Genomic DNA, 265395 nt, shown 5'->3' with positions numbered 1-265395 from the left:
GACAGCCCCCTCCCCTACGCTACCCATAAGACCCCTCCCCTGCAACCCCCAAACTTGGCCCCTCCTCAGACCACTCCCTCCCTGGCCACGGCCCCTCAACTTAGCTTTCAGAGGGTCGGGGATCTGGAACCATCCGCAATCACCAGTGTGCGCATCACACATCAGCTAACTGGGATGTTCCTGCAGTCACCTGGTTCCTCTTCATCACCTACAAGAAAAAAAACTCAAAACAAACAGTGACATCAGTCACCATTGCACCAGTCAACGCCAAGCTCTCCTGCAACACCACCACCACCACCCCCCCCCGCCCCAGAAGGACCGTGGCTTTCCACTCACCCGCTCGTTCCTGAGACACACACTGCGGCTGTCATCGCTCGTGGCGCCTAAGATGCCAAGAGACACAAAATTACTCCTACGTTTCTGAGAGGTCACCGCTCCCATGATTGCCCTCGCTATTCTTCCAGCTCGCCTCAAATGGGCACCCAGTTCCCAACGTGGCCACGCAGCACCTGCTAAACCAGAAGCAAACGCTTAAACTAGGTGCCATACAGCGCTCTGGTTTTAGACACTGACAACCGCCTCACCTTCTCGGACTGCTCATCGGCACGCGGCTTCGCCCCTCCGAGGCTCCCTGCGGCACCTGCCAAACACAAAGCAGAAGGCACATGCTGAGACAGTGCCCAAAACTGTAGTCTGCCCACACCAACTCCTACCTCCCCCTCCTTTACCTCAGCCACTCGTCCTCACCACCTCTGCTGTTTCCATGTTGCCATGCTGACGCCCCACCTGGAAAACACATAAGGATACCTTTAAAACTGAGCCACCAATGCTACACCTGAAAAATAACTGCTACTTCAGCCCACTACTCACTGCTCACCTGGCCCGAGTCAGCTCCAGCACTGATGTGCTGCTTCGCTCATTGCTTCACACCTTCAGAATAAAGAAAGCCATACACACAAATCTGAATGTAGTCACATAGCCACCAGCCACATCTTCCCTCCGACACCACCGGCCGACCCACCTCCTTACGGCGTTCTGCTCGCCTCCTCTGCCGCTCTTTGGTGCGCATCTTGTCTGTCTACATCTGAAAAAAAAAAAAAAGGAGAACCCCAAATTACTAAACAAGTCACCTGGATGCTGAGCGATAGCTGAACAATTCCAGAGCTCTTATTCCCTTTTAGGAATACCATCCAGAGCCCAATTACAGACCGCCATTAAAAAACACGCCCAAACCTTAAGCCCCACACAGACAGGCCTTTGACACCTGTGAGAGTCAATCTGCTTTCACTACCCCCAAACACCCCCTCCCCAGGCGGCTCCTGTAGTCATCTCCACAGAACACTATGGAAATGATGCTCCACGCGGCCTGCCAACGGCTACTCGATCTGAGGCGGCCACACAACCTTTGCCCAAGCAGTCTGGGCACGTCAACCTACTAGCCACACACTCTTATTGCTATTCCACCTAACCCTGACTCGACACCCCCAGGCAGAGGAGCTCCACGCCCAACACACACACACACACACGCACAGAGACCAACGCTACGCAGAACGCAAACAACGCGACTCAAAGATGAGACAAAACTCTCAGCAAGAAGGACTCCCAGACCAGAGAGGCTGCTGAGGAAGACCACCTACAGGGCACAATGCCCTGACAGGGAAGTTCTATGGCAACCACAGAAAAGAATGGACTGTGACGGCCCATTATAAGAAGTTACTGTCAAAACCGAGATGGCAGATGCGCGAAGAAGCCGATCCTCAAGACCTACGAATGTAAGGATGCAGGGAAGAAGCCCCAGTCCCCGAAAAGGGATGGCTGGAGAGCAGAGCCCGATGAGGCTGCAAGAAGGACCCACCGGAAACTTCAAGACGCAAGACCGATCCGCTACGTCAGCTTGCTATGCAAGAGAAGCAGCACCCGATTGGCACTATGCCCACGAGTACAGGCATTTGAGACTCTAGGGATGGCTCCCGAGAAGCACGCCGTGCCCCTTGAGCGGCAAGAGGGCATTGAGACCAGAGGAAAGGCTAAGACACACAAGACAAGACACACAACTCGGACACAGGCTGGAACTGCCCTGCCTGGCACAGTCTAGCATGGTGCTGATGAGTAACCCGCTCCCTTTGGCCGCCCAAGGCAGGGGGCTGCTCCCAGACAGCCCTCTCCCCTACGCTACCCATAAAACCCCTCCCCTGCAACCCCCAAACTTGCCCCCTCCTCAGACCACTCCCTCCCTGGCCAGAGCCCCTCAACTTAGCTTTCAGAGGGCCGGGGATCCGGAACCATCCGCAATCACCAGTGTGCGCATCACACATCAGCTAACTGGGACGTTCCTGGAGTCACCAGCTTCCTCTTCATCATCTACAATAAAACACTCAAAACAAACAAAACAGTGACATCAGTCACCATTGCACCAGTCGATGCCAAGCTCTCCTGCAACACCACCTCCCCCCCCCCCCCCCCCCCCCCCAGAAGGACCGTGGCTTTCCACTCACCCGCTCGTTCCTGAGACACACACTGCGGCTGTCATCGCTCGTGGCGCCTAAGATGCCAAGAGACACAAAATTACTCCTACGTTTCTGAGAGGTCACCGCTCCCATGATTGCCCTCGCTATTCTTCCAGCTCGCCTCAAATGGGCGCCCAGTTCCCAACGTGGCCACGCAGCACCTGCTAAACCAGAAGCAAACGCTTAAACTAGGTGCCATACAGCGCTCTGGTTTTAGACACTGACAACCGCCTCACCTTCTCGGACTGCTCATCGGCACGCGGCTTCGCCCCTCCGAGGCTCCCTGCGGCACCTGCCAAACACAAAGCAGAAGGCACATGCTGAGACAGTGCCCAAAACTGTAGTCTGCCCACACCAACTCCTACCTCCCCCCCCTTTCCCTCAGCCACTCGTCCTCGCCACCTCTGCTGTTTCCATGTTGCCATGCTGACGCCCCACCTGGAAAACACATAAGGATACCTTTAAAACTGAGCCACCAATGCTACACCTGAAAAATAACTGCTACTTCAGCCCACTACTCACTGCTCACCTGGCCCGAGTCAGCTCCAGCACTGATGTGCTGCTTCGCTCATTGCTTCACACCTTCAGAATAAAGAAAGCCATACACGCAAATCTGAATGTAGTCACATAGCCACCAGCCACATCTTCCCTCCGACACCACCGGCCGACCCACCTCCTTACGGCGTTCTGCTCGCCTCCTCTGCCGCTCTTTGGTGCGCATCTTGTCTGTCTACATCTGAAAAAAAAAAAGGAGAACCCCAAATTACTAAACAAGTCACCTGGATGCTGAGTGATAGCTGAACAATTCCAGAGCTCTTATTCCCTTTTAGGAATACCATCCAGAGCCCAATTACAGACCGCCATTAAAAAACACGCCCAAACCTTAAGCCCCACACAGACAGGCCTTTGACACCTGTGAGAGTCAATCTGCTTTCACTACCCCCAAACACCCCCTCCCCAGGCGGCTCCTGTAGTCATCTCCACAGAACACTATGGAAATGACGCTCCACGCGGCCTGCCAACGGCTACTCGATCTGAGGCGGCTACACAACCTTTGCCCAAGCAGTCTGGGCACGTCAACCTACTAGCCACACACTCTTATTGCTATTCCACCTAACCCTGACTCGACACCCCCAGGCAGAGGAGCTCCACGCCCAACACACACACACACACACGCACAGAGACCAACGCTACGCAGAACGCAAACAACGCGACTCAAAGATGAGACAAAACTCTCAGCAAGAAGGACTCCCAGACCAGAGAGGCTGCTGAGGAAGACCACCTACAGGGCACAATGCCCTGACAGGGAAGTTCTATGGCAACCACAGAAAAGAATGGACTGTGACGGCCCATTATAAGAAGTTACTGTCAAAACCGAGATGGCAGATGCGCGAAGAAGCCGATCCTCAAGACCTACGAATGTAAGGATGCAGGGAAGAAGCCCCAGTCCCTGAAAAGGGATGGCTGGAGAGCAGAGCCCGATGAGGCTGCAAGAAGGACCCACCGGAAACTTCAAGACGCAAGACCGATCCGCTACGTCAGCTTGCTATGCAAGAGAAGCAGCACCCGATTGGCACTATGCCCACGAGTACAGGCATTTGAGACTCTAGGGATGGCTCCCGAGAAGCACGCCGTGCCCCTTGAGCGGCAAGAGGGCATTGAGACCAGAGGAAAGGCTAAGACACACAAGACAAGACACACAACTCGGACACAGGCTGGAACTGCCCTGCCCGGCACAGTCTAGCATGGTGCTGATGAGTAACCCGCTCCCTTTGGCCGCCCAAGGCAGGGGGCTGCTCCCAGACAGCCCCCTCCCCTACGCTACCCATAAAACCCCTCCCCTGCAACCCCCAAACTTGGCCCCTCCTCAGACCACTCCCTCCCTGGCCACGGCCCCTCAACTTAGCTTTCAGAGGGTCGGGGATCTGGAACCATCCGCAATCACCAGTGTGCGCATCACACATCAGCTAACTGGGACGTTCCTGGAGTCACCAGCTTCCTCTTCATCATCTACAATAAAACACTCAAAACAAACAAAACAGTGACATCAGTCACCATTGCACCAGTCGATGCCAAGCTCTCCTACAACACCACCTCCCCCCCCCCCCCCCCCCCCCCCCCAGAAGGACCATGGCTTTCCACTCACCCGCTCGTTCCAGAGACACACACTGCGGCTGTCATCGCTCGCGGCACCTAAGATGCCAGGAGACACAAAATTACTCCTACGTTTCTGAGAGGTCACCGCTCCCATGATTGCCCTCGCTATTCTTCCAGCTCACCTCAAACGGGCACCCAGTTCCCAACGTGGCCACGCAGCACCTGCTAAACCAGAAGCAAACGCTTAAACTAGGTGCCATACAGCGCTCTGGTTTTAGACACTGACAACCGCCTCACCTTCTCGGACTGCTCATCGGCACGCGGCTTTGCTCCTCCGGGGCTCCCTGTGGCACCTGCCAAACACAAAGCAGAAGGCACATGCTGAGACAGCGCCCAAAACTGTAGTCTGCCCACACCAACTCCTACCTCCCCCCCCTTTCCCTCAGCCACTCGTCCTCACCCACCTCTGCTGTTTCCATGTTGCCATGCTGACGCCCCACCTGGAAAACACATAAGGATACCTTTAAAACTGAGCCACCAATGCTACACCTGAAAAATAACTGCTACTTCAGCCCACTACTCACTGCTCACCTGGCCCGAGTCAGCTCCAGCACTGATGTGCTGCTTCGCTCATTGCTTCACACCTTCAGAATAAAGAAAGCCATACACACAAATCTGAATGTAGTCACATAGCCACCAGCCACATCTTCCCTCCGACACCACCGGCCGACCCACCTCCTTACGGCGTTCTGCTCGCCTCCTCTGCCGCTCTTTGGTGCGCATCTTGTCTGTCTACATCTGAAAAAAAAAAAAAGGAGAACCCCAAATTACTAAACAAGTCACCTGGATGCTGAGTGATAGCTGAACAATTCCAGAGCTCTTATTCCCTTTTAGGAATACCATCCAGAGCCCAATTACAGACCGCCATAAAAAACACGCCCAAACCTTAAGCCCCACACAGACAGGCCTTTGACACCTGTGAGAGTCAATCTGCTTTCACTACCCCCAAACACCCCCTCCCAGGCGGCTCCTGTAGTCATCTCCACAGAACACTATGGAAATGACGCTCCACGCGGCCTGCCAACGGCTACTCGATCTGAGGCGGCTACACAACCTTTGCCCAAGCGGTCTGGGCATAGCGACCTACTAGCCACACACTCTTATTGCTATTCCACCTAACCCTGACTCGACACCCCCAGGCAGAGGAGCTCCGCGCCCAACACACACACACACACAGACCAACGCTACACAGAACGTGAACAACGCGACTCAAAGATGAGAGAAAACTCTCAGCAAGAAGGACTCCCAGACCAGAGAGGCTGCTGAGCAAGACCACCTACAGGGCACAATGCCCTGACAAGGACATTCTATGGCAACCACAGAAAAGAATGGACTGTGACGGCCCATTATAAGAAGTTACTGTCAAAACCGAGATGGCAGATGCGTGAAGAAGCCGATCCTCAAGACCTACGAATGTAAGGATGCAGGGAAGAAGCCCCAGTCCCTGAAAAGGGATGGCTGGAGAGCAGAGCCCGATGAGGCTGCAAGAAGGACCCACCGGAAACTTCAAGACGCAAGACCGATCCGCTACGTCAGCTTGCTATGCAAGAGAAGCAGCACCCGATTGGCACTATGCCCACGAGTACAGGCATTTGAGACTCTAGGGATGGCTCCCGAGAAGCACGCCGTGCCCCTTGAGCGGCAAGAGGGCATTGAGACCAGAGGAAAGGCTAAGACACACAAGACAAGACACACAACTCGGACACAGGCTGGAACTGCCCTGCCCGGCACAGTCTAGCATGGTGCTGATGAGTAACCCGCTCCCTTTGGCCGCCCAAGGCAGGGGGCTGCTCCCAGACAGCCCCCTCCCCTACGCTACCCATAAAACCCCTCCTCTGCAACCCCCAAACTTGGCCCCTCCTCAGACCACTCCCTCCCTGGCCACGGCCCCTCAACTTAGCTTTCAGAGGGTCGGGGATCTGGAACCATCCGCAATCACCAGTGTGCGCATCACACATCAGCTAACTGGGACGTTCCTGGAGTCACCAGCTTCCTCTTCATCATCTACAATAAAACACTCAAAACAAACAAAACAGTGACATCAGTCACCATTGCACCAGTCGATGCCAAGCTCTCCTGCAACACCACCACCACCACCCCCCCCCGCCCCAGAAGGACCGTGGCTTTCCACTCACCCGCTCGTTCCTGAAACGCACACTGCGGCTGTCATCGCTCGTGGCACCTAAGATGCCAAGAGACACAAAATTACTCCTACGTTTCTGAGAGGTCACCGCTCCCATGATTGCCCTCGCTATTCTTCCAGCTCGCCTCAAATGGGCACCCAGTTCCCAACGTGGCCACGCAGCACCTGCTAAACCAGAAGCAAACGCTTAAACTAGGTGCCATACAGCGCTCTGGTTTTAGACACTGACAACCGCCTCACCTTCTCGGACTGCTCATCGGCACGCGGCTTCGCCCCTCCGAGGCTCCCTGCGGCACCTGCCAAACACAAAGCAGAAGGCACATGCTGAGACAGTGCCCAAAACTGTAGTCTGCCCACACCAACTCCTACCTCCCCCTCCTTTACCTCAGCCACTCGTCCTCACCACCTCTGCTGTTTCCATGTTGCCATGCTGACGCCCCACCTGGAAAACACATAAGGATACCTTTAAAACTGAGCCACCAATGCTACACCTGAAAAATAACTGCTACTTCAGCCCACTACTCACTGCTCACCTGGCCCGAGTCAGCTCCAGCACTGATGTGCTGCTTCGCTCATTGCTTCACACCTTCAGAATAAAGAAAGCCATACACACAAATCTGAATGTAGTCACATAGCCACCAGCCACATCTTCCCTCCGACACCACCGGCCGACCCACCTCCTTACGGCGTTCTGCTCGCCTCCTCTGCCGCTCTTTGGTGCGCATCTTGTCTGTCTACATCTGACACAAAAAAAAAAAGAACCCCAAATTACTAAACAAGTCACCTGGATGCTGAGCGATAGCTGAACAATTCCAGAGGTCTTATTCCCATTTAGGAATACCACCCAGAGCCCAATTACAGACCGCCATTAAAGAACACCCCCAAACCTTAAGCCCCACACAGACAGGCCTTTGACACCTGTGAGAGTCAATCTGCTTTCACTACCCCCAAACACCCCCTCCCCAGGCGGCTCCTGTAGTCATCTCCACAGAACACTATGGAAATGACGCTCCACGCGGCCTGCCAACGGCTACTCGATCTGAGGCGGCCTACACAACCTTTGCCCAAGCGGTCTGGGCACGTCAACCTACTAGCCACACACTCTTATTGCTATTCCACCTAACCCTGACTCGACACCCCCAGGCAGAGGAGCTCCACGCCCAACACACACACACACACACAGAGACCAACGCTACGCAGAACGCAAACAACGCGACTCAAAGATGAGACAAAACTCTCAGCAAGAAGGACTCCCAGACCAGAGAGGCTGCTGAGGAAGACCACCTACAGGGCACAATGCCCTGACAGGGAAGTTCTATGGCAACCACAGAAAAGAATGGACTGTGACGGCCCATTATAAGAAGTTACTGTCAAAACCGAGATGGCAGATGCGCGAAGAAGCCGATCCTCAAGACCTACGAATGTAAGGATGCAGGGAAGAAGCCCCAGTCCCCGAAAAGGGATGGCTGGAGAGCAGAGCCCGATGAGGCTGCAAGAAGGACCCACCGGAAACTTCAAGACACAAGACCGATCCGCTACGTCAGCTTGCTATGCAAGAGAAGCAGCACCCGATTGGCACTATGCCCACGAGTACAGGCATTTGAGACTCTAGGGATGGCTCCCGAGAAGCACGCCGTGCCCCTTGAGCGGCAAGAGGGCATTGAGACCAGAGGAAAGGCTAAGACACACAAGACAAGACACACAACTCGGACACAGGCTGGAACTGCCCTGCCTGGCACAGTCTAGCATGGTGCTGATGAGTAACCCGCTCCCTTTGGCCGCCCAAGGCAGGGGGCTGCTCCCAGACAGCCCTCTCCCCTACGCTACCCATAAAACCCCTCCCCTGCAACCCCCAAACTTGCCCCCTCCTCAGACCACTCCCTCCCTGGCCACGGCCCCTCAACTTAGCTTTCAGAGGGTCGGGGATCTGGAACCATCCGCAATCACCAGTGTGCGCATCACACATCAGCTAACTGGGACGTTCCTGGAGTCACCAGCTTCCTCTTCATCATCTACAATAAAACACTCAAAACAAACAAAACAGTGACATCAGTCACCATTGCACCAGTCGATGCCAAGCTCTCCTACAACACCACCCCCCCCACCCCCACCCCCCCCGAAGGACCGTGGCTTTCCACTCACCCGCTCGTTCCAGAGACACACACTGCGGCTGTCATCGCTCGCGGCACCTAAGATGCCAGGAGACACAAAATTACTCCTACGTTTCTGAGAGGTCACCGCTCCCATGATTGCCCTCGCTATTCTTCCAGCTCGCCTCAAACGGGCACCCAGTTCCAAACGTGGCCACGCAGCACCTGCTAAACCAGAAGCAAACGCTTAAACTAGGTGCCATACAGCGCTCTGGTTTTAGACACTGACAACCGCCTCACCTTCTCGGACTGCTCATCGGCACGCGGCTTCGCCCCTCCGAGGCTCCCTGTGGCACCTGCCAAACACAAAGCAGAAGGCACATGCTGAGACAGTGCCCAAAACTGTAGTCTGCCCACACCAACTCCTACCTCCCCCCCCTTTCCCTCAGCCACTCGTCCTCGCCACCTCTGCTGTTTCCATGTTGCCATGCTGACGCCCCACCTGGAAAACACATAAGGATACCTTTAAAACTGAGCCACCAATGCTACACCTGAAAAATAACTGCTACTTCAGCCCACTACTCACTGCTCACCTGGCCCGAGTCAGCTCCAGCACTGATGTGCTGCTTCGCTCATTGCTTCACACCTTCAGAATAAAGAAAGCCATACACACAAATCTGAATGTAGTCACATAGCCACCAGCCACATCTTCCCTCCGACACCACCGGCCGACCCACCTCCTTACGGCGTTCTGCTCGCCTCCTCTGCCGCTCTTTGGTGCGCATCTTGTCTGTCTACATCTGAAAAAAAAAAAAAGGAGAACCCCAAATTACTAAACAAGTCACCTGGATGCTGAGCGATAGCTGAACAATTCCAGAGCTCTTATTCCCTTTTAGGAATACCATCCAGAGCCCAATTACAGACCGCCATTAAAAAACACGCCCAAACCTTAAGCCCCACACAGACAGGCCTTTGACACCTGTGAGAGTCAATCTGCTTTCACTACCCCCAAACACCCCCTCCCCAGGCGGCTCCTGTAGTCATCTCCACAGAACACTATGGAAATGACGCTCCACGCGGCCTGCCAACGGCTACTCGATCTGAGGCGGCCACACAACCTTTGCCCAAGCAGTCTGGGCACGTCAACCTACTAGCCACACACTCTTATTGCTATTCCACCTAACCCTGACTCGACACCCCCAGGCAGAGGAGCTCCACGCCCAACACACACACACGCACAGAGACCAACGCTACGCAGAACGCAAACAACGCGACTCAAAGATGAGACAAAACTCTCAGCAAGAAGGACTCCCAGACCAGAGAGGCTGCTGAGGAAGACCACCTACAGGGCACAATGCCCTGACAGGGAAGTTCTATGGCAACCACAGAAAAGAATGGACTGTGACGGCCCATTATAAGAAGTTACTGTCAAAACCGAGATGGCAGATGCGCGAAGAAGCCGATCCTCAAGACCTACGAATGTAAGGATGCAGGGAAGAAGCCCCAGTCCCCGAAAAGGGATGGCTGGAGAGCAGAGCCCGATGAGGCTGCAAGAAGGACCCACCGGAAACTTCAAGACGCAAGACCGATCCGCTACGTCAGCTTGCTATGCAAGAGAAGCAGCACCCGATTGGCACTATGCCCACGAGTACAGGCATTTGAGACTCTAGGGATGGCTCCCGAGAAGCACGCTGTGCCCCTTGAGCGGCAAGAGGGCATTGAGACCAGAGGAAAGGCTAAGACACACAAGACAAGACACACAACTCGGACACAGGCTGGAACTGCCCTGCCCGGCACAGTCTAGTATCATGCTTTCAAGTAACCTGCTCCCTTTGCCCACCCAAAGAGGACTGCTCCCAGACAGCCCTCTCCTCTACACTAACTTCAACGCCTCCACTCCCACATGCCCACCACCACCCCTGCAACTTCCTACCCTGCATGATCTCCGAGACCCTCCCCAGGCCCGGTCCCTCAGGTTAGCTTTCAGAGGGTCAGGCATCTGAAACCATCCTCAACAAATACACACCTTCCATACATCAGCTAACTGGGACAGTCCTGCAGTCGCCTGGTTCTGCTTCAGCATCTGCATAAAATTACCCCATAAACAACCAATGCTGTCAGTAAGCCATCGCACCTATCGACACCAACCTCTCCCATGATGCCACCCCTCCTCAGAAGGGCCGTGGCGTTCCGCTCCCCTTTACCTTCCGGAGATGGGCCCTGTAGCAATCATCACTTGTGGTCCTAAGATGCCAAGAGACACAAAAGTACTGTTATTCTTGGAGAAGTCACCGGTCCTGTTCTCCTCCTTGCTACCACTGCAGCTCACCTCAAATCCTCATCCAATTCCAAAACCAGCCAGCGTGGCACCTGAAAAACCAAAGAGAAATGCTTATCTGAGCAGCCCTCATTTCCCACTCTGGGACGGCAGCCCTGCTGACGATCGGCTCGCCTTCTCGGACCGCTTACCGGGATATGGCTTTGCCCCTCCGAGGCTGCTTACAGCACCTGAAAAACCACCAAAGCGAAAGCCACATGTCAAGGTGCTGCCCAAAACCACAGCCCACCCGCACCAATTCCCATCTTTCATTCCTTTACCTCTGCCGCTTATAGGTTGCCACATTGAAGCTCGGGTCACAAGTGACACAAACTGCCTCCTTACCTACAAGGCCTTTTAGAGAATTAGATAGGCAGTCAGCCAATGGAAAAAGCATGATGATTGCAACATGGTGTATCAAAGATCCAAAATGGGCTCCTTACAACTAAGGAAAATAGTGCTAAAACACACAATAGATACAGATGAACAAGAGAACATAAAACTACCATAACCGATACTACAGCAAGCCTCACTGCATGCTTAAAGAAAAAGGTAAAACTAGAAAATAGAAAAAGCTTGTGCATCGGGACCACAATAAGACCTCCAGATGCAGGGTTGTTTTTTTTCCTCACGAGCACAGGTAATACACATCCTCCTCTCCATGAAATTCCAGCAAATACAGTCACTCAAGCATACGCTCGAAACAATCGCCTAGTCCACATCTCTAAACAACTGTGAAATCCAGATGGACAGTGAAGGGATAGATGCAAAAATTAAGTCAGGGAATGAAGAAGGTAAAAGTCACAGAAAAGCAGAGAGTTCAGGAGGGTTTATTTTGATGTACTCCTCACTCGACAAGATGAGACTCTTGTGATGTTCAGCCCCGCATATTCCAACGCGGAGGAACGGACGGTTTATGGCGCATCTCGGGACCGTCATACCTCCTGTCAGCTGCAGAGAGACTAAAACAGAACAGACCTCACTGACATCCAAATCCGACTGCAAAGCTGACCTGAGAAGGGCTGATGAACCCTCCTCCCTTTCCCAGCCATCCCCCCAGTCCCAAAACTTAAGAAACCCCTTTTCTTCTCCTGAACTCCCAGGGAAGGAACCCCACTCCTTCTGACAGCTCCTTCCCTGTATTTGCACCCCTGAACCACCTGTATCAGCTGTTCCTCAAGACCTGGTCTTCTGAGCCATGCCATGCATTCTGCAGGCAATTCTTATCTTCCATCTTCCCATAAACTCTAGGATCTACTACAGACCCACAAGATAAGTGAAGTCTGACGCTTATGATCTACGAGAGGCCTGTCGCAAGCTGCAGAGATTCTAGGAACAACATGGTATTCTGTGGATGACTGGGAAAAGCATTAAGCTGTCCTGTACCCTGACAGACACTGTGCTTTAGGTCCCTGCTGCTGTCTTGAGAAATGTTAAAACTCCAGAGGCATACAAGATGCTCACTCAAAACCCTGCTAGATGATCTCAGCATTAGTCCTATTAAAAGAGATGACATTATCAACTTGCACAGTAAACAGCAAAACTGGTGAAAAAAACAAGGTTCCATCTTCAATAAAGCCAAGAATTTCAGCAAAATACAATGAACCTAGAACAAAAAAATTGCAAGCCATTAAATCATCTTGCAAACCCCTGAACACTCAATACAAAGTTGCTGAGCAAAAAACACCTCACAACCACATACAAGTATACTTTCTATTCTACATGCTACTTACCCTTAATTAGTCCTGAAACTCTTACCTCAAACATCTGTACTTCTCTAAATGGGAAAACACACCTCCCCAAAGAGCTGAGCCAAAAAAAAAAAAAAAAAAAAGCTGCCATCAACTGAAAGCATAGGAGAGCACTAACACAAAAAAATCCCACAAGTAGAATGAGGTCCCTGGCTGAGGCCTGTGGCTCATATACCCCGGGCCCCGCCCACTGCCCTTCCCACCGTCCCCTGGGAAAGGGGAGGGGCCGACCACCAGAAGGCTTAAAGGCATCTGGAGGAGCAGTAGCAGATTTTCTGGTCTGCTTTAGGTTTATGGTGAGCAAAGCACTAAACAGAGAAAGTGACTCTTACTGGAAATGATGTTTCTTGCTCTTTTACTACAGCTATGTCTGTTGTATCAGTAACGTGACCGGGTAGGTAATTAAGCTTGATTTTTCTGGGATGTAGATAGAAAAAGATAGATGTTGTACTAAACTCTGTATGAAAGTAGCTTATTAAATGCAATAACTATATTATTATTGGTAGTTATGTGCTTCAGTTTCCTATGAAAAAACCCCAAAATATTATGGGGTTGTGCATAATTTCTAACAAGACCGCACATACCACCTAACTTCTACCACAACTACATTTGGTATAAGACTGAATGACAAAGCAGAAATAGATCCCATAAAAATCCCTTCTCAAAAATATCTCTGGTTGCAAAGTGAATTATTTACTGTAAATCATTGAGTGATTCAGAGTAACCTCAATGGTCTTTCTGACTCGCTTAACAGAAGAGTCCCAAAGGACAGAAAACACCAAAACACCACGGGGATACCAGAAATGTATCAAACTCTATGAAGCAGCCTAATTAACACCTAAATAGCTAGAACAAAAATAAATAGCAAAACAGAACAAAAAACACCACAGGAGATGTGTTGATAAAAATGGATGAAGGATGTGGCCTTCTCTGAAAAACTCAGAGAAGATCTGATTCAAAGATAGACATCTTTGGGGTACTAGGAACCAAACGGAAACATGCCATGAGACAGAAAAGAAAAAGACTACTCTGGTGCATAACGATGGCTTCCGAAAAGGTTATGACAGAACAAGAGGCGTCATCACAGGGAATAGAGAGGTCCCGAAGTGGCCAGAGAGACCAAAGAAGTCTGGGAGAAGCAACGAGCTCAAAAGGGAATTGAACACAGCACAGATGTCCTCAGGGGACCGAATGGAGGTGTGCTGAACGGATGAGAGGGCCAGGGTAACGGGTGCAGACTCAGGAAGGGTTCTGAGGGAAAAAGAAGGGTGCAAAGTGCCCTCCCAAGCTAAAATGGGGTTCCGGGGATGTCTTGCGAAAGCTCAGCAAAGGGAGCAGAACAGTCCTGAAGGAGCCCGAGAGCAAAGAAGCCTAGAGGTAATGATGTGGAACTCTGAAGGGGACTTGGACAAAGTATAGATGTTGTGGGAGAGCCGGGGACTCTGAAGTGCACAAAAAAACCCCAAACGAAAACAGAGCTAAAGTGCTACAAGAGTGCTGCAGAGGACGAAAAAAGGCTCGAAAGACATTATTATGGAGAGTAGAGGAATTATGAGGGGGCAAGATAAGCAAAGAAGGCTTGGAGACACAGTGAGGGCCTTGGAGTCTCAGGAGGGCGTATAGGCAAATAACAGATGACTAAGTGAGACGGGAACCGAATGGAGACACCCTCAGTGACAGAGAGAAAGGTAAAGGAGTGCTGCGTAGCCAAGAAAGATGGGAGGCTCTGACTGAATGAGAGAGAAAGGGAGATAAAGTGCTACAAGGTGCTGTGGAGAACAAGGATGGTCTCAGCAGGCATTGTGACTGTGAGGAGAGGGGTGTCGAAGGGGTCTGACTGACAAAAGGTGGCTCAGGGACAACAAGGAGGAACTCGAGTGATCATCTGAGCGGAGCACTGATGGTCTCAGGTGGCCAGGGACTGAACACAGGAATCCTAGATAGTGTAGAGGAACACATGAGCGCTCCACAGCTCAAAGACGTCCCTGCCGAAAGCGCTGCAAGATGGACCCGGAGCACAAGGAAGATCTTGGGAGGCACGGTGACTGGCAGAAGAAATGTCCCGAGGAAGTCGGAGAGACAGAAAAATTATTAGGGACACGATGAGGGGGGGAAGGGTTCTGAGAGTGAGAAACAGAAGGCGGCTCTGGGACAAAATGCAAAACTCAAGAAGGCGTCCCAGCAATGTGCAGATGTTCTTGGGGGATGAGCGACTGAATGGAGACATCCTAGATGGCAGTCAATAAGGTAAGAGCGCTCTGGGGCGCAAAGAAAGCCTGAGGAAGGGTTCTGAGTAAGAGAGATACACAGAGGGCTGCAGAGCTCAAAGGGTGCTGTAGGGCACGATGACGATCTTGGGAGGCATCATAACAGGAAGAAAAGGGCTCCGGGAGGTGGGGGTAACGTGGACATAGAGACAAACAAAGGATTGGTGACTCAATGGCGTAGTCGGGAGGAGATCTGAACAGAGCGCAGATGTCCTCAGCAGAGCAGGGACCGAACAGAGGCGTCTGACATTGCAAAGGGGAAGGTAAGAGTGCTCTGGAGCACAATGAAAGCCTGAGGAAGAGTTGTCTTTGAGTAAGAAAGATACAAAGCCTGCTGCAGAGCTAAAGGATGGCCTTGGAACACGAGGTCGCTCATGGGAAGCTTTGTGATAGAAATAGAGGGGTGCTGAGATGGCTGGAGAGGCAGAAGAAGGACCGAGGGCACAAAGGTACTTGGGAGGGGATTTGAACAGAGCACAGATGTCATCGGGGAGATGCTGACCGATGGGAGGCGAGTGAGATGGAGGAGAGGGCAAAAAGACTGCTCTGAGGGATGGTCTGAGGAGATGTTCTGACAAACCGAGAGGGATAAAAATTACGCTCCAGAGATAAAAGCATGCCGAGGAGACTCTCTAAAGCTTTGGGATGAACCGAGAGAAGAGGAAAAAGAGAAAAAAAGACACCGAGAAAATTTAAAAAGTGACAGGGTATGTGACAAACAAGAAAGAATTGAATAAATAGGGATAGACATCTTGATAAGAGCAAACAGAGAAATAAAATTAAAAAAGCAAAAGGGTGTGAAGCTGAGGAGGAAAAAAACCTAAAAAATAGAGAACACAGATAAAAGTAGACCTAGAAAAAAAATTTAAACATGAAGGCATTAAAGGAGGAAAAATTAAAAAATAGGGGCAACAAACTAAAGACATAGAAACAAAATTCAAAAAGCGACAGGGTACGGCACAGACTACAATGAGATAAAAAATAAAGACAGTGAACTAGATAAAAATAGATATGAAAAAAATTGAAGTGACGTGACACAGGACAGAGAAAATAATAAAAAAATGGGTTAGGCATCTTGATGAAAGTAGACGTGGAAGGAAAATTTTAAAAGTGACGATGTAGAGGACAGCCAGGAAAAAAAATAAAGGGGACAGAAAAATACATAAGTGTAAACATAGAAACAAAAATTCATCACCATCCCTGGAGGTATTTAAAAGATGTGCACATGTGGCTCTTACAGACATGGTTTGGCGGTGGACTTGGCAGTGTTAGGTTTACGGTTGGACTCGATGATCTTAAGGGTCTTTTCCAACCCAAATAATTTTATGATTCAAAAGTGAAAACATCGAGAGGAAAAAAATTTTAAAATAGCAAAAAAACCTAAATAGACAGAGACATAGAAAGAAAATTTTAAAAGCGACAGGGTACGGGACAGATTAGAACGAATTAAAAAATAAAGATGGCAAACTGGATAAAAATAGACAAGGGAAAAAAAGCAACAGGGTCGAGGAGCGACCTCGAGGAGCTCGAGGACGTACAGGACAGGAAACAATTAAAAACAGGGAGAGATGTCCTGATAAAAGTAGACATAGAACGAAAATTTTAACAGCGAAACATACAGGAAGATACAGGAAACGGGGAAAAAAGGGGACAGAAAATGAGATAAAAGTACACTGAGAAACACAATTTCAAAATTAATTATGAGAGTAAAGAATTGAAAAATAGGACAGTGAACTGCGTAAAAGTAGACATAGAAATAAAATTTTAAAAACAATGTGCTTCGTGACAGGAAAGAATTACAAAATAGGGATGGGAGTTTGATAACTAGACATAGAAAATTTAAAAAGCGATGGGACTAAGGAAAGATGAGAAAAAAAATTAAAAATTAAGACAGTGAATGGGATAAGAGTAGACATAAAAAGGGCATTTTAAGATAATGGATTAAGAAAATGAAGGGGAAAAATCAAAAAATAAGGACAGGGAAGTAAAATGCAGACATAGAAATAAAATTTAAAAAGCAAAGATGTAAAGAACAGAAGAAAAAACTTACAAAATACAGACAGTGAACTGGATAAAAGGACACAGAAAATATTAAAAGCGATGGGGATTAGGGAGGTAAATAAAAAAAAGGAAATAAAGATAGAGAACTAAATGGAAACATTGAAAGTAAATTTTAAAAGTCATGGAGATTGAGAGGAAAAGATTAAAAAATAGAGACAGGAAACTAGATAAAAGTAGACATAGCAAGTACATTTTAAAAGCGACGGGGCACGTGACAGATGTACTACGAAAGAAATAGAATATAAGGATAGGAAGGTTGATAAAAGTAGACATAGAAACAAAATTTTGAAAAGCCAAGAGATTAAGAGAGGAAAGAATTAAAAAATAGGGACAGCGAACTAAACCAACCCAAAGACATAGACAGAAAATCTAAAAAGCGAGGGCACTAAGGAAAGGCAAGAAATAATAACAAATAAAGACAGTGAACTGGATAAAAGGAGACATAAAAAGAAAATTTAAAAGCGATGCATTAAAAGACAAACAGGAAAGAATTAAAAAAAGATAGGCCTGTTGATAAAAGTGATCATGGAAAGAAAATTTAAAAAGCAATGAGGTACAGGACAGACAGGAAAAAAATTAAAAATAGGCACCTCAAAGTAGATAAAAGTAGACTTAGAAACAAAATAGTAAAAGCCAAGGGATGAACAGATGAAAAAATAGGGACAGCAAACTAGAATGGACACGTGGAAAGAAAAGTTTTTAAAAGGCAGCAAAACGAAGGACAAGAAAAAATTCAAAACTAAAGACGTCAAACGGGATAAAAGTAGATGTAGAACATTTTAAACATGACAAGGACTAGGAAAAGTAAAAAAAAATAGAAATAGGTATAGCGAACTAAGTAAACAGAGACATACTAAGTAAACAGAGACATACAAAGTAAATTTTTAAAGCGATGAGCTACGTGACAGGCAGGAAATAATTAAAAATAGGGATAGGGAGCTTGACAAAACTAAAAGAGATGTAGAAAGAAAAATTAAAACCTGAGAGCACGAAGGCAAACCAAGAAATAATTAAAAAATCAAGACAGTGAATGGGATAAATGTGGACAGAAAATTTTAAAAGCAACAGGGGTTAAAGAAAATCAATCTAAAAATAGCAACAGTGAACTAAAACGAAGACATAGAAAGAAAATCTAAAAAGCAAGTGCACTAAGGAAAGGCAAGTAATATCTGCAACAGAGGTAGACCCATGGGAACTGGGAGTATTTTCATTGCTCATTTAAGATACCCCGTGACTCTGCAAAGACATATAATGGCAGCCTGCATATGGGTAGGCCTTTAAATTCATCTCAATTACAATGACTGCTCTCCAGAATCCCGGTTTGTAGGGTACAAGAAGCCTGGATTAATGGCAATATTTTTATATTGCCTTAAATAAACTTTCATTCTTGACCAGAGATTTGTACTTTGTTACACTGGTATGTTAAATGCAGTACTTATTCGCAGTGCTGTGCAATCTTACAATAATAACATTTGATGCTCTTTAAAAGGCTCCGGTTTCAAGAGCTGAAAGGATTTCTACCTGGAAGGAAACAGCTCTCCGGTGCTCAGATACCGTGTAGCACTAAGCTGAGCTAACAGTTCGTATTCCAGTAACTTTTCTAGCACTGAAGCTACTGACCTTTGTGAAAAGATCACCGAGCAGATAGCCCGGCATTGGTCTGGTGTGGCAGCTTCTGTGTTTCTGCAGTGCGTTACTTCTGAGACAAAATTTTCTTTCTCTCCACACATATGAATGAAATTGGTAAATAGATATACTTTAAGTGAAGAAGAGGGTTGAGTAGGTGAGGTGTTGCTGTTATTTACACACATGCTGCCCTCTGAAGGTCAATGAAATTGGAGTTTGGTCCTCAAGTGCAACAGCTGGAGTGGTGCAATGGCTACATGAGGAAGCTTCGGGCAATCCAAGTGCTGTTAGGATCTCTGCCAGAATGGAGAGGGATATGCTTGACACGCTTGTGAATTGCTCAAAGACATTAGCGGGTGGTAGGGGAAAAAGAAGGGAGGAGGTGGGACAGCCTTTTTCTATTGCACTCTCATACAGTGGCAGGCTGATGACTTGGAGCAAATGAACTGCCTATAATTGTCTCATTATGGACAGAAAATTCTGTAATTAAAAGGGACAGCAATCTTTCTCCAAATTCAAAACACTGCAGCCTATCTTTGAAAGCAATTTTGGCTATTAGCACAGGTGGTAATGTCCCAGCAATCGAACCCAATCTAATTTCAGTGTCAAACTGCAAAGGAGAAATAATTAGTTCCCTTCCAGATGCCTCCTGACACAGCCACCGTGTCTGCAGGGAGAAACGGGAGCGTGAAGCAGCGCACGGAGCTCGGACGGGATGGGGTGGGTGTTGCATAAAAAGTGTGAGTCCGATGTGTGGCTGAGGGAGGCCCTCCCGCTGAGTCACGAGGTTCAGAAAGGACTCCCTTGCTTTCTAAACTCCTTCTCGGAGAGGAGCCTAGATGCGGCTAGGTCCAGTCTCAGCCCCGGACTTGGTCAATGGTTTATGTCTAAAGGATTATGTGTAGCTACATGTCAGAGTCAATGTTTGCCTGTCAGAGCCCCCTAAAAGAATTTCACTGAGACGGTTTTGCAAAGTTGAAACAGATAGAAAGTGTATTAAAGCAACAGATAGAGTTCAGAATTGCTGTTGATACACTCTTACTACAATAGCGCTAATATAGGATTATAATGCCAGCCAAATGCTGTCCCGGATATTCTTCATCAAAAGGTGAAACTGCACTCCTTACCAAGAAGGTGTCCGTATCTTGGGTGGAGGAGAAGGAGCACAAGCCCATCGACTGCCTCTTCTGGGTCTTCAATTTCCTCTCTCCCTCCTGGGGGTAACTTCCTTGATATCCTTTATACCCTAACCTTAGCTGTTCCCCTCCCTGGGGTGACATTTAACGTGATTTGGGTGGAGACGCAAGTACTATAGTCATGTATGTTTAGCATGTACTTCTTTTAGCTCATTATCATACTTAGGGGTGTCAGCTTTAATATTCATTTCACGGATAATGAAGCAAAAGGTCTCATTTCAGGCACCGTGGCCTTCAAGATTCTGTGTCGAAACCGTTCGTTTATGCCGTATTCTCTAGCCAAAACAGGGCCGTCTTGCTGCCATAAGAGTCCCTCCTTCGGCTGTTTCTCATGCCAACCTCATGGATCTCCGTCCACAACGTTTGCATAAGAGATAAGCGGACACCAATGTTTTTAACCTCTTATGTGCAATTCTCACAGCGGGACAGGCAGGCCAAATGCGGGAGCACTTGAGCATGTGGGTGGGCACCCACCAAAGAAGAGCAGAGGCAGTCGTCTTTGACAGATCTGTTCCGCCCCCCCCCCCGGTGCTGCCTTGCACTGAGATGGAGGTACGATGGGTACGCAAAGCAGCACGCAATGCTGTCTGCAGATGGCATCGAGTGTATTATGTTTGCTGGAAATGAGCAGTTCAGCCAAGTGTTCTCCAGGACAATAAGTAAATCATTCACATCTTTGTCTTCTTTTGCTTAGATATTAAAGCAACTCCATGCCCTTAGAGAAAGGATGTTCCTTGAGCTTGTGAGCAAAGCTGAGACGTATAGGAGAGAGGCGGTGGGGTGAAAATATGCTCTCTCTGTTGCACTCAAGGTGCCTCGGACAGGGATGGCTTCTAACAGCTGTGTCCCTCTGTGCAGAAACAGAGAGGTTCATCCAGGCTTGCAGCGAGCAGCCCGGGTGGGTGCAGAGTTAGTCCGGTACAGAGCTCTTTGGTGCTCTTCAAGACTTTCAGAAAGACCTTTGATCCTTCAGAGCCCTGAAATTGCAAGAAATTTAGCTTCACGTTCCTCAGGAATTATGAGGCTGAACAAAACATTTTTGTTGGAGTAACCAATAGGACTTGAGTTCAACCCTCGGTGCATTTTCTTTGAAAGAAAAAAATCTACAAAACTCTCCTCTCTCCCTCTATCGTTCATTTACATGTGTTGCTTTTCTTCTGGGATCAAAAGCAAAGGAGCTGAAGTGCAGAGAGAAAATAATCTTCCTTGGTCTTCCTCACCCCACGGAAAATGGAACTGTTAGATTTACTGCAGGTAAAAGTAAGCCGTCTACATTGGTGCCCTGTGGCTGAGTGCTAGACTATGTGTCGGGGGCTCTGCTTTGGCTTTAGCAGAATAGACTGGCTGATCCAACCAGTCTTTTTGTATTCAGCCGCCGAGATGTGGGGAGCATGCCTCTGGCAGCCAGAGGCCACCACCGAAAATTATCTACTGCTCCTCTGTTAGGTGGGGACTGACAGTTCAAGAAACCCTGCTCAGAAAGGCCTATGCATGAGTAAAGTATTACTAGAGGAACTAGTGGAAGGTACCATCTTACGGTACCTGGCCAAGAGCTCATCTGAAATGTGTCTCTGTGGACTCATGTCCCAACTTTGCAGCTTGGAAAGGGGAGGATGCTGAAGGAGGAGACTGAAGGGAGGAATTAACAAGAAAAGTAAAATAGCTAACTTTTTGTTTCCTGAGGTGTGAAAGAAGATTTTGGCAGGTAATGAATTACTTCTGAAAACACTGGTACTAGATGCAGGCAACATCAAGTTTCCCAATGAGCAAGCATCACTTATTTACTTATTTAAAATTCTTATGTACTTCCATTTGCAGTAGATCAACTCTAACATAACCGTGGGTCTGTGCCAGAAGAAGTAGCCATGGTTCCAACAGTGTAGTAATCTCCTTAGATGCAGCAGTGGAAAACAGTGGCCGGATCCTATTGAAGCCTGGAGCAACCAATTATCTCAGCTCCAGAGCCTTCATTAGTGCTGGGGACGTGGGGAGTTTCTGGTTGCTGCAAGCACAGCGGTGATTTCAAGCTAAGCAGAACAATCACTTATGTCATAGCATAAACAGCTCTGCTGCTATTTAAAAATGCAGGGTAGGACCCTGGCCCTGCTGAAAGCAACGCGAGTTTTGCTTTGGACTTCAAAGATAGTAGGGCTTCTGCCTCCTTTTCAAAGAAACCCTGCCGGCAAGCTGGAGTTAAAACCCAATCAGGAACGTGGACTGGAGTACATCAATCCACTAGTGTCTCATCGCCTCCCTGTCCCCACATGGGAACGTGGTGATTTGGAAACCCACCTCACACCCAGAGTTGATGCTGGTGGCCATCAAAGGCATGGGGAAGAGGGAAGGCGCTGCTCTGGCTGAGTCTGCAGGGTTGGGTTGGCATGCCAGTGGCACTGCTCAGTGACTGAGGGATGTGTCATCCAAGAGAAAAAGAGAAACAGATGGTAGAGGGAGTTGCAGTGGGAGGAAAACCCAATTAGAAGTCCCAGCATGGTTTGTGGTAGGGATATGGATCTTATACCTTGAGTAACAGCCAGGAAAAGAGAGACGCCCAGCTTTTTCACCCATGGTGGAGAAAATTCTTGTTTCAGGCAGATAAAGATATTGAAAAAAGCTTTTGAAAAGCTTTAGAGAAATTCTTTTCTGAAGGGAGAGCTAGTAGAGGAGATAGGATAGGAGAGACAGACAGACTTAATATGTCCAGAATGTGGGCTTCTTATTCCAATATGGGGGGGGGTGTGTGTGTGTGTGTGTGTGTGTGTTTAGGTTTCTTCCTCTTGGAAGGATGCTTAATATTCAAGACAGCAGCCCGGAAGTCTGCAATCTTACCCCTGGGAAATACCCCCAGCTCCTCCTGGCATAAACATCTGGTATCATTGGGGACGCTCGCACCCCTGTTCTGGCTATTCAGAAGTTAATATTCAGAAGCAGTGAGCATTGGCATGAGCTGAAGTCAGGCAGCCGGCACCATTCAGCCTCAGTTGCGGTAAAATTCCTCATCTGTGAAACAGAGATTGTAACTTTTCACCGTGCACAGGGGCTGGGCATCAGCTCAGAGGGGTGGGTATACCGGGAGGTTGTGGTGGTCTGATTCATGGCCTCTGATGTGGGCTGGGATGCGTGAGGAGAGCTGAGTGCGGGGTGGCAACCATGCCTGGTGTGGCAGGGCTCTGCTCGCTCACCGCGGTGGGATGACCGGGCGGTGTCGCTAGTATGTAGGATAACGCTCCTCCTTGCCGAGGTGGCAAAGCAAATGCACGATGTCTCACTAGAATCCGTGAAAAAGCTAAAACCCGCACATTTCATGCTCTAAGTAAGCCTTGGGGGATGCTGAACTCAAAACCAGCTGGGACAGTGACCGTGGAAGGGAAAGTGCTCTGAACAAGGGCTCGTGGGCAGCTCTATGTCTCCGGGGGGAGAGGGGGAGGGAGCGGGGAACCCACACTCCTACCCATTTGTGCATCTGGGTATTATTTATTTCACTGGCAAAATACAAACCTGGAATGTCAGAAAATATCCAAGTTGTGGTTTTCTGTGCAATTCTTGCACTGTCATCGCTTTGCTCATGCATTATGCTCGAGCATGACTGCTGCAGCCTGCCTCCAGCCGTGCCCAGCCGCCGGAAGAGCAGGCGAAGGCACGACTGCTGTGCTAGTGCTTTCTAACTTTCACATGCTTGATTTGCTGTCAAAGCAATCTTTTCTTCCCATACAGCTCTGCAGTTGGTAGTGGTGTTGCTTTGCAGGTGAACTGCACAGTGTGTACTGAAGCATGCTATTTATAGGAGGGCAAGGTGTCTGTTTAAGAAATGGGGTACACGTTCTGGGACCAGGATAAGAATGAGCAATTAAGTAACAAAGAGCAAGAGATTTCTCATTTTATTCCCTGACTAAAGGGCTAGGGAATAAAATCAGAAAAATAATTCCTGAATAACATGAGATATGGCAAAATTAATGTATTTTTTGTTTATTCTTAACGCGAGCATTTTTTTCCATAAAACTATTTTCCTGCCTGGTACTGCACTCTTAATTATCTTGCTTACTATATAGTTCTCGAATCACTAACTAATGTTAATAAATGACTCTTAGGAAATAGATATGTGTCTTCTCCCTATTGAAGGGTGCTCAGCAACAAAGGGTCAGAGTTAAATATAAGACCAGAGCTCAGGCATTCTCAGGCCTCACCATTATGCTAAGGCCATCGAGGCATCCCAGAAGTTCATAACAGCAACACTGGTGAAAATGACTGCCCATCCATACAGCTTTTTGCTTTACATAAAAAAGTCCAAGGAATGCTGTTCTGCAAGTTTGTTCTTGAAGTCTCAATGAGAGTACCAATTGCACAAACTGGTCATAATGTATGCTTATATTAAGCAAACTGCAACATAGTATTGGACGCTTGGTGTCCTGGAAATCCTCTTTAAGTACCGTAGTATGTCTATAAAGTCTTCCTGCAGCTCTCCGTACGGTCCAGTCAGCAGAGTATCCCATCGCCGCTTCGATTCATCCACCCTCACACCGGAATACCAAAAGCATTTAGTTGGGAAACAAGCATTTGCAAAATCCTTCCTTCACTTTCTCTTAATTTTTGTTATACAAAGACTCTGTTTCCTGGAATAGAGGCTCTGAACTGCTGAAGTCAACCCAGCTAACATGCTCGTTTATTCCCAGTGGGGCAGCTGGTGGTCTGCTTTTTCCATGCAGCCATCCTACTCCATATTGAAATGCCTCAAAAATATGTTTGCTAGAAAACGTTAGTGGGAACCAGTATGGCTGATGTGAAAAACAAATAAATAGAGAAAACCACAGATTCTTCTGGTCAATTAGGCCTTCAGAAAGTGGTCGATTTTTTTTGTATACTATTAGCTAGCACTTAATAGCTGTCTTCCAAGAGGCTCATGGCTTTTAATGACTAATCATAGAAAAAAAATCCCAACGAACCAGAACAAAAAAGAGTTAGAGCTATGGGCATATTATTTGCCTTTGGCTTGTATTCAGGCACTTGGATGTAGTTGCTATAACATGTCAGACTAAGACTTCTTTCCCTTACCTAGCCCAGCTGGTCAGCATGACCAGCCCACTAGATGCTCAGCTAGATGCCCGGTGTCATCCACACTGTGTTGGCTATGATGGAGTCACAGCAATGAAATGCAGCAGTTTCTATATAGCCACACAAGTACTAAAAGTGGTACCAGAGGCTCGGAAGGTAAGTGCATGCTTGCGTAGCATTGTAGGCATTTGACAAGCTCTGTCTCAGACTCCTGCACTTTCAGGACTTAATTTTTTAAGGCTTTTTTTGACTTTTCCAGTCTCTCATGAGTCAGAAAGTAATGTCTCCAATTTATTGTATCAGCTGGCTATTAAATCTGCCTGTAAAGAGGAGTGAAACTAGACCATGAACATCTATGGGAATTAATTTCTGGTAAATAATTTACATTTACACTTTCTCATGCCTGGATCAATCTTTATCTGAATGTCCCCTAGCGTTTGCCTCTCCACCGTTAGGGAGAGTGCTAGAAGCAGCATCACTGTGCAGTTCATTTTAAGACTAATTATCATGAAGACATGAAACCAGCATTTTACATTATGTATTTTTTCTGTTCAGCACATAGACCAATTCATTTTAGCTTCAATTATTGTTAACCGCGTGTCTGCCAACATTATAAAAATTGCACCAGATACAGCAAAACATAAGCCTACCTTTAGATTAGAGACATGGGTTCATTGTTTAATTATATAGGGATGAAATTGTATGATGCAATGTTGCGCAAATTGACTCTTATTTTCCAAAGCTAAGGTTAATGATCAGTGCTTGTGTTTCTAACTAGAAACCACAAACTTTCCTGTGACACATTAGTCTCAGCTTCTGTCTGCATAGTCGCAGACGATACTCTGGGGCAAAGTTACCTCTAAATGCTCTTGCTTACTGAATAATAATGATGTCACATCTCTTGGTAGCTCAATTTCCTTCCAGAAAGTAGGAAGGAAGGTAAGTAGGTAGAAAGAGACAATATGGAAGAATCTAATCCATATTTGATAAGCAGAAATTTTCCTACAAAAAAACCTTGTAAATTATTTAAATTGTTATTGACTCTTGTGAAATGATCCAAATATATTGAAAAAAACCGAACCTTTCCTCATGTTCATCTGTGCTGAAATGCCTAAACGTCCTACTTGGCTTTGGTGCCACCATAGGATGTTACATGGGAGCAGAAACTTCCCTGGAGAAGGCAGTGACATCTCCAGGAATAAGGACCATGCTGCACCATCTGTCCTTTCAGCAGCCAAACTTGCAGCACTGCATGCCAAGTTAAACTCTGGAAAAACTCTACTGGGTTTATTAAAGAGAGAATTTAAAGTAACACAGTAAAGTGCCCAATGGCCAAACAAAGCACAGCACTCACTTGCCAGATCATTCTCTAGTACAGATTTAACATTTGTGTTTAATTTTATGATGTAAAGTGCTACGCAGTGCTGTGATATCAGGCTGTGGAGGCAGCTGATGCAGACACAGCAAGCAGCACCCAGCCACCGGCAAGGGCTGCCTGTGCTCTGTGTGGTGTGCCCTCACAGCTGTGCTGCTCTTCTTGGGTCCCTCTGCCCTGTGGGGTGATGGAGAAGAGCTGGACGAACCCCACCAGTGCTCGGGGGGAGGGGTGGGGGGGGGTGTTGCTGGGGCTCTAATGCCCTGACTCGGGGTGTGCACTCCCTCGCCAGATGGTTTTGTTTGATTAGCCTTTGGTATTATTGGCTGTCATCTTGCTTGGTGGAGGCAGACATTGGCTTGCTCTGGGTGTTGGGAAAAGAGATACAGTGGTTTTGTAGGATCAGAGGACGGTGTGTAACAAGGAAAAAAACCAAAAATTTGCCTTTTTTAGCCTTAATAAGACATATCACAGGAAAATCCATCCAAGTGGGGAGGAAGAGATAGTCAGGTTATTGCTGATGGAGCCAGGGAGGAGAGATTGCCTGAGGATGTGGACTGGAGGAGATCAAGGATGGGAGACTAGATATGTGAAAAAGCTGCTGCATTTCATTAATCTGTGTAAAGTCTGGGAAATGCTTTTTGTTGTTGGTAGAACAATAAATCTCCTGATCTTGGCCCCGGTGACGTTTGGCAGCTGGTGCCTGAAGTAACACTGAGGCCAGTGCCGACCAGGCAGCGACCGCTCTGTGGTTGCCAAGCTGCCACCGGTGACGTGGGCTGGGAGGGATCCTGCTTTCCACATAGTGCTTCTGCCTTGTGGTTTAGTTTAACCTGCTAGTTAGTGCATTGGCTTGGCATAAAGCACTTGCAAGTAACAGGTCTGAGGGGATGTGGGGTGGAGGGTCTAGGCAAAGCAAAGAAGAGTTTCTGTAGTGTATGATGTCAACTAGGGCAGAAATATTTCATATCTATAGATTTGGCACACAATAATGAACCACAACGCCTCAGGAGATAGGCATTATTTTAATTGACTCGATAAAGTGAATCAATTCATAGAGAAAACCTCCTTGGACAGTATAATTACAGATGCTGGATTATAACTCAGGAGCCTGCATGCTCAGGCTGGCAGGCAAATAACAAGAAAAATTATTAGCAGAAAGTGGAAGAGGAAGACATACGTTATAGGAATTTCTCCACTTCCTAGTTCATAAACTTCCCTTCAAGTTCAGTGCCTTAATCATTAGATGTCATTGTCACTGCTTGTTATGAAACACTCGGCTCATCATTTAGATTTTTCTTTAAAAGATCTTACTAAACTGAAAATGAACACAGGTAAATGCAGAAACTTGCCTTTTAAATGCTATGCAGGACTTCTGTGAGATTTGTCCACTTGTGCATTTAACTTTCTGGTTTCCTTTTGCAAATGTGGTGGCTGTATAAAATAAGATGGAGAGCTGTGCACTTAATCTTTTTTCGTATGTGCAGAAGTTCTGTGAGAGTGTGGGGAGTGCAGAACGGCACAAACTGTCGGTCTGGGTAGAAATGTGTGCTTATTTGTTCTTTTTACGTTTTAAAATGGCCATAAATTAAAGAATCCATAAATCAGAGAGTTGAGATCAAAGCTCTGAAGACTTACAGAAACTGCATTTCAGTATAAAAAAATTTTGATGTAACCAACTGAAAGAAGATATTCCTGAGCAGTTTAAATTACCTTTGCTCTGATGAGTTGCATAATTTAACCAGCCCACTGCTTAACCTAATGGAGAGGAAAACCACAGTCCGAGTTTTTGCCTCAAGTAGCAGCAAAAGCACCGGTTTGTCTAGTTTCCACACCCAAAGCTCTTTGCCTTCAAACTTCGGCTGTTCTCCCGTCTGCATCTGGTTCTGCATCTGCACAATCGCACGATCCAGGTGCCAATTTCCAGGCACTGTGCGTGTGACGGGGATCTCCCCGTGTGCTGCACATCCCTGGTCCATGCAGAGGGGCAGGGAGATGCCCTGGTCCCTTAGCCCAGCCCTGACTATGGGAGATGCAGGTAGATTTTTGTCCGTGGAGGGTGAGGCCTGAAGCCCACGGGTTTATGCACTGAATCTGTCAAACTTAAAGCAGGAGCTGTCAAGCTCCGCACTGCTTTCCTGAATCATGGCCTTATCCGTGAGCAAATAACATATGTCTAAACCTGCTGTCAACCCCAATGAGCTAAAGCAGAGACTCAGTGCCAACTGATGTTGGTTACATTTTTGGCCAATATATATGACCATGAAACAGAGCAAATAAAGGCTTTGGTTTTATCCATACCTTTTTATTTATTTCTGTAGTCTGTAGTAAGGGACCATTGCTTTAAAATCTTTAGACATTTGGACATATTTTACAAGACAGTACAGTTTCTGAATGTCACACATTGATCACAGTTCCATACTACTACATGCATATAAAGACACTGATTTTTTATTTTTTTTTTAATAATTTGTTTACAGAAACAGCTGGAGAGGTCAATAAACTTCAACAAAGAATGGTTAAATCAAGGTTACAAAAAAAAAAAGTAAGACTCTAAGTACACTAGTATATGGCTAATGTTGCTGTAATCACCCCAAAATGCCAGGGTACTGAAACATTGCTTAAATGGGGAGAAAACATCTGCTGACGCATTGCCCCTTAAGTCTATCCAATATAAACCAAAGAAGAGATTGTGCAAGATGTGCAGAATCTGCTATGCTATAGGGCAGAGGCATGAAGCACTGCCCTTCATTACAGACACGCTGGATTGGATTCCCCACTGCCTCCCCATTGTGCAGGTTAAAAAATTACTGAAGTGCAAGGCAATGGAGAAACCTGTCGTATGTTCTGCCCTTTCTCAAGCTGGGTCTCAGTTGGTTTTAATTTCCAGATACAAAAGCAATTTGATTCACATGTACTAGCAGAGCCACAGGAAACTTGTATTTTTCCAGTTTTTATTTGTTGTTAAATAATACAGTTTTCTTTTAAAGGGAGTTCCACAACTTTCTTATCCTTTAATGACTAGGGATGCTCACCACTTTGGAGGTTTCACTGGGAAGCCCTTGCCCTGGGGCTTATGGGCCACTATGCAGGTCCAGCAGCCATCCTGTGTGTTTGGAGAAGGAAGACTTGAGGCTGCTCCCCGGCCCTGTGAAACGCTGAGCAGCCACAATGTGCAGCACAGCGACAGACTGCTCCGGCGTCCTTCCGTGGGCATGGAGTTGTCATTAAACAGCACTTCCAACAGTGCCTCATTGTTTTCTCCGCATTCAGCAACTGCTTCACTGGCCTGATTAAAAAGCAGGATTCTGCTGTAGTAAGTTGGGGAATATTTTTTTAATGCTAATCTAGTTGGAAAGCGAGTTTGGTTGGTAGCTGTGGCTGGCCTTTCTGATTGCAGTATCATGGCTTCAAAGTTCAAAGTACTTGGAGATGCTGCTCCCACGACCACCCACCCCCACCACACCAGTGGGGAATGTTTCAATGCAAAAGCAATTTTCTGCACCCACCACCAAAAAGCCAGAAAGAATGGGGGGGCGGGGAGGAGAGCAGGAGAAGAGGGAATGTTGTCCGTCTGTTCCACAAGCCAACAAAACTGATATAAACAAAATAAATCCCAGTGATTGCATAAGTCAACATGTGGCTAATGGTACTTAGGGGCAGTGAAACATGAAGAAGAGGCATAATGGGCAGAGCTCTGGAATGAAATACGGAGACTAGAGAACAACTGATGAATGCTGTAATGGTCTTAAATGGAGATTACCAGTAGGACAAGAGGTTGTGACACAGTCAAACGTAACTGATGGCCCATCCGCCGGTAGTGTCCTCCCAGCATCAGTAAGTCCCTGGACCAAGGGCTGACAGCATTGGACTGTGTGGCTGAGCTTGTGGTCCTGCTGTAGGGATGGTCACTGTGAGTTTGGGACATCGCTTGCAGCATCAAGCCCACGAAGAGTGAGCTGACGTGGAGGGATGCTCAGCCAAAATTGGGATGATGTGATTATCAGTCTCTTGCCTGAAGGATTCCCTCCTTTTCCAGGCTTTCACTGACCTGTCTCTGTTTCCCATTCCCTTGCCCCACTGGTTTTCTCGCAGGTGCTGTGGACAGACACCTCCATCCCTGAGATCATACAGAGCTTTTAGTTTTCCATTACCTTTTAGAGATGTGGGTCCAAATTCTTTACTGGGCTAAATAGGGCACAGCTCCATTGACCTTAATGGGCTATTATTTACAGCAGCAAAGAATTTGGCATTTCATGCAAATTTGACTCCCTGGCTTCCACAAGGCTCTAGTTTGGGTGGGTCTTTTTACTGAGCCTAGCCTGATGGGGTTTTTTTGAAGGTAGTGTCGCTACAGTCTTGAAAAGACCCCTTTAAAAATGTCAAAGGTTAAACCTTATTCAGTCCTACAGAGTACCAATAGTATTATTTCTAGTTAAAAAGCAAAATTAAGCTTTCTTTTCTAAGCCTCTAGATTGAAGACTTCTTGTGCGATAAAGCCAAAATCAAGCAAAGCAAAATTCTGAGTAGTATATACAGATATGAACACTTGTGGCACCCTACCATTGGTGTCAAAGGACACTTATTTGTGGCTTAGGTAACAAACACCAGCAACAAAGGGGATACACACCCTGTATGCAGACTTTCAGTTTTCCAAAGGTTTCCTTTGTCTGACCCAGACAAAGTTTCAGTGCAAGACCCTAAATCTGATCAGCACGGGGTGCGAAACACACGCTGGAAAATAAATGTCTCTTCTTTGAAGGGTTGGTTGGTATTTGGGTCATTTTTGTCGTGGTGTGGGAGAGCTACCTGCAGGGGCGAATTTAAGACGGATCTGACTAGAACCTTTCTAAGGTTTTGCAGACTATGCTCAAACAAACTTACTGATATGGAAGGTGCCTTTTGAAGGGATTTATGTGATCATTGATGATAGATATGGCAGGCTATTGCATTAATTGCTTTCAAAAAAAAGAAAAATCCCACCCAGTTTTAATATCTTCATGTGAGAATGGGTCTTGCTGATACATAATCACATGCAAAACTGTGTCTGCTGGTTATTCTGTTCATTCATGTGGTATCTGGACTTCCTGAAACACATGTTTTCCCACATCAATTCTGTTTTGGGTTTAGTGGCTAGTGTGGTGGGCATATAAGAAAAAAAATCACACAAGCAAACAAAAGGAAATGAGACCGAAACTCCATCTTTGGAAAAAGGATGGTCACTGACCAGACTGCTGGGAGGATTCAAAAAGAAATGTTTGTGCCAGAACTATAGAGCTGGTCCGAAGCTCTTTGTCATGCTAAACTTCAACACGCCATGAGATGATAGCCTCAGGATGCACATTTATCTCATGGACTTTTTATTCAGTTTATGTGATAGTAGAGCTGTAAAACAGCAAGGAAGATCATTAAGTAAGCAGGTACATGGACGGACTTTAGCATAACTAAATCTAAATCCGGTCCCTTTCTGAACGTGTACATTCAGGTTTTTCATTCCCCCGTAATTTTTTTCTCATTTCCTGATTTTGTCTGGGACTGAAAATATAGATTCCAAAACCCAGTGGGAAATGAAAGTCTTGACCCATCTGTTTTAACCCAAGTAAAACTCCCCTGAAGGTGGAAGCTTTGCCTGAGCACTGTCACGCCACTGCCTTAAAATAAGAATATGAATTTTGATGCTTATCCCAACTCCATCATAATTACTAGGACAGTCAGATTCAAGTCCCATCTCTTCTTTATGCTCTCAGCTTAATTGACATAAATCTGGAAAACCACTGAAGTCCAGGCTGTGGCTAACACTGAAGCCAGTGGCCTTCACTGACATTTACACTGCCATAACCGAGGGCAGAGCCTGGCCCATTCTGTGTTTCTCAGAAAGAACCTCTTACTTTCCATAGCCAGCTCCTGGTTAAGTAAGTACCACAAACAGGAAAATACGAAAACATGACAACATCAGATTAACTTGGTGAACTTTCGCAGACATACTTCCAGGAGGGATGTTGCAGGTGTTTTTCAGAACAAAAGAAAATAACGACAACAAAAAGGTTAGGGGATCAGCTATGTAAATGAACACCGAGAAAGCATCTAATATATTATTCTGTAATACAAAAAGAGGAAATCTGACTTGATTGCCCTATTATAAATTTGCTAAAAATACAGATATATATTTTTATATATATATATATATTTTAAATCTGAACAGAAAAATAGACTACTCTGGAATGCATGAAAGTCACATGACTTTTCCATACATCAGATACTTACAAAGCCAACACAATGGCAAACAGGAGGTACAGAGGTAACTAGAACATCTGTACTTTATTCAAGAACTATTTAAAGCCATATTCTCCCCAAGTGGGTGATCCTAAAGCGACCTAAGGTAACACTTGTTCAGTCTGATTACCGTAAGCAGAAGTGACTGAGCAAACATGAAGAAGTTGGAGCTAATTTGGATTTGCCGGGGAAGCCCACCTCCCCATCTCACTCCTGACTAAGCTGCACAGGAGGGCATCGGTGCCACACGGTCTCCATCGCTTCGCTACTTCATTCAGTAATTCCACTATTCACTTTAAAATGAGGCGTTAAAAACGACTGGAGATCATGTTATGTGGAGCTTACCGACAGAGAGAGAACTTGGCTTTAGAAACCTTGTCTTTGCGATGAGTTTCAAATACCCTTCCTATTTACTATAAACTGTACCAGTCATAATTCTGTCAAGACATAAATATACAATAGGTACAAATATTAACAATACATTACAATTTTACAGAGGAGAATACTGTTTTCCTTAGAAATGTGTATCTATCTTATTAGCTGCAAGGGAAGAAAAGGCTACAGTTTATCACAGCCATAGTTGCCAAAGAAACCGACCGCCTCAGATGTGTTTCTGTGTGATTCGCACAGATAGATATTCCCCAGCATTTGACACACAGCATGTTCAGGAAGGGAATGTGCGTTCCACGGGTTTTTGCTTCCTCTTTTTTTTTTCATCTTCTACCTTTATTGACTCTCAAACCTTTCAGCAAAATGTGGGTTTCACAAAGACTGTTTTGTTTCTTTTTTTTTTTTTTCCCTCATAAGTGTGCTTAGGTGAAGTTTCTAAGAAAAGGCACTGAGAAATCTACTGCAATGTGACTGCTATTTTCCTCTGATCAACGCTAAAACTCAAAGGATCTTTGCCTCCTGGTTAAGAAAACTGCACCCATTCCTTCCACGCATATATATATATTTTATATATATATAATATATATATTTATACATATGTATTAAAACCGATGTTGATGGTGTAAGATACAAGCAAGCGCAGACATCACATGTACATAGTCCTTTCAGACATGATGTCTTCTGCAGTGGCAGCAGGTGAAACTCTTGTCAGCTTGCTTGATACATGAGACACAGTAAATTCGCAGACCTGAATGCCAAATATCAGTGATTAAACTGCACGCTTTAGCTCAATGCAAGAGATCTTGTATATTTTCCCCAACTGTTACGAGCTTTGGGAAACATGTATCAAAGAAAGTATAAAATGAAATTGTCTTTCTAGTGTCTATAGGATTCGGTGAGCATTATGTTTTCAAAGCACTGCCTGTCCTTTTGTAATGAGTACAGATTTAGTCTACCATAGCTTTACGTTAGAGTAGATTTCCCAGTGCTTACATTATATATATGTGTATTATGCATGCACACACATATATAGATACATACTTCATATTCAGGCTTTATTTCATTAAAATAAATTAAACATACTTCCATTTTAACTGGGCACAAAATGAGAGCTACATCTTCATACACAAATAAGAAATGCTCTTCAAGCATATTATATGCTTAATTTTAAATTATTTGCTTTCTATAAGAAATCTATAGGACTTTGGCTATTCTGACTTAAAAGGTAGATTTTCAATGATACTTTTGAATTTGGATTTCAAAAGTGATTCAATAAAATGCTACTTTAAAGGTAGGACTAAATAGATGATATAAGGTGTGTGTCGTGAGTGATCACACAAGGCAGACAGAGGGCCTTTGGTTACAAGGAGAGTTGCACCAGTTGATTAACAGTTAAAAAAATGATAGAATTGTTGATCTATACATTTTTGTCAGTGCCATCTATAAACCAAATACATCAATTGGGATGAGAGTGTGGTAAATACTACACTATATGGCTATATTTAAGTATGTTCACTTTTGTGATATGTAAAATACGACTTTTTTTTTCCACATGAAAGCATCAGCTCTAAAAATATTTAACTTGGAAATCACTATTAGTTGCTTTATCAAAAAAATTTTCCCTGATTTTTCTTCTTTTTACATTTGTGCTGATGGCAGACATGAATGATCACTGAAGCACAGAGATTATGTTAAGACTGTTCTCTAAAATTTCTCGTTGCCTCTCTATGGCCTCGGAAAGCCACAGACTAAATCAGTACTTAAAGCTTATCTTATGGAGAGTCACCTTCCTTTTTTGTAAATCTTAACTAGTATCTCAGCAATACAGCAGTTCCTCTAAGTACACTTGTATTTACTATGGCCAAATCCTAAAGATCTTCACGAGGCAAAGAGCCCGCTCAGAGGAACGGTGGTTTTGGCTGAATGAAGGCAGAGTAAAAGCTAACAAACCTCAGGAACTGGCCCTGCATAAATACTCTGGAGGGTATCATTTGCACACATAGATGCCTCAAACTTATTTTGAGTACCTCCCACGTCACTCTTTGCATGGCGTGAGGTTTCTTTCAGAATCAACGGGCTAGTTTCTGAGGTGGTGGCTCAGGTCTTACTCGCAACTTCCCCAGGGTCTTGCCTTGCTGGGATGCAAGGGCAACTTCTGAGCGGGTACCTCGGGCTGCATCCCACTGCCTGGGGATGGGGTTGGCTGAGCAGAGCAGAGTTAACTCCAATGCGTGTACAGTTTTTGCCAAGGAGAGACCTAACAAAACTATCATCGTAACCCAGAATAGTTCCTAAAACATATATGTGCTTATTGCTTTTGTCCGTACATGCTGCATTCACTATTATGGATTACAGACAGAAGTACTGTACAGCTTGGACGGACAGACATTTACATTCAGGACTAACCAACGGCTTTTTTTTTTTACAATAGGAAGGAACAAAACGCAGCGGACTCGAGCAGCTCGGGGTCTTCCTCCCACCTGTGCGCCTCCGCTCCCACGTCCCGTGTCTCAGAATGTCCCCAGACCTGCTGCATGCAGATCGTTACACACCCCTGGCAGGTACTCAGAAATAAGTCAGGTAACGCTCATTGACAGTTATTTACAATTGAGTTTTACAGTAGAAACAGAAAACAACATAAAAGATTACCATCACAGTTATCACAGGACAGGTTGTGACTTGCTACAGGTGTGTAACAAATCACGGTCACAACAGGAGGCACAAATTAAAATAGTGCTTGGTTAAAGTGCTTGATTGTTACACTCGGCTATCCTACTCCAGCATTGCAACAACAACAACGAAAAGTCAACGTAAAGTGCTTTCCCCCCCCGAGATTAAAAACCCAAGACAAATTATTTCCTACACAATTTGACATAACTTTATTGAAACAATAATATTTTAAAAACCTAGGCTGGTGGCTGCTAGTTCTGTTCATTTAAAATGGTCAGACCTTTTTTTTTCTTTTTTTTTTCTTGTTTCGTTTAAAAATGACTGGATGTTATTAAAACATCAGGCCTGATGCTCCCGTCTCTCGCAGCTGCTTCGCATCGCAGCTTTGCAGGAGCCTCTCCTGCCCGACCTCCTCGCGAGAGAGAGCACAGCCAGGCCCGGGGTGGGTCGCTAACGAATCCCTCTTTTTTGCATATTTATGTAACGCTTGCATATCTTTCACTGCGCCGCTCAGACGCAAAAAGCTTCAGACCGACCGGTTCCTCTCCCACGCCAAGGGCGAGACTTTGGCTGATGCCTCAAGTCGGCGTGCAGGCGGGAAGGGGAGGCCTGGGGAGCCATCCCAGTTCCCCCGGCATGTACTGCAGGGGACAGCTGCAGCGTTAGTGCCGCCACCGCACTCGGCCATCCCCGCGGGGCAGGGCAGCGAGCGTCTCCCTTCCGTGGAGGGGTAGGGCGAGAGCTGAGCTCTCCTTCCAGCCCTATGCTCCCCGGCACCGGGAAGGAGGTCTGGCTGCGATGCCTCCGGAGAGTCCTGCTTCTGCATGGCTCCTTCACACATTCCCAACGTGGGCTGTGGGTCCCCTGAGGGCCATGTGCTGGCCCTGGGGCAGGTATCAATTTTTAGCAGAGGGTAAGTGCAAGTTTCACTATGTTCCAGGGGATGTTTGGAATTAGATACAAGTGGTGCAACTCACCCTGCTGATATTTCAAAAGAAAACATCAGGTCCTACAGGATATCATATTGTTAAAGACACACAGAGCATTTTAATAATTGGTTTCTCTAGACCGTTATTTGTTTTAAATGGTTTTCGCTTGGATTTTCCAATAATGCAAGTGTTCCCTGTTACCTTTAGACATAATATCCATCAGAGAAAGCTGTAGATGGGGAACAGCTGCCCTGAAGCAGTGAGCATTGTGGTTTTGAAACCTTCATACCAACCCCAGCAATTTATTCCAGAGTTCAAATCTGGCTGCCTTGGCATCCTTTACGGAACTAATGCAAATCAGATGTTACTATTTCCAAAAGGAGCTCTAGCGTTCAAGGGGAATGGATGGATATTTGGTCACATTGGCTTCACTGGACAACATGAAAGGAGATCAATGTGCGATCATGATTTGCAATCCTTATTTTTGACTGATGTGGGCAACGTCTTTAGAGTTGTTTCAGAGAAGGACATTTTCACAAACCCACACTGGACCTCCCCCAGACTTAGAAACAAGTGGCTTGTTTCAGCCAAGTTCATGCCATGCAGAAGCTCTTTTTTTGTGTTGACAGTAAAGACATTCCTTTAAACTTTCAGTAAGTTCTTTTGAAGCCCATCTCAGATGCTTTGATCATGTGTGTTAGCATGTCCTCCGCTGCCTGGTAATACATGGACTTCTGGGGAAATGTGATTTTCTAGTCTGACAGTCTCCTGATTGCCCTGGGTTCTTCCAGTGATACCTTCCATAGAGTAAATGCAGTTTTGCCCTATCAGCTTGGGGGAGGTGGGTAAAGCAGCAGCTTCTAGATGGTTCTTCTCTGTTCTATAAACATTGTCCTTTTGCTTTAGATAGCCACTGTTTCTAACATTGTACTTGGGACTCACATTTCCGGGCGGACTTGAATCATAAAGCAGCTGACCTTCATCATCAGTGTCAGCATCTATATATTTGTGTATACCAGCATCATGGAAGTTGAAAGCTATGGCTGTCTGCGTCTCTGGTGACTTTGGGGGTGTTCTTGCACTTGCGGTTGTGTAGATTGAGGTTTCTGGGCTCATGAGAGATCTGTCAGAGAGTAAGGAAGTATCTGTGGTGGCAGCAGCTCCCCGGCTCTTGAGAGGCTCTGGATATATTCTCAGTACATTTGATGCTGGTACTAATGTGCTGGTGTCCTCTTCCATGAAGTTGACTTTCAGAGATCTTAGTTTTAACGGGTTACTGGCCTTTATGGAGCTTTTGGGACTTTCTATGAAAAACGCAGAACGGTGGCTGCCTTCGGAGCTTGGGTTCATTTCCACAAATCTGGCACCACTCCCCTCTGGCCTGCTCTGCTCTTGAATCATGTTAATGCCACTTTTGCAGGGAAGGGTAGCCAGTGGGCTGTGGGAAAACTTGCCAGAGTCAGGGAACTCCGCTGCGCAGCTTATGAAGCTGTCGATGCTGGACATGCTCCTCATGTCAATGATCCCATCAGCACGAGTTGTCAGCAAGGGCACCATAGGGCCAGGAAGGGTTTCCATTTCTAGCTCTTCCTTTTGCTTTCCAGGCTGACTTGACTCTTTAGTATTAAGGTTTGGCTGGGACTGAGTCTTTGCCATTTTGTTATACATGTCCTCTAGCTGCTGGACGTTCAGGTGCTGGGGACTTGAAGATGACCTGGCTTTTTCTGGAGATCCTTGTTCCTTAGTTTCAAAAGATTTACTAGAGCTAGTTTCAGAGAGTGTTCTCTTGGTCCATTTCCATTTGCTGGGAGATAAATGATTATCCTGAACTTTATCCTTTTTGGCTATGCTTTCTCCGTTCTTTTCAACCACAATGTCCATGAGTTCTATACTACGGGCAAAAGCATCCTTCATGTTCATGGAGACAATACTGCCATTCCTTTTTGCTCTTTCAAGAGCTTCCCTGCGTTTAATGGCTTTCTCCTGCCTCTTCTGCTCTTTGTAGAACTCAGAGAAGTTATTGACAATAATTGGGATGGGAAGAGCAATCACCAGCACTCCAGCAATGCAACACAGTCCTCCTACTATTTTACCTAAAAGTGTTTTGGGGTAGATGTCTCCGTAGCCTACTGTTGTCATGGTGATTGTTGCCCACCAGAAGGAAGCTGGGATGCTCTTGAATTTTGTATCATCCTCATCCTTTTCTGCAAAAAACACTAAACTGGAAAAGATCATAATGCCCATGGCCAAAAACAAGATGAGTAATCCCAGCTCATTGTAACTCCTCCTCAGTGTAAACCCCAAGGACTGTAAACCCGTTGAGTGCCGGGCAAGCTTTAGAATCCGGAGTATCCTCATAATCCGAAATATCTGGACCACTCGTCGTACATTTTGAAACTGAAGTACACTTTTATTGGATTCTGTGAGGAAGATAGTCACATAGTATGGTAAGATAGCTAGCAAATCAATAGCATTCAACGGGCCTTTGAAAAACTTCCATTTCTTAGGCGAGGATAGGAACCGCAAGAGGTATTCCATTGTAAACCATGCAATGCACACTGCTTCCACGTGGGCAAGTTGCGGATTATCTGTGGTCTGCCCAAATTCATCCACGCCTTGTAGTTCAGGAAGTGTGTTAAGGGACAAGGCAATTGTAGATAGTACGATAAACATGATGGAAATGATTGCCAAAATCTGGAAAGGAAAGAGAAAACAGTGAGTTCATCTCAGAATATATTACGCTATCATTGCCATTAACGCAAGGCTGTTTTTCCACTTACATGTTTCAAGACTAATTTTGCTCTTAATACACCGAAGTCAGATAACCAATGCATCCTGAGGTGATTTTATTTTGGAAGCTGCTTTAGTTATGTCAGATGCATAAAGGAGAAAATGCATCTACTTCAGCTCCTGTGCCTTTATCTCTGTGCAGTCAAGGAACACGTACCAAGCAGCTAAGATGCCAGCACAGCTGTGAAGCAATTCACAGCAGGAGCTTTCAATTAACTACTAATTAGGTGCCCAACAAAACCCATCTGGACAACAGCCTCTGAAATCTAAGCAAGAAGGAATGCGATTGTGAATGCAAGATTCGATCAGAGCGATGTCCTCCATTTAATGCATGGTTACATCTGTAATTTTGAGTGCCTATGGCTATTTATCGAACACATATAAAATTATACATGTTCCTTTTCCGGGTTAAGTATAGGTGGCCCGTCCACCTTGGTCAAATCAGTAAGTTTAGATCCCTCATTAAGAGACGTGTGTACAGTCCTACTACATATAAGCGTACAAGTAACACACTCTTTTTTTAATTACTCATCTCTAATTTGAAACTTGATGGCTGTGAAATACATGAAAACTTTACCAAGCTTTCTAAAACATTTTGAGCTCTGAGCTACTCTGCATGCAACCAATTGGCCATCCTAGCTCCTCATCTCAACCAGGGGAAAGAGCAAACTCATCCAGGCAAACCAAACAGCTCAACATGGAGACAGTCAAGGCAGGGCAGGTCCAACCACTGGAGAGCTCATCTGCTATCAGAAACCAGCTCTTGGGCTAAAGAGTGCAGTGAGAGGAGAAGGGTCTGCAGCGAGCAGCCTCTCTAAAAACCCACATAAATGTGATCAGATCCTGGGCCACCGACTCTATGCAGATCCAGAAAGCATGAAGTGCTAGATTAGTGTATATGCAGCTTTCAAATGGTACCTGTTTTATATAGACATTAATGCTATACTTTGCAGTTATCCCTAATTTCATCTTATTTTAAAGTCATTTTAGGGAGGTTTTTAGATCTGACAGACAAGTTGAGGAGTGGGGGTTTTTTTCTACTAGTGAATTCTTTAGTTTGTTAATTGGGTGGCATTATACCTAGTTTCTTAGGTTACTGCCAAAATACAGCAATGATTTCAAAACACATGTATATGTGACTAATGTTTTATGTATGCATTTCAGTGTAAGCTGGTCCCTTATGCTCACTTCTCTCCTGCTTGATAGAAAAGCAGCATGAAGTCAATTACAATGTATGTGCATGATGACTAGATACACAAAATTAAGCAATGAATTATAAAATGTATGACAAGAATTCTGCATCATGAATTGCAAATCTGACACACTCCTTCCTTGCCCATATAACTAGATTTTAGGTTTCCTCACAGTGACCTTTCTCAGCCAGCCTCACAATACCAGACTATCCACAGTTACCACCTGAGGCCCTGGAGAAAGAAATTCTTGGAGGAATTCTCTTCAGTCAAGTCCAACACAGATATCCTAACAGTCATGAAATATCAGACTTCTGAACATTTATCCCTAAATGTACAGTCACTACAGTGGAACATGCCTTGCTGCTGTAGGAGAAACATGCAGATCCAATATGGTTCAGAAACACTGTGGTCTTCTCAAGAAGAGCTTCACCTCTTCTCCAAAGCTGAAAGGCAGAAATGGTCTACAAAGCCTGGAAGCTTCACTTGAATTAAATTCATATAGCAAGCTTAAGCTATGGCTTTAGGAGAAAAGTCCATATACCTTCAAAAAAATCCAAATTTAAGGCAAGCGTTTCAATTTTGAAATTTTGATTTCAACAAGTATTTTAAAATCCACTTCCTGTTAATAAAATCCCTTCCAAATCAATATAATACAATCATTTACCTTTTAACTCACTAAGATATACTATATAACTTTGATTTGTACATGACACTGCAGACCTAGTAATTTAATCTGAAGAATGAGATTTGACTAGAAACAAAAATTAGCTCCATTAAACACTCTGGTTTCATTGTCTAAATTGGATAAAATGGAAGAAGTGAATGGTCTAAATAGCCTCCTATGCAATGCTCCAGTACCAGGAATTTTAGAATAGCCTCATTTTCAGTTACTAAACTGTTGCCAGGAAAAATGCTGGGAAGATTCCTTTTCCTTTTTAAACAGGTTGTCTAAAAGAATGTGTGTTGTTAGCTGTGCTGTGCTGTGCACTCTCACAGTGCTAGCGAATGTTTTGCCACCTCCTCGCTACCTTCCTCTTCCATAAATTTGCTGCTGAAATACGAACAACCCCACAACAACTTGTGCAATGAAGGCTTTGCCTTGTTGAGAGACTTCAAAGGTCAATGAGCCAAAGAAGGTGTGGGAAAGGCTTAGGGGTGCAAAAAAGTAGGAAGAGCCATGGGATGAAGAGAAGCAGAGAGGGATGCTGGGAAAAGTGCTTGAACTGATGGTTTCAAACTCAAGAGAATATAATGTAAAAGTCAAGTGTCTCACGGTGAAGTGGGGAGAAATGTAGATGGTAATTACTTCTGCATGGTTGGTTGTTTCAAGACCATCTCCCGAAGACCAGGTGTCCTGGTTGCAGCTGAGATAAAGTTCATTTTCTTTCTAGTAGCTGGTATACTGCGGTGTTTTAGATTTATTATGAGAATAATGTTGATAAAACACTGATATTTTTAGTTGTTGCTAGGTAGTCATAATCTTTACACAAAGTCAAGGACTTTTCAGCTTCCCACACCCTGCCAGGTGCACAAGAAGCTGTGAGAATATGGCCAGGACATCTGACCCAGACTGGCCAAAGGGATATCCCCTACCATATAACATCATGCTCAGTAAATAAACTGGGGAAGCTGGCCAGGAGATGCAATCGCTGCTTGGAAACAGACTGGGCATTAGGGTTTTTTTCACAGGTGGTGAGCAATTGCATTTGTGCATCACTTGCTTTATATCATTTATCATCATCATCTTCATTATCCTATCAAACTGTCTTTATCTAAACCCACGAGGTTTTTTTCCATTGTCCTCTCCATCCCACTCAGGGGAGAGGAGTGAGTGAGCAGCTTTGTGGTGGTGTTACTGACTGGGGTTAAACCACAACAATCCTTATAGGCACCCAACACAGGGCATGACAGGTGGAGATAACAATAAATCTGATCAAAGTGTGTTAGAACAAATTATAAGCATTCATTTTATTAGGTAAATAGTCGCTGGTCACAATGTTGATTCATTCGCTCTCAAAGTTGTTGTGCTTGTTCTCAGGGTTGTGTTAAGTAACACCTTACTTGCAATATATGTTCCCTGTTGTGCTGTTTATCAATAATCTCAGCGAACTGGATCAAGGTTATCATTGTGGTGTACTTTGTGACACTGACTTATGATATGATAAACTTGTTGGTCGCGAGACTAATCTCAGCATTGCCATCATCTCCATACTTAGGGAGCCATCTGTCGGAAACTATTAATAATAACACTTCTTCTTTTCTCCTCAGAGAGCCAATCTATGGGGAAGACACCTTCCTTCCCCTTTCCCTTCCCCTCCAGGCTAATTAAAATAGCTTTTCAGAATGTCGAATATCCTTGGGATGTTCAAACCAGCATGTTCCTATTGCTATGTCTCCTGAATGTGATTCAGGTCTTGTTTATGGTTAACTATTTAAGAATACGACCCAGAGATTAACCCCTGCAACAGGCACTGCAGCTACTCAAACCTCTGCGATACGCACTGTGGCTGAACCAGAGGACCAGCCTATGCTAGTATCAGTCGCCCCCTATACAGAAGAAGATATAAAAAAAAAATCAGCTTTCTTAGTAAGGGATGACAATGAACCAGGGTCATCACGAGAACAGGAGGAAGAGGCAGAACCAGACGTAATCACCTGATCTCTATCCCTGAGTGAGCTGCAGAATATGCAAAAAGATTTCAGACATTTGTCCAGGCGAGCACATTGTCACCTGGCTGCTCCCAAGCTGGGATAACAAGGCCAGTAGCTTGGAATTAGAGGATCGGGAAGCCAAGCAGTTGGGATCTCTGTCTAGGGAAGGTGGCATTGACAAGGCATTTGGAAAAAAAACCCACAAGCTCTCAGCCTCTGGAGGTGACTTCTGTCAGGCATGAGGGAAAGGTATCCCTTCAAGGAAGATGTTGTATGTCATCCAGGCAAGTGGACCACCACCACATCCAGTATGTGAAGGAATTAGCCATGTCGGAGACGGTTTATTATGACCCGGACAACACGCAGTTACTAGATGGAAGCCTAGTGCACATGACCCATGTGGCGGAAGCTTGTACAGAGCACACCATTGTTGTATGCCAACTCATTGGGAGTGATAGACTGGGAAGACAAAGAGGGGCTAATGGTGGATGGATTGGCTAGCCGACTCCAGCAATATGTAAAAAGTCTCTCTCCCTCCCTTTTCTCGCTGTGGAGAAGCTGTCCCAGGAATTCCAGCAATTCAGAGAGGATATGTCCTACTCCCCACCTGTACAGACCGGTATCTCAGCTATTAGGAGTTAGCATTCCTCTGCTCAAGAGAGAGGATATAGAAAAGCAATCACAAATGGGGCTTCTTCGAGGAAAATTGCTGCTCCAGTCTCCAGTGGGCAGTTCTACAGACAGAACAGATCTCATGGAAGGAGTTTCTCATTCATATTTACAAGGAGTAACAAGGATAGGATTCAAACCCAGTGCAAACCTATTTGTCCGTAACGAATACAGGACTAGAGGGGCCCTGCCTCCAGTCAGGTGGAGGAAAGGGACAACTGAGTTTACTGGATTGTGTGGGTTTGATGGCCTGGCACATCAGAGCCCCAGGAGTATAAGGCTGTAGTAGACACCAGTGCACAGTGTACCCTAATGCCATCAAGCTATAAAAGGGCAGAACCCATATGTATTTCTGGAGTGACAGGAGGATCCCAACAGATAACTGTATTGGAGTTGAAGCAAGTCTAACTGGGAATGAGTGCCAAAAGCACACCATTGTGACTGGCCCAGAGGCTCCGTGCATACTTGGCATAGACTACCTCAGGAGAGGTTATTTCAAGGACCAAAAGGATACCAGTGGGCTTTTGGGATAGCTGCCTTGGAGTCGGAGGAAATTAAACAGCTGTCTACTCTGCCTGGTCTCTCGGAGGACCCTTCTATTGTGGGGTTGCTGAGGGTCAAAGAACAACAGGTGTCAATTGATGCCACGACATTGCACCGGTGGCAATATTGCACCAACCGAGGAGACTCCCTGATTCCTATCCATAAGCTGATTTGTCACCTGGAAAGCCAAGGGGTGATCAGCAGAACTTGCTCACCCTTTAACGGTCCTATAGAGCCAGTGCGAAAGTCGAAGGAAGAGTGGAGACTGACAGTAGACTATCGCAGCCTGAATGAAGTCACACCACCGCTGAGCGCTGCCGTGACGGACGTGCTGGAATTTCAATACAAACTGGAGTCATAGACAGCCAAGTGGTATGCCACAACTGATAGCGCTAATGAGTTTTTCTCAATCCCTTTGGTGGCAGATTGCAGGCCACGGCGTGCCTTCTCTTGGAGGGACGTCCAATATACCTGGAATCAACTGCCCCAGGGAAACACAGCTCCACCATTAGCCATGAACTGATCCAAACTGCAGTGGAACAGGGTGAAGTTCCAGAAAACCTGCAATACATTGATGACATCATCGCATGGGGCAATGAAACAGAAGTTTTTGAGAAAGGGAAGAAAATAATCCAAATCCTTCTGAAAGCCGGTTTTGCCATAAAACAAAGTCAAGGGTCCTGCACAGGAGATCCAGTTTTTAGGAGTAAAATGGCAAGATGGATGCCATCAGATGCCAATGGATGTGATCAACAAAATAACAGCTATGTCTCCATCAAGTAGCAAAAAGGAAACACAAGCTTTCTTAGGTGTTCTGGGTTTCTGGAGAACGCATATTCCAAATTACAGCCTGATTGTAAGCCCTCTTTATCACATGACCTGGAGGAAGAACAATTTCAAATGAGGCCCTGAACAACGACAAGCCTTTGAACAAAATAAACAAGAAACAGTTCGTGCAGTACTGGCCCATCCCTTGGGCCAGTCTGGGCAGGACGAGATGTAAAAAATGTGCTCTACACCACAGCTGGGAAGAATGGCCCTACCTGGAGTCCCTGGCAACAAAGCACCAGGGGACATTCAAGGTTGACCCCTGCGGTTTTGGAGTCCGGGATACCGAGGATTCGAGGCCTGCTGAAAAAGAGATATTGGCAGCATTTGAAGGAGTTCGAGTCGCTTTTGAGGTGGTTGGTATGGAAGCACAGCTCCTCCTGGCACCCTGACTGCTGGTGCTGGGCTGGATGTTCAAAGGGAGGGTCCCCTCTACGCATCATGCAACTGGTGCTACATAGAGTAAGCTGGTCGCACTGATCACACAGCAGGCTCGAATAGGAAACCCCAATCGCCCAGGAATCTTGGAAGTGATCACAGACTGGCCAGAAGGCAAAGATTTTGGAATATCACCAGAGGAGGAGGGATGCGTGCTGAAGAGGCCCCACTGTATAATAAACTACCAGACAATGAGCAGCAATATGTCCCTGCTCACTGATGGGTCCTGTCGCATTGTGGGAAAACATCAAAGGTAGAAGTCTGCTGTATGGAGTCCTACACGATGAGTCACAGAAGGTGCTGAAGAAGAAAGTGAATTGAGTTAGTTTGCAGAAGTGAAAGCCATCCAGCTGGCTTTAGACATTACTCAATGAACGACATGGAGCTGCTGGAGCGAGTCCAGAGGAGGGCCATGAAGATGATCAAAGAGCTTGAGCACCTCTCCTATGAGGACAGGCTGAGAGAGTTGGGGTTGTTCAGCCTGGAGAAGAGGAGGCTCCGGGGAGATCTAATTGTGGCCTTCCATTACCTAAAGGGGGCCTACAGGAAAGATGGACAGGGACTGTTTATCAGGGAGTGTAATGACAGGACAAGGGGTAATGGGTTTAAACTAAAAGAGGGTAGATTTAGATTAGATGTTAGGAATAAATTCTTCCCTGTGAGGGTGGTAAGGCACTGGCACAGGTTGCCCAGAGAGGTTGTGGAGGCTCCATCCCTGGAAATGTTTAAGGCCAAGCTGGATGAGGCTTTGGGCAGCCTGGTCTAGTGGAAGGTGTCCCTACCCATGGCGGGGGGGGGTGGGGGTGGGGGGTGGGGTATTGGAACTAGATAATCTTTGAGGTCCCTTCCAATCCAAACCATTCTACGATTCTATGAATGAGAGAAGTGGCCAGAGCTCTATCTCTATACTGACTCATGTGTGGGGGCAAATGCCCTGTGGGGGGTGATTACAGCAATGGCAGAGCAGAGACAAACCCATCTGGGCTGCCCCACTGTGGCAAGATATTGCTGCCTGGCTAGAGAACCTAACTGTAAAAGTAGGTCACGTAGATGCCCACATACCCAACAGCTGGGCCACCAAAGAACATCAAAACAACCAGCAGGTGGATCAGGCTGTTAAGATTGAAGCGGCTCAGGTGGATCTGGACTGGCAACATAAGGGTGAATTATTTATAGCTCAGTGGGCCCATGACACCTCAGGCCATCAAGGAAGGGATGCAGAGGGGCTCATGATCGAGGGCTGGACTTAACCATGGACGCTATTGCACAGGTTATCCCTGAATGTGCAACATGCGCTGTGATCAAGCAAGCCAAGAGGTTAAAGCCTCTATGGTATAGAGGATGGTGGCTAAAATATAAATATGGGGAGGCCTGACAGATCGATTGTATTACACCCCCACAAACCCATCCAAGGCAAGCGCCATGTGCTTACAATGGGGGAAGCAACCACCAGATGACTGGAAATGTATCCTGTGCCCCATGCCACTGCCCGGAATACTATCCTGGGCCTTGAAAAGCAAGTGACGTGGCACCCCAGAAAGAATTGAGTCAGACAACAGGACTCATTTCTGAAACAACCTCATAGACACCTGGGCCAAAGAGCATGGAATTGAGTGGGTATATCATATCCCCTACCATGCACCAGCCTCTGGGAAAATCGAATGATAAAATGGAGTGTTAAAGACTACACTGCAAGCAACAGGTGATGGGACCCTCAAACACTCAGATACACATTTAGAATCATAGAATCTTTAAGGTTGGAAAAGACCTCTATGATCATCAAACTCAACCGTCAACCCAACACCACCATGTCTACTAAACCATGTCCCAAAGTGCCACGTCTACGCCTTTTTTGAACACCTCCAGGGATGGTGACTCCATCACCTTGCTGGGCAGCCTGTTCCAATGCCTGACCACTCTTTTGGTGAAGAAATTTTTCCTAATATCCAATCTAGACCTCCCCTGATGCAACTTGAGACCATGTCCTCTTGTCCTTTTGCTAGTTACTTGGGAGCAGAGACTGACACCCACCTCACTACAACCTCCTTTGAGGTAGTAGTAGAGAGCGGTAAGGTCTCCCCTCAGCCTCCTCTTCTCCAGGCTAAACAACCCCAGGTCCCTCAGCTGCTCCTCATAAGACTTGTGCTCCAGTCCCTTTACCACCTTTGTTGCCCTTCTCTGGACAAGTTCCAGCAGCTCAATGGCCTTCTTGTACTGAGGGGCCCAAAACTGAACACAGCATTCGAGGTGCGGCCTCACCAGAGCTGAGTACAGGGGCACAATAACATCCCTACTTCTGCTGGCCACACTATTCCTGATACAAGCCAGGATGCTGTTGGCTGCCTTGGCCACCTGGGCACACTGCTGGCTCATGTTCTGCTGGCTGTCAACCAGCACCCCCAGGTCCTTTTCCACCAGGCAGCTTTTCAACCACTCTTCCCCAAGCCTGTAGCATTGCATGGGGTTGTTGTGACCGAAGTGCAGGACCTGGCACTTGGCCTTGTTAAACCTCATACAGTTGGCCTCGGCCCATTGACCCAGCCTGTCCAGATCCCTCTGTAGAGCCTTCCTACCCTCAAGCAGATCAACACTCCTGCCCAAAGAAGTAAAGGCCATCTGGTTAGTTAACACTAGAGGGGTCTACCAGTTGAGCCGGCCCTGCCCCAGCAAAACTTTACGTATTGTAGAAGGGGATAAAGACCCAGTAGTACACATAAAGAATATGTTAGGGAAGACAGTCTGGGTTACATCTGCCTTGGGAAAGGCAAACCCATCTGTGGGATTGCTTTTGCTCAAGGACCTGGGTGTACTTGGTGGGTAATGTGGAAGGATGGGGCAGTCCAATGTGTACCTCAAGGGGATTTTATTTTGGGTGAGAATAGCCAATGATTTAAATTGTATGATGTCAATTGCTACATAATATTGCATGTGATCACTACTACGATTGCTATATGGCATAACAATGGTATTACAGTAAGAATCACCCAGATTAATGATGAATGAACTTTGATGAAACTGAGCAAGGTGCAGAGGTGATGAAACCAGAACTGGCTTCAGCAACAAGCACCCAGCAATGTCCTTGAGATTGACATCTTCAACCCGCAGACTGTGAGCATGGACCATGCCAGATACACCAGCTATGAGCTCCAGATGCAGCATGCAAAAATCCAACAGCACACACCATCTCCCCTGCCCTGAGAGACTGTTATGACAGATGGAGCCCAAAAATCATGGACTAAATGAACTCAACGGACATTTTAGAGCGATGGCCCATAGACTAAGGGAATGGTATCTGTGTGTATATATCAAAAGACAGGAAAAGTGATGGCGATTAATTGGAATGTATTGGGAAGAATAAGACCTGGGAAAAATGTAGGCGGTATGGTAATAAGGGGCGGATACTGCCCTGGTTTCAGCTGGGATAAAGTTAATTTTCTTTCTAGTAGCTGGTAAAGTGCTGTGTTTTGGATTTAGTATGAGAATGTTGAAACTATTACAAATAATATTCATCATCATCTTCCTTTGTTATCCTATTAAACTGTCTTTATCTCAACCCACGAGTTTTTTCCCATTCTCCTCCCCATCCTACTGAGGAAGAGGGGTGAGTGAGCTTAGTGGTGCTTAGTTACTGGCTGGCGTTAAACCACAACACCAGGTAATACCCCTGAGAATACTACTGAGTTAGTGTTTTTGCTGCCATTTCTTTGTTTACAGTCCAACATTTCTGAAGGTGTTTGGGCTGTTTTTAATTGTAATTTCAAATTTCTTACTTGGTTTTATCCCTGCCCAGTATACACAGAAGGGTTTATTTGTAGACTTAGATCTACCTAGTGTGTTTTATCTCCTTCACTTTCAGTGTAAATATTAACAGTCCATCTTTATTCAGGGGATGGCATCCAGCAGCAGTAATTGGTGTCAAACCTTCCATTTCCTTTGATATACCTTCCTGCTTTGAAGATCAAGGCAATGCCAGATGAACATAAATTTGAAAACTAGGAGATCTGAGGGTAAAATTTGTTTTGGGTTTAGCAGATTTAGCCATGGAGCTAAGGAATAAACAGAGACATACATTTATCATTTCTCACGCAAGTTGCAGTAAGATTTCACCTGTGCTCCTAAGATACAGATTTTTCCCCTTACTGATCTACTGCAATCATATATCTTTGGGTATTCTGTCAGGCTAAGAAAAACTTCTAAATGTGAGTTGACTGTTCTGAGGTGTACAAAGCACTTTGCAGTTGGAAAGTACAAAAAACTGGGAGATGAAATATCTCCAGCATGCTTTAGAGGATCCTTCTTCTCTAAAGCATACCTTGTCCATTAGCAGCCACCATCCAGTGAAAACCACACAAGGAGCAGTTGTCCACAGAAAACTGGATCTAGCTGCTGCTATCAGGCATTAGCACTGCGTTTAGTGGCACAGAGCTCTATCCCAATGTACCCAATGTATCCCAGCGTCTGGGATTTCAGATTATAGAAATCACCATCTAAGAAGGTTTCCTATATTTCAGCCATACTGAACGTCTAGGCAGCTTTGGTATTTTCCATTGTCAGTAATGAGAGACAGAAAGCTGAAGGAATGACATTTATACCACCAAGAATGCCTCTAGATATGCTCTGCGTGGCAGGCAGCCTTTTCATTTGATTCCTAGTCTTTTCTCCCTCCTTTACTTTTCCAGGTTCACTTCTCTTTAACAAGGAAAGCCAATGGGACAAATTCAGGCTTGAGCAGGAACGGTCCCTCTGCAGTGAATGAGGCTCCAGCTGCTTAGGCAAGCAGTCACTGGAAAAAGTGGCCGTTGTTCTTACTCCAGAACACTGACCCAAAACCTCGCTGCTGAGTCTGCTGCAAAAATGGAAGCAAGCACGGGGAGAGGGCCCTCTGCTGCAGCCCTAGTTTTCATGATTCCTTAAAAAAACATGCAACATGGTGTTGTGCTGGTGAAAACTTTTGGACTGGCAATCAAAGAGCTGAAGTTGAACAGGCTCAGGCACAGAAATGTCCCTAGAGTGCAGGATTGGACGTAGAAGGAATAGGAAAATTAAGGTTCAGGGGCATGTTAGATTTTGTGAGTACTGCTGAAATGTGTATATTCCTTCTTATGCAGCTAAGTGTCTCCCCTCCTAGGTCTTACTGCTGGCTTATCGGGCATGTATTGACTTGTTATGGGGGCTGGGGAACAGCACGTCTAATATCACTGCAGGTACATCCAGAGCTTCTGAGTTGGAAGCCCCATGTCTGCACTAGGTCCTCTAAAAAGCGTAGCTAAAACAATGGAAAAGATTGCAGCCTAAAATTTGGAGGCATAGGAAAAAGATTTGGAGGCACAAAAGGGTGAAATGACTGGCCTGAGGCCAGGCCACATCGGTGGCAGAGGCAGGTGAAGGAATCCATATACTTCTGGTGCCACACCCATGAGAGCTGTTCTCCACTGTCCTCACATGGGGTCTGTCAGCGCTAATGACAGGAGCCCTGACGGGCCAGGTCTTACCGGGCAGGTATCCACAAAAGAGTATCTCAGACACTCCTTAAACTGCTCATAAAGCTGCAGGGGTTAAGACTAGTTTTTTCCCCACACAACTTTCAGACCATTTCCTCCAATAGATTGCATGAGAGAAGCGGTGTAGTTCCCTTCTTCTTTGTTTCTGTATTTACTGTTACATTTCACCTGAAGCAACACACCATAAATTGTGAAATTCCCCATCAGGTACTTTTCTAGTTGTCTTGCAGAGGGTATTGGATGAGCTCCTAATGACAGCACTGGCTTGTAATGCAAGCCTCAGTATGTATGGGCAGGATTCCAGCAAAAAAATCTCCTCCACTAAATTGACTGTTTCGCAAAGAGTTTTATTGAGTGAATCTCTGGATTGCTGCTATGGTTCCTTTCTGAAAGCTAAGTAACCCAAGGGCAGGCTGGGCAAGGTTTTGAATGAATTTAAAGCGCGTGCCTCAAAGCGATTAGCATGACTGTATGTACATACTGCTTATTACACATGCAAATGAGACAAGCGAGCTGATTATGTGAGTAAGTGTAGCCAGTTTGTATGCAACTGCTGTTTCCTGAGGTAGGCTGGATGTACCATGCCTGCAAGCCAGTAATCCCCACCTCCTCCAAGATTCCCCCAAAAACGAAGCAGGCAACCTCTATCACACACCTTTCAGGAGCTATCTACCTGCACAGGGCCTGATCCTGCTTGCTGGGTGAGAGTGGTCCCAGGGATTCATCCTTTGTGTTTGCAAGGTCTGTGCTCATCCCTGGGGGGAAAGAGGGCTCCTGCAAAGAAGCCAGTCTGTTCAGAAATTTGCCAGCAAATCTCTTGAGCTCGTGGTAGCAGAAGTTTGTGGGCAGCAAAGTTGTGCATACGAACCCCCAGACAGCACAGATCCAGGTAAGTTTCAGGCAGCAGGGACTAACCCAGCATTTTTGTTTGGTTTGGTGGTATTTATTGCTTGATTATCTGTTCTTCGCACTGCTGAAGACCCTAATTAAGGTCAAGGCATAAGACCAGAGACTTTCAAGGCCATTAAAATTAATGAGAATTGGCTGTCCAAATCCCATAGAGGGCTCTAAAATCTCAGTGTAAGCATCAGAGATCTATCTGCTCATGGCAACATGCCCTATACTTTTTCTGTCTTCATACTCAGTAATGAAGCTGATATAGCAAGGAGAAGGGGTGGTGTGTGGGAGAGAGTAGGAGGGTGTTTGAAGATAGATTCAATATTCTTGGAAATACGATGAGGAAATTGTTATGTAATCAAGAAGTTCAAGAATGGTTTTGTCTAATGCACTTTTTTAGCTCCATCAAGGCCTGCAAAATAAACTTGGCATCGGGACCAGGTTTCATTCATATGCTCCATTTATTAAGGGATTTTTTCCTGCAACCTCCCTAATTCCCCAAGCAAACAATATACTTTGAGCCAGACTGTCCAACTCCATCCCGCCATGCCTATGTCTCCCCCAGCTCTGAGAAACAGAGCGCACAGTGTATTTTGAGCAATATCCCATGTGCTGCACAGTGCAGAAGCAGATGGAGAGTTCCTTAATCTTCTCCTCGCTTTGTTCTGCACGGGAATAACGTCTCCTGCTCGTGGTAGCTATAGATGTCTATGGTATTTATTGGCAGGGACTTGTTTTAGGAAACATCTCTTCACTAGAAAATGCCTATTTATTCATTAACTGAAAGAGTTTGCAGAACATGGTCGCTTCTGATCTCATGATTCTGACCACTGGGCTTGAAGGATGTTTTTTGCTAGAAAACACTGAAGTCATCAAGAAAGGTAACACTTGCTTCTTGGATCAAGGACTAGAAGGTGAACCCAAACTTGGGGATAGGGTTGCAAGGGAAATACGGATAACCTTTAATCTGCTTTTTCACGTGGAAGGATGTTAAGATGCAATGTGAGACCTTGAATCTCCAAAACCGTTAAGTCCCACTGATTTCTGTGGAGTATAAACCCATGCTTAAGAGTTTTGCCTGGTCTGGCACTTTAGATGCCACTTCTGCACCCTTTCTCAAGGAGGTCCTTCAGACCCCATTTGCACCAGGAGATCTGCCCTCTGGAGGTGTAGGACCCTGCACACATCAGGTCACCCACATCCCTGCAGTGCCCCCAGTGACTGTGTCCACAGTCTGTGAGAGTGCAAACTCCTACGCTCTTTTGTAAGCATTACTGCTTAGTTTAAAATCCATAAAAACAAAACAAAGATAAAACCAATCATATTTTGCTTTGGAAATATCTCAGATCTTAATTTTGACATTGCCTGGAAAAGCCCAGATTGAATAACAGTTAATTATTTTATTTCAGTTACAGCTGTAATAATTATATCTGTTGAGAGAGTAAGTATATTTGGTTTAAAAGGGGATGCAATACTTCTGTTGATTATATGCCAATGTTCGCCTACAGGCACCCAGGGAGCTGCAGCTACAACTGCTGCTGACTAAGCTAAAGTGGGCAGACAAGTAGCCTTCAGGCATGGCTGCCTGTAAATTCCTTAATGCTGTTAAGCACATGTTTAGTTGTCAGAGAGCTATCAAGGCCCATTAAATGATAAATGGTGTCAGTCTTCCTTCTCAGCAAAGCCCAGATGCAAATGGTATGCTGGAGAACAAAATGATAAATAAATGAAAACATTGAAAAGGCAAATTTCAAAGGCATAAACTACCTTTAGACATCAGTGCAGTGATAGAGCTCAAAAGAGGATGAGAGGGGAGCATCTGTCCTATTTCTGCTGCTGCTAGCATGGGGAAAAATCAAAAAAAGAAAACAAACACATGGCACATGGAAGCTCAAGTTCCCTATGTTTTTCCTGGCCTTGCCTTCTGCCCAGGAAGGCTGCAACCCCAGCAAGCAGCACTACCGCAAGATGTCCGGCTCCGACAGACCCAGACTATTTGCATGTCCTTCCTGCACATCCGTGCAGGCAAACCTTACTGCCATCCCCAAGCCATGGCAGCATGCTCTGCTCAGGCCTTGCACGTCAGAAGGTCATTGTGCTCCCAAGGAAGGCTCCAGCCATGCCAGCGCCTGCTCTCCCCAGCCTGACCCAGGGCTCTCGCTCACAAGCCCTCCTACCATCACCCTTCCCAGCCCTCTTGCCTGACCCACTATATCTTCATCTTGCTCACACATTCCCACCCTTTGTGGCATGCAAAATACTGGCCTTGGAGCACAGAAGTAAGGAATGGCAGTGCGGTATTGCACAGCCTGGTCTTCCCCTGAAAGGCAACTAAAGAGACAGATCCTAATGGTGAAACCGCCACTCACAACACACACAACATCCCACCTGCTCTTCAACCCTCTGCACCACAGCGAGTCATTAGCCGTTATCATGATCAAGCTCCAGACCACCTACTCAGGCAAAAGCATCCCCCCAGCTTCGTGCTCCCCTTTCAGGTACATCGCCCATTCTTTCTATCTTGTATTCAAGTAGACAATGGTTTAGATTCAGAAAAATAAAAAATTTAAAAAAAAAAATTAATGCCTTAACCTTCAGCACTGGTGAACACCTGGGAACTGCTCTTCAAGATGCTTTTGTGATTATACCCTGCACCAGGAGACAAAATGCTTGTGATCAACTCCCACTGTCCCAAGCAGTCTGCTCAGCTTCGGACACTATTTACAGGGGATGCTGAGCTTAAAATGTTGATATTTGCTGGAATAGTTGTGGAAAGTTTTTTTTAAATGGCTAAATTCAATGAGGAACATGCCAAGATAGGATGAAATCAACTAAAACTAATTAAGCAAAAACTATTAGCTTGATTGCTAAACCAGTCTTCCTCTCATGAATATGCATGAGAATAACTGATATTAATTCTTTTCAAATCTGAGGCACATTAGACCTGCATATTACAGTGTGGAATTTTTTGGAAGACTAAACCAGTTCCACTGGTGCTTTCTCACCAAAAAGTGTAATTAGTTTTGCTGCAGAGAGATTTACCTAGTCATTGATACCATACTGGGTTGCCACATAGCAAGGAAATTAGAACAGGGCTCAAGTGATGTTTTGTCTGCAAAAATGGTGACCTGTTTAACCTTTTTTTCCAGAAACGTGTTGGAAAAGTGGCAAATCCAGTTACCAGCATCAGCCACGCTAATGACATTATGAATAAACAGGGAAGCCTGCAGGAACAGCAAATCCCTACAGATAGAAAGGCAGTGGCAATATCCTCTACCTATTTAATATGTCTGACACTAGCATGGCCCTGTTACCTGAGTGTCTGAATATTTCAGGAGGCTGTTCCTAAGGGTTAACTTTAGCTTACTGGGACTGCTACACCGAGGCTCCTTCTGCAGGTCATGGGAGACTTCTCCAGGGGGTTTCAGAAGGGTTTGTTGTTGGGGTTTTTTTCCATTCACACTTGGAACAAGGGCACAAAATTTATGCTGAGGCACTTTTTGGCATCATAAACTGGGGGCGATATACTCCTTTAGTGAGACAAATCCTCTTGTACTGCGGGTGCAGCCTTTGTCTGGGCTGCACAGCCCCAGGGTTTGCCCATACGCTTACAGCCTGATGTAAGAGGAGCTTTGGTGGCATATTTTTCACTGATGACAAAGCCTTAGGCTCACACGGGATTACAGCTGTTAATTGTTTATTCCTTGCAAATAGCCTGCAAGGAAATTGAGTATTAGCACCCCTCTTTTTGCAAAAGAGGCATATGAAGCCCAGAGGTGGTGGAAACATCTCTGCAGGATCCCTCCAAGCTCTCAGCACCTTGCTAGTTCTTAGTCCTATATTCTGGTAAAACCTTTAGTTTTCCTGGTCAGTTTCTCTGATCTCCATCATGCCCAAAAGGCAGACCTTGTATCAGACAGAAAGGCTCTGATGCAGGGACACATCCACACATGGGTCCACCCTTCCCAAGCCTCGGTTCCCAAAGGTTTTCTCTTAACTACAGCAGAGCATGGAGCCCCTGGGGAGGGCTTTGGCACAAACTGAATGAAGTGTTTTAATCTCAAGCACAGATGGTTCCTCCTTTTGTAAGTATTAAGCACTGGATTAGATACAACATTTAATAAATAGCAACAACTGTACACAAAGTAAGTACAAAAGTAGCTAAAAGCTAATCATTGGCAATTAATTATTCATATTAGTATGAGGCCTTAGCAAGTGGTAAGTAGAGACAGTAGATACAGAATCTGTTAGAACATAACAGAAAAGACAGCTATACATCAGCATTTCAACAACAGAGTTTGATCTCAGCTCAGTAAAATAATTTTGATGTATTCTAGCCATAAATACAGAGGATGAAACTGAAGTGTGGAGATGTATACTTGTTTCTTTGTTGGTTTTTTTGGGGAGATTTTTAAACTATTTTTTTTTTTAAGTCTCTACTGAGCTCAGAAAAAGTTCAAACTCTTTGAAGTGCCAGCTGGCAATCTGGGAACACTCATTCCCATGCTGACTGACTTCTGGACATTGACACAACAGTAAGCCTTTCCAAACCACAAGAAACAAACACCTACTCCAGATAGCCCTTGGCTTTCTGACAGATTTGAACTCTCTTATGATAGCCTCTCCTATGTTAATGCATCCCAGCATGCTCCCAACAGACACTGCAGAGGCAGGCCAGCAAGGAGATACACATTACCCAGTGCAGCCCTTCCTTCTCTCATCCCTTCCTCAGCACAGACCTCTGAGATCACCCCATCACTACCACCCTCACAGGGTGGTCACAAGAAGCAGAGTCTCATTTATACTACCATGGTACCTGAGAAGGACCTTTATAACAGGAACTTACTTTTCATTTACCATGCCTTTTGTAATGCTCAGGGGACTGCAGAAAACCAAAGCTGAATAGAAAGAAGGAGGGAGGGAAGGGGAAGAAAAGCCACTCTGTCCATTTGGATAGGGAACAGGGAGCAGAGTTGGTTTTTATACTGTTTCTTGGGGTTTTTGGTTGTTTGGGGTTTTTTTAGTGGCTGTTTTACTGATCTTTTTCCCCTTTACCCTAATAAAAGTCACCTGAAACTGTTTGAATAATGCAGATGTGCTGCCTTTTAATGAATGTTTATTTAATGGAGGGGGGAAGCAGGAAGCTTTCTGGTAAATGGCAGCTGAACAGTGCCAGGTAGTAGACTGTATTTTAATCCATGTGCAGAATAGCAAATGCCAAGATTGAAGAGTAAAGGAAATGATACACTTCACTGGGTTTTAGTGCATTTTTCAGTTGCGTTTTTTTTGTTTGGGGTTTCTATGTTAATATAGGATGATACCACACTATATACTGGCTGGCAGAAATTAATCTTGTCACAAATGTACTTCTTTGAAAGGCTGAGCCTTCCTGAGCTCTTAATTTGAGCTGATTTGAATGTCTCATTATCATAGCAGCAGATTTTGGAATAGCAAAGTTGAACCTTACTTGACCTTGTTGGGTGCATTAGCAGTGTTTTTCTTTCTCCTCCCCACCTCCATCCATGAATAATAATACCCAATTTCACTTTTTTTTTTTTAATCCTACTGAGGCCTCCTAGTAACCGTTTGCTAAACAAACACATGCTAACATGGTGCAATGGAGGAGAAGCATATTAAAGAGCCTGAGTTTTGTTTGCCAAAGATAGAACTTGTCATTCCAGGGAAACGTGCGGTCTTGATGTCCTGGGAAACTCGGGATTTTCTGTCAGGCACGTGGTCCCGTTATCTCACACATCAAGCAGACTGTGAGCATGACAGCTTTGGGGTTTGCAAAACACATACTGCATGTGGACTGGGGCCAGGTCACTTCTTTTTTGTGTTTCTGTTCTGAAATTTCCTTGCAGTTCAGCTGAACAGTACTCGTCTGGGCCCACTGTTTTCCTCTTGGCGCATGGCTCTGCTTGACTCATCCTGCTGTGGTTCCTGAGTCACTGCAGGGAAGCAGCTCTAGCACGGTTTGGATGTTTCAATTAAGGCCCTGCTTGGCCAGCAGAAAAAAAACCTGTCCCTCTAAACATGCACGGGCTGTATGTGACACGTCTAACTCATGAGTGCCATGGTCCCTGCAGTAGAGGCATCCATCCCTTCCATCTTCAGTAACTTTCTTCGGAAAGAGAGAGCAGGTCTGCAGAGGACATGCCCCAGGGAGAGACCATGCAATCCCATGCAAGGTCAGACAAAAGCTACCCTGCGGGTTCCTTTAGCTGCTGGATAAAGCTCTGTGTCCAATCAGGTTGCATTATCCCTAACGAGCTCTGGCAGATGCTTCAGCTCTCTGCTCTTCCATCAAGACAAACTGGTAAGACCCACCTTCCCGAGGGCAGCGCTTAACCCTTTCCTCATACGCTTGCTTGCCCATGAGGAAGCCCAGATATTAACTGGGTCCTGAACAAGGCACACAACTTGCTCATGCCACTGCAAAACACTGATTGCTGAACTGGGGGATTTACCCCACAGCCTCCCTGGTGGAAGAGGCGATCCTGGGGTCTCCTGGTGCTCCGCACATCTGCAGAAATGGGCACCTATTTCTGTGCTGCCATTTGGCCTCATCATGAATGCAGCACAACATGCCAAAAATCCGCAACATAGCAATATTTTTAAAAGATCCCAGCTCCTCTGTAGGTATTAAAATATGGCTTTTTAATGCATGCAATATCCAGCATCGCTCATTGACAACACTTGTAACAATCATCTACTGCCTGATGCAAGCTGCTGGACTTGGTCTGGTGAGAAGTTGCTCAGCACATTTGGAAACAAGACGCAGGGAAAGCCTGGCACAGGGAGAAACCCACTGCTGAATATGAAAAGCATATCCAGTCTAAATTGGGAGTCGTTTAAAGAAGGAAGAATACTAGGGGAAAAAAAAAACCCCTCAGCATGCCAGGGAAATAAGTTTATAGGAATTACCAAGGGATCTAGGCATAACCTTTCCATGGTTGAAATCTGGCACAGACAGATGTGAATGAGAGTCCCTGGCAGCTGAGGGCTCTTCCGTGCATTATGTGGAATGAGCTGTCAATTCCCAAGGCAGTCCTGAACAGCCAGGCTCATCAGAGGAGCTAATGGTGACTTATTGTTTTCCTTTATTTCTTAGAGAGGAAAAAGCATCCTAAGGGTAGTGATACTGGAGCTGTGTGTCTCAATTAACCTGCCGCAGGTAGGGTCAATCGGCTCTCTCCTGCATCCCCTTCAGAGGGCACAAAGTGTGTCTATTCCCATGGCCACTCTCCTGTGGGAAAAAGAGAGGAAGGAAAAAAGATGCCGCTCTATTTATGACATAGTTCTGCTTTATGGCACTGTCCTTCCTGCAGCCTGGCTGAATGGTCTGTCTTTTTTTTTTTCTCTCTCTCTCTCTCTGTCAACTGATTGCTCACTGCCAGAGGGTATTAGTAGCTTCAAAAGCTTCATTTTCTCATTCCTGAACTGCTCATCTTCTCCAGTCTCATTGCTGCTATTGGAGGTCAGATCTGAGTCCCAGAGTCATTAGGCCATTTTGGGTTTGACCTTGAGAGCTTCCTTTGCTCGCTCCATTACAGGAAATATCCCTTTGATCATTTCAGACACATACTTTTTAAAAAAAAATCCAACGGCAAGAGATGATTTGATTGTTTCGGTCATAGGTAAAAATAAGCTGGAACAAAAACGTTCCAGCTAGGTTTAAAGAATCCCGGTGCCTGGGGGCGTTTCTGCTCACTGCAGAGCTGGGAGGCTGTGGCAGCACTCCGGCATCCCTGCACACACCAAGAACTTGCTTCAGTTCTGTGCACCAATTGTGCTCTGGTTCCAACTTTTGATGTGGCTGAATTCATGAGTTGCAAGATGCAGTTGTATAATTAGCATGAAAACTACAGCCTGTTCCTGAAGGGTTTCCACTTAGATTGGAAATTCTCAAACTGTAACTTTCAGGGAGTGGCCACTGAAAGCACAAGGGGGAAAAATGAAGTGGTGAATCCTGAGCTTCTGTACCGTGCTGTTCAACTTTATCCTGTCCGGCTGGGTAACCATGGAGAAGAAGGTGCAGTGGTAAAAATGCCTTACAGAAAACAATTATTTTCTTAATTTAACACCTTATATATTGCTTCCTGAAATATTCCAGAGAATTAGCTTGTCCTCTGCAGAGTTTTGCTAGCAATGGCTCATGAGATTCGAATCTTTGACGTGAGATTTCTACTATCTTCTGGGTAGAAACATCTTTATCAAATTATTGAATAGTCGGTGGACTTATTTTGGAAATGGTTACTTAAAGCATAAAATCAGCAGACAGGATAAGCATAAGGAGCAGACACTTTCCCTGGGCAGGCAGGGAGCCAGGCATATGCGCTCCTTATTTCTGGGGTGAATAAGCTGGACATGGAGCTGCTACTACTGCAGTTAAGCTTGACTGAAGATGTGCGGCTTAGGCCTGTTGGTGGATTAACTCATTTCCTCTAAGGCTTTCTACCTTTGCAGGAGGAATAAATAATGCTCTGTTCTGGTCGGTCTCATCCTGCGCCGCTGCAAATGTGCCAGCACAGACTCCCAGCCAGAAGCTGTTAACAGGAGCCCCAGACAAGCCAGGCTTGTGCTGACCATGTCTGTGGCCCCATGGAAGACGTAGGTGAGATATGCGCTCTGTGGACAGCTGAACTTAAACACCAGCCTCTCCAGTTGAGGACCAGAGATTACAGGTGCCAACTCAGGAAAAACTCTGAGCAGGAACTAAAGCAAGGAGAGAGGATGTTCATCCATGGGACACAGCCAGGGACCGACTGCGTGATAGGGCATTTTAAGGAAGGAATGACTTCTTCAGAATCGTTCTCATTTATGAACTTTTTCTGTGGAGCTTTTGAAACTCTTCACTTACTGAATGTTCGATTTAAGACAAAAAATAATAATAATTCAGGGTTAAAGAGGTCAAAAGGAGGTGTCTTGTTAAAAATAATTAAAATTTAAAATTAAAATATAACAGGCACATGAAAATAATGAAAAAGTAGCTTTGTTTCATACCCTTCTATAACGCAGGCAGCTTCTGTGCATTTTGCAGTGTTCATATGGTGAGTCCCCACTCATCACCTATTTATCTCCATGTACAAAGATGTGTCTGGAGGAGGGATGCAGTTACAGGATCCTGCTCCTGACCCAGCTGAGGTCAGGGGCAGAAATCCCTCCCTTCAGTAGGGCACTGTTTCACCAAGGGTCTTTCCTTCTATGCTATTTGCCAAAATATGGGGTGAGAGGATGAAAAAAAAATGTGAACCCTGGGTCCTGCACTTGCCACCCTGGCGGGGTGGTCGCTGCCTGCCCAGCCATGCCCCGCTGCCTTGCACTTGCCACCAGCCCCACAAAGAGAGGCTTGAAAACTTCCCATTTAAATTCTGGCTTTGGGCAAGCTGGATGCCAAACCAGACAAAAATGGGGCATTCTGGCTGAAACCCTGCTCTTGAAAATGTGAAGAGTTACTCAGGCTGTGTTAAAGCTGCATATAAGAGATGACACTATTGGAAACCAAATAAAAAAAAAAATCACAAATACTTTGTCAGCAGGGCAGGAGGGGAAGGGATGGCTCCTATTGAAAGATGTTTTAAATCCAGCCCCTTCTACACCTCTAGATTTTGCTCCAAAATCCAGTTAAACCACTAAGCTAACAAAGACCCCAGTTGCTAAAGGGAGAGATAATGAAGATACAAAGGAAGAAAATTAGCCAGCAAATCCATGCTCCTGGATGATTTCACAGCTCCATGGGGAGCACAGTAATGCTGACAGTTTACCTTTCATATCTCTCAAATAAAACAACTCTTGAATATTGCTAAAATATTATCAACACAAACAGCAACATAGCAGCAAGGTTGCTTTGTCAAAGTGACAGCAAAGGCTGCATCTCCCCGTGCTGTCAGCAGCATGTGATGGCCACGCCGGGAGGGTTTTGCTCCGTGCACACCTGGGTGCAGGATGTAGGACTGCACCCCACCCCCGTGCCATTGCACTCTCGTGGGTGGGAGATCATCAGCCTTGCGCATACACTGAGCATGCTACTATTGCAGTCTGAGCAAAACTTGCTTAAATAGAGGATTTTTCAAAGATGGTAATATGTGATGTAACAGATCTCCACCTCTTAGTTCCGTATTTTGCAAAACCGCCTCTCGCTGCGCCAAAAAATAATTCCCAAAGAAATGAGCTTGAAACTAGTCTGGGACCCTGCTCAGTCCCTATGAAAGGCAGCCTGGAAGGAGGGGTCTGGAGTGCCTTTTGCAAGGCTCACCCATCTCTTCCAAGGCTTCTCCCAACAGGTTTGGATGCTCAGAAGAGTCCAGGTTGGACCTTGTATCCCCCTCCAAAGTTGCTGTTCGCAGAAAACAATTGCAGCCAATCTCCCTGTACGTGAAGATGATGGAAAACGTAGAAGAAATGGAAATTTGGAGGGAACTACACAGTTACTCAAAGAAAAATGTCAAGTATTATTGTGAAAGAAAATTCTATTGAAGAAAAAAATAGCAATTACCAACTCTCTGCATTTGCAGCACGGTGTCTGCTGCTTTGAAACCAGGCTCTAGCTGATGTTATTTTGGGGAATTTAAGCCAGACTCTTGCTGTCACTATCTCAATGTTCTTGGCTTTGTTGCTGTTTCTCTGTTTGATTATTCTGAAGAAAATAAGTCTGTTAGTGTTCTTTTTTTGGCAGAGGAATGGTGAGCACTGAGTGGACAGACTCCAGGTGGCACAGTGGCTCAATGCACAACTCCCTCCCTCCTGCTACAGTCAGGTGCAATGTCACAGGGATTTCCCTCCTGCAGCATGAGAGTTTTACGGGCTTTCAGATTGTGTCCCCACATTAAGCACCTGAGCTGAGCTCCAGTCCTGTGGCCAAATCCTGGATGTGATGCTGTGGCCAGGGGAAAAGGGTGCATATGAGCCAGCACCTGTGTGCACATCCCAGCTAGCCCTGGTCTACCCTATCCTTGCTTTCATGAGGGTGTGCAGCACACGACCTGGACTTCACAAAAAAACCCAACCCTCGTTACACTGCCAAGGTTAAAATCCTCCATAAGGGTCACTCTGTGCATGTGCACAGCGTCAGTGAGCCTTTCCCCTGCCTCCAGACACACAGGGCACTGCTGCTCTGTGTGCACATACGTGCTCAGTGTAAACAGATCCCTGCAGCAGATGTGACTATCCTGAGCACAGGTATGAACCAACCTGGTTTCAGCAAGCTGTTCTTAAGATCACCTTGTAATATCCCAACAGGGAGCCAGGCAGATCTCCTCCCTCCCGATCGCTTTCTTTTAAGAGTTTATTAGTTGCCTGCTGTTATAGTAAAGATTGGTGCTGTTACAGGCTCTTGCCTCTGAGAGCTCCTTAATTGCCCCCTGAAAACCTCACACCCAACAGGTACCCAGATAATATACCAGCCAAGTTTTGATGCCTATATTTAAAAGGGTGACCCTAGTCTGAGAAAGCATTTTTTGGGGGCAGACTGTAATTTGAAATGGTTTAAACATATTTTTAAGTAACCCCGTAAAATAACGTGCTGCCAAGCAAGAGCTTTGGGTTAAATTATACCCCCACAAAAATCACAGCATGTAAAGGCAGCTGCTGGAAGTTGACAGAGCCTTAATTATGGCAGCTTCAGCGGGCGATATGGCAGCAGTACAATCAAGCCTCAGAAAACCTGTGCTTTAAGGCCACCGGTTAACCCTGCACGCCTTGTGCGTGTCCTGCTTTGAGTTTGTGCCACTGGTGCAGGTCACAAGCCCTAAACCATGTCTTCAAGGGAAATGGCTTCAGAATAGCCAAATGCATCCACTTGCTGGGGTAGGTTTCTGGGCTTTTTCTTTTCCTAGTTCAGGCTGCTCCAAAAAATAAACACAGAAACTGCTCTGCTCAGTGTTTCTTGACACAAAGCCACCGCTCTGCTGTGTTGCTTTGCGACAGCGGCACCGTAAAATATACATTCCTTGTACTGCTCTATTCTGACATCCCCAGCTTGCAACTTAAAAGTCAACATATTCCCCATCCTCAGCCCTCTCCCACATCATCTCCTACGGAGCCGTGAGTATAAAAACACTAAGCCTCATTGCTAATGGCCTAAGCAAATGATTTAATCACAGTGATGTAAAAAGAGTGAGGAGCCTGTAGGATGGAAAAAATGCTAGATAGACAGTAAGACTAATGAGGTAATGCGTAAACCCAGGCATTTTCTAACAGACAGGATGTGGCAGAGCTGACATGTATCTTGAAAGGGACATAAAAACATAGACAAAACAACTACCTGGGTTGGCCATAGCTTGATTTACACGGTGGAAACATTTTTCCCTCTGAAGGCAAAGGCAAGAAGCGTAAGAGGCTCTATGCTTGGTACTACAGTCACAGCATCGTGACTGGAGATGCCAAACACCTGTACCCAAGCACACTCGGCCTCCGCAACCATGGTGTGAGGCCTTCATGAGCACTCATGCCACAAGTTTCCCAGGGGTCTGTGAGATAAGCCGGCATCACTATCCCCACAAAGAAAGGGGAGCCTAGACAATTTGTTAGATATCTCAGAGCAGGAGAGTGCAGGTGCTGTCAGTGAAGCAGCAGGCTTGGTGTGCAGGAGCCAGTCTGCATTGCTCATGCTGGCCACTACTTGTAAGGTAGCTCCCAAAGCAAACTCAGCTGCTCTGCAAACTCAAGCTCCCTCCCATGCCATCCGTGCAAGCAGAGGGTGCCCCTAATTCACACTTCTGGCTGCCATGGGCTAACATCTGTGTACAGACACGCTCCCAGTTCACACCATGGTGGAGTTCGGGTAGCACGAAGAAGCGGATGCTCGGCGACGCCTATGGGCACGGTGGTCCCACACCAGTCCTGAGGCTGGGATGAGACATCTGCTTCCCAAGCTAGGCCAGGCACCGCTCGGCAAGAGAGCCAAATGACACAGCTCCTGGGGCTGCCAAACATATGGTGTACTCGATGTGTGAGCACTGTACATGATTCTTAAAAACACCAGCTGCTCAAGGTGAGAGCAGGAGTGTTGGAGAGGACAGCTCAGGTACATGAGCATGTGTGCCCAGTTTCACTATGGGTTGGCAAACAAGGAAGTTCTGTATTTTTGCCTGCCTGCTGCCTGCTTTCTCTTACTGAAGAAACCTCTTGGAAATTCCTGGTGGTGCACGCAAAAAACCTGAGTCATCTGTTTCAAACTGTCATAACAGCTTACCCTGTCAATCTGCATGACCCACTCAATTCTCAGCCATTATCTCCATTTTTGGGGGAGTTGTGAAAAATAAATACAAGCATTCTACCTGATTGGTTATAACATATGCTCAAACAGCAGTTATTTGGCCAAATTCACCTATGGCTGTACCCCAGCTTGGGCTTTATATAATCCAGGCAATAACACCAGACACAATCAGAGAATTTGGTCTGACTGCATTGCTGCTCTGCCCTGGACAGATTTACCACAGTTCAGTGCTCTGCAGTAGCTTGGCCAGGGCTAAAAAAATAAGAATTTAGTTATTAATGTCATTGTCCATTGAGACAGTGTGTGAAATCAATCTATCATGCTAAATCTACAAGTTCCAAACTGTATACATAAGGTATATTAAGGGATTTAGAAAGATTAAGAGCGTCTCTCTGTGTGTGTATAAGCACTGATTGTTTTATCTATGAATTACCTGCTGCTGTGCAGAAAAGGCAAAGATAAGGAAACCAGCCTGAATCGGCCTTGTTGGGAACAACATTAGCAGGATTATTTGCTCTCAGCTGAGCTCTGCCTCTGCTTCTCCGGGTAATGTAAAAGTATCACAGAGGGATGCTGCTCTCCAGAGCCAGGGGAGCCCAAGAAATACCTGCTGCTCCTAAACCAGCTGGCATTTCTCCATATGTTAAGCACTGTGCCGCTCAAGTCAGTGCTCATGAGATGTGCCTGGTCTGTGGCTGGGGCCAGGCTGTGTTCCTGCAGTGCTCCCAGCTCCCCTCTGCCAGCCCCGCAGACCTGCTGCCACCCTGGAGCCTTGCTCCCTGCCCTGCCACACCGTGTGTCATCCAACTAGCTGATGGCCCTGGTAATCAAGGCGTCCTGAACATTTCTACCAACTGGTTTAAACTTCCTTCTCTAAAAAATCATTGAAATACCGATGACCTCTGCATTAAAGAAATCCATTTTAAAAATACAGTGTTAAAATCTGTTGTGACTAGAGCCAGTGGGAACAGGCCTCTTGCTTAGAGTGGGAGCTAAGAGTGCCTGCTGGCTTGTCTCCTTCAGTTTGGTGCTGCTGGGGCATTTTGGTGCAGGGGAAGAGCCCTCTCTGTGTGCATCAGCTCCACGGGCACAGCAGCTCCTGAGCAGGATGGCTGGCTGGACCATGACATGGGGCTGCAGAGGCTCTTGGTGTGCAGAGCCCACCTTGCATGTGTGCCATGGCTCAGCTGGCTACAAGGGTTACTGAGCCACCAAGCCTGTGCAGCCAAGAAGGTGGGTTTCCCAATTAGGTTCTTTTAAGAGCAATTGGGACAGTCTGAGTGAGAGGTCAGGACTGGGTGCTTTTAAAAATCCATCTTGTTTTCAGTGCAGCTTGCTTCTTAAAGCGCCACAGACAGCTACCAGGGTTTGTAGCTGTTACTGATTAGTGACAAAGCGTCAGACTCAGCCTGGCTCCGCTCCCAAAGGACCAGCAGGGCTCTGGCTCTCGTAAGCAGTAGCCCAAGAGTCTTGTCTCTGTTCCTAATAAGGCATGCCGATGAATTAGCCATTCACGCACGAAAACAAGTCTGCTCTCGCCTTGTGACTTGTTGAATCTCGTAATTCCCGCAGGAAGGCACACATCCATCTCCTGCAGCCACTGGGCAGCTGTGCTCAGCAGTGCCGCATGAGCATGGGTAGGCGAGGTTCGCTGGGGCTCACCTGGCTGAAGGCACCTGGACTTTAGTCCCAGGATTAGTCTCAGGAGAAGTGCTTACAAGGATAGACTGTTCCATGGGATAGCAAATACATGACTTGCACCATTAGTGGCAAACCTCAGTGTGCCTGGCACAGCAAAACGTGTGATATTCTAAAGTGGTTACCTGAACTGGTTCTGGAAAAACTATGCAAGGAAGGATAGCTTTTCCCAAACATTCATAGCGTGCAGTTTAAAAAAAAGCATCCTCTGAAAAGATTTTCCTACTGGGTAAAGGCCCATTACGAGGACTTCCTGGCTTACGCTGCTGTATATAGCAGCAGTTATCCTATTATGCTTATCCTAAACTGTCCTCCACCGAATAGTGAAATGAACTTTACAGAACACTAGAAGCTTAATTAAGCCTCCAAGCCTGCTGTGAGCAGCACAATTCTGCCTCTCTGCAGCCGCACAGTCGTGTTATCACAGAAAACACAAACAGCACACCTGTACCATACACACACACTGAAGGCTGCTTCGCTGTCTTCATTCAGTTTGTTCTCAGAAAATTCAAGGCAAGTTCTTTGTAGGAAGACTTGTCTTACAAATTCTTTGTGACCGAGAGCCCAAATCCACAACCACGTATGTGTGGCAATAACTCTGCTCTTCCAAATAGCTGTGCTGAGGCTGAGGCCTAGTTGCTCATGAACTTCTGTATTTTTCATTGCATGACTGCAAGGATAAATAAAAATGGTACTGATCAGCCAGGCCCTGAGCTTGGCCTTTCTGGGAGGGCTCTGCAAGTCTTTAAAGAAGCAATATTACACCTACAGCTAGCAAAAACCAGCTGGGATGCAGCAGCCCCTGTGCCTCTATGGACCAATTTTGCCAAATATCAGTATGAATCTTCAGAGCACCCACACAGACCTGAGAGCTGCGTCAGGCTGTGCCATGGGTGTCAAGGCAGATTTGAATGGCCTAGCCATTTTGTTTCAGCTGCGTACAGTTGGATGACAACATTAATGTTTCTCCCCTAACACTTTTTCATACTATTCACACTTGAGAGTCTTTGAATTGCTCCAGAAAAAGCTGAACGTCAGTGAAGCTCCTGGGCAGAAACAAAAGGGATGAGCAAGAGCATGCAAGCTGCAGCCATAAAGGGCTGTATGGGTAATTATACTGAAATCTTAATATTGATAACTGGTATCTTAAATATTGCTTTAAAAACCACAACACAGCTCACAGGGCTCAATCCTGCAAACAGCACAGCTCCAACTGCCATGGCAGTCTGTCTCTGCAATGCCCAGTTCTGGACAGGACAAGACTCAACTCGAGGATGCTGCAGCACATTTGCAGCATAGCAAGAGGAGCTGGTAGCATGCATGCATAGTCAGCATGGCTTAACTGCTCACCATCACTAAACATGTATTTCTGTGACCTTTTCAGACCTTCCTCATGGCTTTTCCTAATGGAGGACACCTCTGAGATTTAGGTCTAGAAATTAGTATCTTCAAATGTTTGCTTTTTTGGTGTAACAGACTGAGACAGGCTAAATATTTTGTGTTCTTGTCTTGCCCAGCTGGTAACCCAGATACTATTAGTGAAGCACAACTGGGTCATGCGAATTAATATTAGCATCTGCGTTAGCTGCCTTATTTACATCACTGTAGCTGTCAAAAGTTGTAGGTAGCTTGAAAGCAATATGGTTTATTCATGATGATACTAGCAGTGAAACAGCTAGATGAAGAAAGGCTGGCTGCTCAGGACCAAGAGGCCAGGCAGAGCCTGCAGCAAGCACGGGGCAAGGGGGGCAAATGCCCAGTGAATGGTCTGGTCAGTGTGGGGCAAGGGGGGAGGCTTGTCCCAGTTCACATGGGCCAGAAAAAGACTTGGCCAGCAACACAGCCTAACAATGTCTACCAGTTTTCTGTATTGCCCAAAACCAGAGTAAGTGTTGTTGAAATAACAGAGGATGGAATGATCCCGATTTTCCAGAGATCCCTGCTCCAGGCAAGCCCCATCAGCACCATTCTGGTTGCTGCTGGATGCAAACACATGAAATGCATGTGTCCTTAAGGCTAAGCAACAGGGATAGAGGTCGATACTGATTGTTAAAAAGGAAACTCTCATGCTTCCTAAGCTAACTTCATGTATTCTGGGTGGAGATCTGTGGTGCTTCAAGATGTGGACCTGAGATGTCTTCATCAAGGCTCAAGCTGAAACTTTTCCTGATGACTGGTCCATGGCTCTAGTTGCTGCAAACTTCCCCATGTGGTGCTGCTGTCCCATCAAGGCTAAGCAACCCAGGGCCTGTTATTCACAGCTCCTGCTGTGGTGGGAAAGGGGACAACTGTCCTGCAGCCCCCAAGGCACCTGCCACCACCCGTGTCCTGCCTTGTTAGCTTGGGTCCTCTCCTGGCATCTCACTGTGCTTCAGTAGGGCTGTGCCAGGGCTGGGGCTGGATTTGATGCATCAGGTAGAAAAGGTTAAATTTTAAAAACTCTGATCACTTTCAATATAATTAAGGAATTAACTAACTTTGCAGCTCAGTAATTATGGAAGCTTCAGCCATATGAAGTAGTGCCTCTTTCCATAGGTCCCTGTGGCTCTTACAATGGTCAGTGTGTATTCGAGAATACTCTGCTGGTCCTGTTTGGAGTGGAGGGAGGTGGGCTGTGAGGTCAGTGTTTGGATGGGGACTCACCAGTGTTTGGTGTGAGTGCAGTCAGACTGGAATGAACCTGAGCAGATACCATTACTTTTAGCCAAAGTCCAGAAGATGTCATGAAGTGTGGGGTCAATGACACCCCTCTCCATTGATCTCTGCAGCCAGAAGCTCTCTGACATGCAGGTGCTCAATCACATCTCTGTCAATGGATTTAAGAGCCAGGGCTTTGTCTCCACCTTAGAGCCTACTGCTGTGAGAAACTGGGACTGTCAGCAACTGCATCTCCTGGTGGTTTCATTCCTGGTAGTTGGCCACTACCTTCTTAAGCAGATGCCACGTCCCTGCTGCATTCTGCCCCCTTTCCAAGATCCTCAAGAAACAACCATCCTGTCTATGAAGCCAATGCTGGGTTTTAATTTTATAGGAACTGAGGCAATGCAAATTTCTGATTAATAGAAATCTCAGCAATGTGGTATGTAAGTAACTGCTGGCAGGGGGCTTTTTATCAGCAGAATTCTTAGAAATGCTTTTTCTTATCAGTAGAAATTGTATCGATTTCTTTTTCCAGTCTGCTCAAAAAAAAACCTTGAACAAAGAAAACTTCTAGAAAACAATTTTCCAAACCACCTTTACTGGGCAACACCACTGTTAATTTCCTGGGTGCCTAAAACTCATTTTAAAACAGCATAAAACAGCAAAGCAAACTTTCAGTGTGTCTGCAGGGCATAGCAAAAGCCATGCCAGCTTGGGTCAAGCTCTGCTGGTGCCCAGTGGAGCTGCCTTTGCCTTGGGTTCAGGAAAGGGATGGAAAATCTTGTAAGCTACCAGGGCAGGGTGACATTGGAACAAATATCTCCCTGGATTTCCTTAACCGTCATAGCTGGATGGTTTATCATTTCACCACATGGATCAGATAGATCACCGTCTGTTCCAACAACCTGCACCAGGAATACAATTGCTTGCCTGCTGAAGAGTCCAGTTATCAGCAAACTAACCAAAGCAGAAATTACATCCTCCTACATGAGCCAGAGGAATTATGATAATCCTCTTATATTCCTGTCTCAGTTGTTATATGGCTATGTCTCAAGTCATTATATCACAACAAAGGCAACATCTAGTTTTTTAAAGTGAGCTAGTAAAAGCAGTTCTCCGGTAATCAGGTGGTCCTGGAGCCAGAGGTATTGTTCTCTGTTGGATTTTGATACTACCAGCTGCTGAGTTACTCTTTGCCTTCAGGAAACACAAGTACCCATCTGGAAGCTTCATCAACACACCAAAATTGGAGCTATAATTGTGCTCATTAAACAAAAATCTAAATCTGTCCCAGAGAAAGGAAAACTCTCCCTAGAACTGAGCATATGGCTGGACCCATGTCCAGTCTGACCCCGGACCCATGGCAAGTCTGACCTCCCAGTAACCAGCGGTATACTAGTAAGAAGAGAAATTGTAGCTGAAGCACGAACTTTAGAGTAAGAGGAAAAAGCCTTACTGCACTCAGATTCTCTGGGTGTTGTCTAGCCCATGCACTGACTTTATTCCTCAAGCAGTCAGCTCCAGTATAAATCATAGAATCACAGAATGGTTTGGATTGGAACGGACCTTTAAAAATCATCTAGTTCCAACCCCCCTGCCATGAGCAGGGACACCCTCCACTAGACCGGGTTGCCCAAAGCCCCATCCAACCTGGCCTTGAACACTTCCAGGGATCCAGGGGCAGCCACAACTTCTCTGGGCAACCTGTGCCAGTGTCTCACCAACTTCATAGTGAAAATTTTTTTCTTAATATCTAATCTAAATCTACCCTCCTTCAGCTTAAGGCCATTACCCTTTGTCCTATCTCTACATGCCCTGGTAAACAGTCCCTCTCCAGCTTTCTTGTAGTCCCCTTTAGGTACTGGAAGGCTGCAGTAATGTCTCCCTGGAGCCTTCTCCAGGCTGAACAAACCCAACTCTCTCAGCCAGTCTTCATAGGAGAGGTGCTCCAGCCCTCTGTTCATCTTCATAGCCTCCTCTAGACTCGCTCCAGCAGGTCCATGTCTCTCTTGTACTGGGGACCCCAGAGCTGGATGCAGTACTCCAGGTGCGGTCTCATGACAGCAGATTCACAGAGAGAATCACCTCCCTTGACCTGCTGGTCACACTGCTTCTGATGCAGCCCAGGACACGATTGGCTTTCTGGGCTGCAAACACACACTGCCAGCTCATGTTGAGCTTCTCGTTCACCAATACCCCCAAGTCCTTCTCCTCGGGGTTGCTCTCAACCCATTCTCCGCCCAGCCTGTATTTCTCAAATATGATGAATAGTGGCTTAGCAACTTCATCCACCAGTTCCCTCAGGACCCATGGATACATCTCATCAGGTCCCATGGACCGGTACACTTTCAGGTTCCTTAGACAGTCTGGAATATGATCTTCTCCTACAGTGGGTGGTTCTTCATTCTCCCAGTCCCTGCCTTTGCCTTCTGCGACTCAGGTAGTGTGGCTAGAGCCCTTGCCAGTGAAGATTAAGGCAAAAAAATCATTAAGTACCACAGCCTTCTCCATATCCTGGGTAACCAGGTCTCCTATTTCCTTCCGGAGAGGGCCCACATTTTCCCTAGTCTTCTTTTTATCACTGACATACCTACAGAATCTTTTCTTGTTGCCCTTGACATCCCTGGCCAGATGTAATTCTATCAGGGTTTTTAGCTTTCCTAACCTGATCCCTGGCTGCTTGGACAATTTCTCTGTATTCCTCCCAGGCTATGTGCCCTTGCTTCCACTCTCTGTAACCTTCCTTTTTGCATCTGAGTTTGTCCAGGAGCTCCTTGTTCATCCATGCAGTCCTCCGGGCATTTTTGCCTGACTTCCTCTTTGTTCGGATGCATCGCTCCTGAGCTTGGAGGAGATGATCCTTGAAAACTAACCAGCTTTCTTGGGCCCCTCTTCCCTCCAGGGCTTTGTCCCACAGTACTCTACCAAGCAGACGCCTGAAGAGGCCAAAGTCTGCTATCCTGAAGTCCAGGGTAGTGAGCTTTCTGTGTGCCCTCCTCACTGCCCTGAGGATCTTGAACTCTACCATTTCATGGTCACTGCAGCCAAGTCTGACCTTGAGCTTCACATTTCCTACCAGCCCCTCCTTGTTGGAGAATTATCATCAATGCATTCCAGGAACTGCTTGGATTGCTTACGCCCTGCTCTGTTGTCCCTCCAACAGATATTGGGGTGGCTGAAGAGCCCCAGGAGGACCAGGGCTTGCAAATGTGTGGCTGCTTCTATCTGTCTATAGAGGGCCTCATCTGCTTGGTCTTCCTGGTTGGGTGGCCTGTAGCAGACCGCACTACAGTGTCCCCTGTCCCTGCCCTCCCTTTAATCCTGACCCATAAGCTCTCGGTTGGCTCCTCACCCATCCCCAGATGGAGCTCGATGCACTCCAGCTGGTCATTGACATAGAGATGACACCCCTCCTCATCTCCCCTGCCTGTCCTTCCTAAAGAATCTGTATCCTTCCATTCCAACACTCCAGTGATATAAGCCATCCCACCACGTCTCTGTGAAGCCAGTTGATCATAGCATGATCAGTAGATGATGCAGGCATGCGCACGTCTCTTAACTCCTCTTGTTTGTTCCCCATGCTATGTGCTTTGGAATAGCAGCATTTAAGTTGGGCCCCCCGATGAAGGTGACTTACTGGCCTGAGCAGCTGGAATTCCTTTGTGCTGCACTTCAGGTGCTCTCCTACTGACCTGTGATCCTTCTCCTGGCTCTCAGCACCTATTGCTGGCACTAGCATCAAACTGGTAGGAGTGGGATGGATTGAGGCTCCCCTCCCCTGACAACTTCAGTTTAAAGCACTCTTCATCAGCTTGGCAATACTCCCAGACTACAAAAAACAGCGAAAGACAGTGGCTTTCTCTGAGTGCATTTAACATGGCAAGGTGCTGCCAGTACTTGGGATTATACTGGTCTAATTAAGTTGAGGATGAGCAGAGAAGAGGCAGAAGCAGTTGGATCTTCCGCCCTTCTTGCCCCAACATGTGATTTTAGGAGCAGCGTCTGCCTGGCGGTACAAGTTTAGCACAGTGCACTCTGCTGTTTCACTTAGGAAACCACCCAGCCCCAAACAGATGGTGCCTGCTCCACCATCTCATCCCTGCTCAGACAAGCCCCAAACCTAGATCCAGAAGAGCCTAATGTGCACATCCAGTGGCAGGAATTTGTCCCTAGAGGATCTGAGCACCAAGACACATGGTAGAGGGGAATAGCTATTTGCATACAATTAAGCATGATTAGCCTTGAGAATTCATTATGCCCTTAAACCTGTGTGATTTTTCTCCCAGATTTACACAACAGCATATTTTCAGTTCAACTTTCAGCTCCAGTCTAATTTTTAAGACCTCTGATTCCTACTATCCTTCCCTAATACATAAAACTCAGTTTCTTTTGCTTGATCGATCAGTGTGATTGCTCTGAACTTGACCAGGTAAAAAATACTACAGCAACATTTGTCACAATATGCTCCTTTATCAAAACAGAAACATTCTGGGAACATGAGTTGGCTTCTATGGCCTGTTTTAAAAATATATGCATATTTTTGAATGTTCAGAACTATCTCTTTCAACACCATTTAATGAAAAATTCTCTTTTAAGCTCAAAATGCCTTCTTTCCCTAGTTTCATTAATTAATTTTAAATAAATTGTGTTTTTGAAATATCCTGGTCTGAAATTACTGAAATAAAATGTCTTAAATACTCAGATCCAAAATGTAGGATTTTTGGGGGGAAATGGTTGCGCAATTTGGAGATGGAAAATTTTCAAAGTATTAAAAAATATTTCAGACAAGAAAACTATTTCCTGCACCTCCCCACTCTGCCACCTGTGCCTTAGGGAGATCTGGTCCATTCCCTGCATGGACCTCCTCTGCCTTTGGGTGGTTTGATTTCCTTCCCAAAGGGACAATTGTGACACAGTCATGAACGTATTTAGAGATGTGGTTCCTGGCATAACACCCAGTGTGTATCAGCTTTTCTTCCTGCATTTGCTGATGAAAACTCACATTTTTACAAGCAGCTTTCAGGGAGATGCAGGAATTTCAATGAAATCTTCAAGTTTCACCCAGATTAGCAGCTCCCCCATCAAACTTGTCAGCCTTATACTCAGATGTGTGACACTGCACTGTGACAGAGCTGCTGGGCTTGTGCTAGATCTCCACACTCATCCCTGCTGTAGCATTCCCAGGAAAGCCCACTGTCCTGGCCAGCCTGTGTCTCCTTTTTACTTCAGAAATTGGAAAAAGCAAGGCTTTTTTCCCTTAAGGCTGTCTCCGCAGGTGTTCCCCCATCAGTCATTTCCACCAGTAATCACAGCATTAGCCTCTTCTTGCGTTGCACTAAATCTAGACAATTCCCTACCAGGCCTGCATCGGCTTTGCTCTTTGATCTCCAGGGGAAGCCTGAAATAATTATGAAATTGTGGGGGGGGTTTTGCTGGCAGGTTTAACAGCACTCCAACTGGCTCTTTGGATGCCATCCTGCCAGCTGTCAGTCATACTTTGTAGAGGCAAATCTGTAAATATTACTTCACCTTGTCTAAAAATCTCACAGAGGACTTTTTAGGGGATGATTTGTTGGTGTTGGCTGCACAGCCCTTGCCAGCCAAGCCCTTTGAGCTGACTCTTTTACAGATGACTATAAAAACAGTTTTTGAGTTACTGCCTTCATCACTTATGGTAGTATCAACCCCAGCCATTGCCCTGGGAAAGGAGAGAGCAGTGATTCTGGAGTTAGTATAACTTGTGTTGTTTATACATATACATCACTGTAAGACACCTTGAGTACAACTTGCTCCTCCTCATCTTTCCAGAAATCTCACCCTAGGCTCTTCACAGAAAACTGAATTTCCTTGAACTAGAAAGGCTTCCAGAGACTGAGAAGTGATGCTTCACTGCATGCCCTCTCACAGGCACTTGCAAATCCCTCCTAATGATTACACAGACTTCTCCCAGCATTAAAAACTCCCAGGAGTACAAAGTAAATGAATATGGAAGACCTGGGAATACCAGCAAATGCTGCTCCTGATTTGAGGAATGAGTTGGAGCTGTTTTGTTGCTGTCTGCATTGCTGTTGTGGGGCCAAGAGATTGGTCCAGGGGCTGCTCTCCCTGTCCTGAGGTCCATGGGAAGGGAAGTGTACGGAGAACAGAAAATACACAAAGAACTGGTGGAAAAAAGAGTCACTCTGGCTGGTTATTTTTGACCGAGAGCTCTGAGCATCTGCTGGCTTTAGTTTTGCTAAATGTACTTTTTAATTTTGGCAAGGATGCATGAAGCCCAAGAGAGGAATGCACTGTATATATAATTATAAATCAAAATATAATAAGTAAAATGAGCACTGAAAAATACCACTCACTAACTGCACATGCCATCTACCTAATAGTTCCAGGTTGTGAGTCACCACTTGAATTAAAGAGGTGCAGTGAAGCCACAGAGGGCCAGTTCTGCAAAGGTAGTTGGGCTGGCCTTGGCACCTACCTCTTGTTGAAGTCAACAGCTCCAAAATCCGACCTAGCCTCCCCTCCAGAGACCCTGAGCTCAGCAGTGCCCTACCTGGCTGCCCTCTCAGAAACCTCAGCACCAGGCTGTGTATCTCCTGCATTATATAGGCAAGGAGTTAAATGCCTGAGAAGTGGGATCACAGACCTGACTAGAGATCAGCCTACAGGAGCAAAAAAAGTCCTGGGTTGGGGCTGAGCTACACATCCCAGTAAAAGGCAGACGAGAACTTTCAGGCGATGGACACCTACACTAGGGCAGTCCTTTCCCATAGGAAAAAAGGAAGAAAGAGAATGTGTTGCCACATGCTGAGAGCCCGAACATGTATTTGGGACTACAGGAGCCAGTCCAAGTTGTAATTCTTGCTCTGCCAGGCTGGAGCAAGCCTTGCAGCGAGGGAACCAATCTGACAGTGCCGCTGAGTTTTAGTCCCGGGGCATGGGAGACTGCTGAGGAGCAGGGTGACTCTTCAGAAAAAGCCTGTGTAACTGGGGTTTTTTAAGTGACCACTTAAGGCACTAAAGAATGGAAATGTGATGGTGAGAGGGACAAGCATATACAAGAGGTTTCTGCTGTTAACCTTAATGCCCAGAACACAGATCAAATTTGCATGAAGATAATGAGCAGGAGAGCCGGTGTAAGGGTCTTTCGCATGTACAGAAGCAAATGTTAACCTGTCTGCAGTAAAGCATTCCCCTAACACATCTGCACACACACTTGCACAGTGAGCTACAATGCCCAAGCAAAGCCACCAGCCAAGGGCTAGACCTTCTCTGTGAACCCCATGTCCCTGGCACCCCTGCAATAGCTGCTTATCAACTTACAAAAACCATCAGTGCAAAATAATTTAGTGCTAATCTGCTGCGAGATGTCAGGATCTCATAATAATAACTCATGATGATTTCACAGCAACTTTATGCCAGACAGTTGCCATCCTGCTGTCAAGACCATGTGTCCTTCGCTTTGAACTGCCTTCTCCCCACTGGAATTCAGCCACCTCTGCACTGGGACACACTGGGATTTTAATCCTGTAAATGACGGCATCAATCTTGGCCTCAGGGGCTTCCCTGGGAGCAAGGGACTTGCTGCAAGATCCTTCAGTTCTGTTTCCAGACAATTAAATATTCCCAACAAGCCGTTAATCTTTGAGGTGGGCTTTGGTCATTACTTAATAGGAGTGGATGGCAGAAGGTAGGCACCTGAAATCTTAATAGAAGCCCTGGCCAAAAGGTGTGAATATTTCATTCCTTTACTAGAACAGCAGCTACGGTGTATGACAACACTCTGACAGCATGCTGTCTTGCTGCTCTAACTGGCCAGAAACAGAAAAGGCTATTTTGTGACACAATTTTCTTTACAGGATTCCAGAAAAGCTCTAGGTCTTTTTGAAACATTAGCAACAACCTGAGAAGACTTAAAAGTATTTCCTTCACTGTAGCTTTTGTTCCTAAAGAACTTTACATTTCTTATGTTTGGGAATGGCAATAACAATGATTAAAGCCCATAAATCTAGGAGCAAGTCTCCTAACCACCTTGTGTGTGGTTTAAATGAAGCAGATTTGTTTACAGTATATTAAGGGCACTGGGAGGTTTGACAATTTTTACCAGCTGTTTCTTGTGATTTTTTGGCAGCACTCAGGATGTCATTGTCATTCCCAACATATCTTGAGATGGTTTTCAGAAGTCCAAGGAATGGCAGCCAGGCACTTCAGCACCCTCTCAGGAGGTTTAGCATGCCTTGCACACTCCATCATGTTTGCTAAAGGAAAATCTCCCCCCCCTTTGCTGTGCCTTGGAGCATGAGAGGTCTGCAGGTCAAGAAGCTCCTCTCATTGATTACTAGATGCAAAGACAGGGAGAAAGAATACTTTTTTTGTATTATTTATTTTAAAGCTTCTCACTAGAAGCTTTTGAATTGCTGAGAAAAAGGTATTAACTGTGATGCTGGAAGTACAGCCCCTTGCATTCAGGCTGAACCTGGACAGGGACTTTCCAGAAGATGTCACAGCATACCTGGTTCATGCTGATTGCCCCTTAGAGTTACTCTTTCTGATATTTTTATCCACATTTGTTTTCCTCTGCAGGAAATTAACTGCTAAGCTTGGTGGTTGCGCCTTTATCTGATGGCAGATGGCCCTTTATGGTTCTTCTAAAACCTTCAAGATATACAGGTTGTAATTTGGGTGTTGCCTTGCTTGCACATTAAATTCACTTCTGATTTGCTTCTGCAAAAAATGTAGAGAGTTTTTTTGTGGTTTGTATTGTATTTTCTTTCTTAATTGATAATGCTTCAAAGGAATACGATACATTTACCTGCTAACTCTGGCAATATACTATACATTTTGTCCAGTGACAAGCCTCATGCAGTTAATACACCAAGGAGTTAAAATTAACTCAAATACTGCTGATGATCATACTGATGCAGTACCTGGTCTTGACACTTTCAAACTTGATTACAGGCAAAAGGGCCCTTTGCAAGGCCATCAGGATAATCAGAGTTATCCCCACATTCGTGAGACAGGAAGTGCATGAGATTGAAAGGCTTTAGTGTGTCCATAGACTGAACTTAGCCACAATTTAGGCTGATGACACAATCAGTTCCACTACTTTACAGAACAAGCTTTTAAAACCCTGTCATTATTAAAGGTTAAAAAAAGCTGTCGTCTCTCAGGTAGCTCTTACCAAAGCAAAACAGAGTACAAATTAGTATAAATTGGTGCCTCAACACAACCATATAATTTGCATTTAGACTGCTAAAGAGTCAAATGCAAATCTTACTTTACCAGATATGGTGCTACATTGAGACTGACTGACTTAAGTGTTGTCCTGGTTTCAGCTGACATAGAGTTAATTGTCTTTCTAATAGAGGGTATAGTGCTGTGTTTTAGATTTAGTATAGTAACATTGATAACACACTGATGTTTTCAGTTGTTGCTGGGTAGTTGTAGTGTCTACACTAAGTCAAGGACTTTTCAGCTTCCCACGCCTTGCCAGGTGCACAAGAAGCTGGGAGAGCACAGCCAGGACAGCTGACCCAGACTGGCCAAAGGGATATTCCCTGCCATATAACATCATGCTCTGGATAGAACTGGGGAAGCTGGCCAGGAGGTAGAGTCGCTGCTCGGAAACAGACTGGGTATCAGGTTGGGTTTTCTTCTGTATGTGGTGAGCAACTGCATTTGTGCATCACTTGTTTTATTATTATTGTTATTATCATTCTCTTCCTTTGTTATCCTATTAATCTGTCTTATCTCAACCCACGAGGTTTTTTTTTCCGTTCTTCTCTCCATCCCCTTGGTGGGGGGGCAGGCGAGCGAGTGGCTGCATGGTGCTGAGTTACCCAGCTGGGGTTAAACCACGGCAGGCGTGTACTGTGGTACTGCTGAGTCAGAAATGAAGTAGGGTAGGTATCAAATGAGAAAGAGATCGGCGGGGGGGGGTGGGGGGGGTTGGGGGGGTGGGGTGGTGTGCTGGGGGTGGGGGTGGTGAGCTGTGTGGTGGGTGGGGTGGGGGGGGTGTGCGCGCACGTGTATGTGACGGAGTACCCAAGGGAGAGCAAGTCACAGCGAGGAGGAAAAATAACACTGTTAAAGCACAGGAAAGGGAATTAGGCAATCTGGGTCCTTTTCCTAATTATGGTATTTTGGATTTGTTCTATGACCTTGGGTAAATAATTTAGTCTCTTTGTGCACAGTTTCCTTATCTGTAAAAGAAGGTTAATAGCTACTGCTGAGAAAGATTGGCTTTTCTGGGCTTAGGTGAACATATGAGTCAGGGCAGACTTTGGCACACAGCAAGTCTGTGACATGCTAAGAGACACTATGGAGTTAAAAGTGCAAATAATTACTATTTTTTTTACCTCAGGTAGGTGTTAACCACAGCTGTATCAACGGTGCAAAGCTGACCAGAGGAGCTGCCCGCACTGGGAGCAGGAGGAGCTGCCAGGAGTCTCTGGGTTGTACAGGGGGCGGGTTTGGACTGACTTTGGTCACATCTGCTGTAGGTTTGCATTTTTGTTTACCAGAGGAGCAACATGAAGTGGAGCAAAGTGAGTTCTGACAGCTTTAGAAGCACGGGGAGAGAAATAGCTACTTCTTGCACTGTGGATAAGAAACTGCAGCTTCCCCTATGACTTACCTGCATTTCCACCCTTCATCTGGAAATCCATACTGCTATTTTGGAAGCCAAGCAGGAAGAACAACACAAAATTCTTCCTTCAGAGGTTGGGTTTTTTTCAACCTATTTCAAGCTGTAATGCACAGTAGAGGTATTTGCCTTGGAAACTTGCTAGCTGGCTGAGGGTGATGCCAAAACCCATCATATACGGCAGTTTGGGTCTGACCACATTTTCAATCCCTGTTCTACTGAAGCTGCCATTCCCAATGTGCAAGACTCTTCCCCAGTCCAAGCAACACAGCTACCAATGGAGCCTTCCTGTCTGGATTTGGGAGCCTTGGAAAACGAGTACCTAAAATGGGGATCCATGAGCAACCATTTTTACTGCACTCCAGCCCAGAGTAACTGCTCATCTCAGCAATACAAGCATCACACAGTGGGATGTGGAAGATTCATATAAAATTGAATGACTTGATCAACACAGCAGTTCATGAAGTTGATAGTATGGTTTGACCAAATTACTGAATCTCTATGTATACTGAGTGTTTGCACCAATATACTTGAGAAGAGAATTTATCTCCCAATAATAAGAAACACTTTTACAACAAGCTATAAATGTTGACATTCTGTGTAACTTTATACTCACTTCTTGTCTCCCATACTATTGGTAATGTACAGAGTCTCTTCATTGGTAAGTCCCAGCAGAACACTAACAACAAATTCACTGTACTGCTTACCCTCCTGTTTCTTAGTGGTGTGAAAATGCAGACCCCAACACATTCATAGTATATTAATGCTGGCCTGAATCCCTGCAAAGTCACTTATTTTAATTCAGTGCACAATCAAAAGAAAACCCAAGAGCCCTAATGCTCTTGTGGCAGAGGGGCATCAGTCTCTGACATCCTCTGTCTCACCAAACAGGGAAGCAGGAACCGCATGCAAGGGAGCAGAGCTGGTGGGGTCTGAGAGCAGCAAGGGCTCGGTCTCTGGTGACACAGCGCAGAGTTGCTCTGTGCTCTGTTTTCTGAAGGTGATAAAATAACTGCTCTGTCCCCCCCCCGCAGGGCATAGGTTTATGCACAGCTAAGGTGAATAATAAACCAACCTGGACAGCGGATGGGTTCTCCTGGCCATATAACAATGAACAGCATCCATATATTTTTAGTGAATTGCTTAGATTTCTCTATCTTTTATGAAAAAAGAAGATAAGGCAGCTCACATTTCAGGAGTTTCCTGTTATAGATGTCATTCCCAATGGTTAATATACTCATCCAAGTGTGACCTGAGTAGCCCACATCATCAATATTAAATGTGACATTTACTATTAAGAGCAAAGTTTTGGGGCTGCTGCCAGCCCCACTCACTGAGCTGTAAATATTTTGATCATTGAACAGGAAGAAGGAACTAATCAGCCTGTGCTCACGCCCAATACCAGCAGGGAGTAAATGGGTGTTTTTACAGAGCCCCAAGTGGCTCAGCAATTGCAGCCTTGGCAGAAGCATCTTCAGGCTGGTGGAGCCAAGGCAGTGAGTAACGTTCCTGTGACCCTCTGCTGTGGAGACTGTGCTGCTGCTGAATGTGCCAATGGGCACATGGGGGAGAGATGAAGACATTCCTCCTGGGTTTTAACTGCATTGCAACTGGAAACACTCTGGAGCAACAATTCAATCAGTCCTGCAAATGCTTGCACTAAACTGAGCACTCAGCGCAACCTGTGAACAGGGGAGCTCCAGTGCCCTGGCCCACCACAGCATCCACTTTCCAACACGTCCCTTGAATGGGATTGGCAACACAACACCTTCCCTCCCAGAGATCAGCCAAAGTCTGGCAAATGATTCATGCAATCATTTGACCATCTTGTGATGTTTTACATTCATTGTCTGCTCATGGCTGTGTCCAACCTGGAGCTGCAGCTGTCCGGGATGTCTAAAACTCAATTAAATCACATGCATTCATTTACGTCCATAAACATTTTGGTGCCGACATCTGTTTACTATGTAATATTGTTGCTATAGCTACTTTACAATTGGAGCTGTTTGTTGCAGTGTGATCCCTGCTAAATGATACACAAAAGGTACAAACCAAGAAAGTGCTGTTGTTTAAAGTATGTGTTATCACTCTGTGATTATACTTGTCCCACAGCAATGACACTGCAGAGCTTCTGAGAAGAAAAGCCCTTGTGCGGGACCTCCACATTACAGTTTCCTCTTTGTATTTCACCGTTCCAAGGCAAAAAGATGGACAGAGAAGCTGAGCCTGGTGCTGCTGGCGTGAGAAACACCGCAGAGCGTTGAAGTGCAGTGAGCTACTCATTCTGCTCCTGCTGTGTCCAGCACAAGGTTTAGGAAGACCCACCAGCTCAGGAGTTAGGGAAATGGAGCTGCAGTATTGTTGTGATTTAACCCAGCAGGCAGCTAAAACAACCACACAGCTCTTCACTCACTTTTCATGCCCCCAGTGGGATGGGGGAGAGAATCAGGGAAAAAAAGGTAAAACTCATGGGTTGAGATAAAGACAGTTTAATAAGACAGAAAAGGAAGAAGATTATGATGATGATAATAACAACAACAACAACAATAATAATAATAATAATAACAGAATATACAAAACAAGTGATGCAGAGCATAATTGCTCACCCCCACTTACTGATGCCCAGTTAGTTCCCGAGCTGCGGTCGTGCCCGTGGCCTGCTTCCCCCAAGTTATATACAGAGCATGATGTCATATGGTGTGGAATATCCCTTTGATCAGTTTGGGTCAGCTGCCCTGGCCATGTCCCCTCCCAGCTTCTTGGGTGCCCCCAGCCCTCTTGTTGGCAGGGCAGTATGAGAAGCTGAAAAGTCCTTGACTTGATGTAAACATTGCCTAGCAACAATCAAAAGATCAGTGTGTTATCAACATTATCCCAAATCCAAAACACAGCACTAGCTAGGAAGATAATTAACTCTACCCCAGCCAAAACCAGGATAAGGATCTGTCAGTGTGAAAGTGTCAGCGGCTAGTCCTGACACCATGGCTGTAGCCTCCACTGTGCTACAACAGATGGAACAAATCTGCAGTTAAGAACAGCACAAGTCAATGTCTGGGGCCAGCAAAATGCACTTCTCTTTTCCTGAGCTGCTGGGTAAATAGGAGTGGAAAACTTTCCTGCTGCAGGGAGACATAAATCACAGATGCATACCCAGCCCAGGAGCGCTGTTGCATTCCAGCCCCTGCTTTCCACCATTCCATAATTTATTTTTTTTAAAAACAGTTATTTCTACTTATTTAGGTCAGAGCAAGCGCTGTGTCTTTTGTCTGCTGCCTGTATGGTACCACTCCAGCAAGCCTTAGCAGAAAAGTCCTTGCTCTGGCAGGGAGGTGGGCCACGAAGCTGATCAGAGGGATGGAGCCTCCTATGAGGACAGGCTGAGAGAGTTGGGATTGTTCAGCCTGGAGAAAAGGCGGCTGCGGGGAGATCTAATTGCGGCTTACCAGTACCTGAAGGGAGCCTACAAGAAAGATGGTGAGGGACTGTTTATCAGGGAGTGTAGTGACAGGACAAGGGGTAATGGGTTTAAGCTGAAGGAGGGTCGATTTAGATTAGATGTTAGAAAGAAATTCTTTACTCTTAGAGCGGTGAGGTACTGGCACAGGTTGCCCAGAGAGGTTGTGGAGGCCCCATCCCTGGAAGTGTTTAAGACCAGGTTGGATGAGGCTTTGGGCAACGTGGTCTAGTGGAGGATGTCCCTGCCCGCAGCAGGGGGGTTGGAACTAGATGGGTTTTAAGGTCCCTTCCAACCCAAACCATTCTATGATTCTATTCTATGATTCTATAATAAAGACTGCAAATACCAAATAGCTTCATTACTCCCATTATCATCTTTTATCATTGTTTAATTGTGTGTATCAATTTGTAATACAGAAACTTCATGTGCCTATGAATTAGATCATACTGACAGGGGCTTTCATTGATTGCAGAAACATAGCCAGGCTAGCTAGGTCATCCAGATACAGAAGCAAGGTGGAGCAGGATTGAGCATCTTAGTTATTCTGGTCTGCATGATGAACAGAAACACTTGTTAAACTTTACTCAGTGTCACTTAATGTTATTAGCCCTCCTGGACCAGAGTGATTTTACCGCTCCTCCAAATAATGACAAATGGTGAGGCTGGACAGGGCTGAGCTATTCACTCCAGTGATAATTGCCATACAATGATATTAAAGAAGCATTCACAAAAAACTTCCCTGGTTAATGATGTTTAAATCATTATTAAATGCAGCTCATTACTGTTGGAAAGAAGGCCATTTAGCTGCCATCAGCTATGCTAATATTGTCAAATGTCTTGCAGTGGCCAGACAGCAGGGGGGAAGGCATGTTTTAAAAATATATTTTCACTTCAGAATAAAAATGGAAAATTTTCTGGCAGCGTTTTGAAAAGAAATAATGTCTAATAGCATTTGATTCTTGTTTCCTTGTAAAATCAGAGCAGTCAGTTGTTTGCTCCTGGAACTAACATCTCCTTTACGTGAGATTTTAAAGGTGTAATTTCATTGCAAGAAAATCTCCTTATTCAGCACTTGTTCCCCTCCTGCTTCCCACCAGCTTTACTAAGACACAGGCACAGGCATTTTAACTGCAGCCTGTCTCTAAGCCCTTTCCTCACTGCCCCTGAGCGCCCAGATTTCTCCCAGTAGGTACTGACACTCCTGCTCTTGCAGTTGCTCTCACCAAAGCAGCAGACCCCAAGGACACTGCAGTCCCCACACCAGAGGAGGTTTAAGCCTGTTACACAAGGCAACCTCCCCGGTGCACCCTGAAGATGCAGTTGCAGGATGTTCGTATAATTGAGGTGCTGAAGGTGAGGCCAGATGGTGCTCCACTTTCGAAGCTCATTAGGGAAAGGTGTTTGGTGACTCACGTCTAATACCACGTTAATGTTTCTCCAAGCCCTCCTGTACAATTCCCAACACCTCTCCCGGGCTGGAGTTCCCTGGTAGACCCCACTTTTGGTCTATAGACACTGCATTGCCCAGAGCCAGAGCTGTGCTGGTGGGTCAGCCAGATAGATCCAAATAAGACCTGAAACTGACGCATAAAAATGACCAACATGATGAGAGAAAAGCTGTAAACTCTCTGAGTAATCTGTTCTGGAGTCTCCATTATCTCAATGCCAAGGTAGTCCCCTTGGCTATCCTGATACCACAAAACTTCACTGTTCATTACACAGAGAAATGACCCAGGGGTTGAGTGGCAGGAGACACAAGCCACCTTCCTGGGGTGGGTGGCCCTCAGGGGCTCTGTGGGGCTGGGTAAATCCCATGATTTTTCTGAAAAACAGATGTGCTAACAGTAATAGCTCATCTCAAGACATGCACAGGCGAAGCACAGCATGAGATCAGTTACTGCTGTACAAAGTAAATGGCAGCTTCCCCACCGATGCACTCCGAGGTGCACACCATATGTTTACAAGAGAGCCTTTCCAAGATATCGTACAAACACTGCTTAATTAAACAGCAGATAATTCTCCTGAAAGAACTGAATAGCACTATTATCAGAAACATTTACGCATGCAGAACTGAGATGTAATGACTGGCCTATATTTACACCAGGTTGCGTGTGTCAATATGGGTGCTCATCTCCGGGGATGGTACCTGGCTCCCAGCACCCTCTCCTGGCCGCATGCGCCTCTACACCCTCTTCATTTCATTTCCCAGTTCTAAAATTGGAAGCACTACCCAAGAACCTCCACCATGACAAGGTGAGACACCTGACTAAAGGGATGCAAATGCTCTTACTCCTATTGGTATAAAAGAACAGGAGGGTCATGGCCCCTAAACAGCATAAAAAAATTGTTGGTTTAAATTAGTTTATCTCCCTTTTTTCCTTCTGATCCTCTCAGAACTGAGACTCTGGAAAGGACTGGTGTGAGAAAACATCTACCTCCAGTACAGAAAAGCTAAACCACCTTTATCCCAATAATAACATTATCAAGTCAGCAGCAAAACTGTACTGAAAACATGAGACTCTGGGGACCAGGAAGATGCTAGTCCTGTTCCCTGTAATGGCACTCAGATGCCACATCACATAATATTTTTCTCAGAGGGTAGCCGGGAGGAGGATTAATCAGTTCAAGGGACATTGCTTGGGACCTGTAGCAGGATGGAGAAGCCTCCCTGTGCTGCAGCTTGGCAGCTTGTACCTCCCGATGCCCATGGCTTGGAGCAGGGCACGGGCTGTGCCCAGTGCATCGCCCATAAACATTCCTCTTGCAAAGGCTGGAGTAAAAGCTACCATGAACCATCCCAGTAGCCTGCTCCATCCACCACCACCTGCTGGGGACAGCTCTTGGGTTTCTCACTTAACTCCTGGGTGCTGCAGTTGCCTTGGCAGATAGCAGCTTGGGATGTAGAAGTGCAGTTAAAACCAACAGAACAACTGTCAGCCAGTATAGTGAGCAGTGAGTGAAGTAGAGTAGACTAGAGAATTAGGAGGTAGATGTAGTGGTTTGCAATACAATTATCCAAAACAGCCATACAGGAGCACCAGAGACAGTGGGAAAGAACTGGACTGCAATTGAAAAGACTGTTTTTACCCGGTGTGATGGGGCACACCAGAGTGCTCAGCTCAGTTTTTTGCTCAGCCCTCCTCAGACAAGCACTGTACTGAAAGCTGAGGGAGCTGAGGTGCCAATTTCCTCTGAGGAGATATCTCAGTGCTAATTCACATCTTTTGAGCTAAAAAATTGTACAGGGTAATGTCAGGTTTTGGAACAGGCCCTTGATTTACCCTCACTTAATTAATATAATGAGAAGTGTAGGATGATGACCTATGGTTCCATACAGCAGGAAAAAAGGGGGGGAAAAAAGGATGAAGAGCAATTACATTTAGAACAGAGAAGAGCCTGTGGAGTTAGGGGCTGGGAAACAGGCTGTGACAGAGGAGATGTCTATAGGAGATTTACTGATACCAAAATAGAGTAGGGCAGCACTGGGCGACTGGAGAAGATTGGTGAAGCAAAACCTTCTGCATCCAGAAGGCAGGTGTCGATTCAGCCTGCCCATCCTCTCCAATGATGTCTGATGGCTGGAGAAAAAACAAGCTGGCAAATCTCAGCATAGTTCCTAACAGACACAATCGCAACCACGACCAACCCAGCAGCCAGGTCTCTGCAGAAGGGCTGCTCCCCGATTTGCTAGCAGCACAACATTGCTGACTGCTCGTAAAACTTTCCCAGTTTTAATGTATAGTTTCCAGCAGTGAGGTTGCCAGCTGAAGGAAACCTTGGCACACATGCTGTATGTTGAACAGTCCCATCAGTCTCTGACAAATAGCTCAAGCATGTGTTTAAGTCTCACAGATTTCAGCGGGACTTGTGTGGACCCAAGCTGAAGCATCTGTTCAAGTGGTTTGCTGAATTGAGCTTAGCCACTCCCAGTACCAAGACACACGTGAGAACATTTCTTCCTTAATGCAAAATGCTGGGAAATCCTGGATAAAAGTTGGTTTTACTGTGAGGCACTATTAGCTCTGCTATATCTGGATCAAACCTGGAAGAGGTTCAGTACATTCTAGTTTAAATGTAGTCTGCCCTTCCCTAAGTCTACCACTATGTCTTATTTCTGTACCAGCTAGGAGCCTGCTGTGACATAATTTGGATGAAAGTGTCTGTTAGAGAGAGCACTAAGTTCACTACTGATGATTTCTTAATAGCAATAACAATAATGATGATAGTAACAATAACACCACAACCACAACACTCGCACCAGAACCAGTATGGCTGAATTTACCATTTTGTAGCAAATACTGTTTGCTTCTCCTGTACCATCATTTCACCACCTTGCCTAAACCACAGACCTGCCTTGTCCCTACAGCATTGTTTTGACAGCAGTTGAAAACTGTATTCTAGGAAATCCAGATCGCATGCTGCACTGGCACAGAGGGAGAAGTCCAAATGGCTCTTTATGTGTATGCTACATAATTCACCAGCACCATAATTAATTCAGATCACTTAGTTTTACAAGAAGTCCTTCAGCAGTGTAATTAAACACTGACCTGATCAGTTATCAGTGATCAAATTGGAAGAGCAGCCAGAGAGAGAATCAGTAAAACAGGAGCAAAGAGGAGAGTTTAGGCTAGAGACAGTTGGTCAATATTTGGGTGATATAAGACTCATTATAAACATCCTTAATAAATATGCATTTAATTTCTGTTCCACTATGTCTAACTCACTTGTCTGATGTTGTATTATATTGCGTTTCTATGCAGTTTTTATAGGTTAAGTCCCAAGAGCCATAATTTATTGACATTACTTCATAAATCTTTAAAAGGGCAAGAGAGACTGACTTAATCAGAATGAATCATTTTCCTTTTGTTTGGACTTGTTTAAAATCAGTTGCTTGCTACTTGATACAATTTAAGTGACTAATTATGACTTGATTTTCTCCCCTCCTTATCCTTTTGATTCATAATCAGTGCTTTCAGCTAATGAATTTACCATTCTCAGAGTACCATTAAAGACTTGGTCTTCTCCATGTATAGTCTTATTTATGTAAGTACCCCATCGACTTCAGAGAGCATCAGAGTGATTAATTCACAAATAATTTATCTGACAAATGTTCCTCTCTCCTCTCCTCCCCAACTAGGCAAACTGCCTGTGAATTAGAAATTTCTCAATTATTCATTATTCAGAATTACTTGCAAATTTTTCTCAGTAAATAATTGTTGCCCTAAACATTGAGTAGCTGCAATGTATGTGAGCACACTTTGTGCTCTCTTGGTAAGCTTCTGAAGCCATGTGGCCTCATTTCAGCCCACAAATGGGGTGATTTTGATACCTAACCAGCACAGAAGCAATGGAGAATTTTACTTTCTAACATACAAAATGACAGCTAATTCTGTATTATCTTCAATTATTTATCTATAAGCCCACTTTGAAATATTTTAGGCAAGAGTTACATAAGAGGAAAGTATTGTTACCGCTTCACGTGCCCTCCTTTTCCCTGGGACAGTGCTCCTCGCTCCTGCCTGCTCAGTGACTGCAGGCGGAGGCAGCTATTTTAACTTCTGCTCGGCAGGGCTTGGTGAGGGGATCTGCGCTGCAGGAACAGCCTCCTACGCTTATGGGGAAGGAGGATTCACTTGATTTCAGAGTGTTCTCTCCTCACCCCCTGCCTTTGCCCCCTCTCACCGAGATGCCCAGGAGAGGGAAATTCCCTGTGCTCCTCTGCTCTGACACCTCAACACAACAGATGCTGAGCTGCTCTGAGCACTGGTTTTAAGTGGCAATGAATCGAGCTTGTGGAGGTGTGTGACTCCCAGTCCCAGGCAGGGACAGGGGCTCTGCAGACCCTGGGAGCGGTGGGAGCTAAGGGTTGTGATGCTCAGCCATGTGCCAAGGACCTGGTGCTGTGGATGGTGTGCAAACAGCAGACCAGAGCTGCGTCAGCAAAGGCACCCAACTCCCAGTGAGGTCTCGGTGATCCCCCAGAGACATGCCCAGCATCACAGTTCCCAGAAAACGTGTGTGGTGCTGGGCTCACAGAGACTCGCGGGTGGGCAATGGTGCAACTGCCGTCACAACTGTCCAGCGTCACTCTTAGTGTTACGACCTCTAGGATGTTTGAACCCTGGCAAAGCGAAGGCTTTATTGGAGGCAAGCATTTGCAAACATCTGTGAGGCCAAGTGAAGCAGCATCCGTGAGTTGTGAAAAGAAGCTTTTTATTTGTTGGGAGATCGGATCATTATCTGACAATGAATTCTGGGCAGCCACTTATTCTTCTCTTTCTGTGGAGGGTTTTTCCACTCTTTGGACTCAATATTATATGTAAATAGAATTGATTTAGGTCCTGAGAAGAAGCTCCTCGGCAAAGGAAAACAACAAAGCTCTGCAGACTGAGGTTCGCCAGGACAACACACTACCTCTCTCCTCTAGCAAGGGGCCCTTTTCATAGAAAACCCATCACAGGCGAAGTGCTCCGGTGGCTAACAGAGCTTCATCTAATCTAAATGAAATTACTCCCTCTCTTTCCCTCCCTGACCTCTGGTCCTTGCTGGTTGCCATGGAAAATGGACACATGAAACCCAGAAAAAATTTAAAGGAGAACTTAACTAAATTGAAATTGTAGCCTTAGAACCTTGTTCATCAGCCTGGGTCTGACAATAGGGATGTTGATGTTTCCTTGGTGGCCTGGCTATTAAATAACTGAACAGTGGTATTGATAAAGCATAGATTACAAACTGAGTTAAGTAAAGGGTCAGGTGGCAAATGGTACTTGGATTCATGACAGGGTTGCTCTGTGTGGAGATCAGCTTATCTCAGCCTGCGTTGAAAGGGATATTGGCATCTTCTGGTTATATCTCCCCATGCCCTTATGCAGTCACTTGTTCCTGCCAGATGAAGGGCTGGACTGAGGGCAGTTACAGGAACTTGAATCAGGTCAGCCAGGTGCCAGAAAAGAGGAAGGAGGTCTGGAGGGCTTATTAACACGTACATGAAGCTGGGAGCTTCCCACTCCATTTTCTGGCCCCTCTGACCCTACCTCTACTTAGCAACATTGAAAAAAAAAAAAGTAGGTATGTATTATGCATAAATAACCTTGTTGCCATGACAGCAGCAGTGTCTGCAAGCACTAAGAGTATCGGGAGCTTTTAGGTAAATGAGAACTGACACCCTGCTCACAAAATGAATCTCCCGGGTTAACCAGGTGAAGAAGAGCTCAAGTCATCTGCCAAAGGGCAAAGGGCTGGATAGATGTGTTTACATTTTTAAACAGATTTCTGAGCACAATAGATATTTCATCACTATGCCTTTGGAAAGAAACCAACCTCGGAGGCGTGCGCTCTACTGTGGAGCGTGCGGGATGCACACATCAGTGACAGAGCAGATGCAGCACCGTGCCATCCATCACAGCTCTTCGACTGTCTGCAGCTCACTGCAGGGCATGTCATATGTCCGTCCTGTCCCCGACTCTACTGTAAAACTGGTAAGTAATCAAGGAACTAATATTACTAAAAGATTTGGCATGTTTCCCAAGTGCCATTTTTGACCTTCATGAATTAACAGTCAACAGTGACTCACCCACAGCAGGAAGAGCCAAACTGTAAGCACGGACCTGGTGGGGGGGTCAAGTTTGACCCATGCTAACAGAGATGGGTTACACAATGCATCATCCCAGTGGTCTAATTCATCATCATCTCTTAGAGCAATCAAAACCAGATGAGGCCTCTGAATTTCTCCCTTTTGTTTGCAGTTAGCTGCCTCTTGCTTTTCAAGATCTCATGGAAGGAGAGAAAGGGAGTGCTGCAAGAAGACGGGGGGTCACTGACATTTTGTGGTGGGAGAACTGGCCTTCTGCAGAACATTAATCTTTAAGAGATTAAGGGAATTGCAAGGTGGATGCTGTGGCTAGGTTTTGTGTGTACATGCGTGTGCTTTAGCAGACCCTAAACCTCCAAAAGTCCAGTCAGACCAGAAGATCTCAGAAATAACCCCTCTGTCTGGTTCACAGCCTTGCTGAATTCTGAGGTCTGGATGCTTTCTTTGCCTGTGTTTTTTAAAGTCTAATGAGCAACAATTTGGATTAGGCCTTTCCAGCAAGTGCAGGTCCTCTGCCAGCTCAGGTGACAAGTCAACACCCAAACACCTCTTCCCTCCCTTACACAGCCCCTATCTTCAGACACACGCCTAATAAGCTTAATGTCCCACGTGATTACTTCAGGAGAGCTGATCTGCTCTTCCACGCTGGCAGCAATAGGCCTGGTATCAACCAAAACTGAGGAGAAATCTCTCTCATACATAATATGCAAGCAAGCAGGGATGAAAGCACACCAGAAGCTCCCCCTCATCTTTTAAGCATTGTGTCAGGGACTTTTTCCTCCAAAGCATTTTTTGAATAGGAGATGCAAGTATTCAGTACAACTAAGATTAATGGCTTTGGTTTTATCCCAAAAATGTATTGCTCAATCTCAGGTTTGTGCTTCTGGAAAATGATTTCTGTATTAACAGGATCTCTGTGACATGCCTTCCCCGCGCCCCTGCTCTCTGTTCCCGTGACTGTTTCCATGACCATCACTTCCAGCACTGGTGATCTGGGCCAGTGCCCGCTTCCAAATTTATTTTTAAAAACCATTTCGCACTGCACGATCACTGGTGCCAGATGGAGGAGAGAGGCCAATAGGTCATTCCTGCCCCAGATCTACCCCAACCCCTTCCTGTGCTCACTTCACTGGCGCTGCTGTGTCCCAGAAAAGCATTTGCTGGAGGGAAGCCTACATGTAAGCTGAGCCCTGAAAGTGACCCTTCTTACGCGAACTAATGACTCCAATTTTTCCATGCAGAGTACTGTAAGAGAAAATTTCCCTCACTGACCACTTCTGCTCTCCAAGGAACAACTCCAAAAATGTTCCACAGACCCTCTGTAGATCTCACTTTGGGAATTACTAGTGTAACTACGATATATTTTCCCCAGGGAAAAACCAGAGGCTTTTTTGCTAAAACATTTTTTCTCCTCACAGTAAAATGCTTTGCTACTGAAGTTTCAAACACAAGGTGTAAATCTTTCTTTTAAACCATTAACACTTCCTTGGCTCTTCTTATTTTTTCAACTGTATCTTAAAAACCCAGGCACTGAAAGAACGTTAGTTACCTCTTGGCTGAAAAACGTCTGGACTCACAATTGCTGTCACTGTGTGCCTTGAGAGCTGTGATGTGGATGAACCTCCCACCTTCCCCCTGTCCAGGCTCAGCCCATGGGCTCAGTGCCAGAGTGGCCTGGGGAGATGTGCAAGAGGGAGCCTCTGTAAGGTGTTCGTAGAGGGAACAGGGGCATCTTGAGGCCTCTGATGACTTTGCTGACCACTTTTTGAAAGGAAGAGGGATCCAGACGTAAAATCAATCTATGATTCCCAGCTTGTATCTCCACGTTTAATTTTACTGAAAATCAGCATTTACTATCACTCTAACAACACTGAGACATACTCCACACACACCTCTTTGTCAGACAGCATGATCTTTTAATGCTACAACAAATGATGGGTTCCGCAAGATTTGTTTAGAGAAGACAGTGAACAGTATCACCCTGGCTATACAAGGCACTCTGACTTATACATCCCATGGGGATGTCCTAATCATTCCTTTTCCTTTCTAGAGGGCGGGTACTCACTCATGAACCACTAACGAAACCTTCTATTCACCTATTTAAGACAGAAATCATTACACTGACTTAAACGTGAAGTCTCCAGTATGCTTTTTCCAACATTAATATCTCCTTTTATAGTAACCTTATTATAGCCAGAGATAAGTGACCCCAACATAGTACTGGCCTCCTTTAGGTTTCTCAGTAAGTATAAGAAGATTACCATATACATCTTATTTCTGTTGCGATAAGCAGCTTAGACAATATGACTATGGGTCACTCGATACAACAGCTCTGTGTAATTATACATAATTTTGTGGTGTGCAATGAAATGAGCTGAAGGTTTCCAGTACCTTCAATGAAATGAGCTTCAGGTCTTTGCCATTAACCAGGCAACTCTACACTAAGACTAAAGCTTGTCAAGAGGTAGATTTTTTTTTTCTGTTTCCCATAGGCAATAAGGACATTTTGACATTTACTGCCTAACAACATTTCTGAAAATATATTTCAGATGAATAAAAACATTTGGAGAATGCTGAAAAAAATTGTTCCAATTATGACCTTAAGAAACACTGTGTTACCTGCATAATAACGTGCATCTTGGAAAGAAAAGTCATTCCAAAAACTGAATCAAAGTTGTACCATCTCAACTTCATCAAACGCAGTATCTCCCTTACTGTTTTCTTCCAGAACACACATCTCTGCTGATATCCTCTCTCCACAACAGGCAGGTAAAACGCCTCACTGTATAGGTAACTTGGTGCTCCTGCAGGAGTAGATCCTGGTGCGGGCTGGCCTCTCATGCAAGCCTGTTTCCCAGCAGAGCTGGCCGAACTCAATTTGGGCTAGCACACAGTCAGTACACTGTGACTGCACAGCCCAAATACCAGGGAAATAGAGAATTTTTAACAGACAAGCCTCTGGAGGCAAAGTGCTTTAGTGGAAACTACCTGGGCAGCCCTGAGAGTTTAGGTGCCAACAGGGAAATGCTGTTTTCCTCGTGGGTAACGGGAACTACCTAAACCAACCTTGCCTCCAGTAATCCCTCTTCAGGGGATCCTGAGGAGCTGCTGTACTGGGTGTGATATATGGCATCCCCAGCATGGAGAGGCAGTGGGTGCAAAGCCACATCTTCATGGACTCAGACTCAGCTCAGTCTCAGCACAGACCTGAGACCTGCTTCTCCCATCATCAGCCCAAACTAATCCACAAGACTTCAGAAAAACAGTGCAAACCCTGCTTTTAACATGAACTCCGCAGGACTGGGCAGAGGCTGGTGTTAGCTGTCCATGGGAGCAGAAGCAGGTCCAGGCAGGAAGCACTCTCCTCCTCCCCGGTTTCCAGAGTTGTATAATTCCTTCACCCAAAACAGATGGAGACACTAATTACTGCATTTCACCTCCGCTCTTCAAGTTCCGAAGGTTTAAAAGTACTTCAGAGCTATGCTTGTACCATCCAGTAACATTTCCAGTCTGCAGTAAGATGCATTAGCAAACAAGTCAAAATGCCATTTACTGATTTCACCAAGGGAAAAAACAGTACAACATTAAAAAATTTGATAGATAATGCAGCTCAGGGCTCAAGCAAACTGACCCATGGTCTGATTTTTGTGAACACTTGCAAATGTCAACTTACAGGTTGCAAAAGGAGAACCTGGGATATTATAACTGTTTCAGCAATTGTCCTAATTGAGGGATTCCCTCAGGTCCCTTAACTGAGACAGAAGAACCACAGAATTGGTCTTGGTTATAACAATTGTAAGTACTGTGCTCCTTACACACAATCGTTCTGACCCCTGAAATCCGCTGCTCACCCACATCCATGCAAGTGGAGGCACAAAGAACAATACAGGTACTCAGTGAACAGCCTAATTTACAAGCCAGGTGATACCTCTTTAATATGTAACCAGTTAAAAATGCACCCTAGATCATGTATAAGCAGATACCTATGGGTAAAGCTGTGTCTCCAGAAGGAGAATTTTCCTTCTCACTTGCTGGGTACACAAAGGCTGCACCAGGAGCATCAAGCACTTGAGATCCAGTGGGTTTTGGTTATGAGGAGTGCAGCTTGTGGGGCATCTGGTAGGAGCCCTGCAGAGATACCTCCAAAAGAGCCCTTCCTTCTGCTGCCTTAGGTTGGGCTGGTGAGCCCAGAGCCATGCCCCACCGACATGCAATGCTTCCACCATTCTGCTTGGGATTCAAAATCTCTCCCACCTGGAAATCCCTCCTTTACAGAATGGAACATGATGGAGCATTTCAGGGCCCTGCGCTTGTGCTTCTCACTTGCCATGCTCTGAGCAGACAGTGAACGAGCTACCAGACATCAGTACCATGTCCACAAGAGAAGAAAATCCAGAGGAAGAGATGCAGAAACATGTTAACAAAGTGCCGTCAGAGGTGGCCATTTCAGCACTATTACTGTAAGAAATTTCCTCTCCTGCCCATGCTAACCTGCTGTCTTGCATAAAGGTGCTGACCTGCCCCTGGGAAGAATTTGTGCAATCCTGTGGAGCTGCCAGCTCTGGAAATCCCTCTGTCCTGGCCAAGTTTGCAAGGCAGAGCAAGTGCCAGCCAGGGAAAATGCTTTTAGGCAAGCTGGTGGGATACTGAGATTTGTACTGCTATTTATTAGGGGAGGGGCAGCTCTCCCTCGACTCCCAGAAGCACAGCCTGACACAGTGCTGCCCTTCCAAAGGTGTTTCATTTTCCTGATAAACAGGACACAAAACACCCCTTGAGACATGAGCCGCAGATGACCAAAGCTTTACTATGGTCCTGAGAGAGGACCCAACAATGTGCCCTTGCAGCCCAGAAAGCCAACTGTATCCTGGGCTGCATCAAAAGCAGTGTGACCAGCAGGTCCAGGGAGGGGTTTCTGCCCCTCTACTCTGCTCTGGTAAGACTCCCGTGCAGTACTGCATCCAGCTCTGGGGCGTCCAGGACAAGAAAGACATGGAGCTGTTGGAGCGAGTCCAGAGGAGGCCACGAAGATGATCTCCTATGAAGACTGGCTGAGAGAGCTGGGGTTGTTCAGCCTGAAGAAGTCTCCAGGGAGACATTACTGCAGCCTTCCAGTACCTAAAGGGGGCCTATGGGAAAGCTGGAGAAGGACTGTTTACCAGGGCATGGAGTGATAGGACAAGGGGTAACAGTTTTAAGCTGAAGGATGGTAGATTTAGATTAGATATTAAGAAGAAATTCTTCAATATAAGGGTGGTGAGGCATTGGCACAGGTTGCCCAGAGAAGTTGCGGATGTCCCATCCCTGGAAGTGTTCAAGGCCAGGTTGGATGGGGCTTTGGGCAACCTGGTCTAGTGAAGGGTGTCCCTGCCCACGGCAGGGGGGTGGAACTAGATGATCTTTAAGGTCCCTTCCAACCCAAAACATTCTATGCTTCTATGACATGCATGGGCTGAGAAACATGGGCCGGGTTCACCTCTGCAGTGAGCAGCTCTGACAGGACCCACAGCTCTTACAGCCTTCATCCTGCAGCAGCAGGCAAGCACCATCGGCTCCCCTCACCTCACCTCTCCTCGGGCTGGCTCCCAGGGTGCCTGCTCAGCCTTCAGCCCTACATGAAGTCAGGGACACCTGGCCTGAAAGAAACCCACCTATTTACAGAGCAGCTCCCCTTCCCCCCCTCCACATCACCCTGGTGAAACCCCCCCCGCCCCCACGTCTGGCTCCACGAGATGTCCACTGAGCCTCACTGCACCCTGAGATGCTGAGGGTACTGGAGGTGATGGAGATCTGGCAAGGGGCGAGCAGTCTGTGCCTTAGCTGGAGGGCAGAGAGGATTAGGCAGGGAGGAAGGAGAGGTAGCTTGGGGTCAGCACCATGCCTGGGTTTGGGGAGGGGAGCCCAGCACTGGCAGTGGATTTGGATTTACAAGCAGTCCGTTCTCACCAGGAAGGGGACAGTGTCATTGAAAGGGAGCAAGAAAGGGGAAAGGAGATCATGTTTTCTCAATGCTCTTATCGGAAGCAAACCCTTAATACGGATTGGGATGAGCCCGGATAGAAGGGAGGGTTACCTGTGATATGGTGAAAAGCCGGTGGCAGGAGGCGGGCTGCTGGGGAAGGGGGCAAGCTGTGTGGAGTGGGGGGCTTAGCTGGCCCCAGGCAGTGCTGACATGGGCCATCGCACTCTGGTCCAGAGGAGTACGCAAACATGCGTGCTGCCATGCCAGGCTGCCACTGCCAGCAGCTGTCTGCCCAGACAGACAGTGCTAATTGCTCTCTTTTAACCTTGTAGAAAAGGTTGGATAATTTACTTGACAAATAATTGCCTTGGGCAAGCAGGGTCAGGGGTTCAGATGAACCCCTAGCTCAAAGACAAGGACATAGTAGCACTTATCTGACACTTTCCTTCTTTCCTCACCAGGACCCTCAGTTCTCACCACTGCTGGTCCTCTTGCCTTTGAGTTCTTGTGGATCTAAGGTTTTGGCAGAAAAGGTGAAAATTCAGTCTTTTTTTGATGAAAAGTGTTGCCCTCCATTCTCTAAAGAAAGCAAAGCCAGAGGACACTACGGTGTATTCTGTTGGAGGGCCCATGAAATACAGAAATCCAGGAAGATACCTGTACTTGCAAAGTGTTCCTTTACAACCTCTGTGTGGACGGAAGCGGAAACATGGGAAATCTGCATGCTACCCACAGGGTACCTGCCACACTGGACCAAACGCATCCCTGAGCCCTGGATGCTTCCTACCAGGGGTGTCAGGAGAAGCACTGGGATGAGGTTTGTGCACAGCACAACAGAGTCAGTTTTTTGCCTACCATCACTGCAATACTGATAGTTATTACTGACCTCAGCAAAATCAGAGCTAGTCCTTTCAAAGTCTCCTGGGAAAAGCCATGCCATGTCTGACCCAAAGAAGAGAGGTTTAGCAGCAGTGTTAGTGGGGCACAAATGGGAACTGTTACCCTCGTCCCTTACCCATTAATGGCTGCTCTCAAAGCAGCATAGAAACAGGGATTATGGACTGAAAACTCACTGGGTATTTGAACTACAAAAATACTCATGGTGCATGTTGGTTTGTCACAGGCTAGGTGAGAGAGGTTGGCGTAGGGCAATGGCAGAGCCTGGCAGCTGTGGTGGCACGGTGTGGGGCTCCATCCCATGGGCTCAGGGTTCAAGAGGAATTCCAGTCTCCCCCGGTGTTTCCATCCATCCAGGGAAGCTGCTACACTGACTGGAGCCCTAATATACCAGGAACCATCAGTTGTGGCAGAAATTCCACTCTGAGGGCTTAGAGAAATCAGAAGTGCCACTATTTCCTGCACTTAAAATGACTGGTAATCAAAAGCCCTGTTTGGAAAGCCCCATTTGTGCCTCACACAACCCTAGGCTCTGATTTATGCTAGAATCTCCCTTTAATTATGCATGAAATGCTTTTAGGGACAGAGGAAACAGTTTTGTCTTGGGAATAACTGAGAATTATTTTGGCCTGGAGTCAAGAACACACAGCCCGGTTTTTGTTCATTTGAGTTAGTTTTGGGTTACTTTCTAAGTGCAGCCAGCTGTTTGACAAAGGCCTATTCCCTACAGAGAAGAAAGTTGTTGTGTTCTTGGCAAATTCTCTCAATGCACCATTTCAAAACCGGTGCAGTCACTGTAATGCTTGTTTCCCCAGCTCCAGGGCTGCTGCCTCATAGATCTCAGGTGACTCCAGAGGACACATAACGTTCTGGGTTGTGTTCCACCCCTCTACACACCTGAAAATGCAACTATGAATCCTCCAATACTGCTAGGCACAGAAGTAGTTTTTAAACAGTGGGCTAAGGAGCCTGAAAAAACATTGTAAATCACGTAAGTTTCTTAGAAAAAAGTTGCTTCCCATTTTCTGCTCATGTGCGTGCCCTCTGCACTGGCCTGCAAGCCTGACTGCCAGTCTGCCACGGCACTTGCGTATATTTGCAGACCCGTCGTTTCATCTTGGCAGAGAAGAGTGTCTGGGGACCCAGCAGTTTCCAGTAATCACAGCTACAATTCAGGGGATGCTGACTTCCTTCCTCACTCTGAGCCCTCTGCACACATCTAGCCAGCAGACATCAGATGTGCTTCTAAGCTGCTGCCTCAGAGATACCCACCACCCAGCAAGGAGACACTGGAACTCTTCCTCTGCTCTCAGATATACAGATGTTACCAGGAAAAATACTAAATATATGGCTGTAGATCCCACCTTCACCTGGGCAATGTCTGGACCTCCAACCCCATTTTTGCTCTCCCAGCCCCATGCTGGCTGCTGAGGCTCTCCCCTTGGTCATTCTGGACAAAGCTCACATGGATGTATTCGCATTCCCCTCATCCTCCCTCTTGTCTTTCTTTTCCTTTCCGGAGCTCACCTCTCCCACCCACTGCTCACTAACCCCTATCTGTGCTCGCGCCCCCTGTGCCCATACCAGCCAGCCTGGAGGGCAGCGGGACCTTGGCCAGGCCAGTGCCTGACCTGCCACAGCAGTTCCCAAGGATACCAAGGAGATGTGTCTATCCCTCAGAGACAGCTGGCATTATCCCTTCTTGCAGGGCTAATACACAGCCAAGGGCTCAGTGCTTCTGTCTCTGCCCCAGATCACTTATGCCAAGTCTATCCATGCATTCCAGGTCTGGGCTTCCCTCCTTGTTACTCACAAAGTGATAAAAAGGGGCTTTTGGTGACCTCTAGGTTCATGCTAGCTTTTCCTGGAGTAAAAAGTTTGCCTTTTCTAAACTTCCCTCCCCTCACAGCCACAAACAGGGAGATGCTCGAATCCCCAAAGCACAGCTGGTGCCTCAAAACCACGTCTGGCATGTTTACTGATAATTTGGGGAATGTGGCAGGAGCAGATGAGCTTCCTTTCACTCCCTGCAGGTGCCTGGCAGGGCAGGTAGCAGGGCTGAGCGTGGCAGTGGTGCTGGGGAGGGCTGCTGGAGCCATGCAGCATGATGAGGATGGAGGATACAGAGCCAGGACAGGGGAAGCACAGCCACAGACTTATCCTGGCTTTCTGACAGATGGCACTCTGGTTTCCTAGCCAGTGCCAAGTGGTAAGGAGGATTGAATGCAGCATAGTACCCAGGGGAGAGCTATGGCCCCCTCTCAGGCACCTGGTTCTAATGTGGATTTTGCCTTTCCCCTAACTGTACGGAATAGTCTCTCAAGAGGTGAATGCAAAAAATTGTAACCGTTGTTATAGCCCAGGGCTTTCACAGCCACATGGCTGGACTGTGATCCCCCTCACGCATCTCAGCCAGCATCTAGGGAATTCCCGTGGGTTTTGGTAGGACATGACGCAGAGAGGGGTGTTTCTTCCTTAAAGCCTGGCCCTGAACAAGCGGGCAGCCATGCCATAGAGGAGCCTCTCCTGCTCTCAGTACAGGCTGAACGAAATCCAAGTGCCACTAAACTCTGCAGCAGGCATCTTGCTCATGATCTTGCTCTCGACTTCAGGAGCAACCCAAGAGCTGCCTATTTCCAGATTATGCTTCCAAGGAAGAACAAACAATGCAGAGCTGCCATGATATATTTAACGATGAATCATTCTCTTAAAAATTATCAGCTGTGAAAGTCTTTCACCACTCTGGGAATAATGCAATGATATATTTCATGTGAATCAGTGCGGAGTGTATCCATGGCAACCCCATTCTCACAGTTTGCCAACAGTTGGGGTAACCAGCCTGGAAGAGTTGCAGAAAATAAACTTGCATATTATGGGTTTTTAAAGGAAAAATCAGGACTGTTTTGAATTACAAGAGGCTTGTCTGTATGCTCGGCTTAGGCTTGTTTGGTTAGCGTATTGCAAGACCTTCAGCGGGTGTCACTACCCAGGGAGGTAATTCATCATATCTGTGCAGCATCTGTCCCCGCTGGGTGGGTGCAGCCACCCGAGGGCTCCTTCCTCTGCAGAGCCCTGCTCATTACGCACGTGGCCGAGCAGCCATAGGCTGGACCCTGGGACCTGCAGCAGCCGCCAGCAATGGAGCCACATGTGTACAGGCACAGGCATGTAATCTGGGTGTGATGCTGAGAAGTGAGCGTTTAATTTACCAGTCTGCCTCCTACTGTCAAAAGAGGCAAAGGCGCCGCAGGGCAGATCGTGGTAAGGCTACAGGCAGCCAAGCAGGCAAACAGATCCTAAGCTCACCCTGAGGGTGCTGATGAAGGCAATGCAGATCCTACCATTGCTGCAGTATTTCTGCCTATCAATAATTTTAAAGCAGCTGAAAGGCTTGTGATGTGCTCAGATCCCTGTTTCCAGCAGGTGCTCCAGAGCCTGTGGTATTTGGGAAGACAGCAGGAAGCACCTGCATCACCACGGAGGCTTGATCCCCAGGATGCATTTTTCAGCAGGCTTGGAGAACACCCTGTCATGTTCCCCAGGCTGGTGTGATTTCTGGGAGGGTGGTTGATGGAAAACTGCTGCCCCTGCCTCCCAGAGATGTCAGGGCAAGACACAGAAATTCCCTGTGTGAATGTGAAGTTGTACCAAGCAGCTACTTGCATGACTCAAGAGTTGAATTTTGAAGGCCATAAAGTGTTGGGGAAGGTCTCACAGGAAAAATATGTTCCAGTTTGCTCTTTGGCTCTAGCACAGATGATAGACTCTCCCTGGTTCAGTATTATGAATCCCTGAGAAAGGGAAAAAATGTAATTGTTCTGTATGATAGCAGGATTTTCATGAAGTTGCTTAAAAATAACATCCTGCCATAGCTTGTTCAACGCTCATCAGGTCAGTCTGTGGTCTGTGTCTGCCTCAAGGAAAGAAAAAGTGGAGAAGGGCAAGCTGCTTTAGGGAATTAAATGTCTGTTTTGATGCAGATCGCTGGGCATTAGCGAGCCGTATTGGAGGTGCCTCTGTGTGAATTCGGATCAGGAATGTTCAGGAATGGGGAGAGCAGCAGAGCCAGACCATCCCTCCAGAGTGCTCAGCCCAGCTTCCAAGCCTCAGCCCATTCCTGATGCTCCAGACCCCTGGGAACATGTGAGCTCTGCTGAGCTTTGCTCCATGTAGATACCTAACAGGTTTCATGCCTGGTGTTTGGAGCTTGAAAATCCACCCCGAGGCAGCATAAAACATGATATTCCCCTCAGAATTACGTGGTGAATGACTCCAGCCCATCTTTATTTTCGCTAAAGCATTATGAAAGACTAAACACTCCAAGAAAATGGCATCCATTCACAGCACGCCAAGGGCCACCAGAAGTGCTAATAAAAATTCTAATTGCAAGAGGATAACTATCAATCTCTCTGACTCATGCTATGGAAGATGCTGAAATGGCACTCTCGTGTTCATCTCTTCAGCACTCTGTCGCAATGATAGTGTCTTTATGATAACATCTATAAAGCACATGCAGTTCTTGATATGTTTTCTAATTTCACTGAATATATCCCTTATATATAAGGAGAAAGCAAAGGGGAACTGGATAAAAGGATGAAAAATGGCAAAGACAAGAAAAGATGAAAAAAGAGGGAGGAAATTGGGTAAGGGAGGGGTAGGAAGATAAACAGTTTAGATTCTGCCAGCCTAAGATTTTTCAGTCTTCTAAAAAATTAGAACCAAATATTTATCCATTTCTCCATGTTTCACCTCTCCAAAACTCCACCATCCTACATGCCACCAGGTCAGCCCAGTTGCCATGCCCAGACCCTGCCCTGGAGGCCACCTCCTCTCCCACCCAGTGGACACAGGCCAGTTGGCTAGAAGCATTGCTCAAGAGAACCAGTCCTTCTGCCATGCGGAGAATTTCCAGGATGCTGGGATATATCCCCAAAACCCTCCAAACCCAATTCAGGGAAGTAAATTTAAGGATGTAGCCATTATCATATTAATCCTCCTACTAACTTCCGGCCAAAAGAATTTTGTTTTGGCACAGCCCCAGAGTTCATGAACCCATCCACAATGTCAGCAGTGCTACCTTAGTCTCGGCCACGACCAGACAGTACAGCCTCAGGAAATAAATGTGAGAAAAATCCAGTTTTCTGCTGGATCAACCTTAATTGTAAATCAATAGTTGAGTTTTCTATTGTTATGCAATGTGCTTTGGCACTGACTAGGATGCAAGTTATGTATAAGTCCTGGTGCCAAGCCTGGCGCAGGTGAGGAGCCTGCTAGGTCAGGAAGGCTGAATGGGTACAGGTACTCAACGTTATGAAACTCTTTCCATGGGCAGTCACTAACACTCCTGCTGCATCACAAGTACAGAGATGACTAATTATCCCACAGTATCATAGAGAGGCTGGTTGTAACTGAAATACGTGAAGTGACAGAAACTGGTATTCTGAGATTTACCGGGAGGTGCAGATCCATCTATCCCCACGACTACCCGTCTGCCCATGGTAGTTCACCTGCTGAATGGCTCCTGGTTAGTTTTCAGCAGTGCGTGGACTAGCAGTGTCTGTCTAGAGAAGGAAGAGAATGTAAATATTCAGGCTAACCTGACTGATGCTTGTTTCGTTGTTAATACATAAAACCTGGGGCCAGATTCTGCCAGGTGACTGCAATATTTAGTATTACTGCATTATATGAGTAGTTGCAAATGCTCATGTTTGAGGAAGGCTGAAAGCCATTTATATACACACATGCAGATATAGTCTGGTTTTGGAAGAAGGGAAACTCAACCACCCAAGCCATAAGGGAGCTACAGGGCGCTCTGTCCACTTTCTCAGCTTGGACAATGGCAGAACCAGGACTTCTGGCTTTTCTGTGTGTACCCCTTCTAAGTATGACATAGTCTAGATGTAGTTAAATTGATGTGGCAATGCTAGGGTCAGAGCCCAGATATGCTGACTCTCAACATCCTGCCTTCAGACAAGACCATTCTGGTCCAAATCATCCATTCAAGAGGCCTCCTCTACCAAAGACAAGTGGTGATAGAGCAGAGTGACCAAGACCCACAGTCCATGCATGTGTCCAGGTAAGAGCTTTGTGCTTTCACATTGAATGAAGAGTACATAACCTATAAAACCATGCTGTGACTGCCCATCTTAGCCTCTACCTTAATATAGACCTCATGTTGGATTCATCCATATCTTGCCATCTGAGGACAGCAATATGGGACCAAGCTGACATGGCTGGACCCTCCTGAACTAAGTGTTGGCCAAGGAACGTGCAGCCTCTAGACAGGCTGCAGAGAGGCTCCCTCCCACATGCTGCTTTCCTCGCACTGGGCAGGGCTGCGTGCTCCTCTTCCTCCCAGCTGCTGCAGCCTGCCAGTTCCCATCTGTTCCCCCTCCCAATAACACCTGAGTACCATCATCTCTCTGCTGTTGCCCATGTTTTATTAATAAAAACTTGGTCACTCCCTTTGGCAGATGACTTGGGAAGTCTGGATTACAAAGAAGTGTCTCACCTTTCTTTAATTTCTACCTGGTTTCTCTCCACATTCTCTCTATGCAAGCATACTGCAGCCTGAAATGGACTATGCCTGCCATCTGGGCTTGGTTATGCTAACGACCACCAGATACACTGAAATCACTCTAATTAACAGAGTCTGCAAAGCACTGCCTGTAGTTAGCACCCTGCAAACCTGCAATGCCAGTAATGTCCAAAAAGACACATTTTCCTTACCCATATCTGCCAAGAACCATTTCACAGACTTCTTTGAAGCAAAAATAAATCTTGGTGGATAAAGCAGGCGTGGACACGTAAACTCATAAGGAGCAATAAAACCTTGCTGTCCTTTCCTCAAAGCTGCAGTCCTTTTCTGCAGAGGTAGTATCACACTGCTGGCAATACACATGTGCATAACAGGAGTAAGATCAATGAATCTCTACCACGTATGGTAGAATGAACAGAGACTTCTTTTAGAGGGAAATGCAAATGTATATTTTCTGAGGCCTCAGTCTGCCATGAGGTTGGTACAGCTGATAGCAGCAATAAAATAAGATCTGATTGATTTTAAGGAGACTCAGCAAAGCACACTGCGGTGCAGGATTAGGACCCGTGATGCTATTTTCAGTACTATGTTCCTTTCATATTCATGCTATTGGTGAATCTGCAACATGCAAGCAAGCAAGCCAGCCACACTTTTTCCGAATACATAGCCCTAAACAGTGGAGACTGAATTTCATCCTATTCAGATAAGCAAATTGAATATGCCATTCTGACAACTGTTTTCAAGAGGTGAGTTTTCCTTTGGACGGCCACTCTATTAATACCCTATGTCCAGGTCTTACCTTTCATCACTTGCATTTTGCATCACCAAGTGGCATCTGTGTCAGAGATAAATTGACCATTGCCCCAGTTCTATTGATGACACTCTGTCTTCCAGAGGTTAAATGACTTTATCAATGTCCTATTAATAAAGAATCCATTACTCTTGATTGCCTGCTTCCTTCTATGTACCCTGAAATCTGTATTTCCACCTTGGCTGAGATCAGAGTCCTGATGGTCTCAATTCTCAGCTGCCTGGTCAAGCCCCGATGTGCTGGTTTTGGCTGGGATAGAGTTAATTTTCTTTATAGTAGCTAGTATGGAGCTATGTTTTGGATTTGTGCTGAAAACAGTGTTGATAATACAAAGACGTTTTAGCTACTGCTGAGCAGTGCTTACATAGAGTCAAGGCCTTTCTGCTCCTCATACCAGGGAGTAGGCTGGGGGTGCACAAGAAGTTGGGAGGGGACACAGATAGGACAACTGATCCAGACTGGCCAAAGGGATATTCCATACCATATAACGTCATGCTCAGCATATAAAACTGGGGGGAGAAGAAGGAAGGGGTGTGATGGCATTTGTCTTCCCAAGTAACCATTACAGGTGATGGAGCCCTGCTTTCCTGGAGATGGCTAAACGCCTGCCTGCCGACAGAAAGTATCATAGAATATCAGTCTGGGAGGGAACTCAAGGATCATTTCGTTCCACCTTTCTTGGCAAAAGCTCCGTCTAGACAAAAGCTCCATCTAGACAAGATGGCCTAGCACCCTGTCCAGCTGAATCTTAAAAGTGTCCAATGTTGGGGAATCCACCACTTCCCTGGGGAGATTATACCAATGGCTGATTGTTCTCCCACCCTTTAAGTACCAGAACATGGTGATGAGGTCTCCCCTAAGCCTTCTTTTCTCAAGGCTGAACAAACCCAAATCTCTCAGCCTTTCCTCATATGGCAGGCTTCCCAGTCCTTGGATCATCCTGGTGGCCCTTCTCTGGACCCTCTCCAGGCTGTCCACATCTTTTTGGTATAGTGGGGACCAAACCTGAACACAGTGTTCCAGGTGTGGCCTGAAAAGCACCGAGTAGAGTGGGATAATGACTTCTTTACCTCTGCTGGTGATGCCATGGTTGACGCAATCCAGCATCCTGTTGGGTTTCTTTGCTGCAGCAGCACACTGTTCAATCATATTGAGCTTGTTGTCCACCAGGCCCCTTGTTTTGTTTTGCTTTGCTTGCGTGCACAGCTTTTGCTTTACCTATTAAACTGTCTTTATCTCAACCCACGAGTTTTCTCACTTTTACCCTTCCAATTCTCTCCCACATCCCACCAGGGAAGGGGGAGTGAGCAAGCAGCTGTGTAGTGTTTAGTTGCCGACTGGGGTTAAACCACAACACCTGAGGACCCCCAGCCTCCCATTAGAGTAGATGTAACACAATTTAAAAGAAAAGCTTGACAATATCCTTTTACTGTGTTGCCTTAGTGGTCTGCATTGGTGGCTGCAAAATACAATCATAACTAAATCCCAAATGCTCACTTTTTTTTATCCCTCTGATTTTGTTTCCTGGACTGTATGCAGCAGCATGCACTTGTGTGGGTTTTAAGATGGTTTTTGCAATCATTCTTTGCAACCAGTTTCTCCTATGGACCTGTTGGGAATGGCTGACCAAAGCCTGAGAATGCTCTGGAGGAATACAACCTGGGGGTCCTCTCCCTGGTCCTCACTGTCACCAAAAGTCAAAACTCTCACAACTTTTCTAAACCCTTCTACTGCTCAAGGTCTGGCACCTAGAGAATTATCCATTTCCTCAAAAACCAACTATGAAATGAATCATTTTGATAGGTTGCAGGATAACACTGTCCTATTTTGCAGGAATTTATGTTCTGAAGCGATATGAGTTGAGTTACAAACAAAGTAACAGAAAGATATGTGAACGCAAATTTACATGGTTGGTATGACAACAGGGATGTTTTGTTTAGATAAGACTAAAAGACCTTGAGGGGAGAATGAAAGAACACATACACTCTAAAAAAATGCAAATCTGGAATGGCTTCCCCAAGATAGACAAGAATTTATTAATAGTTTCCTTCAGAAAGAAGATAAAGTTGGCACACAGGAGAATTAACCTGAGAATCATCAGTTCACAATGAGCTGAAACCAAGTAGTAAACACCCATCATGATTACATTACAGCTGCATCTGTGAGGGATATTTAATTATTAATTGTTAATTGTATGAACGAGTAAATTTACTCTACCTTCATTATCAATGCTCTGTGTGTTTGAGAGATGAAGATCTACAGCCCCTCAGTACCATTTACATCCAGGCCTGAAAGTTGCCCCCAGGTCCAGCTTTGACTTTGTATGTGCCAGGAACCTCCAGGAATCCCCATTTTTGTGGGTGAAGCCCTGGAGATCTCCTGTGTCTCACAGAGAGGCACAAAGTGGGGGAAACTCACTGAAGTTGGAGTCCCACCCTGGTAGCGTAAGACAAAAATTGGCCACTGTTTTTGGCTACCTATGGAGATTTTAGTTTGAAAGCTCCTACAGGGACAAAGTAGCCGTATTCCCCAGGAGCAGCTGCCATGTTCCAACGTGGCACTTGCACGATTGAGAAAACACTATTGCCTCCTCAAGATACGTGCAACTGAGTCTGCAAGGATGGCAGGGTGGTGGAGAAAGCCATGAGAGCAAAGCCAGCCTGCCATGGCAGGTGCTGTGCCATCCCCAGCTGCAAATAAACAGACACGGAATCAAATATTCCCTTTTCTTCCCAAATTGCAGTGCCTTCCAGCTTGTTTCCTTCTCTAACAGCCAAGACAGTTATAAAGTCACTGTACACTCAGCCTTTTAAAGTGTTATATAACTGTTTTGAAGCAGTGATGGAGCAGCCATTGTGGCAGCGGCCGTTGGTCCCACGAGCCGGGCTGTGCCTGAGCAACCCAGCTGGGAACCTGCGCAACAGCAATGGAGCTGTACAGAGAAGGTAGCAGCTGGGGAAAGTTACTAGCAGAGAACTGTGGATCATGTGAAGTGGAAATAATAGCACATAATGGTTCAACTTGAACTAAGAGCTGGCCCATGTCAGAATTAAAAATACATTTCCAAGATCATTCATGCACATTCAAGCTTTTCTATGGACAGTAAAAGAAAAAAAAAAAAACAAACCAAACAGTATATGCTGCTAAGCCCCATCAGTACTCCTCCCAAAGGCACTTCTGATGGGGGGAAAGATGGACAAACAGCAACGGAGAGTCTGTCTGCACGTTTCCCATTCTGACACTCCCTGATTTTATGCACAACAGAGAGCTTTCAATTCTCCAAACTCAACAGGTATGATGCTGTATTTGTATTTATTTTAGCAAAGCTAATCAGAAAAATCTGTTTTGTGGAAACTTGTGATAGTCTGGCGAGCCATCATTTTTACGTTCTCTTTGGAGTAACAGAAGAGAACATGAGATAACATGCTTTGATAATATTGAGTTGTTTCAGTTTGATGAGTTATGATGTTTTGTGCTAAAACTGCAAAGTCATAATCCACTATAAAATACTAAACAGCATATGTACCTTATGCTCTTATACATTCACATTTTAAAGCTTGTATTTTCATCTAACTCTGAAGCCAAAATGACACAAATTGAAATGATCAAATCAAAGGGAAACATTTTTATCTTAGCAAAATGGAACACCTTTGATGTTATTGAAACTAAACAAGAAAGTCAAAATGATTTGACATTTCCCATGAAACACTTAGTCGCTACTGACACGCTTCTGTGAAATATTTCTAATTTGAGGAGGATTTGGGGAGGCCCCACACCATCGCATCTGGAGCCTCCCCATCCCTCTCGCACCAGCTCCCACCTCCCGCTCCCTTCCCGGGTGCCACCTCTGCACCAGCTCGTTGGAAAACCATTACGCTGATGCAAAATGGCTCAGGTTTCCCACCCAGGACTGATTCTAGAGGTTGTATAGGGCTGTCCGTCAATCCTCCAGAGGTGCTCTAGTTCCTGAAGCCTTCCCTCATGCTCCCAGACCCTGCAGAAGAGGAGGGTGGGTGGCCAGCGCTGTATGGGGAATCCCACAGACCTGAAATACACTGTGGGAAGTCAGCACGTGGGCTTGGGAGGCTGGAGACTGCACAGCTCTGGTGTCAGGCTTACAAGCTCGCTTGAGGAGCGGGATGTCTCTGTGCATGTCTATGCTCTTTCTGGTGGCATGAACAGCCACTCAAGAGGAGGGCGAGCCTCCGTGCTTTCACGTTTCATGTGAATCAGTTCCTTTGATGCTCTGCCCCATCTCCCCCTCTACAAAAGTCTCTTAGAAACTCATAGGGACAAAGTGTGTAGAAATCAGTTCTACTGTTACAAGCATTATCTTAAGAACCTACAGGCATTAATAAAAAGTTTATGGATAAATTTATGCAGTAACTTATATGATTCAACTGAGAATTATACTTTGTCTATATAATCTTATGCTCTGGTTTAAGAAAGTTATCCTTTGTAAAATACTACAGGACCTTTTTATGAGAGCCTTAAAGGAACCAAGAACTGCATATTCCATCTGATTCATTCAGTACCCAATAAATATCTTAATAAAATTAGAAAACAAGATAATGTAGTCCAAAGTGGAATATTTTCAGTACATGGCTTTCCCAGTACAGGTGGAATAAAAAGAGGACTTGATTGTAAAAGTCAATTAGTATGTGATTTTGTTCCAAAACACTTGGTATTTCTAGGTCTGCCTCTTAATATTCTAGGGAGGAGAAATCTTAAACCTTGATTTTTTTGTTTTGACTTCAGGGAACACGAGTTTACCACCTGTTTACAAAACAGTGTCTGAGCCAGCCAATTATTTATATACCAAAACAGAGACATCATGTGTGACTCAATGAAGCTGTTTCTCTACCTTTGCAAGCAGAGACAATCTCCCTCTTGCTCTGGGGCTCTTTCTCTATCTGGCTGCTAAAGAAACAGCTTAGCCAAAAGTAATTTGCTGTGTCCCTTCCAGCCAATTTACCCGCAGGAGAGGACAGCAAAATTCATTTGAGAACAATCCATTCGCACAGCCTAAGGCATCTGTCTGGAGCCACCCCAGGGTCCAGCTGTGGCCATACTTGGGTGTTGGAGGACAACAGTAGTGACAGAGCACACTGCAACGTGACGACCTCTGCATCCCAGTGGGAAACAGCAGGGTCCAAGGTCTGTTTTCCTTTCCTGCCAGCTGCTTGCTGCATGATGAGGCCGAGCAATGGAGGCCACTGCTCTCCTCACAGATGACAGGAGCTCCCTCTCTCCCTCCTCTCCTGGACAGGATACAGAATTAAAAACATATCTTGTTCCGTACATAGAAGCAGACAGACCCAGAAATGTCACCCAGCTGAGTGCGTACCCTCTGTGAACCTGGCCAGCAGCTTCCAGGTTTATCAGAGCTCTCATTCTCACTGACCTTACAGCAATTAAATAGACCAAACCCACAGGGCCTGAACTATTAGACCAGAGAGCTTGCTTATGTAACAAGGGTCAGAAGCAAAGGACAGCAGCTCTAGCAGCTGAAGTGAAGCAGTGGTGGTGTGAGAAGGGAAGATCTGGGTGCTTTCTCAATGAAGGTGGTTAGGTATGATGCAGAGAGGCCAGGGATGCTGGGTGCCTCACTCCAGATCGTTGGAGGAGCCTCCCCCCCTGCATGAAGCAGAATTGCACATTTGCACTGAGGTAGGGTTTTACACCTGGAAAGGAATAAACTTTGAAAAGTCCCATACAAAACTGAATTCCTGATGTGGACCTGTGCTCACGTGTCGTGGGCTTCATGGGGCAGATGTGGAGAAGAGGCAGGGAGGAAGCTCCACAGCTTTCCTGTTGTTCCAGCAGTTTCAAAGAGGTCTAATGAAACCTTGGACATCTCAGAAGCAGCCATGATAAGGATAAATAAGTACCTGTCCCACTGTTCACTACAAAAATGAGTTTTCAGAGTACTGCCTTGTCGTGGTTTAGCCCCAGCCGGCATCTGAGCACCACACGGCCACTCACTCACCCTCCCTCCCCCAGTGCGATGGGGAGGAGAATGGGCAAGACAAAAGCAAAGCTTCATGGGTTGCGATAAGGACAGTTCACTGGGACAGCAAAGGGAGAGGAAATTAACAAGAACAGTACTTAACAAAATATACAAAACTGGTGATACACAATTTCTAGTTTCTCACCCAATGACTGTACAACTCAGACCGCATGCTCAGACCCGTCCCAAAGCCGGACCGTCCCCAAGCCACGAGTCCTGGAGCCATGCCCCCCTCCCCGACTAGCCCCCCTTTTATACTGAGCATGATGTCACACTGTATAGACTACCCCCTTTGGCTAGTTTGGGTCACCTGTCCTGGCTGTGTCCCATCCCAGCTTTGGTGAAAATTACCTCTATCCTAGGTGAACCTAGAACATGCCTTGACATGGTAATGACACATCAATATTACAACACTGTTTGACGATACACATGAGATAATATGATCTCTGGAACTAACAGTAGCTTGTAGTGGATGCTAACCTGAAGCTATGAAAACATATGACAAAACAATGCCTTAAAATAAAAGACCTTTATGAAAACAAGCAAAACATAGGATTGTGGTGTAACAGAAGCACAGTTAGTGCACAGAAAGGTTCAGCTGCTGGAGGGATACAGGACAAACTGCCCACAATGAGTTTCTTAGTACAAGTGAAACTTTTGCACTTCACTGGCCTCTCCTGCATGCCATCAGCCTTCTGAAAAGACAATCCATCCACCATGTTAAACTGGATGCACTAGGAGCAAAGTTCAAGGAGTAAAAGGAGACAGACAGACTCTTCTCTGCAGAGAAGCATCATTCATCTGAGTTGACTAAAAAAGCTGACTGAGAGACAAAAAAACATCATCACCATGTAACACCATTTGAGACTGCGGGAAGGAGACCTGACCCAAGAGCACCAAGTATTTACAACACAGATCTATTCAGCATTCAGACTCAAATGAACAACCTTCAGCTTAGTACCTCCTGCATGCTCATTTTTATCATGTTTGTTCAGATTCTTTCCTCACTGCCAAATTTTTGCCAGGGGGGGTCCCAAATCTCACTATTTAACAATACCTATTTATTCCTCTTTACTGTCACCAAAACCTAATCCCATATATTAGCAGTCTGCTCCTGATTTTTGTAACGAGATACATCTCAGCCTGTGAGATCCTCAGGTTTGACCTGGTTTGCAAGCACACCACTGGGTTGTAACTCAGTTTTATCTAGATGTACTGCTTTGAAGAAAGAAAAGCACTTTGTGCCTGGCAGATTCATTTGAGATTTTACTTCAAACTTTTTGCTGGATAAACTCAGAGCAAAGGATTGAGTTATACAACTGGAAACACACTCACAGAAAGAGCCTACAAACATAAAATACATCCGTAGCTAATCCCTTCCTTAGGACATTATTTCGGGCTCTGAGACAGCCCTTAGAAGGACCTGAAGAAGGTCTCATCCTTCCCCATGCCCTCTTTTGCATCCCCCTTACTCCAGTTACACCTGAAGGTCTGAGCAGCCCTCCTGCACATGCCACACTCCCCTCAACTGAACAGCTTAAGGGAACTCTTCCCATTTGTGAATTTATTTTGCAGCAGGCATTTGTGAGACTGCTGGGGTTTGGCGTACCCAGGGCCTTCATGGTGCATTGACTGCTCCCATCAGACTTGCTCTCCTGCCAAGGAAGTTGACTAAATGGTGATTTTTCTGATTTCTCCTTTCTCAGAAAGCATGACTCACATTTTGAATATATTCACAGGTCCAGAGTAACTTACCACACACATATTTTTCAAGTCTTTATTTTTTCATATCTGTACAACATGTCAATAGCCATCCTGTCTGAGAGCCTGATGGGATTCCCTGGAGGCCGCACGTGCAGTACTAACATCAGTGTTGGATACAGCACTTTGGGCTCCTCAGCCCTTTCCCCCAAATGCATCCATCAGATGTTTGGAAAAAGTTAAAGGGGGAGGGAGTGGGACAGCGATGGCAACTATTATTTTTTAGATGTCTTTGTCCTGTATAACTGGCTGATCTGAGCTGAATCACCATAGTTAACACATGTTCTCAAAGATCTTCAGACCTGTGTTTGAAAAACAGGAACACTGGAAACTTTGTGGGACAGATCATATTCCCAATGTGAAGAGATCATTTTGGACAAGTTTACAAAAAAATGTGGTGATCTATCAGACAACTTTCTAAAAGGAACGGTTAGATGCTGGAACCAACTAAGGGCTTGGCTGCAAACCATTCAAGGTAGCTGAAAGAAAATTCATTGCACAGCTTGAGATAAGGTCTGAAGTGATTCTCTTATCATTTCCATAAGACCAACTGGTTGGTCTGTACTGCAGTCATTAAACAGTGTCTAAGCACTAACCCAAACACACTTCTATCCCAGTAAAATGGAAAATTCTACTTTTGGATATCAAACAGAAAAAGAATAGAGCAAAATGGATGTAAGAGTGAGTTCAGAGTCAGCCCTTAAATCATCATTAAATAACAAGCAATGCTGGCTTCGTTATTTCATTTAGTGACACATGAACTACAGAGGTGTGGGACTAGAAAATTAATATCTTAAAAAGCCAAGATTCAAATGAAAACATTTTACACAGATAAAGATTATTTTCCTGTCTTTGAGAAAGCTAAAAAAAGAAGAGGGAAATATCCAGAATAATTAGCCCAAATAACACCATTAATTCTAAGCAGAAAAAGACACTTACTCTGCTTGGATCACTGGAGTAGGATGAGAATATTTTATCCTATGCAGTATAGTGATTTTCTTTGCTTACTTGTCGCACATTGTATGCTCCTCTCCTAACAAGCAGCGGTCATTGCCAGTCCTTCAGCAGAGTCTAGCCTAAGTGTTCATATTATATTCATCACTGTTTCAGAGCCAAAATGCTGTAAATACTCTAACACTCAAAAGTATTATCTTGACTGCCAAAGCCAGATGCTCTTGCTGCTTAGCATCCCTTTTCAAAGGAAACATACTGTTTCTTCTAGCTTTGGGTCTCCTCTCATACATTGGTGGAAGCAGGAATAGCTCTTCTGAAGCCAGTGTAGTTGTAGAGATGTAAGCTTGGGGCATGTGAGAAGGAATGTATTGCTGTCATGTTGTCTCTGTTTCTGTAAGTCTCCTAGCCCCTCAGCCAAATATGTGCTCCAGTTGTGCTGGGAGCTGTACAACATGAAATCCTTGCAGCAACCTGACTCATAACAAGCCTGTTTTGTTTTCTCTCTGATTTATTCTGCTTATGTGGGGGCTCCTGTGAAGCCGGGGGCATGAATTACATTGCATGATGCTACTCAGACCTTGAGGAATGGGTTGATCTCAGAAAAAATGATAAAGAGCCAGGCTGTCTGAAATCGGATGCTTTTTATTATCTTCTTAGCTGCTGGCATGATCAAATCACCCTCAAGACAGAAGATGTGATGATGAGATTCATGTCTTTAGAAGAAAATTTAGGTTTTATCCAAAGATCTTCAGTGCAATATATGTTGATACAACAGCTAAATATTTCATGCACCTTGCAAAAGAGATGTGGAAATAAGATGTGGAGAGTGGAGAACACACGACTTCTACAATGCAAACTCCTTTCCACAAAGTTTTTTTCATCTGCTAAGCTTTGCCTGCTCTTCACACATGACAACTGTTCACAAAACAACAGGGTCCTGGATAACAGGATTAGAAGCTGGAAGCTGTGAGCTAAGTTTCAGCCTTGCTGCATGAAAACAGCCTCTGAGCTCAGAAGATGATAGGCTGGAGCAGGGGGAACAGACAACTTTTGGAGAAATGCAGGGGAAGTCCTGGAGTGCCTCCACCCTGAGGAGACACGAGACCGGGATTTGTTTTCTCGCAGGCTTTGAAGACCTACTGAATGGCCCTGTATCTATTTGCTGGCATTTTCATTTTTATTGAGGGACCTCACTGATCATGCTGCTGGGTGGCATGACACCATCAGGCAGGTTGTCACCAACAGCAACGCTGTGCTGCCTGTCTCTCTGAGAAGAGACCATGGTATCTGTTTATGCCACACAGGCAACACAACCGGTGAGGGCAATCAGTTGTGACTGTTGTGAAGAGCGGACCTGCTGAAGTGGCATCAAAAGCTCCGCTGGGACAGGTATGGAAAGTGAGTGTGGTGCCTGAGCAAATCCTCCAAGGTGTGCCAGACTCTGGCTAGTCAGTCACTTGCCCACACTGTATGACAGGTCAGCACACAACACTGTCCCTCTGCTACATCCAGAGCACATTTGGTTTGGGAGACTTGCAGAGCTCCAGCTGCTTTTGCACTGAGTAATCAGATATTAAATTCATCAAAAGGAGGAGAGGAACATGCTGGCATCTTTTGAGTCTGCCTGCCTCTTTCTCTACTGCAGTGAAGCTCTCTTGCAGAATGTGAGCAGCCTCTCACACCTACTGCTTACTGCACTTTCCACATGTTCATCATGCAGATTGCCAGTTATATGCTTGAAATGCAAGAATTTTTGCTTTCTCAACTATTTGTCTCACTTCAAAATGCCTGGAGGTAGTCCCCCAGGCACATACACAGCACTGTTCACATACTACATCAGCTGGACATTCAAAAGTTCATGGGCAGGAAGATCAGTCAGACTAGGAGAGGACTTTTTTTTCTGTAGCACCAGCTCAGCTCTTCAAGCAGGAAATGAAACAAGGGGATTAATGCTTGACTATCTCAGCTCACCTGTGTTCTGACTAGAAGAGGTACTATAAGATCATAAACTAGATGTGACTTGTTCCTAGAAAGGAATGGAAGTTAACATACAGATAGTAGACAAACAGAATTTTTCATTCTGCATACAAAACCACACCTAGAATACACAGATCTAACACCAGAACAAAGAGTGTCTGTAGCAATGGCTGTTAATGGTGCTCATTCCTTCTCACCTCCATTAAAAAGTACTTCTGCTCATTCGATGGCTTTTCAACTATACCAAAGCTCTTCATCTGAGAACACAATTTCAAGCATTAAGTTGGGTCTTAGCAGAGGTTTGAAGTGAAGCTTCCTGAATGTCTTCCTGTTTCCCTAAATTTTTCTTACAAGCTAGCTAACCATTTCAGCCCTGAAACACCTAGGCTAATGCATCTCAGAAGCATCTGGAGTGCTAAAACAGAGCCTGGAGCCTCTTGGTTCAGATTAGCTGTGAAAGCAATCGCAGCACAGTATCAGCAGCTGAATAACTTAACTCCCCAGTGACCTTTTGATATTGCTGCCCATTCATTGCATCCTTCAAATGATGACCCTTCCACCATTTGTTATTGTGCTGGCCCTCCTGTGGTTTTGGAAATACAGCCTCTGAGCGTGCTGCCAGGGATCCCTCTCTAGCTCCAGACTTGCCCTTCGCATAAGCAACAGCAGCAGGGAGGGAGACAGCCCCAACACAGTGTGTACACACACACACACACACACACACAGACACACACACCCCCGCCATGGAGGCACAGGTTGGAAGTCTGTTCCACAGTGTCTTCATTGCTTTTATTATCCACATTAACTACATTGAAGATAAGCCCAAGCCATGCTGCGGTCCCCATAGAAACAGGTCCAAAGAGCTTTGGTTGATTATTAATCAAGGTATGTGAACGCCCTTTCTCCATCAAAGGTCCTTAGGAAATGACTCCCGTTAGGAGCCCCAGGAGCAGATGGACATGCAGCAGGACACATACCCGGGAGGGTGTAGCCTGGGGCTGGCACAGGATTTTACTTGCTTTTCCCCCCAAGGGATGGAAATGAGGAAACCTGCCCCAAGTCTTCAGCAAGTCCCTACCCTTTTTATCCCACAATATGCCACAATGAGATCATTTAGAGACATGAAGTCGCGTTTTGTCTCCTTGGCCTCTTGAAGGCCAGTGGTGGCATTTCCTGGGCTGGCAGTTGGGATGACAAAGTCTTTGCAAGTAGGGGTGAATCATTTCCCTAAGGACACCCTCCGACTTGCTGCGATATATTCAGGAGGAGAAAATGTTCTGCCTTTGGCCTTGACAGTCTTTTAGCATCTCTGAAGTCCACCCATCAGTCATGCAGACATACAAGGTGGTCGTACCCGTGTCCTTAACTGTAGCAATTACTGATACTTCCAGTACAAAACACACACAAATCCCTGTGCCAAACTGTCTACATATCAAGAATTATGGAGCACATGTGAGATATTACAACAAGCACAGTGAAGTAGGGGCTTTAGAAAACACTGACTCTTTTTACTCTGGAGCAGATGAAATCCACCAATGAACTGGAGAGTGCTGCTGGTAGGAAGTGGGTGTGTCCCCCCAGTTCCTAGACTAAATTTGCACTGGAGAGTGATGGAAAATAAAAATCTATGTCCAAATTAGAACATTAAAAAAATCATGTAAGCAAGATAATCTAAATTATCTATGTCTATAATTTCAAAATATTTTTTGTAATTTAAAAATTTGTTCATTTTTAAATATTAATTTTTAGCATAAATTAGCTGAAGTTTCATTACACAAGCTGTTTTGAATCAAACAACAGAAAATTCCATTTCAAAGCTTCTTTTAAACTCTTCTTTTAAACTTGTTTCAAAGAAGGGAGCCCTGAAAACTGATACTTTCCCATAAGCAGCTTCAGCTTCAACAGTCATCTTCTAACAAAAATATTTCACCAGAAAGTTCCCAAACAGCATTTCTACAGCATCAGATTGTTCCCAGATCTTAAAATAGGAGACTTAGGGTTATCAATCCCAAAGTCTTTCTTGGTTATAAACTCTTTTTTCTTAAAGGAAAAGCAGACTGGCATTTCCATGAGGACCTGCAGACCCATCGATGCCATGAGCACATCCCTTCCGTAGTGACCTAGCCCTGAGCTCACATTCAGCAGTGGGAGTCCTTCTCCTTTTCCAGGAGTTTTGGCGTTGGACTCTGTTTCATGGGAACAGAGAAAAGCAGCCCAGAGAACACTGCTCTCCAGGAACCACCAGCCACCACAGAGCGAGATCCTGCAGCCAAGAGGTCACAGCCACCTCCAGGACAGCCAAACATGTCACCCACCCCACGGTCACGTTGCTCCCTGCACAGGGCCATCACAGCAGCTCAGCACCTGCAGAACTCTCCAGCACAGTTTTGTGGGAAATCACTTCCAGACTCCCCAGGCAGATGCTTTCCCCCTTGGGAAGCCTCCACCTTTCCCAACAGGCAGGACCAGCAAGTGCACAGGAAGCTCAGTGCTGCTGGAAAACCTGCTGCTTCCCAGCTGGCCCTATTTGCCACTTCGTGTCTGCTCTACAGAAGGTTCTCCAGGATGGGAACTGAAAATGGCAGGGACCAATAGCTGGAACTGGAAGCTCTCTGCCATTTCTGCCCATTTAAAAATGACGTCTTCGCAGAGCTGAGCTTCCACTCTGGGCATTGCAGTGTCCGTGTCTGAAACCCCTGATTCCCCAAGGACAGCACTCTTCATTTCTTCCATGCTTGTGAGCCAGGGAACTATGCAGTCTCTCTAATCTGCTCTTCTAAAAATGAAAGCCGTAGATTTTCCTTCTCCATTGCCCCATATTTCTTCTCTCTCAACACAAAGGGGGTGCCCTGAGGAGTCATAAGATAAATTCAGTCTTCACTTTGCCACTTTCATGACTAGCTACAATTGGTTTTGCTCATGAGATGCCACAAACCATATATACAAGCTGCCACAGAAATATGCAATTAGAGTAGATCTATACCATACATGGTTACTAGTCCTGGGAGTTACACACAGGAAAGCTTTTGCACTCAGACACGGGCCATGGGCAGGGAAACACAGACCAGCCAGGCAGCCACCAAAATACCAGTTTGCTGTTCCCAAAGCTCTGTGTGTTCTCTGCCGTGGCAGCAGAAGGGGGCACTGAATCGCTTGGAAACTCGGTGGGATCTCATTGTCAGCTTGCAATTCAGTTCTTTTGTGGCTCTTGGGACAGCACAAACATTACAAGATGGCAAAGTCACTGATCTCACTCCTCTCCCTAGATTTTAACAAGCTTTAAATGTCTAAAGCAAACAATACAAATAGAGCAGCAATTATGGTCCAGAAGTTTCCTTTTCTGTCTTGCATTAAACAAAGCCTTTTTTCTTTCCGTCTGTTCTGGAAGATTCAGGATCTCCAGACTGCACTGGAGAGAGCTGCATCCCTCCACTCACAGCCGCATCATAGCCACTAAGTGATGTAATCACAGTGTCACAGGGCCCCTGCAAGCCAGCTGCTGTGAGGTTGCACAAAGAACAACAGGATTGGGAGTTAATCCCTGAAACTGCTCTCCAAAGTCTTCCCAGTTACAAGAATGTCTTCTCTGAGCCATTATATGTTCTTTAAGCAATGACACTGAAAATAGGATCGCAACAGGAGACTCACAGGAAAAATATTAGTTAATTCCAAGGAGTTCCATGTTGTGTTCCCTCACTTGAGTTCAGAAATGCCTGCTCAGAAGACACAGTTCTTGGATCTATCCTCCAGCCAAACTCAAATACAAATTTCTTGATCTCTGAAGAGCGTCTTTGTTTTGCAGTTTCTAGATAAAGTCTGAGTTAGAGGTGTTTTTACAAAGAAAAGGCCCATCATCATCATCAGGGCCACAAATGGAAACCTGAGTGGTTTTGTGTGTATGCTAAGATCAGGGTCAGAACAGGTCTATCAGAGTTTTCTATTTCTAGTCAAAAGCTTTACAAAACTCTGCCAGCAACTCCCATAACCTTCTTTGCCTGGAAAGGGCAATGCTCTCGTGGCCTGCTAAAAAATTAAAATATCCGGGGTCCTTTTGACCTCGTTTCTTCCTTGCAGAACAACAAAGGCTGGGGAGAGGAGGTGGACACCACAGTGACTGAGGGGTGTTCAGGATGCCCTGTTTCAGCAGCACTGTCCCCTCTCTGAATGACTCCTGACTTAGGCAGGCTCCAGCTTTTCACAGCAGCTTCAGCATGAAGTGAAATACAGGGGTTGACTCAGAGGCAGCAGGTGAAATAACTGGAGGTCAGACAGCCAGATCCTGCCTGATATGTTTTACTCTTCCTGAAGATTATGAAGTTTTTCACAGAAAGAAAAGGTTATGCATGAGCTCCTGTCTCTGCCCAGAATTAAGGTGCCCTGGTTCCTCCTTATCATCCTCTGCTCTGCCCTGGAGGGAGCCACAGTCAAATACATATGCCCAGAAACAACAAAATATTTAAACACTTAATTCCTAGATGGACTAATAGATATGGACTGTTAGGCATTTGCATAGGAATTAGGAACCTTAGAGCTTTTTGAAACTGGGCTTAAATTTTATTTTATCCTTAATGAACCAGAGAGCCTGTGGCATCACCATGAGAACAAATCATATGTGGGCTGGCTATTTTCCACATCACAGCCTTATCCCTTGGGCATTAACAACTTTGAAAATTCATGGGAAAACACACACATAAGACCACTTAGGGCAAAAATCTCTGGCCTTAAAGAAAATACAGTGGTGAATGATGATCTGAACATGAAATTAATGACTGGAGAATATTTTTGACTTTTCTTGCCATTATGATGAATTTGTAGAAGAACTAGTAAAGATAGTAGATAAATGGTTAATGTTCCCCTGCAGATGGTCACAGTTTATTACTATTATGACTATATTATTATCATAATGGTTCAGAGACTGGCAAAGAGAACCTGATTAGCAGCCAAAAATCTCTTGGAGGTGAATGTCACTTTTATGTTGTTCCAGAATTGTCTCTTCTTTAGAGTCCTCTAACAGTAACTGCTGCCCAAGAGCCTCTTCAAAAATTTACCTCTGTCATTTGCCTTGTTGCCTTGAGAAAACAAAAATAGGAATTTCTATAGGCAACTTCCCTTCTGAGCAGGCACAGGCCCACAGGCTCTTGCCAGGGCACATTGCAAAAGTGTGGTGGTGCTCTTCAGTCCTGTACAACTGGGAGGAAGAGCCTGTTCACACCTATCAGGATTTTAAATGGGAAGAACTGAAATGTTTCATAGCAGCAAAGTTTCCTGAAATTGACTTCTAGCTCAGCAGCCCTCCTAAGCACAGCTCAGTTGTCCTTCCCAAAATACAATGTGTACCAAGCACACTTTGCTGTGTCTGAACAGCTTTACTGCTCTATTTTCCTTTTTTAAAACATGCATATTCTAAGGTTGTTTTTCTTTATACACCTTGGCCTGGTCTGAGAGGAATGAAAGACAAACACAGGGACAGGCTAGTTCTCTGCTCATCCTTTTGCCACGCATAATCTATGGATGTAGTCCAATCTCCATTTGAGTGAGTTAACCATTTTGGGTTAGGCAGTAACAGTGCCAGTATCTGGGTTTTACAGCAGGGAATTGATGTACAGGGCAATTAAAGGTTTGTGCAGAATTATGTAAGAAGTTTGTTGACTCAAGCCTTGATCTCGAATCTCTTAGATCAACGCCTTGACTGACAACATCTTCCCTGACTTTTCCTGTTCCTCGCACAGTATCTCCACCAGTATTGCTTACTCAACTTTGAGCAAGGCAAAAGACTAATTCACTAAGTAGGATGCATCAGGAAGCCTCTATATACTCAGACAGGTAATCCAACAACCACGGCAGACAGGAGTTATTTCCATTGCTGCCAAGAACCAGAAGAGCACAAGGGAACTAAGAGCTGCAGACAGCTGAAAGCAGCAGGGTTCTGAGGGGAGGCACAGCACCCTCTGACTTTACACCTGCCAGCATTGAATGGGATAGACCTGACCACCACACACAAACCAAAAGACATGAAACACATCAAAGTAAAGGCTCTTTGACCCTGCAGCCTTAATTTCTCCTGTTCCATTACTCTCCCATTAAACCCAAATGGTGTCTGATATATCTCTCCGCTAGAGACAGGCAGCCTACATCCCCAAACAGCTGGCCAGCCTCTCTTATGTGAACAAGCAGATGGACCATTGGTTTGTATTGCATGACCTAGTCAATGACAGTGGATGTGTTTGCTCTATTGTCCCCAGGACTCCATTTGTTATATTAAGAATAAGTAAGAAATAACGTTTAAAACAATAAATAAAACAAAGTTGATTTTTAGTGCTCCAGAGAGTTTAACTTGGTGGGACTGTCTACAACAACTGACCATAAAACATTACATTAAAATCAGATGATATTACAGGACAAGAGCAAGAGATAAAAAGCCAGTGGTAATTTTACCTATCTTGTCCATAACATTAAAGCACACACCAGCACTACTCAGACTCTGATGAGCATGATGCATATTTTACAGCCATTTTTATTGACTATAATTTAACCCTGAAGCATTATTGCCTCTGTATGAAAAGAGCAATTTTGTTTTCCAGTGTGAGCAAACAGCTATCCAGAAGGCACCCAAGTCCTCCAGAGAGAGGCACAGGCAACAAAACGTTTAAGGCAGAATAAAGAATTTACTGCTGGACCAACACAGACTATAACTTCTTTTGACAATGACCTTTACTGAACAACGTAAATGAGATATTCCAGTCTGACAATGAGATATAACAATATGACAATCTGCTGCTTGAACGTATAGTGTCTGAGGGGACAGAAAACTCACTTTCCATGTAAGAACGGATGCGTTCTCTGCAAAACACCAGCTTTGCACTGCTGCTGGCTGCCATGTTGGACTGCAGAGCTGCAGATAGTCACACTTACTGTCCTTACCCAGCTGAGAAAGCCCCTGACACACCAGAAGTGCTGCTCCCCTCCTCTCCCTCCTCCCCCTTCCCACCCAGGACATCTTTTGGCCCCACAGACAGCTCAGTCTCTACAGTGCTTCCCAAAGAAGTCTTGTGGGGAAAGGTAGAAACCAATCTCTCCTGTACATAATGGCCATGGGGTGACAGGGGATCCTCACCACGTTTCTAAATGATAACATTGATCAGCAGCACTGAAAGATAACAGAATTTTGCAGAACCAAACCCCACCATTTTTTTCCTCCTAAGGCCCTGAGTAAAAATGGATCAGTTGTCCAGCCCTAATAAGCCATCTGAGCTTTTCCTAATAAAAAGGTGAAAAGCTTTCATTTCAAACACTCCTGTTTCACAAAAAATTTACCTAATTTATGCGCATTTAATTACTGCAGTTGCAGAACAAAATAGCCTTTGCCTGTGTATTCCTGGTAACTGCATATGAACATTAGCATAGTCTATGCATTAAAGAACATCTTAATATTTAGTGGTAAAAATAGTATCAGCTCTGTAAATGGTATAAATGAATGGCTATAAAGTTCTCACAGTTTACTTCCAGTAAGGTTTGGTCTGTAATTTTTAACCAACCAACATCTTTTCACTTGACAAAAGTAAGCCGATGTGTATCATGTTGACTTGTGAGGCTGAAAATAGATTTTGCAAATATGTTTCTGGGTGCGGAGGTGGTTCATACAAGTGAAGCAAAAGATGAGGAGAGAAAAGATGGGCATATTTTGGTTCCTGGGGCTGGATTTGAGTCTCTCTCATCTGCTCATGCTCATTAATCAGTCCAGAAAGGAAAACTCTGATCCTACTCACAGAGTGCACCACTTGTACTCAGAACAGAGAATGGAGCCTGCGAGTGACAGTGCTTCAAATTCATACAAAAAGATACAGTACAAACACCACCTAACATGTCCTACCATGTCACACCATCAGATAAAAGAGCAGGTGCTTGTATTCAGATTCTTATTTCTAATGGAGCCCATGGAATTTTCCAAGTTGCATTGACTAGTTTTTTAACTCTAGAGGCTAATAGGTGGAAATAAATAGAAAAAAAATTGATGACAATCCATTTTGTTTGCACTTGCATTCTGTAGATGCAAAAAAGGTGGTGAAGAGCACTGCTTCGGTTTCCCACACACTCAAAAACTAGGCTTAGTCAAACTTCTCACAGTCTGGGTAACTACAATCCTCTACCCTTGATTCTGGCTCAGGCCATTGGGTCCTGGGGAGCCAGAGGCTGTGATGTCTGTATGCACATGGAGACTTTACCTCCTGCAGTGTCTGATCCCTGAACCAGCACCACAGCAGAGGTTGTCACTGCCAGATGAATGTCCTTGGCTGAGGGAGCTAGGGATGGTGAGGATGGAGAGCCCAAATGCAGGCCACAGGCAATGCACAATTCAGTGTCCAGCTGAATGCCTAAGTACTCTGGTACTTAAGGCATAGGTATCTCTCAAAGCCTAAGATTCAAGGTAGCCTTAATGTTCACCTAACTCAAATGGAAGTTGGAAGTTTGATTGGGTTTTAGATGGAAGACAGTTTTAGGATGCAAATCTCTACAACCACTTAATATTTTTGTCATACTCAGTCTTTTCAGTTCTTCTAAAGAAAAAGAGATGCTTCGTTGACTTTCTTATTCATTGCAAGAAGAATAGTATTTGAGATCTCTGACAAATGTTCAAGAGCATCTTGTATGAAGATCTGTAACAGCTAGAGTGGAACCATTACTTGTCCAAAACTAGAATTTGCTACAACTGTACGATTTTTATGTCTGGCAAAATATAGTAAAATCATCGCATAATAAATTACTTATGACCGACCTATTTTTGTTCAGAGCAAGCAGAGAAAAAGTCTCTGCAGACGAGCTGGAGGAGGAGGAGGAGGAGGGGCTCAGAGGATGTCTACTACAGCTACAGGAAGCTGAGCCTGCTGAAGAACAGATACAAGGAAAAGGATGGTCAGTCTCAGGGATGGAGACAGCCTTCAGTCTCACAAGAAAGAGGATGGGATCTGAGCATCTAATTTCACAAACATGAGCATGAAAAGTACCTAACTGAGTAACATTTGCACGGAAGAATTTGGTTATCCTCCTGCCCATGGCTTTGATATGGTAAAATTTCGGTACATGGTTTCCAGCTCTCCAGTCCATGGACCCATAAGGCAAAGGACAATTTCATGGGTCTGCAAGTCCTATAAACCATGCACGAAAAACTTCCAGAAGGGCTTGGCCCCTTGGTAGGAAACATGATGAAAACCATTCACTGAACAAGGCAGGAAGGTGTTGGTGAAACAAACACACAATTTGATGCCTGTGACCTATGCCAGTCTCCAGACTCCGCAGGGATGCCTTAAACATAGTGTGCAAGAGAGTGCCCAGGGCAGCAACCCAGTCTGGGAGCTACTCATCTCCAGACTTCAGAGTTGCTTTCCCAGGGGTGGTGGGTAGGTCTCCCTCCAGCCAGTGCCTTGGTTTCCCCTGGCTGGGGATGAGCAGTGCCAGCGCCCTCCATACACACCGTAGAGGGTCAGTGGACGAAAGAACAGCATGTGTGCTGGGTGTTGCAGACAGCTGCACACATGCCAACATCTAGGTGAATCAGAGCCGGAGGGATATACTGCTACCATTAAACATTCAGATCATGAGATTGACACATATAAAGTTGTTTCAGGCTTTTTATCTGCCTTCTGCTTTTTTTAACCTTTAGAATTTGTATCTTTAGGCTTTTTTCCTGCATTTATGAGGACCTGACACTGTCTTCTCTTCTTTTAAACAAAGCTGAGACCACTATGTACTCCCAGTTTTTGCATGGGAGGCTTTAAAGAGAGCACGAACAAGAGACTAGGCAACTTGCACTGAAGTCCTTAGTCCATTTGTACACAGCCACTGCAGTGTTATGTGTTTGTTTTGCTGTAGCTTGATAGATTATTCCTTAGCTGTAAAGCACCCACCTACTTGTTGCCGAAATTATGCAGAGAGAAGCAAGCTGAAATAGGTTCTGGAGTTATCTGCCAGGGACATCCATGCATGTTTCTAAGTTTTATGATCTTAAATGACCACATACTGTTCTGTCCCTAAAGGACATCTACACAGTGATTTACAGTATATATTCTCAAAGAAAGCAGCAATTTTCTCCCTTTCTCCTGTTCCTCAAACTAATACAGGATGTAAATGAACATTTGTCGTGTATCTTAAAATTGCCCTGTTATTCATCAGCATTCACTGCTGCCTTTTAGTTTGGCTTTCCTCAAAATCAAACTTGTAGTCTTAATCCCATAAAGGCAAGGCCAAATTCCCATTTCAAAGACGTTACACCCTTGTACTCAGTCTGCCAATGTGACAATTAGGAGAGGAACATGTTTTCTGCCAAGAAATATATCCTGGTGGGACATACCCTTTTTCAAATACTTAAATTCTCCAATAAGTCAAAATTTTATCCAAACGTCCATTTAAAAAAAAAAAACCTCTGTCTGTCTTGTGGTTGCAGGTGGTTACCTCCCATGCCCACAATTCTATTTGCATTTTTTTCATAATAAAAGTTTTCTAGAAAACCCTGTTCCAACTAAAGCATTGTAATTTTGAATTTTTTTTTCTGAGTGACGATGGAAAAGCATAAAGGAAGGAGGGAGAGTAAGGAAATGCATTTCCATTTCCACATAGCCATGTGCTCCCATGCACTAGGGCTGCTGCATGGAGCCACACCATGTTACAGCAAGTGATAAATTCACACAACAAGAAGCAGCAACACAATGCAAGCTGTTGTACCTGGCACAATACGACACAGGTTGTCACAAGAGTGTTATATCAAACATCTGGGGAAAGGAAATGACGAGAGACACTTTACAGATGTCTGGACTGAGGTTTGGAGGCATAGCCATTTATGCATTGCAGGGGCAAAAACTCTTAATCACGTATTGTATAGAGTGTGTATCCTTCTATTAATGGCAATAATGCACCAGAATTAGATGTGTTCTTCTCTGGAACTTCTTTCTGCTCCTGTGTATTTATAGCATCTTTCAATCTAGATAACATGGCTGACAAAGCAAAATTTATTTGATTAGCATGTAAATAAAGCCTCATTGCTGCTCCTGGCTTGTCTGTCACCATTATGTTTGGATGGGATTTCTGTCTGGCTTTCCTATTTACATCTGCTTCTTGTTTGCTGAGTTCCTAAGCCTGTGTGCTGGGAAGGGCTCAGGTCTCTGGGAACTGCTGGATGGAGTCTCCTCAGGCAGCGGCAGCACAAGGCATGTGCTCAGACATCGCTGTCTCAGCAGAGATCCAGGACTGATTTCCCACTGAGCCGCAAGCAGCACCAAGAGCATGGTGGTGCTCAGCATTTCCCCATGTTGGTCTTTACTGGGCTGGTGGGGAATGGGCAGAGATCAGCCAAGCCAAAATAACTGCATGCAAAAGTAAGCACTCCAGGACACGACCAAGTTCAAGAATCTCCTAGAAGGATGCTAAACCCCTTGGTTTGTTTTACCCAGGTACCTGGGCACCACAGAGGCAGAAACCATGTACAGACATACGTAACTAAGCTGGTCTCAGACAGCAAGGAGTGACCAAGGAAATGTCTTCCTGACATCGAGGTATGCCTTGGCTCTCAGACCACAAGACTCCAAAAAATTGAATTCTGGTTTGAGGCCAGACCCACCGTTCACATCTCGCTCAGCCCTAGCAAAGCAGCTGTGCCCCGCTGATCTCCCAGGGCTGCCTTCAGATGGTAACAGGTTTACTGATATTCAGATTTTGATCTTGTAATAGTGCTGAAGCACTGCAAGCACATTCAGTCGTTCGTGCCAGCCAAGGAGAATAATTACAGTTGTGTGCTGTTATCTGAGACAGGTCTCTGTCTCTCAGGCCCAGATGCCATGCTGATGGGCTCCCTGGAATTAGATGTGCCATCAGCCATTAGAGCAACAAGGCTGATTAGGAAAAACAGAAGGGAGGAAACTATGTTTTTTGAAGTTTACCACAGAACAGAAATACTGACAGGTTTTGCTAGAGCAATGCCAAATCAGTTTGTTTCACTGGGTTGAAGCAGCCAAGGGAAAAAGCACGCTACAGCTTCACACTGCTCGCCTCTGAAAACACAGCCAAAAGGATTCATTCTTATGTGAAGAAGAAAGAGAAGTGCAAAAAATAAGTTTAACTGATGTCTCACTAAAACAAATCCAACAAAGCTTTGCTTTCAGATAGAAGACTATGCTGCGCTTAAAAATGATCCCTTTACCGTCCCTGGGGAAGCACAGGGGAAGACCCAGTGCCTCGGGCACCCCAGGCACTTCCACGTGTTGCCAGATTCCCCAGGTAGTCTTGGCAAAGCCATCGCTGGATGCCCCCACCCTCCCCGGATGTGGGATAACAGCATTTCTGCAGATAAACCAGTTCCACCAGGGACAGCAAGCAGTAACCACACTGATGGCCAGTGATGGAGGAGCCAGCCCCTCACCCTGCCTTCCCCTGCTGCTGAAGGTCTCCTATGGATGCACTTGCTTTTTAAGCCCTTTGGTTAACTATTATTATTGCCAACCCAGCAAAGATGGCACCTCAGAAGCACTCACTTTTGTGCACACTCTGAAGCTGTGGAAATTAATGGGATTTTTATCTTTGAATAGAAGCAGAGCAAAGCCAGCAAGTGCCTCTGGCGGGACTGTTCCCTGCCCAGGTACAGGATCAGTGCCACACCTTACACCCTTGCCATGGGTTTAATGTTCCTGCCACAGCAGGTTTCAGCACAGAGGCTCTGCAGCATGAGCCCTTAGAAACTCTGGATGTTGACAAATTTTATTATGAGATAAATGCCAATATATCCGATGAATCTGTTTGTGGCAGTGGGGTTAGACTGCAGGCTGACAGCCTGCACGCTCGGATTATATTATCCAAAGGAAGCACCAGCCAATGACTGCCTAATGTCATTTTCCCTCATTAGGAGGTTATTAGTAAGTCCACTCGTAGGGCTGTGCTGTGTGCTGCATCCCAATACTCAGTAGTATTTCAGGGTATGGCATTTCCTACTCTAATTTATAGGAAGTGGGAAAAGATAAAGTTCACTATGACAAATGCAGCTGTGCTCCGGGCAGGGAAGCATTCATCTGTACATTTTTCATGTGGTCCTTGAATCGAGGTTTCATGGGCATCTGATGGCATGACTTTATCAACAGGTACGTCCCCAGTTGGAGGAATGGATGTACAGAGGTGGGGGACTGAACCACGCACGTCGCTGGCAATTACTGCCCCTACACAGCACGCTGGCACACAGCTCAGTGTGATTAGATGCGAACACACTGAGCCACAAGCAATAATACCTCTGACCACACAGAAGGGTGTGTGTCCGTGTGTGGCAGAGCACATCTTGAGCATGGCAGGACCCAGTGTTGCCTGCTCCACTCTGCCCCAATTAGCAGCACCAGCAGCACCAGCACAGCACCGCAGGCACCAAAACAGCCCCAGCAAAGCAACAGGGGCATGGCTGCAGCTGGGGACCAGTGGAGCCATGTGGGCAGGAATCAGAATTGCCAGCCGCAGGAAATCCTGATTATTATAGGTTATAATAAAATCCTTCTGCCTTGGAAGAAAAAAAGCCCCAAATCTTGCAGTTTCCTACGGAGTGAAGAAAAAGTTGACTCACTGAAACACTATGCTTTAACAATACTGATAGGCATGATATGGATATTAACTATAATAAGGAAATGATAGTTAAATATAATACCTGTATTTAACATAACAACAAAACAAGACCATCAGTTCATTTGTGCTGTTCCAGTGAGGAGTTCTGACAAAATTAACATGGCCTACAAAGTATCTTAATTTGGACATGACTGAAATGTTGTGGTTCTGCTGGCAAATTTCTGAACAAAACCAAAGTTTTTAGCTATGTTATGTGGCTGCAACAGTAAAACCGTTTCTCCTCGGGCACAATCCTATCCTAACAAAACACTGGACAAGATCTGAACATCTCCAAAGCCCAGGGCTGTTCCCAGCCAGTGGGAGCACAGTCCCCGCTCCCGTTTTGCTGCCCCGCAGCTTCCTGCTTGCTTGAAAATGTGTAGCAAGCCACCATTTTTAAGCAAACATCATCCAATTTCTCTCCAGAATTTCTTCTGCTCTTTTCTCAAGGGACTTGCATCACTAATCACTTTGGTGTTTTGAAACCCTCCTTTTAAAAGCCAACTCTTCCTCCCCTCAGCAAACATCTGACAGAGCTGCTGCAATCAAACATCGCAGGAGACAAACCAGGACAGTGATTCTTTGGGCAGGCACACCTCTGTCTCTCTTACAACATATTAGCTATTTTTATCCATTACACAGAGCTAAAAAAAGCTATATTTTTTTTAAGAAGTACTACAGACAAAAAAAGACTCTGCCCTGAATCCCTGAGTAATTTCTGAGCAGTTCGTTCCCCACAACCCCTCCCAGCCCCTTCCCCTTGCCTGTCCCCTCCTACTGTTAACACTGACTGGATGAGGGGAATGGCTGGTGGGTGTCTGTTTGCCTGTCCCTTCTCGGTGCTGCTCTGCACTATCAGTGTGCCCCAGTGCTGCTTGCCATTTTTGGCAGTCAAGCCCAGAAATATGCAGGAGACATAAATAATTCCTTTTTCAAATTTGGTCAAGAGGACAGAGTGCTGGCTCCCGCCAGCAGCACGGTGCTCGGCAGGCTGGGGTGTGGGCAAGCAGGGGCTGACAGGCATCCCTTGGCTGCGGGACACATAGAGCACCCCGCTGCCCTCGCCCCCAAATGCAGGGGGATTTCTCCTAAGCTGTCAACTATCCACCCTTTCAAGGACAAAGGAAAAAAGAGGAGACCAGAGATCTGGTGGCACCCCTGAGACAGGACATGTTTTTAATACTAATTATTGCAAGGAGCAACAGGGGAGCACAGCAGAGGACCAAACTGCAGACGGTCCCTGCCCTGAAGTACTCCCAGCCCAGGTTTTGGGGTAACGGTGCCCTCTTCCCACAGGCCCTTTGGTGGAGAGGCAAGGCAGGACCTCGCTGTAGGTCACACAGGCTGCCGGACCCTGAAATACCTGGTGGCTGGCTTGGGGCAGCAGTTGAGGGGGAAGGCTCAGCCCTGCAGGGGCTCACCATGTGCTGACAGTACCACAGCTGCTCCCTGCTGCAGGCACCTGAGCAGCAAAGAGCACAACGCTGGGCAGCAGGGACCCACGTCTGCCTAGCCTTCTCCTGAGAGACAATAGTCAGTGCAAAATGCACAATCTGACCTGTTAATTCCTTACAGAGACCCAGGTGAAGACATGGAGTGGGTGGTCCAGAGCAGAGCCGCATCCCCCAGGGCAAGACAGGAGCCGCTGCCTGACTTGCCTGTCTCTTGTGCTCTGCCCAAGCTGCCACTTCTCACCACAGCTGCTCAGAGGGGTTGTGTGCTAGAAAGGTGTCCTTAGAGAGTGAATTCCTCTTGCTCCAATCCAGCATGTGCTATGTGCCTGGATGCTGCCATTCACTTGGTCCTTGGCTTCTCCACTGCTGCTGCCTGCCAAGAGGCTGAAGATCACAGGCAGAGACCCACTTATTAGGGAAACAACCATTTCTCATACACATTATGACAGAGTCTCAGAGTGACATTCAAAAGTGCTGTCAGGCTCTGAGTTTATGTGAGATGCATTCTCCCCTTCCAAAGCTGCTGTCACCATCCCCAGAACAGCTTCAGACCTCTGAGCTTGGTCCTTCTGGCCCCTCACACCTACCCATGTCCATCAGAAGATGCCAACACATGCTGAAGACCTCATCTCCCAGGGCTGTCAGTCTAGAGCATCCTGACCCAGGACCAGCACAAGATGGTAATGAGGTGCTGGATTTACTCATAATGGTGTTAGGGTGACAGCTTATTGTGATACATCTGACTGCCTTCCTTCAGCATGTCTCAGTTGGGCTGACTTTGCTCTGACCAGAGACCTCAGGAATTACCCTTGTGTGACAGCAGGGACCCCAAACTAATTCATGCTCTGAAAAATTTCCATTGTGTGTCTGGTATCAAAATCCACGGTGACATCTCTGCTCTTGCCAGCTAGACTGGCTTAGTATGAGAGCAGCTGCTTGCATAGACGGAAAACAGTGTCTGACAGCGCTGATTCTTAACCCAGGACCTGTCACATCCAGGCTCAACAGAGGAATCACAAGAGTAGGAAAAGAGCAAGCAGGAGATGTGCTGTCAGGTTATGTATGTTATCATCAGTCCACTGCCCCACTTGGTGCATCAGGGCATCGTCATGAGGAAGAGGGTGATGTGAAGAGTTATCACCAGGTAGGAAAATGGACCAGTGCTGGGTTGTTTGCTGAGTTAAGGACCACGCTTAAATTTGGTCAGATCCTCTCTGTCTGCTCACTGCTCAGTCACTTCGCTAGACTCTTGCAGACAGTCATCTCACCAGGTCTGACAGCTTCATGCACTTTCCCCCCACCCTATTTCAAATCCACTGGGAACAGCTCCATGCCCAGACTATGACCAGCCATCCATCCCAAATGAGCACCTCCTGTGGTAGAAGAAAAGGACAAAAAAACCTCAAAGCTCATTGCAATTTCCTCCCCAATTAAACAGATCCCTGTGGTGAGACAAGATAGCTTAATTCCCCACATCTACTTCTCTATGCCTGCAAAGCAAAACCATGCACAGGGCAATCCATTAAAAGTGATGAAAACTGCAGGCTGGGCAAAACTGCTGATGTATGAGCAGGGTTCAGGAAAGTGTTTACGACATGCAAGACATTCTGCCTCCCCAGCCAGGAGGGCAGGGTGACCTGGCAGCCTTGCAGAGGGTAGCTTTGGCAGGAGGTCTTCTCCCCACTTCTGGGATTCCTCAGCCTAGAACGACTGTGCTCACCATTAGAGAGCCTACAGGAAACTGCAGTGGCATTAGACTTGGTCTTGCATCAGAAAGGTCTCAACCTGACCTCTGAACAGGGTCTTTAAAACTGGCCTGCAACCATATCTCACATTGAGAAATAACCTGCCCCCTTGAAATACCCCAAGATTTGATTAGCTGACAAAAACCCTGTCCAACAGAGTGCTTAGCCCTGAGACAGCTGCTTTATGCCAGTATTTACTTCAGCTCTCCAACTGCAAGAAAAAAAAGAGGGGGGGGGGGGGGGGAAAGCCGAAATATTCTCCTGGTGCCCTGAAAACAAAACACTCTAGAATTCTGGCACCACAGGCTGATCCTTAGTAGGTAGAGATTTGCATTGACTCCAGCTGAGCTTTGCTCTTTGACATCAGCGCAAGAACTCGCCTGCGTCTGCAAATACCATGCTTATGCAATGCTACTAAACACATTCCCTTACTGCTACTCACACCAGCTTGTAAACACAACCCAGTCCAGCCGCCGGGTCCACGCACCACGGGGCTTGCATTAGTGCTCAGTGCTGCAGCTCACTGCAAAGGAACATGTATGTGCTGGAAAAGCAGGATTAATTTTGTTTTGTCCAACGGCACTGTGGTATTAACAGATAGGAGCTCCTGAAAGGTTGCTCCAGTAATAACAATGTGGCCTGTTCTCTGCAAAAGGACTCCAGAGGGTTTTCCTACCTCCTGCTCGGCAGTGCATGACGAGCTGCAGGTCTCCTCTGCCCGCTCTGGTGCTAAGCTTCCCCTGAACGGGCCATCAAGGGCCCATCAAAGAGGGAAAAATCCCTAGTTTACTTACTGTGGGTGGAAAAATATTTGCTGGAGGGCCCAGTTTAATGAATAATGAGGGGACAAAAAGGCTGCAGCAACCCCAGTAAATCTGTTTCATGCTTGGCCCTTCCTTTTTTGTCATTTCTGCTTGCGCAGGATGCCAGTGGCACTGCCATACTGCTTTACCTTCCGTGCAAAGCGCACGTGATGTGTGTGCTGCCCACGCAATAAACAGTGAATAATTCAGAGACACTGGAGGGGAGGGATGCTCACAGCCCCCTTCCACCTCCATGCAGACCGGGGTTACCGCGGCCATGAGGTCCACCCCAGCCTCTCTCCCACGGGAGCGGCAGCCCTGCATCGCCCAGCGTGACGCCTGCCTTCCCAGCCCTTCCCGGCCGCCAGCCTGCCGGCAGCTCCAAAAGCTGAAGCTGGCAGATAGATAGCCATGAACAAAGTAGGGTCCGCTAACTGCCCTGCAGGCTTTGCAGGCTCCAAATGAGCGGGGTGTCTGGATTGTCCTTCTTGTGATTTTAAAGTGTCCCCAGTCGCAGCTTGCCGCTCCAGCAGTGGGAATCAGCTGCCATGGAAACCTTGCAAATGCCCTTTTCTAACAGCGGCTGCCTAACATACAGCTGAAGAGCATTCCCTCCCCGAGACACACAACTCTGAAATTACCCCCGCTATCCCTTGCGGGATCTTCTGTGCACTTGCAGTGTTAAGATAAACGGTTTGGAAACCTGCCGTGGAGCAAATTCATTGCAAATAAGGCTGGGCACAAAAGGATCATAAGCCAGAAATTGAAAGAAATCTAGATATACGCCACTCTATTTCAGTCTTGTCCTGTGCTAACGAGTTTCCTTCAATGACATTTGCTGCCACAAAGGTATTTCCTGGTGCTATGAGACTTGCAAGGAAAAAAGAAGTATTTCCATTTCTTGCAGGTAGACCGCAATTCAAATCATCTCCCACCCACATGTGTCTCATTACGGCATTGCAAAGCACGGTCAATAAGCCACAAGTCACTCAGCTGAATGAGGCTGCCAGGCGTGAGATTGTGCTCAGAACGCGCTGAGCTGCACCAAGGCAGTAGGAGGCAGGAGCTCTCAAAGCCTAAAGCTTCTTTGGTGCTGGTGATAGTGTGGGCTTGAAAGAGTTTTGTGAGCATCCTGAAACACGAGTGCAAGAGAAACCCCACACACTACCCAGACTTACTGAAAATTTAGGTATTAATGATGCAGCTTGAAATCTACTAGCCCATAAATGTTGTTTAAGAAAAATCAGCAGATATTTAATCCACCGTAGGTCCTAAGCAAAGCCATCATCAAGTGCACATCTTTCAGTACCCAGCAGCCTTTCAGACTCTGGCCCAGGGTCAGGGGCTTAGACTGACAGTAGGCTGCCAATGGCAGAGGTGCCATCCTGGCTCCCCATCGCCTGCTCCAGGCACACAAAAATGCTCCCTTGAGGTGTGGAAGCAGGAGTCAGAAATGCAAACACAAAAACCTTCCCTTGAGTCCTGGAAGAGCCTCCTGATGGAAGTCTTGCTGTCAGAGCCATGCTCACACACCAGCCACCCTGACACCTAAGCTGAATTTCCCAGCTTAATGTTGTTATTCAATAAGTTTCACAGGAGCATGAAGAAAGAACAGCAGATAAGATCTGTACAAGTTAACTGAAACAGCCATCAAGGGAAATTTTTGACACACTGACAAGCAACTAAATGCAATTCTTGCAACAAGAGTTACCAGACAGCTTAAAGATTAATCAACACTACCCAGCCCCTGGGAACAGGGAGGGGCTGTTCCATAGCAGTATATAGGGCAGTCCATAGCAGTAGGACTCTCCCACAAGACAGCGCGCCATGTCCAAAACATGCCCAGACAGCAGACAGGGACAGAGATGAAGGAGTAGTGGCTACGGACGTGGTTCAGCCCCAGCCCGGCTGAGCGCCACGCACCGCTCGCTCACCCCTCCCCCGGCGGGATGTGGAGGAGAACGGAAAAACAAGGGCAAAGCCTCGAGGGTTGGGATAAGGGCAGTTTACTGGGACAGCAAGGGAGAGGGAAACAATCAACAACAGTGCTGATAACAGATAGTAACAATGGGTGATAACAATTTACCGAGCCAACGACCCGCCAACCACACACTCAGCCCATCCCGAACTTCACTGAAACTGCACCACCCCTCCCCTGCCCGACCAGCCCCCTTTTATGGTGAGCATGACGTCACATGGTATGGAATAGCCCCCGGCCAGCTTGGGGCACCTGTCCTGGCTTCTGGTGAAATTAACTCTGTCCTTGCCAGAACCAGGACAGCTACAAAAATACTGTACAAGTCATTCACGGCACAGCTTAGTTTTATGTTTCTTCTGTTTGGTATTCGGGTCATTTGACTTGTCCACTTCCTTGATGAGAGGATGGAGAATTTCACAAGACAGCTAGAAATTATTTTGACCAAAGCTGAGAGGACTAGAAGAGAGAGGAGAGGGACAGATTTCATTTGTTTGAGGACTGATGATCAGTCTGGATTTTAGCATTCAACTATGGGGCCACAGAACCCCTCAGCCTTGTCCATTTACCTTCATCCCATCATGCCAAGAGGGCTCAAGTCTGGTGTTCAAACACCAGTTCACCCCTGACCATCAAAAGAAGGGGTCCTGCAGCAGTAATGGGTACACCCTTGCCATCCATTGCTTTTTTCACTTGTTGTGCTTGGCTAATGTCTTTAATCACTTCAAATTATCTAGCATTCAAGGGAGATGCCATTTATAGGCTTTAAGTGCCAAGCTTCTACCAGTTTTTGTTGCTGCAAATCTCTTGTGCTGTCAATCAGAAACAATCCTGTGTTGCAAGATAACAACACGAAATTTCACTCTACAGAAAGGGATTGGCATCTAATTACCAGCAAAAAACAGTAAGTTGCTAATATCTTTATCAAAATACAGTATGATATGTTTGATATACAGAATAACCAAGGGTTAGTGCCCAGGTCTGCCCCAGTGCTCACTGGCATTTCACCTAATTATCACGGCATGGCCCGAGTTTGCATGTCCTAGAAATCAGCTACAAGGAAACATTTCCCATCCTGTACCTGAGAAAAGCAATTAGCAGCATCTTCTCTCCCAACCTCCTGCAGCTGGCACTCAACCCAAAAGCTCTCAACTGTCTCTCACAGTAGAGCATGTTCACGCATTTCCTTAGCTTTCTATCCTTTCCCAGGAAGGATTTTTTTATGCAGAACTAAAGCAAAGCAGAGAGCAGGCAGCAGCACCCTCCCTCCTTGTCTCCATGGCTGCTGAAGCATCGAAGGCTGGCTCAGGGCTCAGCTCCTCTCCCTGTCCAGAGAGGGAGGAGGTTCCTGCTCTGCTGCAGATTCTACGTGCTCCTGGGTCTCTTTGGCCTCACAAGTTGCAGCCCAAACCCAGCGAACACCCTCCAGGCTGATCGAGTGCCAAACCATTTGGGAAGCCCCTGTGGGTACCTGGAAATGTCAGGAATTCAGGTAGGCTTGCTTTTCTCCCTCTTTCTAACCTCCAAACCGTCATTTAAATTGGATGTCAGTCCAGTTCTTCAGCTCCAGCAGAGGCCGGGTCACCATCGGTTGCAGCTGGAAACGGCTTCGATGTTCCCCTTCCAGCCAGCTGTGTGCTCAGTGATCTTGAACTGAGCAAGTAAGTCCCCTCAGGAATTCTCTTCTCTCAAGGACTGCTTGACTGGAGATAGTTTGACCTCTCCTCAAGGCCTCTGTGGGTTGGCGGTAAAGAAAATTGCAACAAATTCCTGGCCTGGGCTCAGTCTCAACCAGGGACTGATTTCGGTTTGCTTATTTTCTTTCTCTTTTGTAGGTGCTTTTTAAGCTCCCTCCATGCTGTAGCTCCTCGAGGTTAGCAAGTTCTGCAATGGCCAAAGGTCTCTTGACTTTCCAGTCCCAGGGAAGGGCTAGCACAACTGCATCTGTTGTGCTCAGCTGCCTGCCGGGACGCTTTGTGCTCCCCTCCCCAGCACAAACTTCATCTCTGCCTGCAAGGCATCTTTCAGCCTCTCTGGGAAACTTTCAGATGCTCCTTTAACTCCTTTTTTTGAAGCCTATGGCTCTTTATTAGAATTTGCTCTAATCTTATTTTAATTCCTTTTGCAAAATCTCTAGCTGCCTTAGATCTACTTTAATTCCTTTTGCAAGATCTCCACCTCTGTTTTAAACCTTCATTTAAAGTCTTTTGGCCTAAGGTCCTGGGCTGCGTGCACAGCGTGGTTATTTGCTCCATCAGATTCAGCAGTGATACCAGCTCACAGCTTGTTCCGTTGAAACTGGCTCCTGCTTTTGATAGCCAGACTTATCCCTGTTTGATCTGGATCAAAGTTTGGAGCCCCACTAGATGACCCAATTAATAGGAAAAATTGATAAAGGACTGAGGCATTTCTCCAATGAAATCCTACTTATTTATGCAGAATGAACAGCTCTGGTTCCTGGAAAAGAAAGAGGAGTGAAGTTGCCTTTCTACAGCTCCAGGCATGTGTCAGCCAAGATTTTAATCTCCTTAAATGCTCCTTTTAAACTTTTCTGGGATAACTCTCCCCCAGGATGCCCCTCCTGATTTCTTCCCCTCTCTGACTCTGTATCTCCAGCCTTTATTCTCCTCTTGCCCCCTCAAACTGTAACAGACACATCAAGCACATCTGTACAGGAGGAAAGCAGCATATTTTAGAGGCAGAAAACCAAGGGGTCAGCTCCTACTGACCCCACAGCTCCCACTAGCGTAGTCTGGGGTGAGTCACTTCTTCCCTTTGAATTACATTCTCCCATTTAGAAAATGAGAGCATGACAAAACCTTCAAGAAAATTTTGCTTCAGTTTGGATGGAAATCAGAGACTTTGTAAAGAAACGACCCAGTTCGTGTGCCCAGCCAGCTGTGCCAGAGCAGGGATCGTCCACGTGGGCAGCGTGCACTGCCTTGCATGCACATGGATCATTCCCAGCTCTTCTGAGGATCTTGGTGTCTCTCTCTAAAACCAGTATTTCCAATAACATCCCGGGTTGCATCTGCTCCCTGCGCCCTGGAAGCGGGTGCAGGGGGAATTCAGCCATCCTGCAACTACCTGAACTTATGGAGGGGAAAGAGGGAGGGGAGGAAGGGAGCTGTTTTTCTGCTTGTCGACTTTTGGGAGTAAACCCAGCAGTAATAAGAACTGCATTGGCAGACAAAAGATAAGTTTTCACTGTTGGTAAGACCTTAAAAGATAACTGTTTATTTAAACTAATGCAAGGTCACGGAGGTGTCCAGCTAGAGAGTACTTTTTTTTTTCCCCCTTCAAAATTCTGCATCAAAAGAAAAAGAAAGTTGCTCAAAAGATGAAGCAGGACAGTATGTGCATATGGCTCCTGCTGATAGTGGGAGGGCAAAGGAGGCCTGGAGAAGATGCTGGAGTCTGAAGTAAAGCAGAAGCTTTCTGTGAAAGAGTACAGATTTGGGCAGTGCGAAAGGTCAGCCCTGCCTCCTTGCAAGAGCAAACCTTGGAGGCAGCCAGATGATTTCGCAGTCTCTTCTTCTAGTTTTGGGAAAAAAATTCAATCTCTACCTTTTGAGTAGTGAGGATTTAAATGCTGGATTTTCCTAAATACCACAGCATATTTCCCAGGTTCCTTCCAGTGGTGGGTGGCTAGGCACTGCCATCACTGTCAGGGCTGTGATGCAGCCAAGGGTGAGCTGGGAATGCAGTACAGACGAATTTCTGAGCAGCCAGGGACACATCGTTCTTGTGAGCCCACGTTTCACCCAAACCTGGGGAAGGTCAACATCTCCCTGTGCAGTGCATTCTTTTCCAGTCCCTGCACTTGAATGTGGGGTCTCTGAAGAGCCATGCTATCAGTACACTTGACTGATTGGGGTCATGGGCATGTTAGTAGCATCTGAGTGCTGGATAAAAGGAAAAAAACACAACCACCTCAACCTCCTCCTATTTCAATAAGACCAGGACCAAAACAAAAAGGTGGTGCCCATTTGCATGCTTATTTGGGACATGACTACCCAGGTGGATTCCTTGCACAAGCTACTCCACTAATCTTTCATAATTTGATGCTCTTTTGGAAGATGCAGACCTTTCCTCCTGTCCCTGCCGAGGCCTTGCAGGCAGCCCCATCCCTGCCTGCCCTGGCTGGCTCGCTGGCACCGAGCACTGCTTTGCTGGGTCGTTTATGCTGACAGCTCCGAACCAGGTCCCTGATGCCATTTGACGCAAGAGGCTTTTGAAAATCTGCAAAAGTCCCACATCTACAAAGCTGGCATCTCCACAGCAGGAGGGAGAAGTCACGTGGCAGAAAGTTTGAGCCTTTTTGTTGAAGAGACCCTGCCTGTAGTGTTGGAATGAGAAGGTGCCTGGAGGGAGCTTTGAAATTCAGATCTTGATCATAAGCACAACCAAAGTGAAGTCTCATATTGTAATTGAAAAAACAAAGCTGTCAAAACTCTTCAGATTTATGGCTACTGGAAACCACCTCCCAACTATTTCCTAATTTGATTCTTTCCAAAGTCAAAAGAAAGCACTCTCTGCAGATTTTGCTGAAGAGGGAAAGCACAATACTCAGAGTTTAATTTTGCTTTTGTTTTCTCAGGGTTTGTGTGATTTTTTTCACATGGTCCAGTACAATGGAAATTGTTTGAAATCAGTACTATGGGAAATGGAGAAGTCAGGTTTGTAAGGGTTAACTTACATTTTTCTAAAGCTCTTTCCTTCATGCATTTAGATTCTTGTGAGCATGTGCTCAACTGACCCTTGACTTAATCACTTCTTAAGAGTCTTTTTGCAGATAAAATACCTTTTCATTTTGGCTTTTCCATGATGCAGAAAGAAAAAATCTTGAAAACTGGCATAAACTCAGCAGCCTGACGCAGTGAACAGATAGGATTCCCAACTCCCCTCGGAGTCCTCCATCCACAGGCAGTGTGTGCTGCCCATGGTGCCTCCCAGTCCCATGGCAGCCTGCTGAGCCCAGGGACGCACCTCTGGAAATAAAGCCTTAGCTCTGAGACTTTTTGGCCCTGCTTTTTCGAGTGTGTAGGATCCATTGCACAACCTGTGTTGGTTTTCATTGGGACGGACGTGATCAGTCCTCCCAGTACAGGGCTGTTACTCCAAGCATGTCAGTCAAAGGCAAAAAAGAACCATCCCATGACAGGTTCCCAGCCATTAGTGATTGGGAGTGATAATTAAAAATTATGGAGCAATACAGTCTCTGAGAGGTGTTGCATATGTTTTCAGGAGGAAGTTCAATGATTCCAAACTGGAAATAGTTCTGTATTCTCTTGCCAAAAACCACATGCAATTTTGGACACAGCTTTTACCTATGTCTGGTCAAATATCCATGTACATATAAATCTGCACTTACAGCTCCAAACAGCTCTATGCATGCACTGGAGGAACAGTCTGTAACTACCAGGTAGATCTAGTGGGTGAAGAGAGCCCACATACTTGGGGATGGTCATCAGGTACTTGATGCCTATAAATACAGATATTATATATGCATGCACCATAAATATATACATATGCACTATTTTATTCCTATACAAAGAACCACCTCAAAACAAACCCCTTTGTAAAATGTTTAGATGACCAAGACAACTCCAGTTCAAATTAATTGAAATTTAGGGATGGTAGAACTGCACAAAAGGCAATGTGCAAACATTTTCTTCTGAATTCGTGATGCTTTGTAGCCTGGAGTCCCAAGGTGGCAGGGTCTAGTGGCGAAGGACCTTTGTTGCCACGTACGTGACCAAGAGGAGGTATATGATCAAGGGCATTGGATAGCAAGACTACCCGCTCTCAGCCAGAGCATCTTGCTCATCCTAACACACGCTCCGCACATACTGCGTGCTACCCACAGCCCCAAGAGCACAGCTCGTCCCTCTGTGAGCTTTTCTGGAGGAGGCTGGGGACCTCAAACATGCCTAGTACCAGCCGTACAGTGCATGCCTGTGCGAGGATTCTGTCCTGCCACCTCCAGGCAGCTTCAGACCAGGGTTGCCTCTGTGGCTGCCAGCACAGGCTCAATGATACAAAAAATGAGCCTCAGCTACAACTGTCCCTTTTGGTGCATGAATGGGAATCTGGAAATCTTGCAGAGGACACGGGTGTGGTTTGCATCCCTGCTCTGTCCTATCCAGTGCTGACTGGAGACATTAAAAACTTCCACATCCTAGCCTGGAAACCACAACTGCTTTGTTTTCCAGCTCTGACAGTCTTGACCTCTCCCAGCCTTTTGTGCACTCCCGAGACTCATACTTTTCTTGAGATCACAGTGGGCTTGTGTTTTTCATCCTCATGTGATTAATAAATTATGCTCTACAGATATTTAAGCAGCTTATGTTTATTTTTCCATCAATAGAAAGAGAATGTTTATTTGATCTGCAAGCCCTATTTTCCATTGTCTGAATTTAAAGTTCAAAACAAAAACTTTAGATACTAGGTGATTTATGAGTCTGCTAAAAATAGCTCAGCCCATTCTCATCAGTGAATCTCCCATTTTGCTCTTAGCAGTATCTCAGCAAAGCAATGGGTGAAAGAAGAATAGAAGTCAATGGCTACTGGTAAACACTTATACTTGTGAATACCTAGACACCTTGACATTACATCCAACTCTGCTCTGACAAGGCACTGTGAACACTGTGGGACCTTCCATGCACCAAGCAAGGTTCTACCACAGACTCTCTCAAGAAACATGAACTATTTTTTGTTCAACAACCTATAGCTTTAGTTCTTAGATTGTTATTCTCTCAGGCTGTGGCATCTAACCCCAGCTACTCCTGAGTTTGGTGTGAATACGTCTTAATTTAATCTTCATTTCTGGACCACAGCTTCTGAACAAACTTCACTTACTGCATGGTTTCCTCCCTTCGCAAACCTATGTGGTGCATCACGGAAACTATATTCTGTCCTAGGAGCTCCGAGCAGAGGGAGAACAGGGATGCGAGCCACTGGACTACAACTCCCATGAATCCCTGCAAAAGCATGTCCAAATAATTTCAGGTTTTTGGCAAAAACAATCCAAATGGTCTATAGAGGGGAAAAAACAAACAAACCCGCTCCCAGTAAAAAAAGCTTTATTTTGCTGAAATATAGTTTTCAGCTAGAAAACAGAATTGCTGAAAATTTTTCCAGCAGCTGTAGCTGTAACAGCGATGCTTCCAGGGGCCCTGGGAAAGGACAGCGCTGGAATAGCTGATGAGCTGGTGTGCTGCCAGCGGGAGCGAACTGCGGGCAAAATGCTCCTTTGCCATGTGGGGAAGCTCCCGTATGTGGGTCCTGCTCTCCTTCAGGCTCAGGGAAGCAGTCCTACAAGGGGGACCATTTGGCCAGGCTCTCTGTGAGCTGGAGCAAGGAGCCTGTTTCGCCTCCCCCTTCGGAAGGTGCTGTGAGCACATGTGCGAGGCAACCCCTCCACGTCGGGGCGGCTTGGGAGTGTGGTTCCCACCTCTATATAAAGTCTCCAATTTCCTGTGATGCCGAGTGTGTGGGTGTCAGCAAAATGTTTTCTGTCAGGGATGACAGTACTGGGGTGAGCGTCTGCTTCCCACAGCGTGGCAGCGCCAGGAAGGCAGGCACGAGCCACGGATGATGTCGCTGTGCGTGCTGTCGTGCGGATAGGAGCATCCCTTGGGAGAGGATTTGCTTTCCACTGTCCTTTCACTGCTCTAATCCCCTCTTTCCTCCAGAGATGCTGAAGCTGTGTTCACAGCTCAATGAAATGACCAAATTCATGCCATGCCCTGCAATACTCTTTGGCAACGGCACAGCAAAAGCTGTGTACACAGCCCACAGTTCCTTGGCCCCAGAGGAGTGCAGTGCAAATAGCAATGTCTCCCCAGCACCCACCTGGGCCAACCCTGTATGCCCGTACCATTTCTCTGGATAAAAAGCAAAAGACAACTGGTATTTACAGGACAAGGAAGGTTTCTAAGGTTACAAGGTTAGGGGATAAATCATGAAAAGCACGTCAGTCAGTCTGTTGGCAGAATGGACAGAGCCAAAAGCAGGGAGAATGAACCTCAGCTGTACTGTACAATGGGCTCAAATTCAACAGGGGGGTCCTAAAAATAAAAAAAAAAATTATTTGCCTGGGTGGCTAGTTGGGGGAAACAGGCCACCATTTCCTCCCACAGGGATGCAGGGATGCTTATCCACAATTAACCTGTCTGGGGGTGCAGTTAATGGCTCCCACACTGCTACCTCGAAAAATCTACTTCCACCAACATCAGCTCCATTTTCCTGTTTGATGCTGACTGTACCGGTGGCAAGGGTTTCCTTCTCACAGAGGATGAGGCAGGATCCATTCCCACCCCATTGCACAAGTCAGACTCTAGGCAGGGAGGGGGCTATGGACCAGGGCTGTCCAGATCATCCCCCTGCGATCAACCCGCCAGGGTGGGCAACCTGAGCTCACAGGCTCTCTCAATCCCTAATTTCCGGAATACATCAGAGAAGTATAATTAAGGAGCCCTCCCCTTCTGGTGGAAGTCTGCATGTGTCAACAGAGAGACGGGAGTATTCAGCAGACTTCTTTTTCCATCCTGCTAATTTTAGCCCCTTATATAACATTTCTTTTCAATACAACCCAGTTTCCGTAGCCCACTGAAGGAGCGGCACTTCTCATTTGTCTTACACCAGTACCTAAAATATTTCCCAGAGCCCAAAGGGTGGCTCACTGCTCTCCACCATGCATGGCACCAGCTCTGCCCACAGCAGCCCAAGGTTTAAATAGACCGGGATGCAGGGGGGCATGGAGGCAAAAGGGGTGATGCCCTAATGCACCGGGGAAGGAATAAAAGCCAGTTCCCCCCCGCAGAACCCCAACTCCAGGTACCCCCATGCAAACACCAGCAAGCCTCTTCTCTGCTGGTGTGACAACTCCCCAGCCTCCACACACTGATGCCTGAACCTCCTGGTGAGCCCTGAAGCTCCATGTGCAGACACTTCAGCTTTCAGCCTTTACTGCAAATTCTCTCGGCCCCTTTCCTACTCTGCCTCTGGCTGTCATCTTTGACAGGGAGTGGTTCTCACCTTCCTAAGTAAACCTCAAAGTTTGACTGTGAAGCTCCAGAGCACATCAAAAATACATCAAAATAACTCAAACTCCCTTTGACAGACCACGTAAAGTTTGCAATTAGCATTTCAAAGCCACGATCAGGCATGGAAGGCAAAAGCAAACAAGGCGGCAGCAGACACCCAAACCTGTCAATTATCCAGCTAATTTTTTTGCACAAGGCCGGGAGAGCTGCAGAAATAACCACCTGACGCCAAGTTCATCTCTGCCCTGGCACTGCTGCAGTGGCTTACACATGTAGCAAGTTTTGACTTTTCTACAAACTTTTTCACGTGAAAAGGTCAGTTACCCAGCATTGCACCACTGGGCAGCCTCAAAGCACGCTGCTGTAACACAGCTGCTAGGTCAGTGGTGATCCAGCCAGTTAACTGTTTAGAAAGTAAGGAGTTTTCACTACTACTAAGGGGAGGAAAAGGAGTTGCCTGCAAGCACAGAGAACTCTATGGAGATGCCACTGAAATGACATGTGTAAATAACAGTGTCAGCAGTGAGAGCAAAGTGCGGTGATTCCCTGCGAGAACGGGCTGTTCCCATGCTGCAGGTGTGTCCTACGGCCGACCTGCTTTCTGTGTGGGAAAGCTGCTCGGTTCCCTTTCCCTGCAGCTCCTCACTAATGCAGAAACAAGCATGGTTATTTACATGCCACCCTGATGGCTTTGTCCTTTCTTCTGTATCAAGTCAGGCCTCTCGGCTCAGTATCCACCAAGGATTTCTAGTGAAGCTTTGAATAAATAATGAGTACCTTATTTCACTTTACAGTAATTAATCTAGGGAATAATGCACTAATTTGCCAATGCTGGGAGCATTTATCTTTTCCTCAAATGAAGTTCTGCTATTAAAGTTTCACTCTAAGCCAATAAAAAACAAACCCCTGTGCCCATCCCTTACTAATAGCTGGTTTTAGCACCAGCCTAGATGGGTAATATTTTCCCTGCAGCAGAGTGGTGTGGTCCACTCCCCTCTCTAGGAAAGTAAAATCTTTCTCTCCTTCCCAGCATCTTCTAATGAAGACTTGGCAAGAAGACAAACTCTGTTCTCCAGTCTCTATGAGGTGGCCCCTGCCTTTGCCTGCCTTCCCTTCTCTTTTCTCTTAAACGCGATAGGGTCAGCGTGCCTGCGCAGCACCTAGCACGGTGGGCTCCTGGCCCAGGACTAGACCTTCCAAGCACTACCATAACATGAATAAATATGATTCATAAAGTCTAACTTTGAATTTGGCAACTGATTTTCTGAACAAAGCTAGTGAGTAAAGCCTTGAAGAGGTGGAACCAGCCACAATGATTGTATTAGCACGAAAGAAATCATTTCAATTGCTCCAACGTGTGAGTTCAGTACAGTTGATCTAAGTGTTGGCAGAAGATTATTTTCATCAAATCTTGAACTGTTTAACCTTCTCATTTGAAAATGATACCAAAGAACTTTTTTTTTTTTCCCCAGCTACCCAAGTGTCGGCATGCAGTGCCAGGTCCTGAGCTGGCATCAATCAGCATAAATCCACCGTGCACAACAGGGATGGAACCACTAGCACCAGCTGAGAAGGTGCACAACAGGTAAATAACCAAAAGGAAAGAGGGATTAAATGTTAATATCTCTAACACCTCACAGGCCAGAATTAGAATAAGTGACAAAGTAGTCTTTTTTCTTTCGCAGTAGCCTACAGTTTTAGATTAAAATTATGGATAGCATGTTATAAATTGCTTTTAACAGCTATAATACAAGCACATGAAGACAGCAATCCCCAGGTCACCAGTTACTGGTGGCCAGTGTAGCCTGGCTGGCTCGAGGGGAGTTAGGATGGTTTATACCAACTTGGGATGGCAACTGACCTCCTCCTGCATGGGCACCACAGTTCCCTCCCAAGGGGACTAAATGGGGTGACAACATCAGCTCAAAAAGGATTTGCCACGTCATAGGTATATGGGCAGCAAATTGGGCAGAGGAAGCACTGAGGGACCTGATGCTCTTCCATCACGTGTCCAACAAGACAGGGACCCCTGGGGAGCAACAGAGCTGGTGGACAAGGCAGACCCTGCAAGCGGGGCCTCCTTGCCCGCTCCCCCTGCCCATCTCAGCAGTACTGTAGTTATTCAGGGTGCAAAATGTAACGACGGCTTGGGCCGGCCTCTGCTTACACAGCTGCATGCCTAACAAGCCACTGCAGCACTGCATGTAATCTCTCTCTCTAAGGCTGTCCCTAAGGCAATAGAAATATTAATTATAAGTGTATCATGCCAATGTTTGTGAATTTGTCAGCAAGGCCCATTAGTGGGGCTGTTGAAAACCATAAAATATTTGTAAGGCGAGAATCTACAGAAAGGGAAAATTAAACCTAGAGAGACTATTGCTCTGCTGACGTGTAGCCATCCTCCTGACCTTCCGGGTGGTTTGGTGGCTGTCATGCTGAGGACTGGTCCCTGGGCCGTGGGGAAGATGCTGCGACAACCTGGGGTGTGCCAAGGTGGCTGGAGCACCCTAGGGACAGCCCGGGTGGGCATCACATCTGCCCACGTGAGCCTCTTGCTGCTCCAAAAGTACTATCTGTCACCAGTTTTTCCTGCTGAGTCACCCTGGGGCGAGTCTGTACTGCATTTTTATATTAAAGCCTGAGTGGAAATGAGAAGCTGGGGAAAGATTTGCCCAGGTTCTTTGGGCTAGGTCCCATCAAATTTAGTGTTTGTACCACTCTGCTTTCTGCAAATCTCTCCCCCAGCTGCATTCACCCATATCATCACCTTTGGCCAGGCTGGGTCTGTCTGTCCTGGTAACACCAGCCCCAAGGCAGTGTCTGCCCTATACACACAGCAGCCAGCCCAGCTGCACAGTTCTCCCCCAAACGCTTCATCCATCAAAGCCTGGTTCCTGCCATCACAACCTTGGCAGTCACCTGAGCTCATTTAAAGATGGAAAAATTCAGTCACAGAAAACATGGTGAAAAGCACTGTCTGAGGGGCATCTCTCAGGGAGCATAAATCTGAAAAGTGTCTTGCCTCTTCACAGACCCTGCCATCCCTCCCTCCTGCGTTTATGTAGTGAGGATTGGGGATGGTGTAAATGTCTGCAGGGCAGCTTTCCTCAAAACATCTGCTCTCCTAGCCAATGTCAGAAATATCCCTTGGTCTCTGGTAAGACAGTCTTTATATTCCTTAAAACCTACGTCCTTATTGCTTTAAGTCAACAGTACTGAAATCTCACTGGGTTCTTTGCTCTTGTAACACCAAAGGAAGATGTATCCCTAATGACAGTCCTTCACAAGGAAAACCATCCCTGTATAAGGCATGCTCAGGTTTTGTTATTCCTGGAGGCTGCCAGGCAGCTCTGGGGCTCCTTCACCCCAGGGCTCCCCTCCAGCGCCCTGGGGCTGGGCAGCATTGCGGGTCACCACTGCTGGTGATGGGCATGTCAGACTTTGAGGAGAAGGGAGCAAAAAATGGCGAGAAATTAAAATCGGGACAGCAAGAAAAAGAAACAACTCTTGTCTTGCAGCCTGACCAGTGCAAAGGATTCTGTTTGGATATTTCTCACCTTATACTGATCCACCTCACCTTAAACACAATCCAGCTATATTTATGTCCCAAAAAGAATATCCCAAAACCCCCAAGCAGCTCAGCACAAGCCAGTAGGACTCCCCCTTACCAGGTCTCACAACTGGAAGAGGGGAGGGAACCTCTATGTAAATTTGCATTACCTGCATTTTATATAGCAACAAAGAAAGGAAAAAAATATATATGGAAATGGGAAATTTATGTATCAATAGGAAAGGAGATTGGGGTTCTAGGACTAAGTATTGGGGGAAACACAGCAGAATTTTAGCAATACCATTTTGAACAGACCCGTGAGGGTGGTACTGAAAGGAGATGGGACCAGACAGGGGTTAGCATGGTCAAATGAGAGGATCCAACACGTGAGCAGGGAGTGAGCTGCCCTGCCTGGCACCAACCCCTTACTGTGGGGACGGGAAAGTGACCTGGGCTTGGCCACACTGAAATAAAGGAGATGCAGGTGTGGGAGGATGGAGAGAAGAGTCAAGGGTAAATAAACGTGAGAGAGCACAGAGAGGATTTGCCAGTGCAAATACAAGGGAGACACCATAACTGCCATCACACGCTATCACATAATTTAATGCCTTAACTGCCCCCCCACCCACCCCGAGTTTTGGGTAACTGACACTTAAATCTACTTGTGTGAGGCCAAAGAAGCTGTTGCTGCACAGCCAGCGTTTCTCCTCTAAGGGCAAATACCCTTTGCTGCCATCAGTGGCGACACAGCCGATCAGGTGGCAAAGGGGATGCAAGACAGTATTAGGCTGAATGGTTTCACTCCTCATTGCAGAGCTGGAATCCAAGCGTGCTCAAACAGCAATCCAAAGTGGATTGTCTTCATGGTGAGGAGTCCCTGGGGGGTCACAGGTGGCAGGGGCACCCACTCACCACGCTGCCCAGGAGCATTTTCCCAGGTTACGCTGGATGTTGCAGCCATCATCACAGAAACTTCTGCTGGGCAGCCCAGCGCTGGCATGCTGGCAAGCAGCAGAGCGAAGAGCAGCAGAGGAGCTGCTGTGGTTTGTTTCTCAGCTGAGGTTCTTATTGTGACAAGTGAATCATCAGGAATGAATCTAACAAAGATAGTGTTGTAAACTTAACAGAAAATTATATCCCTCTGGATATGTGTTATATTTTGAGAATAAACTGAAGAACAAGGCATTCCTCAGTTTAATCCATCTCCTGTGTTTGCCTGGGGAAAAAATACAAACCCTACAAGTCTTGTTTTCTCATTTCCATGTAACCTGCCTTTATGAAAGTTGAGACCAAGCCCTTGTTAACCTTGCTTCCTTAAAAATTTTCAGAAGTACAGACAGTCTGTGGATTTTTTATTCTCTGCCTCTTCAAAGAGCTCTCTTGGGAAGGATGAAAGGTCCAGACTGATGCCATCAAGCTGGCAGTGTCACAAGTGCCCCCTCATCTGAGTTTCACTTACCATGCAGTGACCAACGCACCTGGTTTGCAGATCCTGAATTTTTAATGAGGATAATACAAGGTCGACCCCAACTCTAATACTGTTGCTGAAGGATGGAGAGTAAAGGTCCTCCTTCCAACTTTGAGGAGGCTTCTGGGACTCAGCGAGTTTGCTGACATCTTTCTGATACTGCATGTACCTGTGTCAACTGAATACACCATCTATGCCATAAAGGAAGAGCCTGATGAAATCCAAAATGCACATAAGGAAGCCTGAGGTGCTGTGAAAAAATCAGACAATCCTTCTGAAACCAAAACTCCACACTTATGAAGGCATTGCTGAACAAGGGTGTCCTATCCATAATTATGCTAATTTCTAACTAAAACATCTAAAAATTATGCAGACAAAAGTGAACCCTTTTACCAGAATGTCTGTTTCAGCTGTTTTCTAACACAAATTCATCGTGGGTCTGTGTCCTGGTTTCAGCAGTGATAGAGTTAATTTTCTTCCTAGCAGCTGGTGTAGCGCTCTGTTTTGGATTTAGGATGAGAATAATGTTGATAACACACTGACGTTTTAGTTGCTGCCAAGCAGCGAGGGACTTTTCAGCTTCTCATACTGCCCTGCCAACAAGAAGGTGGGGGGTGCCCAAGAAGCTGGGAGGGGACACAGCCAGGACAGCTGACCCAAACTGGCCAAAGGGATATTCTGGGGGTTGGCCAGGAGGCGGGGTGGCTTGGGAACTAGGTGAGCATCAGCTTCATGTGGTGAGAAATTGTGCTGTGCATCACTTGTTTTGTACATTCTTTTATCATTATTATTACTATTATTCTCTTTTCTGTCCTATTAAACTGTCTTTATCTCAACCCATGAGTTTTACTTTTTTTTTTTTTTTTTCTCCTTTTTGATTCTCTCCCCCATCCCACTGGGAGCGAACAGCTGTGCGGTTGTTTTAGCTGCCTGCTGGGTTAAACATGTCAGTCTGTTAGTGTCTTCTGGCCAGTGCATACAGGGAACCAAATCTGTTCTCCACTGAGGAACCAGGTTTAAACTCAACCTGAGCTGATAGGAAAGCAAACCCCACTGCTCTCAGTTTTGAGTGAACATTGTCATGTTCTCCTTTCCCACTGCCAAGGCTTTGCATGCCAGGATCCCACAAGTTCCCAGTGGGAAAACAGCCCACTGACTGACAAATACTGAAGAACAGGATTGCAGGAGAGCAGAACAGAAAGGGGCCAATTTCACAGCAAATGCTTCTGATTTCACGGTCGTAGCCGCAGTGTTCAGTGCGTGTGTATGTGCCTATGTGCCACGTGTCAGACATCCCTTGCACTTCCCTTGGCTGAGGGAGACAAATGTAAGCCCAGACACAATGCTTCAGTATTATAGGACCTTTATGGGACCTGACTTCCAGCCTCACAGCTTCTTTAGCCTCACAGTTAATATTTATAAAGCTCGATAGTTGTGCAGTGCTGTGCTAGGGAGAGAATATTAAACAGAAAGTCCAGAGAGGGAGGTGCAGGAGAGCAGATCTTACTCCAGGCCAGGCACTGGCCACCCCCGCCAGCTCCAGTGGGGCACTTGATATAGCATAGAAGACAAGAGAATCAGAGGCAACGTTTTAGCCCTGGACATTTAATTTAGGCTCCATGTGCAAGTGTGTCTGCAGAGATAAAGGGCAGCCAGGATAAATCCTGGGCACAGTGGCTGAACTGCCGCAATAGAGTTAAACACTGCCACATTCTTAGTACTGAAATACTTGGAAATCAAGCCAAGAAATTGGACTTTAGGGAAAGATCAAAGGATAACTACATCTCACTGACTAGCTTCCTTTTTGATTTTTTTTTCTTCTTTGTTTGGTGTTTTTTGGGGGATTTTTTGTTTGGGGGTTTTTTGTGGCGCTTTTTTTTTTTTTTTAAAACTCCAATCAGATTTGCAGGAGGGGAAATGTGTTTTAAAGAGGCAAGAACAGGCTGTCCCTCCAGAGGACTCTCCCCTGCTCTGCCCGGAGTTGTATTAACTGTCTAAAAGAAGTAGCCATGTCATGACTCATACTTTCCACTCCCCATAATCCCTCTCAGTAGGGTGCAGCCTTAAGAGTTTTCCTCTGACTTCAGTTTCGTTATAATTTATGCACCTGCTTTGAAAGAGCCTTTGAAAAATCTGACAGAGATTTTTCTGGAGAAAAAAAAGGAGCCTGTTTTATCTGTCTGATGGACAGGCTGAAAAAATACCCCACCACAGTGGAATTGTGCACTACTAGGAAAATAACATCTACGTGTATAACTTTCTACCAGGCTGTTAGTAATCAAAAAATAAACTACTAGAAATCCTTTGTCAGAACAAGGGCAGAACTTAAGTGCAAGAATAAGTCAGAAGTGTGCGGCTGACACAAGACAGAGCAAATGTATTTTTAAAAAACATGCCAATGAATTATGTATGAGCACACACTCGAGGGCTGAGATTTCATGTCCGTCTCCCAGTGACGCAAGCTGTGGCCATGCTGGGTCCCACATGCTTCCCAAGCCTCCACAGCCAAGCGCGAGGTGGCAGGTACTTCTGTAAAAGGATTTTTTATGGAGTTTTGGAGCGGTCAATAAATAAAATCTTAGTTTTGACATGCACATTACTTTAGGAAAAGTGACTTTTTTCCATTTTCCCTGGGTCTGAAGCAGTGAATATCACTTCTTCAAAGCCACTTTGGAGTTGGAGTTTTATACATAACGACAGACTATGTGACCATTGGTTCTAAAAATCTGCAGGTGACAGTCCATGAGACCTTCCCCATCCAGTCCAGATGGCTCCCCAGGTCCACAATCAATGTGGTTTATGCCTCAGAGCCTCTCTGCAGCCTGCCCTCAACACAACTAATTCTACCTGATTCCCCCCCGCCGCCAGTCACCCGCTTTCAACCAAGTGCTTCCTGTGCCTGCCTTTTGTTGGCATTGGCCACCAACGCTTTCCCAAGGTAAAGAGCTGTTCCTGGGCTCAAACATCTCTCTCGCTTGCTCTATTTCCAGCTCTCTGTTCTGCACTGCACATTACTGCAGAAAGGAAAATAAAAATTGCATCTCCTCAGTGGTTTCCATGAAAGCTGAGTTCATTTCAAAGGACAGATTTCATTGTTCCCATCCCACAACACAGAGCTTCCAATGGCAGCTATCCTGGCGTGTTCCCACCTGGCTTGCAAGCTGGTGTCCTGTCTGCTGAGATGCATCCAGACCTCTGTCCAACACTGCCCAATGCATGCCCTCAAATAAGATCCTGCCTTACAACCTTTTCTGCCTCACACAGAAGGTATAGCTGTAAACTAGGAAGATTTCCTTGGGTTACTGTTTATTTAGCATCATTTTACAGCTCTGTTGGTCTAAGTTGTATATGTTTACCATCTCGTAGATCGCTCCCTCCATCAAAAGAAATAGCAGCAAGTGCACGACATACGCTGGAAAAACAAACAGTTTTACTGCTGGCTTTCTGGAAGCTTTTGGTAAATATCTGCGCCTGGTTCTAAGTGTACTTTGTTCTAAAGTGGTGATAGTATCTACCTGCCTGATGTGTTTTCTGATGTTAGTTAAGAAAATGTTGAGTTTTACTGGTGTTTGCATTTGGAGCTGTGTTTTGAACGTATGGATGGTGCCCCTGGGGAAAATTATTATTTCTACTGGAATGCAAAGCTAAGAAATATAAGAATAATAGAGACAAACCCTCTTAAGACAGCTCAGATTATCCAATTTGTTTCTAGAAAGTCATATTACCCAGCTAAGAGTATATAAGTCATGCAAAATTGCTGGGGTGTTGAGCTACCTTGGGATATTCCAAACCCAAGTGATAATATCTTGGTACTCCTGTGATGGATTTATTGAGTGCTAATCCTTCTGCATACCCTCTCATTCTGCATAGCCTCTCATTCTGCAGTCAATGAGTAGCTCTCCTCAGAAAAGCTCAGAAGCCTTTACCATCCATCATCTTGATGACTGCAAATATCTCTTTAATGGTGTGAGCCCCAGGAATGATTTGCACCTATATAAGAGCATGAAATTTTAAGAATACTCCTTTCCCTGCAGCTTCCCTGAATGTTAATAATGGGAAAGGGACATGAGGGCAGTGGGAAGAGACTTAGAAGTTTGTTGATTTACATTAAAGATGGATTCTATATGTATCATCTCCTTGTTACCTGTGACCTTCACCATTCTTAGTGCTGCTAATGGAAACACCTTACTCCATACAGATCTTGTTGTATTATTACACAAATCTAAAAGGAGCAAATTTGATATTTTATGCACTTTTATATCAGCAGTAGGGAAAGCATTCACTTGGAAATCTCAACTATAACACAGCTGTCAGCTCTATAATTAGGCCAGTTAGGTCATTTTGAATGTAGTGTGTGTTACTCACCTCAAATAACAAATAACCTGCCATTCCACCCACACTTTGTGCACCTTTCCAAGAGTTTAGAAATACACATACAGTCTGGGTGCTTGTGCAGTACCATAAAATGAAACTCTACTGCTTGGAAAATCCTGGTGTGGACACCTAGTTGTGGGCTCAGCTTCGACAGAAGCACCTCTTACCTTCTGCTGGAGGTAAAGGAGAGAGCTTGCTTTTATTGATTTTCCTGCAACACAGAGCTCAAATTAAAGACTTTGATCAAATGCTGCCAGAAATGCTGGCAGTGCTTGGAAGGGGCTCTGTGGGGATGAAGGCAGTCATCAGTGCAGTTTCCTCAGGCCTTTGCCAGCACATAAAACGCTATTCCTCAGCCCAGCACTCTGGAGCATCCCAGCACACACTTGCCTTTTACCATCTTACGTGAAATCTCCTAAACCACCAGAGATCTCTAAACAGCAGGGGAAATATGAACAAGACCAAACCATGTGCCTTAGCATTAATGCCGGTACACCATCGACTTCTGAACCCAAAGAAACTCTTTATTTTGGAGGTGTCAGACAATCCCATGGCAACCAGCCTCTCAGACTGATTGTCTTTTGATCAATACAGCTTAAGTCATTAATCAGAAAACCAGGTTTGTTTACCTAATCTACTTCTTTAATAAGAAGTAATTTAGCCCATACATATTCTGTAAAAGTGCCACATGACCGAGTTATTTTGGGATAATGTGCAGTAGGGTCACAGAGCACCTGTGATGGAATCATTTGCAACAGAATGCTTTTATTCAACTCTCAGTGACTAACGCAATCACAAACACAAGGTAGCCTTTACCGTCCACAGTCTCCATGGCTTCAAGTACGCAATCGAGGAGTAAACTGCCTTACACATAGCACACACAAAAAAATCACAGTGGGGAGTTAGCGCAAAGCTGATGCATGGTAAACCCAAGCCCCGGCTTCCAGCAGCCCAATGTCCACACCCAGGCAAGCCTCAGCAAGCTCCGGGCTAAACGCTTCTCCCTGCCTGAGCTGATACAGCCACTTGCTGCTGATGAAGTAACATAATTGCACACCAAGCACTAAGTCTAATGAAACTGCACAGATTGTGGTGTTAAGGCCTATGTTTCTAGCATTCCGGGCCTATCAAGATGTGTTTTCCAAACCATACAGAGACAGAAAAGTGTAGAGAAATCTCATTCATGATAAAATAACCCAGCAAAGGTACAGCGCTTGTTTCAAGTTCAAATCCTAAAAGTGACAGATTTTAATGTGCTCACTATCTTGCCTCCTACTTGATGGCAGATAGTTTTGAACAGCACTAGGTAACTGGTGATTAATTAGATACATCTTTTATACTGTACCCCTACCAACAGAGGAGGGAGGGGGCTCACAATGCCGAAAATCTGTACAAAAGCGCTGTGACTGAATGCCTACAGAAAATGGGAAGGATAGGGAAGACGGAACGGCTGTAGTGTGAGAAGAAAGAAAACTCTGTTATTGCAAGTAGTTTCTGACTACAGAGCTGGATGATGACTGTCCAAGTGGAAAACCTATGCCCAGATCCAGTGCTGGGATTGTGGCCCCTGGAATAAAATGGGATAAGTTTCTCTCCCCTCCCTGCCTTTTTCTGTAATTCCTCCATTATTTTTCTAAGTTTATGAAGTGCAGAGTTGCAAGGGAATGCCTAAGAGAGGACCTGAGGGCGAATGATGAAAAGGGCAAGTCTGGGCAGCTGAAAGGGACTGTAACTCTCGCGGACACCTCTGGGTGTGAACACCTGGAAGAGGAGGACAACAAAGGACACCGATGTCACTCCAAGAAAAGCCATCATGAGGAGAAAATAAAATAGCGGCTTTACCCAGCATTTGAGGACAGGAGGTAAATATTGAGGCAACATGATCTATCCTCATCTGGTTCCCTGCCTCTTCATGGGCCAAATGGGACCCTCCTGCCACCCCTGTTGCAAGGAGGTTTTGCTGGTGATAAATCTCTCCTGACGTCCTTGCCTCTCTGTGTCACCACAGCACTCCAGATCGCCTCAATAGACACCCAGCTCTTCCATGGCACTGATCCGCTTCAGGAGAGCATGAGCACACCTGTAGTCAGCTTTGGTGGGATGTACACACATTATGAAAGCACACACTGAAAGTGAAGCCTAACTAACGTGCTTTGCTGAATTAGACTGGAATAAATTAACAGCAGAGAAATTGTGTTCAAAGATTTGGTGTAGGTATTTGTACCTAGACACTACCGTTGTTTCCCATAAATATCCCACAGACAGGACAGGGAGCTGGAGATCACTTTCCAATGGCAACAGACAAAAATGTGGTTTCTCCAGCAACTTCTTCATCTCAGTGTAGGCAGAAACTATGGCAAATATCAACTGTCTTTATGATAATCACTGCACAAAGACTCATCACCAGCTACCTGGAGGCTTTAAGCATTCTCTAAGTGCTGCTCTCCCAAATTTGGCCATTCCCTATTTTTCACTTCCATACAATCTGCAGGGCAATAGCTTTCCAGCACAGCCTACCCAGGAAAGTCTCTCAGAAGACAGCAGACTTTCATGCTTACAGTCTAAAACACAAGCATGCAAGAGTACACTGTCCAGAAGGAAAACAGAGCCCAGGATGCATATTAAATACCAGTGGTATAAAGCCCAGGCAAGGTTGCTGCTCCATAGCGAAGCTATAAATCTGTCCAAATAGGATTCTGACCACGTCTGCCTTGTTTATATTACAAAATTTTATGGCCATGTGATTCTTACCTGGAGAGGAATAGTATCACTGTGCAGCCAGTTAAGGACTGAGATTTATTATCTGGCAAAAAAGACCTCGATGTTCTCTGCAGGCCAAGAGCATCTGCGTGTGCTGGCTGGCTGCAGCACTCCCAGGGCTGGGGGCTTCCCCTGGGAAACTGCTCAGCTGCTGCCCCTACAGCAGGACCCCTGCTCAGGAGCTGGTTAAAAGTTCCTGTAAAAGTTTAATTCCTTTGTTTTCCCCAACAAAAAGTTTCAGAATAACAGAGAAGTTTAAGACACTCTACCTCTACCAGCATATTGATCTGAGCTCCTGCAAGGGCATCCTACTCCTGCACCCTGGTGAGAAACTGGGCCCATTAGAGAGCTGCCGTTACATGGATTTCTGCTTTGAGAGGGGGTTTGCTGTGCAGTTTGGGAAGGTATTTCCAAATGAGGTCAAAAAGAGGTTCTCCTCGCTTTGTCCTGCTCTCTTGCAGCGAGACTGGCTCCACAACACTGGCAGCAGAAAAAATCCAAGTGTTGCAGGGAGGTGAAATGACTTGATCCGAATGTGCGACAGGAGACAGATGGCTGAATTAGAGAAAATACAGATTGCCTTCCCTGTTTCAGGCATACCCACATCTCCTGGGCCCAGCACTGTCACAATTATAGCCACAAAAAGCAAATGAGACCTTAATGGACAGAGAGGGTGCTAGGGCTCAGGCTCTTGAAGTGCTTCACTGTGGCTTACAAGCTGAGGGAGGTAACTGCTGGTGTGCTTGCAACAAGCCCCAGCCAAGGGCGCATGGCGCACCTGCTCCGCGGGGTGGTTTGGCGCTGCCTGCATGGCTGGCTTGGTGTGGGAAACACTTGTCTATGGTTCAGACCTGACCTGGGAGCTGGGAAAGCTAATAATGTTTCAGTGTGCCTCACTGCCTGTGAAGTAGGCTTAAGCACACTCCTGCAGAGCACTCTGTGATCTCCTTGGGAGGAACACTATGGAGACTGACCAGGGCAGAGAAGAGCCTTCCCTGTAAATATGAAGGATTCAATTTCTGCAAGCAGAAGGAAGAAAGTACCCAAACTGACAAAAAATAAAAGGCAGATTGTTGAACATCTGTTCCACAATTTCTCCGGGTCTCTTGGATGCTGCAGATGACACATTAACCTTAAGCACTGAAGAATTTTAATTGGAGGAGGAAAATGACCTTATTTTCATAGAAACTTAACCAGCACATGCTCCTGGCCTCCTCAGTGAAATGGGTCCTTTAATTGCACCGTAACTCACTCCCTCTTTGCTACATGCTTAATGTTAAGCAGATGCTTAAGACTTGTTGACTTCAAGGAGACTACTCACATGCTGAAAGTTATGCATGTGCTGAAGTTTTCCACTCTTAGCAAGGTTTCCATTTTGCCTCTAGCCAGATCCAGCCAGAGGGTCAGCTGGATCTGAGCATCATGTATGCCCTAAGCAGAGCAGGAGGATCAGGTCTCTGTTTTGATACTCACTCTTAAGAGATAACTTTGAAAAAGGGCAGGGGAAGGCATCTTCCATTCCTTATTATTATACAAACATATAGCTCCAAAAATCTCCATTCTGTACTGAGTCCCAAAGGAAAACATTTGGAATAATCCATATTCATTAGAGTTTTTAAACCCTCACACACCAGAATTCAGCAGGCTGTTAATGAAGAAGACAATTATTCAGCACTTCACACAAAAAGAAACAGGTGCAAAGGCTGGAGCTTTACCACACTTGGTCTCTGTTCTGTGGCACAGGGCATCATTACTTTACTTAAAATGTACTGAAACATCCCAACAGTTTAAGGAGTCAGTCTGAAAGGAAGAGAAGTGACATTTAAGATTAATCATTAGCTGTTGCTCACTTAAGATACTAAATCAAAAAGACAACAGCTGGCCAAACTAAGCTTTATCTGTATTCCTTCTGAAGAACACAATCAGAAATGCTGTACCAGCAGGGCAGTAAAAAGACAGACTGTTTTTCTTTTGCCCCTTCAATTAGGGCTCCAGTGTGTAAGTACAGGGCAAAGAAGTGGTGCCCAAAGGATTTACATTGTACCAAGAAAGCATGGGAAAAACAAAGAAAGGTTTTCTGTCTTTTGCGGACGTTGGTCAGAGGCACAAGAGAGACTAATCACCTTTTGGGGTTTGTGCAGAAAGCTCATAGCAAAGCCATGACCCTGATCTGCCAATATCAGCCACGTCTCTGCCCAACAGATCATCATCTTTCTCAGTTTGGGTTTTCATCCCACCTGTATGGAGGGAAGACACACCAAAACAGTACAACATCATGCAGCTAATTCAAGAACATCAAGCTAAATTTTGACTCACTGGACTCACCAGAAACACTCTGGGAAAGACTACAGCAAGGAAGTCAATGGCAAGGGACTTTTATTGAAAGAAACAGGCTTTTAAGAATTGGTTTGCAATGTACTTTTGATGCAAAAGATCATTCTGTGTGCAGGAAGAGGGAGCCTATTACCAGTGTTATGGCTCATTGCCCCCAAAAAATGCTAAGGAAAAGAAATATTCCAGCAGGTAGGTGATAACAAAGGGAACAAGGGATGAAATGACAGCATATATTTGAACTGTTTAAGGACCTGGTGTAAAGGGAAAAAAGAATAAAATTAGGAAAAGACGTAGTACTTAGTTTCCCTTAGGATGCAAAGTCATTAATTACTGATGGAAAGCATATGATTTGCTGACCATTTAGACACACAAGTGCACCATATGCAATGATACATCTAATTTGCACACAATTATCCTGTTTTTCCACATACAGATTAAGTAATTGCTTGTATAAACCGCAAGATATATTTGCATATTCCAACTACCTGATTTGTATGCTAAATCACAGCAACTGTCTGTGCAACCTAGCTCTTCATCCTTCCTTTGCACACACATGCCTGCCTACGTCTGCTCAAATCAAGACCACAGGTTACATCTGTGTGGAAAGTATCAGTAACACATTCATGTACTGAAACCAGCACAGAGCATCTGGGGGAATGCTTCCCAGTTGCTTTAGGATTAGTTTATAGCAACAAAACCCATGATGCAACCAGCTTAGGTGAATTAACCCTGGACAACCAAAGCAATAACTTTCTCTTCATATCTGCCCTGCTAACTGTTTCAGAGATCACTGCCTCTGTGCAAGAGGAAGATGACCAAATAGGTCCTTTAATCCCTCGCTGCTTTGAACAGCTCAGAGTCCTACTAGAAACTAGGATCCCAGTTTAAGTGAGCCAGTGGTGGTGAGGTGAGCAGCACAGTTGAAGAGCAGGTAGAGGCATACCATCCTTCTGCCACTCCTCCTCAAGACACAGGCCAGTTTCATTATGGGATTAGTAATTACGGAAACTAATCCCATACCTTTCTACAGTTTTTGTTTTCTCTGTAAAACATACTTATTACTTGTTTTGGGGTAACATACACGAGCTGTGAGTCAGGACAGTGTTGCACTTAGTGCTAAATAAACACTGAACAAAAAGATGGAACTTCCTACAAAGAGTCTATAAATTAAATAAATTACATCTGTAAGTCCTGGAAGTGGCATCGCCATGCCCAAGTTATCTGGACCGTGAAGCAAGTTTTCCAGAAGACAGCCCAAACTAAAAAGTATTTCACAGCCACTTTACAAGCAGCTCTTAAGAACATCTTTAAAAATAACTACTAAGTCAAGTGGGTTTCATTCATGGCCATTCACTCATAGCCAGAAACTTTAGCAAATTTTTTCTTTAGCTTAATGGACATGCAAAAATAATGGAATTATGCCTGCTCCAGTGTTCAGTAGAGAGGAAAGAGAGGCCAGAAATCACTATAGTGGGACCCATCGCATTTGCCTACCATGATGAAAGTCTCATATTTCAGTAGGTAGATGGCATATACTAAAGCTGGCTTTGGCCAGGGCTGCAGGTGTTAAATGAGACCATTCCCTGGGATTGCTGGAAGTCTAAAGTTACTCCTGTAGAATAACATTGTGTGTAAACACAGACAGAGAGAGCACAAACACGTCAATTAGAAAATGAACTCTGATACAGGATGTGATCTAGAATGCAGCACATCATCTGTTTGATGGAAATACCTCCTTAGCAGGACAGCCCAAAAGTGCCCTGTCCTGTCATGCTGAGCCACCTACAGGAACTTGGAGTCACGAAGGGGTCAAAACAGATACACCAAGTGTCAGTACCTCCAGTGGCATGAAGGATGTGTGAGGTTCTTGTTCCTGAAAAGCTCCCTTTGATAAGATCAAGTCAGGGCAGGGCTAGTAGGCCCCAGATCAGGAGGAATTAATCAGACTTCTGCATCTCATCTGCTTCAAACTTACCTTGAAGGATCGAAATAAGTAGGACCCAATATACCTGGTGTCAGTTACCAAGCCCACAACTTTGTCAAAATAAACGAAAAGTAAATGCCAGTCATGCCATTTGGCGTCTCCTCCAGCAGGCAAAACTAGAGGTTGGCATTTCTGAGAGCTCTCATGGTACCTCAGAGGGTCTTCAGCACTCCTGGGAAACTGGGCCACACCACCTTCTCCTAGTCCCTCCCAACACTGACCTAATGTATATTAATACATTGCAAGAACTCGCCAGTACTTCACACTGAAAACCAAAACTGCTGTTGTGTGAGCCTGCCTTCCTCGTAGTAACAGCTAAGACATTTAAAAGACATGGCTTTTCTCAGCTAAATGCTGCAGAACCTGCTGAGATCAGACTCTTACCTGGGGAAGATAGGTTAGGCAACACCACGTGTTGACTAACCTAAGTTTAATTCAGCTCACTGGCAATAAGCGTGAGGTACAACTGTAAAGTGAGGGGGCATTTGCTGCGAGAACATTGGTATTTATTTATTTTTCATCTCTGTTCTACACTAACAAAAGCTATTCTTTCTGAGAACTAATCCTAAGTGATGCCACTTATTAGATAATAAGACATAGATGCTCATGCAAGTCTTTCTCCAAGGGCTAAGGAGAAAGAACTAAGGTGAGGTTTGCAGTCCACCCTGCGCAGGACTTCCTAAAGCTTTGTTCATGGAAAGAACCAAGAGCTACGCTAGGTGAGGACACCACAAAAGCAGACTCAGCCTGGGAGCAGCTCTGGAGTGGCTCCCTGTGGAAGGGAGGAGAGCAGGGGAGCTGTCAGAGATTAAAAGCTCTGGTGTGATGGCCACCACACTCTGCATGGTGACCACACTCCACATGGTGATCCCTTGGTGGCCCAGCTGGACTGGGCTGACAGCTTTGGGTACTTTGCACCCATCTGGTGTGAGCACTGGAAGAGACTCCATCGCTGTGACAGCCTTGGTGGTCAGCTGGGTCTGCTGAGGGTTAGAGACCCTTCATGGGACACTACATATACTTGATGGGTTGCACCTCGGACACCCCTCCTGCAAAGGATAACAAAGGAATGCTCTCTTGGAGCGAGGATCAGTGAACCCCATCACTGAGGCTGCTTCAGACAAAGCCCTCTGCCACCAGCTCTGCTGCTTTCAACTAGGGACACAAGTTCCACTGCCAATTGCAACTTTCCTCTTGCCAGCAGAGATAATACTGCGTTGCTCTAGAAAATCTCCTAACTGCTGTCTTCGGCCTGTGTCCAGCACCAGTCAACTTTAGATGTAACAGCACCAATACTTTGACAGGCAGACTGGTGGATTTGCTTATGCAAAATACAGCTACAAAATTGTATCTGCTCCAGTTTGCTTTACCTTTCTAGGCCAGGTTTGCTCTTGCCTGTATCTGGGAGATTTGCTTATTTACTATTTCTTCTGTATTGTCATATTTAAGTGTAGATCAATAATAATAGTTACTGCACCAGGCAGTCACAAGGATTACTTAAATAATGTTTGTGAAGCACTTTAAGATCCTCAGATGAAAGGAGCTAAGAAATGCAATGTGTAATTATTATGTATTATTAATAAACTTCTGGCACATTGACAGGAATGGAGACAACACTTCCTCCCCGCTCACCCCCCGCCACCCTTTTCTTTTCTAAAAAGCTTTAACTTTTATGCTAAGAAGGACAGGTTTACCAAAAATTCACAAATAAACACGGAGTGAAAGATCCCTATTCCACCACAGAGGCTGGGTTGTTCTGACAGCAGAAAGCAAACATTGCCTCGGAAATGAGTTACACTCCTTTTTTATCCAGACATTTGATGAACCCATAGTTTTTGAGAATGGCCAGATATGGAGAAGTACAAGGATGTTACAGTAATTACTAATAGTGGAAGTGGTCAAATGCACCTATTACGAGAAGTAAAGAAAGTTTGTTTAATGTGTGCTCACTACTGTTAATAAAAGCATACAATGCAAAAGAAATTAAGTGCGCAGAGTGATAGGTGGACATTTTGAAATAAACAGAAAAATTACAGCCACGTGAATGAAGTTTTTCAAAGCTGAGAATGTACCAGATACAAGCAAGACGGGTGGTTTTTTTCAGGTTTCTGGCAATCTGAGATGGATTCCTAGGCAGTTTCATGGAGGCGTTAGGCTCTTCTGTATTACAGCTGCCTCTTGAATGCTTACAGCTGAGATCCAGCTGCACCAGAGAAAAAAAAAGTGGTCCAGGGATTAGGGGTGGATTACAACTCCATTCCTTGCTCCATGACCCTGAGAAGCCAGTTAGTCCCTCTGTACCCTCTCCAAGCACACCAGGATAATTGTACTGCTCTCCTTCACATGACAACTGAGAGGACAAACACATTATGACGCGCTCAGATGCCAGGGCAGAGAAAGCTAGGGACTGCCAGACACTGAATCGCTGCAGAGAAGGGTAAGAAAAAAACTGGACGTAGTCACATAAAAGGCTCCTCAGGGAACCAAGGAGCTGCTCCTGGTGCTATCTGCTACAACACGTTTCCAGTCCCAGTTTAAGCTACCATCAGATACCATTGAAACTAGCCAAGGAAAGCATACCTGGCATGTGGAAGAGATTTACTGTGTCATGGAAACTGTGCTTACTACAGTTCATGCCCCTACAAAAGATTTTAAGTAGTGACACTGAGACAGACCTCTTTGCTCACATCTTCAATTTACTCTTTTAGCAAAATGACTGTTTTTTAAGAGATACCCAGGAGGAATCTTAAGTCTAAAATAAAATTTGGAAAGTATAATCACATTTTAGAAACATTTTGTCCATCAGTACCAATCACAGAACATTTCTGGTGTTTATGCTATTTATGTACTGCAAATGAGATTTACAGCTCCATTTTGTTCAAAAATGAACAAGAGCAAATGGACTTAAATAAAATAAAGCAAAACTAATCTGTGCTTTTGGCTAGAGACTCTGGATGAATCCTAGTCCAAACAGCATCGAATAAGTTGAACTCATAATAACTGGAACCGATTATGTACCACAGAAAAAAAATGAACTTTAGAATAAATTGTTCCTTCCATTTGTTTTGACTGTTCACCTTGCTTTTATTAGTGACACAAGTTTTTTATCGGCTTAGATGTATGCATCATGAACGTTGTTTTTCACATGAGATTTGTCAATACGAGATTCAGATACCAACAAGTGCTTCATTTTTTGCTTTGCTATCGATTTCTCTTGCCCAAACCTGGGTTTCAGACAGACAACCAAGCAGCAGACTGCTGAGTTAAGGCCACCTTCCCCACACTGCAGTGCCAGCACCTCAAGAAGAGTCACACAACATCCACAGCCCTTGGACCAACAGTCCACATCATTGGACCAGAATAGCTGCAAACTTCGGCAAAAACACACACAGGAATGGGAGAGACTTGCAAATGGGGAAAGGGGCAACATTCCTAAAAATGTCAATACATCTTCAAGGCCAGGCAGAGGCTAGATGCCAAGGGAAGGGCTGGCTATCATCATCTCACCTGGAGGTGGCACAAGACAGGTCACGCGGCAGATGGGGCAACAGCGCAACCTTGTATTCCCAGAGAAAAGCAAACCACAGGGTCTCTCCTCTCTGAAAACTTACATGAAGCTGGAGGGGATAGAGAGGTGCTGGAGCCCTGCGTTGGGAAGAGATAATTAGGGGCTGATTGGGAGATTCAGTAGGGAAAGAGATGGATGGTCCCCCAAAGACCCTTGTCCTTGTGGACCACACAGGAGCTTTCCTGGCTGCTACCTAAAATACACTGAAGGGAGCCCTTGAACTACCAAAGAGACCATGCTCTGACCAGTTACTGTCCCTCACATTCACACAGACACTGTTGCTATCAAATGTGGCAATTGTTTTGTCTGAGGAGATACTACTCCCGTTGAGGAATTTTTTGAGTTTTTCATTACGTTTCCTGTGCTCAAGAGGAACGGGTTGCTCTGATCAGGAATTTTTAACTGAAAATAAATCCCTTCCTTATACAGGTTGCTTTTGCTACAAATTAATTCCCATATGGAGGAGCAATTTTAAATATATTTATGTCTGTATACATATCAATATATACCATATCAGATATATATTAATACAAGTATACAATTCCACAATTATTTTTTATATTTATATGTATATAGTCTAACATATGTAATCTCTTGCTAACTGTCAAAACAGTTAGACAGCATCCCCTCCTTACAGTCAGAATTGCATCAGAGCGTGCTGAAAATGCCCCAGTACAGACCTTTTAGATGTACCAGAGAAAACCTTTCCACTTTTCTGTAACCACTCATTCCCCACCTGTGCTGAAATAAAGCGAGGTTTGATTTCTCACTCTACTCCTTTGGATAAACTGTCAGAGAGCTGCCAGCACCTTCCCCTCTGCAATATCACACTGTAGGCAGTGGGCATGGGCTGCTGGATGCTCACCTGTACCATGAAAATGTACTGGTGACGTGAGACAGAGGGAAGCCGGGGGGGGGGGGTGGGGGTGGGGGTGTATGTTCCAGCTCTGCCCTGGCCTTCCTCACTGACCTTGGGCAATGATCACCTCTTCACTTTAAGATGGGGATAATACATATATCACAGGTTGCCTGTGAGGCTTGTAAGAGCTTGTAAGGCTCTTTTCAAAGCACTTCGAGAGCTTTGCTTGATGAGTACAGACATTATAATACTCACTTGCTCCCATTACATTCCATGTGAGTTTTACCCTCCACAGTAGCAGGGCTGGGGTTGCTGGTGTTATTGGGGGATCTAGAAAATAAATGCGTTTGGGATATTTAAATGCTAGCATGTTGGGAGGGGCTTTAGCAGGTACAAAGGCACAGTGTTTGCGTAAGGATGCTCAGCACTCTAGAATAAAGAGTAGATTTTTTTCATTAAAAATCAGAAAGAGACCTCACTGAATCCTGCTGGTAAACGTGTTCAGCTAGTGCCAGATTGTAAAGGAGTCAGGGGAGCCCAAGAAAAGCTAGGACAGCAGAGAGAAACCAGAGACCAGCCAAACTTTTGCTGTACTGAGTAATTGAGAATGACAGGAGGTGAATGTGTGGCTATTGTCCCAGGGACTAAACTTAGGGCAAGGTCATCTTAAGGATAGAGTGTGCCAGAGCTAAAGGAGCTCAGGCATGACAGTTAAGTGACAGAGCGTGAGGCAGGGATCCCTGAGCTGTTGCCATCTCCAAGGTCCATGGCACAGAGCAATGCAGAGCCAATTTACCCAATCAGCCCTTGAAGCAGTTCTGCCCCATAAGGACAGTAACCTCCCAGTCTGAGCTTGGCTGTCACCGTACCACAGTGCCAGTGCTCCCAGTCCAACTACAACAGATGGAAAGCCAGCCCAGCGTGTGACAGAGCTGAACCTCTAGATCTAGGAAACAAACTGGTCAACTCGCATAACAGTAAGGGTCTGATCTGTGTCTGCCTTCATGTAGTACAAGCAGTGACAACGTATAGCTTCCGTGTATAGCTGCTTCAGAGAAGGCTAATATTAATGTTTTGCTCACATTCACTGGCCCCGTTGTGCCTCTTCTGTTGCTGCCAGATAGCTCCATGGAGTAAATCATATTGACTGTGTTTATTATAAGAACTAAGTGATCAGCTGTGAACTTTCTTTGACATAAATATTTTGCCATTAGCAATGACAAATAGCAACGCTCATGTTGTAAAAGTAACATTGGATTATCCCTCTCCATGGGGGCATTCACATCAAGACAAATCAGAAGGAAATCATGATCTTCAGGATCAAGAGGAACAGGTAAAAGGAGGAACATGATGGCAAGGCTATTTATTCCACTGCATAAGAAGAGTTAAATGAAGAAAGTGTTTTAAAAAAAATGAAAAGTGATTTTTCTACACAGCTCTGGAGTGCCTCTGCATAGCTAGCTCTGAACACTGCTGCAGTCAGCGCACCCTCATAGGGCACAGCGTGCTTGACTCAGCAGTGCATGCAAGTGCTTTGCACAGGTACCAGCCAAAGCTGCACCCACACTTTGTGAGCGTTACAGCATGCTGACATTTCCTGGATGGGTCAGGCCCAGCACTCTTCTTCTGAATCCCATTATTACTAAACCTCTGCAGTTACGGCTGAACAAAACAGATTTTTCATTCTTGCAAGATTTCCTACATTTTTGACTGGTGATGTTGGCACCTTAAACCATGTCTGCTCACAGGCTGAGCAGGATGGGAGAACACTGGGCAGCAAGGGGAATTAATTTCTCAGAAATTTTTCAAAGGTACAATTGAGAGCTGGTGCTTTAAAAACAGCATTGACTATACTTCTGTAGCACAGGTCCTCTAAGGAATTCAGCCCAAGCACATAAGCTTATCACTTCCCTCCTGAGGCAGGCAGTCTCACACAGATGTGGATGCTCAGGGAGGACCACAAACTTGCTTCAGGTTCTCCTAGCAGAAATTACAGATAATTTAAAAATCCAGGAGTATGCCTACATATACATGTTTATGCATACTATACTTCATGGACTGTATGGCAAATACATCAAAGGAACTGCCAGGTGTAACAATTTCAACCTTCCTTTTATAAAATTCTTTAGAGACAGCAGATCTGCAGGCTTGTAAACTGCTGAATCCAGACCATTTTCAGGCAGGAAGTGCCAGGCAGCTGCCTGCCTGGATCCAAGGGTTGGTTGGGGCTGTAGTAACAGGCCTGGAGAAAGGATTGCCTTTGAAGGGTGAGGATCCCACCTGGAGAACTTAGAACAGGCATTTTGTTGACAGATGCATCCCATGCAGGAAATAAATGGGATGTTGCCTTAGGGATATGGGAGACTAACAAGCCAATGTGATGTCATGGCCTGGATGTCTCCTGTCTTACAGTGACTCCTCTTTAGAGCCAGGAAGGAATCACAGGATGTAATTATCAGGCTGACAGTATTATTAGGGTTTGGGTTTTTTTTCCCAAAATGGGAGTTTAGGGAGGCTGTAATGCAGAAGAGTTCTGGAAGCCGGCAGCACAGCAATACATTTTGGGAAGGTCATTGGTGAGACAGAAGCAGAGGGCACATTGCAGGGAACTAAACACAGGAATTAGGGCTCCCCAGACAAAAGATTTAAGAAGTTCACTGGAAGGACAAGCACCCAGAAAGGAGCTGCAAGATGAAGAGAGACTGATACAGAACAGCAATCGGTTGTGCGTCCACAGGACAGTGCTGTGCTAGAAACCCAGCGATAAGCTATAGACCAAAGTGGCAAATCTCTGAACCCAGGGGAAAGGCTTTGGAACAAGGCTCTGCTTTTGAGGATCTCTGAAGACAGGAGTTTGCTTTGTATGAGGGGAAAAAAAGTCTCCTATATATAGCAGAAAAGCCAAGGCAGTAGCTGCATCAGAAAAATGAAAGCCACAGATGCAAGCAAAATATGGGCAATCTGACTTTAACAAAGTCAACGTCTGCCCTGTGATAGAAGCCTGAAACAGACAAGACATGTCTAAGATGTGACCCCTGCAATTAGGGAGAGGGGTTTCCTCCACTTGATGCTAAATTCAGGCAGGTTTAGAGATGAATGAAAACTGCATGCCATAAGGGAAGGCCAGGAATAGAAAGCCCACGTGGGGGAAGAACACTCTAGATGTAGCAAATGCATCTCCAAGAGGCTTTTATCATTCTTATTTTGTCACTACTATCAACAATAATAAGAAAAGAGCTTACCGAGCCACCTCCCCAATCCCTTAGCAATGCATCCAGAGATTAGCAGCAGAGAGCAGTGGGCAGCTCAAGAAAAGCTGTTCAACAAGTGTAAAGGCATGCATAGTAAGACTGCTGAATTGGAGTTGAATGTTATCAAGAGTAAACGTGATATTATTGCACTGGCAGAGACATAGTAGGAACAGGGGAAAGGATAAGAAATAGCTTGCCAGAATGGAGGGATTGCTGCAGCTGAGCTCCCAACAGAACAGGGACAAGTGGGAAGTGGAGGCAGCAAGGAGGAGAGGAAGTGCACATCCTACTTGACATGCAGATATGCAGAGAAGCTTTTTGCAAAAAAAATGGTGATGTCATCGTGTTTTTCTCAGCCTTCAGGACAGCAAGAAAAAAATAGATGAAACTCACACACGCAGAGGAGTCTAAGAGGAGCAGACTTCCCCTCCCCCATGCAACACTAATTGCTCAAATATTGATTGGGGAAATAATTTGTAAGGACTAAAAGAAGAAAGGATTTCTTTTCCCCCTAAGAGGTAAAAAGGGCAATGTTCTTGCAGAGTTGCTGGAAAGGTCCAGGTGATCAGAGGATTTCCAAGACCATATAAGTTAATTAAAATGTTGAGTTGGTCTAATTTGTTATTTGTTTACATTGGAAAGCATGGAACAACTGCAGTCTGATTTTTTCAGGATGCTGTGAAGTCTACTTGGAATTACAGCTATTCTGGCTCTCCCAAGGGGCACGAATGTCTCACCAGGCAGGTTGACCCAGAGATCCTAACTAGCTTGGTTAGTAAAAACCAACAGCTACAGCAGGGACTTCAGCTTTGGAAACCCAGGGCTGCTAGCTGGGTTGTGGGTGACAGAAACCAGCTGCCCAGACTTAGAGTAATTAAGATTAAAAGCCCAAACCAGAGTGCTGGAGAACTACTGCCCTGACATAGACACTAAGTCCCAAGAAAGAGCAGCAGTTTTGTTTGGCTTCTGGAGAGCTGCTTTTCTTTCCTGAGGAAAGGAAAACTACCATGCAACAACATGTAATAGCTACTCCAGAAAATATCTGCACCCCATCTTCATCTAGGGTAAATCCATGCAGAACCAAGCACCAGAGAGTCCTCTGTGGTTAAAAATGGATGCGTGAGTACACCAAAGTACAGGAAGAATACTATTTAAAAAACAAAACCAAAAAATAAACTATCAAACTATTGAGGGAGACTGTGAGAATGATAAAAATAAGCAGGACCGTGCAAAAACAGTGATTGCAGGAAGAGGAGGAAGCATCCGCAAAGACTGCAGTGAGTATTTCTCAGGGATATACAGGCAAATAGAGTCACAGGAAGCAGGAGGAACAGATCCTTTAAAATATCTTGTAAGGCTAGAAAGACAGAAATGAAGAGTTTTATTAAATAACTGCCCAGTACATATTTTTTCACTTGGTAGAGGGAGAGTCCCTCAGTGCTCAATTTTGTGCATAGGGGTTTTCCCGCTGGGCAAGGTAAGTGCAGGGGAGTACAGCACAGCAAGTGCCTCCAAGTTAAATGGTGGGTGACATGATTCAGGTGCCTGTTGCATAGGCTGACCCTGGGGAAGGGCTGGAGCGCTGCCCTGCAGCTCTACAGCACCTCACACAAGGATGGTGCAGCTTCAGTTACAGCTGCGAGGGAACTGCAGCATTATAGGAAGGGAGCAAATACCCCTCTACTAGTGCTAGGGGATAAGAAGTCAGCAAGCCTAGGGCTTCAACAGCTGTCTGATGCCTCATCATGGAGGCTCTCAAAGAGTGGGTATTATAAGATCTCACAGAGTATTCTTTCCAGTCACCTACAGGGTGAAGCATTGCACATAAATAAGACACTGCTTGCCATGAGGTGGTTAGTTTAAAAGCCAGACAGATTAGTCAAAAGATATGGGTAAATCCCCAGTGGATATAAGAGCAACAAAAATTAAGGTCTGGGGGATTATTCTTCTTATTTGAATGCTGTTTTCCACCCTGAGGTACATCACATAGTTCCTTTTTTCTTTTTTTTTTTTTTTAACACAACAAAAAAACAACAACACTACCAAATAGAAAACAACTCGCTCTCTCAGTATTTAACGAGTCCCACTATAATCATGAGAAGTTCTGCAGAAAGCTATTATGGAGGAATATGGCTAGGTGGTGTGCAGAAAATGTTAAAAATACAAACAACGCTGACAGCCAGCAAGAAAGCCCACCTTGCTGGAGTGGGAGCTAGATGATGAGGCATGGTGTTGGGTTTAGAGGAGAACCTACATTTGTAGCCATTTTCTAGACTTCTTAGAGAGAACATGAAGGGAGCCTGTATTTCTTACATGTAAATGTAAAAACCTTTGCATTGAGTGGCACAAGTCTGAAGAAAGAGCGTAAGTGATAGTAGTACACATTTTCCAGTTATTTTAGGTCCTTCAGTGACAGTCATTAAACCTCGGACTAGTTTCCTTTGTTCCTTTTCTATAGGAACAGTTTGAGCTCCCAGACTTGGCAAAGCAGATGGAGTCCGGCTTTAGTAAAGGTCACAGAAGTTCCTGGAGGCCCATGGCCTCTGCAAAAGTGCTCCACTGAGCAGACAGCTGAGGAAAGCTGGCCAGGAGCTATCAGGCAGAGGTTCAGATTTAGAAAATGCAGCCTGAAACAGAGCCTGGACACAGCTGGTTAGGTCAGATAAAGGGTCAGGCTGCCAACTCTCTCTCCCCATGTCCTTCCATCAGAAGCTAAAGACTGGGTCCAGACTATTCAATATGTGGAATGAATTCTCATGAAGGTGATCAAAGCAAAGGGCATACTCTAGCATGAGAGAAAAGCTATCCACCAGCAGGGAGAAAATCAGATAAAGAATAGGCTTAGCAGCTCTTCTGACCCTGCCTGGTAAACTAATTGTTCATCATGCCCATTTTCCTTGCTGCATTTGAAATAAGTAGAAATCTGTGTTTGGGAACTCCTGCAATATTTGAGGTCTGAGAACATACAGCACCATTTTCATTACAGTAATGAAGTCACAGAATGGTAGCTTTAAATGGGAAGGATAATAATGCATTAGCATTCACTCTCAATTAATCCAGAGCCTGCAATGCCGAATTCACTTACTCTGAGAATTTTCTCAGAAAATTAAGCTAGAGTGTATTTAATTTATAAATCACAAAAGACACTTATTTGGCAAGAATGACCCCTGCTCATATACAATAAATCATGAGCATCAACAGTCTCTAATGGATTTTGAGTCAGTGCCACAGACAGTGATGCCTGGGGCTTGTGTTTCGGGATTCCAGGACTGTGCCAAAGGAGCCTTGTAAATGATTAATGCATTCAGCACAGTGTCATCCATGCCATTGGAGAGAAAAAGACATTCTGGGGTTCCATTTGTCATTAAAAAAAGTGATAATTGGTTCAGCAGCCAACCATGCCTCTCCCTTCCCCTGCCAGAATGAGGCACTTAGCTCCACACTTCGTAAAATCCCTTCCCCAAACTTTCATGCATGCTTTTGGTTCATGATGAGCAACATTTCAATAACACAGAGGGAAAGAAGTCTGTTTTCATAAATAGCCCACCAAAGCCAGACTTCCTATGGGATGGAGCTAAGGTTTGCATTTGCAAATGTATGTACAACAGGGAGGTGACATTAAAGAGGTAGCTGGGGACTCCCACTTCTTCGCCATACTGTGAGGACATTGTACATAGAAAATTCAAGTTTTGGTCCACAGTGTTCAGTCTCTCATGCTTTTCAGCTATTCATTCCACAGTTTTCAACCTCTCCCCCTTTGCTTTTGTCCCCATGGTTACTAACTCATTGTGTTTGCAGAGATTTTCCTCACTAAAGAATATGTGACTAACATGAGACAGCTAAATTATCAGAGCCAACTCTGACATTGGTTTCTCTTATCATGTATGTTATCTTCCAAACACCTTCAAGTAGATCTGTTGCACTGGCACCAACTTCAGAGTAAGCAGCACTTCAACTATTGACAGAGACAGAGCTGTAGCAGTATTGCACAGGGAGACTTAAAATAGGCTGGATTCAGGTAAAAGATGAAATTCAAACACTAGCTTTAGCAGTCCCACAGCCTAGGACTGCATGATACAAATAACTAAATGCATTGCACCAGAGAATTTTAAATTCAACTCTACAAGGGAAGACATTATTTCCTGACTGGACCTGGGTCTAAGAGTTCCAAGTAGATTTCCTCTTCTTAAAAGCCAGTTTGGTTAAGCAGTAGGAGACACGTATGTTTTAGGCCCAAAGAAATCTCTATGACAAAGTGCACTAATACAGGCCACAGGATAACAAGTCAATTAACCTTCAGACATGGCAATCAGCATATGCTGACCCAGGGGTCAGCCAAACTGCTCCCACACTGAGCAGCCTAGACTGCCCCAGGGAAGCTCAAACCAGATCCCTTCCAAACTACCCAAAAAAAGATACATTAAACTTTCTTTGCATCTGGGAGGCCTTTCTCCCCTTCACTCACAGCTTCCAGCCAGCCACCAGTACCCAGATGCTAAAGAAACGATAGCATGGCAATACCTCCTGTAAGCATCACCACAGTCAACAGCCAATATAGACAAGACTTGAGAAGAAATGTGGAGATCTTACCTTGGCCGCTACGGAGGAATTGGGCTTCTCCAGGAGGTCCCAGAGCTTTTTTCTTTTGTCAGCACAACAAGTGTTATCAAATTCCTCCCCTTCCCTTTCCCTCAGGGTCTCAGCTTCTCTCTTCAGCTCCTCGTTCATCTGCTCCTTCTTCTGGTGGTAGCGGGCCTGGCAGCAGGACTCCAGGTAGATCTCATCCACCCCCCAGTAGTCCAGCTCCTGGCTGAAGGACAAGGCGCACATCTCCTCCATCATGTGCAGCTTGCCAGTACGGTAGAAGTTCAAGATTGATGTGAATGCCCCGGGATGCCTGTCAAAGAAGTACTCGTTCTCCTCCAAGTTGTAGTCATCACAGATCTCCATGAGGGAGTCATGTGTGTTGCAGTCTCTGAGCTTACCCAGCCTGGTCCGTGGCAACCTGTCCAAGGTCCGCCAGAGAACCTCGTGAGCCAGCCCCCCCACGTTGAGCTTGACCCTTCGGGAGCAGGCCTTGCTCCTGACGATCTCCGTGGGGTCTGGAGGCAAAGAAGTAGTAGAGCGAGATCCATGCTTATTCATCCCCAGAGGCATCGCTGGTCCCCCTCAGGCTGGACGCTCCAAAGTGCGGCGTGGGGCAGGGCACGCGGGGGCCGGCTCTCCTCACCTCTCCTTCCCCTCCATGCCCAAGAGCTGCAAGAGAGGCCAACCATGGGTCCCCGCCCGCTGACCTCCGCGCCCGCGGTCGCCTCGGCGCTGTCTTATCCACGCGCGGGGGAGCGCCTGGCCCCGCTAATCAGCTCAGGGGGCGGCGGCGGCGCTGCACGCCCCGGCGGTGCTGTGCCGCGCTCCGCGCCCCGGCGGGCGGGCGGCCGCGGGCAGGCGCTGTCCGCGCCCGCGGTGCTGAAGACCGCCCGCTCCCACGTGTCGGCCCGGGCGCTGCCGCCGAGCTCCCCCGGGCGGCGACCGGGTGTGTAGTCCCCCCCCCCCCCGCGCCTTCCCCCGGCGGGCCCCCGCCTCTGCCCGGGAGGGTCGCCTGCACACCCCGTCCGGGGGAAGCTGTGGAGGCTAGGCACGGGCCCGGGAGCGTCTGCTAGCAAAGGGCTGGGAACTGGTGACTGACAGTGGAGAGCACAGAGCTCCCCCGAACACCACTCAGCAATACGCCCCAAAAGGCGCCGGGCTGCTAGCCAGAGGTGCGCTGGCACATTGTCCCCCATCCCGGAGCTGCCGGCCGGGAGCACCCGGCCCCGCCGCTGCTCCCTTCCCGCAGAGGGGCCCTGCCGGATCTCGGACGCCGGACCCCGAGTGCCCCCATGACCCAGCCGGGGCACCGGCCCCCGCCCTGCCCTGCTCAGCCGCGTAGGCTGCAGGGAGACGCGGAGGCTTTCTGTAATTCCAGCCTTGCAAATTTCCCCGAAGACAGAGCTGGAGAAGGCAAAAGGGGGTATTTCCAGACACTCTAACGACGCACTCTACCTCTCTGGGCTGCCCAGGCACGCCGCCCCACGCACCCCACGCCGACCTCTGCATAACAGGGAAGTCAACGAAAATAGGAATAAGGAAAAACCCCGAGCCTTCCTTGCAAACCCGAGCGGCTTAAGGACAGCCCTGAGCACTGTTGCTTACACAAGATGGCACGAAGAGAAACCCCGGCGCAGGAAGGAACGGCTCTTCCATGCTTGGCCGCACAGCTCCGAGAGCTCAGTCCCTCTCCCCACCGATCCAGGTCCCCCCAGCCCCAAAACCGAAATACCACCGCTGCCTCGAGGACGCCGCCGGGGCTGCTCCTCAGCCGCCGCCGCAGGACGTGGGGAAAGGCTCCCCTCCCTCGGCCCGAGCCCGGCCCGCACCTACCTCCTCCTGCGGGCTCCCAGCGAGGCGGTGCGGGGCTGTGCGAGGCCGAGGGCGGCTACATCTTGCGGCGGGGTGGGCAGCAGTGGTGGCCCCGCTCGCATCCCCCCGCGGGCAGCCTCAAGGCGGAGGGATGGCGGCCGCGCTCCCGGCTGTCCACGGAGCCCGGGGGGAGGGGAAGGGAAACGAGGTAAATCGGTTCCCTCGGCAGGAAGCTTTCCAAGGCCTTCCCTCGACTGCGGCTCCTCACGCCTGCCTACAGTCAACGCCAGAGCCGCATCTGCCCCCGCTCCGCCAGCCCTCTCTCTGTGTAGACACAAAGGAAAGCTTCGGTACTTCCTTCTGCTGGCTGGGAATGGGGATCAACAAGTCTAGTCTGAACCTCCAGCTTTTCCCTGCAATTCTGTCCCGGAGTTGTTTGGAGTGAATTGGAAGTTGTGGGTGGAAGAGAGGAAGGCAGCTCCACCGTGAGCTGGGATGCAGCATTGCAGGGAAAGTTAACGCTTTCTTGTCCGGGCCCTGGGGTGGGGGAGGCGCCTGGAACAGATCTAGCACCGAAGGGAAAGCCACAGCATCCCTCCTTAAGAGGATGGGGTTATTCCCACCGTCCTCCAGCTTCCGGTGGGATCATCCGTGAAAAATTGGTGTCATGAGAAAAATTACGAGCAGAGAGCACTGATCAGCCCAGCTGGGCCCCTATTGCTTCCCAGGCCCTGCTTGCTGAGCCAGGAGCAGCTGAGCTCAATGAGGCCACGCATCAACTCTGTAAGGAGGAGTGAATTGGGCCCTCGTCCTCACCTGGCAGCCCCTTGTCAAAGGAAAGAGCCTACTCTCATGATGGTTGCATATATTTGCAGACGCAGATGGGAGGAATAACAGTGGATCTCTGCTGCTGATTAGGACTATAAATAAAATAAAAAGGAACATTTACTAACCTGAAAACACAACAGAAATGGAGAAAAGGGTAACTTGCCAGGCAACAGCACAGCATTCAAAGTATCCCTCTGCTACTCTGTACTACCATCAGAGGTACACAGCCATGCTCGTTAGCCCTTTCTCATCTTGCATTGATTGACCATGGCTCTTGGACTCTAGTGACAATTACTACTACAAGGTTTCTAAAATAGGAGTGCAGTGTCTGATTTTGTGTGATTAACTAGGCAAAAAGACTCTCAGTGCTGCTTTTCCCCACTTTCCATGCTTCTCTCCCACCTGGTTCCCATTGCCCAGTGTATACAACATCAGTTGTTATGCTACTATCTTTGGTGTTTGAACGTCCACATCTTCCTTAGAGATGACTTTCTGAAATCCCAGTGTTGGTGTGGCCAGGCCTTTTTCTCCAGTACCTCCCACAACTGTATATCACCTATATTCAGAATTTCTCACAAGGAGAAGTGAATCACAACCTTCTTTTTGCAGATGGGGAAATTAAGACATAGAAAAGCAAGATCACCCAGAGGGGAGCTGGAAAGAAGAATTGAGAATAAAACCTGTTGACCAGCTGTCAGCCCAGTGCCCCCCTGCTGCAGTAGCTCCCCCTACCCCATGAAAACCTACAATCAGAATCCAGAGCACATCAGTTCTCCTCTTACTTTTGCATCATTTCACTATCAGACCACCCTACTTTACTCCTCTTACAACAGATATTAAAACCCCTGATCAGGGCTGGAAACCTAAGTCTGTTAATGATTACAAAGTACTTTGAAACTTCTAGCTGGCAGGTGATGTAGGAGAGCAAGTTATTTGTTAGCACTGGCATCCAGGGCACATTATCTCCCCTTGTGACAAATGCAGGCTGCTCATCTGCGGGAAGAGGGTGGTAGGAGGGAAAATAACAAGTAGCCTAATGCAGGGAAATGCATCAGATTCAATGCAGTTAAATCACTGGGCAAGAGGCAACTCAGGTTTATTAGAAGGGCGTTTGTATCTTCCTGCATCACTCTTGCTACCCTGCCAATGTCATTCTGGTTTTCTGCCAAGGGGCCAGAGAACCAGCCGTGGAGGGGGCACATGAAGGGGTAGCACAGAGGCACAGACTCCTCTGCTGCTGCGTGCTCACCCCTCCATCCACACCATCCTGCCAGTGCTGAAGAATCATACTTGACTCTCAGGTAGAAGCTGAGAGAGGGAACCCTGCTGAGGGCAGACCCTGGCTGTGCCTGGAGTGATCCAGGAGTTTGGGGAGAGGATAGGACATTTCCACCCCCAGGATGTCTGTTCCCTGCAGCATTTATTGTCCCATGATGGAGAGTTTGTCAGCAAGGGGCAGTGCAGGCCTGAGGATGCAGAAATGTGCAGCCTGCTCGCTCTTCTCCAAGGTTATCTAACCCACTTTGGGTATGGATATACCTTTCAACTGATATTTTTGTACCCTGAGCTTCTGCAAACTTAATTTATGGTTTGTTATTTCCATGGCCTATGGAGCCAGCCAAATGCTTGAATGCAGCCTGTGGCAAACCCTGTTCCTTTCCAGGTATTACAGCAGTTACTGACAAGGTAACACCTTAAACCTAAAGTACTTTACAGGAAATATACAGCGTATGGCAAATATATGTTCTCCTGGGCTCACAGTCAGTGGTATATACATATCTGCATTTCATCTGCCAGGCAGAAAAGGTCTGTAAGACAGTGGTTGTTGAGCTACAACAGGGAAATAGGCTGAGCCTAAATGTGGAAATATCCCTCAGCTGATCTGCAGTGACTCCTCTGCCTGCATAAGGAAAAGTATCACATCTTCACAAACACCCACGCCTATACAACAGTCTGGCATCTTCCTGTCCATCCTGCAAAGCAAGAAAGGAGGCTGATTTACATCATTTTGCTGGTCACAGAAAAACAAAGGGCTGTGAGAAAAGCCGCAGCCCTGTCACAGCAATGGTATGTGGAACAATGGGTTTCCAGCAGAGATGGGTGCAGCAGCTTTGGTGGCCCATGAGTTCTGGCTGGATCCTGATGCTGAGGGGATGCTGGGTTTCATATTCTAAAATGAGCTATAAGATGTAACAATAACCCATATTGTTCTTGCAGCCCAAGGGCCTTGTACTTGTCCTAGTGAGTGGGAAAGACAGTCATACACAATTAAGCTGTCTCCATTACAGAGTGTTTCCTATTATGTCCCTTTAAGGATTCCCTTAGTTTCCAGGGATTTTCTTTCCAGCCTAGAAATACTTTAGGTATAATGGAGATTTTCTCTTATAGTCCGAAATCCTTTCCCTTAAATGGGAAAAAAAAAATAAATAATCAGGTTTCCTGGCAGAGCTCTGTAACAAGTGTTAAGTGCAAAAAGAACTGAGATACATAGTGTGGAGTGGTTTGTGCTACTGAGAGCCCAGGAGCATGGAAACACTGGAATACCAGGGAAAAATACTGGAAGCAGACAGCAAAATACAATCCAAAAATGAACCTTAAAGAGACAAGGATCTCCTTGAAAAACCTAGGCAGAGTCTGGATGGCAACGTCAGCAGCAGCTGGGCTCCATCATCACATTCTCCCTTGCTGAAAACCACTTTTGGATGAGTTCAGCTGTAGTTGCCAACCTATGCTGCCACGGGGGAGTGGGCTCTTTGTGCAAGGAGGAAGCCTTGGTAGCCACGGCTTTCCTGGCTCCTGGCCTGTCCCCGCAGCAGGCTCCACCATTCACCCTTGCCCTCTACCAGCCTAGCTCCTCCTCTCACCATGGTAAGAGAAAGCCTTTCCCAAACTGTTTGTTTATATTTATAAGTCTGTAACAGTTTGTTGTCCACACAGCAGGGCCTGACCTCTGCCATGCTTTCTGGGTCCTCAGAGAAGCAGGGAAGGATCTGGAAGGGCTGAGCTGCTGAACTGGCTATCTGCAAAATCAGGAGATGGAGGGAGGAAGGGCAGCAAAGTCTCAGCAGGGACCAGAGAGCAAATGCCCCTTGGCAGAAAGCAAACTCTCTGAAGACTGTCTCAGCTATGGAAAAGACAGGTGAGGGCAGCCCTCTCTCGTGTTTGGGAGGACAGCAGCCCCATGGGGACCCTGTTCTGTAAAGAGCTGAAGTTTTCAGCTTACCTAAACTTTTCGGACGTGTTTTGAAGTCCCAGGAGTGCCCAAAGTCCCCTTTGTTGCAGGCAGGCTTCCTTCCCTCCTGGCTGCCTTGAGGAGGGGGAGACCAGAGCTACATCATTGCTTGCCTGGCACTGCTCTGCAAATGGCTCTTGGTGCTTAGTCAGCCTTGGGCTCCTTTTGCCTTCAGGAAAAGGGCAGGAAACACGCCAGTGCAAATTGCTTATCAGAGAAGTTTCTAGTTCAGGTTCCCACAAAGCACATCCCCCTTGGCTCCAGCTTTCTGCCCTTCCCAGGATGTGCATTTCCTCCTGCACATCTATTAAGTCTCCTTTTGGTGCTCACTGACCACAAGCACACACCCCATGGCTCCTCTTCCCAGGCTCCATCAGACCCACCTTTCCTCTCATCTTGATTAGGATGAGTCTAGGGGACTGACTGAAAGCTGTGGAACCAAGTCTATTCCCTAAGGTGGCCGGGTGTGTAAACCATTACCTCCTGGCTCTGTCTCTCCTTTTCACATTGGGTTTGAGACCAAATACACAAACTTTTCTTCTGGTTGAAGAATAAAAAGCCCCCAATGGGGCACTTTGTCCCTGTTACCCATCTGCTAGGAAATTTGCAAAATTACCTGAAAAATTAATTTGCTCCTACCTATCAGTACGATAGGCCAAATACTTGGGGTCCCAGGTCCCTGTCCTGCCCAGGGCAAACCAGTGGCATCAGGACTCTGCCAGCTGCTGCACCCTGTGGCTGGGCTGGGGGGACGTTTTATCCTCCTGGCTTGTGCTGTTCAGGCAGGGCTGGCACCAAGGGAAAAACAGCCACCTATAATATGTTATCTAACCTTTAGCTTTAAGCACCGAGCTCTGTAAAGCAATTTGACTTACTACGTTATTCAGCAACTGCAGATTTATTAGCCCTTGAAGGGCTGGAAGCTTGTGTAAGTGACCTCGCTATATCAGTCAAGGAGGGAGGACAGCAGAGGGGTCGGTCAATCTTTGCATCAGTGGAGATGTGACCTTTCTTGCAGGAGTGACCGAGTGCCTGTCCATCCGGGCCACTTTCTGCCCACCTGCTGAGGACTGCAAAGGGCCCTGCAGCTGTTCACACCCTTCAGGATCTGTGGCACACCAGCCCCATGCTGACTGGAGGCAGACTAGCCAGGGTCCAGGACCTAGACACAGTATCATTCCCAGGAATTCATGGGCAGGAGGCCCTGCCTGCCCCACCTAAGCTCCTCTTGTGGCTGGGATCCCTCTGGCAGCTGGCTCCCCCAGCCATGGAGGGAGCTTGCACGTGGGGAAAACCGCTTGCACAGCCAGGCGAGGGGCTGCAGATGTGGTGGGGCAGCTGCTGACACAGGCAGCCAGATTAAGCCCCAGCTCTGAAGAGAAGACATAAGTAGGGTTGTAACGGGAACTAGATAACTACCATTGACCCTAACATGTTTGCCACCAGCCCTGTGCATTACATGTCTCTCTGATTCAGAGGCAATGGGTGCTGTTTCTCTCCCTGGGTTGGAGGAAGCCTGACTGCTTTAGCCAGCATTTGAAGAACAAGCCTGCTCTAAGTGTGTTGCAACAGGCAGTGCAGAGCCCTCGCCTGCTACAGAGGGTAGGAGTGCTGAGAAAGAGCAGTGAGGGGAAAAATGAGTCCACCTTCCCGTAACAGAATATGCCAGCTCAACTGATTCAGGAAGGGCTTTTGGCAACAAGAGTCCAAGCAGTATAGCTAGCAGTTGGGTCTGCTAAAGAGCTCCCCCATTCCAGCCCCTGGCAGCATCTTCCCTGCACGGCTGAAGCAAACACAAGCGATGTTGCAGAGGAGCCGGGGCTCTGAAGGGCACAGCATCCTCAATGCCTACAGCATCCTCACAGCAGAGGAAAAGTCAGGTCCCCTCCCTAAACAGCTTCCACCTGAGCTTGGGAAAACTGTTCCCTGGTGTGGCAAGGTGACAACAGGTAGCTGTGACCTGAACATGTTCCTGCTAGGATTCACTCCTGCCCCACAGCTGCTCTGTTCCCATCCCTGGTTTCTCTTGCCCAGCTCCTCTTTAACATACACTGGCTGAGGGCTCAGCCCTAGAGGCAAAGCAAACACGTAACTCAGACAACAGATAAAATCCACTTTGGGGTCTAATGCTGGAAAAATGCCATCACTTGAATGTCCTGAAGCATGGCGAGTTTTCTCGGGATAATGAGAGTAAGAATTGCTCTGTTCTTGCATATGCAGATCCTAAAAGAACTCTGCAGTCAGACAGCAATTTCAGGTGGTTCCTGGCAGGAAAGTACCATAATATCCCCTTTCAGACTGAGGGAAATTGAGACACAGAAGGATTAGAGAGACCTGCCAAAAGCTGCATGGGGCAGGGGATGAACGAGCAGCTAAATGTACTTTAAATCTTAGGAGATATCCTTTAATGATTCCTGCTAGGATTGTTTGCCTTGTCCCTGTTATTGCAGCTAACGGGGAGCATGTTTGTGAAAGGTTCCTGCAATCAGCAGCAGAAGCTTTTGCAAGAGTCACACATCTCAGTAAGAGTAAGGCTGATGGTGGTATCCAACAGTTTAAGATTTTTGTTGCTCATCTTTTACGAGGAACTGGCAGAAAATTGGCAGGATTTTAAAAACTTGCATGAACCCAGCCCTTCTTGACCATTCCCTGACCTCAATTGCCCTAAGCCTTGAGTAAACACACTTCCTTCTTCCCTTTTTTGTGCCATTCAACAACAGTAAAAGCCGGAGCTGCTTTGGGGTCAGGAAGCCTCATGCCAATGACTGTGAAGTGACATGCAGGGGAAGGGGATGTCAAATCTAATTTCAAGCAGCTATTCAATGTTATTTCTAGAACTAAGGGGGCCTAGCTCCCCTGGGGGAAGTCCTGGAAGAAAGGCTGGGCATCTTGTGCCACTGGTGGGGCTGGCTCCTTGGAGGGGGGAGAGCTTTGATTTCAGTGACATCCAGTCACAGCTGCAGGAATAGCATAAATTGTCTCTGGGAAGGGTCACTTCCAGCATTTCTTGGGTTATTTTGCATCTGTAACTTGTCTTTAATAAAATACATTTCAATTTGCAGGATTATGAAGATCATTTTAAAGCAGCTTATCTAACACTCTGTTCTCCTTCCCTGTTTTTCCCCAAAGTGTTTGTGGATGATGCAGAAGGCTGCAATAAACCATTCTTGAAGGCTGATTCGGATTAAACTTCTTCACATGGGACAGCACTACTCCCCATGAATTTTAATGAGCTCTTCTAAACATGCCCTTTTTGTTGTATGCATGAGTTCTGCAGGGGAATAATACCCAGCACCAGCTAACCAAAAAGAACAAATTGGATGTAATCGTACAAACTGAGAACACTGCAATAACCTACCAAAAATGCAGTTCTGCTTCCTGGATCTCAGCGGGAGCAGAGGATGCTGAGAGCAGAGTGGGTATCGCTGCAGTACCCAGCTCGGAGGGTGCTGCAGGTCTGGATTTCAACACCAGGCTACTGCACAGTGCCCATGTGGAACACAGAGCAGTGGAGCAGGATTGGGAAGAGCCAGCAATGGAGTAAGGAATTATCTTAAGATCACATTTTTTGGATGCTTGGATGGCCCCTCTCTGAGGGTACCAGGGACGTTTCTCCTTCCCTTTGGCATTTGCAGCCTGAGCCCCTCTCCTAAACGTGGTTTTGCGTGCTGCTTCCTTCAGTGCATTGCTCACTGGTCACTTTGCTTTTTAAAGATGCAGCTGGTGGGAGCAAAGCAGATTTTTAATTGCAATGACCGCTTGTTCAGAGAGCAGAGCCCCCTGCTCAAGTCCTTCAGCACAAAGAGGCTTAAATCCACCCCTGGCCCTCAACTTCTTTAGATTTAGGCACCAAAATTCCCAGCAGCCTTGCAGCAAAACCTTTACCGCAATGCCTGACCCAACTGTCCCTGCTCCACTGAGATTCATTTTCCAATGTGACTAAACATCTAAAAAGGTCAACAGCTTAGAAACGGAGATTTACTATCATCTCTGAACTCCCAGCACTGGAGTGCTCTAAAAAGCATTTTGCTGTCCAAACTCCTCATGATAACACAGAATTAAGAGTTCTGGTGAATGCTTTATTTTCTGCAAAAAGCAGTTGCCATGCAGCTTTTCAGTGGAGCACATTAGGCCTCTTCGATGGAAAGGACAGAAGATCTGGCAGGAAGGCCTTTGAAATCCCTGCCTGTGCTCCTGCCAGCTCTGGAGGAGGATTCAGCAGAACTCAGATCCACTGTGGAAAGCAGAAATTATTGTCATCTGGTTTTAAGCAGATGAAAAGATATGGTCTGACAAAGCTCCGGTGGCTTTGCAGGTGGTGAGCACCTTTCGGGAGCAGCAGTCCTGGGCGCTCCCACCCACCTGCTCTTCAAATCTCTCCTGGCTGGGAAGGGGGAGTGTCCAAAGGGATAGAGAGGAAAGGCCTCAGGATAAAAAGCAGCAGCGTGACCCCCAACCTCGGGAAGCCTTCCTGCTCCATGCAGTGGCACGGCAGTCACAGGTGCCCTGCAGAGGATGTCGCACCCATGGACCAGGAATACACAGCCCAGCCCAGGGCTGTGAGTCCTCAGCCCAGCGAGTCACATCATGGAGGACTTGTTTAAGTGCAGTGGTGAGACACCGGCACTTGACAGGGTCACAGCCTTCACTAACTGGGGACAAACTCCTGTCCTCATGTCCTCCCGGTCTTTCAGACTGCAAGCTTCTGACCCCCATCCCTGTTCACACGGTCCCTGGCACAGCGAAGTTTCCCTCCCTGCTCCTAGCATTTATGTTCTGCTGTTCCAATAACTGAAGTAATAACAATAGCAAAGATTCCTCAGGATTATCATAATAGAGATTTTTATTTTAAGAGAGTTGTCAGCTACCTACCTTTGTCTTTTTCCATACATTAAATATTAACAACCCAGCCAACGTAATGCAAAATTTAAAAGGCCCTCAATTCAAGCAATTACGCCCCAGTAAATCAGGAAATCCCAGCAAACTCCTAAACTTCTCACCCACTGTCATGTTTGAAGAGCAAGCAGCCATTTCAATATTTCACAATTGTTCTCCAAAAATCCAAAATCTCCAAAATCTCCAAAAATTTCGATGGCCTTTCAAGTTCCAGCTTAGCCCATACACCACAGCTGGAAGGACTGACAACCTCCGCCTGGCAGCAAATGCAAGGAAATGTCCACCTTCCCTCTTCCCTTCAGTCCCAACCCAGAGGAGGTCCTCTGCATGTGCTGTCTCTGCTTGGAGGCTGTTGCGCACTTGCTGGAAGGAGAGGGGTGTTTCTCCACCCCTCACACACCTCCTGTATCACCCTGTGTGCTGGGGGAACATAAGCCATGTGGAAATGTTCTCTCCGGTTTTCTTCAACTCCCTCACCCTGTCTCTATTTTCTGGCATGTTTGCAAAGGTCAACCACAGTCTTGCACTGGAAGACCAGGGGTGAGTGAACCGAGCCCATCCCAGCACTTGCTTGGCCACCTTACAGATGGCTGCTCTTCAGACAGTCCCTTTTTCTCTTGCACGTAAAAAGTGAGGGTGGTTCTCCATCAAAATCAATAGAGAAGGTTAATTAAATACCTCTGCTCAGCAACACATCAAAGCCTCCTCCTCAAGCCCAGCATGTGTGCGGGTGATTTTTGCCTGCCTTGCCCAGACCAATCCCTTTGATGGGGGAAGGGCTGCGCAGGGGAGGCTTCGGGAAGCCAAGCAGCGATTCAGCTCTTCTGATTACCAAGGGCAACACAAGTATCATTTCAATAGATCTTAAGCTCCATAAAGCAGCTCGATTTATTCCTAGCTCAAAGCTTGGAATCTCTCCTTCCTGCCCTGGTCTTCGCTCTCCTGAACCTGCTCTCAAAGGAAAGGAGGAGGGGAGATGGATGGCAGCAGTTCAGGGGCTGTTGTGGGCTGAGTGAATCCCAGGGGTGGGGGGCTGCAGGGGACATGCAGACTCCAAGAGCAAATGTCCAGGGCCCCAGCAGGTGCTTTTGCAGTTAAAGCAGCTAATAGCCCCCAGGAACACTGCAGACAAGGGAATTCAATAAAGATGCATTGTAATAAGCACAATTTTTGAGCTTGCATAGTTTCTTCTGGGTAATAAATGTAAGCATTTTATTCTGTAATAAAAACTAAATTTGCTTGAAGCTGCCATAATAATAACTGGAGGATAGCTCAGCTGTTCTGCTTCGCCAGTGCTGGGTGGTAGCAGCTCTTCACCCCTTCTCTATGGCTGCTGAGATGACATTGGCCCCTGATGGGTCACTGTAGAAGGACCCATCAGTGGGTCCTTTAAGTTAAGGAGTGTGTCTTACTGCAGCCATGCAAAGAGCTGAGGTAATGTCGCACAGGTATGACTCACCCTGGCAGTCCCAGACCACAGAGTATGTGACATTAGAAACACTGTTCCTATGTGTCACTTTCTTGCCTACTGAAGAACCTGGCTTCATCTTGTACCGATGTGTGTGCAGAGAGGACGCACACCAGTCTGCTTGCTGTAAGGTCAGAATCAACAATGTGAACAACAGGTCTCAAAGTATCTGTTCTTAAAGCATCCATCTTCATGGATTTTGATTTGGTAAACCAAGAAAGACCAGTTCAATTTTACAAGAAATTGACTAAAATGAGTTTCCCTGAGGAAAAAGATTGATTAGGATAGGAACAAGCACAAATAAGCAGTAATGTCTGGGGACCCATCCCAGGAACTTCAGTGGTTTGCTTTACAAGTCTTTGCAGTGCAATCTGAGACCAAATCTCCCAACCATTTGCTTGATCAGGAAAATGCAATGCTCCAGCCCTAATATGGACTAAATCACATTTTAGGGAGGTGACTTTGTAGATACAAGCAAATCTTTTGGCCTGCTCAGTTTCCAGGTTTAAGTGCGTTCTTTCCAGACTGTGAAGGAGGACCCCCCAAAAAAGAGCAGGAGGATGTCTTGGCACCAAGCAGCAGAAAAGCTGCAGTCTTGGAGGAGATATGCTTTCCAGCCAGTGCCTTGCAGGAGGGCACGTATAAACATCAGCAATTACAGGCAAAGCAAGCCCTAGTCCTTCAGTTCCTTCACGCTAGGTACCGCCAGGCTTACCAAAGGCACTTGGGAGTCCTGCTTGACTCTCAGAGAGAAATAGGTCTGCCCAGGTCTGGAATAAAGGGTCATAAAATCAGCTGCCTTTTCCTCTTCCTTGCTTCAAACATAACTGGTCTGTCAGGGAACAGCTGCATGGGGCAGCATCTCTCTGGTGCTGTGAGAAGGCACCATAGCTGCTCTGAGCCAGGCAGGTTGTGCACAGCAGCTCCAGCCGTAGGGGAGCGCCAATACAAACACAGCGTCCCATAAACACTCATCTGAGCATCTCCTGCCCAGCCATGCTGTGTGCAGGTCTTCTGGGCCACCGCTGCTTGGGCTGGGAGCCTAAACTCCAACAGGACTTTTTTTCAGTGGCTAAATATTGCACTAATGCACTTTATACGTACAGTCGTGATGCTGAGTCACTCCAGAGCATCTTCCCTCCAGTTCTCGCTCATTACGTTGCTGTCAAGAAACATCAACTCTCTGCCCAGACCCTGGGGCTCACTCTGTAAAAATAAAAGCCCAGCATTTTGTGTACTTGAGCTCACGAGTCCATTAGCTATATTTAGTTCCCATCTACCCAATGATTTGCCAGAAAATGGATGAATGTGCAAACTTAAATGAAAGTTACATCCTATAGATTCTGACAGTTGTTTTCCCTTGAAATATGCCTCCAGGATGCAGTTCTCTTTGAGTGTATCTAGTGTTTAGTTACTCAAAATGACTGTACAGCATGCTGGAGACCCCCAAGTACCCTCGGGCACTCAGCATCAAAGCTGCAGTCTCACAGCTACAAAGCTGATGTACAGCAATGGTATTTTTGAGTGCCCTTTTTTCTACCAGTTCTTCATCCCAACGGACTAGTCAATACATTAGTAGGGTTACAAAGCAGCACAGTAACAATTCTTGACAAACATACAAAGTGGAAGAAGAAGATGACCAGCTGATGGAAGGCATGCCCTTGCTGTTTTACTCAATTTTTAATTTATATTGACCCCTGAAGTCCTTTTCTGGCTGTAACATCTCAAAGCAGTACCTTCCCTTGTTAAATCCTGGGATTTGTGACCTGATGACTTTCAACTCCAATTCAGAAGAGGTCAACAGGAGGAAAATAAATCTAAAATGATAAAACAGTCAATTCAGAAAAGCTGCCTTCTCTTGCTGCATTTGAAAGAGACCTGCTTGACCCACCCAAGTTATTCTGTACTGAGGTACTTGTTACTTGGCCAAAATTAAAACTACTCACGTTGGAATTTTCCATGTCATTTGTTGGTCTGTAGTAGGAATCAAAGGCCATTTCAGGAAAATTAGCTATTTTCAATAACCAGATCAGGGGAAAAGTATACAACGTTAACAGGGATTAAGTTGTTATGGAGAAGAAAAAAATAAGCGATTCATCTGATATTTGCAGGTTGCATCTCTCTGAGGACTAACAAGGGAGAAGAATTAGGATTTTTTGGAAAAACTTTAATTTTAGCATTTCATATCAATCAGCTGCTTGATTTTGCAATCCAAGTATCCTTCTAATATAACAAAGAGAATGAAATTACACTAACTACACTAAAAGAATGAAACCAACACTACAGTGGAGTCAGGATCCTGGGAACTCACTATATTGCACCAGTAAATAATTTCTGCAGTTTGGGACTCTTCTTGATCTATTGTATAAAACCCAATATTTAATTAAAAAGATAAGTATGAATTTCTAAAGGCATCTATACAGTTCACAGAGGAATAAACATAAATTTAACAGGTGGTTTTGCTCTGTAATCATACACTGGAGATACCAAAGGCATCTGGTGAATTTTCTACATTATGATTTTTTTCATGAGGTAAGGGACTTCAGCTGGGTTTGTTAGCATCACCATCACCAGGAGCACTCTGGGGAGGAGAGCCACGCTCTGCAACCTCGCTGCACGCTTGCTGCTTGATGCTACTGACTGTATGCGGCCGTCCAACATGCTTGCTTGCTCTTGCTCCCCATGGCATGCTGCAGTACTGAGCCTTTCTCTTCCCTTCTAGAAATCTTTCTTGGTGTTGTCTGCGTTGAGAAATCTGCTGTATTTAACTTCCTGAAAGATAATGCCCCATCACAGCTATTTGATCTGTCCCTGGTGCAGCCAGCTCATGCTTGGCACGCACTGCATGGCCATCGATCCTTTGCAGTCTCCTGACAGTCATGGGGATGGAACAGCAGCAGGGGTCACAGGAGAGAAGACCGCGCAGGGGACAGTCCTTTGGACAGCATTTGCAAAGAAAATAAAAATTTAAAAAAATAGGGTAGCTCACAAAAACAAGGTAACCCCTTCAATGAAGCTTTCCTTTGGAAAATGACATCATAGAATACAATACTTATCATAGAATGGCCTGGGTTGGAAGGGACCTTAAAGATCATCTAGTTCCAATGCCCCCTGCCACGGGCAGGGACACCCTCCACTAGACCAGGTTGCCCAAAGCCCCATCCAACCTGGTCTTAAACACTTTCAGGGATGAGTCATCCACAACTTCACTGGGCAACCTCTTCCAGTGTCTCACCATCATCATAAAGAAGAATTTTTTCCTAATATCTAATCTAAATCTACCCTCCTGCAGCTTAAAGTCCCTGTGCAGAGTAAGCTTGATGTGATGCTCTGTCATGGTTTGTCCTCATCCCTGCCCAGCTCTACTCCTCACCCAGCCCCAAAGCAGCGATGTCCCTTCCCACCCACCATGACCAAAGCTGCAGCAGGGAAGCAGCTGCTTCAGCAGTTAATTGTTTTCACTCTTGCTAGGGGATTTTTTCTTTCAATCCAACCTGTCCAAGGATTTTCACTGAGCTAAATCAGTATTTGGAGCCCACACATCAAAGCTCTGAATGGAGCAGGACCATCAAACTCATTATTACTGGGTCCCTTGACCTTACAGACCCCACTTACCAGGGTTTACATTGCCGTAGAACTGGCCCCATTTCTGACCTTTCAGGCTCTTAACAGGTTGCAGCAAGAAGGAAGTAAACCCCTTTTACTGCTCTGTTACAGAAGAAAGGACAGAGGGGGGCTATGTGTAAAACTGGTTCTATATTTAAGGCCTGCATTGGGTTGTTATGGCAACAGGAATTCCAGCCACCACCACGGGCTCCTCCAAATGCCTCCTTGCCATCCTCAGCAGAGCCCAACTTTGCATCACTCTGCCTAACACTTGGGCTGAAGGGGAGGAAAAAAATATGCAACTCATCTTTTCACAGAGAGCTTTCTCCTCCAGAAGTGAAAAGCAAATGAGATGAACAGATTAAATAAATATGCCTACAGATATAAGCGCTGAAAGCCAAGTCTAGCAGCAGAAAGACTCAGACCCTCTCAGCTCATGGAGCCCACAGGAGCTAGGAGCCACCAGCATGACAAAACCCATTTAGTATGTCCCCAGCAGGAACAACCACACAGCTCCTGATGTGGGCAAGGCGCTCACAGGGTGCATCCTGGTGGGATGGGAATGAACGCCTCTTTCCACACCCACCACTGGTCCTCACCGGGGCAGACCTGAGGCTCACACATATGCTAACAGCAGTCTGTCCCTCACAGTGCCACTTCCCCAAGCTCGGTTTCTTTTGTCTGACTGGTGAAAGTCTGCGTTTCATCCATGCATCCATCTATGTACTTATATGGTCCTCATCTCCACCATGCCCAAATCTCAAGGGCCACCAGGACATTGGTTGCTTTTTTTTTTTTTTTTTTTTGCAGCTATCATGCTGCAATTCATAAACAGAAAAGCTGTATGTGAGACACATGAAGTAAACCTTCTTCCCTGTTAGTACAGCCTCAGCTGGAGTCCTTTATCCAAGTTTGGGCACTGTTCATCAAAAAAGACAGGCTCCAACTGGCAACAGCCTCTAAAGACAGAAGGAAATGGGTCAATTAACTCATGAAAACAGAAGGCAGAGCTGAGATGGGGTAACAGTTTTCCATTCATAAAAGGTTCCTGTAGCAGAGAGCAATGACTTGCTTTCCCTATCTGCTGGGAACCAGACAAAACATTAATAGAATGGGAGAATTAAGATGGCTGTTGGGAAAAACTTTCAAAGCAGAAGTACAGTAAAGCCCTGGGGTAGATTGCCCAAGGAGACTGGAGGGTGGAGACATCATTAAGACTTTCAAGAAAAAGGTGCTTAAGCATCTGTCAGGGATGATCTAGACATATTGATCTTGGCTTGGTACAGGAGGATGGTCTTCATGTCCCTTCCTGCCATGCATAGCTGTGATTTTTTTTTTATGAGAACCTCACATGTGCATCACAATTACATGCTGATCTTACACAGCTACCTCAGCAGCCATTTACAGCAATCAGCATCTTCTCGATTGCAGTGACCAGAATTAGGTCTGTGTGGTGGGTTGACCCTGGCTGGAGGCCAGGTGCCCACCAGAGCTACTCTATCACTCCCTCTCCTTAACTAGACAGTGGAGAAAAGGTATAACAAAAAGCTTGTGGGTTGGGATAAGGACAAGGAGAGATCACTCGCCAATTACTGTCATGGGCAAAACAGCCTGAACTTAGAGAAAAATTCATGTAATTTATTATCAAGCAAAACAGAGTAGAGCAATGAGAAATAAAACCACACTTTAAAACACCTCCCCCCACCCCTCCCTCCTTCCCAGACCCACCTTCACCCCCCATTTCTCTCCCTCCTCCCCCCCAGCGGCACAGGGGGACAGGGAATGGGGGTTGTGGTCAGTTCAGCATGCTTCACCATGGTCTTCACCATGGGCTGCAGGGGGATCTCCTGCCCCTCCTTCTGCACTGACCTTGGTGTCTGCAGAGTTTCTTACACCTTCTCACTCCTCTCTCCAGCTGCAAAAGCTCCCTCTAACTTGTTTTCCTTCTTAAATATGTTATCACAGAGGCGCTGATTGGCTTGGCCTTGGCCAGCGATGGGTCCGTCTTGGAGCCGGCTGGCATTGGCTGTATCGGACATGGGGGAAGCTTCTAGCAGCTTCTTGCAGAAGCCACCCCTGTAGCCTCCTGATATGAAAACCTTGCCATGTAAACCCAATGGAGTCTGGTATTTCAGAAGGCAGCTAAGGTTTTCAGTGTCACCCCTGGAACCACCTCACATTGCACACTCAGCAATTTTCAGTTTGCCTTTTCATGGCCACACCAGCCTGGAAGCTCAGTGTCCCCAGCAGCAGCATTCACAGGTCTCTGCTCCATTTCCTCCCAGCTGATGTCCTTTTATCTTAAATGAGCAAAACCTGTTATTAATCTATCAAACACGACCCAGCACCTAGAAATGTCTGTAATGCAATGTTGTGGTTTAACCCGGTTTAACCCCAGCCAGTAACTGGCAAGCAGCGGCTTGCTCACCCCTCTCCCCTCCCCCAATGGGATGGGGAGGAGAATGGAAATAAAACCTCATGGGTTGAGATAAAGACAGTTTAATAACTGCCTTAACAAAGGAAGAGAATAACAGTAACAATAATAATAAAACAAGTGATGCACAAATGCAATTGTTCACCACATGCGGGGAAAAAACCCCCCAAATTAAATGCCCAGTCTGCTTCTGAGCAGCAAATCTGTCTCCCGGCCAGCTTCCCCAGTTACCTATGTAGCATGACGTTATATGGCAGGGAATATCCCTTTGGCCAGTCTGGGTCAGCTGTCCTGGCTGTGCTCTCCCAGCTTCTTGTGCACCTGGCAAGGCGTGGGAAGCTGAAAAGTCCTTGACTTAGTGTAGACACTACAACTACCCAGCAACAACTGAAAACATCAGTGTGTTATCATTATTCTTATACTAAATCCAAAACACAGCACTAACCAGCTACTAGAAAGAAAATTAACTTTATCTCAGCTGAAACCAGGACACGCAATAACACCTTTCCTGCAACCCATCGATTCCTGGTTTCCTAAGCTGCTCCTGCTTAACAGTCTTGCCTGTTGTGGGAGTAACAGCAGCTCATTACATCTTACCAAGACTCAAAACTCCTTTGCTTACTAAGAGACTGTGGAAGAGAAGTCAGGAGATTGCACACAGCATCCCTGTGTGCCTGAATAGTGTGCAATTACTAATGGGTTGTGGTACCAACACAACAACCCCAATGAGGAGGCTGCTGAGTAACAGGGCAACTTGAATCCCAAGTGATTTGAATTGCAAATATAAACCCCCCCCCAACAACTGATAGCTGAAACAGACAGAAAATGAAGGGGGGGGATCAAAATTAAAATGTTTTAAAATTATCACAAGAAAGTAGTGACTGACCTTATCTGAAATAATTTTGGTAGCTTTGCAGACTAATTCCAAATGGGAAGGAAAAATAAATTAAATCAAAGCCCTAAAGCTTTCTTCCACCCAGCTCTATCAAAAACCTTCTGCTTTGTATCAAAGTCAGGTCCAAGCTGCCCTCAACGTGTAGCCAGGGCTTTTAGGCCTGTGACCCAGCTGGGGGAGGTGGCAATTCAGTAGGCACAGTGCTGCCCCTGCTCCGGGCAAGCCTCTGGCAAATAATGCTTATTAAATCTGTGCAGTGATGCCACGAAACCAGGGCTGTGTCAGCCCGGCAGCACTGTGTGCTCACACTGTGCAGCAAGCATGGGCGGATAACTATATACCAAAAAGGGTTAGATAAGCCTGGAAAGGGGCAAGCTGCACCCATGCTGCATGCAAGATGCAGAACAGAGGCTGGAAGACCTCTACAGCTGCTATGGGGAGAACAGGGCATGAGTTACACCTCCCAGAATCTGACGACTGTTACCTCTCACTTTTTCCCCTGAAAACAGTTGTACAAACCTCTTTACCTTGCACCCCACATCAGCTGTGTGCAGTGACACGATCGTACATGAGTGCAGTGGCTGAAAACCACGGGGAACAGGGCAGCACATCCATTTGAGGCACCCAGTCCCCTTGAACAGAGTCTCCTAAGTTGTCCAAAAGCGTGTGCGTGTGTGTGGAGGTTCTGACAAATTCAACTCTAGGAAAGTAAAGCTCAGAGTTATTGGTAACCAAAATATGTAAAAGAGGTGCACCAGTCCAGAACAGCCATGTCGTCCAGCATCCCCTGGCTACATCCACGTATTGGCTTTGCAGCTTGTCCTCTGCTTCTAGCTGCTTTTTCTAATTCACCTTGAACTGCTGCCATGGCTGCAGGATACTTTAGGAGAAACAGGAGAAGCCAAAAAAACCACAGGGCCGACATTACCCTAAAAATAAATGCCTGAGAGGAGTCCATTATTAAAACAGTGAGTAGATGAACTGGAACCAGCAGAACCCCCATAAAGCACAAAAAGCAAAACACAAATCAGCATCAGCACCACCATGGTGACAAACGCCAATGTCCCATTTCATACACGGCACCAAGTACTACAGCGGACAGCGAAACAGCCTCTTTACAGCAAAAACACAATTACTGTGACATAAGACTGGAAGGAAATGCAGTCTGTCAGCAGCACAGCAGAGAAGTATCAGATGGGTATTTTTGTTCTTGATAATAAATAAATAAATAAAATTGTGATGATTAAGTGGAAGCAAAATAGCACTGTTGTCAATACAGAGTGCCTATGCAGTACATTAAACCCAAGTAGTTTAAAGAGCAGAGCATATCATATAAATAATTCATTCTCTTTTGGTAAGCACAATGCCACTTCTGCTGCCTAAATTTTCAAGGAGGGGGTTGCTTTTTAATTAAAATGTAGGCATTTACAAATGCACGTGGGCCTTTAATTATTCATGTTCGAAGCAAGCTGACTTGGTCATGCGTTAGAAAGAATAAAGCGGCTTTCATCTTTCTGTAGATTACACCCAGCAAACTGCCAGGGCTGTGAATGAGCTGAGCAAGTCTGTCTTGTGATGAGAGCGTGTTTTGGTCCCCCATGCAGCACAGAGTCATCAGAGAAGATGCATTTGCTGAGATCAAACTGGAAAAAGAACAAAGTGCTGGAGAGCCAACATGAAGCAGAATCAATCTGCCTCAGTGCCTGTCTTAAAGCAGGTTCTCACTGGCAATTAGGGATATTATGAAGGTGGATAACCAGAGCGCAGATGATTTCAAAGGATTTAATTGCTTTCTTCCTAATGACACTGCAGGCAACAGCCCTCTCCTTCCTTCCCCGGATCTCTGGCTCAATGGGAGCTTCTCAGCTGGTTCATGGGGTCTGGATCTGGCCTGGGAGAGGGCAGCACAATGGGAATCTCAGTCCTGGTGTGAGCAGTAACTTTCACAAAAGGGATTCCAGCCCAAAATAAAGCTCTGTCGCTTGCCACCCTCAGGAAGTAAATCAATAGCACCCAACACTCATTATTTTGAAATCTCTGTATTTTTACCCTAAGCTGCTGAGTCTTGAGAGCCTGACTGAGCACTGTGAAACCAGCATTTACCTGCACAGTCTGCTGCGAGGCACAAGTCCGTGCATGGATGCTGGGCTGCTCTGCCACAACCCACTTCAACAGCTCACAGCAGCTGAGGATCTCTTCCATGGGGTTTGTGTGCCTCAAAGCACATAAGTTACAGTATTTCAATGAAAAATAGAGGAATATTTGGGTTAAAACAGCCTGGTGACCATAACCCAGGGAGGTGAAAGTGAAGGAGGGGTTTGCAGCCAAGATGCTGTGCTGACCACCAGGGAGAGGCTGCAGCTGAACCTGGTGGCACCAAGCATCAAGAGAGGACTCATGTTCACTTCTGCCAAGCCGAGCAGATCTACCTGCATGGACCAGAGTTGTGGCATCACTGCTCTGCCCCACAGCTCTCCTCCTGCTCCCAGCTGTGCTGGGCAGCTGCCAACTGCTTTGCTGCTCCAGCTTTTCAGACAGAAGTTTACAGAGATGCTCTTTGATGCAGGCAGCCTCCTTCCCCAATGCATGGAAACAGAAGCAGAAATTCAGGTGCTAACAAAGTTTTGCTGCAGCAGAAATTCAGCTAGGAATGCAAAGTCTTGCTGCAGCCACTTTGCACCAGATTTGACCAATTATGTATATGCAGCTCAGACACCAAGCCCAGACCCATGTGGCCATGCACGCCCAGAGTCAGCCCTGGCCCCCAGCCCTGCGCAGCCCCCTGAACAGAGCAGTGCCCTTCAGGCCATGGCACCAAAGGCAGAGGTTCCAGCCCGTTCCAGCAGTGCCATCTATTGCCACACTCATCTCCTTTGCAGAGGTCCAGCTCCAGGCAGAGGGAGAAGAGAGGAAAGGGAAATTCCCACCAGCAGGAAGAAAGGAGACTTCCCGGGTCACCCACATGCTGCTCCACCTTAGAAAAGCTGCTAATGTTTAAAATATCTGCATGTGTTAGACCACACTAATCCCACAGACAGTGATATCTGAGAGCTGCGTTCCCCATTAGAGCCTGGGGTCTGAGATTTCCTCATCCTACCTGGGCCACAGGTCTGCTCTGACCTTGCTGATGCACATCTGCCATCTGGGAAGGGACAAAGCCACTTGGGAGTTATCTCCAGCATCCCACTGGGCCATCAGCCTGCAGCTCCAGCCCAAGGGGGAGAGCAGGATAGCAGCTACACAGTCCACCGGCCCCAGCACTGACCTGTGGTCAGCATGGACCAGGCATGGCATCAAACCTTTAATAGGAAATAGACTTTTAATAGGAAATTAAATGGCAGGACCCTTTAAGGAGCTTATAAAAGACAACGCATAGTGGCAGTCCGTGGGCACTTCTGAACTAGTTATGGTTACTTAAATGAAGGGAGAGTAGTTATTTGCATGCAACTACAAGATTTATTTTAGTTGTATTATTTGCAGGACTCTAAGAACTGAGACAGGAACTCCACAGGAGCACAGATTATTATCCCTTTGAAATTTGAAATGTGCATTAAACAATCCAGGATTAAGCAAAACTATGATAGTTTTAAAGTTTCTGGTATGTGTATACAGACAACTGTCCCGTTGAGGACAACTTTCCCGATGTCCTCATAGATGTGTCCAGTCTTCAGCTTGAGAAAGTGGACCACTGCAGTTTTCTCCATCATTGCCAGACAGTGTCAGGTACCCAGCTCTGCTTGAAGAGGGAAAACATATTGATGCTTGTGTTGTTTTAAATGCAGGGTGTGAAGCCTTGACTCTATCGACATCTCCATCTGATACATCAACATTTTGATATTCAGTGGCTCTCTTGACTCTCACTTCTACTCACTTTTGGACTCCTGGTTAAAAAAAAAAAAACAAACACCACACCAGGTTGGTTAAAAAAACCCCACAAAACAAACTACAAACATCTCCAAAACTTCCAGCAATATGTCCCTCCTCTCCCCACAGGCAAGCAGCAACGAGCATCAGTGCTCTCTGCCAACCTGCTCTGTGCTGCAACTGGGACTGGGCTGAAACAGGCTGCTACAGAGGGCATGGTGGCAGGTGCATAGCCATCATAGCAGGACAAACTTTGCCCAAACCACCACCTGCAGCATCTCCACAGGACTTCCATGCTTTGGTTTCAAGGAGGGATGACTTCTAGGTGGGAGAAAGGCAGCTACGGATTTGGCTCGATGGCGATTGGAGTGGTGGGGTCATGGTGCTGCTGAAAGGTTTTGCTGGCACAGCACACCTTTTCCAGGCATTTCTGCTGACAAGTCTGCAGGATGATGAGCACCACATGGAAATGAGCAACCCCGCGCCACTTGTATGACCAGACCTGCTCCTCTGATCTTTTCACACCACCTCAGTAGTGTCCAAGGGAGCAATTTCCCATCCTCCTTGGCACACAGAGCCACAGGGCTTACCCAGAGGATTTCCAGAGATGTACAGCCCTAAGCCTTTCAGATGAAACTGCACTGGTTTAGCACAACTAACTCGGTACACCACAGTGCTCACATTAAGCACTCTAGCCCACAGACAGGCAAGTGGTCTCTGCTCTATGCTCACTCCCTGCAGCATCCTGTGGCAAAGGAACCTAGCTCTGTGCCCCGTGCAGAGCTGTCCCCTTGTGACTGCTCAGCCCCCAGCAAGGCACCTCCGTGCCCAAGAAGGACGGAAAAAAACCCCAGAAGCTTGGACAGAAACCAGGGTCACAGTGTCAGAGACAGAATTCAACTCACCCCAGTGCCATCCTGCCTTATCTGATTCATTTTTAGTCTGGTACAGAGATTGGGCACACAAATACCCAAACTGCAACAGAAGCTGCCAACAATTTGATCCCAGTCATCTTTCAATACACTGCAGAAATCCCTCAAAAGTGGCAGAGGCAGCCATGCTGAACAGGGACATGCCACAGATGCTGGACCTCAGCCTAAAGTTGTTGACCTGAAGAAAGGTCTGAGGGTGAGTACACTTTCCCCTTAAAAAAATAAAATAATATAAAAGTCCTGATCTGCCATCACTCTTCTGGGTACGTTTGGGTAAGAAATGGGCTAGATCATTCTGAATGGACATCTGACATTGGAAACTCTGAACTGCTGCTTAGAGCACATACAACCTCCTGCAGATGCTTACGGGCCTTCCTGAGGAGCTCTGCAGTGAGAGAGGAGCTCTGCCTTTCTGAGAAGCAGTGTGATTGCAAAGATGGAAAAGTTATTGCTTCTGTAACTTGTTAATGTCTTTATTTTGTAAGTGCATGTCATACAGTCAAAAATCACAAGATCTGACAGCTGGCAAGCAAGGAAGAAAACTTGCACTATAGGGAAGGGGATGTAACTATTTAAATTTAAGCCACTGGAAGTATGAATCTGCTCTTGAGCATAATTAATCCTCTCAGATCAGCACTGATTTAGATAGTGTACCCTTGTTTTGCTCTGATGTGGAAGCACAATGCAAGCCTTGAGAGTTTTGAAAAAGTATTGTGATACACATTTATAATTTTTATCCCAAGAACATTATTTTCACCTGATTGCTTGAGGTTCCTCCTTTCCACTCATATCCTGTGTTAAAACCATGCACATGGCTACAGCTGTACCAGTCTGAACAGAGGTTGCTGTTTAATCTCTGAGCATATTTCTCAGCGGGCCTTGGACCCTTCATCCCTATGTGTGCCCCACAGGGAGCAGAGCCTCCTGTGAGAGGCTGAACCTAGCTCACTGCAGCAGGGCTGATAACCCTGTGGTTTGACAGAGCCCTTGCAGCCCCAGCAGAAGGCATGGGGACAAAGGAGTGACCTGCCCACAGCCAGCGATATTGGCACACCATTATCAGCATTATGAGTTTAGCCATAGGCTGCTTTAGCAATCAAGAAAGTCAACTAATAACTCCAGTATCTTGTTATATCCTACTCAACCAAATAAATCTCTCCTTGCTCCATATACACACAGCCCCACAACTGCCTCAGGCAGAGAACCAAGAAAAAATAGGCAGCTATGTTGTGCTCCTCTGCCTGCCCTAGGGATGGGGAGAGGAAGACACCATATGCTGTTGGCTAGTGAGACTGTCACAGCTCTTGCAGAGTAGCTCATCAAGCAAGGGTGAGGAGATCAGCAAGGACCATGGAAGCCCCTGCATTCCCATTCTAGCCAAGTTATTTAGGAATGAAAAATATAATGAAGTCAAATACCCATGTGTGAACAGGTTGTCAACACTAGGAAACATTTTCATAGAGCGAGAGCTGCCTTCCTGGGCTCAGCAGCCAAGCCACATGGTGATAAGACACAAGCAGGCACTGCAGACGAGAGGTCTGGACCCAGGTGTTTCTGAGCAGCGGCTGGGTCTTCAGCCCCTCAGGCTGCAAAACATCTCAGTGACTTTAACCACTGCGTGACAGGGTGCAGCAACCTTCAGCTCACAAGCACAAGCCATTTGTTGATGGATGCTGCAGAGCCTGAAGGTGCTGCTGCCTGGTGCTGCAATCGTCACAGCCCATCCCAGCTGCATCCATAAAGTGTTTGCATTGGTAAAGTGTGGGAAGTTGCTAGTCCAAGTACAGCACCATGCTTAAAGCTCTGCACTTTTAGATTAATCTCAAGTGAAATACCCATAAACACATTTTGCACTGAAGATATCTTAAAGAAAAACAAACAAAACCCCAAGCCAAAACAGACCAGCTGAGTTTCAGTAGATCCCTACCTACCAGTCATTGCCAAAGGCTATTTGAAAACATCGGTCTCCATCCTCCTCCTGAAACACAACTGAGAGCTGGAAAAGACGGCTGGTGAGAAACGGCCTCCCCACCCTGCTGGTGCAGGGCTTTGGGAATCCACCAAACAAAGAACAAAATACTGTTTTTTAACTTGACTTTAGCCAAACATTTCAGGAGATTGTCTTTTCCCCAACACATCTGGCAGTATTTTGTCATCATAAATTGACTCTGGTTTATATTAACTAAAAACACTCTCTCATTCAATATCTAGTTTGAAAAATGTTGGCAATAAGCATTAATTCAAAGTAAATTTATACCCACAGACTATGCTAGAGCACTGGGGTGAGTTTCCCAAAACATGAACCTAAGTTTACCAAATAAGAACACCAAAAAAACTGATTCACATCATCCAACTTACACAAGATAGAGACATGAAGGCAGCAGGAATCCGCCAACATAAACCACTGTCAGACTTTGTGATATTCGTGTATACTAAAGAAAAACATGAACTGCAGTGTCTCAAGAGGAGACGGTACTTGAAAGAAGTCCAGCATCAAGTTTAAATATTCAATGCATCCTAAACCACACGTGGTGGGACCCAGCGCTCCTGGAGCTGGGGCAGGGGATGCTTCCGGGGGAGCAGCTGCTGCTGCTGGCTTGCACAGGGTTTGGGAGCAAGGATGAGGGAGTTAAGCCTTCAAGACACCTTGGTTTTCCAAGGGACACCTTATTCCCTGGGAACTTCCCACAAGGGAAAAAAAAACCCAAAACAACCAACCTCTCAAGATGATAGACTCATGGAATGTACAGAAACACCTGTCTTCTTTTCCAAATGACTTCCTAAATTGTCCCTACTTACATCCCAACCTCCTCCTGTGCAGGCAGACAGCCAGAACGTAACAAATGTGCTCACACCTCCTGCAGAGACCGTACAGCCGCAGAGAACCCAGCTTCCTGCTCTCTCCCTCTGAAAGCCAGTTTGTGCAAAAAAAGCATCAGAGGGTGGGGAACTTCCACTACTTGGCCAGATCTCTGCTGAGGGGCTGAGGGCCAGGAGTGCCATGGGGATTCCTGGAGGCACCCAGGAGGATGCTGCACTTCAAAATTCAGAGGAAGGAGCACTCCCCGTGCTGGTGGCAGAGGAAGGAACACAAAGGCAGGCAGCTGCGAAAAGTTGGGATGATGAGCAGGGCAGGGGAACCCAGCTCCGCTGAGCCCCAGCGAGAGCAGGGGTGCTGGAACTATTGCCTTACTACAAAAGCAGCTGCAAGAGCACTTGGGTTTCTAAGCCCACACCTGTGAAAGAAGTGGCTTCACCTCCCTCTGTCCATCTCCTTGGCATGAGGAAGACCACGCAGCTCTCTGTTTCAGGAGGCTGACGGCATTAGAGCTAGGCAGGTTTATCTGATGTTTCTACAGCGTAATATATTTCATTAAAATCAGACTGCAGTTTGGGCCAAAACAGGCAGGGAAGGAGGAAAGAGGGAGCTGAAAAGTGCCCAAGCTTTAAATAAAAATTTTCTACTTTTCTTTTTTTCTTTAAAACAAAGCTTTGACTTTGTTTAAAAGAAGAAAAACATTATGTTGGTAAATATTAATAGAGAAAAGGATTAAATAGAAGGGTAAAATAGCATGAACATGAAACATCATATCTGAGTTTGAGGACAAATGTTTCTCTTCAGCTCAGAACTTTCCCTGGTTTTTGTCACAGGACAAGAAAATCCACAACAGATTCACCAGGTCTGCTCAGCAGAGGGGCAGTGGAAATGGACATCCTTACCGGGCATTCCCATGGCTAGGCAATGTGCATAAGAAAGCAACTAAGAAACTGAAAAACAGTTACAACAATTTCTTCCTGGCAGTGACAGCTGCAAGAGAAATCAGGAGAGCGTCACAAGGATGCCTGGGAGCATCTTCAAGGCCAGACTTTGTCTTGTGCCAAGGAAGCAAAAGCCAGCGGTTGCTTACCCACCGGCGACTCAGCTTCCTCGGGCACTTTGAGACTCACACTTGGCTTTCACTCTGCATTTTTAAATATCCCTGAAAAACCTGAGATTTTTCTGTCTTGCAGGAATTGGACCCAGTTTGTCCCCCAAGCTATTTTTTTTTTTTTATTTTGTCCACGTTGCATCATTGCCCTGATTAGCAAGTGTCTGGGTGCTGGGCCAAAAACTTTTGCCTCTGGGAATGGAAAACCATCCTATGGCGCCTTCCTTTCCCTTCATTCCTCATCCCCAGGCTGCCCACAGCCCTGTCCCATCCCCTTGTACCCCCGAAGGCCTTTCTCTGCTTTCCTCTTTTCAGGCTCACTCTTCCCACCGCACAGCTCCAGCCCGGTGCGGCCGGGACTCGCAAAGCCTCGGCACGACCCACCGTGGCACCCCGCGGGGTCGGCACCGCACACCGCTTGTCACGGCTGCTGTGGATAAACCAGGGTGGAAGCGGACGTCAGTCTTGTGGCTTGTCAGCCAGCCTTGGGGCTTCGAGGAAAAGGACCCTGCGAGGGCCAGGCACAGGGCGGGCTGCCGGCCGGCTTTTCTGCCGTGCCTCGGTGGGGAAACACGCGTGGGTGGCTCCAGCTGCCGGTGGCCCCGCAGTCGTGCCTAAGGAGGAGTGGGACGTGGGTTTGGGGTGTCCCCAGACCCGGGGCCGCGGCCGGGCTGGCTCCCTGCCGCCGCCCGCCGCCAGATGGGGCTTTGGGACCGCGGTCCGCCGAGCCCCGCCCGAGCATCCCCCGTCCCTCACCGCGGCCCGGCCCCTTCGTGCTCCCAGCTCGGAGGTGGAGGGGCTGGGGCTCTCCCTTCCTTCCAGGACCCGACATGCTCGCCGCCCTCCTGGCAGTTCAGCTGTGGGCTCATGGTACCCCCGGAGCAGGCTGGTCGGCTCAGCTGTTTGCAGAGCATCTCCCAAGCCCTCCTCTGAGCATCTGTGGGCCTCCCTGGGGGCCTGGCCCCCTGCCTGCGCACACCCCGGCCTACCTTGACGCCCTCAGCCCCATCAGCATCCTACCCCAGAGTGGTTAGCCAGAACAAGGTGACAAGGTCAGGCTCTTGTGGGATTCTGCCCCGTCGCCCATGTCCCCTCTGGGCTGGATGGGGATCTGTGGGCACAGCTCCTCATCAAGGTGGAAGCACTAATTACTCTCTCCAGCTTCACATCGCTATTCGGCACCTATGTGAGTTTGCATTGAAGTACCTGCCTTATTTGCAGTCTGTTGAAATAAGGGCTGCAGCTGGGTGAAGGGGCTTGGGGGCTGTTATCCTCCCTCTCCCTGCAGGTTGGTTTGGGGTTGAGCTGTATTTCTGCAGCTTTTCCTTTTTACCTCCTCCCAGTGTCTGACTAACAGAGGTTTGGCCAGGAGACTGAGGGCAGCAGATCCAGCCACCCTACCCACGCTCTGTAGCTGGAGGTGCAGCCCCCTTCTGCAGAGGATGTGGTTGCTTTTGTTGAAATTAAATGCCTCTGGCAGTGAAGCAGAGTGAGCAGCTTGGTAGACAGTCACTCAGGCAAAAAAGCTGACCTGTGTTCAAGTAACTCTCAAGCTGCTGTAAACCCCAGTCCTGGCTGATTTGACCCTCCTCTACCTGGGCTCTAAACCTCAACAGAAATAAGCTCTGTTAAAGACAGCATATTCCATCCTTCCCCTGCCCTGGGGCTGGCTGCCAGGGCCCGTGGCATCTCCAGGCCATTCAGTAACCTATGAAAAGTTTCCAGCTACAGAAGCAGCTGTGAATTATGAATGAATTTGTTTTGTCAAAGGAAGGTCTCAGCTCAGGCTCAGGGATTAGGTCTCAGCCATGGACTGGAAACACTGTTATTGATAACAAAGCCTCTGGTACGCATGTCCCCTGTGATGGATCCTGGGCCATCACCCTGATAATGTGATTAGCAGTTTTAATGCAATCAGAGGGGCAGGAGTGCCAGGATGAGAGTGGGGAGGCAGGAGCCTGGGTGCCTAGGAGAGATTCCTGGTGAGCACAAGGATCACTGCATCACCCCAACAACCCGGGTACCCAGCCCGTCTTGTGGGCGAATGCAAATTGCAGCAGGGCTGAGATGTGGCTGCATGGACTGCACTAAGGCCATCGGTTTTACTCTGATTCTCCCAGGGAGGCACTGCCCATCCCTGACACCTCCTGGAGCAGAGCAGGGGAGGGAGGATCTGCCTGGATCACTTCGGCCCCGCAGTGAGGCACTTATCACAAGGTGACTCACCTTTTTGTGGTCAAGGAAGCATTCTTGTTCACTGGGAAACTGCTGCACTAGTGAGCAGATGGTCCCAGTGACGTGGGCAGTCGTGCAAGAGAGTCCTGAATGTGCCACCACATTCGTGGCCTTTGGAAACTGCCCTGCTGCCTGCTGTCCCTGCAGCTTGAGATGGTGCTGAAGGAGCCGATTTCTCAACTGGATGTCCCGGCATCCTGTAGATCTCTCCGGCTGACCAGCTCTGCCTGTTTGGCCCAGCCACCACAGCCCAACCATGCACCCACTTGTCCTGCATCCCCGCCAGCATGGGGGGGTGGCATCCACTGTGTCAATGGAGGTAAAGGACAAGTCCAGTTCCCCACTGCTCACAGTGGAGTGTTTGCTCTTGCTTCACCCATGTGATACCGGATGAGTTATTGGTTTTTTTCCCCTTTTTGCTGTTTTCTTATCCAAAAGCAATTCAACAGGCATGCAGTGTCATCAGTGGTGCTGGAGAGCCTGGGAGCTATGACATGGACTGGTGCCTGTGGCCCTGCTCATCACTTCCCAGATAGCACAGCCTGCAAGCCCAGATGAATGTCACGGAGCCCTGGCCTGACTCTCTCCGGCAGCCAAGCTGCTGTGCAGGAGGGCAGCACCAGGGACCAGGGGCTCTCCTCTTTCCTGGGGGAGCACAGTAGGGTGCTGGCACAGCCTAGGGGGTGCCTGAAATCCTTGGAGGGACATCACCAAGGCTCCTTGCTCCAGCAGGCACTGCTGGGAGCACAGCAGGGAGCTGGGTGGGCACAGGCAGGGTGGGCAAAGGGGGCACCTAGGGCAGTGGAAGATGAGATGCTAAGGGCAGGCAGCAGTGCAGCAGACATGGCTGTGGGGCTGAGCTATCAGTACTGATCATAGGAGAGGAGCGGGGCTGCTGGCAGCCCATGGCTGCGTATCTGGGAGAGTCTTTCAGAGGAAAGGGTTTTTGGGGAAGTCCTCCCCAGCAGGATTTACTAGGGCAGCTGCCAGAGAGCTGCAGTTAATTCTCTGTGATCCTGCTGCTCCTGTTCACTTCTCTTGCCTCTTGACTACCAAAAGCCCCTCTTAAATAACAGTCAATATTTTACTACTGTCCACCCAAGGGAGGAATAAATATCTGGGGACACCCTGCCCTTTCCATGGGGAGCATGCCTGGAGCAGCAAACACAGGGGCTTGGTGGACCAGCAGGACCCCCAGCCATGCCTCGTGGGGGCCAGCACTTTTCCCTCTGCAGGGGGGAGAGAGGCCAACCCAAGAGCCATGGCTCTCTTCAGCATGAAGCTCCAGCATGGCTGGTGACTCATGGCACTGCCTCCCAACTCACCTGCTCCCGGGAGATAATTAGTAACTCTAAAGGAGATGAAAATTGCTGCAACCAGAAACTTCTAACCTAAAAATGGCTACCTAGTGCTGGAGGAGCCTCTGAAGCTGCACTGAGGTTTCACCAGGGGTATCACCTTGTGCAGGAGCCCGGCTAAAACCAGGGGACGTGCCTATGCCACATGCCAGCAGTGGGGCTGTGCCATGGCTGCTAGGCAGACAGCCTGGCCTCATCCTGCCAGGGCAGACACTGTCAGGACTCACCAGCCCTATTCACATATGGGAGTAATTTATCTCTGTCTGCTTGACGAGAGGGGCCACATCATTTTCATACCCTTGTCTTTAGTTACATGGGTACAGCCACTCCTGCTCTGGTGCCTCTGGCAGGCTGCACAAATCTTTGGGAGAAAAAAGTCATTATGGTTTTTGTGGTATTTATCAGATATTCAGAAAAAGCCTGATTTCTAGAGCAGGTGCTCTGAAGGGGAAGGAGTAGATGCAAAGCATCATTAGTCCCTCAGTACCACCTCATGGTCATTGCAGTGCAGGGACCAGCGCCCCTGCCTCTCCCCAGCCCATGTCAGTGCCCGTACTCACACCTCCCAGCCCACTGGGGCTGGGGAGTGCCATAAAAATGCATGTGAACAGGAGAGAAAACCCTGCCCCAAGCTCCTGCCCAGCCTTTCCACCAGATCCCGAGCAGGGCATCCCCCCGGGTAGTGCCTCCCAGGCAGGCAGGGATGCCCTGCAGCCACATGTGCCCCAGGATGTATGTGGCTCCAGCTCCCAGCCCAGGCCATCCTGGGCAGGTTGATTGTGTCACATGGAAATGAAGGGGTGAATAACTAGGAGGAAACACCCTGTTTTGGTGGTTGGGGATTTTTATACACTCTGCAGGAAAGCTCGAGGATTTTGCAGCACAGAAGGCTGAGCTATTTCCCTGCCTGAGCAGGGAGCACTCTCCCCCGCAGGTGTAGGCTGCACTAGAGGAAAGCCTTGCTCTGCAGCTGCTGTTTGGCAGCAGTGGCTGTGCCAGAGCTGTGCTGCCAAGCCAGCCCACTGCACGGCTCCTCTCTTCAGTGCCCTCCCAGCACAGCTCATGCAAAAGGGGGCTTGCTCCCAGCTCTTCTTTTTTCAGCTGGCCCCAGTGAGGAGCTCCACACACACACACACCTGGAACACAGGCTGGAGGCTTCCCTACCCTTCTTGTTATAGGGGCAACCCCAAATTCCTCCATGTGCATCCATCTCCCCCAGCCCCTGCCAAGCCCAGCTGCAGCAGGGGTGACACAGGCAATGAAATCCTCACAACTGGGGTACCGGTGAAGGGACACAGCCATAGGGATCCTCCCAAACCAAGGCCAGGGACTCCCATCAGCACACAGCCAGGAACGAGATGGGCTCCCACCCTCATTCCTGGAAGTGCAGTGGGAGGTGAGGCCATTGTCCCTGGGCAGCGGCTGGAAGGAGCCTGCCACCCTGCACCGTGGGTGGGAGGAAGGTTCCCAGAAGACGGAGAGCTAAATAAAGGCAAGGCCTGGAACAACCGGGGGCTGCCAGCTACTTTTTCTAGCATGCCTGTACACTGCAGAGCAGGAGAGATATTTTAAAGCTGCTGCAAGGAAGCTCGCCTGTCTGCCTGGGTTTGTTGATGAAAAAAATATAATTACCAACCTTCCCCATCAACATCTCCAAGCCCTGCATCACCTTCAGCCAAGTATCATCCTAAACCCGCCTCCCGCAAGGCAGCCCCTCCATCAGTACAATGCTGAAGCAGATGCTTGGAAGAAAGGCTTTAGCATATAGAGTACTGAGAGCATGGGGAGCATTCTCCCTGAGCTCAGTTCACTTCTGGGCAGCGAGTCTAGCCCAAATGAGAAATACCAAGCCAGCTTTTAGCTTCCTGGGCTCACCCTTCTCCAGTCATCAGGTCTCATAACCACTTACACCTCCAGGCTCACAGATCTCACCTCCTACCAAAAAAAAAAGCAACCACGGCAATCTTTGTTCTTGAATATGTGTTTTTTTACTGAAAAAATCATTCATAAATTAACAAATACAAAAATGTACAAACACATGGGTAAATAAATGTAATGACACAAAGGATTGCTTTGCTGAGAAGTGTGTTTTAAAACACTAGTCTTCAGTGCAAAAATGTCCCCCTGGCACCTCTTAAAAACATAACTGCAAGCTCAAAAGCCATGATGATGGAAAGCTACTTTTTAAAGCCACTTCTGACGGTGAGCTACCCAAAGCTTGTGGCTGTTGCTCAGACAGTACCTCCCTTAGAGAAACAGAGCTTTACAGATAATGAACTGTCAATAAGCAGTTTTGCAAATAAAATCCACATGGCTCATTTAAAAAAAAAAAATCAGCATCAAACAGGACCTGCCCTCCAGTGGGGCTGATCAACAGTGTTGACATGAAGGGGCGAATGAGTGGCCTTGTTGAATTTCAGCTGCCAGAATATGTACAAGTTCTCCCTAATACAAGAATTTTTACACCATAACAGCACATGCGCTTGACAGTATGTTTTTAAAAGTTTACATTTACTATACAGTATTTGACATAGCTGATAAGATTAACAGTGCACATTTTCAGATATTCCACATTTTTGAAAGGGAAAAAAATTCAACGTGATTAGAACAAAGGAACTATGAAGAGGGATGCTGCTGGGGGGGATGGACCCTTTATGTGCCAACCACAGAGTGCATTTCTGAGCAGAGGTAATGGCTTTTTGTTCAACACAAGGTGCGATGGGTGTCAGGTACACATCAAAGGCTGAGGATCCCGACTAAGGTAGTTTAACACCTACTCACACACACATGCATGATTCCTGGGGTAGTGAACTTGGACTAGTTGAAATACATTCCTTGTTTGAAGCACCATTAAACAATGACAGATTTCTAGCAAGGTCTCAAGATGAACATAAAGAGGGGCAGGGTGACATGGGTTCAGCATCTGAAAAGGGTCCATACGAATTAAAAGATTGAGATTCAGAAGCAGAAGTCTTTATTGCTATATGCGCCGTAAAAAGCAAATCCTCACCTCTGCCTATAAATAACCAGGCTGAATCCCCTCAGGAAGCGAGTTTAAAGCACATGTAAGTTCAAAGACTTTAAACCAAAGTTACAAACTCATCAGCGCTTTTCAAGGACAGGCTCGCTGTCCTCTCATACTGGCCGATAAGATCTACACAACAAGAAGTCATGTTTTCTAAACTAACATTTTCTGGATACAAGTTAGGAATGCCCTGGGCAGTCACACCCACAACAGATGTGTATGGGGATCATACGTCCACGGAACCGAGAAAACAATGTAAACCATGAGAAGTTAAGGAAACTGAAGGCAAACAACACAATAAAAAGAAAGTTAAAGCACTTTGGAGGTTAAGTACCCACCATTGTTATGTATAAATACAAATTAAAAAAGCAAACCCCAATGTATTTACTTTTAAGTCAGAGAGGTCCAGTAAAAGTGACTGTGTAGGAGCTGCGTAAGGACTGGATTGGATACCAGTGGGGAGGAGAGCCTGGAAGCCAGCCTGCCCACAGCGGTCGTGGAAAGGAGGGGAAGGCAGATGGGAGAAGGGAGGGGGCGCTCCTGTTTGGATGGGCCATCGGAACAAGCTCTCTGGTTCCCAGTCCTCATGTTTTCATGGGCTTGATTCACATGTCCTTCATTTCTCTCACTAACCTGTCCCACCAGCTGGGCTTGTGCAAGCGCTGCCAGGTGCCAATGGTGATAACGAAGTGAACTATCTCGTTCTGACTTACAGCAGTTTGGTGTGCTGCTAGATTTACACAATAAATACAAAATAAAACAACCTCCCAAACTGTACCATCACCTTAGAGAAGTGACAGCAGGGCGCTGCCAGTCCAGGGCGAGCTCAGGGCAGCGCAGCCAGCTGCCCCGTCCCAAGGACGGCACGTCGGCAAGAGCAGCCAGCCCAGGAGCTGCGCTTCCTGCAGCGGCACGGATGAGAGCTCTTGAACAATCTGCCAAGCTCACACTTGCCATCAGTAGGACAGAGAGCAACAGGCAAGGGATTTTATTCTGAATGGCTTTTGGATTCATTTGTAGATCATGTTGCAAAAGTGACAGAAAGGGGAGGTTTTCCATAAGTATTCCCATTTCCTTGCTCTCTCTGGAAGAAGCCACCCCTGTGGTTTCTGGAATGAGCAATGACACAGCTGTATTTCTCATCCACTACACTGGAAAGTTTAGGGCCCTGTCCCACAAACATTCCTGCATATGCACAGCTTAAATCATGCAAGCAGTCTCACTGGCTTAAAAGGGAACGCTTTGCACAAGTACAGTGATGCACACACAAGTGTTTACAGAATTCAGGACTAGAATGAGTGACCATAGGTAAACCTCTAGCTTGGATTTGAGCCATAGGAGAAAAATTAAAAGGGGCAATTTACACAGCATATTTACACTTACACTTCTTTAAGAAGCGATTCTGTTGTATACACTTCAAGCAGGTCATTTTAAAAACCGCACAGAGATAGAAGAATGGTATCAGAAGTCGTTTGATCTCCCACCAGGGCAGCCGCCGACCAAATAGCTCCCGATGTTCGCCATCGAGAAGCCAGAGTCCCTCAGCCGAGCCAGTTCCTGGACGAGAAAGCGTGTCTGAGGCGAGTCCCGGTGCTGGAGATTGCTGGAGGAGGAATGTGGAGACAAGAGCAGCAGGTTGAATCGTCCTGAAACCCAGAAAGCAAGTGGCAGAAAAAAGAAAGACTGCTGAGCTTGCTGCACGAATATTGGGCTGGATTGGTACAGCTAGGGCAATTTGTGCGTGCACTTTCAGCCTTATTCTCCAAAATACTGTGATCCTTCATTAGACAAAGTGTTGCTTGTCCTCGATAACCCTTGGAAAAGAAAGTCTAGCATGGTGCTTTCTTGGTGAAGGGCAGAGTAAAGTTATTTTCTCCTCTTAATATTCGGTCACCAGAGCCAGCTCTGGTGTCAGGTTAACAGTGATGTTCTTATACAAGGCGTCATACGTGACGTTTGGAAAGTAGTTCAAGTTATTGAGGCCATCCAGGGCTTGCCTTTCTTTTGACTTCCTCAGCAAGGCATACCTGTGCAATGAGAACCAAAGGCCAGAGTCACTTCTACATATCCCACAGAGCTCTGTAAAGTCCTCCCAACACTACTAAAACACCCTTAAACAGCTAGTCCCAGCAGCAGCTACAAAACAATGAATTTCTGAGCCCTTAATAAAGATACCCATCACATTTTCTATACTGGTAAACATCAAACTTTAGAAAATTACAGTTCATCACTTGATGAAGAGCAAAATGCTCTGTGCAAGCACTCAGCTGTCAAAACAACCTGTAACTCCTGCCTGAAGCCTGCGGGTCCAATTCCCAGGAGTGGGCTGAGCTTGGGGGGGTCCTGTCAAGCCCTCACAAGCCAAAACATCCTGGAGAAAAGCAGCTGAAGGATGATGTAGTCCTTTCCATTTTTAAGAAACTGGACCACAAACAAGAGCAGAACTAATGGTTTTAGTCCAAGAGATGGGAGACAAGGAAGTAAAACTAGAAGAGTGATGGTTTCGGGAAGGAAGCTGCAGCTGGTGCACAAAACTAGCCTCAACCAAATTTAGGGGGAGCATGAGGAGATAAGGGCTAAGAGTGGGACAGAAAAAATAAAATAAGCTGAAACAGCTCAGCAGGACAGAACACTGTCTGCTCCACAGTGCTGGGGGTCCAGCAGCACCAAGGCAAATAGGAACTGGGGCTGAGACCAGGGGACAGAAAAAGCACCAGGGAAGGGATGTGCTGGGAGGAAGATGCCAGGTGAGAGCAAAGAGGGAAGTGCCAAAACTGGCTTCAAAGAGGTCATAGCATCAGGACATGGACAGGACACTTAGTGTCTTGACGAATCCTTTCCTTCTCCATAGCGAGGTGCTGGGTCCCCTGCTTGGGTGGGAGAAGCAGCAGGGCTTTTATATGGCAGTGGTTAGTACTTGCCTGTGGGTAAGTGCAGAGCAGAGGTAAGCAGAGATTTCAGAGGCAGGACACTGAGGATATCTACTGCTAAGCCTCACCTAGGCTGGGCACTGGGCTCCAGACACAGCAGCAGATGCAGGAGCACTCAAGCGCACAGGTATCAGCCTCACCTGGGCAAACCACTGCCTTGCCCATCTTCATGACAGTTCCCCCCTCCTGCAGCACTGACCCACAACTCCAGCTGACATTGAACTAGGGCTCCTGGCTGGGGCCAGGAGACCAGGGACCCATTAGGAGCAAGAGCTCAATCCCACTGCACTCTCAGCCTTCCATGCTTCAGGGATTTGACTAAGTATGGCTTTGTAAGCCAAAACAGACTTCTCTTTTTCAAGAGTGAAACGAGAGAAGCATCTCTTACCAACTGCATTCTGACAGAGAAATGAAAACTAGGGCTACAGATGATATAACCTCAAATGCCAAGTCTCCCAAAAACGACCAGCAGATAGCTCAAATGGTGTCTGCGGCATAAACCCTCCTTGCTGCCCCTTCTGCCAGCAGCAGCCAGGAGCCCCTCTGCAGAGCAGAGCTAGCACTGTCCAGCAGATTGTCACCTATGAGTGTTAATTCCTGCAGTTGTTAGAAAAAATTATTTCTTCAGTTTTCTGTTGCATAGCTTTCAGAAGACTCAAATTCCACCAAGGTCCCCTGGCAAAAGCAGCCATTCAACCAACCCTCGTACTTCCCAAAACAACCCTGGGTCCTGGACAAAGGGGCTGGAGCCCTCCTGGAAAGCACCAGGGAGAATTCAGCTTTTTGAGGAAAAAAAAGACAAAATGTTTATGCCTCACTTGTGCTCCTTACATACAGGGGACAGTTACTGCTCCTGATGGATGTCCAAAGTCTCACAAGAGAGCAAACCCTGAATTAGGGGCTCTGTACACCCAGCCCGGTCTGGGGCCAAGAGGCAGAAACAGAAGAAAGAGATGAGTTGCTCCATCTCAGTGCTGTGGTGGAAGTATGCTGGAGCTGCTGCCTTCTCACCATTTGCATACACCATCATTGGATGAAACCAGTGCGACTATCATCCTCTGACTCAAAACTAGGTTCATCTCCTACAGTTAGTTTCCTTCATGAGTTAAGGGTGTATTACCCTCAAACAGCTGCAGGGAGCCTTGTGCACAGTACAGAGACTTTGTGAAAGGCTTTTGGATCTTTAAAAAAAAAAAAAGGACTTGCCTTCCTAGGAACTGCACTTCTCCCCGATGGTGGTGGGGAATTGATTTGTATTTCCCTGTGTCTCCTTCTGGTCGAGTCACCGAGTAGCCTGCATACTGCACTCTGTGTTAGAAGGAGGGAAAACAAAACAAACAAAAAAATAAAAATCAATTGTTGCATTTGCTGTGCCATCAGCACTTGCCAGGGCTGTGGAGTTAGTGTGCTTGGGGCTCCAACAGCAGCTTTGCCTCTCCACCCAGCACGTAAGCTATGCAAACCTCCCCAGTCCAGCCTAGGCTCCAGGCAAATCACATAGCACCTCAAGTCTTCAGCTCAGCCTGGATCAGTTCAACTGCAGCAGCATGGGATATTGCACACAGAGCCAGTAATTTCCCAATCAACCCTTCTGTTTGCCTCCAACCTACCACCTGCACAGGCTGGAGCAGCCCCCTTTCCCACCAAGCCACCACAGCCAGGCTGGCTCTTCCCCAGCCCGGGTGAAGTGGGCACAGCAAGCTCAGCAATGGCTGCAGAGGTGACAACGCTTTCCCCTGCGGTATGTGCAGAGCTTGGCTCGCAGAACCATCATCAGAAGCGGAGTTCAGGGACACCAGCTGAGCCAAGCCCATACCTGTTCCAGAGGTCATCGTCTTCACCACCCCAGCCCCAGAAGGCATTAGGGAAACCATTGATCTTCTGAAACTGCTCAACAGTCAGGCCACTCACCCCACCAAAGAACTCGTTGTAAGGGAGCCTAAATAGGAGAGAAGAAGTTAGGGCAGAGCCTTACAGCACTGCAGCTCTCCCGCCGGTGATGGGGAAAGCCTGAGCTGTGAGGATGCTTTCCTCTATTCCCCTCTCATGTTCACTTCGCACAAAGCCCAAGAAGCAAATTGAGATTCATCTTCTGCCTTTAAAAAAAAAAAAAAAATAATCTAACACTGGCTCCTTAGCTATTATGGTAGTGGGGAAAAAGAACGGTGCTTACAGATACATGTACTTATCCAGCTTGGCTGCAAAGTGCCTCGGCATCTGTCCACACCCATAATAGTTACGGTCATTTTCTGGTATGTGGTCCACATCGTGAAAGATGAGACAATCCCAGTCCAAGTCCTTCATTGCTTCCCGAAAGCCAACATTGAAGAGCATGGCACGGTTAAAGGGTTGGTTTCCAGCCTAGGGGAGAGAGAGTTCCTTTTCAGGGGGAGCCCCGTGCAGTTCACACTCTGCATGTGCATTCTCAGTCTTGTCTAGAAAACTGCAGAGGGCAACCTGCTCCTAAATCAGTTGCGCAAAAGGAAATGATGTATTGGAACAGACAGACTAGTGAGATCAACCAAGACTTAAATATTCAATTTACTGTGCAGGAGCAAAAATAAAGATGCTAAAGTCTTTTACTCCGACACCTAAAAAAACAAACACAATTTTGATCAATCTTTTTAGGACAGAGCTAAATATGGAGGTACATTTACTGGCCAGATGAAGCTAGGTAGCTTAAGTGACAGGTTCATGTACATATCAAATGACAGTCTTTGTTTTACAGTCATGAAAGTCTTCCAGATACTGCCCAGACAAGAAATGTGTAACTCTGGTCAGGCCATGCCTGTGTCTGGGGGATGCTCCCTGCAACTACTACAGATACATACAAAAATAATGCAGCATTACTTAAACTGCAAATATCTGGTTCAAAGTTGTCTTTTTTTTTTTTTTTTTTTAACATCTCCTCCAATACAAGATTTAGGAAAAAAACCAAAAACCCCGAAACACCTTGAATCTCTATTTTTTAGTTAAAACCAGACTTTTTGGACACACCTCTCAGCTGTGCCACTCTTCAGCAGAATGGGACAACTTAAACATTGCAACATGAACCCCAAACCTTTAAATGATGTGATCTGGCAGGTAAATGCCCCAGGACACAGTGCAGAGCTACACTTGCAGCCTTATCTGAAGCTCCTGCAGACGCATTTCTAGCACAGCACTTTGGTGCCCCAGAGGCTGCCACCCCGACCACCCCAGAGCTCACTCACTTGTTCTACAACGTAAAAGGCGAACTGTAAACGTTGCCGCTGCAGCATGGGAATAAGGTGTCTGAAGAGAACGGGAAGATGCTCGTATCGATTGCGGAACGGGATCAGGATCGCCACCTGATGGGGAGATGACACAGCTCTTACTGTACTGAACCAGTGGCTTCTGTCACTGACCGACCCCTTGGCTGGGGAGCAGGACTAGCTGGTGTTACAGGAGAGGGAGCAGCACTAAACACAGTGTCTTGGCTCTCCCATGTAGGACTGGAACAGCTTTTCTACCGCCACAGCACAGCTTTCCTATTCAGTTTTTGCAGTATTGTTTCCTTGAGGAAATTCAACGTAACCTTGAGTGGGAGGGAGACCCACAGCACCCCACCCACTGCCTCTGCCCAGTGCTGGGGACAGCAGGAGTGGGGCCAGGACCTGCCACCACACTGCCCAAAGCCACCTCCCTCCAGGGATGGGAGTCCCCAGCAGTGTGACCGTGCCTCTCTGGGTCACATCCTACCCCAGACAGGGTGGTGGGTGGAGCAGGAGGCTCGGCAGCGTGGAAGCAGGCAGGCAAGCTCCCTGCCCAACTCCTTAGTAGTCCATGCAGAAACTCAAAGCTGACTCATGCATCACTAAAGCAGCCCTTGAGTTCAGCATTGCCCCACCCAGGCACTGCAGCCCCACACTTCAGAGATCCTTATATTCATTACTCTGGAGCTTTAGCACATCAGAGACATTCCCATTATTGCCTTCCCACCACCCACCCAGGACCCTCTGCACTCAGCAGGGACACAGGGCTCCCCAGCTACCTTCCAGCGAGGCAGGCAGTCACTCGGCTTCCAGTGGCCTCCCAGCCTGATGGAAGAGTCTTTTGAGAAGAACTGGTGGACATCCTCCATCGTGATCTCGCTCATATTTACATCGATGGGGCCCTCTGCAGAGACAGCAGGGAGAAGCAGAGGAGGGGGTCAGGAATGGCAGTGGTCCTGGGGCAGCTCGGTGCCTGCTTGGCGCAGTGCTCTGCTGCATCCCTGCCCACTGTCCCCAGCACTGAAGGCAGACAGCCTCTTCTTTTCCCCAAGCACCAACAAAAAATTATTAGATGCTGCTGCCATGACTCATAACACCTCCATCTCCTCGGCAGGTGAGCTCTGTTCAACCTTCGTGGTCACTGCTGGATGCAGCTCTCAGAGACCTGCAGTGGCCAGGGCACCCCCTTACTCCTCCACACAGGTTTTCAGCACACACAGACCCCTCCCTTGCAGGGGGTCCAGCCTGTCTCCTGCACCAGCCCCTGCCCAGCACAGCTGCACCCAGCACAGCTTGGGGCTAGGACCAGCAGCACTGCCAAGGGGCAAGGGAGCCACCCCACTGCCACTGCCTCTGGAAAAGGGCTGGCTGAGCCTTTTCACCAGCTCCTAGTGCACAATTCCTCTTTTGTTTGTGTTTGCCAAGTGATGGGCTCCTGCTTTGGCAGGAAGACATGCCTCCGACATAGCAGGGATTAATTTGTGTGAGTGGGTAAACAATGATTTCGCAGGAGGGGACTGGGCTCCAAACAGCACTCCCATTTATCCCCAGCTGCCTGACGAGGAGAGGTGCAACACCAGTGAGCCAGGGAATGCCACAATGCACCCTCCAAAGCCACAGGGAGCAGGAGAGGGGCACAGGACCACCAGGGTACTACTCACTCATAGAAGGGAGCCTCTCAGGACAGGTGTGGTTGGGGAAGTAGGTAAAGTCTTCAGGAAGAAATGTTGTGGCTTGCAGAAAGGTGTCATTGTGGTTCAGATCAAGAGGATAATCTGTGGAATGGAAGAAAAAAAAAAGATAAAAGTTTACACTTGAGCGACTAGTCTTTGTTATATCCAGCCACCTCCCTGTGCCACTGTGAGCAGACTCCAAAGCCACCCATAGCTGAGGATGTCCCTATCAGCATGAGGGTGTCCCCATGTGGCATGAGCTCTAGACTTGCAATCCAGCTGGGTACTCATCCCCATCCTGGGGCAGGTGGCTGCCTTAGACAACGCCACACCAAAGAAACCTTCGCATTTTCTGGCCAAAGGAAGAATTTTGAGTGTCACCTTTAGGTATCACAAACAGCTCAAAGCAAAGGAGCACATGGCACTTGGAAGGAAAAGCTACTTAGCACCTTATCCCTAAGGACCACACACAGCAGGAGGGGACACGCTCCTCCAGTGGGTCCTTTTCTAATGGGCTCAGAGAGGAAAGTCCCCAGACAGGTCCCAATGCCAACAAGGACTGTCATTGCAGCAGTCTGCACAGGGAAATCCTGCCTTGCATCCTCCTCAAAGGATCAATAAAAACTATCACATTACACACAGCCTTTCCTCTGGTTTGCATAGTGCAAGAGGAGAGGAGCCTCCATGCCCCAGCAGACACAGCAGTGCCCAGCATGACACATTTCTCCAGCCCCCCCATTCCTCTGCATCTTTTTACCTCCTGGGCAAAACCCCTCCAGCCTGTTATACCTGTAGATGTTTTAAGGAGATTTTACATAACCATGAATTTCTGCTTTCTACAGTAAAGTGACCAGCTTTACATAAGGCATCTTTAGCCATGCATGACCTTTATTTTAGGCACTAGAGAAAGTTCCCTGCCTGTAGCAAGGCATCAGCTGCTACAGGAGGATGCTGCCTCTCCACTTTCTCCAATATCAGACGCTTAGTGGAGGGTTGGCCTTTTGGTCCCACAGCACCCAGGGCACCAGCACCAACCTTACAACCCACAGAGGTCCTGGAAAGCGGCCGTTTAGGGCTGAGTCACCTAGTCCCATCACAGGCAGCCCCCAGACCTACCAGGACAAGGTGGTCTCATCCCTTCCAATTACCTTACCATGCATAGGCATTCCTGCAGCAGCCAGCTGCACATCGTGGGGCTGACATTCACCATGCTGACTCAAAGCAAGAGCAGCCCTGGTTTCTCATGAGCACGGTACAAAACAGCTGGTGTTCAGGCACCCAGACACAAAACTGTCCCGCCCACCACCTCCCAAGAGCTGTCCAAGAAGCTCTGCAAAGCCTTGGACACAAGGGTTGCAAATGACCCATCAAAATCAATTTACAGTAAGTAGCCAGATTTATAAGTTATTTTATTGAACCCAGTGTAAAATTCAGATTTTTTTTAAAGCAGCAGCCATAACCTTTCAAATTAAGCATACATTTAGTTTCAAGAACATATTGATAGCAAAAAGGTTTCACACATTTATCCTGAGAGCAATTTAATAAACCCAGAATTGCAGTGTAGTGAAGTGAATGAATTGGCTAAGATTAAGAGTTAAGAATCTAAGTCATATTTAAGAATAGGGACAGTTAAGTAATTGCATAAGCACAGTATATTCTCCATAGCAGAAAGGCTGCTTCTAATAACTACATTAATGATATATCAAGAAAGAAACAATCTAGGGACAATTTAATCTTTTAAAACAAAGCAGGGAGGGTTGCCTTTACCTGCAAGGTCAAAATCTTTCACTTAAATCAATTGGGACAAGTCATTGCTGGCCTGACATTTCAGCTTGCTTTACTGTCCTAGTACCTACCATAACATCATTAATACCATTTATCCACTCAAATAAGTAGTGCCCAAACTATCTCATACTCACGATGGACTTGTAAACAGAACCTAAGGGCTTTTCAAGTGTGATAAATATTATTTTGGATGCTTGATACTGCTTTAAATTTTAATAACTGAATTCCCATTAAAATCCTATCACCAGAGGATGCTCTCAATACTTAGTCCAGTTGACAACGCACGGTGAAACTCAACCCCCTCTTTCTTTGCACAAAGGGTTGCCTTTTTTTGCTTGCGGAAGCACAGAAGGGACCCCTCTCATCTCACCAAACTGGAAACTTAGTATTGTATCTCTTAGCAAATGGTGAAAAAGTTATAAATTACTTCCTCATTAATACAAGAAGAAAAAAAGCTAACGGTAAAGAATAAATGCAGATGGATGGGGACAAGCACATGCTTGCAGCAGACCACTCTGTGCTTGGTCACCTTGCCATTCAGGGTGGGATATTGCATTTTGAAGGAACATGCCCAGAAATTAAAGCCCCAGGTCCTAGGAGGACACACACATGCACAAGACAAGCACTGCACAAAGAACTGCTCCCTCCTAGTCCCTTGCTGGGACACATGTAATGAGCGGGAGAGGTTGCAGCTCCTAAAGCATCAGCAGCCTCCTACTTCACAGTGCTCCCATGTGGCTGCAGCAGGGACAACCATAGAGAGGCACAGGATCTTCTACTGCCCAAATTGGTCTGAAATCTGTGCCAGCTCACCCCTGGCAGCAGCATCCCTACTCCTGCTCTGCACACCTCTCCCAGGAAGAGGTAAGGGGATGCAGGTATGTGCAGGGATGTGACACCCGCTGCTGCTTGCGGGGTAGGGTGGGGGCAGGAGAGCCCAGGAGCAGCTCCCAGCAGCTCTGAGTCACAACTGGAACGGTCAAGGCCTTTAGTAGGTACCTCCCTGCAGCTACACCAGGCAGATTTGCTTACCCAGCTATCACATTGCTGCACTGCCTGCAGCGGCACTGGGAGGATGCACTAACCAGGCAGTGCCACCCATTCAGATCCTATGGAGGCAACTAAAAACAGAGGCAAGGAGGGAAGATACTGATGCTGGTGTTAATATAATCCTTGTGACCACAGCAACACGTGCCTTCCAGATGTCACTGCCATCCATCATGCATCTGCTTTGACCTGCCTGCCAGGGAAGGTTGCCCAAGGACAGTGCCTAGTGCTTCTGTATGTTAAAAGCATCCTCGTGGCCAGAGCTCTTGGGGCAGGAGTACCACCAGCCCATGCTTGTGGAGCTGGGATGGATATGAGGCCCAAGTAAAGCCAGTTATTTCAGTACTAGCAGTACCAATACTGCTGATGCTAACGTGGTAACCATTTCCCTGTCTGCTGCAGGCAGCAGGAGCACACAGCAGATTTTTGGAGGACTGGGAGCCCTAAGGGCCAGGACAGCAGTGGGATGGATGCTGTCATCACCACAAGCAGCAGCAGTGGAGCATCTAACCCTCCTCCCCTCAGGGGATCAGCTACTTCCTCACCCTGTGTCTGCTTTACATGATGTTTCCAGCCTTAAAAATAGCCCAGGCTGGCAGCCCCAGAGGGCTTCAGCAGGGAGAGGAGGCGACCTGGAGCGTCGATCTCGTGCACAAGTGATAATTCCTCTTCCATGCCCATTGCCAGTCAGAGTACAGCTGAATTGACAGCCGCACCACTCACTCCTCAGTGAGCTGGGCAGCAAGGACACAGCTTGTATTTTTTATTAATAAGGAAATAATCTTGCCTCGTAAAACTTTATCAGTCTCTGCTGGTGAACCCCTGCAACAGAGGAGCTGAGCTCCATGGCACCACCGCAGCCAACTGCATCGGCATGAGGCACTGGTGACATATCAGCAGGCAAGGTACATGCTCACTGTCACACCAGCCCAAAGGCAATGCCTCACCCTGGCTTACACACAGCCACGTGCATTTAAGCTTTGCTGTACTATATTTACACCAAAACTTGTAACCCTGTTATCACAGCTTTATATTACGGATGATGAACAGGCTGGAAGCAGCAGCCTGTGACTCCACTCCCTGCATTCTGCCCAAAGTTCAATATATCATTTGTGGCAGATCTCCAGCCAAGTCATCTCAGTTCATCCTTGCATGGGAAGAGTGAGGCTTATGAGCACAGGCTCCTCCACGTGCACAGAGCCAAGGCTCTGCGCACGCGTGAGCCTGGGAAGTTATTTTTTAAATATGAAACCTGATCCTTGCACTGAATTTGAAAGTGTTTACCCTCAGACTGGTTGAAGCTAACAAGTTAAATTCCTGGAAAGCAAAGAGGTTTTTGGCTCAACATCCCATCGTTTGAGACCTTTCAAGATTTTCACTCCTTATACAAGTTAGAAGAACTAGAATTTTTTTAATATATATATAAAAATATAATTTTTATATATGTAGTGTGTATATATACAGTAATTCTATAGGTAGTACATAATTTTATGTTATATATTATATATATAAAAAAATAAAAACAGAAGCCAATTAATCAAAGTTCCCATCCTGCATTTACCAGCATAAATTAATTCCTTCAAGTGAGGGTGGTTCAGGTCAACTCGATTTCCAATGGAAATGGAATCTTTGATCAAAATGACAATTATTCAAGAAATACCTGAGTCATTCATGCTGCTGTTCCTCTTGGCATAGGCACTGCGGACCACCTGCTCGTACACCTGAGCTCCTATTGTTCGCATGTTTTCACGGATCATGATGCCTTGGGCTTGCATCATGAAGAGGTAGGTGTTCACTGCAAGGGAGGGAGGGGAAAAAAAAAAAAAGAAAGGAGTATTTCCATGAGCATCAGCTTTCGTAGGAAAGAAATAAGACTCTTTTGGAATCATTCCCAGCCTTCTGATTGGTTTCAGCTCCCTCCTGCTAGGAGGATCCCTGTGTTGCACGTGCCTCAGTCTCCCGACAGGAGCTGAGAAGGGCACAAGAGTTGGGAAGCGGAGACGTAACCTCCTTTCCAAACCTTGGTTTGGAAACTGTGGTGGGTTGACCCTGGCTGAGGGCCAGGTGCCCACCAGAGCCGCTCTATCACTCCCCTCTTTCATTAGACAGGGGAGAAAAGGTACAACGAAAAAAAACTTATGGGTCGAGATAAGGACAGGGAGAGATCATTCTCTATCATCATGAGCAAAACAGACCAAACTTAGAGAGGGAATTCATCTTATTTATTATTAAGCAAAACAGTAGAGGAATGAGAAATAAAACCAAATCTTAAAAACACCTCCCCCCACCCCTCCCATCTTCCCGGGCTCAACTTCACTCCCGGCTTCAACCTCCGCCCCCCCCAGCGGCACAGGGGGACGGGGAGTGGGGGTTATGGTCAGTTCATCACGCGGTGTTTCTGCCGCTTCTTCATCCTCAGGGGGAGGACTCATTGTTCCCCCACTCCAGCGTGGGGTCCCTCTCACGGGAGACAGTCCTTCGCGGCCTTCTCCAACATGAGTCTCCTCCACGGGGTGCAGACCTTCAGGAGCAGACTGCTCCAGCGTGGGTCCCCCACGGGGTCACAAGTCCTGTCAGTAAAACCTGCTCTGGCGTGGGCTCCTCTCTCCATGGATCCACAGGTCCTGCCAGGAGCTTGCTCCAGCTTGGGCTTCCCACGGGGTCACAGCCTCCTTCAGGTGTCTCCACCTGCTCCGGCGTGGGGTCCTCCACGGGCTGCAGGTGGAATCTCTACACCCCCTCATCCTCCCTCCATGGGCTGCAGGGGGACAGCCTGCTTCACCATGGTCTTCACCACGGGCTGCAGGGGGATCTTGCTCCGGCACCTGGAGCACCTCCTGCCCCTCCTTCTGCACTGACCTTGGTGTCTGCAGATGTTCTTACATCTTCTCACTCCTCTCTCTGGCTGCAAAAGCGCGCTCTCACTGTTTTTTCTCTTTCTTAACTATGTTCTCACAGAGGCGCTGATTGGCTTGGCCTTGGCCAGCGGCGGGTCCGTCTTGGAGCCGGCTGGCATTGGCTCTGTCAGACACAGGGGAAGCTTCTAGCAGCTTCTCACAGAAGCCACCCCTGTAGCCCCCCCGCTACTAAAACCTTGCCACGCAAAACCAACACAGAAGCCCAGCTGGTTAATAAGGGGAATGTACCCAGCTAGATCTGACAATGTAATGCAGCACTGCAGCTTAAACAACAGTACTTTTTGCTGCCTAAGTAGGGAGGTTTAATTAGGAAATATCATTATAACAGGAAACTAAGCCACATGCCTGGAAAAGCGCATTCATTCCTAAACTGCAGCACCAAGGGCTGACACTTGCTTGGCAGAGGTACCTCAATGGGCACCACAAAAAACATCCCACTGCCAGGCTCTGAGCCCTCCAGCAATCCATACATCCTAGAGCAGGCAGCATTTTGCAGCACAAGCCCCCTGGGTCTCCAGGGCCAGCCTCCCAGCCAGGTTTCTTCCCCCTCTCCTTTCCAGCTGACCCTGTGCCCTGGCACCGCTCAGGCAGCGCCTGCTTAGCCTTCAGTTTAAGCTGACGCCCAGCACTGGCAGACACAGGTCCCAAAGCAAACAGCAAAAGTACAGCCCTGTGTCACCAGCAGTGTCTGCAGGGACGTGCACGCCACAGCACCCCTCACCAGCACTGCAGTGCCAGCCATGGCTCCCCTGCAGAAAAGTTTTAGGCTTAAGAATGAAGGGAGGAAGAGGGGGGGGGGTCAGATCTTGATTTGAAAATAGGGAGGAAGGGATACCCAGAAGGCCAATTCTGTACTAGCAATTAAAAAAACCAGGTCAAAAGAGACTCCAGGAGGGATGCAGAGGGCACCAGGCCAAGGAAACAACAGAGACCAGAGGCCCTACGCAGAGGGGAGCATGATGAAATGTCACCAGGAAACATCCCTAATAGATCATTTTCTACAACAGGCGTATCGCAAGCTGTAATAGCCTGAAACTGGCGGCTGCCAGCGCAAGGAAGGTACAGTCACTGCTGGAGTCACCAGCAGCACAGATTAGATAGGGCACCCCAGAGGCAGCACCGCTATTGGAGAGCAAGGGCCCCCCCAAACACTGCACACCAGTACACACACTGACACGCTGCCCCCCCCGTGTCTCCCTGCCCTGCTTTCCCCTTTTACACCCACAGATTGAGTCACCTTCCAGAAAGGCTGCCCAGATGCATTTCCCAGTCCCAACTGTATTTTGTTTTCACACAGCTAAGTAAATATCTGAAAGGGTGCCAAAGCGACAGAGCCCCGCACCATGCCCAGAGCCCCACACCATGGCCGGGTGCTGCCTGCATCTCTCAACCACAGGAAATCACTGGACAGGTTTTAAACCCGCAGCAAGAAGGGGATCAGCTGTGTTAAGTACCTGGCAGCTAAATGGCTTGAAATGCAATTTTAAACACCCATTTCCAGCCCTTCCCCTTCCCATACAAGGTACCCTTGATGGTGAAGCTAGTGATGGCACCTTAAACGGTTACACCACCGACAAGCAGGAGCTGCCTCAGTCAAAGCTGCACTCAAACCCTCTTTGCTCACCCACCTCTTCTGGGCCCAGCTCTGCAACCCAGAGTAACCACCGGGTTGGTTAGCGAAGCTACAAAATAAATGTGCGCTATGGTGCAGTTTCTCAGCAAAATACTCCTGTTGCAATGACAGCAAGAGGCAGCGAGGGCTGCTCCTGCTCAGAAAGATGGGGAATTTGCTCTAGCAGATCTCCGGGGCATAAGGCTCAAGGAGAATCTTGCATTTTGATATGGCATCGCAGGCCAGAAAGAAATTTAGCCGAAATTCCCCATGCAAAGCCTCACACCCAGCCCTAAAACCTTCATATGCTCTCACTCAGACTCACGTCCTGCTCAGAGCTCAGCGTGAAACTGCATCATGTCCAGCCCCAGCATCCCTCCCTGTAACAGCCCCAGCTTCACCAGGCAGCTGTCAACCAGGACTTACAGAAATGGGAGACCCTGAGGTAAAAAAAGAAAAGGTAGCGAGCGTGTGGTATTTTGGGTTGAGTGGTAAATAAGTGAGCAACGCAGCCACGCTGGCACAGCCCTGGCAGAGGGCAGGTCTCCCAGGCGACCACAAGATGTGAAAGTTGTACAACTTCTTCAGCTCACTAGCCCACATCACAGCTCTGCCTCAGTTGCAAAGGTGACATACTAAGGGTTGATGCTTGGGGCACACAGCTCCTAAGGTCAGGTTTATAATCTCTTGCCCCAACGACAGCATCCAGAAGCACTGCAAGGCTCTACCAGGACGCAGCACAAACCAACGCATCCCGTGATGGGAACAGCATCCTCCAAAGCCAAGCAAGCACAGCAGAGCACGGACTCATAAGGGAGAGTGGAATCACACAGCCTCACCTCAGCCATCAGCAAGCAGCGAGGGTTAGAGACTGCCCAGCTCCCTTTCCAAAAGCCCAAAAGGCTAATCAAGAGCCAGGGCACAGCTCCTCTCCTCTTCGTACAGAGCAAAGGGTAGATGAAGCCACTCGAGTTGAGATGTTTATCAGGACCAAGTTGTTGGTAAGAGAAGCGGGGGGCAGCAAGCTGGCACTTTCCAGCTTGCACAGAATTTGAGTCAGTGGCGAGGCATAACTCACTCATGCTGAACAAGTAATTTTGCTTTCTACTTCATTATGCCTTCTACTCACTGGATAAAGCAGAATCAGGTTTAGTGAAGCACAAAATAACAGGAGACACACAAATCAGCATCTAATCCCTGCTCAATTCAAGGAAGAGGGAGGTTGGTTGGGCGCAGTGAAAGCGCCGTTTGTTCCCTGCTCCCTCGGCGTGCAGACAGAGCAGGGCCTCACCACAGCCACATGACATGGCTTGCTGGGTCGGACTCGCACAGAGCTGCAGTGGGAATCCTGAGCAGGCTGTCACAGCAGCCACCATCCCAGGGGAGCATTAGCACAAACAACACCAGCTTTGTTTAAGACAGCAGTTGTCTTTTCACATATTAACCCCTTTCCTCAGATAATCAAGATACCTGACCATGGACGAGCTGTGCCATCAACATACCACACACCCAACACCAAGAACCCCCCACAACCATACGGACCCCGGCCCCAAGACAAGAGCCCCTTCTCCTGCCCCCAAAATGACCCTCCACCATCATACAAGCTTTACAAACCCCATGCTTATCCAGAACACGCAATTCATTCACGTCAGAAAATCTGATTTAAAACACATTACTGAAAACCTTTCACTCCTCATACCCACACAGTGGTTCAATTAGCTCCACAGGGCCACCATGGCCACGGCTGGGACTAGACCAACATTTGGGAATCGCTGTACCGAACTCAAACCTCACTCCTCTATTTACTTCACTTTTGATGAGGAAATTTAAAGGTTTTAAGTTTAAAAATTTAAATTTATTAAGCCTGACCTGGCTGACCCTACAGAGCCCAGGGCTCCTGTACCCGAGAGGCAGCATTTCCCAGAGCCACAGTGCCAGGATCACCACCAGCAGAGGAAGGAGACGCTGAGCATCCCTGCTGCTGCCCTCTGCCAGGGGAGGAACATACACACGCACGCTCACGATGCACTCAGCCTGATCCAGGGTTCAGCCAGAAAGTAATTTTCTGTGTTGTGAGATATTGCTAATCTAATCACATAGGACGATCTTGAAAATTACATTGGCCTTCTGCCTTTATTCTATTTGAGCAGGCAGCACTTCAGACCACATACACGCTGTGGTAACAGCCCAGCTACAGCCACTGAGCAGCACAACAAGGACAGGAGAGGGATTTTAGCTGCTGTTGGGGATGGGGGGGGAAGAAGGGGCGATGCCCCTTTTCCTACAAGTTTTCAGCAGACGCTTACTACCCACACAGAAAACGAGCAAAATTTAAGAATCCATTTGCCCAAATGACTGCTTTAAGATTATTCTTCTTAGTTCATTAAAGGGCAAGTCAACCCCACTGGGATTTAAACATATGGAAACTATGATATCAGACCTACAGCTGGCCACCAGCTGCAAAAGGGGCACACACAGCTGCACCCCAAGGCCAGTGCGCCCCTTGGCATGCTGCACCCCAACCTCCCTGCTCGCAAGCAACAGGGAGGACAAGTGCTCATCCAAGCCAGGAGTGGATGCAACAACTTCAACCAGGGAGATAAAGTCCAATTATATAAATGAGCACTGAAGGCTTCCTGTAATCATTTCTCTGTTGGTATTTTCGGAGCACTTCTAATCAAGAAACAGCTGACTCTCATGGAAAATTAATTTCACTGTGATGATATGTACTAGAAGAGGCAGCATGGTAATTTGCAGCTTGGTAGCTGATTCAGAAGAGGGCTGAGCGTGATCCACACCAGTGACCAACACAGGAAGGGGACAGACCTGACATGTCTTGCTCCTGACCCCAACACGCTTCCGTCATCTGCAGAAAGGACCTTCCTCCAGCATCCTGTGGCATGGAGGATGGTGCGGTACCCCAAGCCCCATGCTGGGAGAGACAGCTGCCAGTGCTGGGGTCAGGAAGAGGGGCCAGGCAGTTCACGTCAGCCCCACAGCAGTATCAGTGCCCAGCATGGCAGCCAGGCTTTCCTGAGGAAGGAGCAGGTCTTCCTCTGCTTTGAGATTGAGGGCTTTCTGTCACATTCAGCATTTTTCCCAGTTCATTAGTCCATCAGCACTGCAGAAGTGCAGAGTGGCTGTTTGTGAGTTTATCATGGTCTCACTGCAACAGGCAGCCTTCTGCTAGCAGCCAGGGCTGGGGAGTATCTGGACACCGTCCTGGCAAGGGCAGCCACTGTGAGCCCCTGCCCTGCCCCAGTACACACGTCTCAACCAATACAGTCTTAAATCAATGTAGAACCATGGAAACTGCCACTGAACAAACCGCTTTGCCAGACATTCGGAGCAGGTATGAAGCACCCAGCAGAGCTCGCAGGACGCCTGCATGTGGGAGATGCGACAGATCCAGAAGGGGTGAAGGTCCCGCAGGCAGCAGGGATGGGTGCTCAGGTCACCCCCAGCACCCTGCCAGGGCTGGAAGATCCTGTCTGCTGCAAACACCTCCTGCAGGGTCCAGAGACAGCAAAAACCAGCAGTCATGTCTACATTAAGCCTTCTGCTAAGGTCTCCCAGCAGATCCCCAGCATCGATTCAGCTCCATTGGCAATACAAAGGGATTTAATCAAAGTAAACCTCCAAGGAACAGATAGACAGTTATGATAGTCTGAACTCCTAAACAACCTAACTAGGAAATTTAGCAGCACCCCATCGCTATTACAACATGAGAACTCTGTTTCTATTAGCCTTCCAGTGGTACCATATACCCCAGAAGTACAGAGTGCCAGAACAATTAAATAAGAAGTTCCTATTTGTTTTAGAGAATTTAATGGGAGACTGCTGTGATGCTTGACCAAAACCTGAATAGGGGGAATTTGCATCTGAACAGTCTTAGAGAAAAACGACCCTGGGGAGTTTTCGGTAAGGGGGAAGAAAATTCACTGTATTCTAATAGTCCCTAAATTTTTAATGTGCACATTTAAGATGGTAGCTTTCAGTTGCAAGCCCACAACTGGCTGAGCTGAAGTGTTTGTGCAACTCACTTTGAAGAGCACTGCACCGATTTTAGGATATCCAGTAAGAGAAGCACAACATGCTCTGCGCACATGGGAAAACTCAGAAGGTCAAAGGAATTCGTAGAGCACTTGCAGCACCAAAGCACCCATGGAAGGAGCCCTACACCCTGGCAGCAGCCAGGGCTAGCCGTGGAATTGAGCCCCAGGTCACCCAGGTGCAGTCACACCCACCAAGGCAGCAAGCAGCCCAGCACTAACATGCACAGCCCCCAGCTCCACGCAGACGATGCTGTGGGTGGGGAAACCAGAGGACACAGTTTACCTGTGCACCAGGGCAGTAACACTGAGGATGGCTGTAAGATCACACAGGGCTTTGCAAATCCCAAGAGCAGGCTCTGCTGCAATTCCTCTTTGTGAGGAAGGGCGTAGCGACATGTACAGGCTGGAGCATAGAGCATAACAAGCATTTGCCCAAGTTAAATATTACCCTTTCTAGTGAGATTCGGACTCTCCTACTTTAATTGCAGTTCAGGAGATGCAATCGCACATGACTGCATCTCCTATTTATCTTCCATCCCTCCCTCTTCACAGTGATGGGCAGCTCTCCCCATTTTGCCTCCCTTCGCCAGGGTCAGTGCAAACGCTTCCAAGGAGAAAGAGCATCAGCTGCCAGCAGATTTCTTTGCACACAGAGCATAAAAGTGCAACACTTGCTGGGCACCGTACAGTTAAATGTGCCATAAAAAGCTCTTCAGCAGGCGGAGTGAAATGGTTGCTAACCTCTCTGGCTGGCAGCACTTGCAAGCTGCTGCTGGCTACTGACAGCAAACATTTACAGTTCAGCATTTGTTCCTTAAGTTCATTAGGAGACAAAGTGGTAGAAATTCCTGTGTCCTGGACACCATCTTGAAGCAGCAGGAATCCTGACGCCTGAGCCCAATGCTCACGTTAGGATCAGGATGAGGAAACAGAGAGAGCGCTTCAGTTATTTAAAAAAAAAAAAAAAAAGAGAATTCAGTGAATGCTTGGGCAAACAAAGGAGAAGAAAAGCAGGCAGATACTCCCTAGTGCTGCCCCTGAAGCAGGAGGGCAGGGAAGGACATGGGCTGCTCAGGACAACTCCTCATCTCCCAGGTCATGCAAATCAGCACGGCTTCAGGAGAAAAAGGAAATCCTCTGCTGCAGGCAACCCCCACTACCAAGCTGGGCATCCTACTCATCAAACAAACAGCCTTAGGACATGCAGGAAAAAGGGGACATGTGGGGTCGTACTGCCCAGGAAATGCATTCAGTCAGGAGTTTTCATCTGGGCTGTCCACCAGTTGAAGCAATCTATAATACAGCCAGACCACACCAGAGAATAGAAGACAGGTTGGATTTGGATTTAAAATTTCTATATACATCACACACCATTTAAAAAGATTTTGAAATCACTGATTTGTTAGTCTTCCAAATTAGGAGACTAACTATACCCATTGCAGAGTATAAAATTGTCAAGATAAAAACAACTCAACAGAGCCATGGATTTACTGACTCAGTTCACACAGTACAAACTGCACTGTCTGAAGCTTTAATACCCTGACTTTGATGGAGGAAAAGAGAACAGGACTGTTGTTTAGGATACTCCCCTCAAAAAACAGACAAAAGACTTCACTTTTCAAGCATGTTTTACAAGTTCAGCATGGCTGAACAAAAAAAGTTATCACATGTACAGCCTCACGTTTGCTGCAACTGAGTTGTTCCAAAGGGGGGTGTGTGTGTGTGTGTGTGTCTGAGATGTTGTTTCTGGTCAATGGTTTGCCTCTTACACCAGGCTGGATCATCCCAATTAACACACATGAAAAAATACACCCTCCTAGTTGTCCTGCTTAAATGGAGGTGCAAGATTTATGGTTACAGCGTCCTGGGTGGCATTCCTTCTTTGCTCAATTCAGGAAGACCCATGGCACACATCTTCCACTGCCATTTATGGCTAAATCATGGTCCAGCTCCTACTTACATCTTCTTTGTCTCAAAAAAAAAAATTACGACAGGGAAAGTCCTGCTCCCTAACTAGTTTGTCCACGACGCACACGTTCTGGGGGACCTGCTTCTTGCCATCAGAATGGCAAAACCCAAGGCAGAAATTTTTGCCCTCACAGTGGGCTTGCTATGCCAAACCGCTGGCTGCTTTGTGTCTCCAACCTCGGCAGGGCACCAGACGCCAGCGGGGACACAAACCACCTCACGACAGGAAGTGCAAGGCAGGTTACAGAGTGCAACCCTCAGCCTGTACTAAGGCATTTACCCCAGTAGTCCCCAAGCACCATGATGACTACTCCTATCAGCAGGGCATGTCCACCATCAGAAGCCACAGGCTCTTTGACATTGGGCATTTTGACTCCTCGCTGCAATATTGTACCTGCTGGAAAATAAAGTATCCTGCAACTGCTTCAGCTTTAAGAACATAGAGGCTGCTTTGCAGCAAGCATGATTTGCACTGTAGAGACTGCATCTAAGGAGACATCCCTCTGTATCAATACTCCAAGACTGTCCCTGTTGTGATTTCTTTCCTACCTGTTGCCAGGTACTGAGAAACCAGCCATTTCAGCAGCCAGGGAAGGAGCACTGCCACAGCCCCACCTCCACGCTACAGATCAGCCTGGTTTGTCCACTGGAAAGCCCATCAGCCCTTTCAACTCCTAAAAAATTCTCCAAGCTGAAATTCTTCAATCACATGGGATTATTGTTGTCCCAGATTTTAAAAGGCAGCAGCTGGGAGCTCCCTGCCAAGGGTACTTTCACCATACAGTACCATTAAGACCCACAGCAGCTTGGCCTCCGCAGTATGATTACAGAGTTGTTCTTGTTTGTAATAATAAAAGACTGCACTGCAAACAGTCAGTACAGCTGCTGTGTTTTTACAGGATGAAAAAAAGCTATCAGAAAGAGGATGCAACTTGGAAGTTCCAGCATACAGACCATTACCTATGGGATTTTCTAAGAACTCTGGTGTCCTAAGACATTTATTAGCTTTGTTGTGAGCCTTGGAATACCTAACATTTTTTATATGGTTTTCTTCCGCCTGAAAAGCAAACTGGTAATGCAGCTGTTGTAAATAAATTAACGAATTCCACTATCAGAGTAGGGAATGACTTCACTGGAAATAATTCACCCCCCTATCTATGAACTTACTTAGCACTTAACTAAGACTCGACATCACTTCTCAGCATGTGTGACACCTCCCTGGGTGTCAGCAGAAAAGCAATGGCATAAGAGTCTGTCTGGGATGCCTTGAATAGGGGAAAATGGAAAAACCCTTCTCTCCATCACCCGCGCTGCAGACCTCTGCCGTGTGCTTGGGGACCAGACCCTGGGGCTTGGAAGAGGTCAGAGCCCTCTCTGGGGACAGCAAGGCAGGGAAGTGCCATGTCCCATAACTTCCCCCAGGATCACCCTACTCTCCCTCCCTCTGCTGACTCGACCTTCCCGCCCAGCCACAGCAAACATTTACTAACAGTGCCGCTGCCCCGGCGCCAGGCGTAAGAAAACGCTAAACCTTATCGGGGGGGGGATAAAGTGCCCTGGCATCAGAAACCAGATTCGCATCGCCCTTTACCACAAGCACCACAATCATAGAATTGTGCCTAGCATGCTAGCATTAAGTTACATATTAATCCTAGATAAGAGACCAAGTTATTAAGTGAGCTCAGCAAGGGATAAGAGCCTCCACAGCCCCGAGCTGTAACCAGGATTCAGGATCCAGCAAATTCAGCAATACAGCTTGCCTGTGAGCCGGCTGTGGGGATGGGGCGCTGGGCACCAAACAGCCTCCCAGCAGCACGGGGCACATGGTGTCCTGCCTATCCTGCTGCGGGCAGGAGGAAGCTGTCACTGCCTTCTCCTGCCCCAAGTCACCAGCGCTCATATGTGTGGTGGCTCTGCAATTGCCTGGGGACATCCAAGATGAAGTTGTTTCGCATCATGCCCCCTTGCAGCCCTGGAGAGGGATGAGCACACGTGGGGGCACATCGGGGAAAAGTAAACCCCCCCGTCCCCAACAGAAACACCTTTAAGCTCCTCACACACAACAGCAGCTGAAGTTTCTTAAAGAGAGTTGTGTGCTTACTGAGGGACCTGACCGCTCGCTCATTTATATGAGCAGCAGGGCAGGAGAAAAAAAAAAAAAAACAAAAACCCAACACCTAATCAATTCCAGCCTGCCTGTGCCCAGAAGTCAAGCTCTGCAAATGAGTCAGACATTCGGCTACCTTGGAAAAGATAAACACACTGGGAACGGGAGGCCAGTGCTCCCCAGGTCGAGCAGCCCTCCCCAGTCCCATGTGGGGCACGTTTCCTGCCCATGCCCGCCTGGGCCCAGCCTGCCTACTGCACAAACCTCTTGGGACAAGGGGGCAGCACTTGGCAAATGAGGAGGGGAATTAATTTCTAATAGCTGAGCACATATATCTGTTTGGGTTCAGGAGCAGGTTTTAGACACGGCAGCTCTGGAAGCCCATCCACAGCGGGGGCCGGCAAGGGCACACAGCACCCAGAGGCTGCTCCAGCACCCACCGCAGCCTACAAACAGGACCCCGGGGGGGCATGAGGAAGGCAGAGGAAGAGCTGGGGAGCAGCTCAGTGCTTTGCCACCACAGCACAAGGGTGGGCTCTGGGAAAGCTGGGAGCGTGCTGGCACCCTCCCACACGACCAGATCCCTGAGTAGAGGCAGGACAAGACGCTGAAGCCCAAACAGGATGCTCAACAGGGAGGACAGGATGGCTCAGAAATATGACTTCTAAAAGCAAGTGTTGGCCACCTCCGGCACCAAGGCAGTGCCAGTGCCCATGGCATCTCCCTACCCTGGGTTTTCAGTCTCAGATGCAGAGAAGAAAGCCCCTGTGCTCACCTGAAGCTGTGGTGATCCTGGCATGGGCTTCCCTGCCCTTACCAAAGCAACTCCCCGTGACCATACAGAGCCTAGAGGCACCAGCTGCCGATTTCTGTCTCCTCTTGCATCTAACTCCCATTTAAGAGTTTCCTCATCCTCCAATCCTCATGTCTCTAGCAGGAAGTTTAAACTCACTAGGGCATCAAGCATGCTATGAGGTCTTGGGGATGGCACATTTCCACTGCATCCTAAAAAATGCACCAAAACACCAAGTATCTTGATGCGGATCTCACAAAGACGGACCAGAGCAGCTCCCCGGCGGTCTTGGGGCCAGAGTGGGCACCAGGCAACACGGCACTGGGAGAGCCTCACACGGGACTGCTGGAAGCAAAGGCGGCCTCATCAAGGGACTTAACGATCTCCTGCTCTCACTCTGCAAACATACGTCTCATGTCAAACAGGCAGGGCTGGCTATTGCAGACACCCCCAGGTTTGGGAGAGCTGCAAGGAAGGAGCTGGACAGGCAGTGAGGGCAGGCCTCCTCCAGGACAGGGAAGCCCCGAGGGGCCACGGGGAAAGAGCTGATCAGATCTGGTGTCCCACAGACCCTGACCACACCAGCCCCTCCAACCCACTGAGCGTGGCACCAGCCCACAGTCATGTGGCAGTCTGTCCTCCTCCTGGCGAAGGCACCAGCCTTTCCCTCCATACCGGATAATGAGATTTTAGATTAAACCAATTTATCCACTCAAGTTACCTAATTTGTCTAGGTTGTGTTTGCCTCTCCAAGGTATTAAAACTAAATACCATCCTCCTCCTCCGCTCCCCCATCCTCCATGTGGCTGAACCCTTGGCAGCACTTTGCTCACAGTCCTACAAATGCCACAATGGTCTTCAGCAGCAGTTTGGGGAAAAACCCTGAAATTTGGGGAGTTTTTGACCTGCTTCCAAGCCAGGTGCAGATGCAGTGCCCCACATGCAAAAGTGGGGAACAGCAGAGAAATTTAATACAGATTTATACAGGTTGGTCTTCTGCACGTACAGCTCTTCCCTGGTTGGAGCAGTTAATGTGCCACAGGGGACCGTAGCAGACTTCTCTTCCGTCAGTGCTGGCTTTTAGCCCTTTTGCAGGCTGGGAGCCAAGCTGGCAGGGGAGGCCCCCCCAGCCCCGACTCCAGGAGTCTGCTGCCACACTGGCATGGAAGGACACAAGTCTCACATGGGAACTTCCACCCACCAGGTTTTGGTACTCATCAAACGCAAGTGACACTGGGAGCCCTGGCCACAACCAGGAAGCTCCTGCATCCTCAGCGCAGCCCCAGGACATCATGGCTGCAGCCTGGGGCAGGGCAGGGGACAGCGGCTGGGGGAGGGCAGCGCAGGCGGAAGGATTGGTGTCAGCACCATGCTGTGAGCCCTGCTTCGCTATCAGCTTTCTGCAGTGCAGCAGCAAACGAGACAATTATTATGCTGACTGGCATTTTTTCTTTTTTAATTAGGTGAAAGCAGGGTTAACCTAAGCTGCCCGTCAGCAGCACAGCTCCCTCCATCTGTTCTTGCCCTATGGCCCTTCCCAACCTGATGCACAGAACAAGCAACCCTGGAGCTACTTAACACGGCCAGGTACCAGTAGACACCCCACTGCTGCAGCCTAGAAACTGTAAGACCATTTGATAAGACACTAGAAAGCCAGTGCTGATGGGATGATTGCAAGCTAGCAAGCCTGCTGAGGGCTCTGAAACACAAAGGGACTTTTGACCAATCCTTGCCTGTAATTACAAATGCAAGTTAGTGCAGGAGGACGCACAATGGGCTGGAGGAAAACTGAGGCAAAGCCTCATTTGCAGGTTTAATTAGCAACAAATTAAACAAGGGAACACTCTGCACCCAGCTGTCATACAAGAAGCTTGACCAGACCCACACAAGGGGAGACAGGGCAGCCAGGGCAAGGGACCCCTACACCTGCAGCACAGGGGGACATGCCTAAATTTCTCTCCCTGTATTTACTCTGGGGTTACTTCCACTGCAGCACACAGCGAGGAAAAAAACCCACAAAGATGTCTGAGAATCAGAGGGAAGAGAAGTTTGCAAAGCCCTAGCACTGCTTTAAGCTAAGGGGAAGGAGCAGGGAGCACCAGCACCTGCTGCTGTGCAAGAACCACACAGCTTGGTTCACCTCAAAGCAGAAGTCTCCAGTCCGTCCCCCAGCAAAGACTCCTCCTTCAGACAAGCCACTTGGTTGGGGTATTTTCTGTTTCGCAGGCAGTGCTGACAGTCATGTTGACAGAGCGGGAGAGCTGTGAGCTGAGGCTGCTGTTATGTTGAACAGCAGTGAAACAAAAAGTGGTTACTGGAATAAACTTCTCTTTTTAAGAAAGAGGAAGGTGATTTGAATAGCCACCTTATTTTCAACAGCTTGCTCAGCTAAGTTGGGACAGCTCACCGCATGTAGGTGAGGCGGCACAGGGGGTGCTCACTGCACGTTGACCGTGGATACAGGAACCCTGAGCACCAACACGCCTCTCACAGCAAAAAAACTCTAATCTTGCAAGAAAGATAGCCGTGCACATTGGACACACTTGCCCTACCACTCCAGGTGGACCCTGGCAAGCACAACAGCTCTTAACTGGGAAGTCATTTTAAACTTGCCTCAATATCTGCTTATAACACCACTTCCTTCTGCCCGCCTTGGCACGCATGCAGAAATAAACCCTGTGCAACAGGGCTCCTGCCTTGTTTACCACCCGTCCCTCTCCCACCCCGTGCACCACTCCTTGCACCTCCTCGCCCTGCACTGGGACAAGCTGCAGGCAGGGCAGTGCCTGCCCATGCCGAGCTGCATGGAAGCCCTGTGGCCAACAACCTCCTACCCAGGAAACAGGGAGAGTTGCTCTTGCTGCAAGACATGGGCTCCGACTGCACAGCGTGCCTCCAGCACAGCAAAGGCCAGAGCAAGGAGCAAGTGCCTCTAAGCTATGAGCAGCAAGGAGCATCATCTGCTTATTCCCCTGCAACCAGCACAAGCTCCTCTGCTGCCACAGCCAGTCCTGCAGGGTCCCAGGGCAATGCTGCTGCAGGGACCAGGACAAGGGGAGACAAGACCCTTGTGAGCTCCAACACTGCCGATGGCCACTGTAAGGGGGGGCACAGGGCTCCCTGTGAAAGTGCTGGAGAAATCTGTTCCCTGCTGCAGAGCCACACAAGCTCACACAAAAGTCACAGCTGCTTTTCCAGAAGGTGAAAGCCTGAACTGCCAAATGCCAGAGTATCTCCCTTACCTGCTACCATGGAGTTTTGTAATACCTGGAAAGGTGGTTGCAAACTGAAAGCTGGAAAAGGAAGCCTTTTCCCCAAATCCTCCAGGATGCTGAATATCAACAACACTCATGCGTTCCTATCACGTCATCACTTCAAGCTTTTCCCATCTGGTTTTGCATTTGGTCACTGCTGCAGTCTGAAACCTGTCTGCTGAACTACTCAGCTTCTTCGAAAGCAAGCCTTGCCTCACAGAAACACAGCTGAATAATAGTCTCACTCAATAGCTGGTCTCAACACGGGCATTTTCAAGGGCTTTGATCCATTTCAAAGAAGGCAATGAGCTTAGCCCTTCATTAAATACATAGCATAATCCACCTAAATCTTGTTAGCCAAGAAACAAGTCACTTGTCTCACTAGTTGTGGGTGGCATTGCACATCACTGCCAAGCAAGCAGGGCTACCTGCAGCGTGAAGGTGTCCCTGGGAGCATGTCCCAGGCAAGCAGAAGCACTGGGGCAAATGGCAACCACAGCAAGAAGGCACACCGCTTGCCATCGCTGCTCCAGCAAGCCCATACGGATTCAAGGCACAGAAGTTCATGGGATCCTTCTGCAAAGCTTCCCTCTGTAATGGGCAAAAGCCACCCATGGCAAGAGCTTGCCCCCTCCCAGCTGGAGAGCACAGGGATGGTGCCTCCAGACTTGCCTTGCAGCCAGGGCACTGGGCACCTGATAGCCAGCAAAGCTCTAAAAAAAAATCCACAGCAAGACAAATCACCAGCCTCAAGGGAGCCAGGCTGCAGCACAGAAGGAAGACTGTTGCAGCTTTGCAGGAATTTCACACCATATCGGTCATGCTTCCCCTTCCTTGGGAGGAATGAATCAGTAGCACAGCATTTGTGGAACCTTACCAGAAAGACCTGGGTGCCGAGTGGGAAGCACACCATGACAAGAGCAACTATTCCCGCTGCTGGACAGGCAAGAGCCTGGCTCTGGGCGAGGTGGAGGTGCGTAGCCAGGGTCAGCCACACATGCACACCCCACTCCCAAGCGGCTGCTCTGGTCAGCTCTCACCACCTGCGAGAAGGAAAAGCAGCACCACCCTCCCTCCTCCTGGGTCCCAGGCTGCCTCTCATCAGTGCAGATGCCAGCACGGGTGCACGTGTGCTGGCACCATCCCCAACAGTGAGACATGGGGAAACAAGGCAGTTTGAGAAATCCACCAAAAAGAAACCCTCCTTCCCCAAGCGAGCCCCACTCCTCTCCTGCTTGGCTCTTAGGTAACTGTATGAATTCAAAAGGTGAGTCTTTCAAAGCGCACAGAGGCAGAACATCAAGTTGGGGAAGACTATGAGGATGCTCTTTCCCAGCCTGAGGCTGCATGACCCTGCTCCCCACCAGCGATTCCCCCTGCAGCCACTTCCACCCAAACAGAACGTCACACAAGGATGTGGGACAAGAGAGATCTGCTGCCAAGATTACAGCATATTTGAGTCATTAAAAGACAAATTCCCTGAAAAGCACTCTTGGTCCCTGTTTCTCTCCAGGTTTTGGACCCAGAAGGCGGGGACAAGTTCTACGGGGAGGTGACACCCCAGGGGTTGATCCCAACCAAGAGGCAGGAGTCCTGCAAATCCCCGCTCTGTACTGCATTAGCAGCTCTGAGGCTTCCTGCAGCAGCCAGGCATGTTTCAACAGCCGCTGGAAGTATTTTGAGTTAATTTAACCATGTTAACACGTTATGTGACTTCTGTCACCTCAATTACCTTAAAAAGCCCAGGCACAGATCTCAGAGGGAGTACAAGGAGGAAGAAAAAATTGATTTAAGAATTAGTAAGAAGAAAAAAAAAAAGAAAAGAAAAAAAAAGAGTCCACAATCCCAAAGCACAGTCTCAGGCAGATACAGGATTTTGAAGCCAAAAAAAGCAGCCAACAGAGGTGGTATCTGCTTTAATCAAACACTAGCCAGGAAGGCTCAGCAGAGCAGATATCACCAGTCATCAGCTGGCATAGCAAGAATCGGCCTTTCAACACTGGTATCCTCACCCAGAGCTGGACAAGGGAAAGGGCTGCCTGCAGAGGAGTCAGGATGATAAATGACAGCAGTTGAGCATTGCAGGGGCATTTCACTGTTTCAGAGGTTGCTGCTATAACAATCTTCTCTGACTCAGCAGCTGAAAGGAATGCTGGGAAGGAAGCACCATAAAAAAAAAAAAGTCATGCATTATTAATATGGACTCTGGCAGCAAGACATGAGTTGGAAAAACACTGAAGAAAAAACAGTATGACTGCAGAGTAAGAGTGAGCTGCATGTGTGGAAGCATTTCACACTCTTGCGGGAGCTGGCTGTGCTCACAGGGCCACTGCAGCCAGGGGCCACCCTGCACCCATCCGCAGAGACCTTGGCTCCAAGGGAACCCCACGTTTGCTGATAGGAACTTAATATCCACTATTTTCTCCCTCGAAGCAGGTTGCTGCAGCCCTAGTATGGAAACCACCACACACATTGGGCATGGCCCACGCTAGTTTCAAGCTACGACAGCTCTAGGTTTTCCTGCCGTGGAATACAGCCATTTTAGCCGTTTTATTTGCCTGTGGTCTGTGCATCTGTTCCTGACTCCCAGCAGCTTCCCCCCTCATGAAGCCCTCCAGCCCTGCCCTGCAACACTCCCCCAGTGTTTTAGCTAGAGCAGCCATTGCACAACACACCCAAGGCTCCCACGCCACAACCTGCAGCCTCCTGCCAGTGTGCCTGCTGGCAGAGGGCATGAAAGGCAGAAACGAGACTGAAATGCTTTCCTTTTCTTGCCAGGAAGGCGAGGGGAAAAAAAATAATCAGTTAGCACTTGACTACCTGGTGCACTGCAGTGTTTGCTTTCCTCTTTTATTCTGTATGCTTTGTACGTATTTTTTTTTCAGAGGCACTTCATAAGCATTAGCATTCATGTAGCCGTCTTCACTTTCCATTCAAAACCCTTGCTCATGACACAGCCTCTCCCAACCTGCTGCTGAGGGGAGACACCATAAATTAAGTGTACGCACTCCCCTATCACAGGCATCACACAGACCTCTGCCAGCTTGTGCTCCCTGCTGCAGGGTAACCCTCTGATCCCTGCACAAGAGCCTTTTGGCAGCACAGCAGCATATTTAAAGTTTCAGCACAGCTTGGTCCCCAGCCTCTCCAAAGCAAAGGAGGAAGATAATGCAGTGCCAGCATTCAAGAGGCTCGTTTGATCATTTGTATGGCAACAGCGTTCAAGTAAAACCAATCAATTATTTTGCCATAAAATTCCCTAGATATGCAAACAAACATTGGCTGAAGCTTGCTTATACCACAGTCCAACCCACAGCTGTGCAACAGGGGGTTTTTGCCCGTATTTGCTTTCTTCCACTACGTGCAGTGGCATCCTCCGTACAGAAGTATTTCCCAATCTTCACCTTTCAGATCAGAAAGGCACAGGGAGGGAATAGCTTTGCAGGTGCCGTCTAACACAGCCCTCCTGCAGCAGGCTCGAGCATGCAGCCCAAGCAAGCATCACACTCGCTCATTGGGGCAGGAAAATAGCAGTTTTCTAGCACAGCAAGCTCCCACAGAGCAGGGAAACTGAGGCACAACCCAGAGGAAAAATCTATGGTGCTATTTGAACCGACGTCCCCTGGAAGCAGCCTCTTCCCTGCAGCAAGAGCCAGGGTGACAGGTGCCCTGGTCATGGTCCCCTCCACTGCAAGGAGTGGCACCCCCGCATCATCTTTGGAGGGGCCCAGGGATGTGATCCATGCATGGCGAGGGCTCTGGAGGGGTTCGTGCTAGCCCGGGGATGCCACACAAAACCACAGTCTTGCCAAGGGAAGAGCCCATTGGTTTCACACCTCAAAACAAAAAACCTAGAAAAATGAGCTTTAGAAAGTTACATCTACCATGGCCTCATGCTTTCAGCTAAAGCCCAGCCCAAGCAAGTGCTAACCCCTCCTCGCCTCCCCCACGTAGCCGGGAGTGAGGTAGGAACTCAAACTGAGCTTCTTGCACCCCTGAAGTAATATTTACATGCCTTGGGAAGACAAAGTGTCAAATAAGGTGCACTAAAGCTTGTGGCTTTATAGAAAATACCCACAGTCAGTACAGAGCACAAGGGATCCCCCAAACCTGCCTGCCCCCACAACAGCCTGCTCCTTCACTTTAGTTTTGAGGAAGACCAGCAAGCCCCAGAAAATTCCTTTTTTAACAGAAAAGGGGTACCACCGCACTGCCCGTCACAATCCACACCATAGCTTCACCCATGAGGACACTTCCCACTGGGACACGCTGTCTCTCCGTCACCCCTGGGACCCTTCCAAGTAGCAGACGAGGATGGCCGAGAGCCGTAATCCTGCCGGGCACTGACATCACCCTGCAGCTTTTTGGTCTACCTTTCCTTTCAAAATAATAGCAGCTCTGGAGTAATGCTAAAAGCCCTGGTGTTTTAAATGTTCTCAATTTAATACTTCCATAAGATACATCCACAAACACCTCTCAAAGACTTCTGGGTGGTTTTTTTTGTTGTTTTGTTTTTGGTGGGTTTTTTTAATGTTTCAACAGCACAGTCCACTTATTTTCTGCTCCATCTCTCAGAACAGGACTAATATCCTCAGTAGTTAGAGCAGGTGCTAGAAAACCTTCAAATGCACATTAACCATCCTAGCAACAGTGTTCAAAATGCTGTCAGACAAAACCGCGGTCAGAAGAACAGTACACATGCAAAGGAGAAGGAAAAGCCAGTATGAAAATAAACTTCACTAGAATAACCCAGCAAAGGTTTTGTCACAGTAAACACACGTTTCATGGTAATAATAATGCTTTAAAAATAAAGCCGTTCAGAGAAAGATTTTCTCACTCTGTATAGCTGCATATCAGCTTCTCTCCCAGGCTATTTATCCCTCGATGCTGCCACGGAGAGAGCAGAGGGCTCTGCAGAGCCTTACCCAGCCAGCAGCACATGGGCCCCAGGCAGCACCACCGGCCGAGGGTCACAGCAGCCACACTTGTGAGGTTCCCCAAAAGTATCGATAAAATTAAGCATTTAAGACTCCATGTACCACTTGGATGTTGAAATCCACCAACAGTAACAGCATTCAAATAGGAACAAGTGCAAACATACAGCTCCCCACACGGCTTGTCTCCATTCCCTGCAGTGGTCCCTGGGGTGCAGAGCAGATGCTGTTTGAGTTAATGCGATTAATGAGTCCACCTGGAAAAGCGACAGGCAATCAGCTCAGGAAACGAAGCAGCAGTGTCAGAGCCCTTATCTCCACCACAGCCAGCAGCCACCTGAAGTGACCGAGCACCTGCTGAAGTCCTGTCCTTCCATGGCCTCCCAAGCCCATGAAGATCAGGTCTCCTGGAAGTCTGGGCTGACAGCACTAATGGTTTTGCTGTAAGGTTTGGTCTGTTGCAACTCATTGAAGTTTTGATTCATTTAGTTTGCAGGAATGAACTGGTACATGAAAACTTTTGTGAGTGTTGATCAGCTTCCACAGACCAGGCCTTCCAGAGATAGACGGATGAAACATGAACTCTTCACGTACTCTGCAGTTGCAACACCCAGCAAGCCACCAGCAAAATAACCCAAACTAGACATGCCTGACAGATAACACAGGTACTTACAGGCAAAGAAAACCTAGTAATTCACCTGCCCTCAAAGAAACCTTGTAACTCGTTAACCTTGACCAAAAGGTGGTCTCCAACCAATGCTCTGCACCACCAGCGCCTTGGACACATTGGCACAGGAGCAGCTCTAAACAAGCAGGGCTGCAGCCGCTGTCCTGCCTGCATGTGCTTTTTGGGAGGGAGACTCAGGGCTGGAAAGAAGTGGTGTTACCAAAGGAGCCGTTTCCCACTGCTGCCACCAGTTTTCTTCCACATGTAGCACAGGAGATCCTGAGCTCAAGTTCCTGTATCAAGGAGCACTTGAGGATTTCTTGCTACCCCCAATCACTGTCAGATCCAATGACTGCAAAAACCGCAGCGGGATACGCTGAGAAACTGGGCTGTTCTTTTCTTAGGCTGTGAAACGCTGCTTGGCAGGTCTTTTGGGGAGAGGAGGGTGAAGAGAGCAGCACTGCCAGTGTCTTCATAGTACGATACCACACTTCCTTACACTGCAGGGGGAAGACCTAGAAGATGAAAGCCAAGACTACAACAGCACAAACCTTATTTCGTTATTCCGAGCTGCACCTTCACCTTCTGCTCCTGCTCGAGCAGTGCCCAGCCACACAGCAAGCCGCTGGCAAACCTGCACCCAGCCCCTGCCTGGCAAAGCCAAGGCCACTGCGGCCCTCCGGCGTGCTTCTCAGATGAGCTGGGCACCAGCACCCTGCCACGGCCAGCGTCCCCTGCTCCGCCATCCCTCTTCTGCCTTTCTCTCCACCAGCCGCTGAGTCTGGACAGGCTCCTTCTGCTGACATCCCCACGAGAAGTGCACAGAAGGAGAAAGCAGCAGCTACCCAGTCCCCTACGTGTCCGCCCCACTCCCTTGCCTGGACTCGCCAGTCCCAGCTCTGTGTCCCAACAGTGCCATCTCCCTTCACGGGACCACGACCACCCCTTTTCCTCTGCTCCTCACCACCAAGAGCAACTCGACCACTTCCCACAGTACCATGGTGCCCTCAATCTGAGGCAAGCCAGCAGTAACAAAATCTTTTGCCATTTTCACCCCAGAACTCCTCTGTGCTAAGATTTGCCAAGCTGATGCATTAAATAATCAAAGTGGATCAGCCACATAATATTTGTGAAAAAATGAGCTGTACAAAGGAACCTGTTGGCCTCTGCAGTACTGCTTTGCTGTCCATGAAAACGTAGCGTGAAGGACCAGCATTTCAAAGAACTCTTACCTATCAAAATCAAGTTCTTGCACCGTAAGTGTAATTCAGGGATAACGCTGCTACTTCGTGCCCTGTATGACTGGTCAGGAGCAATTCCTGGTAAGTTTTGAGGAAGAAGAGCCAGAGCAAAATACAGCTCTTGCACAGGTAACAATCTTTTACCCAATAATTTAAATTCTCTGTGTTATTTTCCTGCATCAGATGCAACCAAGAGTCCTGTGCAAACTTAAGTTTAAAAAAAAAAAATAAAAAGGCTCCAACATCTAGAGAGACAATAGGGGAAGAGCCAAGAGCAGCAACCTGAGCTCCAGAGAAGGCCCCTGACCTCCCTCCTCCCAGCCACCACCCTCTCCACAAGCACCAAGTCCAAGGTCTGAGAAACTCCTACCACTGCAGCGAGAGTTAAAGATGAAATGGCAGCTTGCAATGCAAGCAGCTTGTAAAAAGTATTGCTGTTTTCAGCTGCAGGAAGGAATTCCCATGATTTCCCAGGCTCTGTTAAAAGAGCCTAAAACCAGACATTTTTAGGAAAGCCATATGAGCCACCACAACATGAAAACGTAAGACAGGCAGGGACTGTGGCATAGCTCCTTGGAGGACCCACAGCCCCCTGGATGAGTTCAGCAGTAGAGGCTGGGACTAAATAGAAACAGCTTCAAGTTATTCCACCTCTGAGTCAATGCATCCCTTGCGCCCATGTCATCGTTGCTCCAACACCAGGGTCTAGGCACAGTCAGAATTACTCTGGCAAGTCCATTTCTGTGCATCCCTTCCGAATAAGCGAAGCATGCAGGGCGGCGGTCCCAGGAGGCCAAGAGCCTCAGCACCGGAACAAACCTTGCAAAAAAAAAAAACCAAACAAAAAAAAACAAAAACCTGCTGAGGTGCCTGCTGGACCCCAGAGCAGGACAAAACAGTTTGCCCAGTGCCAAGCTCTGCTTATTCCAAAGACAAGGCCAGTGACATTCCTCATAATTAAAACACAGTCTGCCTCACAACCCTTTGCCCTGCTGCTGTCGCTTGCAAGACCTCCACGCAAGGCAGCGAACAAAAGTGACCTTCCCGCTCGTACAAGCATTGCCTTGTACCTGCTGCCTCACAGGCAGCAGGGACCTGTGCAGATACGAGACCATCTCCTGGAGCCTCCAGGCGCTGCATCTCCACCAGCCCCACTGTGCCTCGGCCCCAGCTCACCGCGGAGCAGAACAATCGGCCGCCTCATCCAGTGCACAATGGCCACGATGAGACAGACCCACATAATCTCCCCAGCCACAGCAGGGACAAAAGTGAGCGGGTGCTGGGGAAGAACATCAAATAAAAGGGGAGCCTGCTGTATTTGCGTGATCAGCCGGGTCTCTGACAATGAACTTTCTAAGGTGGCTTTGGGAGCCCAGGGATGTAAATTGCTAGGGTGCTGTGTGGGGAGGACACATGGGTATCAGATGCGAGTGCTGGGAAGGAGGCAGCACTGGCTGTTTACACTGGATTGCTCTGCACAAACTTGAGGTCACAAGAAAGTCTCAGTTCCAGAGGAGGAAACCCTGCTGAAGGACGGAAGTAAGGAGCTACCCCATGCATCGCATAAACCAGAGCACAACACAAACATGAGCCCCAAAAGCTCTGGGCTCCCTGTGGGTACCAAGTGTGGTGATTTGCTGAACGTAAACATTAATTTCTTCCTGAATTTCTGTCTCAAGCAGAACAAAGGCATGCTGGCATTTCCCAGTTTGCAAGGAGCGAAACACAATGGCCAGCTGTGCAACAGGCCAGCACAAGGGCAGGCAACCCAGAGCCCAAGCTGGGCTCCCCGTCCCCAAAGGGCGCCAGGAGCAGTTTTCCAGCTTTTCCAGCCAGCAAGGGAGCCGGCAAGCATGCCAGCTCCACGCCAATGTGCTGAGACAGCACCCAGAAGTGCAACTGTCCCACTTTTCTCCTGGCACTGGTGCACAACTGCTCCAACACAGTCTCAGCAACGCCGATGAATTTCCTTCTCTCTGCTTCAAACCAAGGGCTCAGGAACAGGCTCGGCCCAGCTTAGCCCTCCGCCACGGTGACAGCACACCCTGCCACAGGGATGCCCAGACCCTCACTGCCGTTCCCAATCCAGAGGGGCTGATGCTGGCTCCAGCCCTGGCGCCGCAGGCCGTTGACCCCCATGAGCAGAGGTTTGCTGTAGGACCCCCTTCCCAGCAGCACTGAGCAGATGAAAGCCCTTCCAGTCCCAGTCTCCAGCTGGTCCAAGCTCACTCGCAGCTTCAGGTCCCATTTCTTTGGATTTTTTAATTAAGGTACAATCAAGGAGTGGATTAATCACTCCTCTGCCTATGGTTTAGCTGATGAGCTGCAAGTCCCTCTACACCTGCTTCCCCAACACATCCTGCAAGGCACAGTTTTAGGGCAGAGGCTTCTTCAGGCCCTTCGGCAGCTGGAGAAAAACAGCCCAGCCTACCCCACCGCACAAGGCGGCAGCGGGCAGGCCAAAGGCCCCCAGAACACCCTGCTGACAGCATCTCTCCATCATACGCCACGCAGCCAATTTATTAAAATCCCCAGCTCTGCTTGTGTCCTATCTCTCTTTTCTTCCAAGCCTCTCCTTAGCACTCTGGCCTGAAAACAAACTCCTTCCAAATGCCAGGAGGATGAGTCCAGCTGCCCCGGGAATACCAGGCTGGGTTTTCAGGACAGAATTTTTTTGGCTGAAAGAGGGAGGTTAAAAAAAAAAAAAAGCCAAGCAGATCTTCTGTCACCTGATGGGGAGATGACTCAGAACATCACTGACATCCACAGGCGGGTGGGGATAGGGACCACCTTCACCTCTCTGCCTCCTCTTCCAGCATCACAGATAGTGAGAACATGGAGTGGGATGTGATCATGTTATCCAAGGTCCACGTAGGGAAAGGTCTCTGGGCATAGAGCTGGTTTTAAACAGCACTTTATACCCTACAGCATCTCCAGCAGCTCTAGGACTGGTGACCACGCAGAAGCAGCACAAAATGAATTAGACAACTCTCAAAAAGGAACAAAACCATCCTTGTAACAGAAGTTTCCTTCTGAAACTGTACAGCTATTCCCTTCAGGCCCAGGGAAGCCCATCCACAGCCACGCCGCAGCTCTTGGAGAAGACACCCTGTGCACCTGCCCCACAAAGGGCCACAGGATGCATCTGATAAAACGACTGCCGGTCCCACAGCCGCACGTCAACAGGACAAGTCAGGCTGTGTTTATAGAGGGAGCAGGCGGCGGCTGCACCACCCGTTACCACCAGTGTGAAATTGTCCTCCGTCGGATGCAAGAGAACAGCTCAGCAGCTCCGAGGACAGCCTGCAGGACACGGGATAACCGGTCAGGACAGCAAAGCCCTGGGCCACCCAGCCAGGAAGGAGTGTGGTAGGGAGGCCCAGGACACATGTCCTCACATTGGCTGTGCCCAGGACACGAGCCCCCATACGCTGGGCTTCACGCACCAGCCAACCCCCACTTAGCCCCATGAAAGACTCCCAAAGCCCAGCAGCAGCCATGGGACATCATCTGTCAATAAAACCCCACAGAAGTCACCTTAAAAAGCACACACCAGTCTCCCTGGGATGTCCAAGTTAGGGATGCAATAATCAATGACATTTCAAGGAGAAACTCCTATTCCCAACATTTCTTTTGAAAGAACTGTTTCTATAAAAATTAATTGTTGTCAAAGTTCAGCTGAAGGCCAAACCGCAAGCCTTGGCTCCTCACAGACATGAGATACACTGTACGAAGACAACAGCTGCTTTCGGAGGCTTTCCCGTGTCTCACGGGAGATGGGTGCACAGCCCCATCGGCACTAGGTGCTAGCCGTTTTGGCACACAACTGTTCCAGTCCCGTGAAGCACGCTATGAAAGAGAAAATAGGAACGAGTACGCTCTCCTTCTAAAATACACACTTCTCATCTTCCCACTTGACAAAAAGAGTAGGACGTCTGCCAGGGAGCGAGTTCAGACCAAACACTTGGACAACCCTCCACTTCTCCAAAACAAACTCTCCGGCAGGCAGCAGGCTCGCTGCCCCCCTGCCCGGCTCAGGCAGCGGCACCGCTCGGGCCCCGCCAGCCCGGGGAAGCCTCACGGGGAGCGCGGCCGGCACCTCCCGCGGCCCCTCCGCGCCTCGGGGACCGGCACCCCCGCCCCGGGGGGCACGGGTGGGCAGCAGGCACCCTCCCGGGGAAAGCCCCGCTCCCTCGGCCGCGGGCTCTCCCCAGCGCCAACGGGAGGCGGAGACGCGTTGCCCAGCGCCGAGCCGCAGGGCGCCGCGGAGCCGCAGCCGGGTCGCCGGGCCCGGGCCGCCCCTCTCCGGGCAGCAGCCGGCCGGGGATGCCGCGGCGCCCGGCCGGCCGGGCGCGGATTACTCAGCGTTTCCAGCGGGAGACGGCGCGCCCCCGCACCACACCCCGGGCCTCGGCCCGCCGCTTACCGATGCCCGGCGCCACATAGACGAAGTAAAGGAAGGAGGAGGAGAGCGAGAAGAGGAAGAGCGCGGCCAGCAGCGAGCGTCGGGGCAACAGCCGCCAGGCGCCGCGGGGGCCGCGGGGCCACCGCATGGCCGATGCGCCACCGCCCTGCTGCCGCTGCGCCGCCGCCGCCGCTCACATGCGCCGAGGCCCGGCGGAAGGCGCCGCGCCGGGGCCTCTCCGAGCCGCCGCCCGCGCCCAGCGCCGCCGCATGAATGGGGCGGGGCGGGGCGGGAGGCGCGGCGCGGGGCGGGGCGGGAGGCGCGGGGCGGGGCGGGGCGGGGACCGCCCGCAAACTCCCGCCGCTGCAGCGCCCGGGGGTCTTCGGCGGATACCGCCCCGCCCGTCTGGCTACCGGGGCGGCCGGCTGCGGCCCTGCGGCACCGCAGGTGGTCCTGGGGCACCACTGATGGCCGTGGGACGCCGGGCAGTGGTCTCGGGACACCCAGCCGGAGACCTGGCACAGTGGCCCTGGGACACCCAGCGATAGCCCCAGGACACTGAGCGATGGCCCAGGGCACCTAGCAGTGGTTCAGGGACGCTCAGCCGTGTTCCTAGAACACCCAGCAATGGCCCCAAGACCCCCAGCAATGGCTCAAGGCATGCAGCTGTGGCCCTGGGACAGCCGGCCATGGCCCAGGGCACCCAGCAATGGTGCTGGGACAGCCAGCTGTGGTCCTGGGATACCCAGTAGTGAACCCAGGACACCCTGCGCCAAGGGCTGACCCCCAGCCCACCAGGCAGCAGGGTTCTGTTTGGATGAGTGCTGGGTGCCCCACAGACATTGTGAGGGAGGAGGCGCAGCAAGAGAGGAGGCGATGGGCATAGATGGGTGGAAGTGAAGAGAGGATGAAGTTATCACGGTCAATGCCGTAATCAGCACGAGCAGCAATCAGCAGCCCAGTCAAAGAGTGATTAAATAATTTTGCATATGTTTGCGGGCAGTTCCTCTGCTGTGTGTAGGAGGAAGATATGGAGATGCCTGAAAATGAAAAAATGGGAGAGGAGAAACTCTGTCCCCATCCAGGGAACCAGGAGAAGTAGCTGTAAAGCAGATGGGGCCCAGCCCAGCACACAGAGCTGCTGGGCTTCGCTGCGTTTCTTGCCTCATTTATGATTGCAGGATCTATGCAACTCACACTTTGCTTGGTGGAGGCTGGAGGGAGAGGTAATTCCTTATTTCACCAACAGACAAAGCTGAGAAAACCAAATCTGAGCTCCAGGCCCAGGGAAGGAAGCTGGACTGTGGACCAGGCACGTGGGCAGGGGCTGGCTGCCTCTGCCTAGGGTGGGCCGTGAAGCCAGCGGCACCTCCAGGAACGATGGGACGTGGGGTGGGAAATGAGGACAGACCGCAGCTGCCAGGACATGCCCAGTGTGTCTCTGACTGCGTCCGCACCCCAGGGGTGAGCCTGTCCCTGGCAGGGAAGGAGGCATTGCTCAAGCTAAACTTCCATCCCAGCCAGACAGTGGCTGTCTGGCTGCAGACTGGGGGGTGCCCAGTGCTGGCCCCACGTCAGCCAGGGGCCAGATGCTGGGATAAAGGATTCTCCAGGTATAGTTGAGTATCACAGTAATCTTGTGAAGGATTAGCCCCGCTTCCAGCCTGGATGCAGTAAGGGCAATTAAACACTTTCCACCTTCAAGAAATAGGAGAGAAATACGCTCTTGTTAGATTCCCGGAGTAGGGTGGAGATAAAAATGAAGATAAAGTAAAAAAAGAGCAGGGATTAGCAAAAAAAGTGGAAATCTCTCTTTAAAAGGTAAGGCATTCTTTTTCTTAATGTGCCAAGGTGCAGAAGGAACTCGAGGACAGGGGCTCGAGAGAGCCAGGAGGCTGCGGGGTAAAGCAGGGATTTCCCTGGAGAGCCTGCATAAGCTGCGTTAACTTCAGGAACAAGGAAACTGGTACTTGTTCCTGTTTTCCAGGATTGCCACTCCACCACCACATTCATTGAAATAAGTTAAAACCTGAGCCCTATTAATTTCTGGGAGCTCACAATACTCCATCAGAACTGCACAGCCAAGTGGTGGTGAGATTTGCTGTTCACAAAATAGCTTTTATCCAACTCCTAAAGTAATGCCTTGGGCAAGGAAACCCAAGAAGATTTCTTGTTTGTTTCATGATTCGTTTGATGCAGACATAGTCAAAGGTGAGACGTCGTCGCAACCAATAATCTAACCTTTTGAACATGTTAATTAGCAATGGCATTGCTGGAGGAGCCACCCAGAAACTTGCTCCCAGGCCCAGGCTGCCGCAACGGGGACTGTCACGAAGAAGTAAAGTCAGGGAAGCCCTGGAGCCACACCAAGGCATGCCTGCCCCGCTGCTGGCTCTGACTCACCTCCCCTCTCCCTCTCTCCCAGGGCTCAGCCCCAGTCAACCCACTTCACTTTCCCTCCCTTTTTTTTTTACTTACTCTCTCTTCCCCTCTTCTCCCTGCTCTGCCTCTCTGCTGCATCCCAGCTGAGGGATTAAAAACATCTGCCAAAGCCACTCTCCCTCCCTTTGCCCTCTTCCTATAAAATAAAATGAAATTAAACAGGAAGAGAAGTTTAAAAGTCTCAGATCATTCCATAGGGCCAGGTTAGGGCTTCAGGGTGGGAGCACTTCCAAGCAGGGCTGTTGCAGGGAGCACGCGGGTGGCTCATGCCTGGGGGAGTCCTGGCTCTGCCCCACCACCTTCCTCCACCTGCCATTCTCCAGCCTGCACCAGCTACTCCAGCCGTCCCAGCCTGGGGCGGATCAGCAAAGTCCCACTTTCTGCAGAGTTTAACATACTGATGGTGCCCGAGCAGCCTAAAGGGGAAGGCGAGGTCTGTTGGTGCATGGCCATGAGCAGGAATGGAGGCACAGGTCCTGCCAGTGCTCCTGCACTCACAAGAAGATGTAGCTGCACCCTTACAGCATGTCTCCACTTAAAAGGCATTCTGCGACACTGAAGGGAGAGCTCTGCTTTGATGGCTCAGGGGTGCCCCAGAGTGAGAGCAGTGCTCAAAGGGAGGGCGCGGACACTATTGCAGCACGGGCAGTCTGGAGAGGTTGGAGCTGTGTATTCACAGTGGCACCAACGCAGTTGCTCAAGTGCTGTGTGTGAGAGACCAACCTGGCAGCTACCATTGCTCCCTACTGATGAACACTGGCATGACCAGGCTAGGCAGATGTCTGGCAGGCCAGATCCTGTACCCAGCTGCGAGAACACCAGAGTTGCCACAGGAGGGGGTGGCCAGCGGCTGCCTCGCACCCTGCAAGGAGCAAACCCACCAGCCCAGGAAGTGCCCCAAGGTCTTGTGCCTTGGATGGTAATGCCACATGCTCCCGAGGGCCAGCGGGGAGCAGGCAGGGCTGGGGAGCGCTGCCTGGCAGGGTTAGCAGCAGAGCCTTATGCAGGCGCTGACCTCAGAGCAGGCAGCCAGGTAAAAGGAACAGTCATTAAAGGGCTGCTCCACTCTGCACATCTCTTACTGTCACTGTACGCGGAGGCTATCTTGTTGGAGAGGATAATCTTTGTTCTGCCGGTGAAGCACAGATTGTAGCAAGGATATCACACCCCTTGCTAGTGTTTTGCAGTCTTTGTCACAGTCTCTGGAGCTTCTGGCACCTTCAGCCCCAATGGTAGAGACTTTCCAGAATAGACTCCATCCTGTGATTAGGAAAATGCCTCCATTTATAAAGGTGAGGACAGTCAGCATCGCACTGCGTCAGCCCTCCAGCTGCTCAACAATGCTATTTGCTTTGGATCTTTCCTGGAGTTTCTGCTGCCAGACAGTTTGTGAGCGAAGTGGGAACCTGAGCTGTGTCTCTCAGAGACGGAGACCTAGGGTGGACTGGATGCTGACCTGCTCTCAGCTTTGTAAAAGCAATGTGCTCCCTCTATTTTTTACAAAAAGTCTCTTTGCAACATGGGGCTTGCTCCAGCTCCATTTAAAGCCAACACAGTGTCATCACTGGCTTTGAGAAGGAGCAGGACAAAGAGGATGCATGCATAGTGGGAATGTAAATATTTTCTACGTGTACACCCACAGACACAGCGTATGTAATAAATATTCACTCAGCGTATCATTTGCTGTGTGCCCAATCATAGACATAATTATTGATGCAGCAGGTTTTCAGAAAGACACAACAGGGTGTGTACTTAATTTGGCAATAAGAGCACACCTAAGTGGCCCTGGCATTTTCAGCCGGGTATTAGACCACTGCCACCCACGGGCGCTGCTATTTTCTCACATCGATGTGTCAGCAGTAACGGAAAGAAAACCAAAGGTAGGTATTTGTTTAAGATGGAAAAACTCCACCAAACGCTGCAAGGTGCTTCTTGCAAGTAGAATTGCTGTAGACCACTTCTCAGATTATGCCACCCACTACACTTTCTAACAAGGCTATTAGGGCTCTGATCTTAATAGCACCCGTACACGTGCCTAATCACAGGGATGGCTCACTCTACCACAACCAACAGATGTGTCATAGCTCCTAAAAGGAGGCAATATTGACAGACATTATTTTGCAAAGCTCCATGTTCACTTGGAAGGTGGCTGTCATCAGAAAAAGAAGCTAAAATATTAAGCTTGCCACGATACTTTGCAGAGATTCAACTGATTTTGTTGCCTCTGTTTGTGTCAGCCCACCTCTGAAGGCTGATATCTATTCTAGTCAAAGTGGACTTGCACAAAGATTCATAAAATGCCCTTGAGATCTAAATATTCTGTTGAGGGAATACATCAGGCCATACTTTCCAGAATTGCCCAAGGACGGAAACTTCAGCAGACAAGAAAGAAAATAATTGTGTAATTTAGTGTAAGTAATTTATCCTGATTTTAAAATAACACTTAGCAAAGTCCCTCTCAAAAAGCTATGATGATGGCTGGGGTAAAATACTGCCAAACAGGCCAAACTGTCTGAGAGTCAGAAAATAAACAGGCCATTTTCAGCACACCAGGAGTTCAAGATGGGCATGCCAGGAAATTCTCCACTGGGCCCAGTCTTGCTTGTGGATGGCGTGGAAGAGTGCTGCTCTTCCCTGGTCTGCATGGGATTGCAAGGACGTCCTGCAAAACCAGATGAAAGGGCAGTACAGGCAGAGGTGAAACCCTGCCTAAGTCCTGCCAGGTGACAGGGATGGAAAAGAAACATCTGGACTATTCAGACACAGCTGGATTTCACAACTAACAGCAGAGGCAAGAAAGTGGGATGAAATTCTGCCTCTATTGAAGCCACCTGTAAAAAAGACTTCAGGACTTCATACCACATAGAAATGTGACTGCCTTCCAGAAATCTGGGGACAAGGACAACCAGGAACAAAAGAACATTTCAGAGGAAATTGCTTTCTATTAACTCATAATTACATAATGCAGAATTAACTCACAAAGGCCAACAGCTTAACTGGTTTCCCAAGTGGGGAAGACAGTTGTGTGGTGAATAAGGACCTTCCACAGCTACATTAAATATGGTGTTTCAAATACAGAATACAAATTCTTCTGCTGTGCACCAAAAAATGCCCGTTACCTTCAATAGCTACAACCGAGGGGATTTTAATCATTTCCTCTCAACTGCTGACCAGTGCCAAACTACCCAGGTGACCCTATAAAATGACTCCATTCTGGACGTCTCCTTGCACTTCCAACCACACATGGTTGGAATCCTAATTAAATCTCTGAACATATTTGGATATTTTGCTGGAGTAAAGTATAAAGGCTTCCAGTCGTCTTAACCTTCTTCCCAGCTTGGATTTTGATTAACTGGATTATTTCATTAGAAAAGCAAAGAACTGAACCTCTTGACCACCCAGGTGTTGCCTCTGTAGTCACTGCCCTTTCATGTACAAGGAAAGGGCTTGTAGGACTTTCTTAAAACATGTGCAGCCTTTCATTTCTCTTAAAATCATAGCAAGGTCAGGCTTTGTGTTGGGGTTTGACAGTCAGAAGCGGCGTGGTGAACATTGCACAAAGTGATTCCTCCTCATCTTGGTTTGATGAGGGGAGGGGAGGCTTGCTTTGCCCTCCACAGCCAACAGGAGTTTGGGCATTTGTTTTCCAGGTCCCCATGTCACTCATGTCCCCATGAAAACCACAGGGCTGGAAAACTGGCCCTGCTGTCCCACACTCATCTGCACACTGCTAGCTTCCGCAGCAATCCCCAAGCAGCAGCTGCCTGGCTAAATGTTTGCTGTGATGAGCTGTAACATACCCATGGGAACTGCTCCTGGTCATGGCCACTGCACAGCTCCATGGGAGCTGCCAGCTGTGGCATGGTGGGTGGCAGGCAGGACCATACTCTGGATCTTTTCCTCCTGTGTAGAGCATTCATGTGGTGCTGACATGAGCTGAGTAACAATGGCACACTGCATGTCAGGCTGCACGTCGGTGATGGCGCTGGGTGAGAGAGGTGCCTGTTTCAGCCATGCTCCATTTCCCCTCCCCATAACTTGCAATTTGACAGAGCACTCAAATACCTGCTTAAAAGTCACCGACTTCGGTAGGGCTTAGGCATGTGCTGAATCAAGGCTTAGGAAGCAGCTCAGCCCATGAGAGCGATCTGCTAGAACCATCAATGCCATCCTTCCAGGTTCCCTCTCCTCTAGGCTTAATTACCACCTGCTTTTGGCACTGGCCCCATTTGTGCCATGTGCTTTTATTTTTCCCCAAAGAGGCATTTGCACTTTTATTATATTTATTTTATTCTGAGGAAATCCTAATGATTTCTTTTCATGCTTGATTTTGTTCCTGTTTGCAGTGGGACTCCTGCTGTCGCTCTATAGATATCTGACTCCGAAGTCTTTGCAGGAGTGAGCGTGACTGAGAGCAGAAAAGGTGAAGTCAAACGAAAGAGACCTTTACCAGCTCTAAAACCAGCTGCTGCAGCTGATTTATACCTCATCTGGAGAACAACAGTTCAGAGCCCAGACCCATTGCCTCCAATGATTTATTTGGCTGTGCTGGAGTTTGGCAACATGCTATATAATGTTTTTTTGCATGGAAGTGTCACTCTGAGGGAGGTTTAGTGGCTTTCAACGTGGATGGTGATGAGAATGCCGTGGAAAAGCTATTTGCATACATTTCCTTGAATGCCAGTTGTGTAACTTCCTCCACACTCAGGCAGTCTGAGGCCGCTTCCCTGCGTTACTCCGCTTCGCTGGGTGCCTCTCAAAAATTAACAGCCAGAAATTCCCCAGCATGGAGCAGAAAGTGAAACTCGGGGCCAGTTGGTTTGAATGTAGGATTATTTGTAAGAGATAAAACAGCAAGACTCTGAATATGGGGTTGCAAACTATAAACACGGACTGCCCCAGGCCCCCAGCACTCAGAGCTCTACGGCTGACACTGCTGCAGAAGTCCAGGGTGAAGCGAGGGCAAGGGCTCGGCACTGCCTGTTCCCAGGGTATTGCCTTGATTTGCTGAGCAGAAGAAAGTAAATGAGTGACTTCAATGGTACGGGCCAGTGTCAAAGAGCTGAGATGCCACCAAGGGCAGGGCACACACTTGCTTGTCACAGCACCCGCACCACTGCTCGCATACTGCCTTCTCGGATTCTGAAAAACGCTCACCAGAGTCATCCCTCCGATGACTTTCATGTAAGGCCAGGAGGTGCCACGCACAAATCCCTTGTCCTTCTTTCTTCACAGAATTCAAGGGCAAAGTATGTCTCAAGTGGCCTCGGAGGTTTACATAGCATCAGTCACGACAATCCAGTCTAAACAGATCTTTACTCCAGCACCCATCTCACTCTACAGGGTAGTTCATTTTTGTAATTACTTAATGCTTTGAAGCATCGGCTGTTGACATAAGGAGGACCCTGCCTATAGGAGTGAAACAGCTATTGATTTATTGTGCTTAGTGCAAGGGATTCTGAGGCACCTGGAAGCAACTTCAGAACTGCAGCCATCCCCCTAGGCGAGCTTGCTGCCTGCCTGCATTTCCCCAGATACATGCTCTTTTTCAGCCTAGATGTTTTACCTGGGGAGAAGAGAAGAGTTATTTACAGCAGTCTGAGATTTGCAGTCTGGTTGGCAGCACTGTATGGCAGCCCCAGCTGTGCTGCTACACACAGCAAAAATCAGGAAGAAAAAGTACGGCATTTTTCTGTCCATCACACAGTGAATGCACTGCAAGACAACACCTTCTGGAAGCATCAGATTTATTGTGGAGGTGCTGGGCAGCTGCGTACGTGTGTGTGATGGATCAGCACCTTTCAAGCACGATGGATTTGCTGAGTGTGTACAAACCATCTGCCCAGGAAAGTCACAAAGAAAGGCACTAGCGTTGGTCCCACACACAGGATGGCAGCGGTCCTGTTCACCCACAGGGAAAGGCAGTAGTCGTGTCAGGGTGGACCTTGAAAGAGGCAGAGCACTTCCTGCTGGACACCACACTTCTGGTGTGACGGGGTTGTTTGTGCCAACCGGGATACTGCGACATTTGTGCTGCCAGCCAAATTTGGGTTTGGTTTGGCTTTGCGCATGTGGCTCCGTGTGTGCTGTGTATCCATCTGAACAACCGGAACACGGGCTGCGATCCAGCCAGGCTGAGCCTGCTCTGATATTTCCTCCGGAGAGCTCAAGGTCTCAGCCCAAGCCCGCGCTAGGGTCTGCAGCTGACAGTGCAGAATGACCCTGCAACTCGGGGCAGGGCAGGAAAGGCAGAGCCTCACCAGTTAGTACAGAAATGGTGGAAACTGTAGCAAAGCAGAATACATTCATCTAAACTGGAATTTAATCAAGACACCGGGCCCGTATTTACTTGTTACTAACAACCTGATTGTCTACATGACGTAACTGCAGCCAGAAATATTCCAATTAAAAGTCAGGCTGAATTTTGTAAAAGCAAAAGTGGAAGTGATAGTTTCTTTATTTCTTGCTGTGATCAAGTTAAAGCAGTGTAATTCTGTGGAATTAATGTCAGCCACACATCCTACCTTCCTGAAACACAAGCTGTGGGGTTCATTACAGGGTTTTACAGATACTACCACGTGGCCTGTGATACAGAGGTGGCCAGCCTAGATGACCTAATGGGTCTGCTGGCCCTGACTGCTCTGTGTCCCCAAACAACCACCACCTCATGATTCAGAAGGAAGAGAGGTACTCCCTGCATTACCAGTGTGACAGCTGGTTTCAGCCAGCTTCGCGGAGTTTCTCATCTTATGCAACTGCCATTAGTTATTCACAACAGCTGACTGCGGCTAGCAGGCGAGTTTGCTAAGAACGGTGCCTAGTTACAACAACAAACCAGGCTGGCTTTGCCATGGGCATATTTTTCTCAGATAAACCACGAAAAAAATTTTTACAGTGTGCAGTCCATTGTACACAACCTGGATTTAAGCTGTTTAGTTTGTAATGGTATTTTAAACTAAACAGCTTTTTTTAACATTTTCACTAGCACTGCAGATTTCTAGGTTAGAATAGCACTGATGACTTTGAGCCAGTACCACTTTGCTGGGACAGAGGGATGAGATATAATACATCCCAATCGAAACTCTGAGACCATGCAACCGTTTTTCTGGCACCGTCCCTGAAATTAACTGGAGTAAATATCAGCCAAAGGCCTTGGCTTTCCCTCGGCTTTCAGAGCAGGGGGAGCTGCTGGGTTACAGCTTCATCCCACTCCACAGCCAGGGAGAGATACGAGCAGCAGCACTTTGGCAATGGGCAAGGCACCCGCTGCAATCCCTGTGCCACAGCTGGCTGGATGTGGCAGAGAGAAGGAGCGGCTGGATCTACCAGAAGAGTCATTGCACGGGTGAAACGAGGCTGCCAGAGCTAATCTCTTCTTGGAAAGAGAGGAGGATCCAAGGCGAATGCCCTTGCCAAGGAAAGAAATAATTCCCTTGCCCTTGGCTCTTGCTCTTTTTTCACCAGGCTCTCCTCCTCCAGCGCTGCTGGACTGGGTCTAGCTGGGGCGGAGTGGAGTTTCTTCAGAGGCGCTGGTCGGGTTCTGTGTTTTAGATTTGTGACTAAACCAGTGTTGATAACACCCCAGTGTTTTACCTATTGCTGAGCAGGGCTGGCACAGTGTCAAGGCCTTTTCTTTTTCCCACTCTGCCCCCTCAGCAAGGAGGCTGGGGGGGTGAGAAGCTGGGGTGGACACGCACAGCCGGGACAGCTGACCCCAGGTGACCAAAGGGATATTCCATGCCATAGGACATCGTGCTCAGCATTGAAAGCTCAGGGCAGGAGGAGGATGGGGGGATGTTCGGGGTTATGGTGTTTGTCTTCCCAAGTAACCCCTATGCGCTTCCCTAGAACACCTGCCTGCTGACTGGGAAGCCATGAATGAATTCCTTATTCTGCTTCGCTTGCTCGTGCAGCTTTACTTAGCTTATTAAACTGTCTTTATCTCAACCCACCAGTTTTTTCTCAGTTTTGCCCTTCTGATTCTCTCCCCCATGCCACTGGAGAGGAACAAGAACTGGGTGGGTGCTTACCAGCCTACCACAGCTAGGTAGGTCTAGGTAGGTTTCCTTCCATTCATCCTTTCTGTTTCATTTGTTATATATCCCCTCTGTCCTGTGAGACAGTTACTGTTCTTGCCAGCATTAAATCTTTGCTATTGTTGCTTTTTCACTTTACCTCTCTTAAATCTGTACTTCTCCCCTTTATCTGCTCCAGGCTGCAGGAGCAATGTTGCTCTATCCCGGGCAAGAAATGCCACACGGCCATGGGAAGGGATGCCCCTCTCTCTGATATGGGGCCTGCGTGTTGTGTGTCAAAAGTGATTTGTGGAGTAGATGTGAACAGGAGCTGTGTTTTATCAACAAAGCAATTGCTGTCCTGATAAGGGATTACAGAGATAACAGAAGCAGCAGAACATTATTCTAGGGAGACACTTCAGAGGAATGCCTATAAAAACTACCATCGGCTGCCTCTGATGGAAAGAAGACATGAGAGCAAGTGTGTCCTACTAGTCAGAGCAGGAGTCAGCACATTCAGATTATTATTTTTCTCTCTGCTATCACTTTGCTGGATATCTGGACATCTGAACTGGATACCTGCATTATTTCAGCTGTGAAACTTCTCTCCTGCAGCAGAGGCACCATGGGCAGGGTAACAGAGCCTACCAAAAAATTTAGGTCCTACTGCTCGGATACCCAATGATCTGCTAAACAGCACTGGGCAGAGATCTCCACTTTTCTGGATGCATCAGGGCTACCGAGCAGAAGCAGGCTGGAGGCTGGGAAGACCCAGCTGGTGGGAAATCTGTGTGCCCATTGTCACTAAATCACAGTCAGGACTGCCCACCCCAAGTGCCTCCCCATGTCCCAGCTACCATGCCATGCCATCCCATTACGGGCAAAGGGCAGGGAAGACTGGAATCCTTCCTGGAAAGGCCCTGCGTTGCCTTCTGCAAGGGCTGGCAGGTTTCAGAGGCAGCTCTGAGAGCAGGCTGCTCATGTGAGTGTGAGGTGACAAGTCCTGGGAGTGCCCAGCAGCCCCAGGCTACCCCCGTGAGCAAGAAATGCAGTTGTTTGTACAGTTGTTCTCTTTTCCCATTGCCATTTGTTTGTAGACATGTCACAGCAGATGCTTCTCACTAGCACAACGGACGCTTGGACTCATTTGGGACTGGTACCAGCAACTGTAATCCAGCTAACAAAACACTCTGTTTATCAGAGTTGTCACAAAGATTTGTTAATTCCCACTGACAGAAGGGCTTTCAGGATAGTCCATAATAAGGAAGGAGGAAGAACTTTGAATTTATATGCCAACAAGAATGTAATCCAGAGAATACCTCAACACTGCCCTCAACAAAAAGGTATTCAGCATTAAAATCAACCCTCGGCGGAGGGGCAGGCAGCGAAGGACTGCCGTGGGAGGGAAGAAAGCAGGGAACAAGCAAGGCCAAGCTTCCTGCAGCTGGTATTTGGGTTTCACCTCCTAGGTGATGAATGGCTTCTGTCTGGGAAGCAGCTGCCACCTGGCCGCCGAGGGCGAATGCGGACACAACACTCGTGGTTGCCCCCAGCGCATGGACCTGTGTCCGAGGAAGCTGGTGGCAGCCAGGTCCAAAACAGAAAAGGAGGTGGCTTTGCTCACAGCCTGATGCCAACAGAGGACTGGCTGCCAGGGAAAGCTGCAGATACTATAAGTTTCCACAATTTCAATATACTGAAGAGTAGCTGGAGAGGCTATTGGGAGCAGGACTGCATCCACTTGCACTCCTCTTTGTCTCTTGAGAAGTCTGCTTATGGCCTCTGCTGGCTTTTTGTAGGGGAACGGGGGGGCTGTTGTTTTTTTAAATTCTAATTCTAGTCTGACTATAATTGATTTTTCCACTCTTGGTATTTGGTTTGTTTTTCTTAATTTACAAATTATGATTTCTACTGCTGGCATCTTCTTTCCCTGTCATTCCCTCTACACATGCACACATGCAATGTGCCATCAAATTCTGGGATGGATACACATGCACCAAATATATAGATACACTCCAGAAATCACCCCTGTGGCAGGGTGCAGGAAACTTGAACTTGCAATGCTTGTTTGAAATTAAGCATTGAACTGACCTTTAAAGAAGAAACTAGACTGACTTGAGGAAGACGTTCAGGAAGAAATGTTGGATTTGATGATCCTGGTTGGACTTGATGATCTTAAAGGTCTTTTCCAACCTAAACAATTCTATGATTCTAAGAAATGGAAAAGGGTGGTACTTTGTCATCACTGCCTTCTCTTGGCTTATTTTCTGAGCAAGCAGAAGCATTTGGAGGCCACTGCTGGAAAGAAGACCCAGAGCCTGCAGGACCTGCTGGCCTGACACAGTGCAGCTGCATCCCTGTGCTGGGCAGAAGACACGACCGTGGAGCTGCATCATGCTGGGCTCCAGCTCGTGGTGCAGTCAGCCTATGTGGCTGGTTGCCTGCGGTGGCCAGAAAGGTCAGATAAGTAAGTTGTGTTAGTGGGAGCCATCTGTGCCAGTAAACAAACAGAAACCTGTTTACTGGTAGATTAGAGTAAAACAGTGGGAGCAGATTTCCCCAGTCTTTGTGGGTCTCAAGATAAAATGCTCAGAGGGCAGGAGACCCTGCAAGATGTGCTTCCCAGCTCACCCGTTGACTTGCTGTTCATTTCAGGGCCATTTCTCCAGCCTCTGTGTGCCTCAGCTTAAGCATTTGTAAAAGAGCAACTGCCTCCTGCCAAAGCCTGTCACTAAGCATAACCCATTCACGCTGGGAGAGGCACGTCTTGAGACAGAAGGCCCATCACTCACTGCTGCAAGAGCAGACTCGGATGAGTCACGGTGCACGAGCACAGCACCAGCTCTGAAACATGTGAAATGCCCGAGTTCTCAGAGCAAAAAAATTCACAGTTTAAAATCAAAACTGAGGGAGGACAACTCCTCTATGTCCTGTCTCTGGGACAGCACCTCCTGTCCCCACTTGACAGCGTTTGATCCATTCACCCAGCAGAGCCTATCTGTTGGGAAGCTGGCAAGCTCTGTGGATGGGGACTGTCCTCTGTGTCCGCCTACCCAGCAGAGTGGTTGTTGGTATGTGGCAGGGCACAAGCCAGCGTGAACAAGCATCTGGTGCCAAAAATGAGGAAATGAGGAAATGAGGTTGGGGTCAGGAGGGCTGCATTTTCCTGAAGGGCAAACAGGGCTGGAGAAGTCAGCCATCGCTTCTCGACAAGTTACTTCTCACACCATCCCCATGTCCAAGGCAAAGGAGGAGTTCAGTCTCCTTAGCCCGTGTATTCAGCCACCTAACTAGCAGTGCCAGCAGGTGATATGACGGTGTCCTTGGGAATACTCCCTCCTGCTGCCCTTTGGGTCCCTATTTCCAAGGGCCGATACCATTTGTTTGCATTTCAGGCAGATCACAACCTATGGCAACTGGCTACAGCAGCACATCTTGCTGGGCACTGACTATAGCCATGTGATGTGCTTCCCTCTGTCAATGCTTCCTCCTGGATAAACTCCAGATTTAGCATGTCAAAACCAGACAAAACATGAAATGAAAAGCAAACAAACCAAGCATCCAATAGTTTCAAACAACAAATACCAAAGCAACAGGAGAGACAACTGGTGCCTGGAATTTGTCTCTCTATATATTTGTTTACATTTATACATATAATTGTGTGTATAGGTATGCATACAGGCATATGCCTACTGTATGTATCTAGAGAACAACAGAGTAAGATGTTATATATACTAAGACACACTAAGAAGATATAAACTCAAATCCATATAGTGAAGAGTTTAAAACAATTTTCACCATCAGTCAGACTAAAAGAATCCTTCCCATCTGCCCAAAAGCAATAAAGCAAGCAAATTACACTGCTCTTTCCCTACCTTAGCAGCATGCTTAACCTTCGCCTGTATAATAAATAAATGTCCTGAGTTTGATAACAAAGATCATTCATCCTTCCTTTTAAAATAAAATCAGTTCCTCTTTCTCAGTCTCATACTGGAGTGCAGGAAAATCGAGAGAAAGGAGTAGGAGGAGATGATCTTTTTGCACAGAGGCTGTTTTCAGGCCAGTGCAGTTCCCCAGCATTTGCATCCCAGCCTGCCAACATCTTCAGGAGCTGCGATGGAGCTGATCCTGGGGGATGATGAAGCCCCTAGAAGGCAGGTCTTTTGTAAGCAATGAATGCCCTGATGTCACTTTGATACCATAGCCATAGGCATCTCCTCACACACAGCCTACAAATACTGACATTTTAAGGCTGCTGCTGATTTTGGTGTTATTGATATTGCTGATTTTGCCTGATTTCTTTGAAACCCCAAGCTCATCTTGTTGTTTGGCCCATACCATATTCCACGCCAGAATGAGAATGTGGCTTCAGGTAAGCTTAGAGCTGAACGCCTCTCCACAGCCTGGGAAATATTTTATTTTTACTATAAAGCCAAGCTATGAAGCTGATTGGCATATTTAAATACTTGTAGGATAGTTCTACAGCAAATCTAGGTGAACCACTTCCACCTTCTCTACAACATCTGGCAGCTTCCTCCCACTCTGTAACTACTCCATGTTGCAGGAGGAAGTTCAGTGCTCTCTCTTTCAGAAGGACTTGCATCAAGGGTGACTGTTCAACCCGCCTGAGATCACAGTGTTTATGGATAATCTATAAAGCTAACCCAGATGTCTCCAATGCCAAAGACTGCCATAACTGCTAAAGCCACTCCCTAGAGGAAATCTGGCACGCTCTTGCTCTTTGGAGCCAACATCCTCCACTTGTAAGAGAGAACAAAGTCCTCTGCCTGTAAATTAGCGCCTTCCCCTACGTTTCCAGCACAAGGTTACAGCTGGTCACTTACTCATCTGTGCCTGCCCTCAGTGTTCCACATAGCTATCTATTTAGGCTGCCCTGTATAATTTAAGAATTAAAACTAAACATTATGTTACCTACAGCCACATCATCTTAGATGAGCTTAAACAACTGCGAAATTCCTGGGATCTATTAAAAGCAACATTCAGCGCACACATTAATCAACAGATGCTCAGTAGCTGTGCATCAGAAAACCGCAAGTGAGAAGCAGGCTGAAAGGCCTCCTGCCAAAAGGATTACTTTCTGTTACAACTATGTCCTTGAAAAACCATCTGTACAGCGATGGTAGACCGGTGTTTGGTTCAGTAGTTATCTCAGTGGCAGCAAGTCTGACTTACGACTCTTCAGTGGCAACAACAGGTCAAGCAAGCAGTGGCATTTCCTGCTGATGAGTCAGAGATGAGACATGAAAATCACCATCTCTTCATACAAAACATTTTAGACACCATAATTTGATATCAGCTGTGGTTACTTCACCAACAGTGTGCTGCTCTGAGGGATGACACTTCATTTCAATGGAAATGTGACAATTCACAGTAGTTGACCTGCTGTACCTCCTGGTACCTGAGGCTTCCTGTTCTCACACAGTCGCTTGACCCAGCAGCTCTTCATCCCTCAGCTGCTCTGATGCTCCCTCTCCTACAGGGGTCCCTGGGATCCTTGTCCTCCTTCTACCTTTTTTCTTTTTTTTCTTTTTTTCTTCTTTTTTTTGTTTTTTTTTCCCCTTCAGATCCTGGCTTTTGTGAAGTTCAGTCCTGGGTTTGTGCTTCCCTAGGTTCCCAGGCCTCTACTTTCCTGGCTCAATCCTCCTTCCTTCCGCGTCCCTTCCTGAACCCTTCCCATGGCCCCCAACACCCATCTGTGGTTCCCCTTTGGCCAGGGCCAGCAGGCACAGTGAGAAGGTCAGCTCAGATCCTGAAGAATTACATCTGCAGTTGTCTCTTTTCTACATCAATCTCTCATGACTAAATGCACATGACAGCTACAAGGCCAGTAAAACAAAACAAGCATGGCGTTTCCTGATCGTGCCAGTTGAAAGATGTAAGGAACAAAAACAATCGAAGAAACGAGGCCAAGGCCAAAACCAAAAATCCCCAAAACAAAAGCAAAGAAAAAGCAAAGAGAAAGCAAACCAGCTAAAATTTCTGGCCTTTGTTCTAAGTCCAGATGACCTACTTTTCATGCCAAGCAAAACTCGAGTGACTGGGAAAGACAGTTTTAAGATTTTCTTTATTCTGCACCAGCCTAGTATAGCATCGAACATCACTCTGGTGACAACTGCAAGAGTCCATCACAACAGGTGAAGCTGACACAGGACTCTAGCCATGCCCTTTTCCCTGACGGACACTGCTGCAATGGCTCTACATCTTCCACCATTTGCTGATTTTCTTTTAAGAAACTTTGCTCTTGCAGACAGATGCGGCTACTCCTTTTAACTCAGAGCAGCATAGGCACAGCTATAAGATATGGAGGAAGGGGGCTACAGGGAGGAAGAGCAGACTTGTCAGAGCTTCGCAACAAAAGAGGCATCCATTATGAACTGCAACAAGGGGGCTTCCAGCTGCACAACAGGGAGGAAGTTCTTCGCCCTGAGAGTGATGCAGGGTGGGCACTGGTTTCCCAGAGCAGCGGGGGACTCTCCATCCTTAGAGATTTTCAAATTTTTTTCTCAACAAGGCCCTGAACAACCTCCTCTAACTTTGATGTTGGCCCTGCTTTGAGCAGGAGGTTGGACCAGAGCTCTCCAGACGTGCCTTTCAATGATTTTTTTCTCTGATTTCTAGGTGGATGGGATAAGGACTGGGCGAGGGCTGGGCTGCACAGCAGGGGAGCTTCTTCCTGTCTGTGACCCAGATCACGAGCCGTACTGCACAGAGATGAGATGCACGTGGCCCCCACTGTCCTTCTCTGCCACACTCCCACCTGTTCTCCCTCAACCCCTTTCAATTTAACTTTTGCAGTTTCACTGGGCTTCCCAGAAAAGCAAAAGAAAAACCCCCAAAGTTACGATGAGCTAAAAGCATGCAAATTTGCAGAATAACAATTTCTTTTTAGAGATGTTCTCAAGGGAAATACTGACAATTCACTTTTTAGCGACCAGCTACTTCCAGCCATCTGCGGTGACCTGCACCAGCCTCTGTTCGTACTGAAGCGACACTCCATACCCTTCTGGTGTTTTGACACGCACATTTGGAGCATTTCACAAATACTGAAATTGGTCAAGGCTTGGCAAACTCTGAATTTTAATTTTTGCACAGAAGACAGCATTCACAAGGAAATTTCCTTTGTTTCATCAGCTTAAGTGTAACACATTCTGGATCAAGCTTCATTATTTATGGATGAAGTATGGTTCATAATCTCCACTCCAGACCATCGTGAAAACTGAGATCAAAGAGCAGAAGTGCCTGAGCTACTGATGTGTTGCAGGCCCACTGTCCCCCGAGTTTCCAAGAGGAGTAAGATGTGCACATCACCTCTGGAAATCACCTTCCACCACCTTGCAAAATGCCATCCTCATTTTTCACTGGCACCAGTGAGCTTTAACTGCACCACATTGCACGTGCCTAAGCTGGTCACACGCTTTAACTGTCCCAAACACAACTGGGATGGAGAGAATGACTCCGTATGGTATGGGATATCCCTTGGGTGATGGGGGTCAGCTCTCCCGGCCGTGTCCCCTCCAACTCCTTGTGCACCCCCAGCTACTCGCTGGTGGGGGGTGTGAGGAGCAGAAAGGCCTTGACTGTGTGTAAGCACCGCTCAGCAGGAACAAAAACATCCCTGTGGTATCAGCACCGTTTCCAGCACAAATCCAAAGCACAGCCCCGTACCGGCTACTGTGAAGAAAATTAACTCTACCCCAGCACTAGGCACCACAGAATATGTGACGTAATACCTCAGCACACTTTTGCAGTCATTATACCCAGGTTTCCAGCATATCCTCCGAAACAGTAACGCTGTGCCACCACGACCTCAGTCTCCATTTGAGCACAAGGCATTATTGATGAGCTTGGGTGATGGCAGCGGAGGGAACAGGAGCCACCAGGCAATGCCAGTTGAGGGACAAGGAGCTGCTGCGCAATGGCAGCTGAG

General features: G+C 47.1%; 2 protein-coding genes across 3 annotated transcripts; both read right to left on the bottom strand.

The window, feature by feature from the left end:
• Positions 1-33516: 33516 nt before the first annotated feature.
• On the bottom strand, positions 33517-176088 carry KCNB1 (potassium voltage-gated channel subfamily B member 1). 2 transcript variants are annotated; one of them, XM_075768451.1, is made up of 3 exons: positions 175688-176088; positions 173858-174523; positions 33517-39495 (listed from the first exon to the last, which is right to left on the bottom strand). In XM_075768451.1, the coding sequence occupies exons 2-3, from the start codon at positions 174422-174424 to the stop codon at positions 37477-37479; spliced, it is 2586 nt and encodes an 861-aa protein (XP_075624566.1). In that variant the 5' UTR covers positions 174425-174523; positions 175688-176088; the 3' UTR covers positions 33517-37476. The 2 variants fall into 2 exon arrangements, with proteins under 2 accessions (XP_075624566.1, XP_075624567.1); XM_075768452.1 differs by lacking the exon at positions 175688-176088 and adding an exon at positions 175460-175572.
• A 31220-nt stretch (positions 176089-207308) lies between these two features.
• B4GALT5 (beta-1,4-galactosyltransferase 5) lies at positions 207309-247284 on the bottom strand. The gene is made up of 9 exons (XM_075768340.1): positions 247012-247284; positions 220697-220831; positions 216193-216306; positions 215311-215435; positions 214511-214627; positions 213472-213659; positions 213115-213237; positions 212505-212606; positions 207309-210395 (listed from the first exon to the last, which is right to left on the bottom strand). The coding sequence occupies exons 1-9, from the start codon at positions 247136-247138 to the stop codon at positions 210248-210250; spliced, it is 1179 nt and encodes a 392-aa protein (XP_075624455.1). The 5' UTR covers positions 247139-247284; the 3' UTR covers positions 207309-210247.
• Positions 247285-265395: the final 18111 nt, after the last annotated feature.

The sequence above is a fragment of the Balearica regulorum genome, chromosome 16, assembly GCF_011004875.1.
Source record: "Balearica regulorum gibbericeps isolate bBalReg1 chromosome 16, bBalReg1.pri, whole genome shotgun sequence".
Classification (NCBI taxonomy): Eukaryota; Metazoa; Chordata; class Aves; order Gruiformes; family Gruidae; genus Balearica; species Balearica regulorum.
Note: the sequence above shows the minus strand (reverse complement) of the source record. Positions and strands in the feature narration are given on the sequence as shown.

Coding starts and splice junctions, on each gene's coding strand:
- KCNB1 (XM_075768451.1), bottom strand. CDS start 174,424: ATGCCTCTGGGGATGAATAAGCATGGATCTCGCTCTACTACTTCTTTG. Junction 39,496..173,857: donor ATTCCTCCGTAGCGGCCAAG/GTAAGATCTCCA, acceptor TTTCCTTTCCAG/ATTTTGGCAATCATTTCCAT.
- B4GALT5 (XM_075768340.1), bottom strand. CDS start 247,138: ATGCGGTGGCCCCGCGGCCCCCGCGGCGCCTGGCGGCTGTTGCCCCGA. Junction 220,832..247,011: donor CTATGTGGCGCCGGGCATCG/GTAAGCGGCGGG, acceptor CCTCCCTTGCAG/TGAACACCTACCTCTTCATG. Junction 210,396..212,504: donor GAAGTGCAGTTCCTAGGAAG/GCAAGTCCTTTT, acceptor CTCATTGCACAG/GTATGCCTTGCTGAGGAAGT.